The 258,446-nt window shown below is 43.3% G+C and overlaps 1 protein-coding gene and 2 pseudogenes across 1 annotated transcript; all 3 read right to left on the reverse strand.

Moving 5' to 3' along the window:
* Window positions 1-26,749: 26,749 nt before the first annotated feature.
* LOC106002788 lies at window positions 26,750-132,461 on the reverse strand (annotated as a pseudogene).
* A 26,833-nt stretch (window positions 132,462-159,294) lies between these two features.
* On the reverse strand, window positions 159,295-168,216 carry LOC106002789 (hemK methyltransferase family member 1-like). The gene is given in 10 exon segments (XM_013037579.1): window positions 159,295-159,395; window positions 160,567-160,701; window positions 161,210-161,272; window positions 161,586-161,722; window positions 163,657-163,748; window positions 163,920-163,927; window positions 164,013-164,020; window positions 164,100-164,175; window positions 164,799-165,180; window positions 167,906-168,216. Coding segments are annotated over 9 exon segments (1,194 nt in total). The 3' UTR covers window positions 159,295-159,395; window positions 160,567-160,584.
* A 15,511-nt stretch (window positions 168,217-183,727) lies between these two features.
* Window positions 183,728-184,288, reverse strand: LOC106002790 (annotated as a pseudogene).
* Between the last annotated feature and the right edge of the window lie 74,158 nt (window positions 184,289-258,446).

Below are 258,446 nucleotides of genomic sequence, written 5' to 3' on the forward strand. Positions count from 1 at the left end.
CCATGGCAATTGCAGCCCTTAACCCAGCTCAGCACTAACCCCCCACCCCCCAGGACCAGCGTAGGGGATCGAATCACCCTTCAGCCCCACTGCTGGAGGAGACTCTCCTCCCATCCCCTTCCACTCCACACACCAAGCAGGTGCATGGTGACACTCGTGTGTGTATGTGTGTTTGTGTTTGTGTTGGTGTGTGTGTGTGTGTGTGTGTGTGTGTGTGTGATGGGGATAACCACCTCTCAAGAACTCAGAACATAGCACTCTTTGGAATGACTCAGCACACAGCACCCTTTGAAGGAGGGAGTCCATAGCTCCCAGTTTAAAGGACTCGGTGCATGGCGTGCTTTGAAAAGCTCAGCACATAGCACTCTTTCCCAGAGACTCATCACACTCTGTGTTGAAGCATGCTGTGTAAAACACCCAGTGTGCAGCATCCTTCAAAAAACTCAGCACACTGAACAATTTTGAAGGACTCAGCATATACCACACTGTGGAAGCATTCAGCACACAGCACAATTTGAAGGACAGTACAGAGCACCCTGTGTAAAGGACTCGGCACACAGCACTCAAAAAAACACCTCGTCCCTCTCTTCTCAAGGGCTCAGCACATAGCAGGACCCTTTGGGATGCATTAGCACACTAAACCTTTTGAAGGACTCAGCATACAGTACGTTGTGTAATGGACTCAGCATACATCACCCTTTGAAAAACCCAGGATGGCCTACTCTCCTCAGGGACTCAGCACATAGCACCCTTTGAGATGACTCAGCAAACAGCACCTTTTTGAGGACTTAGCACAAAACCTCCATGTGGGAAGGACCCAGCAAATAGCGCCCTGTGAAGGCACATAGCTGTATGTCACAAGTTCAGCTGTCATTAGAATTAGGGTGCTTTCTTCAGTATCACCGTTCTTCAGAAACACTGCACAAATCCTACTAGTTCACATTTAGACAGCCTGTGTTTTATGGGGGAAGGTCAGCTGGGGATCTTGAATTCAAAGCCTGGGGGCCCAGTCTCTGAGCTCTTAGGTTCAATGCTAGAGCTGTACCACTTGGAGGCACAGATCCCATTATTTTTTGGGGGGGTTGTTCTTTGGCAGGTCTTATGGTGATAAGTAAGGACAAGTTGGGTTATCCATGGGCAAAGGCTCTTAGCTCAACCTGGAGCTGACCTCTCCCTTCCTTGTGTCCCTGGAAAGCCAGGCTTCCTGGAGCTCTCTTGGCCTAGGGTTGAACAAACCTGCTCTGGCATCAGCAATCAGTGTGAGCAAAAGTCAGCTTGGCCCTAGTAACTTGCCCAAATGGAACTCTAAAGGATAATGGCATGGGGCCGCATGTTCCGCGTGTGGCCACCAGAGAGCAGGAGTAGCCCACAATAGGGATAGTACTTGAGAATTGTGTTTACTCTTGCTTCCCTGGGGCCCCCATCATGCTTCAAAGCCACCCTGGAGAGGAAAGTCCTTGAAACTCTTACCTACAATTAACCATCCAAAAGCAAGTGGGGCTGTGGCTCAAGTGGCACAGCACTAAATTTGAGCAAGAAAACTCAGGGATAGAGCCTAGGCCCTGAGTTCACACACACACACACACACACACACACACACACACACACACACAACATGCATGCAAAATCAGAGATTTCAACACTGCAGTCTTTGGGTATTCTCTACTTTTTCCCCAATATGCCTGGTGGCTGCTGTCCTAGGTGTTTGGTGTATACAACATCACCTGGCATCTTCAATTTCAGGGGGAACAGAATGGATAGAAGGTCAACCTTCCTCCATCCCAGCTCCTTGATTGGGCCATGGTCTATCAAGGCCCTTTGGGGCTCCTTTACAGACTCACCAAGATGCCTTCAAAAGGCATCACATACTGGGCACTGGTGGCTCATACCTGTCATCCAAGCTACTCAGGAAACTGAGATCTGGAGGATCACGGTGCCAAGGCAGTCTGGGCAGGACAGTGTATGAGACTCTTATCGATGAACCATCAGAAAAGAAAAATGGCATTTTGGCTCAAGGTAGAGTGCCAGCCTTGAGAAAAAGAGCTCAGGGACAGCGCTCACGGCCAACAACAACAAGGAGAAGCATTGCATGTTGCCTTTGGGATTGGCATGGGCCAAATATAATTGGAATTAATTATAATTGGAATTAATCAAGTCCTCCAAGACAAAGAAGTACCTCCTTTACTCCTGTGCTCCCCCATCTCGTCTCACCCCTTGGCCTTGTCCGTGCTTTGGGTCAGCATGGGTCTGGCTGGATGGGAGGGCTCCAAGGAAGGTCCCAGAGCAATCTCCCCACCTCCTTCTGCCCTGCTCACCCTGCTGCTTCTGCTCTTTGCCATAGACCTTATTTCTGGAATCCATCCATGAGGTCATCACCACCAACATAGTGGTGAGTGATGGGTCTGGCCTAACTAGGGGCAGTCAGAGGTGGAAGTAGGTCTGGGACTAGAAGCTTCCACCTTGGGTGTAGGCTGAGATTATGGCTGACCTTTATTTCATCCTGAGCCTTGCAATGGTGGGGAGACAGTGTAGACTTCACATTGAGTCAGGTAAGATCAGAATCTGGAGGACCACTTGTGTGGGGGAGGATGTGGGACTCAGGGGGCCAGTTGTTGGTACTCTCTTGGGAGTCCCCTCTCCCTCTCTCATCCCTCAATGGTAGAAGAGAAACTTCAACTGAGGGTTTGGGAAGAGGGGTCAGGGGAATATTTTTGTTTGAACCAGACTTGTGCTTCATATTCATCCTAGCCCTTACTTCCTATTTATCTGTGGAATGGCCATATGGGTTTGTGAGGGGGGAGAATCATCCTAGCTGAGAGTGTGGCTTAGTGGTAGATTGTTCACTTAGCATGCCTGAAGCCTTGGGTTCTATTCCACACAGAAAAAGTGGAAGGGGAGGTGGGACCAGCCTTGATCAAAAAGAGCTCAGGGACAGTGGCTAGGCATGGGTTCAAGCCCCAAGGCTAGAGGAACAAATCTTTGTTTTTAGGCCAATTTTGCTTTAAAAACAATTTATTCTTTGTGATAAGCATAACATGGGTCTCTTTCCTGGCCACCAATGGGCCCTTAGATGTCCCATGAGTTTGGGCCAACTCCCTTCAGCCTCTGCCCTACCCTACCCCCAGTTTATCCTTCCTGTTGCCCAGCAGATGGAGGCCTGAGAGAAATCCACTTGGTCACCTACTTCTGGTGGCTGCCAAGGCTTTTGAGAGTCAGTATGTCACATAGAGAGTCATCATCTACATCAGTCCACAGGAGAAAGTGAGGGAGCACTCCTCCCCTGAGCCTGGGAGCTGTGGGCTGATCTAGATGTGGAGCATCTGGGGCAGTACATGGTCCATGGGGGAGTCCACTAAGGAGTCGGGAACTCTTACCTCTCCTCTGCCAGTTTCCATGCTGTCTTCAAGTTGCAATTTTTCAAAACCTTTCTGAAAAAAAAAAAAAACCTTTCTGCTCTTCCCACATTTCAGCCACCACAGGCCCTGAGGCATCTGAAGCAGTGTTGGTGGGGGGAGGGGGGCTCAGCCTGTGCTGGTATCTGGAGACCGCTGTATGTGCCTTCCCTTGTGAGGAGTGACAGCAGCTCCCTCAGCACTCTTCTCTTCTCCAGTATCTCCTAGGACAGCGAGTGCATGCACTGGGCTTTGTCCCAACACAGCTCATTCAGGACCAACATCTGCTCTTTACACACCATGAAGGACTCCTCGATAGTTTGGATGTGTGCTGACAGATGGCTACATCAATGGGGGAGCTCACCTGCTGGACTCTGGAAGTCCACCTCATCTGGCCGGTCATGGATGAAGCAGATTTTTTTTCAGATGCCCATGTGTCCCGCTTCCCATCCCCATGCATGCTGTGGTGGCAGCTCATGGGGCTGAGGTCCTGTGGCTCCAGCTCAGTCTGGCACTGAGCTGCTGGGTCGGCTAGGGGGCGACTGCAGCTGGCCCACCAGTCTTGTGGCAAGAGTTTCCCCCTGTGGATCTCATCCTCCAAGAGTACTCTCAGAGCCATGTCACTCTTGGTCTGGGGAACATCTCCATCCTCTGTGATGGTCACATCGCGATGGGGACGGGGGGCAGAGAATTGCCTCCTTATCTTTTGTTTCTGCAGGGTTCATGCCTTCACCTTGCACAGAAAAAGCCAGGAAGCTCAGCTGGGCCTGCAGGCACTCCTCCTGTGATCTGGTGGCTTCCAGGCACTTGAGAGTGTCCTGCCACTTCGGGGACACCACCTGGTCCCTCCAGTTTGTTGAGCCCTTCACTTGCTTCAGCTGCTCCAGCAGCTGGATCTGCCTCTCTAAGTGCTGCTGCAGGGCCTCCTTCTCAGAGCACAGCCGATCATTGGAGGAGATATGCCATTCACAGGAGGCTCTGAACTCCTGCACTGGCCCAGGCACTGCTCTTGCTGCTCCTGAGCTGCTTGGCTCTCTCTGTGCAGTCCAACTGTTCCCACAGATGTTTCTTCATCTGCTGCTCTGAGTCCAGGATGCTGGCGAGCTCCTCCTTCTCACTGCTCACCTTGTGAAGAGCTTCCCACAGCAGGGCAAGCTTTTCCTCCGGTTGTCCATCCCACACACATGCTCATGTGGGGTCTCAGGGATCTCCTGCTGATCCTAGGCTTTCTCCTCCAGTCTCTGCAGTTGCTCCTGCTGCTCCACATTCTGAAGATGGAGACTGGTTTTCCTGGACCTGGATGTGAAGTTGTTCTTCTAGGTTTTTCAACTCCATCTGCTTGCTGTAGGCCTGGGCTTGCAGATGCCACTTGGCCTGAGATGGTCCTGCGGTGGGCTGTGGCTTTACCGGCTTCCTTCTCAGTTCTCACAGCTCATTCCCTAGGTCTAACACATGCCTTGCCCCTCATTCCTTCTCCTCTGTCAGTTGGTTCAGCCATTGGGTCAGCCACCATGCCTCCTCCTTTCATGTGGACCTCTCAATGCTCAGGTCCTCCATGAACATGTCTCTCTCCAGATTCGCTGTGGTCACCAGCCAGCTCTGGTTGTCCAGTAGTCTCTTCAGTACCTCACTCCCCTCCAGCACTTATTGGAACTTGCATATTCTCTTCTTCACGTTGCACCTCTGTATCCACAGCACTTCCAGCTTCTCCTGCAACTCTGTGTTCATTTGCTCCAGGTCACCTTAGCTTCTGGTCTTTTCTTAGAGCTGAAGGGTGACATCATTCAGCTGTTCGAAGAACATTTTGGTCTCCTTCTTTGCAGCAGTGACCACAGAAGTCACTATCTCCAGCTCTGCCACACACCACTCTGTAGCTTGCAGGCAGCTGGTGAGAGCTTTGTGCTCCCTTTCTCTGTCATCAGTGGCCTGCTGCACTTGGGCCAGTGCACATTGTAAATCGCTTTCTGCTGAAACCAACCGCTGTATGGGTGCCTTGTGGATCTCTATCTCCATTTTTGGTGCTGCATGTATCTGGTCTATCTTCTCCCTCTCTTACTCCCATTGATCCTGTGGGTCTGTCTTTCCCTGCTTCAGTGGTTGGATCTTGGCACATAGTACCTGGTTTCTTTTTTTCTGTGGTCCAGGGTGGGCACCACATGCGGCTAGTACCTCTGTGGATCCTTGGTGGTATTGGGACCCTTGACACTCTGGATCCTGGTGGCTGTGACTGTGTCCAAAGGCAGGGGACGTCCATGGTCCCCATCACCTTTGGCCGGACTCTCCATTCAATCAGGCTCCCCAGTTTTGTTTGTCTTGGGGATCCCTCCTTTTTTCGTGTTCTTTTTTTTTCTTGAATGTTTCAGGTCTGTCGGGAGGATACTGCTGGTGTTCTTGGGGCAGTTTCTTGCCCACAGTTCTCTCATTGAGTCTTATTGTTTCAGACATCTGAGAGCCGGGATGGGAAAGTTGGGCTGGCTACATTCCCAGGCTCTAGGATATCCTCTCTTCTCCCACTCACCGACTAGGATGTCATTTCCTACGCTACCTCAAAGTCACCTGGAGTCTCTTGCTCACCACTCACCCACCTCTTCCTTCCTCAACTGCTGGTAGTGGTGTCACCCAACAGAGGGAATCCAGGTGCTACTGGGAAGCATGGAATATGAGCATGGCCACTATTCTTGCATCCCATTGGTCAAAAAGAACCATGAAAGAATGGGGATGTGCATGGAATGCTTTGATGCAGACAGAATGGATGGAGTCAAGATGACAGCAGCCCCTTTACCAGGAAACTATGTCCAATCCAGTTGGGGACAAGAGGGAGACCTGCTTTATCCAGATGGCTGCACAGATTCTTTTTTATGTCTGTTTGTTGCCAGTCCTGGAACTTGAATTCAGGATCTGGGCACAGTCCATGAGCTGTTCTTGCTCAAGATTAGCCCTCTACCACTGGAGCCAGACAACTCTACTTCTGGCTTTGTTGGCATTGAAGTTGGACAGTGGTCTCAAGGACTTTCCTGCCTAGGGTGACTTTGACCATGATCCTGCTATCACAGCCTTGTAAGTATGAAGGAGAACTGGTGAGAGCCACTGGTGCCTGGATAATCATTGTTCGGGATTATGGCTTCCCCAGTAGCCTGCCAGCCTTCAGCAATGCAAGTGAAGTATCCTTTGGAGCCGGATCACTCAGAATGAGACGGCCATGGTGCAAAAGAAGAAAATGAAAAAACACCATCCCACCTCGGTGCAAAAGAAGAAAATGAAAAAAACACCATCTCACCATTTTTTTCTGTGCATGTCCCCCCATCCCCAGCCTCCCCCTCAACCCACCCTCCCGGCACAAGGCCTGAAGTTCTAGGATGTCAGGATAGGCTGTGTTTCCAGGGGCTCTACCCCAGCCTATGGTGATGAAAGCTGAGGCATGGTTGCCATGACCCGAGTTCAAGACCGTACTTGGCAAAAAAGGAGAAAAAAAATAGTTCCCTGGCTTGCAATTCACGCCGTTTCTCCTACCTTTGAATTTGAACTTAAGGCCTGGGTAACTCTGAAGCACTGTGGATGAAGGGGAAGCTCACCATGCTTGAAGACAAGAAAGTAAGGCCTGGTCCTTAGGCCTGAATTCAAGTACCCAACCCGGAACATTCTATTTATATACATTGTAAAGGTAGAATTTGTACTTACATATAGATGGTCAGTCTATATCCTGTTTGTTGTGGTTATTTATTCTTTTTTGTTTTATTCATTTATTTTCCATTTTTTTTATTTTGAAAATACTGTACAGAGGGGTTACAACTACATGGTCAAGATAATGAGTACATTTCTTAGCAAGAATTGTAGCCTCCTCCTTTGTTTCCCTTTCCCATCCCTTCCCTTCTTCCTCCCAGCCCCCCACCACATTCCTCCCTGCTCTGCCTCCCCTGCCGCCCTATATAGCATACTACATCCTAGCTGAGACCCAGTACTTTCTCAGGACAGAAAAACAGGTGCAACAATTGGCTTCTCACATCAGGATTCATCTATTGGCAGTGCTGGGATCTGACCTCGGGGACTGCCAGGCCTAATAGGAGAATGGGTCTAGGTAAGCACACCAGTCTTTGAGCCACTAAGGAGCTAGGCCATTCCCAAGACCTGAGATTGAGCCCCGAAGTGATGGCAACCAGTGATGGAATCCAATCTACCTTGTGACTAATGATTCTTGGATCTTCCTCCATGACTCCATTTCATGACTGTGATGATTATGGTCATGTTTCATCAACTCTTCATTAAAAATAATTGATACCCCATGAGTCTTGCCTATCATTTCCTACTCGCATCAAGCAGGAACTATTCATCCAAGGATGAGATTGATTGCATTCCACGACTCTTCCTAGGTCTGGAAACGAGTGTCCCAAGATCTCCAGACATTCCCTCATCGTAACAGAGCTGACTGGGATTCATCCTCAGGGCCTTCACTGTCTGGTTAGCTTGTGGCTCCACTGAAAACCAGTAGGACTTCAGCCATGCCAGGTCACCTTCACTCTGCAGGCAGCCATGTTTGGACCCAGAATGGTCACCATGCAAAGGAAAATGAACATAAAAGAGCCAGGTGGAATTTCCTCTGCTTTTTTTCCCCCGGAAGGTTTTTTTTTTCCAGCAAACCCCAGAGTCCAAGGGTTCGAGGACTGGCTGTGGGTCCAGAGTCTACAGCCTAGGATGATCAGAGCTGAGGCAGAGTTGCCACGACTTGTGTTCAAGCCCCGGATCTGGTAAAAAAAAAAAAATGAAAAGACTATGAATGAACAACCCTAGCTCAGAATTGTGCCAGTTTACTGCGAGAGCTGGGATTTGAACTCAGGTTTGGATAACTCTGTTGCACTGTGGGGGAAGGTGAAGCGCACTGTCCTTGAAGACTAAAAGGTCAGAACTGGTACTGGGCCTGATTTGAAGCCCCAGCACTGGACAAGCCCACCTCTTTTAAACATAGGATCTCTATTTACATACAGGTGTGGTATGCACCTTGTTTTCAGTGTAGTTAATCTTTTTGTGTTTTATTCTTCTATGTATTGTGTATTTTATTGAGTATAGGATGACATATATAACTGTGCTCACATGGGTGACAACCTTTTCCCATGGGTATAGAGTTGCCTATGTTTTCTAGATCCTAGCTGTGACCCAGGACTTGCACAGGATAGGAAAACATCTGCAAGGTTTGGCATCTCAATCAGGATGAACCTTTTGGCAGTGCTGGAAGTTGAACTCAGGTCCTAGCAGAACCAATTGCCAAATGGGTCCACATGAGCACAACCTCTTGTGAGCCACTAAGGAGCTAGGCCATACCCAGGACCTCAGATGTAGTCCCGTGGTGGGGGTGGAGCACCATATTCATCCATTCATAAGCTGAAATCAATATGCTAATAAAGGCCTGTTTGTATAGAGTTAGAAATGTTGTGAGCTGTGTTGGAATCCTATCTTCCATGTGACTACTGATTCTTGGATCTTTCCCAATGCCTCAATTTCCTGAATATAATTATTATTGTCACACTTCATGCACTCTTAAGATCATTTCCTATGTGAATCATGCATGAGCTTCTCAACTCTTCCCTAGACCTGAATTCAAGTACCAGTACTGAAAAATATAACATTTATAGACATTTTAAATATTTGAGTTATATCTCTATATTCATTTTAAATCATGTTTGTTGGAGTGATTCATTATATTTTATTATTATTGATTGATTGATTTAGCATTTATATTATGGACTGTGAGTACACCTATAACATTTATTACATTTGTTCCAATCTATTCCATAGCATGTAGCTTTGCAGACATAACATGTACATCATACCTGACATCCAACACTTCCACACAAAAGTAAAACAGGTGTCACACATGGAATCTTACACCAGAAAGAAGCTTTTGGTAATGATGGGACATTGACTGAGCGACTAGGAGGTCCAATTCATGAAGGGGTGAGTGTCAGCACGGCAGCATCTAGCTCATGCAGGTGCCAACTGGATCCCAAGACCTGGGATCGAGTTCCAGGTTTGGCCAAAATAGCAAAAATGTTCTATGCAGATGATGTATAAATTTAGATATTTACATACTGCCAGAAATGTCTATTTAGTATTCAATGACACATACGACGCTCCTATGGATTCTCAGGTCTTTAGTGAGGACTCCATTTAATCAATAGTATTCTTTTAGTGCATAATAAATTATGAATTAAAATTAGTCGGTGTCCTGTGATTATTGGGTCTAATTTTCTGCTAGACTGATTGATGAACTACTCATCGAACCATGACATTGTTCATATTCCTCTGGTGCTCCTATGGACAGGCAATAGTTTCTTAAGCTCCCCAGCCCTTTGTAAGTGGCATGACTGGGATTCAAACTAAGAACCTATGTGTTCAGGTTGGCCTATGGCTTCGCTGCCAGCCTGCCAACCTTCAGCAGTGCCAGGTGACCTACAGGTTGCAGCCGTGTCATTTGGACCCGGGATGGTCACCATGCAAGGAAGAAAACCAAGAAACCGCCAACCATCCACAGATCTCCGTTTTCTTCGGTGCTGTTTTCATTTTGTTTTCCTGTCAGCCCCCGAGGCATACCAACCCATGATGGGCTGTGGGTCCAGAGGCTGCACCATCCCAGCCTAGGGTGAGGAATCTCAGGCAGTGTTGCCACAACCTCAGTTCAAGCCCTGTGATTGGCAATCAATCAATCAAAAAAATTAAAATATTAAAAATAGCCAGATGCCGGTGGCTCACACCTGTAATCCTAGCTACTCAAGAGACTGAGGATTGTGGTTTAATCCTACCCAGGCTGTAAAGCCCTTGAGACTCTTATCTCCAATAAAGCACAAGAAAACCAGAAGTGGTGCTGTGGCTCAAGTGGTAGTGTGCTCGCCTTCAGCTGAAGAGTGCAGGTACAGTGCCCAAGGCCGGAGCTCAAGCCCCACGAAAAAAAAATTGTAAAAATACTAATGAAGCTCCCCGGCTTGACATTCGTGCCTTTTTTTTTCCTGTCAGGCCTGGAACTCAGAGTCTGGGTAAATCTAATGCACTATGGAGGATGGGAAAACTCACCGTCTTTGAAGACAAGCAATTCAGTCCTGTTCCCTAGGCCTGAATTCAATGCCCAGGCCTGTTAAAGTAATATTCATCCACATTTGAAATAATGATTAATATCTACATACTTATGTTTACTGCATATTATTTGCCTGTTTACTTTTTTATTTTTTGCACTAGTCATTCATTCATTATTTACATTGACTATTATTACACTTATAACATGTATTAAATGGATTACATCTTATGAGAACTATACAGATTAGCATATGTATTATATATCTTACTTCATACCCAGGATATTCAGAGAAATTCTATAGTAGATGATCCCATGCTTAGAAAAACAGAAAGAATACACCAACCAAAGTCGAATTCATCCCTAGGCATCCCAGTGGCTCACATCTGTAATTCCAGCTACTCAAGAGGTGAGAACTGGAAGATGAAGTTTCAAAGCCAATCCAGGCAGAAAAGCCTGAGAAACGACATCTCCAATTAACTGGCAAAAAGCTAGGCTACAGGTATGGCTGAAGTGGTAGAAAATCAGCTATAAACAATCAAGCCAAGAAAGAGCAAGCTGAATTCAAGTGCAGAGAGAGGGGCATAGGGGAAGAAAGCAGAGAGAAATCCTCCAAAAACAGAGAACAAAACAACAGTACACATATCCCACCTAATTTATGGTACCAACAAACTGAAAATAAAACATCAAGCTTGTGCAGTTGTATAATTTTCATGAGCACATATGTTTTAGGTACACTTCAAAGCTATGTTTTAATAATATATATGTATATATAATATATATATATATATATTTATATATCTTTCAATAAACTAAGAAACCAGTCAATGAATAAATACTTCTGAATTAGTGCATTAACAATGGCATTATAAGTTATTTATGTTAAAAGTGTATTCCAAGTTTCATTCCTCACAATCAATCTTTAATAAATTTGTTCATGTGTTCAGCGTCAGTTGCTCACGCCTATAATCCTAGCTACTCAGGAGGCTGAGATCTGAGGATGGCAGTTCAAAGCCAGCATGGAAAGGAAAGTCCATGAGACTCTTATCTCCAATAAACCAGAAATCGCACTGTGGCTTCTCTCCAACAAACCGGAAATGGCACTGTGGCTCAAGCTGTAGAGTACTTGCCATGAGTTGAAGAGCTGAAGTTGGGCAGCCAAGCCCAGAGTTCAAGCCCCACCACCGACAAAAAAGAAAGAAAGAAAGAAAGAAGTTTGTTCATACAGATCATAAAATTCTAACCTTCTAATCTTTAGGAAACTTGTCTTCCTTTTCTTCCAGTGTCTTATGCTCCTTAGGCAAGTACTCCACTACTGAGCTACATCCCATTCCCAATGTTTTAGTTTCTCATTTTAAAATTCACTTTATTCCCATAATGCTTACAAGTACCTCCTGTCCTCACAGAAGTGAGTTTTTATTCAGAAACCCAACCTTTTGTGGTATGAGGTCTCCCCTTAAGTATTTTATTGTAGGCACTGAGGAAAACATATGATACAATTGCAGAGAGTTTATAGTTATAGAAATAACTCTAAATAGAAATAACATAAACTGTCTTTCTAGGGAGGAATGATATACTCATTTTCATTCTCACTCTTCATGGCAGATGGTCAAAATGGAAACACCAATGTGCTATGCTGAAATGTAAACGTTTAAACCCCTTTTTGAAAAACTCTCATGTTATAAAATCAAAATGTGTCAAATAAAGGCCAAGTGAACTTAAAAAAATATGAAAAATGGTAATGAAGCTCCCTGGCTTGAAATGTGTGCTATTTTTTGTCTGCAAGGCCTGGGATTTGAACTCGGGGTCTGGGTAACTCTTACACTCTGGGTGAAGGGGAAGCTCTCTATGCTTGAAGATCAGAAAGTCAGGCCTCTTCCCTAGGCCTGAATTCAGGCCCCAACTCGGGAAAACGTAGTCTTCACATGTATTTTAAAGATAGGATTTAACTTCCAGACTGGTGTTCAGTCCATATCATGTTTGCTGTGGTTATTCATTGTACTTTCTGTTTTATTCGTTTATTTTATTGACTGTGATGACACCTAACCATGTATAACATTGTTTACACCCTATCACATAGCATTTAGATTTGTAGACTTGTTCTCCATCATGCCTGACACCACACACTCTCACAGAAAAGGAAAACAGGTGTCACACTTGGCTTCTTACACCAGGAGGAAATTTTTGGCAGGCTCTGAGATCGAGCCCCAGGGTGGGCCAAAATAGCCATACATGGATAGGCAGGTGGTAGTACACCAATAAATATATATTAGTACAGAGTGCCAGAGCCGTGTATCTAGTATTCAATGACATCTGCTACATTCCTACCAAGTCTTAGGTAGTTATTGTGGCTCCATTGAAGGAGTATTATTCTTTTCATGCCTAATTAACCATTAATGAAGTTCAATCAGCATCCTAGGATTATTGCATCTAATTTGAGTCCAGAACGCTGCAAGAACTATTCAATCATGAGTTGGATACCATTCCATCATAATTTCTTTTTTTTTTAATTTTTTTGGGCGCAGTCATGGGGCTTGAACTCTGGGCCTTGGCACTGTCCCTCAGCTCTTCAGCTCAAGGCTAGTGCTCTACCACTTGAGCCACAGCGCCACTTCCGGCTTTTTTCTTTTTGCTTATGTGGTGCTGAGGAATCAAACCCAGGGCCTCAGGCATGCAAGGCAAGCACTCTACCACTGAGCCACTTTCCCAGCCCCTCCATCGGAATTTCTAAGCGCAGGCAGGAGTCTCTTGTGATCTCCTGCCATTGGTAGGTGTCAGGACCAGGATTTGAACTCAGGGACTGTGTTGCTGGGTTGGCATATGGCTTTCCTGACAGTCCATCAGCCTTGAGCAATGACAGGTCACCTGTGCATGGCATCCATGTCATTCAGACCTAGGATGGTCACCGTGCAAGGAACCATAACCAAGAAACTGCCTACCATGTACGGCTCGCAGATTGTTTTAGTGTAATTTTCATTTTGTTTTCCTGTCAGACTTCAGGTCTTAGGATTCCAGGATCGGCTTTGGTTCTGGAAGCTGCACCCCAGATTATTGTGATGGAAGCTGAGACAGAGCTGTCACAATCTGAGTTCAAGCCACGTTCATGGCCAAAAGCAAACAAACAAATTAAATTAAAACAATTAAAAATTAAAACAATTTAAAAAATTAAAAAACAATTATTTATCTCCCTGTTTTGCAATTCATGCCATTTTTTCTTCCAGGCCTGGAATTTGAACTCAAGGTCTGGGTAAATAGGCAGCACTGTCGTGCTAGGGGAATCACACCATACTTGAAGTCAAGAAAATCAGGCCTGTTCCTAGGTCTGAATTCAAGCCTCAGTCCTGCAAAACATACTCCTTATATGCATTTTATTTACATTTTAAAGACAGGATTTATACTTCCATATAGTCAGACAATATCATGTTTGGTGTGGTTATTCATTTCATTTCTTGTTTTATTCATTTATTTATCATTTACTTTATTGAGTCTTTAACCCCTATACCATTTATTACATTGTTTACTTCCTATCACCTAGCAACTAGATTTGTAGATGTGTTCACTATAATGCCTGGCACCCAGGATTCTCTCAGAAAAGGAAAACATGTGTCACACTTGGTTTCTTACTCCAAGATTAAACTTTTGGCAGTGCTGTGATACGAACTGGGGGCCTAGCAGGCCCAATTCATGAATGGGTAAGGGTGAGTAGAAGCCTCTAGCCAATGAAGCTGTGGGATGGTTCCTAGCACTGAGATGGAGCCCCAGGATTGGCCAAAACAGTGATACATGGATTGTCAGATGGTGGTATACAATTAGTACATATTGATAGAGTTCCAGACCCATCTATCTGATTGAATGACGCCTACTACATTCCTACCAACTCCTAGGTATTTATTATACTGACTTTGAAGTAATATTATTCTTTTCATGCTTAATAAACTATCAATTAAAATCAATCAGCATCCTAGGATTATTACATCCACTTTTAGACTCGACTGAGGCACGAACTACTCATTCAATCAGTATTCCTATGCATAGGAATGAGTCTCTTGTGCTGTCCTGCCATTGGTAGGTGTCAGGACTTAGATTTTTAACCCAGGGCCTATGTTGACAGGTTGGCCTTTGGCTTCCCTGATGGCCCACCAGCCTTCAGGAATAGCAGTTCAGCTCCACTTTGCAGCTATGCCATTCAGACTCAGGATGGTCACCCTGTAAAGAAAAGAATAACGTAAAACCCCCAGTCCTCTGCAGCTCACCACTTTTTGTGCTGTCCCAGCTTTTTTTTTCTTCCTGCAAGCCTTCTGGGCCTAGGATCCCAGGATTGACTGTGGCTACAGTCCAGTCTAAGGCAATCAGAGTTGAGGTATATTTGCCACCACCTGAGTTCAAGCTCCATGGTTGACAAAAAAAAGAATAAATAAAAAATTAATTAATTATTTAACTAAATTGAAAAACATCCCCCTGGTTTGGAAAATCTGCCAGTTTTCTTTCCTAGCCTGGGATTTGAACTCAGGATCTTGGTAAATCTGTAGCAATGTGAGGGAAGGTGCAGAGTTTCTACTACTTGAGTTCAAATCTTGTGCCTAGCTAAAAACAAAAAATTAAGTCACTGACCTCACCTGGGGGTTGGGGGGGTAGCTGTGGAGGTGGGAGGGAAAGGATGGCAAGGGGAAAACAAAGGAGGAGGCAACAGTGCTCAATAGTAAATGTACTCATTATTTTGCTCATGTAACTGTAATCCCTCTATACAATATTTTTACAACAAAAAATGTACAAAAAAGGAAACAATTTAGAGCTCAGATAAGCACTTTGCAGGTAAGGGAAGGATGTCTGAATAGCTATACAAAATTATACACTGCTGCTTTTAAAATATTCCGTTTGGAACTGAATAAACATAATTGCATCTATTAAAAGTAATTCTCACTGTCTTGGAACTGGGGTTAGTATTTCTGCCACTGCTGGGATTTGGTCTCACCATCCAGGTAACTCATTTGCATAGTAGATTAAGGGGAAGCTCACTGTCCTTGAGGAAAAGGAATTCAGGGTACAGTTTCCAGGTTCTGAATTAAGACTCTATAATGGAAAATAATATTTATGTACATGTGTAATATATGTTACATTTTACATGTGTATGTTTATTAAAAACTATGATTTTTATTATTGATTTTGTATTTCTGTATTTCCAATTTTTTCATTTACTTATTGTTTATTGTATTAGTATTATTATACACATAATATTTATTACATTTTGCACATCTATTATAAAATTGCACACACTAATTTAGGACGTTGACTCATTTTTCATTAATAATTTATTAAGGGTTGAAACATGATACAAAATTAAATGGAAGCATTTGTCACAGCCTTCACATGTTTAGAGTCTCTCGCAAATATGAGCTGTGTCTTGTTTATCTTTAAAACTTTCCTATAGGGATTTCTTTAGATGATTTATACTGAGAAGCCTTTCCTTGAGGATAGGCAAATTGAGGGATAAAATTGTAAGGGTGGGACTGGGAATGTGGCTTAGTGGTAGAGAGCTCGCTCAGCATGCATGATTGCCAGGGTTTGAATCCTCAGTGCCACATACTCAGAAAAAGCCAGAAGCTGTGGAGTGCTCAAGTGGTAGAGCACAAGCCTTGAGAAAAAGAAGCATGGAGACAGTACCCAGGGCTTAAGTTCAAGCCCCAGCACTGGAAAAAACAATAGGCCAGATGCCAGGGGCTCACACCTGGAACCCTATCTTCTCAGGAGGCTGAGATCTGAAGACCACAGTTCAAAGACAGCCTAGGCAAGGAAAGCCTGTTAGACTCTGATCACCAATGAACCATGAAAAGACCCCAAGTGGTGCTGTGGTTCAAGTGGTAGAGTGTTTGCCTTGAGGTGAAGGGCTCAGGGTCAGTGCCCAAACTTGAGTTTGAGACATACAATGGGAAAAAGTGAGGGTTAATCAAAGTACTTTTCCTATTTGCTAATTAGGAGAACATTCTCTGGAAAATGAACGATGATGTATACCAGAATTGGAGTTAGAGCTCAAGGTTCAAATTTAGCAGATCCATATGCCCAGCCTCTCAGACTCTAGCATTATAACCTTGAGTCCTACAGAGTTCTGAAAGGTCCATTGTTGAAAGGCTTAATATGCTCCCCAAGCCCTTTGTGATGAGCAGTTCACTTATATTGTCAATGTCATTACACTTCTGACCTAGCAGAGCACCAGTAGCTAAGGCCCATCCCCTAGCCCAGGAAACTGAGGTCTGAGGATCACAGGGTGAAGCCAGCCAGGGCAGAAATGACTATGACACACTGACTACCACTTCTGAAAGGGCAGATGTTCAAGAGCTTCTTGGGTTTCGCATGGTGATGAGAAGTTAATTGTACTTGAGTTGAACTCAAGACCTGGGCACTGTCTCTAGCACTCTACTACTGGAGCCACAGCACCAATTCTGGCTTTTTCTGTGCATGTGCTACAGAGGGATCAAACCCAAGGTTTCTTGCATGCTAGGCAAGCACTCTCTCACTAATCCACATTCCCAGCCCTCTCATCTTTTTCTTAATGGTAGTTTCTACCTAACTATGCTACCATTTTACATCTCCCAAGTTTAATTTTCTGACTACTGGTTATTTCAAAAACCCTGATCTTCTCTTCCCTTGCCTAATTTGTGACTGTTCCTGCCTTGGTCTCATAATAAAATGTAAATAAAAGCTACTGAGATCTTAAGTGTGCATCATGTAAGGACACTGTCCTGGAAATCTGGAAGAGAAAAGCAATGGGCCTGAAAAGAAGAGAATGATGCAGTATGTGCAACAAGCCAATCTGAAAAATAAATCTGTACATAAAAGGAGAAGCATTGCATACAATCTGTTTGCACTCAGGGAGGTAATATACACACATAAGTAGGTAGGACACTCATACATGAACGTAGCCTTCTCTTTTTCAATTATTTTAGTGGCCATCCCAGGGCTTAAACTCAGGGCCCTATGTGTTCCTCAGCTGTTTTGCTCAAGGCTGAGACTCTGCCACTGCCACACCTCCACTTCCAGCCATCTGGTCGTTAATTGGACATAAGCGCTTGCCAGTCTTTCCTGCCTGATATGGCTTGTATCTCTTGCTCGGCTTTCTTTCTCAAAGCTGGAGCTCTACCCTCTGGGCCACTGAAACACTTCTGGTTTCTGGTGATTTATTGAAAATAAGAGTCTCACAGACTTTCCTGCTCGAGCGGACTTTGAACAGAGATCTCCTGAGGAGATTTCAAGTGGCTTTCCTCAGGATTCATGGAGGATCTGCTCTACACAAACCCTTAGTCAAAATCTCCAGAGGTACTAGAGAAAAATGGAAATGTGATGATGCTTCCAGTGTGTTCTAGATAATTACGGTTGGAGACACAAAACACGCATAATTATTAGATAATTTCATAGGCCTTAGGTGCAATGCAGACAGTATGAGGATCGCTCCAGCTTTTGGTCCTCTCGTCCTGAGACAGTAAATTCACTGCAGCTCAATGCTAAGTGACTGAACTGGCATGTCCTGTGGACATTTGCTGCCAAAATCATGTGACACTCATTTCTCACTTTTGGCTTTAAACCTGTGACCAGAGGGGAAGATGAGGAGAGAAAAACCTTCTCAGAGAAAGCACCTATAAAGAACATTGGGTGGTTTATTTATAAATTCAAAGCATTGGAATGATGCTGTTAAGTAGTCAGACTGTCCAAATTTAAAAAATGAAGAAGAAAAGAAAGGTAGGTGCCAGTGGCTGCTGACTGTAATCCCAGCTCCTCAGGAGGCTGAGATGTAGAGAATCTGAGTTTGAATCCAGCCAGTGTAGGAAAGTCCATGACACTGTTATTTCTAAGAGATCACAGAAAACCCAGAAGTGGTGCTGTGGCTCCAGGCTAATTCATTACACTTGAGCAAAAGTAACTCAGGGACAACAACTATGCTCACAGTTCAACCCCAGGACCTGCTTCCATGTCTTTGTGTATGTGTGGATCTATTCCTATAGGTGAAGCTCCAGAGTAGCTATGATGAAAGTCACCAAGCTAGAAAATTTGTTTTCAATACAAAGATTTCATAACACAGAGACTGCTTTCATGACAGTGCATGTTCCTGGGCTCCCCTCACAGTTCCCAATACAGCCTGAGGGTTTCTCTGCCTCCCAGGCCTGCTGGAAGAAGTCTCACTCATTGTCTGGTCAGGCAGACAAAAGGCCTCAGTCCTGTACAGCTGTGTAACAAACAACTCCATCTGGGCCAATTAGTGAGGATGAGTGTGGAAGGGCTCTGAAGGTCAGGACAAAAAGGCCTCTTTGTACCCCAAGCTATCTCTCTCCCCAGTGCTCCGTTTTGACAGGAAGCCTTCATTTTTGCTATCTCCCGTGGCAGGCCAAGTTCCCAGCACTTATCTTGTCTTTGTAAGACTATATTCTGGTGTTCAGATACAGTGCTCAATATAATTCAGGAGTCCTTCTGGCAGTAAACTAGGGCACTTAACTCAAGAAATGTTTCATTGAGGGTGCTGATGGGCCTATGATACCTCTGCTAGGTTTCTGGAATCTTTGGAAATCCAAGCACATGTCTGATCTCACCATGCTTCCTGTCACCTAGGATTGCTGAAGCACATTAGGTTTTGAAACATTTGACATCTTCTAGCTGAGCCCTGGGTGGCAAATTTTTGAGCTTGAACACAGGGTCTGGGTGCTGATCATAAGCTCAGTGCAGGAGCCCAGTGCTTTGCCATTTCTTGTCACAGCTTTACTTCTGGTCTGTGTGTGGGTGTGGGTGTGTGGGGGCACATGCAGCCATACACCAGTCCTGGAGCTTGAACTCAGGACCTGAGCACTGTACCTAATTCCTCTTGCACAAGAATAGCCCTCTCACACTTGAGCCACAGAGACACTTCAGGCTTTTTTCTAGTGATGTGTACCTGAGAAATCAACTCCAGAGTTTCATAGATGCAAAGCACTCTACCCCAAGGCACATTCCCAGGCCTCTTCTTCCAGTTTGTTATTTTGTTTCTTTTTTGTTGTTGTTGGTTGTAGCAGTTGAAGTCTGGGCCTGGGTGCTGTCCCTCAAGTCTTCTGCTCTACCACTTGAGACAAAGCACCGTCTCATGGTTCATTGGATCTAAATGTCTCAAAGACTTTCCTGCCCAGGCTAGCTTTGAACCATGATCCTCAGATCTCATTCTCCTTAAGAGCTAGGATGACAAGCATGAGTGACAAGCATCCAGCTTTCAGCTTTCACTTCAGGTTTCTTAGTGGTGAATTGGAGATAATAGTCTCATAGGACCTTTTGTGTGTGGTATAATTTGGAAGCCAGATCCTCAGATCTCAGCTTCCTGAGAAGGCAGGCTGACAGAGAACCCTAGGCTGTGACACTCTACTGCAATGGGGTCCTTGGCTCCATATGGTGGAGTGCTAGCCATGTGCCAAAGAGCTAAGGGTCAGTGCCTATGCCGCTAGTTCAAAGTTCATGACTGAGAAAAAAACAAAACAAAACAATTGTCTGCAGTAAACAACCCACTCTTCAGTAATACATAATTTTGTCCCTGCCATGGGGACATATCTGCATCTCAATATTCTTGTCTGCATAATCATCTCAGTTGTGTAGCTCTTACAAGGACCATATGAAAGAATGCACCCTGTGAAAGACACAGCAGATGGCACTCTTTGAAGGACTCAGCACACAACATCCTCTGAAGACTTAGCACCCAGCACCCAATGCAGGACTCAGCACACTGCACCCTGTGAAGAACTCAGCACACAGCACCCTGTGGCAGACTCAGCACAGAGCACCCTATGAAGGACTCAGCACATAGCTCTATTCCACAAGCTGTCATTAGAATTAGATTGCTTTCATCAGTATCACCATTCTTTGAGGAACATTTGACAAATCACACAAGTTCACTTCTAATGGTTTAGTGGGGGTGTTTTTTGGTGGGGGGAGGAAGGCTACCCATAGGGCTTGAACTCAATGCATGGGGATACTGTTCTAATAACCTTTGCTCAAGGCTAAGGCTCTACTACTTAGAGCCACATCTCCAAGAGTCTCACATACTACCTACCAGGGCTTGGTTTTAAAGCTCCCAAGCAGCCAGGATGATGGGGGTAAGCCAGCAGCTGGTTCTGTGGAGCTGGGTTGCAGCTCTTTACATCTGCCTGAGTCAGGTTAGGTGGCAGCTGTCAGTGCCAACACCTAGCTTGTTCTGTGATGTGGTATTTGAAGTCTTGTCCTTCTATAATTGCAGTTAGAACATTCTACCTTTTGTTGGTGGCTGTGCTGGGGCTTCAGTAAGGGCTTAGACACTGTCCCTAAGCATTTGTGCTCAAGGCTAGCACTCAATTGATTGAAAGACAGCAGAACTTCAGGTTTTCTGCTTTTGTGGCACTGAGGAATCGAACCCAGGGCTTCGTGCTTACTAGGGGAGAACTCAATCACTGAGCCCCAGGAGTAAAGGAGGTATAAATAGATAGATTGTTGTATATAAATATTATATACACAAAAGAGAGATGTCTATATTATTAAATTATAGATAATATTATTGCAAATTATTAAGTATTAAAATATATCTCCATTTAATGATGTGTCCCAGCTAACAATTAATAAAGCATTAATTAATACTCAATATCCTGTTATTGTTTATCACATATGTTCATACATCCATGCATATAATTAAATATTTTATAGAATGAGACAGGTGTTTATATATTATTAAATTATGCATCATGTGCTACTACCAATTATTAGGTATTTATGTCTCCATGCAATTTTTATTTTGTTAATACTTAATAAAATATTAATTAATCTTAATCCATGTCCTATAATTACTGTATCTAATTTTATCCTAGAATGATTCCTTACTAATTCAATCTGTTTATCATTTATTGTAGTTACAATTCTTCCACCTATGTCATTTTTTCCCCTTGTGACATCCTATTTACATAGCATATTGATTTGCATCCGAATTATATATCCTACCTGACACTGAGCACTTTCAAAGAAAAGAAAATCATGTGTCACGCTCGGCTCCCCACTCCACGATTACATTTTTGGCAGTGCTGGGATCTAAACTCAGGGCCTAGAAGGCTCAATTCATTTATGGGTGGCTGCCAGCACAGCAGCCTTTAGCCAATTCAGCTGCCAGGTTGTTCCCAGGCCCTGAGATCGAGCCACATATATTGACTCCATATTGTGCTTAGTGTAGCTATTCAGTTTTTTGTTTTATTCATTTATTTTTCATTTATTTTATTGATTGTTCTTACACATGGACTATTTATTACTTTTATTACATAGGATAGATTTGTCTATGTATGAAACTACACACCTGACATCCAGGACTTTCACAGCAAAGGAAAACCTGTGTCACCATGGGCTTCTTACTCCATGAGTCAATTTTTTTTTTCAGGTAAGGGGTAGGTTTATTCAGTAGACCTGCTGGGACCAGGCAAGGTTGGCACTCCACATGGCTGGGAAAGGCCTGGGAATGAGAGAGAGCTGGGAAGAGAGGAAAGAGAGAGAAAAGAGCCAGAAAAGAGCAGAGAGAGGGGTAAGAACAGTAGCACTCACGTGGTATTCAGGTAAGGGGTAGACCTGCTGGGACCAGGCAAGGTTGGCACTCCACGTGGCTGGGAAAGAGAGAGAGCAAGAAAAGAACAGAGAGAGAGCTAGAAAAGAACAGAGAGAGCAAGAAAAGAGCAGCAAGAGCAAGAGCAAGAGCGAGCAGAAAAGAAGAGCAAGAGCAAGAGCGAGAGCGAGAGAGCAGAAAAGAAGAGCAAGAGCAAGAGAGAGAGTGAGAGAGAACAGAGAGAGAGCTGAATAGAACAGAGAGAGCAAGAAAAGAGCAGCAAGAGCAAGAGCAAGAGTGAGCAGAAAAGAAGAGCAAGAGCAAGAGCGAGAGAGAGAGCAGAAAAGAAGAGCAAGAGAAAGAGAGAGAGTCTCCATGAGTCAATTTTTGTGACTGCTGGTATCTGAACTCACAACCTCCAAGGCCCAATTCATGCATGGGTGAGTGTCAGTACACCAGCCTGGGTCGTATTGAGCTGACAAGCAGTTTCCAGCACCTGAGATCGAGCCCCAGGGGTTGACAAAATAAGAACAGATTGACATGAAGATGGTAGTACAGTACCCAAATAAATATAGATCTTTATAGAGTGCCAGAGATGTCTATACATTATTTATTTAAATAGGCTACATTCCTACCAATATTTGGGTATTTTAATGCCTCCATGTAATTTATATTATTGTTTTCATCCTTAATGAATTGTTAATTAAATCAACCACTGTCCCGAAACTATTGTGTCCATGTAATCAATAGTATTCTTTTAATGTGTCAAAAATATTCATTAAAATCCATCGGCCTCCTAAAATCACTCTAATTTTATAGTAGTATCCTTCAGGAACAACTTATTCAACCTTGATATTCATAACCTTCCATCAGTATTCCTATGAATAGGAACGAGATTATTAGGATCTCCGGCCATTTGTAGGGGTCAGGACCAAGCTTTGAACCCAGGGCCTATGTTGCCATGTTGGCCTATGGCTTACCTGGTAGCCCTCCAGCCTTCAGCAATGCCAGGTTTCCAACATTTTTCAGCCATGTCATTCAGACACAGGAGGTCACCTTGCAAAGAAAAAAAATGTAAAACCGACAACCATCTGCATGTTGCAGGTTTTTCTTCTTTGTTTCTGTGTTGTTTTATTTATTTATTATTCCTGTGAGCATTTGGGCCCCAAGGACCCAGGTTTGGCTGTAGGTCAAGTGGCTGCACCCAAGCCTGGAGTGATCGAAGCTGAGGCAGAGTTGCCATGCCCTGAGTTCAAGTTCTGTGCTTGACAAAATAAAAATAAATAAAAATAAAAATAAACGCATTAAAATATTTTAAAAATTATGAGGCTGCTTGGCTTGGAATTCATGCCATTTTTTTCTGCCAGGCCTGGGATTTGAACTCAGGGCCTAGGTACATCTACAGCACTGTGGGTGAAGGGAAAGCACACCAATCTGGTAGACAAATAAGTCAGGCCTGTTCCCAGGGCCTGAATTCAAGTCCTATCTCTTGCAAAAATAATATTTGTATGCATTTTAAATACAGAATTCATATTTACATACACATGTTTACTGCATATTGCAGTTAGTGTGGTTATTCATTTTATTTTGTGTTTTATTTATTTCTTATATATTTTAGTGAGTATGATTACACATATAACCTTTTTTACATCTTATTACATAGGACATAAATTTGCCAATGTACTATACATCATTCCTGAGACCCAGGACTTTCATTGATAAGGAAAACAAATGGGAAATTTGGCTTCTTCCACCAGGATTACTTAAGTTTTTGGCAGTTCTGTGATTTGAACTCAGGGCCTAGAAAGCCCACTTCATGAATGGGGAGTGGGTCAATGTTAGCACACCAGTCTGATGCAAATGAAGTTGTTGGGCAAATTTGGCCCTAGGAGTGGCCAATATATAAACACAGAGATGTGTAAAATGCAGTGTGTGTGTGTTTACATATTTATGTTAATTTATGTAGATTCTAGTGTATAACTCTATACTTATGGAGATTCTAGTGTGTAATTAGACAGTTATGTAGATTCTAGTGTATAACTCTATATAAAGAGTGATGTCTATATCTTACTTTTATATATTCTATTATTACTAATTATTTGGTCAAAAATTATTCCTCCATTAATTAATCACAGTAGAAGACTTAATAAAGTATTAATTAAATTAATGAATGACCTATATTTAATGTATACAATTTCTCATTAGAAAGACGTTAATTAGTAATTCAATTAGTACATTTCAAACATTCTATTAGTGTTCCTAGAGATAGGAACCACTTTCCTAAGATCTTCAGCCATGTGTATGTGGGAGTCCCAGGATCGAACTCAGGGCCCAGGTGTCTGGGTTAACCTCAGGCTTCACTGACAGCCCACCAGCCTCAGCCATGCTAAGTAATGTACAATTTTCAAGCCAAGTCAGTAAGATCCAGGATGGCCATTGTGCAAAAGAAACAAAGGTAAAACTGTTGTGTAAAACTTTCTGGTTTTTCCTCTTCCCTTTTGGTTTGTTTGTTTGTTTTTTGGCCAGTTCTGGGAGTTGAAATTTGGTCCTAGGATCCCTGGATCATCTGTGGGTGTAAAAGCTGCACCCCAGCCTAGGGTAATCAAGGCTGAGGCAGAGTTGTGACGAACTGAGTTCAAGCCCCGTGCCTGCCCCCCAAAAAATTAAGGTCCTGTCTTGGAATTTGGGACATTTTATCTGCCATACTTAGGATTTGAAATCAGGGCCTGAGTAACTCTATTTTGCTGTGGGTGAAGTGGAAGCTCACCCTCCTTGAATAAGAGAAAGCCAAGAGCATTTCCCAGGGCATGAATTCTAGCCCCAGGACTGGCAAAATAATATTTATATGCATTTATAATGTCCATCATATATATGTATTTACATAGGTATTACATATTGTACCTAGGAAACAATATTTACACAGACAGCAGAACAAGTCAACATTGGCTTCTTACTCCACCTATTGTCTTTTGCACTGCTGGGATTTGAACTCAGGGCTTGGAATGCCCAATTCATCAAGGGATCAATGTAAGCACAGCAGCCTCAAACAAATTCACTGCCAGGGAGTTCCCAGGACCTAAGTTTAACCTCCAGAAGTGGCCAATATATAAATAGATAGATGTGTAAATTGCTGCAAATACATATATATGCATAGAGAGTGAGAGAGAAAGAGAGAGAGATGCATATGTATATTCCAGTGTATATGTAAATGTATAAATATATTTATAGAATGTGAGATGTCTATATATCATTAAATTACATGTAATATATTACTAATAATTATTAGGTATTAAATTATGCCTTCAATTAATGATGTATCATCGGTTAAGGCACATTAAAGTCCTTCCTTGTGCAAAAGGAGCTCAGGGACAATGTCTAAGCTCACAGTGCAAGCCTCAGGACCTGCACCAAAAAAAAAAAAATAGAGCCAATAACTCCATGTGTCTGTGTATGTGTGAATGTATTTCTATTGGTGGACATCCAGAGTTGCTATGAAGAAAGGCACCCAGCTAGGAAATTTGCTTTGAATAGAATGATTTCATAGCACAGAGGGTGCTTTCAAGACAGTGCATGTTCCAGGGCTCCCCTCACTGTTCCTAGTGTAGCCTGAGAGTTTCTCCACACCCCAGGTTGCTGGAGAAAGTCTGCCTCATTTTGGAACAGGCAGACAAAAGGCCTCACTCCTGTACAGCTCTGTAACAACTCTATCCGGCTCAACTAGTGATGATGAGTGTGGGCAGGCTCTGAAGACCAGGAGAAAAAGGCCTCTTTGTACCCCAAGATATCTCTCTCCTCAGTGCTCTGTTTTGACAGGAAACCTTCATTTGTGCCACCTCCCGGGGCAGGTCAATTTCCCTGCACTTATCCTGTCTTTGTTAGACTATGCTCCAGTGTTGAAACAAACTGCTACAATGAATTCAAGATTCCTTCAGGCAGACAACAACTAGGGAGCTGAACCTAGTGCAATGATTCATTATTGGCAACGGTGCCTACCTAGGTTTTCGGAAGCTTGCTACATCTAAGCACATTTGCAAAATGACAATGTTCCCTGTTATGTAGAGTGGGTGAAGCTCATCAGGTTTGGAAACCTTTGACCTCTCCTAGTTGGGCCTTGGGTGGCTAGGTTTCCAGGTTGAACACAGGGCCTGAGTACTGACCATGAGCTCAGAACAGAAGCTCAATATGTAATAGGAAGACCCCTACTCAGGCAGGCAAACCCACCTAGTCGTCTGGAGTGACAGAGCCCACTGAAACAAAGTTGTTAACAAAGAAGCAACTTTATTGAGAAGGTTCCTACACTGACCGGCCAGGGCCAAAGCACAAGTTCATGAGCTGATACTGCCACCCTGAGCAGCCCCCATTCAGAGTTCAGGCACCATAACTGGCAAAATAAAAATAAGAAAGAAAAAAAGAAAAGAGAAATTCAGATCAGTTCCCAGGGCCTGAATTGAAGCCCCAGCACTGGAAAAAATAATATTCATGTATATGAGATCTATTTACATATATGGGTTCTACTGCATATGACATTTATTACCCTTATTTATTTAGTATTATTACACATATAACATTTCTTTTATTACATCATATTACATAGAACATATTTGCATATGGATTATACATCATATTGAGACCCAGGATTTTCACAGAGAAGGAAAAAAAGGTGTCAAATTGGTTTCTTATTCCACAAATAAATTTTTGGCCATGCTGGGATTTCAACTCACCTACAATGTCCAATCCATAAATGGGGTACAGTCTTAGCACACCAGCCTCTGCCAAACTGAGCATCCAGGAAATTCTGAACACCTCTAATCAAGCCAGAGTAGTGCCCAATAAATAGATGTGCAGATTGATATTATATATATTTATATATATACATACATATATACCTGCATATATATGTATATATATATGTATATATACACACATACAAAGAAAGAATGTGAGGATATTATTAAATTATATATGTATACATTATTACCAATTATTAGTTGCTAAATTATGACTCCATTTAATGAAGTATCATTGTTGAACTTATAAAAGCATTAATTAAAAATTAGTCAATATCCTTAATCATACCATGTTTCTAGAATGAAGATATAAATCCAAAAATTTTAATGTGGTATTCTAAAATAGAATCATGAATTAACTGCAAATTTAATTATTACTTTTATTACATTCCATTAGCATTCACATGAAGAAGAATTAGTTCATCAGGATCTCCCTCCATTTGTGGGTGGTAGTCATAGCATTCAAATTCCAGGCCTGGGTAGACTCCTTTGAATGCAAACCATTGGAATGACACCATGAAGATTTCAGATTGTCATGATTAAAAAAAAGAACAACAAGAAGAAAAGAAAGCCAAGTGTCAGTGGCTACTGCCTATAACCCTAACTCCTCCTGAGGCTGAGATGTAGAGAATGCCAATTTGAATTCATCTGGGGCAGGAAAGTCCACAACACTCTTGTTTCTAAGAGATCAGAGGGGAAAAAAACCATGAGTGGGTCTGTGGCTCAAGGGCAGAGTGCTATCCTTGAGCAAAAGGAGCTCAGGGACAGGGCCTAGGCTGATAGTACAACCCTGGACCTGCCTCACCAACCCCCACCAAAAAAGGAAGCAATAACTCCATGAATCTGTGTATGGATGGATGATGTATGGATGATGGGCATTCAGCAGGATGCCCATGTCCATCAACCCAACCTGGGCAAGTCCTTAGAGAGTCCTAAGTCTGAGCCAGCAGCTTGAACAAAGCAGGCAAAGTATCAGAGAAGGGTCTAGCCTTGGGGCACGGAGATCATTGGCCAGGTCATCAGAATGGCATCTGTCATGGGTACAGTATGGATCTGAGCACTAAATCAATATTTCAGACCAGGTCTCTGGGCCAGGAGAGGCAAGAGCTGCAAGATGGCACAGCAGGTAATGCCTACTCACGAGGGCAAATTTGTCAGGCACACCTTGGGTGGGTGTTGAGTTGGGCTCATGAAAGACTTGTAGGCACAGGAATCCACAGCTGGCTGGCTGCTGCTTGTAGCAGTGTCTATCCCCGAAGTCCCAGGGCTCAGAGCCCTGCTTTGCTCACTAGTGTTAACTGGCAGATGAAGGACTGCAATCATGCACTGAGTATAAACCAGCATCCATCATGTTTTTCCTTTGGTCCTGTACCCTATGCATGGATGGAGGTGCAGGTTCCATGGGATTTACTGCCATGGCCCAGACTCCTCAGCCCAAGAAGCAGTTGGGGAGAAATAACATACGTGTAGAGAGTTTACTGTGACTGTGCCTCTGGACTGCTCCCAGTTCTAGCTCAGCTCATCATTACTAACTTCCTCTGTGTGTGTGTGTGTGTGTGTGTGTGTGTGTGTGCGCGCGTGCGCACGTGGGCACATCTTGGTACTAGTCAGGATCCGGGCTCTTCCCTCACTTTTTTCATTCAAGGCTAGCAACTCTACCACTTGAGCCACAGCTTTTCTTCCAAGTTTTCAGGTGGTTATTGGGAAAGGAGAGTCTCACACACTTTAGAAAATTGAGCTGGTGATAAGAAATGTACTCATTATCTTTCCCATGCAATTTTAACTCCTCTGTACAGTATTTTCACACACACAAAAAAAGATCCTACTGATAATAACAGAAAGAAAGAAAGAAAGAAAGAAAGAAAAAAGAAAGAAAGAAAGAAAATTGAGCTGGGCTCCCTCTGAATGCCAATCTTTAGATCTTAGCCTCCTCAGGAGCTAGGAATATGAGAGCATGAGCTATTAACATCTGGCCACACTTTCTTTCTTGGCTAAGAGAGTGTACGTCTCTCCCAGCCTAGCACCCATCTACAGCTAACCTTCCTCCCCCTGCCCCTACTCCTCCAGGCTTCAGAGGAACCATACCCTCCCCTGAGGACATAGAAATTGGATGCTTGACAGGTTTGAGCTTTATGTTCTCCACACAGTCAAGGACTACTGGGAGCTGATGTGGAGATCAGAGATCTAGGCTAGGGCAAGTAGACAGCTGTTAGAACAGAAGAGAGTATGAAGAGACATCCTTGCAGCTGGATGGCAGTGGCTCATGCCTATAATCCTAGCTACTCAAGGCTGACACATGAGGATCAATCAATCAAGATTCAAAGCTAGCCTGGGTGGGCAGACTCTTATAATCAATGAATCACCAAATAGCTGGGAAGCAGAGCTACTGTAGTTCAAGTGGTAGAGTACGAGCCTTGTGCAAACAAGCTAAAGGATACCACCTAGGCTCTGAGTTCAAGCCCTGGTAAATACACACACATACACACACACACACACACACACACACACACATCCTAAGGAGGTGCCAGGGGCTCATACAAGCAATCCTAGCTACTCAAGGGGCTGAGTTCTTAAGATGGCAGTTTGAAGCCAGCCCAGGCAGGAAAGTTCGTGAAACTCTAATCTCCACTAAACTACTAAAAAAGATGAAATGTGAGCTGTGGTTCAAGTGGTAGCATGTTAGATTTGAGCAAAGGAAGCTCAGTGCCTAGGCCCTGAGTTCCAGCTCTAAGAGTTATTTTTTTAAAGACACCTTTGTCCCCTCTCCCACTCCCTCAGGCCGTAAATCCAGATATTGATGATCCTAGATCTCACTTCCACTCCTGCCACTTCTACAGCACCACAACCAGTGGCCTGTTTCTGGCCAGTTTTGGGTTGGAAGTGAGCGTACACAATAGGGGCATACCCAGGTCAAGGCTAATGCCTCAGAACATTGAAGTATTGGCCATACCAGTCTCTCCTCCCCCAATTCCCTGGCCCTGGAATCTAAAGTCTGTGCCTCTGTATTCTGGGCATCCAGATTTCTCTAGAAAGATTGGAGATACCCAGCTGGGGCTGGAAGATAGACTTGCCTGCGATAAAGTACGTTGACGTTTCCTAGACACTAACAGATACTTCCAAGCCACCTTGGTCTCACCTCCAATGTAGCCCAGAATCCTCCTTGCTTGGGCGGCCTTCAGTCAGCTATCAAGCTCGAGTTGGCCAGAGTCACCAGCAACCTCCTTCCCCCACTCCACAGCCAGCCTGCTGAGAGGGACATGCAGCCGGGGTCTAGCTGAGGAAAAGGGCAGGACATTCCAGGTCTGAGTTCCCCACACAAAGACAGGCAAGACTCTATTGCAGCTGGCCCAGCTGACCCAGAATCTCCTGCAGGCAGCCAAAGATTTGGACAGCTGGACTTGGGTCCCAAAGAAAAGCTTGAACTCAGGTCTCTGGCAATTTAGGACTCATTGTAGACCCTGATAGGAGGCTAAAGGCAAGGTCGATGTGGGGGAAGGGCACCATCTGAGGTCGGAAAGAGGCAGACAGGCACCCTGGAAGGAGACAGAGAAAGATGAGGGAAACACACACACACACACAAATATGGCACTGGTGCCTCACACCTGTCATCCCAGCTATTCAGGAGGCTGAGGTCAAATCCAGCCAGCACAGCAATGTCTGTGTGGCTCTTCTCTCCAATGGACCACCAAATAGCCAGAAATGGAGCTGCAGCTCAAGTGTTAGAGCTCTAGCTTTGAGCACAGAAGCATAGGAACTTCACCTAGACCCTAAGTTCAAGGCCCAGGTCTTCTACATCCAAATACACAGACACAGACACACACAGACGAAAGACACACGAACACACAGACACATACAGTGGTAGCCCAAAGCCTCAGAAGTCTCCCTGAATATTCCACCCCAGAGATGATGGCACTACCTTCATCAGACCAACTGTAGACAAAACTCAGAGCCTCTCACATGTCTGGAATGGTTCAGAACACATCATGGCATTTCTACTGTACACACTGTTAGGCAGAAAATTCAGCTACCTTTTGTTTGGTTGTAGGTTATGGGGTTTGAACTTTGGGCCTGCCAGCAGGCCCTCAGCTCTTCAGATGAAGGTGTGCACTCTACTACTGGAGCCACATCACACATCCAATTTTCTGGTGGTTCATTGGAGATAAAGTCTCACAGACTTTCCAAGATCTCAGCCTCCTGAGTAGCTAGGAAGACAGTTATGAGCCACTGGCAGCGCCTGGCTACACCCATCATTTTTTTTCTTCAGTTTTTTTCTTTCTTTCTTTTTTTATTGTGAAAATACTGTACAGAGGGGTTACAGTTACATGGGCAAGATAAGGAGTACATTTCTTATCAAGCATTGTAGCCTCCTCAGCAGCCACCTTCTTATACCAAGGAAAAACCCAACTCATCAAAACACAAAACACTTCAGACTTGGTCACCAGCATCCAAAACCATTTTTCCATGGATGGAGAGCATACAATTGACACTACCATCCCACCCCTGGTCCCATTCACCCACTCCCTGCCTGCGACAAGCCACAACCTCTGGAGTTCTTGGTAAGGCACCACCCACCCTGCTATGGCTTCACACTGGGGTAAACCTGGGGAGTTATTAGAAATGTCTGTACTGTGAGGCCAGCATCTGGTCTCACAACCACAACAACCCTACTACTTCACTATCTCTTGCAAGCAAGGAAGGGGTTTCTTTCTTTCTTGTTTGTTTGGTTTTTTTTTGTTTTTTGGTTGAGGGGCTTGAACTCAGGGCTTGGGTACTGTCCCTGATGTCGATTTTTCCTCAAGGCCAGTACTCTACCACTTGAGCCACAGTGCCACTTCTGGTTGGAGATTGGAGATGAGGCTCTGAGGGAATTTCCTGCCTGGGCTGGGAAAAGAGATCCTCTGGATCTCAGCCTCCTGAGTGGCCAGGATGACAGGGGTGGTATGACAGGGCTGAGGGACTGGTTTAAGGTGTCTAATCCTTCAAAATTTCCACCTATTCCTCCTCTCGAAGCTACCACCTAGACACCCCCCTAACCTCCCTCAGGGAAAGCAAAGGGAGGCTAGAATCTAGATGGGGCCATAGGGATTAAAGGGCCCCTCCACATCATTAACCCCCTCTAAGCTCCCATCTGCCTCCTCCTGATTGCCTAGTCTTCCAGGGCAGATCAGACCCACAAGGAGTTCTGGGGCCTGCCCTATGTCCCAGTGCCCCACCCAACCAATACCTGAGGTCTTCTGGGTCCAGCTGCTCCATGTCCTGGTGGAAGACATTGGGAGGATTGCTGATAAGTGGGCCCAGGAGTGACCAGGCATAAGGACTGTCCAGCTCCCCTCTGTCAAAGGAGACACAAAGCACAGATGGATCTACTAAGAGCTTCAGGGAATAGCCATCCACCTGTCACAAAGGTCACTGGGAGAACTGTTTTATGGTGACAGCCCTGGGGCCTGACCTCAGGGCCCCGGCACTGTCCCTGACTTGCTTTGTCTCCAGGGGAGTGCTCTTTCACCTGAGACACCGTGCCACTTCCAGATTTTTCTGTGTATGCAGTACCTAGGAATAGAAACCCTGCTCTTATGTGTGCTAAGCAAGCCCTCCACATCTATGACAAAATCCCAGCCCTAGATAGCTGTTCTTCTGTGAACCCTCAGGCCTGTCTTGGGTCAGTCTCGCACATCTATACCAAGTCTCTCACCAGCAGCCCTGGCTGGAAATGAACACGCTCTGCTATGTTGCCCATCATCTGTAGCACCTTTGCTCTCTGTGCTTCCTACAGATCCTCCTTGTTAAGCAAGACCCCCTTTTCATGTGCTGCCTCCAAGAAGACCATTACAGTCACCTTGGCAAAGCTGGAGCCTCTCTGCTGTGCAAGGTGCCAGCCTTGCCAGGCTCTGACTTCCAGCCAGTGTGGGTTGAGAATGCACGAAGGGGAAGGCTTGGATTCCAACACCAGATTTGTGAAGGCCCTGATACACCACCCAGGGGCAGGTGTTGTATCACACTCCGTAAGAGGGAGCTCTAGGCCTGGGCAATCTGTGGTCAAAAAGACAGGGCCATTTCTTTTGTGGGCTTGAACTGAGGATCTGGGAGCTGTCTCTCTGAGTTTTATTGCTCAAGGCTGGTGCTCTACCACTTGAGCCACAGGTCCACTTCTGGCTTTTTGGTGCTTCCATGGAGAGTAGAGTTTCATGGGGTTTCCCGTTTATGGTTGGCTTCAAACTGTGATCCTCAGATATCAGCCTCTGGAGTAGCCAGGATGATAGCCAGGTGACAGGCACCAAAAGGTTTTTGGTTTTTGTTTGCTCCTGTTTATCTCCTGTCAACTAGCAAGCCCAAGTTAAAATAATCAGTTACAGGGGATCAAATTCCTTTTCTAGGTCAGTTAATCCAAGGAGATAAAGTGTCTTTGGAAAAGGCTAGTCTGAGTTGGCTCAGGGGTGTTTGTGTTTTTCTGTATGTGTATGTGTGTGAGTGTTGGGGATACCTACCCTCATCTCTGTGGTGCCTCATCCTCCCAGCAGGGAGAGCATCCAGGATCCTGACCCCAAGGGTGGTGAATGAGGGAGGGTACCTAAGGTCACATCCAGGGGGATGATCTGAATTCTGTCCTGCAACCTAAGCCTGGACAGATAAAGGAGAGAAGGTGAGGGTTAGGGGAACATGAAAGGGAGCCCCTTACCTTTGGCTATATGTACCAGCAAGAAAACTGAATACATCTTTCTTGGTAGTCAGCTAAAAGGTGTACACTGTTCATTTATTTCATGATTGTGTTAGTCCAAGGGCTTGGATTCAGGCCCTGGGTTTTATCCCTGAGATTCTTTTTTTTTTGGGGGGGGGGTCTGGTCGTGGGGCCTGAACTCTGGGCCTGGGCGCTGTCCCTCAGCTCTTCAGCTCAAGGCTAGTGCTCTACCACTTGAGCGACAGTGCCACTTCTGGCTTTTTTCTTTTTGCTTATGTGGTGCTGAGGAATTGAACCCAGGGCCTCAGGCATGCAAGGCAAGTGCTCTACAACTGAGCCACCTTCCCAGCCCCATCCCTGAGATTCTTTTATTCTAGGCCGAGCCTCTACCCCTTGAGCCACAGCACCACATCTGGCATTTTTGTGCTTGGTTTTTGGGAGGGAGGTGGTTTATGATACATAAGAATCTCACGGACTTTCCTGCCTGGTTGCTCTGACTCATAACCATAAGACCTCACCCTCCCAAAGAGCCAGGATGATGGGTGGGAGCCATGAACTCCTGACCGCCACCATCCATTTATAATACCTTAGGCCCAAGGCTGGGCCACCCATACTACACCTCCTTGTTGGGAGTAGGAAGCAGACATGAGTGGGTTTGATACTTCAACAGCCTACCTATCTATGAGCATTGTTCTGGGTCAGTCTGATGGAAGTTTAGTCCTTATCCACAGTAAAGACGTGGCTCTGTCACAAGAACAAATGTCCAACGGGAGATGTCACGTCTGGGGTCTTTCCTCTGAACCCCGCTACCCTAACCAAAACAACACTCCCCAGCAAAGGGTATTACACAGTGAGTGTTCTTATTGTCTTATAGCCAGGGTCTTGTCAGATAGGTGGGGGTATAGGACAGAGGCTCTGGATTGTGCTGGGCAGGGGGACAAGGCAACACCTTCTCATCCATTTTCCTTCAATGGTGTAGCAGAGTGATGTGGGGAAGGACTCATGGGATGGATAATGAATAACTGTCACGGTCTAGCCAGGGTACAGAGGGGCTTACCTCATGAAGCTGGTTCAATTGGCTGAGCAAAACAGCTCCTGACCCACAGCCCACCTCCAGAATGAGAGGGCCACCTTGGGTTCCAGCCAAATGAGGATGCTGGGTCACCTCCTCCAGCAACCATTCAACCATTCCTGAGAGGGAGAAAGAGGGAGAGAGAGAGACAAAGAGAGAGAAAGACACACACAGAGGGCCAGAATTACACTTAAGCCAGATGTGGATGGTTCAGACCTGTAATCCTAAGTATACAGGAGGCTGAGATGTGAAGATCATGAATCATAGCTGGCCCTGGCAGCAAGATCTGTGAGACTCTTATCCTCAAAGAACCAACAGAAAACGGGAAGTGATGCTGTGGCTCATGAGGTAGAGCAATAGCCTTGATCTGAGGAGCTCAGGGACAGCATCCAGGCCCAGAATTCAAGCCACAAAAATGACAAGAAGTAGACTTCCCAGGACAAGAAGTGGACTGAATAACACCCACTGTCTTAGGAAGCATGGCAGAGAAATCAGGCCAAGCTTCCTGTCAACTGGGGGTCATGAGTAGGTCACCTGGCTTCTCCATGTCTCATTTTTCCCAGCTGGAACAATGAATAGAGGGAAGGATCCCTTCCTCATGGGGATAGGGTAATGATGAAAGACAGCAATGTTTTATTTCTTAATCCCATACCTGTTGCATGATTAATAACAGACCCCATCTGAGCCCTTTCCCGGCAACTTCCTGTCATATGCTCACAGAATTGTTGAGAACTGTATCTGACACCTGATCCCTCTGTGCCTGGCCCTGCTCCAGAAATCCCTCTGTATTAGTCCCTTATTTACTCACAACTGTCCCATGAGGAGAATGAGGTCTGATAATCGACATCCAACCCAGAGCTTCACCTGTGGTCAAGAATCAGCTGCCATGAACTAAGACTTTGGGACAATCCATCTAAAACTCTGACTGAGCTGGGCCCTAAATGTCTACCAACCCCTCCCCCCCCACACACATACATACATACAAACACACCTCCACTGTCCTTTACAGGCAAAGTTGTTTTACTTTCTTTCTTTTTGTTGATTGTGGGGCTTGAACTCTGGGCCTGGGAGCTATCCCTGAGCTCTTCAGCTCAAGTTCAACACTCTACTACTTGAGCCACAACACCACTTCCAGTTTTCTGGTACTTTACTGGAGAGAAGAGTCTGAGGGTCTTTCCTGCCCAAGCTGGCTTTGAACCATGATCCAAAGATTCAGCTCCTAAGTACTTAGGATGACAGCCATGAGTCACTGGCACCCGGGCAAAGAGGCTTATCTATGCCTGTCATCCTATCCCCTCAGGAGACTGAGATCTGAGGACTGCAGTTGGATGCCACCTTTGGCAGAAAAGTCATTGAGAACTCTTATCTCCAATTACACACCCAAAAACTTTGCAAGTGTAGTTGTGGCTCAAATGGTAAAGTGCTAGCTTTGAGCATTAAACAAGGGATGGACCCACACCCTAGTTTTAAGCTTTTTCTAGCATAAACCCACCCAAGAAAGGGAAGCAGGTGAGCACACAGGAGTTCAAAGCTCACACATAATACTCAAGACTTATAGAATAGACCCCATACTGCTCTGAGTCTCTAGATTCTATGTCCGAGGTCATGGCATCTTAGATGGGACTGACCATGCATGAAGTCAAGACGTTCAAGTACAATCTCATACTGAGAAACCCATGACCTCATCAAGGACTCAAGATCTCTCACTGTCCTGCCTTGACAGTGGGCAGTCAGGTGAGATCTAGTTATCCAACCAAAGGATATTGGATTGAATGAATTTCTCAGCCAAGGAATGAAGACTGGAGGGCTCCAAGTTCCTCTCTCTTGGGAAGGAGAAAAGGGCTGATCCATCTCAGTAATATTCCTGGGTTTGAGTATCCTCAAAGAAACAACCGTGCTCAGAGCCCAGTGCCTCTTGTGTTCCCATGTGCCCCGACCTTCAGTCCGCCCTATCTAAATCCCATATCTGCAATCTAGACTAAAGGCTGAGCCAGCAAGGAGACACACCTCTACCTCTGAGAATGGCAGTCACAGGTCCCTAGAGTCCCCTAGAGGAAATCTCAGAGCAACACTGGTCTGACTCCTGCCCTCATTCCCTGAGTGTCCTATTCCCGTGGCATGCTTACCTCTGTCTCTGGTCGAGGAATGAACACTGGGGGTGTCATCTTCAGATTGAGCCAGCAACAATCCCAGTCCCCAAGGATGTACTGCACAGGCATCCTGCAGTGGATGACAGCCAGGTTGTCAACGGTGAACCCAGAGTGCCAGGACTTTTAATAGCCATGTGGCTGGGTTGAAGATTCTATCACTGATGGTCTAGGTTGTCCGTTGAGGTCATGGCTCCAATGGCCTGACACACTGGATCTGGGATTGTCCTCGCTCTTCATCTTCCTTCTTATCCCTTGCTACCCCCACCTTTCCAGTCCCTCACCCTATACCTTCATAGCCCTTAGACAGTTTCTTCTTATCTGACCAGAAAATAAACTCGGTGAGCCAGGGGAGATTGAAACTCTGTGACACACCCTGAGCCCTAGGGTCTACCCGAGGCTGTTTCCCTCTGCAATAGGTGACCACTCAGATTCTGGATGTCATGAAGTTGCTGAGGGGACAGTGGCTTGGTCCTACATACTGGCTTTAGGCTCTGAAACTGTCCCTACAGAGATTGTGAATGGTTGGCTTGCTTGATCCAGAGACTCCAAACCAAGATCTGTATGATCCCTTCTTCCTTCCTTTCCTCCTTTTCTCCCTCCATCCTTCCCTCCTCTCTTTCTCTTTCCTCTCTTTTTTTCACTCCTAGGCCTTAAAATCAGGGCCTGGGTGCTGTCCCCGAGCCTTTCTACTCAAGGCCAACAGTCTATGGCTTAAGCCACTCATCCACTTCTGGCATTTTCTTTTTGGTAGTTAGTTGTAGATAAGAGTCTTACAGGCTTTCCTGCATGGGCCTTAAGCCTCAATCCTCCCATCTCAGCCTCCTAAGTAGTTAGAATGACAGGAGTGAAGCAATGGTATCCAGCTCAAACCAAGATTTCTTCATGTGCTGTGGAACCAGTATTGGAACCTTTCATTGTGTATGCCCCCCCTCCGCCCCCGGCTTGGCACACACTGTAAGCATTTGTTGGATAAATAAATGAGCATCTGTCTATGACAATACTACTGTAAAGTCCCATCCAATTCAAGTAAGCATCCTAGGTGGGGGCAAAACCTGATGTAGCTCTCCCACAGTTCTCCCTGCTCCCTCTTCCCACCCTCCTAGTGCCACCGCACTTAACTGTTTTGATTCCAAGGACGTGAGCCATGATGTTCTCACTGGATTCCAGGGCCTCTGGGATGCCTATCTTCTCAAAGATCTCTGTCCAGCCACTGACCAGTTCTGTGGCACTCCATTCCCCACTCAGGTGTGAACAAGGTTGCTGTGAGGTGAACACCAGGCTCAAGAGGCCTCTTCTCCACTCCCTGGGGCAGACAGGATGGTCCACTATATCTGGCCCCCAAGTTTCATGTTGCAGAGAAAGGATCCTTGAGGCATCGCGGGGTCTCTGAATCTCCCAGATTCCAGTGTAGGTGCTGGGAATTGTCTCTGCTCACAGCTGGAAGGCTGCGGATGATGAGGTCACAATCTCTGCTCCCCAAGACATCCTCAACTGTGGTGGTCACCCCAGAGAGAGCTGGAGGAGAATCAGCAGCTGCTGGAGAAAGGCAGTCAAGGCATGACGTTTGTAGCAGGAAACCATCAAGCTTGGGAACTCTGCCTGTGCCGCTTTGAACGTCATTGTTTGGTGGCCGAAATGGTCCATCTAATTTGACCCAGAATCCCAGGTGGTAGAAGAAATTTCCAGCTTCAAGAAAAAACCCTGGGAAAGCTGGCATTTAACTTGTCCCAATCAAACTTAATGGGTTCCAAAATCAGTAGTCGCCTTTTCCTTCCAGAGAGCCTAAGCAGGTTACAGAAAATGCCATTCAGAGAGCCTCTGGTAACAGCCACGTCCTGATCCCAAGCATTCTCCAGCAGGAGGAACACACTTGCCTAGCATTGCCTAGATGGAAAAAGCCCAGGAGGGACACAGATTGGAGTCTGCAGGACTCCAGGGAGGACTGCCGACCAGTGCACTGCCTTGGGAGGATATCCATGCCACCATTGGGGGCCCGGAGCCCCCTGCTCAGATGCCCACGGACACCATCATTGCCCTGGGTACGATTCTCCTCTCATCCTTGGTCGTTGTGAACCATTGCCATTTCATACCATTCATCACTTCCCAGATCCTCCTAGCTTCCCAGCCCCTGCCCTACTCCCCCTATCTCCTTCCCTAATTATGTTTGGCAGACACATTCTCAACTTTGAATTAGCTCCAACTATACACATGAGAGCAGACTGGCTGGAAGAATGCGGCTGTGGTCACAGTAGCCTCATGAGCCTTCTGGCTAAAGACAGAAGGGCAGGTATCCATGCTGGTCTGTGGTTCACACAGGCCTCCTAGGAGAGACCCACGCAGGCCCACCAGTTTCTGTGGGCTGCAGGAAAGGGGAAGAAAGTGGTGGAAAGGAACATCTAATGAAACTTTCTCTAAAGGAGCCATGAAACAGTGAAAGAGGAAACAAAAATTGTGGCTGGGCTCATACTGGGCATTAATGAAAAAAGAACAACAAATACACACATGCACACAAATAAAATGCTTTTGCTCAAGCTGGGAAGGTGGCTCAGTGGTAGAGCGCTTGCCTTGCATGCATGAAGCCCTGGGTTCGATTCCTCAGCACCACATAAGCAAAAAGAAAAAAGCCAAAAGTGGTGCTATGGCTCAAGTGGTAGAGTGCTAGCCTTGAGCTCAAGAGCTGAGGGACAGCACCTAGGCCCAGAGTTCAAACCCCACAACCAGACACCCCCAAAAAATGTTTTGCTCTTTTTAGACATGCTGATTGTACAATGAGAAAGATGATCTCTCTCTCTCTCTCTCTCTCTCTCTCTCTCTCTCTGTCTCTCATACACACCTCTCTGTCTCTCATACACACCTAAACACACAGACTCAGAGCAGTGCTGGGCAATGTACCAGCTCAAGCACGGGGGTTCCTTTGTAAGAACCAGGGGCAACCACCTAAGGGAAACAAGGCTCTAATAATGCAGAACCACCCTGCCTCCCCCTTTCTCCAGGGCCAGACCTTTCTCCTTGGGAACAAACAGCCTTGACCCTCCATTCACCAAAACCCTAGGGTAGGACTCTGGGTGAAGGAGTCCCAAGACACTTTGGTCCTCAGAGCCTGGACAGAAAACAAAGCAGGGGGTCATGGTGCCTCCAGAGAGGTGTCTGACCTAGGGTGGGGGCATTGTTGGGGACTTTGATGGGGTCCTAAAGGCTATATACATGGATGGACTCCCCGCTTCCAGCCTACATACTTCGGGGCGACTTGGCAGATTCTTGGGGAGGACAAGGAGACCAGATGGACTGGGAGCACTAGCAGAAGCTGGCAGAGCTGGGAAATGTGATCACCCAGTCAGAATTTTTGACAGCTGGGGTTGGGGGTACAGGCCGGTTGTATGTGTGTCAGATGGGGTGTGTTTTTCTCCCAAATACCCACCTTCTATCTGACCCCAGTGCCCTCACCTCTCTAGTGGGCTCTTCTGGGAAGGTCCTCAGGTGAAAGGGTGACTGAGCACAGAAGACAAGGGCTCACACAGCAAGGGGGTCCTATCTTCTGCATCCAACACCCCCTTCCCCAACAAAAAGGAAAAGACCTAAGAAGGCAGGTGTGGGGTGATGCTCCCCACCTCTGACTAAACCCACCAGATTCCCACCAGGGAGAGAAAGGATGCAGATGCAAGGCTGTGTGGCTGTCACTGATCCAGGCTAGGGGTTCTGTGGTGCCTCCTCCTCACCCATCCCTGAAGCTCCCCTTTTCCTAGGACACTGGCCTCTAGGGCTGAGGGTGGGATCCCCGGGTGGACACCCACCTCCAAACCCCACACCTGGGGTGCATTTGTGGCAGAGCCAGGACCAACTGTGGGGCATGGGGGAGGTGCAGGCAGGACTGGACTGGGAGGGGAGAGGCAAGGGCCCAGGTCCGCTAGGGTGGGGAGGAAGGGTAGAGTGGGGGATGGGGTTTACAGGGGGGTCTCGTGGAGTGAGGGAGCGCAGTTCGGCCACTCATGTGAGCTGCTGGGAGAAGCTGTAGGCTGCGACTTCCGGTGCGGGCCAGGAGTCTGAGGACCTAGGGCCGGAACCAAGTCAGGGTCACAAGCAGGCCAGGGGTGCACCAGCTCCACCAGGTGACTGCTAGAGGCTCCGCGGGTCTGAGCCAGCAGCGCCATGTTTGAAAAGCAGCGTGGGCTCGTGGTGTGGCTGCACACAGCCTCTGCTCCTCCTCAGCCACCACTGCAGCCTCAGTGGCCTCCTAACCTGTGGCCGCCGCTGCCTCAGCAGCCACTGCCTCTTCCGTGCTCCCCGCACTGTGACCTCAGACTCAGGGCCACCATGGCTGGGCGCCTCCAAGGGGCTGCATGGCAATGTACCTGCTGTGCAGGCTCCGCATGCTCTGCACTCCCAGCCAGGATGCACGCTATGATGGGAGTAGCCGCCAGCCACTGAAGCTGTTTCCACTGGTGCTTGTGCTCTTCTCCCAGCTCTCTCTTGGCCCCACACTCCTCTCCTGGGCCACCCAGCCGCTGCTTACACACCCCTGCCCCCTTGGGCTCCAGGCCATTGCTGCCACCAAAGTGCACCAAAGTGCACCCCTGGGCCCCGCCACTTCCTCCCCTGGGCCCCGCCCCCACCATTGCAGCACTGATTGGGCCTTGAGGCTTCTAGTCCATGGCAATTGCAGCATTACCTCAGCTCAGCACTACCCATCACCCCCACCACCCCCAGTACCAGCCTAGGGGATCGAATCTCCCCTCAGTCCCACCCCTGGAGGAGACTCTTCTCCATCTCCCTCCAATCCAGGCACATGGTGACACTTTTGTGTGTATGTGTGTTTGTGTGTGTGTGTGTGTGTGTGTTGGGGATAACCACCTCTCAAGGACTCAGAACATAGCACCCTTTGGGATGACTCAGTACACAGCACTCTTCCAAAATCAGCACAAAGCACCTTGTGTAAATGACTCAGCACACAGCTCCCATTGAAGGACACAGCATCTAGTATGCTGGGTAGAGTACTCATTACACAGCACACTTTGAAGGAGGGAGTCCATAGTCCCCAGTTTAAAGGACTCAGTGCATGGCATGCTTTGAAAAACTCAGCACATAGCACTCTTTCCCAGGGACTCATCACACCCTGTGTTGAAGCACTCTGTGTAAAGCACCAATTGCACAGCATCCTCCAAAAAAACTCAGCACACAGAACAATTTTGAAGGACTCAGCACATACCACACTGTGGAAGCTCTCAGCACACAGCACCATTTGAAGGACAGTACAGAGTACCCTGTGTAAAGGACTCGGCACACAGCACTCAAAAAACACCTCATACCTCTCTTCTCAAGGGCTCAGCACATAGCAGGACCCTTTGGGATGCATTAGCACACCACAACTTTTGAAGGACTCAGCATACAGTACATTGTGTAATGAACTCAGCATACGGCAACCTTTAAAAAACCCAGGATGGCCCACTCTTCTCAGGGACTCAGCACATAGCACCCTTTGGGATGACTCACCAAACAGCACCTTTTTGAGGACTCACCAGAAAACCCCCATGTGGGAAGGACCCAGCAAATAGCACCCTGTGAAGGACTCAACACATAGCAGGATATCACAAGTTCAGCTGTCATTAGAATTAGGGTGCTTTCTTCAGTATCACCATTCTTCAGTAACACTGCACAAATCCTACTAGATCACATTTAGACAGCCTGTGTTTTATGGGGGAAGGTCAGCTGGGGGTCTTGAATGAAAAGTTTGGGGGCCCTGTCTTTGAGCTCTTTGGTTCAATGCTAGAGGTCTACCACTTGGAGGCACAGCTCCAATTTTGTTTTTTGGGGTTGTTCTTTCACAGGTCTTATGGTGATAAGTAAGAACAAGTTGGGGTATCCTAGGGCAAAGGCTCTTAGCCTGGAGCTGACCTCTCCCTTCCTTGTGTACCTGGAAAGCCGGGCTTCCTGGAGCTCTCTTGGCCTAGGGTTGAACAGACCTGCTCTGGCATAGCAATCAGGGTGAGCAAAAGTCAGCTTGGCCCTAGTAACTTCCCCAAATTGAACTCTAGAGGATAATGGCATGGGACCGCATGCTTAGCAAGTGGCCACCAGGAAGCAGGAGTAGCCCACCATAAGGATAGTACTTATGAGTTGTGTTTACTCTTGCTTCCCTGGGGCCCTCATTATGATTCAAAGCCACCCTGGAGAGGAAAGTCCTTGAGACTCTTACCTACAATTAACCATCCAAAAGCAAGTGGGGCTGTGGCTCAAGTGGCACAGCACTAGCCTTCAGAAAGAAAACTCAGTGATAGAGCCTAGGCCCTGAGATCACACACACACACACACAAACACACACACACACACACACACACACACACACACACCACATGCATGCAAAATCAGAGATTTCTACACTGCAGTCTTTGGGTATTCTCTACTTTTTCCCCAATAAGCCTGGTGGATGCTGGCCTAGGTGTTTGGTGCCTACAACATCACCTGGCATCTTCAATTTTGGGGGAACAGAATGGCAAGAAGGTTAACCTTCCCCCATCCCAGCTCCTTGATTGGGTCATGGTCTATCCAGGCACTTTGGGGCTCCTTTAAAAACTCGCCAAGATACCTTCAAAAGGCATCACATACTGGGCACTGGTGGTTCATGCCTGTTATCCTAGCTACTCAGGAAGCTGAGATCTGGAGGATCACGGTGCCAAGCCAGTCTGGGCAGGACAGTGTATGGGACTCTTATCGATGAACCATCAGACAACAAAAGTGGCATTTTGGTTCAAGTGGTAGAGTGCCAGCCTTGAGAAAAAGAGCTCAGGAACAGCGCTCACAGCCAACAACAACAAGGAGAGGCATTGCATGTTGCCTTTGGGATTGGCATGGGCCAAATATAATTGGAATTAATTATAATTGGAATTAATCAAGTCCTCCAAGACAAAGCAGTACCTCCTTTAGTCCTGTGCTCCTCCATCTTGTCTCACCCCCTGTCCTTGTCTGTGCATTGGGTCAGCATGGGTCTGGCTGTATGGGAGGGCTCCAAGGAAGATCCCAGAGCAATCTCCCCACCTCCTTCTGCCCTGCTCACCCTGCTGCTTCTGCTCTTTGCCATAGACCTTCTTCCTGGAATTTATCCATGAGGTCATCACCACCAACATAGTGGTGAGTGGTGGGTGAGGCCTAACTGGGGGCAGTCAGAGGTGGAAGTAGGTCTGGGACTAGAAGCTTCCACCTTGGGTGTGGGCTGAGGCCAGGGTTGACCTTTACTTCATCCTGAGCCTTGCAGTGGTGGGGAGACAGTGTAGACTTCACATTGCATCACGTAAAATCGGAATCTGGAAGACCACTTGTGTGGGTGAGGATGTGTGATTCAGGGGGCCAGTTGTTGGTACTCTCTTGGGACTCCCCTCTCCCTCTCTCATCCCTTAATGGTAGAAGAGAAACTTCAACTCAGGGTGTGTGAAGAGGGGGCAGGAGAATATTTTTGTTTAAACCAGACTTGTGCTTCATATCCATCCTAGCCCCTACTTCCTATTTATCTGAGGAATGGTCATATGGGTTTGGGAGGGAGGAGAATCATCCTAGCTGAGAATGTGGCTCAGTGGTAGAGTGTTCGCCTAGCATGCCTGAAGCCCTGGGTTCTATTCCACACAGAAAAAGCTGGAAGGAGAGCTGGGTCCATCCTGGATCAAAAAGAGCTCAGGGACAGTGGCCAGGCCCTGAGTTCAATCACCAAGGCTGGAAGAACAAATCTTTGTTTTTATCCTTTTTTTTTGTTTTGAAAACAATTTATTCTTTGTGATAAGCATAAAATGGGCCTCTTTCCTGGCCACCAATGGGCCATTAGATATCCCTTGAGTTTGGGCCAACTCCCTTCAGCCTCTGCCCTACCCTACCCCCAGTTTATCCTTCCCATCACCCGGCAGATGGAAGCCTGAGAGAAAGCCACTTGGCCACATACTTCTGGTGGCTGCCAAGGCTTATGAGAGTCAGTATGTCACATAGAGAGTCATCATCTGCATCAGTCTACAGGAGAAAGTGAGGGAGCATTCCTTCCCTGAGCCTGGGAGCTGTGGGCGGTTCTGGATGTGGGGCATCTGGGGCAGGATGTGCTCCTTGGGGGAATCCCCTATGGGGTCGGGAACCCTGAACTCTCCTCTGGCAGTTTCCATGCTGTTTTCAAGTTGCAATTCTTCAAAACTTTTCTGGTCCTCCCTCATTTCACCCACCACAGGCCCTGAGGCTTCTGAAGCAGTGTTGGTGGTGGGGGGCTCAGCCTGTGCTGGCATCTGGAGACTGCTCTCTGTTCCTTTCCTTGGAAGGAGTGACAGCAGCTCCCGCAGCAATCTCCTCATATGCAGCATCTCCTAGAACAGCCAGTGCAGTCACTGGGCTTTCTCCCAACACAGCTCATTCAGGACCAACATCTGGTCTTTACACACCATGAGGGACTCCTCGATAGTTCAGATGTGTGCTGACAGCTGACTACATCAATGGGGGAGCTCACCTGCTGGACTCTGGAAGTCCACCTCATCTGGCAAGTCATGGACGAAGCAGATTTTCTTTTCAGATGCCCATGTGTCCCATTTCCCATCGCCATGCATGCTGTGGTGGCAGCTCATGGGGCTGAGGTCTTGTGGCTCCAGCTCAGTCTGGCACTGAGCTGCTGGGTCGGCCAGGGGGCAACTGCAGCTGGCCCGCCATACTTGTGTCAGGAGTTTCCCCCGTGGATCTCATCCTCCAAGAGTACTCTCAGAGTCATGTCACTCTTGGTCTGGGGAACATCTCCATCCTCTCTGATGATCAAATCGGGATGGGGATGGGGGGTAGAGAATCACCTCCTTACCATTTGCTTCTCCAGGGCTCATGCCTTCCCCTTCCACAGGAATAGCCAGGAAGCTCAGCTGGGCCTGCAGACACTCCTCCTGTGATCTGGTGGCTTCCAGGCACTTGAGAGTGTCCTGCCACTTCAGGGACACCCCCTGGTCCCTCCAGTTTGTTGAGCCCTTCACTTGCTTCAGCTGCTCCTGCAGCTGGGTCTGCCTCTCTAAGTGATGCTGCAGGGCCTCCTTCTCAGAGCAAAGCCACTCATTGGAGGTGATGTGCCATTCACAAGAGGCTCTGAACTCCAGCATTGGCCCAGTGACTGCTCCGTTTCTCCTGAGCTGCTTGGCTCTCTCATCCACCACTATCCATTTCTCTATCTTCTCCTCTGAGCAGTCCAACTGTTCCCACAGATGTTTCTTCATCTGCTGCTCTGAGTCCAGGATGCTGGCGAGCTCCTCCTTCTCACTGCTCACCCTGTGGAGAGCTTCCCACAGCAGGGCCAGCTTTTCCTCCGGTTGTCCATCCCACACACATGCTCATCGTGGGGTCTCAGGGATCTCCTGCTGATCATAGGCTTTCTCCTCCAGTCTCTGCAGTTGCTCCTGCTGCTCCATGTTCTGAAGACGGAGACTGGTTTTCCTGGACCTGGATGTGAAGTTGTTCCTCCAGGTTTTTCAACGCCATCTCCTTGCTGTAGGCCTGGCTTACAGATGCCAATAGGCCTGAAATGGTCCCACACGGGGCCGTGGCTTTATCAGCTTCCTTCTCAGTTCCCACAGCTCATTCCCTAGTTCCAACACATGCTTTGCCCCTCATTCCTTCTCCTCTGTCAGTTGGTTCACCCATTGGGTCAGCCGCCATGCCTGTTCCTTCCATGCAGACCTCTCAATGCTCAGGTCCTCCATGAACATGTCTCTCTCCAGATTCGCTGTGGTCACCAGCCAGCTCAGGTTGTCCAGTAGTCTCTTCAGTACCTCACTCCCCTCCAGCACTTGTTGGAACTTGCATATTCTCTTCTTCATGTTGCTCTTTTGTATCCACAGCACTTCCAGCTTCTCCTGAAACTCTGTGTTCACTTGTTCCAGGTCATCGAAGCTTCTGGTCTTTTTCTAGAGCTGAAGGGTCACATCATTCAGCTGTCCAAAGAACATTTTGGTCTCCTCCTTTGCAACAGTGACCACAGAAGCCACTATCTCCAGCTCTGCAACATGCCACTAGGTAGCTTGCAGGCAGCTGATGAGAGCTTTGTGCTCCCTTTCTCTGTCATCAGTGGCCTGCTGCACTTGGGCCAGTGCACATTGTAAATAGCTTTCTCCTGAAACCAACCACTGTATGGGTGCCTCATGGATCTCAACCTCCATTTTTGGTGCTGCATGTATCTGGGCTATCTTCTCCCTCTCTTACTTCCATTGATCCTGTGCCTCTGTCTTTCCCTGCTTCAGTAGTTGGAACTTGGCACAGAGTGCCTGGTTTCTTCTTTTCTGTAGTCAGGGTGGGCACCACATACCGGTAGCACCTCTGTGGATCCTTGGTGGTATTGGGACCCTTGACACTCTGGACACTGGTGGCTGTGACTGTGTCCAAAGTCAGGGAAGGCCCATTGTCGTCATCACCTTTGGCCAGACTCTCCATTCAATCCGACTCCCCAGTGATGTTTGTCTTGGGGATCCCTCTCTTTTTCGTGTTCTTTGTTTTCTTGAATGTTTCAGACCTGTCGGGAGGATACTGCTGGTGTTCTTGTAGCAGTTTCTTGCCCACAGTTCTCTCACTGAGTATTATTTTTTCAGACATCTGAGCGCCAGTACGGGAAAGTTGGGCTGCCCACGTTCCCAGGCTCTAGGAAATCCTCTATTCTCCCACTCACCGACTAGGATGTCATTTCCTACTCTACCTCAAGTCACCTGGAGTCTCTTGCTCACCACTCAGCCTTCCTCAATTGCTAGTAGTGGTGTCAACCATCAAAGGGAATCCAGGTGTAACTGAGAAGCATGGAATGTGGGCATGGCCACTATTCCTGTATCCCATTGATCAAAAAGAACCATGAAAGAATGAGGGTGTGCCTGGAATCCTGGGATGCAGACAGAATGGACAGAGTCAAGATGACATCAGCCCCTTTACCAGGAAACTCTGTCAAATCCAGTTGGGGACAATAGGGAGACCTGCTTTAGCCAGATGGCTGCACAGATTGTTGTGTATGTCTGTTTGTTGCCAGTCCTGGAACTTGAACTCAGGATCTGGGCACAGTCTATGAGCTGTTCTTGCTCAAGATTAGCCCTCTACCACTGGAGCCACACAGCTCTACTTCTGACTTTGTTGGCATTGAGGTTGGACAGTGGTCTCAAGGAATTCCCTGCCTAGGGTGACTTTGATATTCCTTTCACTGCCTTGTAGGTATCAAGGAGGACTGGTGAAAGCCACTGGTGCCTGGCTAATCATTGTTCGGGATTATCGCTTCCCCATTAGCCTGCAAGCCTTCAGCAATGCAAGGTGAAGTATCATTTGGAGCAGGATCACTCAGACCCAGATGGCCATGGTGCAAAATAAGAAAATGTATAAATGCCATCCCACCACTTTTTTTCTGTACATCTCCCTCCCCTCCACCTCCCGTTACAAGGCCTGAAGTTCTAGGAGCCCAGGATAAGCTGTGTTTCCAGCGGCTGCACCCCAGCCAATGGTGATGAAAGCTGAGGCATGGTTGCCATGACCTGAGTTCAAGACCGTTTTCGGCAATAAAAGCAAAAAAAAAAAAAATAGCTCCCTGGCTTGCAATTCATGCTGTTTCTCCTACCTTTGAATTTGAACTCAAGGCCTGGGTAACTCTGAAGCACTGTGGATGAAGGGGAAGCTCACCATGCTTGAAGACAAGAAAGTAAGGCCTGGTCCTTAGGCATGAATTAAAGTTCCAACCCAGGAAACATTCTGTTTATATACATTGTAAAGGTATGATTTGTACTTACGTATAGATGGTCAGTCCATATCCTGTTTGTTGTGGTTAGTTATTGTATTTTTGTTTTATTCATTTATTTTCCATTTTTTTTGAAAATACTGTACAGAGGGGTTACAATTACATGGTCAAGATAATGAGTACATTTCTTACCAACATTGTAGCCTTCTCCTTTTTTTCCCCATCCCATCCCTTCCCATTCTCTTCCCAGCCCCCACCCACAATCCTCCCTGATCAGCCCCCCCCCACCAAAGTTGTAAAGTTCGTTTTTGAAATAACGACTTGTACATCTCATTGTTGCAATGGGTCCACCTGTATCCCTATTTAAACTATTTGTTTTTCCCCTTCCCCTCCACAAATTATACCTACATCAATGCTGTCAAAGCAGGGGTTATACTGTGGGGGACATACAAAGCAACAAAGAAAAAATCTTATAAATGTGTTAGAAACAATCACAAGAAAGAAAAAAATTGAGAACATATCTTACCATTCATTTCCCTAATATCTCCTTATCTGACCTTTTCTGCTTGACTCAGACATATACTAGATATTGCAAATAAGGGAAACCATGGGACCTTTGTATCTTTGGAACTGGCTTACTTCACTTAATATAATTTTTTCCAAGTCTTTCCATTTCCTAATAAATGGGGCAATGTCATTCTTTCTGATGGAGGCATAGAATTCCATTGTGTATCTATACCACATTTTCTTGATGCATTCATCTACTGAGGGGCATCTGGGTTGGTTCATATCTTAGCTATAGTAAATAGTGCTCCAATAAACATAGCCGTGCTGGTAGCTTTAGTGTGGTCTTGTTTGTAAACATTTGGGTAAATGCCCAAAAGTGGGATTGCTGTGTCATAGGGTAGTTCTATGTGCAGTCTTTTGAGGAACCTCCATACTACTTTCCAAAGTGGTTGAACAAGTTTATACTCCCAGCAACAATGCAGTAAGTTTCCCTTCTGTCCACATCCCCTCCAGCATCTGTTGTTATTAGCGTTCTTGATTGTAGCCATTCTAACTGGGGTGAGGTGATATCTCAATGTTGTTTTGATTTGCATTTCTTATGGCTAGGGATGTTGAGCATTTCTTCATATGTCTATTGTCCATGCTTCTTTCCTCTTCAGAGAAATTTCTCTTTAAGTCTTTAGCCCACTTATTTATTGGGCAGTTGTTTCTTTCAGGATTTGTTGTAGGGAGATTTAATTTTTTGAGTTCCAAATATATTTTTGATATGAGAATATTTTTGACTGTGATGATACATTCCATTTATGATATTGATGACAACCCATCACATAGTATCTAGATTTGTAGATATGTTCTCCATCCTGTCTTACACTCAGGACTCTCAGGGAAAAGGAAAACAGGTATCACACTCAGCTTCTTACTCCATGATCCAATTGTTGGCAGTGCTGGGATCTGAACTCAGAGCCTGGCAGACCCAATTCAGATCCTGAATGGGTGTGTCAACATGGCAATCTCTAGCCTATGAAGCTGCCAGGGAATTTCCAGACCTCGAGATTGAGCCACATGGATGGACAAAATAGCCATACATAGGTAGACAGGTGGTAGAACACCAATAAATATATATTTGTACAGCGTGTCAGAAACATCTACCTAGGATACAATGACATCAACTACATTCCTACTACCTCTTAGGTATTTATTATGCGACCATTGAAGGAATAGTATTCTTTTCATACTTAATAAACCATTCATTAAGATGAATCATCCTCCTAGGATCATTCCATCTAATTTTGAACTAGACCAATACACGCAGAAACTTCTCATTCAATCATGAGTTTGCTAACATTTCATTGTTATTCCCATGCATAAGAACAAGTATCTTGGGATCTCCCCTCACTGGTAGGTGTCAGGACCAGAATTCAAACTCAGGGTCTATGTTGCCGCATGGGCCTATTTCTTCCCTGATAGCCCGTTAGCCTTCTCCAATGCAAGGTGAAGTACCCTTTGCAGCCGTGTAATTCAGACCCACATGGTCACCGTGCAAAAGAAGAAAGTATAAAAAATCCATCCTGCGACATTTTTTCTGTCATTTTTCTGTCATTAGTTCGAGCAAACCTCAGAGCCTAGGATTTCAGGATTGGCTACAGGCCCATGGGAGCCCGCCAGCCTAATGTGATCAAAGCTGAGGTAGAGTTGCCATGAACTGAGTTCAAATCCCATGATTGGCAATAATAATAATAATAACACACCCTGTCTCAGAATTCTCACCATTTTTCTGCCACCTCTGAGATTCCAACTCAGGTCTGGGTACACTTGTTGCACTGTGGGGGAAGGTGAAGCTCATCATGCTTGAAGACTACAAGGTCAGGCCTAGTCCCAGGGCCTGAAATGAAGCCCCAGCACTGGCAAAAATCATATGGTCACCTACTTTACACATAGGATTTCTCTTTACATAGAGATATGGAATGCATCATGCATTCAGTGTAGTTATTCTTTTTATTGTGTGTCTTAGTCATGGATGCATTTTGTATTTTATCACATATGATGACAGCTATAACTGTGCTGACATGGATGGCAACTGATTCCCATGAATATAGAGTTGCCTATATAGCATACTGCATCCTAGCTGAGACCCAGGGCTTTCACAGGACAGAAAAACCGGTGCAACAATTGGCTTCTCACCTCAGGATTCATCCTTTGGCAGTTCTGGGATCTGCCCTCGGGGACTAGCAGGCCCAATAGGCAAATGGGTCCAGGTAAGCAAACCAGCCTGTGAGACACTAAGGAGCTAGGCCATTCCCAGGACCTGAGATTGAGCCCCGCGGGGGGTGAGGGGAGAGAACGGGGATCACAATAGTCATCTATTCACAATCTGAAGGTAGTAAGTTCATATTTGTATAGAGTAGGATGGCGACGAGTGATGGAATCCAATCTACCTTGTTACTAATGATTCTTGGATCTTCCCCAATGCCTCCATTTCATGACTGTGATGATTATAGTCATGTTTCATCAACTCTTCATTAAAAATAATCAATACCCCATGAGTCTTGTCTATCATTTCCTACTCACATCAAGCAGGAACTACTCATTCAAGGATGAGATTGATTGCCTTCCACAACTCTTCCTAAGTCTGGAAACTCCCTCATCATAACAGGGCTGACTGGGATTCGTCCTCAGGGCCTCCATTATCTGGTTAGCCAGTGGCTCCCCCGAAAACCAGCAGGCCTTCAGCCATGCCAGGTCAACTTCACTCTGCGGGCAGCCATGTTCTGACCCAGAATGGTCACCATGCAAAGGAAAATAAACATAAAAGCGCCAGGTGGAACTCCCCCAGCTTTATTTCCCCTCGCGGCTTCTTTTTTTTTCCAGCAAGCCCCAGGGTCCTAGGGTCTGAGGACGGGCTGTGGGTCCAGAGGCTGCAGCCTAGGATGATCAGAGCTGAGGCAGAGTTGCCACGAATTGAGTACAAGCCCCAGGTCTAGTAAAAAATAAAAAATTAAAAAACTATGAATGAAGAACCCTAGCTCAGAATTTGTGCCATTTTACTGCGAGAGCTGGGATTTGAACTCAGGTTTGGGTAACTCTGTTGCACTGTGGGGGAAGGTTAAGCTGACCATCTTTGAAGACTAAAAGGTCAGGCCTAGTACTGGACCTGATTTGAAGCTCAAGCATTAGACAAGCCCACCTCTTTTAAACATAGGATCTCTATTTACATATAGGTGTGGTATGCACCTTGTTTTCAGTGTAGTTAATCTTTTTATTGTGTCTTATTCATCTATGTATTGTGTATTTTATTGAATATAGGATGACATATATAAATGTGCTCACATGGATGACAACCTATTCCCATGGGTATAGAGTTGCCTATGCTTTCTAGATCCTAGCTGTGACCCAGGACTTGCACAGGATAGGAAAACATCTGCAAGGCTTGGCATCTCACATCAGGATGAGCCTTTTCGAAGTGCTGGAACTTGAACTCAGGGCCTAGCAGAACCAACTGCCAAATGGGTCCACAGGAGCACACCAGCTTATGAGCCACTAAGGAGCTAGGCCATACCCAGGACCTGACATCTAGCCCCAGGGTGGGGGTGGAGCACCATATTCATCCATTCATAAGCTGAAATTAATATGCTAATAAAGGCCTTTATGTATAGAGTAGGAGATGTGGTGAGCTATGTTGGAATCCTATCTTCCATGTGACTACTGATTCTTGGATCTTTCCCAATGCTTCGATTTCCTGAATGTAATTATTGTCACACTTCATGCAGTCTTAACTAAGATCTTGCCTATCATTTCCTATGTGAATCATGTATGCACTCCTCAACTCTTCCCTAGGCCTGAATTCAAGCCCCAGTACTGAAAAACATAGCATTTATAGACATTTTAAATATTTGAGTTATATCTCTATATTCATTTTAAATCGTGTATGTTGGAGTGACTCATCATATTTTATTATTATTGATTGATTGATTTAGCATTTATTTTATAGACTGTGAGTACACCTGTAACATTTATTACATTTGTCCCAATCTATTCCATAGCATGTAGCTTTGCATACATAATATGTACATCATACGTGAAACCTAGCACTTGCACAGAAAAGGAAAACAGGTGTCACACATGGAATCTTACATCAGGAAGAAACTATTGGTAATGATGGGACCTTGACTGAGGGACTAGGAGGCCCAATTCATGAAGGGGTGAGTGTCAGCAAGGCAGCATCTAGCCCATGCAGGTGCCAAGTGGATCCCAAGATCTGGGATCGAGTTCCAGGTTTGGCCAAAATAGCAAAGATGTTCTATGCAGATGATGGTATACAAATAAATATAAATGTAGATGTTTACATACTGCCAGAAATGTCTATTTAGTGTTCAATGACACATACTATGCTCCTTAAGATTCTCAGGTCTTTAGTGAGGATACCATTTAAACAATAGTATTCTTTTAGTGCATAATAAACTATGAATTAAAATCAGTCTGTGTCCTGTGATTATTGGGTCTAATTTTCTTCTAGACTGATTGATGAACTGATTGTAAGTGGCGTGACTGGGATTCAAACTCAGGACCTAGGTGTCCAGGTTCTGGACACCTAGGTCCTGCCTTCAGCAGTGCCAGGTAACCTACAGGTTGCAGCCGTGTCATTTGGACTCGGGATGCTCACCAGGCAAGAAAGGAAAACCAAGAAACCGCCAACCATCCACAGATTGTTGATTTTCCGGTGCTGTTTTCATTTTGTTTTCCTGTCAGCCCCCGAGGCCTACCATCCCATGATCGGCTGTGGGTCCAGAGGCTGCACCATCCCAGCCTAGGGTGATGGAAGCTGAGGTTCAAGCCCTCTGATTGGCAATAAAACAATCAATCAATAAAATTTAAAAATATTAGAAATAGCCGGGCGCCAGTGGCTCACACTTGTAATCCTAGCTACTCAAGAGGCTGAGGATTGTGGTTCAAATCCAACCCAGGCTATAAAGCCCATGAGACTCTTATCTCCAATAAAGCACTAGAAAAACAGAAGTGGTGCTGTGGCTCAAGCGGTAGTGCACTTGCCTTGAGCTGAAGAGTGCAGGGACAGCACGCAAGGCCAGAGCTCAAGCCCCACAACCAAAAAAAAAAGTGTATTTTAAGTTTCTTTCCTCAGAATCAATCTTTAAGTTTGTTCATGCTCTGGGCATCGGTGGCTCATGCCTATAATCCTAGCCACTCAGGAGGCTGAGATCTGAGGATGGGGGTTCAAAGCCAGCCTGGGCAGGAAAGTCCGTGAGACTCTTATCTCCAATAAACTGGAAATGGCACTGTGGCTTATCTCCAATAAACCAGAAATGGCACTGTGGCTCAAGGGGAAGAGCACTTGCCATGAGTTGAAGAGGCGAAGGTAGGCAGCCAAGTCCAGAGTTCAAGCCCCACCACCAACAAAAAAGAAAGAAAGAAAGAAAGAAGTTAGTTCATACCAATCATAAAATTCTAACCTTCTGAGCTTTAGGAAACTTGCCTTCCTTTTCTTCCAGGGTCTTATGCTGTTTAGGCAAGTACTCCACTACTGAGCTACATCCCAGTCCGAATGTTTTTGTTTTTCATTTTACAATTCACTTTATTCCCAAAATGTTTACAAGTACCTACTGTCCTCACAGAAGTGAGTTTTTATTCAGAAACCCAACCTTTTGTGGTATGAGTACTCCCCTAGTGTATTTTGTGGTAGGCACTGAGGAAAACTCACATGATGCAATTGCAGAGAGTTTATAGTTATAGAAATAACTAAATAGAAATAACATCAACTGTCCCTCTAGGGAGGAATGATGTACTCATTTTCATTCTCACTCTTCCTGGCAGATGGTCAAAATGGAAACACCAATGTGCTATGCTGAAATGTAAATGTTTAAACCCCATTTTGAAAAACTCTCATGTTATAAAATCAAAATGTGGCAAATAAAGGCCAAGTGAACTTTAAAAAATATGAAAAATGCTAATGAAGCTCCCTGGCTTGGAATGTGTGCTATTTTTTGTCTGCAGGGCCTGGGATTTGAACTCCTGGTCTGAGTAACTCTTGCATCTAGGGGGAGGGGAAGGTCTCTATGCTTGAAGATCAGAAAGTCAGGCCTCTTCCCTAGGCCTGAATTCAGGCCCCAACCCGGGAAAACCTAGTCCTTACATGTATTTTAAAGATAGGATTGAACTTCCAGACAGGTGTTAGTCTATATTATGTTTGGTGTGGTTATTCATTGTACTTTTTGTTTTATTCATTTATTTATCGTTTATTTTATTGACTGTGATGACACCTAACCATGTATTACATTGTTTACACCCTATCACATAGCATTTAGATTTGTAGACTTGTTCTCCATCATGCCTGACACCCCACACTCTCACAGAAAAGGAAAACAGGTGTCACACTTGGCTTCTTACTCCAGGAGGAAATTTTTGGCAATGTCTGAGATCCAGCCCCAGGGGTGGCCAAACTAGCCATACATGGATAGGCCGGTGGTAGTACACCAAAAATACATATTAGTACAGAATGCCAGAGCCGTGTATCTAGTATTTAATGACATCTGCTACATTCCTACCAAGTCTTAGCTAGTTATTATACCTCCATTGAAGGAACATTATTCTTTTCATGCCTAATTAACCATTAAGTAAGTTCAATCAGTGTCCTAGGATTATTTCATCTAATTTGAGTCCAGACAACTGCACAAACTATTCAATCATGTGTTGGATACCATTCCATCGGAATTTCCATGTGCAGGCAGGAGTCCCTTGGGATCTCCTGCCATTGGTAGGTGTCAGGACCAGGATTTGAACTCAGGGACTGTGTTGCAGGGTTGGCCTATGGCTTTCCTGACAGTCAGCCAGCCTTGAGCAATGAAAGGTCACTTGTGCATGGCATTCATGTCATTCAGACCTAGGATGGTCACCATGCAAGGAACCAAAGCCAAGAAACCGCCTTCCATGGGCGGCTCGTGGCTTGTTTTAGTGTCATTTTCATTTTATTTTCCTGTCAGACATCGGGTCTTAGGATTCCAGGATTGGCTTTGATTCTGGAGGCTGCAACCCAGGCTAGTGTGATGGAAGCTAAGACAGAGCTGTCACGATGTGAGTTCAAGCCATGTTCATGGCCAAAAACAAACAAAAAATTAAATTAAAAAAGTAAAACAATTAAAAATTAAAACAATTTAAAAAATTAAAAAGACAATTATTTATCTCCCTGTTTTGCAATTCGTGCCATTTTTTCTGCCAGGCCTGGGATTTGAACACAAAGTCTGGGTAAATAGGCAGCACTGTCGGGCTAGGGGAATCACACCATACTTGAAGGCAAGAAAGTCAGGCCTCTTTCCTAGGCCTGAATTCAAGCCTCAGTCCTGCAAAACATACTCCTTATATGCATTTTATTTACATTTTAAAGAGGATTTATACTTCCATATAGTCAGACAATATCATGTTTGGTATGGTTATTCATTTCATTTCTTGTTTTTTTCATTTATTTACCATTTATTTTATTGACTCTGATGACACCTATACCTTTTATTCCATTGTTTACTTCCTATCACATAGCATCTAGATTTGTGGATGTGTTCACTATCATGCCTGACATCCAGGACTCTCTCAGAAAAGGAAAACATGTGTCACACTCGACTTCTTACTCCAAGATTAAATTTTTGGCAGTGCTGGGATCCGAACTTGGGGCCCAGCAGGCCCAATTCATGAATGGGTAAGAGTGAACACAGCAGTGTCTAGGCAATGAAGCTGTGAGGTGGTTCCCAGGCACTGAGATGGAGCCCCAGGTTTGGCCAAAACAGTGATACATGGATTGGCAGATGGTGGTATACAATTAATACATATTGGTAAAGAGTGCCAGAGCCATCTATCTGACTGAATGATGCCTACTACATTCCTACCAACTCTTAGGTATTTATTATACACCTTTGAAGTAATATTATTCTTTTCATGCTTAATAAACTATCAATTAAAATCAATCAGCATCCTAGGATTATTACATCCACTTTTAGACTTGACTGATGCACGAACTACTCTTTCAATCAGAATTCCTATGCATAGGAACGAGTGTCTTCTGCTGTCCTGCCATTGGTAGGTGTCAGGACTTTGATTTTTAACCCAGGGCCTATGTTGACAGGTTGGCCTATGGCTTCCCTGATGGCCCACCAGCCTTTAGGAATAGAAGTTCAGCTCCACTTTGCAGCCATGTCACTCCGACTCAGGATGGTCACCCTGCAAAGAAAAAAATAACATAAAATCCCCAGTCCTCTGCAGCTCGCCACTTTCTGTACTGTCCCACTTTTTTTTCTTCATGCAAGCCCTCTGGGCCTAGCATACCAGGATCGACTATGGGTGAGAGGCTGCAGCCCAGTCTAAGGCAATCAGAGCTATGGTATAATTACCATGACCTGAGTTCAAGCTCCATGGTTGTCAAAAAAAAAATCCCCTAGTTTGGAATTTCTGCCAGTTTTCTTTTGTAGCCTGGGATTTGAACTCAGGGTCTTGGTAAACCTGTAGCAATGTGAGGGAAGGTGCAGAGTTTCTACTACTTGAGTTCAAATCCTGTGCCAAGCCAAAAACAAAAAATTAAGTCACTGACCTCAGCTGGGGGTTGGGGGAATAGCTGTGGAGGTGGGAGGGAAAGGATGGCAAGGGGAAAACAAAGGAGGAGGAAACAATGCTCAAAAGTAAATGTACTCATTACTTTGTTCATGTAACTGTAACCCCTCTATACAACATTGTTACAACAAAAAATGTACAAAAAAGGAAACAATTTAGAGCTCGCAGAACCACTTTGCAGGTAAGGGAAGGATGTCTGAATAGATATACAAATTTATACACTGCTGTTTTTAAAATGTTCAGTATGTAACTGAATAAAAATAACTGCTTCCATTAAAAATAATTAAGTCACTGTCCTGGAACTGGGGTTAGTATTTCTGCCACTGCTGGGATTTGATCTCACCATCTGGGTAACTCTTTTGCATCGTAGGTGAAGGGGAAGCTCACTATCCTTGAGGAAAAGAAATTCAGGGTAGAGTTCCCAGGGCCTGAATTAAGTCCCTATAATGGAAAATAATATTTATGTACATGTGTAATATATGTTAAATATTTCATGTGTATGTTTAATACAAACTATGATTCTTTATTATTGATTTTGTATTTCTGTATTTCTATATTTTATTCATTTACTTATTGTTTATTGTATTAATATTATTATTCACATAATATTTATTACATTTTGCACATCTATTATTGATTTATACACAATAATTTAGGACATTGTCTCATTTTTCATTAATACTTTATTAAGTGTCGAAACATGATGCATAATTAAATGGAGGCATTTGTCACAGTCTTCACATGTTTAGAGTCTTTCCCAAATATGAGATTTGACTTGTTTATCTTTAACAACTTCCTATAGGAATTTCTTTAGATGATTTATACTGAGAAGCCTTTCCTTGAGGATAGGCAAGTTGAGGGATAATATTGTAAGGTTGGGACTGGGAATGTGGCTTAGTGGTAGACAGCTTGCTCAGCATGCATGAATGCCAGGGTTTGAATCCTCAGTGCCACATACTCAGAAAAAGCCAGAAGCTGTGGACTGCTCAAGTGGTAGAGCACTAGCCTTGAGAAAAAGAAGCATGGAGACAGTACCCAGGCCCTAAGTTCAAGCCCCAGCACTGGCAAAAACAATAGGCCAGATGCCAGTGGCTCACACCTGGAACCCTATCTTCTCAGGAGGTTGAGATCCGAAGACCACAGTCCAAAGATGGCCTGGCAAGTAAAGCCTGTTAGACTCTAATCACCAATGAACCACCAAAAGGCCCCATTTGGCACTGTTACTCAAGTGGTAGAGTTTTGCCTTGAGATGAATGGCTCAGGGACAGTGCCCAGGCTTGAGTTGGAGACACACAATGGGAAAAAAGTGAGGGTTAATCAAAGTACTTTTCCTATTTGCTAATTAGGAGAACATTCTCTGGAAAATGAATGTTGATATACACCAGAATTGGAGTCAGAGCTCAAGATTCAAGTGTAGCAGATCCATATGCCCTCTGAGATTCTAGCATTATAACCTTGTGTCCTACAGAGTTCTGAAAGGTCCATTGTTGAAAGGCTTAATATGCTCCCCAAGTCCTTTGTGATAAGTAGTTGACTTGTATTGTCAATGTTATTACAGTTCTGACCTAGCAAGCCCCAACAGCCAAGGCCCATCAACCTACCTCAGGAGGCTGAGATCTGATGATCACAGGGTGAAGCCAGCCAGGTCAGGAAAGTCTATGACACTCTGACTTCCATTTCTGAAAAGGCAGATGTTCAAGAGCTTCCTGGGTTTCCCTTGGTGATGAGAAGTTACTTGTACTTGAGTTGAACTAAAGGCCTGGGCACTGTCTCTAGCACTCTACTACTGGAGCCACAGCGCCAATTCTGGCTTTTTCTGTGCATGTGCTACAGAGGAATGGAATCAAGCGCTTCTTGCATGCTAAGCACTAATCCCCCTTCCCAGCCCTCTCATCTTTTTCTTAATGGTAGTTTCTACATAAGTATGCTACCAATTTACATTCCTCAAGTTTAATTTTCTGAATACAGGTTATTTCAAAAACCCTGATTTAAGAATAAACACTGAACACCAATTAAGGAAGTAAAGAAATTCATACAAGACCTAAAACAGAGCTTCAATAAAGAATTTGAAGCCATCAAAGCTGACCAATTAGAAGGAAAATAGATAAAAAACAAAGTAGAGAGTCTTGACAGCAGGTTAGACCATGCAGAAGATCGAATCTCAGGGATTGAAGACAGCCTAGATATTTTAGAGAAAGAACATACAACCATCCAAGACAAGTCCAAGAAATATGATAGATTTATCCAACACTTGGAAGACACCATCAGAAGGCCTAATCTAAGGATAATGGGTGTAGAGGAGTACCTAGAAACAGAAGTTAATGGTCTAGGAAATTTGTTTAACAGGATCCTAGCAGTGAACTTCCCAAACATACAAAAAGATAGGCCTATTCAGATACAAGAAGCTTTTAGAACCCCAAATAGACCAAACCAGAATAGGACATCCCACTGTCACATTATAATCCACACAGGATCAACTCAGACCAAGGAAAAGATCCTTAAAGCTGTCAAGGAGAAAAGGTTAATCACCTATAAAGGGAAACCAATTAGAATCACCTCAGATTTCTCAGCAGAGACAATCAAAGCAAGAAGAGCTTGGAATGATGTATGCCATGCCCTAAAAACAAACAACTATCAACCAAGAATATTGTATCCAGCTAAACTCTCGTTCATTACTGAAGGCCAAATAAAAAGCTTCCATAGCAAAGAAAAATTGAAACAATACATCTCCACCAAACAAGCCCTACAAAAGATTCTTAAAGATGTCCTACACATAGAAAACCAACAAGACCACAATAAAGGCCAAGAAAGTGCACCCAAACTGAGAAGCCAAGAACCATAGGAAGAACCCAGTTTTCGCAGTCCCCAAGAAGGTGGATAACATGGCAGGAACTCCCAAATACCTCTCAGTCCTATCTCTTAACATTAACGGACTTAACTCTCCAATTAAGCGACATAGACTGTCTAGTTGGATTAAAAAACAAGACCCTTCTATCTGCTGCCTGCAGGAATCACATCTTGCCCGTAAAAACAAATACATTTTCAATGTTAAAGGCTGGAACAAAATCTACCAAGCAAACGGCCCTCATAAACAGGCGGGAGTTGCAATCTTAATATCAGATAAAATAAACTTCACATTAAAATTTGTGAGAAGAGATAAAGAAGGTCGCTACATACTAATTAAGGGATCTCTCCTTCAGGAGGATATTACAATTCTAAATATCTATTCACCAAACAATGGAGCACCCAAAGTTATCCAAGAAACACTACTTTCCCTCAAATCCCATATAGATCCAAAGACATTAATTGTTGGGGATTTTAACACACCACTCTCCCCACTAGATAGATCAACTCGGCAAAAACTCAACAGAGAAACCGCAGAATCTAAACAGCTACATAGATAAACTAGACTTAACAGACATCTACCGAACATTTCACCCAGCAACATCAGAATACACGTTTTTCTCAGCAGCATATGGTACATTTTCTAAAATAGACCACCTTTTTGGCCACAAAGCAAACTTGTCCAAATTCAGAAACATTGAGGTTACACCTTGCATTCTCTCTGACCACAAGGGAATAAAATTAGAACTCAACACCAAAAGCCACCAAAGAAAGCCCGGTATCACATGGAGGCTGAACAACACACTGCTGAATCATGAGTGGGTCATGGAAGAGATTAGAAAGGAAATTGAAATGTTCATGCTATTCAACAAAAATGAACACACAAATTACCAGCTCCTCTGGGACACAGCAAAGGCAGTATTCAGAGGCAAGTTTATAGCTCTGAGCTCCTACATCAACAAATTGGAGAGATCTGAAACCAACAATTTAATGACACATCTAAACCTCCTTGAAAAAGAGCAGCAAGATAAACCCAACCCAGTAGACGGAAAGAAATAATTCAAATTAAATCAGAATTAAATGAATTAGAATCCAAAAAAATCTATAGAAAGAATCAACAAAACAAAGAGTTGGTTCTTCGAAAAACTTAACAAAATTGACAGACCCTTAGCAAATCTTATCAGAAAAAGAAGAGAACACACCCAAATAAATAAACGCAGAGATGAGAATGGAAACATCACCACGGAAACAACCAAGATTCAGAACATTATAAGGGAATATTTCTCAAAACTTTATGCTAATAAGTTTGAGAACTTGACAGAAATGGACCTTTTCCTAGCAAATATTGACATGCCAAAACTAAACCAAGATGAGTTAAACCATCTTAACATGCCCATATCAAGCATTGAAATAGAAACAGCAATAAGAGACCTCCCAGCTAAGAAAAGTCCAGGACCAGATGGTTTTACAGCGAAATTCTACAAGGCCTTCAAAGCAGAGCTCAAACCAATACTCCTCCAACTCTTCAATGAAATTGAAAGAGAAAGTTCACTACCGAACACATTCTATGAAGCCATCATAACCTCATCCCAAAACCAGGCAGGGACTCATCAAAGAAAGAGAACTATAGACCCATTTCTTTGATGAACATTGATGCAAAACTTCTCAACAAAATTTTGGCCAATCGACTTCAACAATTCATCCAAAAAATCATACACCACGATCTAACAGGATTCATTTCAGGGATGCAAAGCTGGTTCAATATACGCAAATCAATTAATATTATTCATCACATCAACAGGAGCAAGAATAAAAACCACATGGTTATCTCAATAGATGCAGAAAAAGCATTCGACAAGATCCAACACCCCTTTATGATGAAGGTTTTGGAAAAATTAGGAATCCATGGAACATTCCTCAATACAATAAAGGCTGTATATGACAAACCTACAGCCAGCATTATACTTAATGGTGAAAAACTAAAGCCATTTCCTCTTAACTCAGGAACAAGACAAGGATGTCCACTCTCTCCACTTCTCTTCAATCTAGTATTAGAATGCCTAGCTACAGCAATAAGACAAGATGCAGACATAAAGGGGATCCAAATAGGGAAAGAAGAAATAAAACTCTCCCTCTTTGCAGACGACATGATCTTGTATTTAAAGAATTCCATAGGCTCCACTCCCAAATTACTCAAGCTGATTCAAAACTTTAGCAAAGTAGCAGGTTATAAAATTAACCCCCCAAAATCAATGGCTTTTCTGTATGCCAACAATGAGAAAAGTGTGGCTGAAATTAGGAAAGCAACTCCATTTGTAATAGCCCCACAAAAAATAAAATACCTAGGAATTAACTTAACCAAAGAAGTGAAGGACCTCTACGATGAAAACTTTAAAATCTTGAAAGAGGAAATCAACACAGAACTTAGAAAATGGCAAAACCTCCCATGCTCCTGGATTGGAAAGATTAACATCGTGAAAATGGCAATACTTCCCAAGGCTATCTACAAATTCAACACAATACCTATCAAAATTCCAACCTCATTCTTCAAGGAAATAGAAGAGGCAATCCAAAAATTCATATGGAACAATAAAAGACCCCGAATAGCAAAAACGCTCCTCACTGGAAAGAACACTGCTGGAGGAATATCAATACCAAATTTCAAACTCTACTCTAAAGCCATAGTAATCAAAACAGCTTGGTATTGGCATAAGAACAGACCTCAGGACCAATGGAATAGAATTGAAAACCCAGAAATGAACCTACAGACCTATAGCCATCTAATCTTTGATACGGGAGCTAAAACAATAGAATGGAAGAAAGACAGCCTCTTCAGTAAATGGTACTGGCAAAATTGATTAACTACTTGTAGAAAACTAAAGCTAGATCCTTATATATCACCCTGCACCAGAATCAACTCCAAATGGATCAAAGACCTTGAAGTCAAAGCAGACACTCTGAAAACATTACAGGATGGAATAGGAGAAACCCTAGGTCTCCTTGGCTCAGGCCGAAATTTTCTTAATAGAGACCCAGAAACACAACAAATCAAAGAAAGGTTGGACAAATGGGATTGCATAAAGTTGCAGAGCTTCTGCATGGCAAAGGACATAGCTAGCAAGATCAATAGAAAGCCCACGGATTGGGAGAAGATCTTCACTAGCCATACAACGGACAAGGGTCTCATATCTAAAATATACTTGGAACTCAAAAAATTAAATCCCCCAACAACAAATCCTCAAAGAAACAACTGCCCAATAAATAAGTGGGCTAAAGACTTAAAGAGAAACGTCTCTGAAGAAGAAAAAAGGATGGCCAATAGACACATGAAGAAATGCTCAACATCCCTAGCCATAAAAGAAATACAAATCAAAACAACATTGAGATACCACCTCACTCCAGTTAGAAGGGCAAAAATCAAGAACTCTAACAACAACAGATGCTGGAGGGGATGTGGACAGGAGAGAACCTTACTTCATTTTTAGTGCGAATGTAAACTTGTTCAACCACTTTGGAAAGCAGTATGGAGGTTCCTCAAAAGACTTCACATAGAGCTCCCCTATGACCCAGCAGTCCCACTTTTGGGCATTTACCCAAATGTTTACAAACAAGACCACACTAAAACTACCAGCACAACTATGTTTATTGGAGCATTACTTACTATAGCTAAGATATGGAACCAAACCAGATGCCCTTCAGTAGATGAATGCATCAAGAAAATGTGGTATATATACACAATGGAATTCTATGCCTCCATCAGAAAGAATGACATTGCCCCAATTGTTAGGAAATGGAAAAACTTGGAAAAAATTATATTAAGTGAAGTAAGCCAGGCCCAAAGAAACATAGCTCCCATGGTTTCCCTTATTTGCAATATCTAGTTTATGTATGAGTCAAGCGGAAAAGGTCAGACAATGTGATGTTAGGAAAATTAACCCTTAGATATGTATTTTAATGTTTTTTTCTTTCATGCAAGTGTTTCTAACGCATTTATAAGATTATTTCTTTGTTGCTTTGTATGTCCCTCCCCCACAGTATAACCCCATACTATCACTATATTTGATGTCAGTATAACTTGTGGAGGAGATGGAGAAAAACAAGTCGTTTAAGGATTCAGGTGGACCTATTGCAACAATGAGAAGTACAAATTGTCATGTCAAAAACGAGCTTTACAATGTCGGTGGGGGGGGAAGAGGGAAGGATAGGTTGGGGGTAGGGGGGAGGCTGGGAAGGGAGGTGAGGGGAAAAAAGGAGGAGGTTGCAATGCTTGGTAAGAAATGTATGCATTATCCTGCCCATGTAATTGTAACCCCTCTGTACAGTATGTTCACAAATAAAATAAAATTTAAAAAAAAAACCTGATCTTCTCTTCTCCTGCCTGATCTTTGACTGTTCCTGCATTGGCCTCAGAATAATATGAAATAAAGGCTGATGAGATCTTAAGTGTGTATTATATGAGGACACAGGCCTGGAACTCTGGAAGACAAAAGCCATGGGCCAGAAAAGAAGAGAATGATGCAGCATGTGCAACAAGCCAAACTGAAAAATAAATCTGTACATAAAAGGAGAATCATTGCATACAATCTGATTGCACTCAGAGAGGTAATATACACACATAAGTAGGTAGGACACTGATACATAAACTTGGCCTTCTCTTTTTGAATTTTTTTGGTGGCCATCCCAGGGCTTAAACTCAGGGCCCTATGTGTTCCTCAGCTGTTTTGCTCGAGGCTGAGACTCTACCACTGCCACAGCTCCACTTCCAGCCATTTGGGTTAATTGGACATAAGCGCCTGCCAGGCTTCCCTGCCTGGTCTGTCTTGTATGTTCTGCTCAGCTTTCTTTCTCAAAGCTGGAGCTTTACTCTCTGGGCCACTGATTCACTTCTGGTTTTCTGGTGGTTTATTGGAAATAAGAGTCTCGCAGACTTTCCTGCTAGGGCTGGCATTGAACAGAGATCTACTGAGGAAACTTCAAGTGGCTTTCCTCAGGGATTCGCTGAGGATCTGCTCCACACAAACCCTTAGTCTAAATCTCGAGAGGTACTAGAGAAAAAAGGAAACATGAAGATGCTTCTAGTGTGTTCTAGATACTTTAAGGTTGGAGACACAAAACATTCATAAGTATTAGATAATTTTATAAGCCTAAGGAGCAATTCAGACAGTATGAGGATCACTCCAGCTTTTGGACCTCTCGTCCTGAGACTAAATTCACTGCAGCTCAATGCTAAGTGACTGAACTGGCATGTCCTGTGGACATTTGCTGCCAAAATCATGTGACACTCATTTCTCACATTTGGCTTCAAACCTGTGACCAGAGGAGAGGAGGAGGAGACAAAATCGTTCTCAGAGAAAGCACCTATAAAGAACATTGGGTAGTTGACTTATAAATTCAAAGCATTGGAATGATGCTGTTAAGTAGTCAGATTATCCAGATTAAAAAATGAAGAAGAAAAGAAAGGCAGGTGCCAGTGGCTGCTGACTGTAATCCCAGCTCCTCAGGAGGCTGAGATGTAGAGAATCTGAGTTTGAATCTAGCCAACGTAGGAAAGTCCATGACACTGTTATTTCTAAGAGATCACAGAAAACCCAGAAGTGATGCTGTGGCTCAAGGTTAATGCAATACCCTTGAGCACAAGTAACTCAGTGACAACGCCTATGCTCATAGTTCAACCCCAGGACCTACGTCCATGTATTGTGTATGTGTGGATGTATTCCTATAAGGGAAACTCCAGGGTAGTTATGACCAGGTTTCTGGGTCAGGAGGGGCAAGAGCTGCAAGATGGCACAGCAGGTAATGCCTACTCACGGGGGCAAATTTGTCAGGCACAGCTTGGGTGGGTGTTGTGTTGGGCTCATGAAAGACTTGTAGGCTCAGGAATCCACAGCTGGCTGGCTGCTGCATGTAGCAGTGGCTATCCAAGGAGTCTCAGGGCTCAGAGCCCTGACTTCCTCACCAATGCTCAGCGGCAGATGAAGGTCTCCAATCATGCACCGAGTATAAACGAGCATCCATCGTGTTCTTCCCTTGGTCCTGTACCCTATGCATGAATGTATGTGCATGTGCCATGGAAATTACTTCCATGGCCCAGACCCCTCAGCCCAAGAAGGAGTTGGGGAGAAATAACTTACGTACTGAGAGTTCACTATGACTGTGCCTCCAGATTGCCCCCAGTTCTAGCTCAACTCATCATTACCACCTTCCTCTGTGTGTTTGTGTGTGTGTGTGTGTTTGTGTGTTCATGAGCACATCTTGGTACTAGGGCTTGAACTCAGGACCCGGGCTCTGTCCCTCACTTTTTTCATTCAAGGCTAGCAACTCTACCACTTGAGCCACAGCTTTTCTTCCAGCTTTCAGGTGGTTATTGGAAGAGAAGTCTCAAAAACTTTAGAAAAGTGAGCTGGTGATAAGAAATGTACTCATTATCTTGCCCATGGAATTGTAACCCCTCTGTACAGTATTTTCACAATAAAAAAAAAAGATCCTACTGATACAAAAAAAAAAAACAAGAAAAGTGAGCTGGGCTGTCTCTGAATGCCAATCCTTAGATCTTAGCCTCCTCAGGAGCTAAGAATATGAGAGCATGAGCTATTAACATCTGGCCACACTTTCCTTCTTGGCTAAGACAGTGTACCTCTCTCCCAGCTTAGCACCATGTACAGCTAACCTTCCTTCTCCTCCCTCTACTCCTCCAGGCTTCAGAGGAAACGTACCCTCCCCTGAAGACATAGAAATAGGATGCTTGACAGGTTTGAGCTTTATGTTCTCCACACAGTCAAGGGCTGCTGGGAGCTGATATAGAGATCAGAGATCTAGGCCAGGGCAAGTAGACAGCTGTTAGAACAGAAGACAGTATGAAGAGACATCCTTAAAGCTGGATGGCAGTGGGTCATGTCTATAATCCTAGCTACTCAAGGCTGACACATGAGGATCAAGCAAGATTCAAAGCTAGCCTGGGCAGACTCTTATCTCCAATGAATCACCAAAAAACTGGGAAGCAGAGCTACTGTAGTTAAAGTAGTAGAGCACCAACCTTGTGCAAACAAGCTAAAGGATACCACCTAGGCCCTGTGTTCAAGCCCTAGTAAACACACACACACACACACTAACATCCTTAGCAGGTGTCAATTGACTCATACCAGCAATCCTAACTAATTAAGAGGCTGAGCTCTTAATATGGCAGCTTGAAGCCAGCCCAGACCGAAAAGATTGTGAGAATCTTATCTCCACTAAACTACTAAAAAAGATGAAATGTGAGCTGTGGTTCAAGTGGTAGCATGTTAGATTTGAAGAAAAGAAGCTCAGTGCCTAGGCCCTGAGTTCCAGCTGTAGGAGGTTTTTTTAAAGACACCCTTTGTCCCCTCCTTCCCTCAGGCCATAAATCCAAATGTTGGTCATCCTAGATCTCACTTCCACTCCTGCCACTTCCACAGCACCACAAATGGCCTGTTTCTGGCCTGCTCTGGGTGAACGTACACAAGGGTGGCATACCCAGGTCAAGGCTAATACCCCAGAACATTGAGGTATTGGCCATACCAGTCTCTCCTCCCCCAATTCCCTGGCCCTGGAATCTAAAGTCTGTGCCTCTGTATTCTGGGCATCCAGAATTCTCTAGAAGGATTGGAGAGGCCCAGATGGGGCTGGAAGGTAGACTTGCCTGCGATAAAGTACATGGACATTTCCTAGACACCAATAGATATTTCCAAGCCACCTTGGCCTCACTTCCAATGCAGCCCGGAATCCTCCTTGCTTGGGCAGCCTTCAGTCCGCTATCAAGCTGGAGTTGGCCAGAGCCACCGGCAACCCTCTTCCCCCACTCACTGCCAGCTTGCAGAGAGGGACATGCAGAGGTCTAGCTGAGGAAAAGGGCTTGACATCCCATGTCTGAGTTCCCCACCCAGAGACAGGCAAGACTCTATTGCAGCTGGCCCAGCTGACTCAGAATCCCCTGCAGAAGGCCAAAAATTTGGACAGCTGGACTTGGGCCGCAAAGAAAAGCTTGAACTCAGGTCTCTGGCAATTTAGCACTCATTGTAGACCCTGATAGGAGGCTAAAGACAAAGTCGATGTGGAGGAGGGGCACCATCCAAGGTCAGAAAGAGGCAGAAAGGCACCCTGAAAGTGACAGAGAAAGATGAGGGACACACACGCACTCACACACACACAAATGTGGCACTACTGTCTCACACCTGTCATCCTAGCTACTCAGGAGGCTGAGGTCAAAGCCAGCCAGCACAGAAATGTCTGTGAGGCTCTTATCTCAAATGAACCACCAAATAGCCAGAAATGGAGATGCAGCTCAAGTGTTAGAGCACTAGCTTTGAGCACAGAAGCATAGGAACTTCACCTAGACCTTGAGTTCAAGGCCCAGGTCTTCTACATCCAAACACACAGACACAGACACACACAGACAAAAGACACATGAACAGACAGACACACACACTGGTAGCCCAAAGCCTCAGCAGTCCCTGACCACCCTGAATATTCCACCCCAGAGATGATGGCACTACCATCATCAGACCAACTGTAGACAAAACTCAGAGCCTCTCACATGTCTGGAATAGTTCACAACACATCATGGCATTTCTACTGTAGACATAGTTATGCAGAAAATTCAGCTACCTTTTGTTTGGTTGTAGTTTATGGGGTTTGAACTTTGGGCCTGCCAGAAGGCCCTCAGCTCTTCAGATGAAAGTGTGCGCTCTACTACTGAAGCCACAGCACCACATCCTATTTTCTGGTGGTTCATAGAGGAAAAAGTCTCACAGACGTTCCTTCCCAAGCTGGCTTTGAACCGTTATCCTCAGATCTCAGCCTCCTGAGTAACTAGGATGACAGTTGTGAGCCACTGGCAATGCCCAGCTACACCCAACTTCTTTTTTTCTTCAGCTCTTTTCTTTCTTTCTTTTTTATTGTGAAAATACTATACAGAGGGGTTACAATTACATGGGCAAGATAAGGAGTACATTTCTTATCAAATATTGTAGCCTCCTGTGCAGTCAACTTCTTATACCAAGGGAAAACCCAACTCATCAAGACACAAACCAAATGTAACCCTATACTTCAGACTTGGTCACCAGCATCCAAAACCTTCTTCCATGGATGGAGAGCATATAATTGACACTACCATCCCACCCCAGCTCCGATTCACCCACTCCCTGCCTGCGACAAGCCACGACCTCTGGAGTTCTTGGTAAGGCACCACCCACCCTGCTATGGCTTCACACTGGGGTAAACCTGGGGAGGTATTAGAAATGTTTGTACAATGAGGCCAGCATCTGGTCTCCCAACCTCAACCACCCCAATACTTCACTATCTCTTGCAAGCAAGGAAGGGGTATCTTTCTTTCTTGTTTGGTTTTTTGTTTTTGTTTTTGGTTGAGAGCCTTGAATTCAGGGCTTGGGTACTGTCCCTGATGTCTAATTTTCCTCAAGGCCAGTGTTCTGCCACTTGAGCCACAGTGCCACTTCTAGTTGGAGATTGGAGATGAGGCTCTGGAGGGACTTTTCTGCCAGGGCTGGGAAATGAGATCCACTGCATCTCAGACTCCCGAGTGGCCAGGATGACAGATGAGGGATAACAGGTATGAGCCAGCGGCTCATGGCTTAAGGTGTCTAGTCCTTCAGAATTTCCACCTAGTCCTCCTCTAGAAGATACCACCTAGACACCCCTCTACCTCCCTCAGAGACAGCAAAGGGAGGCTAGAATCTGGGTGTGGCCATGGGGATTAAAGGGCCACTCCACATCACTAATCCCCTCTAAGCTCCCATCTGCCTCCTCTGGATTGCCTGGTCTTTCAGGGCAGATCAGACCCACTAGGAGTTCTGGGGCCTGCCCTATGTCCCCATACCCCACCAAACTGATACCTGAGGACTTCCGGGGCCAACTGCTCTATGTCCTGGTGGAAGACCTTGGGAGGCTTGCTGAAAACTGGGTACAGGGGTGCACAGGGCAGGAGTGTCCAGCTCCCATCTGTCAAAGAAGACACAAAGCATGGATGAATACACTAAGAGCTTCAGGGCATAGCCATCCACCTGTCACCAAGGTCCCTGAGAGAACTGCTTTATGGTGACAGCCCTGGGGCCTGACCTCAGGGCCCCGGTATTGTCCCTGACTTTCTTTGTCTCCAGAGGAGTGCTCTTTCACCTGAGCCACAGTGCCACTTCCAGCTTTTTCTGTGTATGCAGGACTTGGGAATTGAACCCATGCTTTCCTGTGTGCTAGGCGAGCCCTCTACCTCTAGGACGCAATGCCAGCCCTGGATAGCTGTTCTCCTGTGACCCCTCAAGCCCTGTCTTGGGACAGTCTCGCATATCTATACCAAGTCTCTCACCAGCAGCCCTGGCTGGAAATGAACATGCTCTGCTATGTTGTCTCCAAGAAGCCCTTTCTGATCACCTTGGCATAGCTGGAGACTCTCCACTGTGCAGGCTGTCAGACTTGTCAGGCTCTGCTTTCCAGCCAGTGTGGGTTGAGAATGCACAAAGGGGAAGGCCTGGATTCCACCACCGGATTTCTGAAAGCCCTTACACTCCACCCAGGGGCAGGTGTTGTATCACACTCCGTGAGAGGGGGCTGGAGGCCTGAGCAATATGTGGGCAACAAGACAGGACCATTTCTTTGTGTGAGCTTGAACTGAGGATCTGGCAACTGTCTCTCTGAGTTTTATTGCTCAAGACTGGTGCTCTACCACTTGAGAGACAGCTCCACTTCTGGCTTTTTGGTGTTTCCATGGAGAGTAGATGTTCATGGGCTTTCCAGCTTATGGCTGGCTTCAAAATGTGATGCTCAGATCTCAGCCTCCCAAGTAGCCAGGATGACAGGCATGAGCCTGAACCCCAGGTGATGGGCACCAAAGTTTTTTTTGGTTTTTGTTGGCTCACGTTAATCTCCTATCAACTAACAAGCCCAAGTTAAAATAATCAGTTACAGGGGATCAAATTCCTCTCCTAGGTCAGTTAATCCAAGGAGATAAAGTGTCTTTGGAAAAGGCTAGTCTGAGTTGCCTTAGGGATGTTTGTGTGTTTGTGTGTGTGAGTGTTGGGGTCCCTACCCTCATCTCTGTGGTGCCTCCTCCTCCCGGCAGGGAGTGCATCCAGGATCTTGACCCCAAGGGAGGTGGATAGGAGAGGGTACCTAAGATAACATCCAAGGGGATGATCTGAATTCTGTCCTGCATCCTAAGCCTGGACAGATAAAGGAGAGAAGGAGAAGGTTGGGGGAACATCAAAGGTATCCCCTTACATTTGGCTGAATGTACCAGCGAGAAAACTGAATACATCTTTCTTGGTAGTCAGCTAAAGGGTGTACACTATTCGTTTATTTTATGATTGTGTTAGTCCTAGGGCTTGGATTCAGGGCCTGGGTGTTATCCCTTAGCTTCTTTTGTTCAAGGCTGAGGCTCTACCAGTTGAGCCACAGCACATCTGGCTTTTTTGTGTCAGGGTTGGGGGAGGGAGGTGGTTTATGGGAGATAAGAATCTCCTGGACTTTCCTTCCCCGGCTTCTCTGAGTCACATCCATCAAACCTCAGCCTCCCAAAGAGCCAGGATGATGGATAAGAGCCATGAGCTCCTGACCACCACCATCCATTTATAATCCCTTAGGCCCAGGGCCGTGCAACCCATACTACACTTCCTTGTTGGGAGTAGGAAGCAGACATGAGTGGGTTTGATACTTCAACAACCTACCTATCTTTGAGCATTGTTCTGGGTAAGTCTGATGGAGGCTTCCTCCTTATCCACAGCAATGACTTGGCTCTGTCACAAGAACAAATGTCCAACGGGAGGTGTCAGGTCTTGGTTCTTTCCTCTGAAACCCGCCACTCTAACCGAAATGACACTCCCCTGCCAAGGGTATTACACATGGAGTGTTTTTATTGTCTTATAGCCAGGGTCTTGTCAGATATGTGAGGGTATAGGTCAGAGGTCCGGGATTGTGCTGGGCAGGGGGACAAGGTGACACCTTCAGAGTGATGTGGTGAAGGACTAAAGGGATGGACAATGAATAACCATCACGGTCTAGCTGGGGCACAGAGGGGCTTACCTCAAGGGACTGGTTCAACAGGCTGAGCAAAACAGCTCCTGACCCACAGCGCACCTCCAGAATGAGAGGGTCACCTTGGGTTCCAGCCACATGGGGATGCTGGGCCACCTCCTCCAGCACTCATTCAACCAATTCCTGAGAGTGAGAAAGAGGGAGGGAGAGAGAGAGGGATATACAGACAGACAGACAGAGAGGGAGAGAGAGAGAGACAGAGGTCCAGAATTACACTTAAGCCAGGTGCCAGTGGATCAGACCTATAATCCTACCTACATGTGAGGCTGAGATGTGAAGATCGTGACTCCTAGCTGGCCCTGGCAGGAAGATCTGTGAGACTCTTATCCTCAAAGAACCAACAGAAAACCGGAAATGATGCTGTGGCTCAGGGGGTAGAGTACTAGCCTTGTTCTGAGGAGCTCAGGGATAGCATCTAAGCCCAGAATTCAATCCCACAAATGCCAAGAAGTGGACTTCCCACCACAAGAAGTGGACTGAATAACACCCACTGTCCTAGGAAGCATGGCAGAGAAATCAGGCCAACATTCCTGTCAGCTGGAGGTCATGAGTAGGTCACCTGGCTTCTCCATGACTCATTTTCCCCAACTGGAAAAATGAATAGAGTGAAGGATCCCTTCCTCATGGGGACAGGGTAATGATGAAAGAGAGCCATGTTTTGTTTCATAATCCCACAGCTGTTGCATGATTAATAACAGACCCCATCTGAGCCCTTTCCCGGCAACTTCCTGTCATATGCTCACAGAATTGTTGAGAACTGTATCTGACACCTGCTCCCTCTGTGCCTGGCCCTGCTCCAGAGATCCCTCTGTATTAGTCCCTTATTTACTCATAACTGTCCCATGAGAAGACTGAGGTCCGATGGTTGACATCCAACCCAGAGTTTCACCTGTGGTCAAGAATCGGCTGCCGTGAACTACGAGTTTGGGACAATCCATCTAAAATGATGACTGAGCAGCTTGCTAAATGTCTACCACCACCACCACCCCCACACACACACATACACACAAACACACCTCCACCGTCTTTTGCAGGCAAAGATGTTTTACTTTCTCTCTTTTTGTTGGTTGTAGGGCTTGAACTCTGGGCCTGGGTGCTATCGCTGAGCTCTTCAGCTCAAGTCCAGCACTGTAATTCTTGAGCCACAGCACCACTTCCGGTTTTCTGGTGCTTTATTGGAGAGAAGAGTCTGAGGATCTTTCCTGCCCAAGCTGACTTTTACCTGTGATCCTAAGATTCAGCTCCTGAGTACTTAGGATGACAGCCATGAGCCACTGGCACCCGGCCAAAGATGCTTTTCTATGCATGTCATCCTAATTGTGAATGGTTGGCTCCCTTGATCCAGGGACTCCAAACCAAGGCTCGCATGCTCCCTTCTTCCTTCCTTTCCTCCTTTTCTCCCTCCATCCTTCCCTCCTCTCTTTCTCTTTCCTTTCTTTGTGTCACTCCTGGGCATGAACTCAGAGCCTGGGTGCTGTCCCTGAGCCTTTTTACTCAAGGCCAACAGTCTACAGCTTGAGCTACTCATCCACATCTGGCATTTTCTTTTTGGTAGTCAGTTGGACATAAGAGTCTTACAGGCTTTTCTGCCTGGGCCTTAAGGCTCAATCCTCCTATCTCAGCCTCCTAAGTAGCTAGGTTGACAGGTGTGAGGCACCAGCATCCAGCTCAAACCAAGGTTTCTTCATGTGCTGTGGAACCAGCACTGGAACTTTTCATCGTGCATGACCCTCCCCCCTTCCCCACAGGCTTGGCACACACTATAAGGGTTTGTTGGATAAATAAATGAGCATCTGTCTATGAAAATACTACAGAAAAGTCCCATCTAATTCAGGTAAGCATCCTGGGTGGGGGCAAAGCCTGATGTAGCTCTCCCACAGTTCTCCCTCCTCCCTCTTCCCACCCTCCTAGTGCCACAGCACTTAACTGTTTTCGTTCCAAGGACATGAGCCATGATGTCCTCACTGTATTCTGGGGTCTCTGGGATGCCTATCTTCTCAAAGATCTCTGTCCAGCCACTGAGAAGCTGAATGGCACTCAATTCTCCACTCAACTGTGAACAAGATTGTCGTGAGGCAAAACCTTGCTCAAGGGGCCTCCTCTGCACTCCCTAGGGCCAGACAGGATGGTCCACCATATCCGGCCCCCAATTTTCATGTTGCAGAAAAGGATCCCTGAGGCATCCTGGGTCTCTGAATCTCCCAGAGTCCAGTACAGGTCCTGGGAATTGTCTCTGCTCACAGTGATCAGGCTGCAGATGGCAAGGTCACAATCTCTGCTCCCCACAACATTCTCTACTGTAGTGATCACCCTAGAGAGAGCCAGAGGAGAATTGGCAGCTGTTGGAGAAAGGCAGTCAAGGCACGACGTTCATAGCAAGAGACCATTTGGATCAGGAACTCTGCTTGTGTTGCTTGAATGTCATTGTTTGGTGGCTGAAATGGTCCATCTCATTTGACCCAGTATCCCAAGCATTAGTAGAAATTGCCAGCTTCAAGGAAAAACCCTGGAAAAGCTGGCATTTCAACTTGTCCCAATCAAACTTAAAGGGTTCCAAAGTCAGTGGTCCCCTTTTTCTTCCAGACAGCCTACAGTAGGTTACAGAAAATGGCATTCAGAGAGCCCTAGCTAACTGCCATGTCCTGATCCCAAGTAGGCTCCAGCAGGGGGAACACACTTGCCTACCATTGCCCAGCTGGAAACAGCCCAGGAGGGACACAGATTGGAGTCTGCAGGACTCCAGGGAGGACTACCCACCAGTGCACTGCCCCTAGAGGGAATCCATGTCACCATTGGGGGCCCATAGCCCCCTGCCTAGATGCCCACGTACACCATCAATACCCTGGGTAAGATTCCCCTCTCATCCTCAGTCATGGTGAACCATCTGCTATGTCACACCGTTCGTCACTTCCCAGACCCTCCTAGATTCACAGACCCTGTCCTACTACCTCCCATCTCATTCTCTATTTATGTTTGGCAGATTCAATCCCAACCTTGAATTAGCTCCAACTATACACACCAGAGCAGACTGGCTGGCTGGAAGAGTGTGGCTGTGGTCACAGTAGCCTCATGAGCCTTCTGGCTAAAGACAGAAGGGCAGGTGTCCACTCTGGTCTGTGGTTCACACAGGCCTCCTAGGGGAGACACATGCAGACCCACCAGCTACTGTGGGCTGCAGGAAAGGGGAAGAAAGTGGTGGGAAGGAACATCTACTGAAACCTTCTCTAAAGGAGCCATGAAACCGTGAAAGAGAAAACAAAAATTATGGCTGGGCTCATACTGGGCATTAATTGAAAAAGAATAACAAATATACACATACACACAAATAAAATGCTTTTGCTCTTTTTAGACATGGTGACTGTACAATGAGAAAGATAATCTCCCTCTCTCTCTCTCTCTTGCACACACACATACACACACACACACACACACACAGATTCAGAGCAGTGTCTCTCCTGAGTTTGTTGGTTTCTCATCTGGGCAATGTACTAGCTGGAACACAGGGGTTCCCTTGTCAGAACCAGGGATCTCACCCAAGGGGAACAATGCTCTAATAATGCAGAACCACCCTGACTCTCCCTTTCTCCGGGGTCAGACCCTTCCCATTGGGAACAACCAGCCTTGATTCCACATTCACCAAAACCCTAGGCCAGGATGCTGAGTGAAAGAGTCCTGAGACACGTGGCTTTTCAGAGCCTGGACAGAAAACAAAGCAGATGCCTCCAGAAAGGTGTCTGACCTGGGATGGGGGTGTTGTTGGGGACTTTGATGGGGTCCTAAGGGCTATATACATGGTTGCACTCCCTACCTCCTTCCTACATACTTCTGGGCAACTTGGCAAATTCTTGGGGAGTACAAGGAGACCAGATGGACTGGGAGCACTAGCAGAAGCTGGCAGAACTGGGAAATGTGATCACCCAGTCAGAACTGTTGACAGCTGGGGTTGGGGGTACAGACCGGTTGTATGTGTGTCAGAGGGGGTGTGTTTTTCTCCCAAATACCCACCTTCTATCTGACCCCAGTGTCCTCACTTCTCTAGTGGGCTCTTCTGGGAATGTTTCAGGTGAAATGGTGACTAAGCACAGAAGACAAGGGCTCACACAACAACGGGGTCTATCTTCTGCATCCAACACCCCCTTCCCCAGCAAAAGGGAAAAGAACCAAGAAGGCAGGTGTGGAGGTGCAGGTCCCACCTCTGATTAAAGCTACCAGGTTCCCACCAGGGAGAGGAAAGGTGCAGATGCAAGGCTGTGTGGCTCCCACTGCTCCAGGCCAGGGGCTCTGTGGTGCCCCCTCCTCCCCATCCCTGCAGCTCCCCTTTTCCTGGAACACTGGCCACTAGGGATGAGGGTGGGATCCCCTGGTGGACACCCACCTCCACCCTCCACCCTGAGGTGCAATTGTGGCAGAGCCAGGACAGACTGTGGGGCACGGGGGAGGCGCAGGCAGGAAGGGAGGGGGAGGCAAGAGGCAAGGGTCCGGGTCCGCGAGGGTGGGGAGGAAGGATAGAGTGGGGGACGGGGTTTATATGGGGGGTTGTGGGGTGCGGGAGTCCACGTCGGCCACTCATATGTGCTGCTGGGAGAAGCTGTAGGCTGAAACTCCGGGTGTGTGCCGGGAGTCTGAGGACCGAATGCTGAAAACAAGTCAGGGCCACAAGGAGGCCAGGGGTGCAACAGCTCTGCCAGGTGACTGCTAGAGGCTCCCCGGGTCCGAGCCAGCAGCGCCATGTTTGAAAGGCAGCAAGGGCGCATGTTAGAGCTGCGCACAGCCTCTGCTCCCCCTCAGCCACCACCACAGCCTCAGCGGCCTCCTAACCTGTGGCTGCCGATGCCAACTCAGCAGCCACTGCCTCTTCCGTGCTCCCTGCACCGGGACTTCAGACTCAGGGACACCATGGCAGTGCACCTCTGAGGGGCTGCATGTGGCTATGTGCCTGCCATGCAGGCTCCGCCCGCTCTGCGCTCCCGGCCAGGACCCACACTATGATCAGAGCAGCCGCCAGCCACTGAAGCCCGTTTCCATGGCTGCTAGTGCTAGTGCTGGCTCTTCTCCCAGCTCTCTGTCGGCCCCACACTCCTCTCCTGGGCCACCCCGCCCCTGCTGCACACACACCCCTGCCCCCTCGGGACCCTTGTGGTTGCTGCCAACAATGTGCGCTCCTGGGCCCCGCCCCCTCCTCCCCTGGGCCCCGCCCCCCACCCCTGGCCACAATTGCAGCCCTGACTGGGCCCTGAGGCTTCTAGACCATGGCAATTGCAGCCTTATCTCAGCTCAGCACTACACCCCACCCCCAGTACCAGCACAGGGGATCGAATTTCCCCTCAGCCCCACCCCTGCAGGAGACTCTCCTCCATCCACCTAGACTCCATACACCAAGCAGGTGCATGGTGACACTGGTGTGTGTATGTGTGTTTGTGTTTATGTGTGTGTGTGAGTGTAGGGGATAACCACCTCTCAAGGACTCAAACATAGCACCCTTTGGGATGACTTAGCACACAGCAGACTTCCAAAATCAGCACAAAGCACCCTGTGTAAATGACTCAGCACACAGCTCCCTTGAAGTACTCAGCATATAGAATGCTGGGTAGAGTACTTAGCACACAGCACCCTTTGAAGGAGGGAGTCTATAGCCCGTAGTGTAAAGGACTCAGTGCATGGCACACTTTGAAACACTCAGCACATAGCACTCTTTCCCAGGGACTGATCACATGCTGTGTTGAAGAACGCTGTGTAAAACACCTCATGCACAGCTTCCTTTGATAAACTCAGCACACAAAACAATTTTGAAGGACTCAGCACATACCACACTGTGGAAGCTCTCAGCACACAGCACCATTTGAAGGACAGTACAGAGCACCCTATATAAAGGACTTGGCACACAGCACACAAAATACACCTCATCCCTCTCTTCTCAATGGCTCACACATAGCAGGACCCTCTAGGATGCATTAGCACACCACACCTTTTGAAGGACTCAGCATACAATACATTGTGTAATGGACTCAGTACAAAGCCCCCTTTAAAAAACCCAGGATGGCCCACTCTTCTCAGGGACTCAGCACATAGCACCCTTGGGGATGACTCAGCAAACAGCACCTTTTGGAGGACTCAGCCCATAACTCCCATGAGGGAAGGACCCAGTAAATAGTGCCCTTTGAAGGACTCAGCACATAGCTGTATGTCACAAGTTCAGCTGTCATTAGAATTAGGGTGCTTTCTTCAGTATCACCATTCTTCAAAAACACTTCACAAATCCTACTAGTTCACATTTAGACAAGCTGTGTTTTATGGGTCTTGAACTCAAAGCTTGGGGGCCCTGTCCCTGAGCTCTTTGGTTCAATGCTAGAGCTCTACCACTTGGAGGCACAGATCCAATTTTGTTTTTTTGGGTTGTTCTTTAACAGGTCTTATGGTGATAAGTAAGGCTAAGTTGGGGTATCTGTGGGCAAAGGTTCTTAGCTCAGCCTGGAGCTGACCTCTCCCTTCCCTGTGTCCCTGGAAAGCTGGGCCTCCTGGAGCTCTCTTGGCCTAGGGTGGAACAGGCCTGCTCTGGCATCAGCAATCAGGGTGAGCAAAAGTCAGCTTTTCCCTAGTAACTTGCCTAAATTGAACTCTAGAGGATAATGGCATGGGACCGCATGTTCCACGTGTGGGCACCAGGGGGCAGGAGTGGCCCACCATAGGGATAGTACTTGCCAGTTGTGTTTACTCTAGCTTCCCTGGGGCCCCCATCATGATTCAAAGCCATCCTTGAGATGCTTACCTAAAATTAACCATTGAAAAGCAAGTGGGGCTGTGTCTCAAGTGGCACAGCACAAGCTTTGAGCAAGAAAACTCAGGGAGAGAGCCTAGGCCCTGAGTTCACACACACACACACACACACACACACACACACACACACACACACATACACACACACACCACATGCATGCAAAATCAGAGATTTCTACACTGCAGTCTTTGGGTATTCTCTACTTTTTCCCCCACTAAGCATGGTGGCTACTGGCCTAGGTGTTTGGTGCATACAACATCACCTGGCATCTTCAATTTTGGAGGAACAGAAGTTCAGCCTTCCCCCATGCCAGCTCCTTGATTGGGTCATGCTCTATCCAGGCCCTTTGGGGCTCCTTTACAGACTCGCCAAGATGCCTGCAAAAGGCATCCCATACTGGGCACTGGTGGCTCATGCCTGTCATCCTAGCTACTCAGGAAGCTGAGATCTGGAGGATCACGGTGCCAAGCCAGTCTGGGCAGGACAGTGTATGGGACTCTTATCGATGAACCATCAGACAACAAAAGTGGCATTGTGGCTCAAGTGGTAGAGTGCCAACCTTGAGAAAAAGAGCTCAGGGACAGCGCTCATGGCCAACAACAACACGGAGAGGCATTGCATGTTGTCTTTGGGATTGGCATGGGCCAAATATAATTGGAATTATTTATAATTGGAATTAATCAAGTCCTCCAAGACAAAGAAGTACCTCCTTTAGTCCTGTGCTCCTCCATCTCGTCTCACCCCCTGCCCTTGTCCATGCTTTGGGTCAGCATGGGTCTGGCTGGATGGGAGGGCTCCAAGGAAGATCCCAGAGCAATCACCCCACTTCCTTCTGCTCTGCTCACCTTGCTGCTTCTGCTCTTTCCCATAGACCTACTTCCTGGAATCCATCCATGAGGTAATCACCACCAACATAGTGGTGAGTGGTGGGTCTGGCCTAACTAGGGTCAGTCAGAGGTGGAAGTAGGTCTGGGACTAAGAGCTTCCACCTTGGGTGTGGGCTGAGGCCAGGGCTGACCTTTCTTTCATCCCGAGCCTTGCAGTGGCAGGGAGAAAGTGTAGACTCTACATTGAGTCAGGTAAGATCAGAATCTGGAGGACGACTTGTGTGGGGGAGGATGTAGGACTCAGGGGGCCACTGTTGTTGGTACTCTCTTGGGACTCCCCCCTCCCTCTCTCATCCCTCAATGGTAGAAGAGAAACTTCAACAAAGGGTGTGGGAAGAGGGGGCAGGGGAATTTTTGTTGTGAACCAGACTTGTGCTTCATATTCATCCTAGCCCCTACTTCCTACTTATCTGAGGAATGGTCATTTGGGTTTGGGAGGGGGGAGAATCATCCTAGCTGAGAATGTGGCTCAGTGGTAGAGTGTTCGCCTAGCATGCCTGAAGCCCTGGGTTCTATTCCACACAGAAAAAGCTGGAAGGAGAGGTGGGTCCATCCTGGATCAAAAAGAGCTCAGGGACAGTGGCCAGGCCCTGAGTTCAAGCCCCAGAGCTGGAAGAACAAATCTTTGTTTTAAGGCTGGTTTTTTTTTTGCTTCGAAAACAATTTATTGTTTGTGATAAGCAAAACATAGGCCTCTTTCCTGGCCACCAATGGGCCATTAGATATCCCTTGAGTTTGGGCCAACTCCCTGCAGCCTCTGCTCTACCCTACCCCCAGTTTAACCTTCCAGTTGCCCGGCAGATGGAGGCCTGAGAGAAAGCCACTTGGTCACCTACTTCTGGTGGCTGCCAAGGCTTTTTAGAGTCAGTATGTCATACAGAGAGTCATCATCCACATCAATCTACAGGAGAAAGTGAGAGAGCACTCCTCCCCTGAGCCTGGGAGCTGTGGGCGGATCTGGATGTGGGGCATCTGGGGCAGGACATACTCCTTGAGGGAGTCCACTGTGGGGTCGGGAACCCTGAACTCTCCTCTAGCAGTCTCCATGCTGTCATCAATTTGCATCTGAAGCAGTGTTGGGGTGGGGAGGCTCAGCCTGTGCTGGCATACGGAGACTGCTGTCTGTGCCTTCCCTTGCCAGGACTGACAGCAGCTCCCACAGCATCTCCTCTTCTTGATCTTCTCCTGGTACAGCCAGTGCATGCACTGGGCTTTCTCCCAACACAGCTCATTCAGGACCAACATCTGCTCTTTACACACCATGAGGGACTCCTTGGTAGTTTGGATGTGTGCCGACAGGTGGCTGCATCAATGGTGGAGCTCACCTGCTGGACTCTGGAAGTCCACCTCATCAGGCAGGTCATGGACGAAGCAGATTTTCTTCTCAGATGCCCGTGTCCCATTTTCCATCCCCATGCATGCTGTGGTGGCAGCTCATGGGGTTGAGGGCCTGTGACTCCAGCTCAGTCTGGCAATGAGCTGCTGGGTTGGCCCAGGGGCGTCTGAAGCTGGCCCGCCATCCTTGTGTCAGGAGTTTCCCCTCGTGGATCTCATCCTCGAAGAGCACTCTCAGAGCCATGTCACTCTTGGTCTGGGGGACATCTCCATCCTCTGTGATGGTCACATGGGGGGGGGCAGATTCTCCTCCTTACCTTTTGTTTCTCAAGGGCTCATGCCTTCACCTTGCACAGGGAAAGCCAGGAAGCTCAGCAGGGCCTGCAGGCACTCCTCCTGTGATCTGGTGGCTTCCAGGCACTTGAGAGTATCCTGCCACTTCAGGGACACCACCTGGTCCCTTCAGTTTGTTGAGCCCTTCACTTGCTTCAGCTGCTCCAGCAGCTGGGTCTGCCTCTCTAAGTGCTGTTGTAGGAACTCCTTCTCAGAGCACAGTCGCTCATTGGAGACAATGTGCCATTCACAGGAGGCTCTGAACTCCTGCACTGGCCCAGTGACTGTTCCTGCTGCTCCTGAGCTGCTTGGCTCTCTCTCTCAGCCACCACTATCCATTTCTCTATCTTCTTCTCTGAGCAGTCCTACTGTTCCCACAGGTGTTTCTTCATCTGCTGCTCTGAGTCCAGGATGCTGGTGAGCTCCTCCTTCTCACTGCTCACCCTGTGGAGAGCGTCCCAGAGCAGGGCCAGCTTTTCCTCCGGTTGTCCATCCCACACACATGCTCATCGTGGGGTCTCAGGGATCTCTTGCTGATCCTAGGCTTTCTCCTCCAGTCTCTGCAGTTGCTCCTGCTGCTCCACGTTCTGAAGACAGAGACTCTGGTTTTCCTGGGCCTGGATGTGAAGTTGTTCCTCCAGGTTCTTCAATTCCATCTGCTTGCTGTAGGCTGTGCTTGCAGCTGCTGCTTGGCCTGAGATGGTCCATGGGGTGGCCCGTGGCTTTACCGGCTTCCTTCTCAGTTCCCACAGCTCATTCCCTAGGTCCAACACATGCCTTGCCCCTCATTCCTTCTCCTCTGTCAGTTGGTTCACCCATTGCATCAGCTGCCATGCCTCCTCCTTCCATGCGGACCCCTTAATGCTCAGGTTCTCCATCAAGGTGTCTCTCTCCAGATTCGATGTGGTCACCAGCCAGCTCAGGTTGTCCAGTAGTCTCTTCAGTACCTCACGCCCCTCCAATGCTTGTTGGAACTTGCATATTCTCTTCTTCATGTTGCTCCTCTGTATCCACAGCACTTCCAGCTTCTCCTGCAACTCTGTGTTCACTTGTTCCAGGTCATCAAAGCTTCAGGCATTTTCCTCCAGCTGAAGGGTCACATCATTCAGCTGTTCGAAATACATTTTGGTCTCCTTCTTTGCAGCAGTGATCACAGAAGCTGCTATCTCCAGCTCTGCCACACGCCACTCTGTAGCTTGCAGGCAGCTGGTGAGAGCTTTGTGCTCCCTTTCTCTGTCATCAGTGGCCTGCTGCACTTGGGCCAGTGCACATTGTAAATCACTTTCTGCTGAAACCAACCGCTGTATGGGTGCCTTGTGGACCTCTACCTCCATTTTTAGTGCTGCATGTATCTGGGCTATCTTCTCCCTCTCTTACTTCCATTGATCCTGTGGGTCTGTTTTTCCCTGCTTCAGTGTTTGGATCTTGGCACAGAGTGCCTGGTTTCTTTTCTGTGGTCGAGGGTGGGCACCACATGCCAGTAGCACCTCTGTGGATCCTTGGTGGTATTGGGACCCTTGACACTCTGGACACTGGTGGCTGTGACTGTGTCCAAAAGCAAGGGAGGCCCATGGTCTGCATCAACTTTGGCCAGACTCTCCATTCAATCGGCTCCCCAGTGGTGTTTGTCTTGGGGATCCCTCCCTTTTTCATGTTCTTTGTTTTCCTGAATGTTTCAGGTCTGTCAGGAGGATACTGCTGGTGTTCTTGTGGCAGTTTCTTGCCCACAGTTCTCTCATTCAATCTTATTGTTTCATACATCTGAGCGCCGCGAAGGGAAAGTTGTGCAGGCCATGTTCCCAGGGTTAGGAAATCCTCTCACTGACTAGGACATCATTTCCTACTCTACCTCAAAGTCACCTGGAGTCTCTTGCTCACCACTCAGCCACCTCTACCTTCCTCAACTGCTCTTAGTGGTATCAACCAACAGAGGGAATCCTGGTGATACAAGGAAGCATGGAATGTGGGCGTGGCCACTATTCTTGTATCCCATTGGTCAAAAAGAACCATGAAAGAATGGGGGTGTGCCCGGAATCCTGTGATACAGACAGAATGGACAGAGTCAAGATGACAGCAGCCCCTTTACCAGGAAACTCTGTCCAATCCAGTTGGGGACAAGAGGGAGACCTGCTTTAGCCAGATGGCTGCACAGATTGTTGTGTATGTCTGTTTGTTGCCAGTCCTGGAACTTGAACTCAGGATCTGGGCACAGTCCATGAGCTGTTCTTGCTCAAGATTAGCCCTCTACCACTGGAGCCAGACAACTCTACTTCTGGCTTTGTTGGCATTGAGGTTGGACAGGGGTCTCAAGGACTTTACTTCCTAGGGTGACTTTGACCATGATCCTCCTATCACAGCCTTGTAACTATCAAGGAGACTGGTGAGAGCCACTGGTGCCTGGCTAATCATTGTTCGGGATTATGGCTTCCCCAGTAGCCGGCAAGCCTACAGCAATGCAAGGTGAAGTATCCTTTGGAACTGGATCACTCAGACCCAGATGGCCAAGGTGCACGGAAGAAAATGTAAAAACGCCATCCCGCCACATTTTTTCTGTACATTACCCCCTCTGCCCCTGCACAAGGCCTGAAGTTCTAGGATCCCAGGATAGGCTGTGTTTCCAGTGGCTGCACCCCAGCCAATGGTGATGAAAGCTGAGGCACGGTTGCCATGACCTGAGTTCAAGACCGCACTTGGCAAAAAAAAAAAAGCAAAAACAAACAAACCAAAAATACCTCCCTGTCTTGCAATTCATGCTGTTTCTCCTACCTTTGAATTTGAACTTAAGGCCTGGGTAACTTTGAAGCACTGTGGACGAAGGGGAAACTCACCATGCTTGAAGACAAGAAAGTAAGGCCTGGTCATTAGGCCTGAATTCAAGTCCCAGCCCTGGAAAAATTCTATTTATATACATTGTAAAGGTAGGATTTGTACTTACGTATAGAGATGTTCAGTCCATGACTTGTTTGTTGTGGTAATTTATTGTATTATTGTTTTATTCATTTATTTTCCTTTTTTTATTGTGAAAATACTGTACAGACGGGTTACAATTACATGGGCAAGAAAATGAGTACCTTTCTTATTAAGCATTGTAGCCTCCTCCTTTGTTTCCCCTACCCATCACCTCTCATTCCCCCCGCCCCCCCCCCAATCCTCCCTGCTTCCCACTCAGCCCCCTCCCCCGCACCAAAGTTGTAAAATTCATTTTCGACATAGTGACTTGTACATCTCATGGTTGCAATGGGTCCACCTGTATCCCTATTTAAACTATTTGTTTTTCCCCTTCCCCTCCACAAATTATACCGACATCAAATACAGTGAAAGCAAGGGTTATACTGTGGGGGAGGGACATACAAAGCAACAAAGAAATAATCTTATAAATGTGTTAGAAACAATCACATGAAAGAAAAAAAAACATTTGAGTACATATCTTAGGGTTCATTTCCCTAATATCACCTTATCTAACCTTTTCTGCTTGACTCAAATATATATTAGATATTGCAAATAAGGGAAACCATGGGAGCTATGTTTCTTTGGGCCTGGCTTACTTCTTAATATAAGTTTTTCCAAGTCTTTCCTAAATAAATGGGGCAATGTTATTTTTTCTGATGGAGGCATAGAATTGCATTGTGTATATATACCACATTTTCTTGATCCATTCATCTACTGAGGGGCTTCTGGGTTGGTTCCATAACTTAGCTATAGTAAATAGTGCTGCAATGAACATAGTCATGCTGGGAGCTTTAGTATGGTTATGTTTGTGATCATTTTGGTAAATGCCCAAAAGTGGGATTGCTGGGAAATAAGGGAGCTCTATGTGGAGTCTTTTGAGGAACCTCCATACTACTTTCCAAAGTGGTTGAACAAGATTACACTCCCACCAACAATGAAGTCCACATACCCTCCAGCATCGGTGTTATTATAGTTCTTGATTATAGCCATTCTAACTGGGGTGAGAGTATCTCATTGTGGTTTTGATTTGCATTTCTTTTATGGCTAGGGAGGTTGAGCATTTCTTCATGTGTCTATTGGCCATCCTTCTTTTCTCTTCAGAGAAGTTTCTCTTTAAGTCTTTTGCTCACTTATTTATTGGGCAATTGTTTCTTTGAGGATTTGTTGTTGGGGGATTTAATTTTTTGGGTTCCAAGTATATTTTAGATATGAGATTTTTATTGACTGTGATGACACACATTCCATTTATGATATTGATGACAACCCATCACATAGTATCTAGATTTGTAGATGTGTTCTCCATCATGTCTAACACCCAGGACTCTCAGAGAAAAGGAAAATAGATATCACACTCAGCTTCTTACTCCATGATCCAATTGTTGGCAGTGCTGGTATCTGACCTCTGGTCCTGGCAGACCCAATTCAGACCCTGAATGGGTGTATCAACACGGCAACCTCTAGCCAATGAATCTGCCAGGAAATATCCAGACCCTGAGATTGAGCCGCAGGGCTGGACAAAATAGGCATACATGGATAGACAGGTGGTAGAACACCAATAAATATACATTTGTACAGAGTGCCAGAGAAATCTACCTAAGATTCAATGACATCAATTACGTTCCTACTAACTCTTAGTTCTTTATTATGCCACCATTGAAGGAATGGTATTCTTTTCATGCTTAATAAACTATTCATTAAGATGAATCATTATCCTAGGATCATTCCATCTAATTTTGGACTAGACCAATACATGCAGAAACTTCTCATTCAATCATGAGTTTGCTAACATTTCATTGTTATTCCCATGCATAGGAACAAGTATCTTGTGATCTCCCCCCATTGGTAGGTGTAAGGACCAGGATTCAAGCTCAGGGCCTATGTTGACGCATGGGCCTATGGCTTCCCTGATAGCCCGTTAGCCTTCACCAATGCAAGGTGAAGTACCCTTTGCAGCAGTGTAATTCAGACCCAGGATGGTCACTGTGCAAAAGAAGAAAATATAAAAAATCCTTCCTGCGACAATTTTTCTGTCATTTTTTTCCTGTAATTTTTCTGCATTTTATCCTGCAAAGCTTCTGTCATTTTTTCCTGGAGAGCCAAGGATCCCAGGATTGGCTACGGGCCCATGGGAGCCTGCTATACTTAGGTGATCAAAGCTGAGCCAGAGTTGTCATGAACTGAGTTCAAATCCCACGCTTGGCAATAATAATAATAATAATAACAAACCCTGGCTCAGAATTCTCACCATTTTTCTGCCACCTCTGAGATACCAACTCAGGTCTGGGTAACTTTGTTGCACTGTGGGGGATGATGAAGCTCAGCATCCTTGAAGACTACAAGGTCAGGCCTAGACCCAGGGCCTGAAGCCCCAGCACTGGCAAAAATCATATGCTCACCTATTTTATACATAGGATCTCTCTTTACATAGAGATGTGGAATGCATCATGCATTCAGTGTAGTTATTCTTTTTATTGTGTGTCTTAGTCATGGATGCATTTTGTATTTTATTGCATATGATGACAGCTATAACTGTGCTGACATGGATGGCAATTGATTCCCATGAATATAGAGTTGCTTACATAGCATACTGCATCCTAGCTGAGACCCAGGACTTTCACAGGACAGAAAAACAGGTGCAATGATTGGCTTCTCACATCAGGATTCATCTTATGGCAGTGCTGGGATCTGACACGGGGACTGGCAGGCCCAATAGGGGAATGGGTCCAGGTAAGCACACCAGCATGTGAGCCACTAAGGAGCTAGGCTGTTCCCAGGACCTGAGATTGAGTCCCGCAGGGGGGGGGGGAGAGGGTGGGGCACAATAGTCATCCATTCAAAATCTGAAGGTAGTATGTAAATAAGTACATATTTGTATAGAGTAGGATGGCAACCAGTGATGGAATCCAATCTACCTTGTGACTAATGATTCTTGGATCTTCCTCAATGCCTCCATTTCATGACTGTGATGATTATGGTCATGTTTTATCAACTCTTCATTAAAAATAATCGATACCGCATGAGTCTTGCTTATCATTTCCTACTCACATCAAGCAGGAACTACTCATTCAAAGATGAGATCCATCGAATTCCATGACTCTTCCTAGGTCTGGAAACGAGTATCTCAGGATCTCCCGCTATTCCCTCAATGTATGGGGGCAGACTGGGAATCAACCTCGGGTTCTCCATTGCTGGGTCAGCCTCTGGCTCTTCTGATAGCCAACAAGCCATCAGCCATACCAGGTCACCTTCACTCTGCATGGTCAGCATGCAAAGGAAAATAAATGTAAAAGTGTCAGGAGGAACTTCCCACCCCTTTTATTATCCCTCTCAGCTTTTTTTATTCCAGCAAGCCCTGGGATACTAGGGTGCTAGGATGGGCTGTGAGTCCAGAGGCTGCAGCCTAGGATGATCAGAGGTGAGGCAGAGTTGCCATGACTTGAGTTCAGCCCCGGGTCTGGCAAATAAATAAATAATTATGAATGAAGCACCCTAGCTAAGAACTCACACTGTTATACCGCTAGAGCTGGGATTTGAACTCAGGTCTGAGTAACCCCATTGCACTGTGGGAGAAGGGGAAGCTCACCATCCTTGAAGACTAGAATGTCAGGCCTGGTCCAGGGCTTGACTTGAAGCCCAAGCACTGGACAAAATAACAAGCCCACCTCTTTTGTACATAGGATCTCTATTTACATACAGGTATGGTATGCATCTTGCATTCAATGTAGTTATCTTTTTTTATTTTGAGTGTTATTCATGGATGTATTGTGTATTTTATTGAGTATAGTGACAGGTATATCTGTGCTTACATGGATGACAATTATTCCCATGGCTATGGCGTTGCCTATATAGCATTCTCCATCCTCGCTGAGGCCCAGGACTTTCACAGGACACAAAACAGGTGGATTGAAGGGCTTCTCACATCACGATGAATCTTTTGGAAGTGCTGGGATTTGAACTCAGGGCCTAGCAGGCCCAATTGGTGAATTGGGTCAATTTGAGCACACCAGCCTGTGAGCCACTACGGAGCTAGGATGTACCCAGGTCCTGAGACTAAGCCCAGAAAAGGGGATAAATATAGTCATCAATTCATAATTTAAAAACAAGATCTATATTATCATACATGGATGGGTGACATCTTGCATTCAGTGTCCTCTTTCTCTTTATTTTGTGTCTTATTCATGGATGCAATGTGTATTTTATTGATTATGATGACAGATATAACTGGGCTGACATGGATGGCAACCCATTCCCTTGGGTATAGGGTTGCCTATGTAGGAATCTCTGTCCTCCCTGAAACCCAGGTCTTTCTCAGAATAGGAAAACAGATGGATCGATGGGCTTCTCACATCAGGATAATCTTTTGACACTGCTGGGATTCAAACTCAGGGCCTAGCAGGCCCAATTGGTGAAGGGGTAAAGTTTAGCACACCAGCCTGTGAGCCACTAAGGAGGCAAGCCAGTCCCAGGACCTGAGATACAGCCCTGGGAGGAGGGGATTGGGAGGGGTGGGGAATAGTCATGCATTTATAAGTGCAAGTTAGTATGCAAATAAGTACATATTTTTATAGTGTAGGAGAGATGGCAACCTGTGATGAAATCTACCTTGTGACTACCAATTCTTGGATCTTCCCCGATGCCTCCATTTCATGACTGTGATGATTATGGTCACACTTCATCAGTTCTTCATTAAAAATAATCAATACCCCATGAGCCTTGCCTATCATTTCCTACTCACATCAAGCAGGAACTACTCATTCAAGGATGAGATTGATTGCATTCCACGACTCTTCCTAGGATTTCCGGCCAATCCCTCATCGTAACAGGGCTGACTGGGATTCGTCCTCGGGTCCTCCATTATCTGGTTAGCCTGTGGCTCCCCCCAAAACCAGCAGGCATTCAGCCATGCCAGGTCAACTTTACTCTGCAGGCAGCCATGTTCTGACCCAGAATGGTCACCATGCAAAGGCAAATAAATATAAAAACCTCAGGTGGAACTTCCCGCAGCTTTATTTCCCCTCGCGGCTTTTTTTTTCCAGCAAGCCCCAGGGTCCTAGGGTCCGAGCATGGGCTGTGGGTCCAGAAGCTGCAGCCTAGGATGATCAGAGCTGAGGCAGAGTTGCCACAACTTGAAGTCAAGCCCCGGGTCTAGTAAAAAAATAATAAAAAAATAAAAAAAACTATGAACAAAGAACCTTAGCTCAGAATGTGTTCCATTTTACTACGAGAGCTGGGATTTGAACTCAGGTTTGGGTAACTCTGTTGCACTGTGGGGGAAGGTTAAGCTCACTGTTTTTGAAGACTAAAAGGTCAGGCCTGGTAGTGGACCTGATTTGAAGCCCCAGCACTAGACAAGCCCACCTCTTTTAAACATAGGATCTCTATTTACATACAGGTGTGGTATGCACCTTGTTTTCAGTGTAGTTAATCTTTTTATTTTGTGTCTTATTCATCTATGTATTGTGTATTTTATTGAGTATAGGATGACATATATAACTGTGCTCACATGGATGACAACCTATTCCAATGGGTATAGAGTTGCCTATGCTTTCTAGATCCTAGCTGTGACCCAAGACTTGCATAGGATAGGAAAACATCTGCAAAGTTTGGCATCTAACATCAGGATGAACCTTTTGGCAGTGCTGGAAGTTGAATTCAAGGCCTAGCAGAACCAATTGCCAAAAAGGTCCACATGAGCACACCAGCTTGTGAGCCACTAAGGAGCTAGACCATACCCAGGACCTGAGATCTAGCCCCGGGGTGGGGGTGGAGCACCATATTCATCCATTCATAACTGAAATTAGTATGCTAATAAAGGCCTGTTTATATAGAGTAGGAGATGTGACGAGCTGTGTTGGAATCCTATCTTCCATGTGACTACTGATTCTTGGATCTTTCCCAATGCTTCGATTTCCTGAATGTAATTATTGTCATGCTTCATACAGTCTTAATTAAGATCTTGCCTATCATTTCCTATGAGAATCATGCATGAACTTCTCAACTCTTCCCTAGGCCTGAATTCAAGCACCAGTACTGAAAAACATAACATTTATAGACATTTTAAATATTTGAGTAATATCTCTATATTCATTTTATGTCGTGTTTGTTGGAGTGATTCATTATATTTTATTATTATTGATTGATTGATTTAGCATTTATATTATGGACTGTGAGTACACCTATAACATTTATTACATTTGTTCCAATCTATTCCATAGCATGTAGCTTTGCATACATAACATGAACATCATACCTGACACCCAGCACTTGCACAGAAAAGGAAAACAGGTGTCACACATGGAATGTTACACCAGGAAGAAACATTTGGCAATGATGGGACCTTGACTGAGGGACTAGGAGGCCCAATTCATGAAGGGGTGAGTGTCAGCACGGCAGCATCTAGCCCATGCAGGTGCCAAGTGGATCCCAAGATCTGGGATCGAGTTCCAGGTTTGGCCAAAATAGCAAAAATGTTCTATGCAGATGATGGTATACAAATAAATATAAATTTAGATATTTACATACTGCCAGAAATGTCTATTTAGTGTTCAATGACACATACTACGCTCCTACAGATTCTCGGGTCTTTAGTGAAGACTCCATTTAAACAATAGTATTCTTTTAGTGCATAATAAACTCTGAATTAAAATCACTCCGTGTCCTGTGATTATTGGGTTTAATTTTTTGCCAGCCTGATTTATGAACTATTCATCCAACCATGACATTGTTCACATTCCTCTGGTGCTCCTATGGATAGGCAATAGTTTCTTAGGCTCTCCAGCCCTTTGTAAGTGGCGTGACCGGGATTTAAACACAGGACCTAGGTGTCCAGGTTGGCCTATTTCTTCACTGCCAGCCTGCCAGCATTCAGCAATGACAGGTAACCTACAGGTTGCAGCCGTGTCATTTGGACCCGGGATGGTCAACATGCAAGGAAGGAAAACCAAGAAACCGCTGACCATCCACAGATTGCGGTTTTTTTAGGTGCTGTTTTCATTTTGTTTTCCTGTCAGCCCCCGAGGCATACCATCCCATGATCCGCTGTGGGTCCAGAGGCTGCACCATCCCAGCCTAGGGTGATGGAATCTCAGGCAGTGTTGCCACAACCTCAGTTCAAGCCCCTATTAAAAATAGCATATTATTTTACTGTGTATTTATTTTATTTTTGCATTATTCATTCATTCATTATTTATATTGACTATTATTACACTTATAACATGTATTAAATCGATTACATCTTATGAGAACTACACAGATTAGCACATATATTATATATCTTAATTCAGACCCAGGACATTCACAGAAATTCTATAGTAGATGATCCCATGCTTAGAAAAACAGAAAGAATACACCAACCAAAGTCGAATCCATTCCTAGGCACCCCAGTGGCTCACATCTGTAATCCCAGCTACTCCAGAGGTGAGAACTGGAAGATGAAGTTTCAAAGCCAATCCAGGCAGAAAAGCCTGACTGATGACGTCTCCAATTAACTGTCAAAAAGCCAGGCTACAGGTATGGCTGAAGTGGTAGAAAATCAGCTATGAGCAATCAAGCTAAGAAAGAGCAAGCTGAATTCAAGTGCAGAGAGAGGGGTGTGGAGGAAAAAAGCAGAGAGAAATCTTCCAAAAACAGAGGACAAAACAACAGTACACAAATCCCACCTAATTTATGATACCAACAAACTGAAAATAAAAAATCAAGCTTGTGCAGTTGTATAACTTTACATGGGCACATATGTTTTTAGGTACACGTCAAAGCTATGTTTTAATAATATATATGTGTATATATTAAAAATGTATATATATATATATCTTTAAATAAACTAAGAAACTAGCCAATGAATAAATACTTCTGAATTAGTGCCTTAACCATGGCATTATAAATTATTTCTATTAAAAGTGTATTCCAAGTTTCTTTCCTCAGAATCAATCTTTAAGAAGTTTGTTCATGCACCAGGCGACAGGGGCTCATGCCTATAATCCTAGTTACTTAGGATACTGAGATCTGAGGATGGCGGTTCCAAGCCAGGCTGGGAAAGTCCGTGAGACCCTTATCTCCAACAAACCGAAAAAGGCACTGTGGCTCAAGTGGTAGAGCACTTGCCGTGACTTGAAGAGCTGAAGGTGGGCAGCCAAGCCCAGAGTTCATGCCCCACCACTGACAAAAAAAAAAAGAAGAAGAAAGAAGTTTATTCATACATATCATAACATTCTAACCTTCTAAGGTTTAGGAAACTTGCCTTCCTTTTCTTCCAGGGTCTTATGCTCTTTAGGCAAGTACTCCACTACTGAGCTACATCCCAGTCCCAATGTTTTTGTTTTTCATTTTACAATTCACTTTATTCCCAAAATGCTTACCAATACCTACTGTCCTCACAGCAGTGAGTTTTCATTTAGAAACCCAACATTTTGTGATATGAGAACTCTCCTAGTGTATTTTGTGGTAGGCAATGAGGAAGACTCACATGATACAATTGCAGAGAGTTTATAGTTATAGAAATAACTCTAAATAGAAATAACATCAACTGTCCCTCTAGGGAGGAATGATGTACTCGTTTTCATTCTCACTCTTCATTGCAGATGGTTAAAATGGAAACACCAATGTGCTATGCTGAAATGTAAACGTTTAAACCCTTTTTGAAAAACTCTCATGTTATAAAATCAAAATGTATCAAATAAAGGCCAATTGAACTTTAAAAAATATGAAAAATGCTAATGAAGCTCCCTGGCTTGGAATGTGTGCTATATTTTGTCTGCAAGGCCTGGGATTTGAACTTGGGGTCTGGGTAACTCTTGCACTCTGGCTGAAGGGGACGGTCTCTATGCTTGAAGATCAGAAGGTCAGGCCTCTTCCCTAGGCCTGAATTCAGGCCCCAACCCGGGAAAACCTAGTCCTTACATGTATTTTAAAGATAGGATTGAACTTCCAGACAGTTGTTCAGTCTATATTATGTTTGGTGTGGTTATTCATTGTACTTTTTGTTTTATTCATTTATTTACCATTTATTTTATTGACTGTGATGACACCTAACCATGTATAACATTGTTTACACCCTATCACATAGCATTTAGATTTGTAGACTTGTTCTCCATCATGCCTGACACCCCACACTCTCACAGAAAAGGAAAACAGGTGTCACACTTGGCTTCTTACTCCAGGATGACATTTTTGGCAGGCTCTGAAATCGAAACCCAGGGGTGGCCAAAATAGCCATACATGGATAGGCAGGTGGTAGTACACCAATAAATACATATTAGTACAGAGTGCCAGAGCCATGTATCTAGTATTCAATGACATCTGCTATGTTCCTACCAAGTCTTAGGTAGTTATTATGCCTCTATTGAAGGAATATTATTCTTTTCATGCCTGATTAACCATTAATTTATTTCAATCAGCGTCCTAGGATTATTGCGTCTAATTTGAGTCTAGACCGCTGCAAGAACTATTCAATCATGAGTTGGATACCATTCCATCAGAATTTCTAAGCTCAGGCAGGAGTCTCTTGGAATCTCCTGCCATTAGTAGGTGTCAGGACCAGGATTTGAACTCAGGAACTGTGTTGCGGGGTTGGACTATGGCTTTCCTGACAGTCCGCCAGCCTTGAGCAGTGACAGGTCACCTGTGCGTGGCATCCATGTCATTCAGACCTAGGATGGTCACCATGCAAGGAACCAAAGCCAAGAAACTGCCTTCCATGGGTGGCTCGCAGCTTGTTTTAGTGTCATTTTCATTTTGTTTTCCTGTCAGACCTCGGGTCTTAGGATTCCAGGATCGGTTTGGTTCTGGAAGCTGCACCCCAGGCTAATGTGATAGAAGCTGAGACAGAGCTGTCACAATCTGAGTTCAAGCCTTGTGCATGGCCAAAAACAAACAAAAAATTAAATTAAAACAATTTAAAAAATTAAAAAAACAATTATTTATCTCCCTGTTTTGCAATTCATGCCATTTTTTCTGCCAGGCATGGAATTTGAACTCAAGGTCTGGGTAAATAGGCAGCACTGTCGGGCTAGGGGAATCACCCCATACTTGAAGTCAAGAAAGTCAGCCCTGTTCCTAGGACTGAATTCAAGCCTCAGTCCTGCAAAACATACTTCTTATCCTACAGCCAGCTGATATTCGACAAAGGAGCCAAAGACATACAATGGAAGAAACACAGCCTCTTCCACTGCTGGTGCTGGGAAAACTGGGCAGCCACATGCAGAAAACTAAAAGTGGATCCCAGCCTATCACCATGCACCAACATCAACTCAAAATGGATTAAAGACCTTAACATTAAACCTGAATCTCTGAAACTACTGCAGGACAGAGTAGGAGAGACACTTGAACTAATAGGCACAGGAAGGAACTTCCTGAACAGAGTCCCAGGGTCACAACAAGTTGGAGAGAGACTCGACAAATGGGACTACCTTAAAATAAAAAGCTTCTGCACAGCTAAATCTATCGCAACTAAGCTAGAAAGACAACCAACTAATTGGGAAAAAATATTTACCAGCAATATAGCAGACAAGGGGTTAACATCCTGTATATACAGGGAACTCAAGAAACTAATCCCTCCCAAACCTAACAAACCAATTACTAAATGGGCAAGGGAACTAAAGAGGGACTTCTCAAATGAAGAAATAAAAAGGCAAAGAAACACATGAGGAAATGTTCATCATCCCTGGTGGTGAAGGAAATGCAAATAAAGACAACCCTAAGATACCACCTTACCCCAGTCAGAATGTCCCACATCCACAAATCAGCCAACGACAAATGCTGGCGGGGATGTGGAGAAAGAGGAACCCTATTACACTGCTGGTGGGAATGTACACTTATACAACCACTTTGGAAAGCAATCTGGAGGGTCCTTAGAAAGCTAAAGATTGACCTCCCTTATGACCCAGTCATACCACTTCTAGGCATCTACTTTGAACAACAGGAACCAATATACAAGGACACATGCACCTCCATGTTTATTTCAGCACTGTTCACAATAGCTAGGATATGGAAACAACCCAGATGTCCCACCACAGATGAATGGATCCAAAATTGTGGTAACTATACATAATGGAATATGATGCAGCCATTAGAAATGACAAAATAATGGCATTTGCAGGGAAATGGATGGAGCTAGAAGGAATCATGTTGAGCGTGGTAAGCCAAGAACGAAGAGACAAACGGTACATGGTCTCCCTGATAAGTGGATGCTAAATCCAAAATGTTAGGTGATACGACAAAACTAACAGGACTTAAGAAACAAAGAACTCCCACTCATCTGGTTGAACCACTACTAAATATCCCCATGCTGCTGATCACATATATGGTATATAACATGTGAACACTGTTATATGTTACAGACTGTGATAGACAATTTGCTCCAGGAAAGTGAGAATGAACTTGTGACTTTAAATGAGCATCATTATTCCACAATACTGTGAAATTCCAGAAATTATGTAATTACTTAATCACAATCAAAAAAAAAAGAACCCCGGAGAAGGGAGGGTGGGAGGGGATGGTAGGGGGAAAACATTGGAGGGGGTAACAATGTTCAAGAGGTAGTGTACTCATTACCTCACTCATGTAACTGTAACCCTCTGTATAGTATCTTTACAATGAAAAAAAATACTACTTACATACATTTTATTTACATTTTAAAGACAGGATTTATACTTCCATATAGTCAGACAATATCATGTTTGGTATGGTTATTCATTTCATTTCTTGTTTTATTCATTTATTTACCATTTATTTTATTGACTCTGATGACACCTATACCATTTATTACATTTTTTTACTTCCTATCACATAGCATCTAGATTTGTAGATGTGTTCACTATCATGCCTGACACCCAGGACTCTCCCAGAAAAGGAAAGCATGTGTCACACTGGGCTTCTTACTCCAAGATTAAACTTTTGGCAGTGCTGGGATCCAAACTTGGGGCCTAGCAGGCCCAATTCATGAATGGATAAGGGTGAGCATGGCAGCCTCTAGCTAATGAAGCTGTGAGGTGGTTCCCAGGCACTGAGATGGAGCCCCAGGTTTGGCCAAAACAGTGATACATGGATTGGCAGATGGTGGTATACAATTAGTACATATTGGTAGAGTGCCAGAGCCATCTATCTGACTGAATGATGCCTACTACATTCCTACCAACTCTTAGGTATTTATTATATGCCTTTGAAGTAATATTATTCTTTTCATGCTTAATAAACTATCAATTAAAATCAATCAATTACATCCACGAACTACTCTTTCAATCAGTATTCCTATGCAGAGGAACAAGTCTCTTGTGCCATTGGTAGGTGTCAGGACTTAGATTTTTAACCCATGGCCTATGTTAGCAGGTTTTGCCTATGGTTTCCCTGATGGCCCACCAGCCTTCAGGAATAGCAGTTCAGCTCCAATTTGCAGCCGTGTCATTCAGACTCAGGATGGTCACCCTGCAAAGAAAAAAATAACGTAAAACCCCCAGTCCTCTGCAGCTTGCCACTTTTTGTGCTGTCTCACTTTTTTTTTCTTCCTGCAAGCCCTCTGGGCCTAGGATCCCAAGATTGACTATGGGTGAGAGGCTGCAGCCCAGTCAAAGGCAATCAAAGCTGACTTAGAGTTGCACAGCCTGAGTTCAAGCTCCATGGTTGGCAAAAAAATAAAATAAATACATAAAAAATTAATTAATTATTTAACTAAATTGAAAAATTCCCCCTGGTTTGGAATTTCTGCCAGTTTACTTTCCTAGCCTGGGATTTGAACTCAGGATCTTGGTAAATTTGTAGCAATGTGAGGGAAGGTGCAGAATTTCTACTACTTGAGTTCAAATCCTGTGCCAAGACAAAAACAAAAAATTGAGTCACTGAGCTCAGCTGGGGGTGGGGGGATAGCTGTGGAGGTGGGAGGAAGGGATGGCAAGGGGAAAACAAAGGAGGAGGCAACAATGCTCAATAGTAAATGTACTCATTACTTTGCTCATGTAACTGTAACCCCACTATACCACATTTTTACAACAAAAAATGTACAAAAAAGGAAACTATTTAGAGTTCAGAAAAGTACTTTGCAGGTAAGGGAAGGATGTCTGAATAGATACACAAAATTATACACTGCTGTTTTTAAAATGTTCAGTATGGAACTGAATAAAAATAACTGTTTCCATTAAAAATAATTAAGTCACTGTCTTGCAACTGGGGCTAGTATTTCTGCCACTGCTGGGATTTGATGTCACCATCCGGGTAAGTCTTTTGCATCATAGGTGAAGGGGAAGCTCATTGTCCTTGAGGAAAAGAAATTCAGGGTAGAGTTTCCAGGGCCTGAATTAAGTCCTTATAATGGAAAATAATATTTATGTACATGTGTAATATATGTTACGGATTACATGTGTATGTTTATTACAAACTATGATTTTATTATTGTATTAGTATTATTATACACATAACATTTATTACATTTTGCACATCTATTATAAAATTATACACATCAATTTAGGACATTGACTCATTTTTCATTAATACTTTAAGTGTTGAAACGTGATACATAATTAAATGGAGGCATTTGTCACAGCCTTCACATGTTTAGAGTCACTCCCAAATATGAGCTGTGTCTTGTTTATCTTTAACAACTTCCTATAGGGATTTCTTTAGATGATTTATACTCAGAAGCCTTTCCTTGAGGATAGGCAAGTTGAGGGATAATATTGTAAGGGTGGGACTGGGAATGTGGCTTAGTGGTAGACAGCTTGCCAGGGTTTGAATCCTCAGTGCCACATACTCAGAGCCACATACTCAGAAAAAGCCAGAAGCTGTGGACTGCTCAAGTGGTAGAGCACTAGCCTTGAGAAAAAGAATAAGTTCAAGTCCCTGCACTGGCAAAAACAATAGGCCAGATTCCAATGGCTCACACCTGGGACCCTTCTTCTCAGGAGGCTGAGATCTGAAGTCCACAGTTCAAAGACAGCCTAGGCAAGGAAAGCCTGTTAGACTCTTATCACCAATGGACCACCAAAAGACCCCATGTGGTGCTGTGGCTCAAGTGGTAGAGTGTTCACCTTGAGATGAATGGCTCAGGGACAGTGCCCAGGCTTGAGTTCGAGACAGACAATGGGAAAAACGTGAAGGTTAATCACAGTACTTTTCCTATATGCTAATTAGGAGAACATTCTCTGGAAACATGAAAGCTGATATACACCAGAATTAGAGTTAGAGCTCAAGGTTCAAGTTTAGCAGATCCATATGCCCAGCCTCTCAGACTCTAGCATTATAACCTTGTGTCCTACAGGGTTGTGAAATGTCCATTGTTGAAAGGCTTAATATGTTCCCCAAGCCCTTTGTGATAAGCAGTTGACTGGTATTGTCAATGTCATTACACTTCTGACCTAGCAGAGCACCAGTAGCTAAGGCCCATCCTCCAGCTCAGGAGGCTGAGGTCTGAGGATCACAGGGTGAAGCCAGCCAGGGCAGGAATGTCTATGACACTCTGACTTCCACTTCTGAAAGGGCAGATGTTCAAGAGCTTCCTGGGTTTCCCTTGGTGATGAGAAGTTACTTGTACTTGAGTTGAACTAAAGGCCTGGGCACTGTCTCTAGCACTCTACGACTTGAGGCACAGCACCAATTCTGGCTTTTTCTGTTGATGTGCTACAGAGTGAATACACTCAGGGCTTCTTGCATGCCAGGCAAGCACTCTCTCACTAATCCACATTCCCAGCCCTCTCATCTTTTTCTTAATGGTAGTTTCTACCTAATTATGCTACATTTTACATCCCTCAAGTTTAATTTTCTGAATACACGTTATTTCAAAAACCCTGATCTTCTTTTCTCCTGCCGGATTTGTGACTGCTCCTGCCTTGGCCTCATAATAAAATGTAAATAAAGGCTGCTGAGATCTTAAGTGTGCACCATATAAGGACACAGGCCTGGAACTCTGGAAGAGAAAAACCATGGACCTGAAAAAAAGAGAATGATGCAGTATGTGCAACAAGCCAATCTGAAAAATAAATCTGTACATAAAAGGAGAAGCATTGCATACAATCTGTTTGCACTCAGGGAGGTAATATACACACATAAGTAGGTAGGACACTCATACATAAACTTGGCCTTCTCTTTTTGAATTATTTTGGTGGCCATCCCAGGGCTTAAACTCAGGGCCCTATGTGTTCCTCAGCTGTTTTGCTCAAGGCTGAGACTCTACCACTGCCATAGCTCCACTTCCAGCCATCTGGGTTAATTGGACATAAGCACCTGCCAGGCTTTCCTGCCTGGTCTGGCTTGTATCTCCGGTTCGGCTTTCTTTCTCAAATCTGGAGCTCTACCCTCTGGGCCTCTGATTCACTTCTGGTTTTCTGGTGGTTTTTTGGAAATAAGAGTCTGGCAGACTTTTCTGCTGGGGCTGGCTTTGAACAGGGATCTCCTGAGGAGACTTCAACTGGCTTTCCTCAGGGATTCACCGAGGGTCTGCTCCACACAAAACCTTAGTCTAAATCTCCAGAGGTACTAGAGCAAAATGGAAACATGAAGATGCTTCTAGTGTGTTCTAGATACTTAAGTTGGAGACACAAAACACTCATAAGTATTAGATAATTTTATAGGCCTAAGGAGCAATGCAGACAGTATGAGGATCACTCCAGCTTTTGGACCTCTCGTCCTGAGACTAAATTCACTGCAGCTCAATGCTAAGTGACTGAACTGGCATGTCCTGTGGACATTTGCTGCCAAAATCATGTGACACTCATTTCTCACTTTTGGCTTCAAACCTGTGACCAGAGGAGAAGATGAGGAGAGAAAATCCTTCTCTCAGAAAGTACCTATAAAGAACATAGTACAGTTTACTTATAAATTCAAAGCACTGGAATGATGCTGTAGTCAGATTGTCCATATTAAAAAATGAAGAAGAAAAGAAAGGCAGGTGCCAGTGGCTGCTGACTGTAATCCCAGCTCCTCAGGAGGCTGAGATGTAGAGAATCTGAGTTTGAATCCAGCCAGCATAGGATTGTCCATGACACTGTTATTCTAAGAGATCACAGAAAACCCAGAAGTGGGGCTGTAGCTCAAGTTTAACGCAACACTCTTGAGCAAAAGTAACTCAGGGAAAATGCCTATGCTCACAGTTCAACCCCAGGACCTGCTTCCATGCCTTTGTGTATCTGTGGATGTATTCCCATAGGAATAGCTATGATGAAAGGCTCCAAGCTAGAAAATTTGTTTTCAATACAATGATTTCATAACACAGAGACTGCTTTCATGACAGTGCATGTTCCTGGGCTCCCCTCACAGTTCCCAGTACAGGCTGTGGGTTTCTCTGCCTCCCAGGCCTGCTGGAAGAAGGCTCTCTCACTGTATGGACAGCAGACAAAAGACATCAGTCCTCTACAGCTGTGTAACAAACAACTCCATCAGGGCCAATTAGTGAGGATTAGTGTGGATGGGCTCTGAAGGTCAGGACAAAAAGGCCTCTTTGTACTCCAAGGTATCTCTCTCCCAGTGCTCCCTTTTGACAGGAAGCCTTCATTTGTGTCACCTCCTGTGGCAGGCCAGGTTCCCAGCACTTATCCTGCCTTTGTGAGACTATATTCAGGTGATCAGATACAGTGCTCAATATAATTCAGGAGTCCTTCTGGCAGACAACTAGGGCACTTAACCTCAAGAAATGTTTCATTGAGGGTGATGATGGGCCTATGATGCCTCTGCTAGGTTTCTGGAAGCTTTGGAAATCCAAGCACGTGTCTGATCTCACCATGCTTCCTGTCATCTAAGACTGCTCAAGCACATTAGGTTTTGAAACCTTTGACCTCTCCTAGTTGAGCCCTGGGTGGCAAGGTTTTGGGGTTGAACACAGGGCCTGGGTGCTGACCATGAGCTCAGTGCAGGAGCCCAGTTCTTTACCGTTTTGTGTCACGGCTTTACTTCTGGTTTGTGTGTGGGTGTGTGTGCATGTGCGTGCACACATACACAAGTCCTGGAGCTTGAACTTAGGACCTGAGCACTGTACCTAATTTCTCTTGTACAAGAATAGTCCTCTCCCACTGGAGCCACAGAGCCACTTCAGCCTTTTTTCTAGTGATGTGCTCCAGAGAAATCAAATCCATAGTTTCATAGATGCAAAGCACTCTACCCCTAAGGCACATTCCCAGACCTCTACTTCAAGTTTGTTATTTTGTTTCTTTTCTGTTGTAGGAGTTGAAGTCTGGGCCTGGGTGCTGTGCTTCAAGTCTTGTGCTCTACCACTTGAGCCAAAGCACCATTTCAGGTTTTCTCATGGTTCATTGGAGCTAAATGTCTCGAGGACTTTCCTGCCCAGGCTAGCTTTGAACCATGATCCTCAGATCTCATCCTCCTGAGGAGCTAGGATGACAAGCATGAGTGACAAGCATCCAGCTTCCACTTCAGGTTCCTTAGTGGTGAATTGGAGATAATAATCTCATGGTACCTTTTGTGTCTGGCATATTTTGCAAGCCAGATCCTCAGATCTCAGCTTCCTGAGAAGGCAGGCTGACAGACATCAGCTATAGAACCCTAGGCTACTGCAAGGGGGTCCTTGGCTCCACGTGGTGGAGTGCTAGCCATGTGCCCAAGAGGTAAGGGTCAGTGCCTCTGCTGCGAGTTCAAGATTCATGACAGAAAAACAAGACAAAACAATTGTCTGCAGTAGCCAACTCACCCACTCTTCAGTAATGCATAATTTTTTCCCTGCAATGGGGACATATCTGTGTCTCAATATTCTTTTCTGCATAATCATCTCAGTTGTGTAGCTCTTACAAGGACCATATGAAAGAATGCACTCTGTGAAGGACACAGCAGATGGCACTCTTTGAAGGACTCAGCACACAACATCCTCTGAAGACTCAGCACCCAGCACCAATGCAAGACTCAGCACACTGCACCCTGTGAAGGACTCAGAACACAGCACCCTGTGCCAGACTCAGCACAGAGCACCCTATGAAGGACTCAGCACATAGCTCTATTCCACAAGCTGTCATTAGAATTAGGTTGCTTTCATCAGTATCACCATTCTTTGAGGAACATTTCACAAATCATTCAAGTTCACATCTAATGATTTAGTGGGGTGTTTTTTTTGGGGGGAGCAGGCTACCCATAGGTCTTGAACTCAATGCATGGGGATACTGTTCTAATAACATTTGCTCAAGGCTAAGGCTCTACTACTTAGAGCCACATCTCCAAGAGTCTCACATACTTCCTACCAGGGCTTGGTTTTAAAGCTCCCAAGCAGCCAGGATGATGGGGGTAAGCCAGCAGCATCTAGTTCTGTGGAGCTGTGTTAAGCTGTTTACATGTGCCTGAGTCAGGTTAGGTGGCAACTGTCAGTGCCAGACTCCTAGCTTGTTCTGTGATGTGGTATTTTAAATCCTGTCCATCTATAATTGCAGTTAGAACATTCTACCTTTTTTTGGTGGCAGTTCTAGGGCTTGAGTAAGGGCTTAGAAATTGTCCCTAAGCATTTGTGCTCAAGGCTAGCACTCAATTGATTGAAAGACAGCAGAACTTCCAGGTTTTCTGCTTATGTGGCACTGAGGAATCGAACGCAGGGCTCATGCTTACTAGGGGAGCACTCAATCACTGAGCCCCAGGAGTAAAGGAGGTATAAATAGATAGATTGTTGTATATAACTATTATATACACAAAAGAGAGATGTCTATATTATTAAATTATAGATAATATTATTACCAATTATTAGGTATTTAATTATATCTCCATTTAATGATGTGTCGCAGCTAACAATTAATAAAGTATTAATTAATACTCAATATCCTGTTACTGTTTATCATATATGTACATACATCCATACATATAATTAAATATTTTATAGAATGAGACAGATGTCTACATATTACTAAATTATGCATCATGTGCTACTACCAAATATTAGGTATTTATGTCTCCATGCAATTTTTATTCTGTTAATACTTAATAAAAAATTAATTAAACTTAATCCACATCTTGTAATTACCGTATCTAATTTTATCCTAGAATGATTCATTACTAATTCAATCTGTTTATCATTTATTGTAGTGACAATTCTTCCACTTATGACTTTTTTTTACCTTTGTAACATTCTACTTACATAGCATATTGATTTGCATCAAAATTATACATCCTACCTGACACTGAGCACTTTCAAAGAAAATAAAATCATGTGTCACGCTCTGCTTCCCACTCCATGATTACATTTTCGGCAGTGCTGGTATCTAAACTCAGGGCCTAGAAGTCTCAATTCATTTATGTGTGGCTGCCAGCAGAGCAGCCTCTAGCCAAATCAGCTGCCAGGTTGTTCCCAGGTCCTGAGATCGAGCCCCATATATTGACTGCATATTGTGCTTAGTGTACCTATTCATTTTTTGTTACCATTTATTTTATTGACTGTTCTTACACATGGACTATTTATTACATTTATTATATAAGATAGATTTGCCTATGTATGAAACTTCACACCTGACATCCAGGACTTTCACAGCAAAGGAAAATCTGTGTCATCATGGGCTTCTTACTCCATGAGTCAATTTTTGTGAGTGCTGGCATCTGAACTCACAACCTACAAGGCCTAATTCATGAATGGGTGAGTGTCAGTATGCCAGCCTAGGGCATATTGAGCTGACAAGTAGTTCCCAGCACCTGAGATCGAGCCCCAGGTGCTGACAAAATAAGAACAGATTGACATGCAGATGGTAGTACACAAATATATATCTTTATAGAGTGCCAGAGATGTCTATAGATTATTCAGTTAAATAGGCTACATTCCTACCAATATTTGGGTATTTATAATGCCTCAATGTAATTTATATTATTATTTTCATCCTTAATGAATTATGAATTAAATCAACCACCGTCCCGAAACTACTGTGTCCATGTAATTAATGGTATTCTTTTAATGTGTCAAAAATATTCATTAAAATCCATCAGCCTCCTAAAATCACTCTAATTTTATAGTAGTATCATTCAGGACCAACTAATTAAACCTTGACATTCATAACCTTCCATCGGTATTCCTATGAATAGGAACAAGACTATTAGGATCTCCCACCATTTGTAGGGGTCAGGACCAGGCTTTGAACCCAGGGTCTATGTTGCCATGTTGGCCTATGGCTTCCCTGGTAGCCCTCCAGCCTTCAGCAATGCCAGGTTTCCAACACTTTTCAGCCATGTCATTCAGACACAGGAAGGTCACCTTGCAACGAAAACAAATGTAAAAACGGGAGCCATCTGCAAGTTGCAGGTTTTTCTTCTTTGTTTCTGTGTTGTTTTATTTATTTATTATTCCTGTCAGCATTTGGGCACCAGGAACCCAGTTTTGGCTGTGGGTCCAGTGGCTGCACCCCAGCCTGGAGTGATCGAAGCAGAGGCAGAGTTGCCATGCCCTGAGTTCAAGCTCTGTGCTTGACAAAATAAAAATAAATAAATAAACACATTAAAAATATTTAAAAATTATGAGACTGCTTGGCTTGCAATTCATGCCACTTTTTCTGCCAGTCCTGGGATTTGAACTCAGGGCCTAGGTACATGTACAGCACTGTGGGAGAAGGGAAGCTCACCATGCTGGTAGACAAGAAAGTTAGGCCTGTTCCCAGAGCCTGAATTCAAGTCCTAGCTCTTACAAAGATAATATTCATATGCATTTTAAATACAGGATTCATATTTACATACACATGTTTGCTGCATATGGCAGTTAGTGTTGTTATTCATTTTATTTTGTGTTTTATTTATTTCTTATGTATTTTAGTGAGTATGACTACACACATAACCTTTTTTACATCTTATTACATAGGACATAGGTTTGCCAATGTACTATACATCATTCCTGAGACCCAGGACTTTCACCGATAAGGAAAACAAATGGGACATTTGGCTTCTTTCACCAGGATTACTTAAGTTTTTGGCAGTTCTGTGATTTGAACTCAGGGCCTAGAAAGCCCACTTCATGAGTGGGGAGTGGGTCAATGTTAGCACACCAGTCTGATGCAAATGAAGTTGTTGGGCAAATTTGGCCCTAGGAGTGGACAATATATAAACACATAGATTTGTAAAATGCAGTGTGTGTGTATTTACATATGTATATGCATCTATAAACGTATCTAGAGAGAGACAGACATTTATGTAGATTCTACTGTATAACTCTATATAAAGATTGATGTTTACATCTTACTTTTATTTATTCTATTACTACTAATTATTTGGTCTAAAATTATTCCTCCATTAATTAATCACAATAGAAGACTTAATAAAGTATTAATTAATCAATGACCTATATTTAATGCATACAACCTTACATTAGAAAGACTAGTTAATTAGTAATTCAACTAGTACATTTCAAGCATTCTATTAGTGTTCCTAGAGATAGGAATCAGTTTCCTAGGACCTTCAGCCATGTGTATGTGGCAGTCCCAGGATCGACCTCAGGGCCCAGGTGTCAGGGTTAACCTCCAGCTTCACTGACAGCCCACCAGCCTCAGCCATGCAAAGTCATGTACAATTTTCAAGCCAAGTCAGTGAGACCCAGGATGGTCACTGTGCAAAAGAAACAAAGGTAAAACTGTTGTGTAAAACTTTCTGGTTTTTCTTCTTCCATTTTGGTTTGTTTGTTTGTTTGTTGGCCAGTGCTGGGAGTTGAAATTGGGTCCTAGGATCCCTGGATCATCTGTGGGTGTAAAAGCTGCACCCCAGCCTAGGGTAATCAAGGCTGAGGCAGACTTGTGACGACCTGAGTTCAAGCCCCATGCCTGCCCTCCCCCAAATTTAAGGTCTTGGTTTGATGGGACATTTTATCTGCCATACCTGGGATTTGAAATCAAGGCCTGGGAAACTCTAGTTTTCTGTGGATATAGTGGAAGCTCACCCTCCTTGAATAAAAGAAATCAAGAGCATTTCCCAGGGCATGAATTCTAGCACCAGGACTGGCAAATAATATTTATATACATTTATAATGTACATCATATATATTTATTTGCATAGGTATTACATATTGTACCTAGGAAACAATATTTTCACAGATGGCAGAACAAGTCAACATTGGCTTCTTACTCCACCTATTGTCTTTTGCACTGCTGGGATTTGAACTCAGGGCTTGGAATGCCCAATTCATCAAGGGATCAATGTAAGCAACAACAGCCTCAAACAAATTCACTGCCAGGGAGTTCCCAGGACCTAAGTTTAACTTCCAGGAGTGGCCAGTATATAATAGATGCATAAATTGCTGCAAATTCATATATAGGCATAGAGAGTGAAAGAGAGAGATAAGTATATGTATATTCCAGTGTGTATTTAAACATATAAATATATTCATAGAATGTGAGATGTCTATATATCATTAAATTACATGTAATATATTACTAATAATTATTAGGTATTAAATTATGCCTTCATTTAATGATGTATCATGGTTTAAGGAACAATAAAGTGCTTCTTTGTGCAAAAGGAGCTCAGAGACAATGTCTAAGCTCACAGTTCAAACCTCAGGACCTGCACCAAAAAAAAAAAAGAAAATAGAGCCAGTAACTCTATGTGTCTGTGTATGTGTGATTGTATTTCTATCGTTGAACATCCAGAGTTGCTATGAAGAAAGGCACCCAGCTAGGAAATTTGCTTTGAATAGAATGATTTCATAGCACAGAGGGTGCTTTCAAGACAGTGCAGGTTCCAGGGATCCCCTCCCTGTTCCCAGTGTAGCCTGAGGGTTTCTCCACACCCCAGGCTGCTGGAGGAAATCTGCCTCATTGTTCAAATAAGCAGACAAAAGGCCTCACTCCTGTACAGTTCTGTAACAAACAACTCTATCCGGACCAACCAGTGATGATGAGTGTGGGCAGGCTCTGAAGACCAGGAGAAAAAGGCCTCTTTGTACCCCAGGATATCTCTCTCCCCAGTGCTCTGTTTTGACAGGAAGCCTTCATTTGTGCCACCTCCCGGGGCAGGCCAAGTTCCCTGCACTTATCCTGTCTTTGTTAGACTATGTTCCAGTGTTGAAACAAACTGCTACAATTAATTCAAGATTCCTTCTGGCAGACAACAACTAGGGAGCTGAACCTAATGCAATGATTCATTATTGGCAACGGTGCCTCCCTACGTTTTCGGAAGCTTGCTACATCTAAGCACATTTGCAAAATCACAATGTTCCCTGTTATGTAGGGTTGGTGAAGCTCATCAGGTTTGGAAACCTTTGACCTCTCCTAGTTGGGCTTTGGGTGGCTAGGTTTCCAGGTTGAACACAGGGCCTGAGTACTGACCATGAGCTCAGAACTGAAGCTCAATGTGTAGTAGGAAGACCCCTACTCAGGCAGGCAAACCCACCTAGTTGTCTGGAGTGACAGAGCCCACCGCAACAAAGTTGGTAACAAAGAAGCAACTTTATTGAGAAGGTTCCTACACTGACCGGCCAGGGCCACAGCAGAGGCTCAGGAGCTGATACTGCCACCCCGAGCAGCCCCCATTCTTTGGTTTTTAAAGGCAAAATCGATAAGGTCGAGCCTGGTCATGCACAGATGACCAATGGGATCATACCACACAAAAGGATTCAAGGTCATATCAGACCACACACAGGTGGCCAATAGCCAGAGTTTACTGTAAGCATGTGTGAAAGGCAGGGTTTACCACGACAAGCAAGTGGTGTCTGGTAGTTGGAGCCAGATTACAACCTATCTGTTTTATAGGTCAGTCTTTAACTCAACAATCAAGGTGAGTTAGGTTGTTAAGGGGAGGAGGACCTAGAGGCATTCTTTCCATTCCAGGAACAGGGCTGGTTGGAGCCAAGTTCTAGTTAACCTTGTTTAAAGTTGTTTTTCTAAAATCCCTAAAACAAAGGCAAAGCCTTGAAAGAAGCTGTACCAGATCAAGTCTCCTCTCAGGGCCTACTTCCCAGTGCTTTACCCTTTGATATCACAGTTTCACTTCTGGTATCTGTGTGTTTGGGGGAGAGGGTAATTTGTGGGCATATACCAGTCCTGGAGCTTGAACTCAGGACCTCAGCACTGTACCCGAGTATCTCCTGTACAAGGATAGCACTCTACCACTTGAGCCACAGAGCCACGTCAGGCTTTTTCTCTAGTGATGTGCCACTGAGGATTCAAAGCCAGGGTTTCATACATGCAAAGCACTCTACCCCTAAGACCCATTCTCAGCACTGTACTTCAGGTTTCTTTCTTTCTTTTCTTGTAAGTTGGAAGAGTTGAAGTCTGGGCTGGGTGCTGTCACTCAGCTCTTCAGCTCAAGTGGAGAGCTGTACCACTTGAGCTACAGAGCCCATTCAGGTTTTCTGGTGGTTCATTGGAAATAACCATCTCAAGGAATCTCCTGCTCAGGCTGGCTTTGGACCATGATCCTGAGCTCTCAGCCTGCTGAATAAGTAGCTAGGATAACAGCTTCCACTTCAAGTTTCTAAGTGGTGAATAGGAGATGATAATGTCATGGGACCTTTTCTGTGTGGGGTAGTTTTGAACCCAGATCCTCAGCTTCCTGAGCAGGCAGGATGATAGACCTCAGCTAAAGACACCTGAGCCGTGACACTTTGCTGCGAGGGGGTCCTTGGCTCCGCGTGGTAGAGTGCTAGCCATGAGCATAAGAGGAAAATCAGAGTCTAGGCTCTGAGTTCAAGGTTCATGATGGAGAAAACTAAACCAAAACAATTGTTTGCAGAAGATAACTCAATAAAGTTCAGTACATACATAAATTTGGAACTGCCTTGGGAAATATCTGTGCCTCAAGTTTCTCATCTGCACAATCATCTTATTTGTGGAGCTCTAACAAGGATCAGATGAAAGAATACACCCTGTGATGGACTCAGCACATAGCACCCTGTGAAGGACTCAGCACACAGCACCCCGTGAAGGACCTAGCACCCCATGAATGACTGAGCACCCAGCACCCCAGGAAGGACTCTTCATATAGCTGTATCCCACAAGCTGTCATTAGAATTAGGATGCTTTCATCAGTATCACCATTCCTTCAGAAACATGTCATGAACCACATAAGTTCACATCTAATGGTTTAGACGGATGGTTAGTCAGGGGGTAGGGGAGAGGGAGGGTCATCAGACTCAGGGGTTGTACTCATAGGTTGTGGGTACTGTCCTAAGATCTTTTCCTCAAGGCTAGAGCTCTACCACTTTCAGCCACAGCTCAGAGTCTCACAGACTTCCTGCCAGGGCTGAGTTTTCAACCGCCCCCCAGTGTCAGATCTCATCCCCTGAGCAGGTAGGGGTGAGCCAGCAGCATCTAGTTCAATGGAGTTGGTTTGCAGCTGTTAACATCTGGCTGTCAGGATAGATGGCAGCCGTCATCTTCAGATTCCCGACTTGCTCTGTCATGAAGTATTTAAAGTCCTGGCCTTGTATAGTTACAGTTAGAACATTCTAACTTTTCTTTGGTGCTTGAGTGACAGCACCACTTCTGGCTTTTCTGTGCATGTGATAGTGTGGAAAAGAACTCAGGGCTTCATACATACTAGGCAAGCACTCTACCACTGAGCCCCAGGAGTGACAAGTGTAGAAATAGATATATAGATAGCTTATATACACACACATATATATATGTATAAAATAAGAAAGATATCTGTATTATTAAATTACATATACTATATTACTACCAATTATCCATAATTAAATTATTCCTTCATTTCTCACTGTTGAAAATATAATAAAGTATTAATTGAAAATTAGTCAATGTACTATGATTATTGTTTTTAATTTTAAAATATAATCATATACAAACTACTAATGTAATTGTTACTTTTACAACATTCCATTCATATGGATGTATGTCAGAATGCGTTTCTTAGGATCTCCCGCCATTCATAGGTGGCGGTCCCGGGATTTGAACCCTGGGCCTAGGTTGCTGGTTTTGGCTATGGCTTGCCTGATAGCCCACCAAACTTCAGCAGTGTAAGGTCACATACTCTTTGCGGGCCCTTTCATTTAGATCCAGGATGGTCACAATGCAAAGGAAAAAAACAAAGTAAAACCGCCTTCTGGAACTTCCCAGTTTTAGCCTTATTCTTTTCCTCCCCTCTTTCTCTTTTTTTCTTTTTTGTTGGTTGTGGGGCCAGAAATGTGGGCCTGGACACTGTTCCTCAACTATTCGGCTCAAGACTAGTGTTCTACCACTTAAGCCATAGCATCACTTCCAGCTTTTTTCTGCTTATGTGGTGCTGAGGAATCGAGCCCAGGGCCTTATGCATGTAAGGCAAGCACTCTACTACTGAGCCACCTTCCCTATCCTTCTCCTTTTTTTTAATCAGTCCCGAGATTTAAACTCGGATCTCAGAATGGGCTGTGGGTCCATTGGCTGCACCCCAGCCTAGGGTGATGGAAGCTTAGGCAGAATTGCCACAAGCTGAGTTCAAGCCCCGGGCCTGGACAAAATAAATTAAGGCCGTGACTTGGAATTTGCTCCATTTTTCTGGCAGGCCTGGGATTTGAACTCAGGGTCTGGGTAACTCTGAGACACTGTGGGGGAGGGGAAGCTCACTGTTGTTGAAGACAACAATTTCAGACCAGTTTCCAGGCCTGAATTTAAGCGGCAGCACTGGAAAAATTAATATTCATATATTTGATATTTTTATATACATGGGCTTACTCCATATGACATTTATTACCCTTATTTATTCATTATTTATTTTATTTAGTATTATTACATAAATAACATTTATTTCATTTATTACATCTTATCACATGGATATATTTGCATATAGATTATACTTCATACTGAGACCCAGGATTTTTACAGAGAAGGAAAAAAATGTGTCAAAGTAGGCAGGATGACAGATATCAGCCACAGATGCCTAGACTGTAACACATTTGGTAGGGTGCTAGCCATGAGCCCAACAAGGAAGGGACAGTGGCTGGGCCCTGAGTTCAAGATTCATGACTGAGAAAAATAAACCAAAACAATTGTCTGCAGGAGAAAACTCACTAGATTTCAGTACATACATCATTTTGGCCCTGACATGGGGACATATCTGAGCCTCAAGGTTCTCATCTGCACAATAATCTGTGGAGCTCTTACCAGGACCAGATGCAAGAATGCACTCAGTACACCATTCCTCATATAAGACTCATGACATAGCTCTATCCCACACGCTGTCATTAGAATTAGGGTGCCTTCATCAGTGTTACCAAACTACACAAAGTTCTAATGATTTAGAGGGGTGGGTTTTTTTTGGGGGGAGGTGGGGAGTCAGCCACGGGGATTCCACTGAAAGTTTGGGGGTACTATCCTAAGATCTTTTGCTCAAGGCTAGAGCTCTACCACTTTGAGCCACAGCTCAGAGTTTTGCAGACTTCCTGTCAGGGCAGGATTTTAAAACCACCAGTGTCTCTGATCTCAACCCCCCAGTATCTTGGATGACAGGGCTGAGCAAGCCACAAGCATCTGGTTCCGTGTAGCTGGGTTGCAGCAGTTTACCTCTGGCTAAGTCAGGTTAGATGGCAGCAATCAGCACCAGACTCCTACGATGATGTATTTGCAGTCCTATCCTTATATCTTTGCAGTCAGAACACTCTATCGTTTTGTTTTGGTGCCAGTTCTGCATCTTGAGTAAGTGTCTAGACATGGTCCCTAAACTTTTATGCTCAAAGCTAGTCCTCGACTGCATGAGCAACAGCATGACTTCTGGATTTTTCTGTGCAAGTGGTAGTGAAGAATGGAACCCAGGGCTTTGTCCATACTCGGTGAGCACTCTAACACTGAGCCCCAGGAGTGACAAGTGTATAAACAGATAAATGTGTAGATTGGTAGATAGAGATAGATAGATAGACGTATATGTAAAAAACAAAAGAGATGTCTCTATATTTTGAAACTGCATATATGATATTACTACCAATTATTGGCAATTAAATTATTCTTTCCTTTTTTAAGTATCATGATTGTATATATAATAAAGTATTAATTGAAAATTAGTCAATGTAGAATAAATGTTGTGTATAATTTTAGAATATAATCATACACTAACTACTAATATAAATGTTACTTTTATAACATTCCATTTGTACGGATGTATATCAGAATGCGTTTCTTCGGACCTCCCATCATTCATTAGTGGCAGTTCCAAGATTCGACCTCCAGGCCTAAGTTGCTTGTTTCAGCTATGGCTTCCCTAATAGCCCGCCTAACATTAGCAATGCAATGTCATGTACACATTCTGGGGCTTGTCATTTAGACCCAGGATGGTCAGAATACAAAGGGAAAAAAAAGTAAAAGCACCTTCTTGAACTTCTCAATTTTATCCTTCTCCTTTTTATGTTTTACTTTTGCCAGCCCCAAAATTTGAAGTAGGGTCGTAGGATCCAATGATCAGCTGTGGCAGAGATGCGAAGACCTGAGTTCAAGCCCTGTGATAGGCCAAAAAAAAGTAATAATAACAATAAAACCCTGGCTAGGAAATTGCACCATTTTTCTAGCAGGCCTGGGATTTGAACTCAGAGTCTGGGTAATTCTGTGACACTGTGTGTGAAGGGGAAAGCTCACCCTCCTTAAATACAAGAAATTCATGGGGCTGGGAAGGTGGCTCAGTGGTACAGTGCTTGCCTTGCATGCATGAGGCCCTTGGTTCAATAACTCAGCACCACATAAGCAGAAAAAGCTGGAAGTGGCGCTGTAGCTCAAGTGGTAGAGCAATCTCCTTGAGCTGAAGAGCTGAGGTTCAGTGCCCACGCCTAGAGTTCAGGAACCATGACTGGCAAAATAAAAATAAGAAAGAAAAAAGAAAAAAGAAATTCAGACCAGTTTCCAGGGCCTGAATTGAAACCCCAGCACTGGAAAAAATAATATTCATATATATGAGATCTATTTACATAAATGGGTTCTACTGCATATAACATTTATTACTCTATTTATTTAGTATTATTACGCATATAACATTTCCTTTATTACATCATATCACATAGGACATATTTGCATATGGATTATACATTGTATTAAGAGCCAGGACTTTCACAGAGAAGGAAAAAGAATGTGTCAAATTGGCTTCTTACTCCACAAATGAATGCTGGGATTTCAACTGAGCCTAAAATGCCTATCCATAAATGGGGTGCAGTGTTAGCACACCAGCCTCTGGCAAACTGAGCATCCAGGAAATTCTGAAGACCTGTGATCAAGCCACAGTACTGCCCAATAGATAGATGTGTAGATTGATATTATATATATACATATATGCCTCTCTCTATATGTATTTATATACACACACACACATAGAAAGAGGGAATGTAAGGATATTGTTAAATTATATATATGTTATTACCAATTATTAGTTACTAAATTATGACTCCATTTAATGAAGTATCATGTTTGAATACTTATAAAAGCATTAATTAAAAATTAGTCAATATCCTTAATCATACTATGGTGCTAGAATGGAAGATATGAATCCAATAATTTTTGTGTGGCATTCTAAAATAGAATCATGAATTAACTGCAAATTTAATTATTACTTTTATAACATTCCATTAGCATTCACATGAACAGGAATGAGTTCATCAGGATCTCCCTCCATTTGTGGGTGGTAGTCGTAGCTTTCGAATTCCAGGCCAGGGTAGATTACTTTGAATGCAAACCATTGGAATGACACTGTGAAGATTTCAGATAGTCACTATTAAAAAAAAGAACAAAAAGAAGAAAAGAAAGCCAGGTATCAGTGGCTCCTGCCTATAATCCTAACTCCTCCTGAGGCAGAAGTGTAGAGAATGACAATTTTAGTTCATCATGGGCAGAAAAGTCCACAACACTCTTCTTTCTAAGAGATCAGAGGGGAAAAAAAAACCATGAGTGGGGCTGAGGCTCAAGGGCAGAGTGCTATCCTTGAGCAAAAGGAGCTCAGGGACAGGCCTAGGCTCATAGTACAACCCTGGACCTGCCTCACCGCCCCCAAAAAAAGGAGGCAATAACTCCATGTCTCTGTTTATGGATAGATGATGTATGGATGATGGGCATTCAGCAGGTTGTCCATGTCCATCCCCCCAACCCGGGCATGTCCTCGGAGAGTCTTAAGTCTGAGCCAGCAGCTTCAACAAAGCATGCTTCTCTAACATTTAATAACTGAAGCCCTGCGGGCTTTGCCTGGGCTGTGCAACACGTACCTTATGTTCTGGCTGAGATATCCCATCAGGACACCTAGCAGCCAGCCACTGCCTCCAGGGAGACCACAGTTCCTAGGCTGTAGGAGTTGTCAAAGGTTCTGGCTCCATATTCTCTATCCCTCTGTAGGATATTTGAGCATACTCTTCTGGGGCCTGATGGCTCTACCTCATTCACCATTCCTCATTGCCGAGTCACAGGCTGGTCCCAAATCTTGGCAAAGATGAAATAGCCAATGATTTCTGCACCAAAAGGGGTAAGCCAATAAAATCCCACTCTCATAGTTCCTGTCAGAAGTGAGCCTTGGGCTGCGAATGTGGCTTAGTGGTAGAGTGATTACCTTGCATGCATGAAGCCCTCAGTATCACAGAAATAGAAAAAGCCAAAAGTGGCACTGTGGATTAAGTGATAAGAGTGCTAGCCTTGACCAAAAGAAACTCAGGAACATGCCCAGACTCTGAGTTCAAGCCCCAAGACTGGCAAAAAAGTGAGCCTGGTGAGACATATTCTTCTGGTACTCATAGGAGGGCCAAGGTTAGAGGTAAGAGGTAGGGTAGAGGACAGTTGCTGGTGGCTCAGCCCTGTAATCTTAGCTACTCAGGAGGCTGAGATCTGAGGATCACAATTGCAAGCAGGAAAGTCTATATGAGACACTTTTCTCCAATCAAACACCCAAAGAGTCAGAAGTAGAGCTGTGGTTCAAGGAAAAGACCACAAACCTCAAGGAAAAGACCACAAAACCTCAGGGATAGCATCGAGGCCATCAGGGATAGCATCGAGGCCATGAATTCAAACCTCAGGACTGGCACAAACACACACACACACACACACACACACACACACACACACACCAAGCTAGAGCATTTGCCAGTCAGCCTGCACTAGTTCCATATCTAGCAACTCACTATTTTAAAAAAAAGAGGGAGAAGGGAAGGAAAGACTTGCTCCTGGAGGTGATATAACCAGTGCCAAAATTCCACAGGAGTTCTAAGATGTGGAACAAGATAGAGAGCCTCAGGCAGAAGGTACAACATGCACAAAGTTTCCTGAGGTGTAGTGTAGAATAGGTGGTGTGGCTGGAATGAAGGTTCTGTGGCTTCAGACATGTCCAGCAGCACATTCAAGGCTGGGTCAAGGTTTGTACTTGAGGCACAGGGAGGGCAGATGGAGGAGATCCCTGAATGGGGCCCAAGGGGAAGATTAGCTTGGCTTTGCACCATGGACCCCAGCCATTTCCTGTGGCTGGAAGCCTATTTTCACAGCTCCTGATCTTCAGACCTCCTTTGCATGGAGGAGTCAGTGCAAATGCAGGGAAGAACACTTGCTTAAGAAAAACTTCTAGCCCAATGCCAGTGGTGGTTCAACCCCTGCAAATCCTTGCTACTGAAAAGACTGAGATCAGAAGTCCTGGGTCAAAGCCAGCTCAGGGGAGGAAAGTTAGTGAGACTCTTCTTGCCAATGAACTACCAAAATCCAGAAAAGGAGCTGTGGCTCAAGTGGTAGAGTGTCAGCCTTGAGGCAAAAATTAAAGAGACTAGAGTTCAGAATCTAAGTTCAAGCCCCAGAACTGGCACATAAAAAATAAAGAAAAGCTTTCAGGAGTTCTTAATCCACTGTGGTGAAAGTCCAAAACAGTTGGGTGCTGTTGGCTCATACCTATCCTCCTAGCTCCTCAGGAGGCTGAGATCTGAGGATTATGGTTCAAAGTCAGCCCAGGCAGGAAAGTCCAGGAGACTCTGATCTCCAATGAACCACAGGAAAACTGGAAGTGTTATTGTGGCTCAAGTGGTAAGCTGAAGAGTTGAAGGAACAGTGCCCAGGCCCAGAGTTCAAGCCCTATGACCAACACCTGGCCTGCTTGAACCTCACTCTGTGGCTCTAGGCAGAGTAATTTCCAGTGGTCCCCTAAGGGTCTCCCAAGATCTAGGTGTCCTACAATTCTTGAAAGCAGCCTCTTTGGGAGCCTTTACCTACAGAGCGGGCCAAAGTAGCAGAGAAGGGTCTATCCTTGGGGCACAGAGGTCATTGGCCAGGTCATCAGAATGGCATCTGTCATGGGTGCAGTGTGGATCTGAGCAGTGAATCAATATTTCAGACCAGGTTTCTGGTCCAGGAGAGGCAAGAGCTGCAAGATGGCATGGGAGCAAATTTGTCAGGCACACCTTGGGTAGGTGTTGAGTTGGGCTCATGAAAGACTTGTAGGCTCAGAAATCCACAGATGGCTGGCTGCTTCTTGTAGCAGTGGCTATCCCAGGAGTCCTAGGGCTCAGAGCCCTGTTTCTTCACCAATATTCAGCGGCAGATGAAGGGCTGCAATCATGCACTGAGTATAAACGAGCATCCATCATGTTCTTCCCTTGATCCTGTACCCTAGGCATGGATGGAGGTGCAGGTTCCATGCACCAGGCCCCTCAGCCCAAGAAAGAGTTGGGGAGAATTAACTGACGTGTCAAGAGTTTACTATGACTGTGCCTCTGAACTGCCCCCAGTTATAGCTCAGCTCATCATTACCACCTTACTGTGTGTGTGTGTGTGTGTGTGTGTGTGTACATGGGCACATCTGTGTGTGTGTGCATGGGCACATCTTGGTACTAGGGGTTGAACTCAGGATCTGGGCTCTGTCCTTCACTTTTCATTCAAGGCTAGCAACTCTACCACTTGAGCCACAGCTTTGGAAAGGAGAGTCTCACACACTTTAGAAAAGTGAGCTGATGATAAGAAATGTACTCATTATCTTGCCCATGTAATTGTAACTCCTCTGTACAGTATTTTCACACACACACACAAAAATAGATCCTACTGATACTAAAAAAAATGAAAGAAAGAAAGAAAGAAAAGTGAGCTGGGCTGCCTCTGAATGCCAATCCTTAGATCTCAGCCTCCTGAGGAGCTAGGAATATGAGAGCATGAGCTATTAATATTTGCCACACTTTCCTTCTTGGCTAAGACAATGTACCTCTCTCCCAGCCTAGCACCCATCTACAGCTAACCTTCCTCCCCTTCCCACTATTCCTCCAGGCTTCAGAGGAAACGTACCCTCACCTGAGCACATAGAAATAGGATGCTTGGGCTGGGAAGGTGGCTCAGTGGTAGAGTGCTTGCCTTGCATGCCTGAGGCCCTGGGTTCGATTCCTCAGCACCACATAAGCAAAAAGAAAAAGCCGGAAGTGGCGCTGTGGCTCAAGTGGTAGAGCACTAGCCTTGAGCTGAAGAGCTGAGGGACAGTGCCCAGGCCCAGAGTTCAGGCCTCATGACCAGACCCAAAAAAAAAAAAAAGAAATAGGATGCTTGACAGGTTTGAGCTTTATGTTCTCCACACAGTCAAGGGCTGATGGGAGCTGATGTGGAGATCAGAGATCTAGGCCAGGGAAAGTACACAGCTGTTAGAACAGAAGACAGTATAAAGAGACATCCTTGCAGCTGGATGCCAGTGGCTCAAACCTATAATCCTAGCTACTCAAGGCTGACACATGAGGATCAATCAAGATTCAAACTAGCCTGGGTGGGCAGACTCTTAGCTCCAATGAATCACCAAAAATCTGGGAAGCAGAGCTACTGGAGTACAAGTGGTAGAGCACCAACCTTGTGCGAACAAGCTAAAGGATACCACCTAGGCTCTGAGTTCAAGCCCTGGTAAACACACACACACACACACACACACACACAAATACACACACACACAAACATCCTTAGCATGTGCCAGTGGCTCATACCAGCAATCCTAGCTACTCAAGAGGCTGAGCTCTTAAGATGGCAGCTTGAAGCCAGCCCAGGCAGGAAAGTTCGTGAGACTCTTATCTCCACTAAACTACTAAAAAAGATGAAAGGTGAGCTGTGGTTCAAGTGGTAGCATGTTAGATTTGAGCAAAGAAAGCTCGGTGCCTTGGTCCTGAGTTCCAGCTCTAAGATTTTTTTTTAAGACATCTTTTGACCCTCCCCTCCCTGAGGTCATAAATCCAGATTTTGATAATACTAGATTTCCCTTCCACTCCTGCCACTTCCACAGCACCACTACAAGTGGCCTGTTTCTGGCCAGGTCTGGGTTAAGAAGTGACGTGCACAATGGGGGCATACTCAGGTCAAGGCTAATGCCCAAGAACATTGAGGTATTGGCCATACCAGTCTCTCCTCCCCCAATTCCCTGGCCCTGGAATCTAAAGTCTGTGCCTCTGTATTCTGGGCATCCAGACTTCTCTAGAAAGATTGGAGAGACCCAGCTGGGGCTGGAAGATAGACTTGCCTGTGATAAAGTACCTTGACATTTCCTAGACACTAACAGACACTTCCAAGCCACCTTGGCCTCACCTCCAATGTAGACTGGAATCCTCCTAGCTTGGGCGGCCTTCAGTCCACTATCAAGCTGGAGTTGGCCAGAGCCACCGGCAACCCCCTTCCCCCACTCCACTGCCAGCCTGCTGTGAGGGACATGCAGCCAGAGGTCTAGCTGAGGAAAAGGGCAGGACATCCCATGTCTGAGTTCCCACCCAGAGACAGGCAAGACTCTATTGCAGCTGGCCCGGCTGACCCAGAATCCCCTGCAGGCGGCCAAAGATTTGGACAGCTGGACTTGGGCCCCAAAGAAAAGCTTGAACTCAGGTCTCTGGCAATTTAGGACTCATTGTAGACCCAGATCGGAGGCTAAAGGCAAGGTTGGTGTGGAGGAGGGGCACCATCTGAGGTCAGAAAGAGGCAGACAGGCCCCCAGGAAAGGGACAGAGAAAGATGAGGAAAACACATACACACACACACACACACACACACACACACACAAATGTGGCACTACTGTCTCACACCTGTCATCCTAGATACTCAGGAGGCTGAGGTCAAAGCCAGCCAGCACAGAAATGTCTGTGAGGCTCCTATCTCCAATGAACCACAAAATATCCAGAAATGGATCTGTACCTCAAGTGTTAGAACATTAGCTTTGAGCACAGAGGCATAGGAACTTCACCTAGACCCTGAGTTCAAGGCCCAGGTCTTCTACATCCAAACACACAGACACAGACACACACAGACAAAAGACACACCAACACAGACACACACACTGGTAGCCCAAGGCCTCAAAAGTCCCTGTGCACCCTGAATATTCCACCCCAGAGATGATGGCACCACCATCATCAGACCAACTGTAGACAAAACTCAGAGCCTCTCACATGTCTGGAATGGTTCACAACACATCATGGCATTTCTACTGTACACAGTTATGCAGAAAATTCAGCTACCTTTTGTTTGGTTGTAGGTTATTGGTTTGAACTTTGAGCCTGACAGCAGGGCCTCAGCTCTTCAGATGAAGGTGTGCACAATACTACTGGAGCCACAGCACCCCATCCAATTTTCTGGTGGTTCATTGGAGATAAAGTCTCACAGACGTTCCTGCCCAAGCTGGCTTTGAACAGTGATCCTCAGATCTCAGCCTCCTGAGTGGCTAGGATGACAGTTATGAACCACTGGCAGCGCCAGGCTACACCCAACTTTTTTTTTATCTTCAGCTCTTTTCTTTCTTTCTTTTTTTATTGTGAAAATACTGTACAGAGGGGTTACAATTACATGGGCAAGATAAGGAGTACATATCTTATCAAGCATTGTAGCCTCCTCCTTTGTTTCCCCTTCCCATCCCTTCCAGCTTCCCCCTACCCCCCAATCAACCTTCCCCCCCACCAAAGTTGTAAAGTTCGTTTTCGATATGACAACTTGTACTTCTCATTGATGCAAGGGTCAGCCTGTATCCTTATTTAAACGACTTGTTTTTCCCCATCCCCTCCACAAATTATACCATAATTAAATACAGTGAAAGCAGGGGTTGTACTGTGTTGGAGGGACATACAAAGAACAAAGAAATAATCTTATAAATGCATTAGAAACAAATGCATGAAAGAAAAAAACATTTAAATATAAACCTTAAGGTTCATTTTCCTAACATCACCTTACCTAACCTTTTCTGCTTGACTCATATATATACTAAATATTGCAAATAAGGAAAACCATGGGACCTAAGTTTCTGTTGGCTTGGCTTACTTCACTTAATATAATTTTTTCCAAGTCTTTCCATTTCCTAACAAATGGGGCAATGTCATTCTTTCTGATGGAGGCATAGAATTCCATGGTGTATATATACCACATTCTCTTGATCCATTCATCTACTGAGGGGCATCTGGGTTGGTTCCATATCTTGGATATGGTGAATAATGCTGCAATAAACATAGTTGTGCTTGTAGCTTTAGTGTGGTCTTGTTTGTAAACATTTGGGTAAATGCCCAAAAGTGGGATTGCTGGGTCATAGGGAAGCTCTATGTGGAGTCTTTTGAAGAACCTCCATACTACTTTCCAAAGTGGTTGAACAAGTTTTCACTCCCACCAACAATGAAGTAAGGTTCCCTTCTGTCCACATCCCCTCCAGCATCTGTTGTTATTAGAGTTCTTGATTTTTGCCATTCTAACTGGGGTGAGGTACTATCTTAATGTTGTTTTGATTTGCAACCCTACTACTTCACCATCTCTTGCAAGGAAGGAAGGGGTATCTTTCATTCTTGTTTGGTTTTTTGTTTTTTGTTTTGGTTGAGGGGCTTGAACTCAGGGCTTGGGTAATGTTCCTATTGTCTAATTTTCCTCAAGGCCAGTTTTCTACCATTTGAGCCACAGTGCCCCTTCCAGTTAGAGATTGGAGATGAGGCTCTGGAGGGACTTTCCTGCCTAGCTGGGAAATGAGATCCTCTGGATCTCAGCCTCCCAAATGGCCAGGATGACACGTGTGAGATGACAGGTTTGAGCCACCGGCTCATGGCTTAAGGTGTCTGAAGGACTAGACATCTTAAGCGAAAAATGGCAAAAACTCCCATGCTCTTGGATTTGAAAGATTAACATTATGAAAATGGCAATACTTCCCAAGGCTATCTACAAATTCAATGTGATACCTATCAAAATTCAAACCTCATTCTTCAAGGAAATAGAAGAGGCAATCCAAAAATTCATATGGAACAATAAAAGACCCCGAATAGCAAATATGCTCCTCAATGGAAAGAACACTGCTGGAGGAATATCAATACCAAATTTCAAACTCTACTATAAAGCCATAGTAATCAAAAAAGTTTGGTACTGGCACAAGAACAGACCTCGGGATCAATGGAATAGAATTGAAAACCCAGAAATGAACCTAAAGACCTATAGCCATCTAATCTTTGATAAGGGAGCTAAAAAATAGAATGGAAGAAAGACAGCCTCTTCAGTAAATGGTGCTGGCAAAATTGGTTAACTACTTGTAGAAAACTAAAGTTAGATCCTTATATACCATCCTGCACCAGAATCACTCCAAATGGATCAAAGACCTCGGAGTCAAAGCAGACACTCTGAAAACATTACAGGATGGAATAGGAGAAACCCGAGGACTACTTGGTGCAGGCCAAAATGTTCTTAATAGAGACCCAGAAATACAACAAATTGTCGCGACCGCCTCGACCCGCAAGGATGACGCAACAACAGGTTCTTCTCTCAGACGGTTTATTCAGGACCTTGTTTACAGCTTCTTTTCTCCTACTTCTCTCCTGCCCGCTTCTTCCTTCTTCTTCCTGCTTCTCTTGTTTCTCCTTGCTTCTCCTTGCTTCTCCTCCCCATCGGCCCCCCGCGCTCCGGTTATAAGCCTCCTGGATGGCCAATCCTGAAGCGCCACGTGGCATATACCGATAGGACTGCAAACACGGAAGCAAACTAGGAGCCAAGTCACAGCCATATAAGGAGTTGTTTTTTACAGAGAGCACTCGTCACCTGGAAGACGGAAGGCGGAAGCCCGCGCCATCTTAGGTCGCAGCCGCACCACGCGGCCTTGCCATTTTAGCTACAATGTTGCTTTTGCAGCCGTCTTTGGTCGCGGCTCCCGCAGCTCTCTACAACAAATCAAAGAAAGGTTGGAGAAATGGGATTGCATGAAGTTGCAGAGCTTCTGCATGGCAAAGGACATAGCTAGCAAGATCAATAGAAAGCTTACAGATTGGGAGAAGATCTTCACTAGCCATACAATGGACAAGGGTCTCATGTCTAAAATGTACTTGGAACTCAAAAAATTAGATCCACCAACAACAAATCCTCAAAGAAACAACTGCCCAATAAATAAGTGGGCTAAAGACTTAAAGAGAAACTTCTCTAAAGAAGAAAGAAGTATGGCCAATAGACACATGAAGAAATGCTCAAACTCCCTAGCCATAAAAGGAGTACATTTCTTATCAAGCATTGTAGCCTCCTTTGCAGCCACCTTCTTATACCAAGGGAAAACCCAACTCATCAAGACACAAACCAAATGTAACCCTACACTTCAGACTTTGTCACCAGCATCCAAAACCATTCTTCCAGGGATATAGAGCATATAATTGACACTACCATCCCACCCCAGCTCCCATTCACCCACTCCCTGCCTGCAATAGCCATAACCTCTGGAGTTCTTGGTAAGGCACCACCTACCCTGCTTTGGCTTCACACTGGGGCAAACCTGGGGACTTATTAGAAATGTCTGTACTGTGAGGCCAGCATCTGGTCTCACAACCACAGAAGCCCTACTACTTCACCATCTCTTGCAAGCAAGGAAGGGGTGTCTTTCCATCTTGTTTGGTTTTTTTTTTTTTTTTTTGGTTGAGGGGCTTGAACTCAGGGCTTGGGTACTGTTCTTGATGTCTAATTTTCCTCAATGCCATTGCTCTACCACTTGAGCCACAGTGCCACTTCCGGTTGGAGATTGGAGATAAGGCTCTGGAGGGACTTTCCTGCCTGACTGGGAAATGAGAACCTCTGGATCTCAGCCTCCCGAGTGGCCAGGATGACAGGTGTGGGATGACAGGTGTGAGCCACCGGCTCATGGCTTAATGTGTCTAGTCCTTCAGAATTTCCACCTACTCCTCTAGACACTACCACCTAGACACCCCTCTACCTCCTTCAGGGAAAGTAAAGGGAGGCTAGAATCTGGGTGTGGCCATGGGGATTAAAGGGCCCCCTCCACATCACTAACCCCCTCTAAGCTCCCATCTGCCTCCTCCGGTTTGCCTAGTCTTTCCGGGCAGATCAGACCCACTAGGAGTTCTGGGCTTGCCCTATGTCCCCATACCCCACCCAACTGATACCTGAAGACTTCTGGGGCCAGCTGCTCCATGTCCCGGTGGAAGACCTTGGGAGGGTTGCTGATAACCGGTTCCAAGGGTGCCCAGGGCAGAGGGATTGTCCAGCTCCCCTCTGTCAAAGGAGACATAAAGCACGGATGGATTTACTAAGAGCTTCAGGGCATAGCCATCTACCTGTCACCAAGGTCCCTGGGAGAACTGTTTCATGGTGACAGCCCTGGGGCCTGACCTCATGGCCCAGCACTGTCCCTGACTTTCTGTGTCTACAGGGGAGTGCTCTTTCACCTGAGCCACTGTGCCACTTCCATCTTTTTCTGTGTATGCAGGACCTAGGAATCGAACCCATGCTTTCCTGTGTGCTAGGCGAGCCTTCTACCTCTAGGATGCAATCCCAGCCCTGGATCGCTGTTCTTCTGTGACCCCTCGGGCCTGTCTTGGGACAGTCTCGCACATCTATACCAAGTCTCTCACCAGCAGCCCTGGCTGGAAATAAACACGCTCTGCTATGTTGCCCATCATCTGCAGCACCTTTGCTCTCTGTGCTTCCTTCAGATCCTCCTTGTTAAGCAATACCCCCTTTTCAAGTGCTGTCTCCAAGAAGCCTTTTCTAATCACCTTGGAAAAGCTGGAATCTCTCCGCTGTTCGGGCTGCCAGCCTTGTCAGGCTCTGCCCTCCAGCCAGTGTGGGTTGAGAATGCACGAAGTGGAACGCCTGGATTCCACCACCGGATTTGTCAAGGCCCTGATACTCCACCCAGGGGCAGGTGATGTATCACACTCCATGAGAGGGGCCTCGAGGCCTGGGCAATCTGTGGGCAACCAGACAGGGCCATTTCTTTGTGTGGGCTTGAACTGAGGATCTGGGAGCTGTCTCTCTGAGTTTTATTGCACAAGACTGGTGCTCTACCACTTGAGCCACAGCTCCAATTCTGGCTTTTTGGTGGTTCCATGGAGAGAAGAGTCTCTCTGGCTTTCCAGCTTATGGCTGGCTTTGATCTTTGATCCTCAGATCTCTGCCTCCCAAGTCGCCAGGATGTCAGGCTTGACCCTGAGCCAGAGGTGACAGGCACCAAAGGCTTTTTGGTTTCTGTTTGCTTCTGTTTATCTCCTGTGAACTAGCAAGCCCAAGTTAAATTAATCAGTTACAGGGGATCAAATTCCTCTACTAGGTCAGTTAATACAAGGAGATAAAGTGTCTTTGGAAAAGGCTAGACTGAGTTGGCTTAGTGGTGTATATGTTTGTGTGTGTGTGTGTGTGTGTGTGTGTGTGTGTGTGTGTGTGTGTGTGTGAGTCTGTGATGCCTCCTCCTCCCAGCAGGGAGAGCATCCAGGATCCTGACCCCAAGGGAGGTGGATGAGGGAGGGTACCTAAGGTCACATCCAAGGGGATGATCTGAATTCTGTCCTGCAACAGATAAAGCCTGGACAGATAAAGGAGAGAAGGAGAGGATTAGGGGAACATGAAAGGGAGCCCATTACCTTTGGCTACATGTACCAGTGAGAAAACTGAATACATCTTTCTTGGTAGTCAGATGAAAGATGTACACTATTCATTTATTTTATGATTGTGTTAGTCCTAGGGCTTGGATTCAGGGCTTGGGTGTTATCCCTGAGCTTCTTTTGTTAAGGCTGAGGCTCTACCAGATGAGCCACAGCACCACATCTGGCTTTTTTGTGTTTGGGTTTGGGGAGGGAGGTGGTTTATGGGAGATAAGAATCTCCTGGACTTTCCTGCCCGGGCTGCTCTGAGTCACAACCATCAGAACTCAGCCTCCCAAAGAGCCAGGATGATGGGTGGGAGCCATGAGCTCCTGACCACCACCATCTATTTATAATCCCTTAGGCCCAGGGCCAGGCCACCCACCCTAAACCTCCTTGTTGGGAGTAGGAAGCAGACATGAGTGGGTTTGATACTTCAACAGCCTACTTATCTTTGAGCATTGTTCTGGGTCAGTCTGATGGAGGCTTATTCCTTATCCACAGCAAAGATGTGGCTCTGTCACAAGAACAAATGTCCTCCCCGGGAGGTGTCAGGTCTGGGGTCTTTCCTCTGAACCCTGCCCCCTTAACCAAAATGATACTCCCCAGCAAAGGTTAGTACACACAGAGTGTTTTTATTGTCTTATAGCCAGGGTCTTGTCAGATAGGTGGGGGTATAGGTCAGAGGCCCTGGATTGTGCTGGGCAGGGGAACAAGGTGATACCTCATGCACTTTCCTTCAACGATGTAGCAGAGGGATGTGGAGAAGGACTCATGGGATGGACAATGAATAACTGTCATGGTCTAGCCAGGGCACAGAGGGGCTTACCTCATGAAGCTGCTTCAACAGGCTGAGCAAAACAGCTCCTGACCCACAGCCCACCTCCAGAATGAGAGGGCTACCATGGGTTCCAGCCACATGGGGATGCTGGGTCACCTCCTCCAGGACTCATTCAACCAATTCCTGAGAGAGAGAAAGAGAGAGGGAGAGAGAGAGAGAGGGAGAGAGAGACAGAGAGGAAGAGAGAGAGAGACAGAGGTCCAGAATTACACTTCAGCCTGGTGCCGGTGGCTCAGAACCATAATCCTACCTACACAGGAGGATGAGATATGAAGATCTTGGTTCATTGCTGGCTCGGGAGGAATGTCTGTGAGACTCTTATCCTCAAAGAACTAACAGAAAAATGGAAGTGATGCTGTGGCACAGGAGGTAGAGTACTAGTCTTGATCTGAGGAGCTCAGAGATAGCATCCAGGCTGAGAATTCAATCCCCACAAATGACAACAAGTGGACTTCCCACCACAAGAAGTGGACTGAATAACACCCACTGTCCTAGGAAGCATGGCAAAGAAATCAGGCCAAGATTCCTGTAAGCTGGAGGTCATGAGCAGGTCACCTGGCTTCTCCATGACTCATTTTTCCCAGCTGGAAAAATGAATAGAGTGAAGGATCCCTTCCTCATGGGGACAGGGTAATGATGAAAGACAGCCATGTTTTGTTTCATAATTCCACACCTGTTGCATGATTAATAACAGACCCCATCTGAGCCCTTTCCCGGCAACTTCCTGTCATATGCTCACAGAATTGTTGAGAACTGTATCTGACACCTGCTCCCTCTGTTCCTGGCCCTGCTCCAGAGATCCCTCTGTATTAGTCCCTTATTTACTCACAACTGTCCCATGAGGAGACTGAGGTCCAATGGTTGACATCCAACCCAGAGCTTCACCTGTGGTCAAGAATTGGCTGCGGTGAACTAAGAGTCTGGGACAATCCATCTAAAATTATGACTGAGCAGGGCAATAAATATCTATCCCCCACACCCACACACACACAGAAACACACCTCCACCGTCCTTTGCAGGCAAAGATGTTTTACTTTCTTTCTTTTTGTTGGTTGTGGGGCTTGAACTCTGGGCTTTGGTGCTATCCCTGAGCTCTTCAGCTCAAGTCCAGCACAGTACTTCTTGAGCCACAGCACCACTTCCGGTTTTCTGGTGGTTTATTGGAGAGAAGAGTCTGAGGGTCTTTCCTGCCCAAGCAGGCTTTCACCCGTGATCCTACAATTCAGCTCCTGATTACTTAGGATGACAGCCATGAGCCACTGGCACCCGGCCAAAGATGCTTTTCTATGCCTGTCATCCTATCCCCTCAGGAGACTGAGATCTGAGGACTGCAGTCGGATGCCACCCTTGGCAGCAAAGTCATTCAGAACTCTTATCTCCAATTAAACACCCAAAAACCTTGCAAGTGTAGCTGTGGCTCAAATGGTAGAGTGCTAGCTTTGAGCATGAAACAAGGGATGGGACCCAGACCCTAGTTTTAAGCTTTTTCTAGCATAGACACACCCAAGTAAAGGAAACAGGTGAGCACACGGGAGCTCAAAGCTCACACATAATACTCATGATTCACAGAATAGACCCCATCCTGCTCTGATTCTCTAGTCCTAGATCATGACAGGCTGAGATGGGTCTGACCATGAACCAAATCAGGACATTCAAGTACAATCTCATACTGAGGATCCCATGACCTCATCAAGGACTCAAGATCTCTCACTGTCCTGCCTTGACACTGAGCAGTCAGGTGAGATCTAGTTATCTAAACAAAGGATATAGGAATGAATTAATTTCTCAGCCAAGGGATGCAGACTGGAGGGCTCCAAGTCCCTCTCTCTCAGGGAGGAGGAGAGGGTTGATCCATCTCCTGAATGTTCCTGGGTTGTGAGTATCTTCAAAGAAACAACCCTGCTCCCAGCCTAGTGCCTCCTGTTTTCCCACTAGCCTCGACTTTCAGTCGGCCCCTCCCACATCTGCTATCTAGACTAAAGGCTGAGCCAGCAAAGAGACCCACCTCTACCTCTGAGGATGGTAGTCATGGGGCCCTAGATTCCCCTAGAGGAAGTCTGGGGGCAGTACGGGTCTGACTCTAGCCCTCATTCCCTTGGGTGTCCTGTTCCAGTGGCACACTTACCTCTGTCTCCAGTCGAGGAATGAACACTGGGGCTGTCACCTTCAGATTGAGCCAGAAAAAGTCCCAGTCCCCAAGGATGTACTGCACAGGCATCCTGCAGTGGATGACAGACAGGTTGTCAACAGTGAACCCAGAGTGCCAGGACTTTTAATAGCCATGTGGCTGGGTTGAAGGCTCTATCACTGATCGTCTAGGTTTTCAGTTGAGGTCATGGCTCCAATGGCCTGATACACTGGATCTGGGATTGTCCTCCCTCTTCATCTTCCTCCTTATCCCTTCCCACCTCTGTCTTGCCACTCCCTCACCCTACACCTCCCTAGCCCTTGGACAGTTTCTTCTTATCTGACCAGAAAATAAACTCGGTGAGCCAGGAGAGATTGAAACTCTGTGACCCACTCTGAGCCCTAGGGTCTACCCGAGGCTGTTTCCCTCTGCAGTCAGCAAACACTCAGATTTTGATGTCATGAGTTGCTGATGTCATGAATAGGTCAGTGCCTTGGTCCTACACACTAGAATTATGCTCTGAAACTGTCCCCTCAGAGATTGTGAATGGTTGGCTCCATTGATCCAGAGACTCAAAAAAAGGCTTGCATGCTCCCTTCTTCCTTCCTTTCCTCCTTTTCTCCCTCCATCCTTCCTTCCTCTTTTCCTCTTTCCTTTCTTTGTGTCACTCCTGGGCATGAACTCAGAGCCTGGGTGCTGTTCCTGAGCCTTTTATTTTTGTTGGCCGTGGGGCTTGAACTCTGGGCCTGGGCGCTGTCCCTCAGCTCTTCAGCTCAAGGCAAGCACTCTACCATTTGAGCTACAGTGCCACTTCCGGTTTTCTGGTGGTTTATTGGAGATAGGAGTCTCACGGTCTCTCCTGCCCGGGCTGGCTTTGAACCGTGATTCTCAGATCTCAGCCTCCTGAGTAGCTAGGATTACAGGTGTGAGCCACCAGCGCCCGGCTCCCTGAGCCTTTTTACTCAAGGCCAACAATCTACAGCTTGAACTACTCATCCACATCTGGCATTTTCTTTTTGGTAGTCAGTTGGACATAAGAGTCTTACAGGCTTTTCTGCCTGTGCCTTAAGCCTCAATCCTCCTATCTCAGCCTCCTAAGTAGCTAGGATGACAAGTGTGAGGCACCAGCATCCAGCTCAAACCAAGATTTTGTCCTGTGCTGTGGAACCAGCACTGGAACCTTTCATCATGTATGACCCCCACCCCCACCCCCCAGGATCTGCCACACACTGTAAGGTTTTGTTAGATAAAGAGATGAGCATCTGTCTATGACAATACTACAGAAAAGTCCCATCCAACTCAGGTAAGCATCCTGGGTGGGGGTAAAACCTGATGTAGCTCTCCACAGTTCTCCCTCCTCCCTCTTCCCACCCTCCTGGTACCACTGCACTTAACTGTTTTGGTTCCAAGGGTGTGAGCCATGATGTACTCACTGTATTCTGGGGTCTCTGGGATGCCTATCTTCTCAAGGATCTCTGTCCAGCCACTGAGCAGCTGAATGGCACTCAATTCCCCACTCAGCTGTGAACAAGGTTGTCGTGAGGTGAAAGCCTCTGCACTCCCTAGGGCCAGACAGGATGGTCCACCATATCCAGCCCCCAAGTTTCATGTTGCAGAAAAGGATCCCTGAGGCATCCTGGGTCTCTGAATCTCCCAGAGTCCAGTACAGGTCCTGGGAATTGTCTCTGCTCACAGCAATCAGGCTGCAGATGGCAAGGTCACAACCTCTGTTCCCCACAACATCCTCAACTGTAGTGATCACCCTAGAGAGAGCCGGAGGAGAATCGGCATCTGCCGGAGAAAAGCAGTCAAGGCAAGACGTTCATAGCAGGAGACCATTTGGATCAGGAACTCTGCTTGTGCTGCTTGAATGTCATTGTTTGGTGGCTGAAATGGTCCATCTCATTTGACCCAGAAATCCAAGCATTAGTAGAAATTGCCAGCTTCAAGGAAAAAACCCTGGAAAAGCTGGAATTTCAATTTGTCCTAATCAAACTTAAAGGGTTCCAAAGTCAGTGGTCCCCTTTTCCTTCCAGACAGCCTACAGCAGGTTACAGAAAATGGCATTCAGAGAGCCCTAGCTAACTGCCATGTCCTGATCCCAAGTAGGCTCCAGCAGGGGGAACACACTTGCCTACCATTACCCAGCTGGAAACAGCCCAGGAGGGACACAGATTGGAGTCTGTAGGACTCCAGGGAGGACTACCCACCAGTGCACTGCCCCCAGAGGGAATCCACACCACAATTGGGGGCCCGGAGCCCCATGCCCAGATGCCCACTTACACAGTCAATACCCTGAGTAAGATTCCCCTCTCATCCTCAGTCGTGGTGAACCATCTGCTATGTCACACAGTTTGTCACTTCCCAGACCCTCCTAGACCCTCCTAGATTCACAGCCCCTGCCCTACTACCTCCCATCTCATTCCCTATTTATGTTTGGCAGACTCATTCCCAACCTTGAATTAGCTCCAACTATACACACCAGAGCAGACTGGCTGGCTGGAGGAGTGCGGCTGTGGTCACAATAGCCTCATGAGCCTTCTGGCTGAAGACAGAAGAGCAGGTGTCCACTCTGGTCTGCGGTTCACACAGGCCTCCTAGGGGAGACCCAACCAGGTCCTGCAGCTACTGTGGGCTGCAGGAAAGGGGAAAAAAGAGGTGGAAAGGAGCATCTACTGAAACCTTCTCTAAAGGATCCATGAAACGGTGAAAGAGAAAACAAAATTATGGCTGGGCTCATACTGGGCATTAATTGAAAAAGAATAACAAATACACACATGCACACAAATAAAATGCTTTTGCTCTTTTTAGACACGGTGACTGTACAATGAGAAAGATGATCTCTCTCTCTCTCTCTCTCTCTCTCTCACACACACACACACACACACACACATACACACACACACACACACACACAGATTCAGAGCAGTGTCTCTCCTGAGTTTGTTGGTTTCTCATCTGGGCAATGTACTAGCTAGAGCACAGGGGTTCTCTAGTCAGAACCAGGGGATCTAACCCAAGGTGAACAATGCTCTAATAATGCAGAACCACCCTGACTCTCCCTTTCTCCAGGGCCAGACCCTTCCCATTGGGAACAACCAGCCTTGACTCCCCATTCACCAAAACCCTAGGCCAGGACGCTGGGTGAAGGAGTCCCAAGACATGTGGCTCCTCAGAGCCTGGACAGAAAACAAAGCAGGGGGTCATGGTGCCTCCAGAGAGGTGTCTGACCTAGGGTGGGGGCATTGTTGGAGATTTTGATGAGGTCCTAAAGGCTATATACATGGATGGACTCCCTACTTCCAGCCTACATACTTCTGGACGACTTGGCAGATTCTTGGGGAGGACAAGGGGACCAGATGGACTGGGAGCACTAGCAGAAGCTGGCAGAGCTGGGAAATGTGATCACCCAGTCAGAACAGTTGACAGCTGGGGTTGGGGGTACAGGCCGGTTGTATGTGTGTCAGAGGGTGTGTGTTTTTCTCCCAAATATCCACTTTCTATGTGACCCCAGTGCCCTCACCTCTCTAGTGGGCTCTTCTGGGAATGTCCTCAGGTGAAAGGGTGACTGAGCACAGAAGACAAGGGCTCACACAACAACGGTGTCTAATTTATGCATCCAACACCCCTTTCCCCAGCAAAAGGGAAAGGAACCGAGAAGGCAGGTGTGGAGGTGCAGCTCCCCACCTCTGACTAAAGCCACCAGGTTCCCACCAGGGAGAGGAATGGTGCAGATGCACAGCTGTGTGGCTCCCACTGCTTCAGGCCAGGGGCTCTGTGGTGCTCCCACCTCCCCATCCCTGCAGCTCCCCTTTTCCTGGAACACTGGCCACTAGGGATGAGGGTGGGATCCCCGGGTGGACCTTCCACCCCTGGGGTGCATTTGTGGCAGAGCCAATACAGATTGTGGGGCATGGGGGAGGCACAGGCAGGAAGGGAGGGGGAGGCAAGAGGCAAGGGTCCGGGTCCGCGAGGGTGGGGAGGAAGGGTAGAGTGGGGGACAGAGTTTACAGGGGGGTTGTGGGGTGCAGGAACGAAGGTTGGCCACCCATGTGTGCTGCTGGGAGAAGCTGTAGGCTGCTACTCCGGGTGTGCGCCAGGAGTCTGAGGACTGAGGGCCTGTACCAAGTCATGGCCACAAGCAGGCCAGGGGTGCAACAGCTCTGCCAGGTAACTGCTAGAGGCTCCGCGGGTCCGAGCCAGCACCGCCATGTTTGAAACGCAGCACGGGCGCATGGTGGAGCTGCGCACAGCCTCTGCTCCTCCTCAGCCACCACCGCAGCCTCAGTGGTCTCCTCACCTGTGGCCACCGCTGCCTCAGCAGCCACTGCCTCTTCCGTGCTCCTTGTACCGGGACCTCAGACTCAGGGACACCATGGCTGGGCACCTCCGAGGGGCTGCATGTGGCGATGTGCCTGCTGTGTAGGCTCCGCATGCTCTGCGCTCCAGGTCAGGACCCACACTTTGATCGGATCAGCCGCCAGCCACTGAAGCTGTTTGCAGGGGTGCTAGTACTCATGCTCGCTCTTCTCCCAGCTCTCTCTCGGCCCCACAATCCTTTCTTGGGCTACCCGCCACTGCTACACACACACCCCTGCCCCCTTGGGCTCCTGGCCATTGCTGCCACCAAAGTATGCCCCTAGGTCCTGCCCCCTCCTCCCTAGGGCTCCACCCCACACCCCTGGCCACAATTGCAGCCCTGACTGGGCCCTGAGGCTTCTAGACCATGGCAATTGCAGCCTTACCTCAGCTCAGCACTATCCCCCACCTCCAGTACCGGCCCAGAGGATTGAATCTCCCCTTAGCCCCACCAATGGAGGAGACTCTCCTCCATCACCCTCCACTCTACACACCAAGCAGGTGCATGGTGACACTGGTATGTGTATGTTTGTGTTTGTGTGTCTGTGTGTGTGTGTGAGTGTTGAGGATTACCACCTCTCAAGGACTCAGAACATAGCACCCTTTGGGATGAATCAGCACACAGCACACTTCCAAAATCAGCACAAAGCTCCCTGTGTAAATGACTCAGCACACAGCTCCCTTTGAAGGACTCAGCATGTAGCATGGTGGGTAGAGTACTCAGAACACAGCACCCTTTGAAGGAGGGAGTCTATAGCCCACAGTGTAAAGGACTCAGTGCATGGCATGCTTTGAAACACTCAGCACATAGCACTCTTTCCCAGGGACTCATCACACTCTGTGTTGAAGCACGCTGTGTAAAACACCCAGTGCATAGCTTCCTTCGATAAACTCAGCACACAGAACAATTTTGATGGACTCAGCACATACCACACTGTGGAAGCACTCAGCACACAGCACCATTTGAAGGACAGTACAGAGCACCCTATGGAAAGGACTTGGCACACAGCATTCAAAAAACACCTCACCCCTCTCTTCTCAAGGGCTCACACATAGCAGGACCCTTTAGGATGCATTAGCACACCATACCTTTTGAAGGACTCAGCATACAATAAGTTGTGTAATGGACTCAGCACAAAGCCCCCTTTAAAAAACCCAGGATGGCCCACTCTTCTCAGGGACTCAGCACATAGCACCCTTTGGGATGACTCAGCAAACAGCACCTTTTTGAGGACTCAGCACATAACTCCCATGAGGGAAGGACCCAGTAAATAGCACCCTGTGAAGGACTCAGCACATAGCTGTGTGTCACAAGTTCAGCTGTCATTAGAATTAGGGTGCTTTCTTCAGTATCACCATTCTTCAGAAACACTTCACAAATCCTACTAGTTCACATTTAGAAAACCTGTGTTTTATGGGGGAAGTCAGCTGGGGGTCTTGAACTCAAAGCTTGGGGGCCCTGTCCCTGAGCTCTTTGGTTCAATGCTAGAACTCTACCACATGGAGGCACAGCTCCAATTTTGTTTTTTTGGGTTGTTCTTTAACAGGTCTTATGGTGATAAGTAAGGCCAAGTTGGGGTATCTGTGGGCAAAGGCTCTTAACTCAGCCTGGAGCTGACCTCTCCCTTCCCTGTGTCCCTGGAAAGCTGGGCCTCCTGGAGCTCTCTTGGCGTAGGGTGGAACAGACCTGCTCTGGCATCAGCAATCAGGGTGAGCAAAAGTCAGCTTTTCCCTAGTAACTTGCCTAAATTGAACTCTAGAGGATAATGGCATGGGACCGCATGTTCCACATGTGGCCACCAGAGGGCAGGAGTGGCCCACCATAGGGATTGTACTTGTGAGTTGTGTTTACTCTTGTTTCCCTGGGGTCCCATTCATGATTCAAAGCCACCCTGGACAGGAAAGTCCTTGAGACTCTTTGTACCTACAATTAACCATCGAAAAGCAAGTGAGGCTGTGACTCAAGTGTCACAGCACTAGTTTTGAGCAAGAAAACTCAGGGATAGAGGCTAGTTCCTGAGTTCACATACACACACACACACACACACAAACACAAACACACACACCACATGCATGCAAAATCAGAGATTTCTACACTGCAGTCTTTGGGTATTCTCTACTTTTTCCTTCACTAAGCCTGGTGGCTGATGGCCCAGGTGTTTGGTGCATACAACATCACCTGGCATCTTCAATTTTGGAGGAATAGAATGGCTAGTAGGTCAACCTTCCCCCATCCCAGCTCCTTGATGGGGTCATGGTCTATCCAGGCCCTTTGGAGCTTCTTTACAGACTCACCAAGATTCCTTCAAGAGGTGGCTCATGCCTGTCATCCTAACTACTCAGGAAGCTGAGATCTGGAGGATCACGGTGCCAAGCCAGTCTGGGCAGGACAGTGTATGAGAGTCTTATCGATGAACCATCAGAAAACAAAAGTGGCATTGTGGCTCAAGTGGTAGAGTGCCAACCTTGAGAAAAAGAGCTCAGGGACAGCGCTCACGGCCAACAACAACACGGAGAGGCATTTCATGTTGTCTTTGGGATTGGCATGGGCCAAATATAATTGGAATTAATTATAATTGGAACTAATCAAGTTCTCCAAGACAAAGCAGTACCTCCTTTAGTCCTGTGCTCCTCCATCTTGTCTCACCCCCTGGCCTTGTCCATGCTTTGGGTCAGCATGGATCTGGCTGGACGGGAGGGCTCCAAGGAAGATCCCAGAGCAATCACCCCACATCCTTCTGCCCTGCTCACCATGCTGCTTGTGCTCTTTGCCATAGACCTTCTTCCTGGGATCCATTCATGAGGACATCACCACCAACATAGTGGTGAATGGTGGGTCTGGCCTAACTAGGGGCAGTCAGAGGTAGAAGTAGGTCTGCGACTAGGAGCTTCCACTTTGGGTGTGGGCTGAGGTTTGGGCTGACCCTTATTTCATCCTGAGCCTTGCAGTGGTGGGGAGACAGTGTAGACTTCACATTGAGTCAGGTAAGATCACAATCTGGAGGACCACTTGTGTGGGGAAGGATGTGGGACTCAGGGGGCCACCGTTGTTGGTACTCTCTTGGGACTCCCCTCTCCCTCTCTCATCCCTTAATGGTAGAAGAGAAACTTCAACTCAGGATCTGGGAAGAGGGGGCGGGGGAATATTTTGGGAGGAACCAGACTTGTGCTTCATATTCATCCTAGCCCCTACTTCCTATTTATCTGAGGAATGGCCATACGGGTTGGGAGGGGGAAAAAATCATCCTACCTGAGAATGTGCCTCAGTGGTAGAGTGTTCGCCTAGCATGCCTGAAACCCTGGGTTCTATTCCACAGAAAAAGCTGGAAGGGGAGGTGGGGACAGCCTTGATCAAAAAGAGCTAAAGGACAGTGGCCAGGCCCTGAGTTCAAGCCCCAGGGCTGGAAGAACAAATCTGTGTTTTAGGCTTTTTGTTGTTGTTGTTGTTTGCTTGAAAACAATTTATTCTTTGTGATAAGCAAAACGTAGGCCTCTTTCCTGGCCACCAATGGGCCATTAGATATCCCTTGAGTTTGGGCCAACTCCCTTCAGCCTCTGCCCTACCCTACCCCCAGTTTAAGCTTCACATTGCCCGGCAGATGGAGGCCTGAGAGAAAGCCACTTGGTCACCTACTTCTGGAGGCTGCCAACGCTTTTGAGAGTCAGTATGTCACATAGAGAGTCATCATCCGCATCAATCTACAGGAGAAAGTGAGAGAGCACTCCTCCCCTGAGCCTGGGAGCTGTGGGCGGATCTGGATGTGGGGCATCTGGGGCAGGACATACTCCTTGAAGGAGTCCACTACGGGGTCAGGAACCCTGACCTCTCCTCTGGCAGTCTCCATGCTGTCTTCAAGTTGCTTCTGAAGCAGTGTTGGGGAGGAGGGTGGGAGGCTCAGCCTGTGCTGGCATCTGGAGACTGCTGTCTTTGCCTTCCCTGGCGAGGAGTGACAGCAGCTCCGCAATACGCTCCTCTTCTCGATCTTCTCATGAGACAGCCAGTGCATGCACTGGGCTTTCTCCCAACACAGCTCATTCAGGACCAACATCTGCTCTATACACACCATGAGGGACTCCTTGGTAGTTTGGATGTGTGCTGACAGCTGGCTGCATCAATAGTGGAGCTCACCTGCTGGACTCTGGAAGTCCACCTCATCAGGCAGGTCATGGACGAAGCAGATTTTCTTCTCAGATGCTCATGACCAATTTCCCAATCCCATGCATGCTGTGGTGGCAGCTCATGGGGTTGAGGGCCTGTGGCTCCAGCTCAGTCTGGCACTGAGCTGCTGGGTTGGCCAGGGGGTGCCTGCAGCTGGCCTACCATTCTTGTGTCAGGAGTGTCCCCCTGTGGATCTCACCGTCCAAGAGCACTCTCAGAGCCATGTCAGTCTTGGTCTGGGGGACATCTCCATCCTCTGTGATCATCACATGCGGGGGGGAATTCACCTCCTTACATTTTGCTTCTCCAGGGCTCATGCCTTCCCCTTCCCAGGGTAAGCCAGGAAGCTCAGCTGGGCCTGCAGGCACTCCTCCTGTGATCTGGTGGCTTCCAGGCACTTGAGAGTGTCCTGCCACTTCGGGGACATCACCTGGTCCCTCCAGTTTGTTGAGCCCTTCACTTGCTTCAGCTGCTCCAGCAGCTGGGTCTGCCTCTCTAAGTGCTGCTGCAGGGCCTCCTTCTCAGAGCACAGCCGCTCATTGGGGGAGATGTGCCATTCACAGGAGGCTCTGAACTCCTGCACTGGCCCAGGGACTGCTCCTGCTGCTCCTGAGCTGCTTGGCTCTCTCTCTCAGCCACCACTATCCATTTCTCTATCTTCTTCTCTGAGCAGTCCTACTGTTCCCACACATGTTTCTTCATCTGCTGCTCTGAGTCCAGGATGCTGGCGAGCTCCTACTTCTCACTGCTCACCCTGTGGAGAGCATCCCACAGCAGGGCCAGCTTTTCCTCCGGTTGTCCATCCTACACACATGATCATCGTGGGGTCTCAGGATCTCCTGCTGATCCTAGGCTTTCTCCTCCAGTCTCTGCAGTTGCTCGTGGTGCTCCACGTTCTGAAGACGGAGACTGGTTTTCCTGGACCTGGATGTGAAGTTGTTCCTCCAGGTTTTTGAACTCCATCTTCAGTACCTCATGCCCTCCAGTGCTTGTTGGAACTTGCATATTCTCTTCTTCATGTTGCTCCCCTGTATCTACAGCACTTCCACCTTCTCCTGCAACTCTGTGTTCACTTGCTCCAGGTCATCAAAGTTTCTGGTCTTTTCCTCGAGCTGAAGTGTCACATCATTCAGCTGTTTGAAAAACATTTTGGTCTCCTTTGCAGCAGTAACTGCAGAAGCCGCTATCTTCAGCCCTGCCACACGCCACTCTGTAGCATGCAGGCAGCTGGTGAGAGCTTTGTGCTCCCTTTCTCTGTCATCAGTGGCCTGCTGCACTTGGGCCAGTGCTCATTATAAATCGCTTTGTGCTGAAGCCAACCACTGTATGGGTCCCTTGTGGATCTCTACCTCCATTTTTGGTGCTGCATACTATCTTCTCCCTCTCTTACTCCCATTGACCCTGCATGTCTGTCTTTCCCTGCTTCAGTGGTTGGATCTTGGCAATGAGTGCTTGGTTTCTTCTTTTCTGTGGTCCATGGTGGGCACCACATGCGGGTAGCACCTCTGTGGATCCTTGGTGGTATTGGGACCTTAACAATCTGGACCCTGGTGGCTGTGACTGTGTCCAAAAGCAAGATAGGCCCATGGTTGGCATCACTTTTGGCCGGACTCTCCATTCAATCCGCCTCCCCAGAGATGTTTGTCTTGGGGATCCGTCCCTTTTTCGTGTTCTTTGTTTTCTTGAAAGTTTCAGATCTCTCGGGAGGATACTACTGGTGGTCTTGCAGCAGTTTCTTGCCCAGAGTTCTCTCATTGATTCTTATTGTTTCAGACATCTGAGCAATGTGACAGAAAAGTTGGGCTGGCCACATTCCCACGCTCTAGGAAATCCTCTATTCTCCCACTCACCGACTAGGACATCATTTCCTACTCTACCTCAAAGTCACCTGGAGTCTCTTGCTCACCACTCAGCCACCTCTACCTTCCTCAACTGCTGGTAGTGGTGTCAACCAACAGAGGGAATCCAGGTGTAACTGGGAAGCATGGAATGTGGGTGTGGCCACTATTCTTGTATCCCATTGATCAAAAAAAACCATGAAAGAATGGGGTGTGCCTGGATTCCTGAGATGCAGACGGAATGGACAGAGTCAAGATGACAGCAGCCCCTTTACCAGGAAACTCTGTCCAATCCAGTTGGGGACAAGAGGGAGACCTGCTTTAGCCAGATGGCTGCACAGATTGTTGTGTATGTCTGCTTGTTGCCAGTCCTGGAACTTGAACTCAGGATCTGGGCACAGTCCATGAGCTGTTCTTGCTCAAGATTAGCCCTCTACCACTGGAGCCACACAGCTCTACTTTTGCTTTGTTGGCATTGAGGTTGGACAGGGGTCTCAAGGACTTTACTTCCTAGGGTGACTTTGACCATGATCCTCCTATCACAGCCTTGTAACTATCAAGGAGGACTGGTGAGAGCCACTGGTGCCTGGCTAATCATTGTTCGGGATTATGGCTTCCCCAGTAGCCTGCAAGCCTTCAGCAATGCAAGGTGAAGTATTCTTTGGAGCCGGATATCTCAGACTCAGATGGCCATAGTGCAAAGGAAGAAAATGTAAAAATGCCATCCTGTCACTTTTTTTCTGTGCATTCCCCCACCCCCTTGCACAAGGCCTGAAGTTCTAGGATCCCAGGATAGGCTGTGTTTTCAGCGGCTGCACCCCAGCTTATAGTGATGAAAGCTGAGGCAAGGTTGCCCTGACCTAAGTTCGAGACCGTGCTTGGCAAAAAAAGCAAAAAAAAAATAACTCCCTAGCTTGCAGTTAATGCAGTTATTTCTACCTTTGAATTTGAACTTAAGACCTGGGTAATTCTGAAGCACGGTGGATGAAGGGGAAGCTCACCATGCTTGAAGACAAGAAAGTAAGGCCTGGTCCCTAGGCCTGAATTTAAGTCCCAGCTCTGGAAACATTCTATTTATATACATTGTAAAGGTATGATTTGTACTTCTGTATAAATGTTCAGTCCATGTCCTGTTTGTTGTGGTTATTTATAGTATTTTTGTTTTATTCATTTATTTTCCATTTTTTTATTGTGACAATATTGTACAAAGGGGTTACAATTACATGGGCAAGATAATGAGTACATTTCTTATCAAGTATTGTAGCCTCCTCCTTTCTTTCCCCTTCCCATCCTCCCCTTCGCCCCTACCCAATCCTCCCCACTCCCCCCAGCCACACCGCACCAAAGTTGTAAAGTTCGTTTTTGAAATAATGACTTGTACATCTCATTGATGCAATGGGTCCACCTCTATCACTATTTAAATGAATTGTTTTTCCCCTTCCCCTCCACAAATTATACCAACATCAAATACAGTGAAAGCAGGGGTTATACTGTGGGGGAGGGTCATTCAAATCCACAAACAAATAATCTTATAAAAGTGTTAGAAACAATCACAAGAAAGAAAGAAAAATCATTTGAGCACATATCTTAGGGTTCATTTCCCTAACATCACCTTATCTGACCTTTTCTGCTTGACTCAGACATATACTAGATATTGCAAATAAGGGAAACCATGGGACCTATGTTTCTTTGGACCTGGCTTACTTCACTTAATATAATTTTTTCCAAGTTTTTCCATTTCCTAACAAATGGGGCAATGTCATTCTTTCTGATAGAGGCATAGAATTTCATTGTGTATATATACCACATTTTCTTGATCCATTCATCTACTGAGGAGCATCTGGGTTGGTTCCATATCTTAGCTATAGTAAATACTGCTACAATAAACATAGTCGTGCTGGGAGCTTTAGTGTGGTCTTGTTTGTAAACATTTGGGTAAATGCCCAAAAATGGGATTGCTGAGTCATAGGGGGGCTTTATGTGGAGTCTTTTGAGGAACCTCCATACTACTTTCCAAAGTGGTTGAACAAGTTTACACTCCTACCAACAATGCAGTAAGGTTTCCTTCTGTCCACATCCCCTCCAGCATCTGTTGTTATTAGAGTTCTTGATTATAGCCATTCTAACTGGGGTGAGGTGGTATCTCAATGTTGTTTTGATTTGCATTTCTTCTATGGCTAGGGAGGTTGAGCATTGCTTCATTTGTCTATTGGCCATCCTTCTTTACTCTTCAGAGAAGTTTCTCTTTAAGTCTTTTTCCCACTTATTTATTGGGCAATTGTTTCTTTGAGGATATGTTGTTGGGGGATTTAATTTTTTGAGTTCCAAGTATATTTTAGATATGAGATTTTTTTATTGACTGTGATGACACACATTCCACTTACGATATTGATGACAACCCATCACATAGAATCTAGATTTTCGATGTGTTCTTCATCATGTGTGACACGCAGGACTCTCAGAGAAAAGGAAAACAGGTATCACACTCAGTTTCTTGCTCCATGATCCAATTGTTGGCAGTGCTGGGATCTGAACTCAGGGCCTGGCAGACCAAATTCAGACCTTGAATGGGTGTGTCAACAGGGCAACCTCTAGCCAATGAAGCTTCCAGGGCATTTCCAGACCCTGAGATTGAGCCGCAGGGCTGGACAAAATAGGCATACATGGATAGACAGGTGGGAGAACACCAATAAATATATATTTGTACAGAGTGCCAGAGACATCTATCTAGGATTCAATGACATCAACTACATTCCTACTAACTCTTAGGTCTTTATTATGCCACCATTGAAGGAATAGTATTCTTTTCATGCTTAATAAACCATTCATTAAGATGAATCATCGTCCTAGGATCATTGCATCTAATTTTGGACTAGACCAATACACGCAGAAACTTCTCATTTAATCATGAATTTGCTAACATTTCATTGTTATTCCCATGCATAGGAACAAGTATCTTGGGACCTCCTCCCATTGGTAGGTGTCAGGACCAGGATTCAAGCTCAGGGCCTATTTTGCCATATGGGCCTATGGCTTCCCTGATAGCCCGTTAGCCTTCACCAATGCAAGGTGAAGTACCCTTTACAGCCGTGTAAAACAGACCCAGGGTGGTCACCATGCAAAAGAAAATATAAAAAAATCCATCCTGCGACATTTTTTTCTGTTATTTTTCTGTCATTTTTCCTGTCATTTTTCTGATATTATTTCCTGCAAAGTTTCAGAGCCTAAGATCCCAGGATCGGCTACGGGCCCATGGGAGCTCGCCAGTCTGCGGTGATCGAAGCTGAGGCAGAGTTGTCAGGAACTGAGTTCAAATCCAATGCTTGGCAATATTAATAATAATACTAATAATAACACACCCTGGCTCAGAATTCTCACCATTTTTCTGCCACTTCTGAGATTCCAACTCAGGTCTGGGTAACTTTGTTGAACTGTGGGCGAAGGTGAAGCTCACCATCCTTGAAACTACAAGGTCAGGCCTAGACCCAGGGCTTGAACTGAAGCCCCAGCACTGGCAAAAATCATATGGTCACCTACTTTACACATAGGATCTCTCTTTACATAGAGATGTGGAATGCATCATGCATTCAGTGTAGTTATTCTTTTTATTGTGTGTCTTAGTCATGGATGCATTTTGTATTTTATTACATATGATGACAGCTATAACTGTGTTGACATGGATGGCAACTGATTCCCATGAATATAGAGTTGCCTATATAGCATACTGCATCCTAGCTGACACCCAGGACTTTCACAGGACAGAGAAACAGAACGATTGGCTTCTCACATCAGAATTCATCTTTTGGCAGTGCTGGGATCTGACACGGGGACTGGCAGGCCCAATAGGCGAATGGGTCCAGGTAAGCACACCAGCCTGTGAGCCACTAAGGAGCTAGGTCATTCCCAGGACCTGAGATTGAGCCCCGCGGGGGAGGGGGATAGGGGGGAGCACAATAGTCATCCATTCAAAATCTGAAGGTAGTATGTAAATAAATACATATTTGTATAGAGTAGGAGAGATGGCGACCAGTGATGGAATCCAATCTACCTTGTGACTAAGGATTCTTGGATCTTTCCCAATGCCTCCATTTCATGACTGTGATGATTATGGCCATGTTTCATCAACTCTTCATTAAAAAATAATCGATACCCCATGAGTCTTGCCTATCATTTCCTACTCACATCAAGCAGGATCTACTCATTCAAAGATGAGATTCATCGAATTCCATGACTCTGCCTAGGTCTGGAAAGGAGTATCTCAGGATCTCCTGCCATTCCCTCAATGTATGGGAGCTGACCTGGAATCGAACTCGGGGCCTACATTTTTGGGTCGGCCTCTGGCTCTTCTGATAGCCAACAGGCCATCAGCCACACCAGGTCACCTTCACTCTGCAGGCCACCGTGTTTGGACCCAGCATGCTCAGCAAGCAAAGGAAAATAAATGTAAAAGTGCCACATGGAACTTCCCACTGCTTTTATTCCAACTCGTGGCTTTTTTTTTCCCAGCAAACCCCAAGATCCTAGGGTCCCAGGTCTGTGGGTCCAGAAGCTGCAGCCTAGGATGATCAGAGGTGAGGCAGAGTTGCCATGACTTGAGTTCAAGTCCCGGGTCTGGCAAAAAAAAATTAAAAAATTATGAATGAAGCACTCTAGCTAAGAACTGACACTGTTATACTGCTAGAGCTGGGATTTGAACTCAGGTCTGGGGAACCCCATTGCACTGTGGGAGAAGGGGAAGCTCACCATCCTTGAAGACTAGAATGTCAGGCCTGGTCCAGGGCTTGATTTGAAACCCAAGCACTGGACAAAATAACAAGCCCACCTCATTTACACATAGGATCTCTATTTACATACAGGTGTGGTATGCATCTTGCATTCAATGTAGTTATCTTTTTTTATTTTGAGTGTTATTCATGGATGTATTGTGTATTTTATTGAGTATGGTGACAGGTATATCTGTGCTGACATGGATGACAATTATTCCCATGGCTATAGAGTTGCCTATATAGCATTCTCCATCCTCGCTGAGGACTTTCACAGGACAGGAAAACAGGTGGATCGATGGGCTTCTCACATCAGGGTGAAGCTTTTGGCAGTGCTGGGATTTGAACTCAGGGCCTAGCAGGCCCAATTGGTGAATGGGTAAAGGTGAGCGCACCAGCCTGTGAGCCACTAAGGAGGTAAGCCAGTCCCAGGACCTGAGATACAACCCTAGTAGGAGGGGATTGGATGGGTGGGGAATAGTCATGCATTTATAAGTGCAAGTTAGTATGCAAATAAGTACATATTTTTATAGTGTAGGAGAGATGGCAACCTGTGATGAAATCTACCTTGTGACTACCAATTCTTGGATCTTCCCCGACGCCTCCATTTCATGACTGTGATGATTATGGTCACGCTTCATCAATTCTTCATTAAAAATAATCAATATCCCATGAGTCTTGCCTATCATTTCCTACTCACATCAAGCAGGAACTACTCATTCAAGGATGAGATTGATTGTATTCCACGACTCTTCCTAGGTCCAGAAACGAATGTCCCAGGATTTCCGGCCATTCCCTCATCTTAACAGGGCTGACTGGGATTCGTCCTTGGGGCCTCCATTGTCTGTGGCTCCCCCGAAAACCAGCAGGCCTTCAGCCATGCCAGGTCAACTTCACTCTGCAGACATCCATGTTCTGACCCAGAATGGTCACCATGCAAAGGCAAATAAACATAAAAGAGCCAGGTGGAACTTCCCACAGCTTTATTTCCCCTCGCGGCTTCTTTTTTTTTCCAGCAAGCCCCAGGGTCCTAGGGTCCGAGGACGGGCTGTGGGTCCTGAGGCTGCAGCCTAGGATGATCAGAGCTGAGGCAGAGTTGCCACGACTTGAAGTCAAGCCCCGGGTCTAGTAAAAAAAAAATAAAAAATATGAACAAAGAACCCTAGCTCAGAATTTGTGCCATTTTACTGTGAGAGCTGGGATTTGAACTCAGGTTTGGGAAACTCTGTTGCACTGTGGGGAATGTTAAGCTCACCGTCTGTGAAGACTAAAAGGTCAGGCCTGGTAATGGACCTGATTTGAAGCCCCAGCACTGGACATGCCCACCTCTTTTAAACATAGGATCTCTATTTACATACAGGTGTGATATGCACCTTGTTTTCAGTGTAGTTAATCTTTTTATTTTGTGTCTTATTCATCTATGTATTGTGTATTTTATTGAGTATAGGATGACATATATAACTGTGCTCACATGGATGACAAGCTATTCCCATGGGTATAGAGTTGCCTATGCTTTCTAGATCCTAGCTGTGACCCAGGACTTGCACAGGATAGGAAAACATCTGCAAGGTTTGGCATCTCACATCAGGATGAACCTTTTGGCAGTGCTGGAAGTTGAACTCAGGGCCTAGCAGTACCAACTGCCAAATGGGTCCACATGAGCACACCAGCTTGTGAGCCACTAAGGAGCTAGGCCATACCCAGCACCTGAGATCTAGCCCCGTGGTGGGGGTGGAGCACCATATTCATCCATTCATAAGCTGAAATTAGTATGCTAATAAAGGCCCGTTTGTATAGAGTAGGAGATGTGGGGAGCTGTGTTGGAATCCTATCTTCCATGTGACTACCGATTCTTGGATCTTTACCAATGCTTCGATTTCCTGAATGTAATTATTGTTACACTTCATGCAGTCTTAATTAAGATCTTGCCTATCATTTCCTATATGAATCATGCATGAACTTTTCAACTCTTCCCTAGACCTCAATTCAAGCACCAGTACTGAAAAACATAACATTTATAGACATTTTAAATATTTGAGTTATATCTCTATATTCATTTTAAATCGTGTTTGTTGGAGTGATTCATTATATTTTATTATTGATTGATTGATTTAGCATTTATATTATGGACTGTGAGTACACCTATAACATTTATTACATTTGTTCCAATCTATTCCATAACATATAGCTTTGCATACATAACATGTACATCATACCTGATATCCAGCACTTGCACAGAAAAGGAAAACAGGTGCCACACATGGAATCTTACACCAGGAAGAAACATTTGGCAATGATGGGACCTTGACTGAGGGACTAGGAGGCCCAATTCATGAAGGGGTGAGTGTCAGCACGGCAGCATCTAGCCCATGCAGGTGCCAAGTGGAGCTCAAGACCTGGGATCGAGTTCCAGGTTTGGCCAAAATAGCAAAAATGTTCTATGCAGATGATGGTATACAAATAAATATAAATTTAGATATTTACATACTGCCAGAAATGTCTATTTAGTGTTCAATGACACATACTATGCTCCTACAGATTCTCAGGTCTTTAGTGAGGACTCCATTTAATCAATAGTATTCTTTTAGTGCATAATAAACTCTGAATTAAAATCAGTCCGTGTCCTGTGATTATTGGGTTTAATTTTTTGCCAGCCTGATTTATGAACTATTCATCCAACCATGACATTGTTCACATTCCTCTGGTGCTCCTATGGATAGGCAATAGTTACTTAGGCTTCCCAGCCCTTTGTAAGTGGCATGACCGGGATTCAAACTCAGGACCTAGGTGTCCAGGTTGGCCTATGGCTTCACTGCCAGCCTGCCAGCCTTCAGCAGTGCCAGGTAACCTACAGGTTGCAGCCATGTCATTTGGACCCGGGATGGTCACCATGCAAGGAAGGAAAACCAAGAAACTGCCAACCATGCACAGATTGCCATTTTTTTAGGTGCTGTTTTCATTTTGTTTTCCTGTCAGCCCCCGAGGCGTACCATCCTATGATCGGCTGTGGGTCCAGAGGCTGCACCATCCCAGCCTAGGGTGATGGAATCTCAGGCAGTGTTGCCACAACCTCAGTTCAAGCCCCGTGATTGGCAATCAATCAATCAATAAAATTTTAAAATATTAGAAATAGCCGGGCGCCGGTGTCTCACACCTGTAATCCTAGCTACTCAAGAGGCTGAGGATTATGGTTCAAATCCAACCCAGGCTGTAAAGCCCATGAGACTCTTATCTCCAATAAAGCACTAGAAAACCAGAAGTGGTGCTGTGGCTCAAGTGGTAGTGCACTCGCTTTGAGCTGAAGAGCGCAGGGACAGCGCCCAAGGCCAGAGCTCAAGCCCCACGAAGAAAAATTGTAAAAATACTAATGAAGCTCCCCAGCTTGGCATTCATACCTTTTATTTTTCCTGTAAGGCCTGGGATTTGAATTCAGAGTCTGGGTAAATCTAATGCACTGTAGGGAATGGGGAAACTCACCATCTTTGAAGACAAGCAATTTAGTCCTGTTCCCTAGGCCTGAATTCAATCCCCAGCCCTGTTAAAGTAATATTCATCCACATTAGAAATAATGATTAATATCTACATACTTATGTTTACCGCATATTATTTTACTGTGTAATTATTTTATTTTTTGCACTATTCATTCATTCATTATTTATATTGACTATTATTACACTTATAACATGCATTAAATTGATTACATCTTATGTGAACTACACAGATTAGCATATGTATTATATATCTTACTTCATACCCAGGATATTCACAGAAATTCTATAGTAGATGATCCCATGCTTAGAAAAACAGAAAGAATACACCAACCAAAGTCGAATTCATCCCTAGGCACCCCAGTGGCTCACATCTGTAATCCAAGCTACTCAAGAGGTGAGAACTGGAAAATGAAGTTTCAAAGCCAATCCAGGCAGAAAACCCTGAGAGACCACATCTCCAATTAACTGGCAAAAAGCCAGTCTACAGGTATGGCTGAAGTTGTAGAAAATCTGCTATGAACAATCAAGCCAAGAGAGAGCAAGCTGACTTCAAGTGCAGAGAGAGGTGGATACGGGAAGAAAGCAGAGAGAAATCCTCCAAAAACAGAGAACAAAACAACAGTACCCACATCCCACCTAATTTATGGCACCAACAAACTGAATATAAAAAATCAAGCTTGTGCAGTTGTATAACTTTACATTAGCACATATGCTTTTATGTACACTTCAAAGCTATTTTTTAATAATATATATGTAGATATATTTAAAATGCATATATATGTATCTTTTAATAAACTAAAAAACTAGCCAATGAATAAATACTTCTGAACTAGTGCCTTAACCATGGCTTTATAAATTATTTATATTAAAAGTGTATTCCAAGTTTCTTTCCTCAGAATCAATCTTTAAGTAGTTTGTTCATGCACCAGGCAATAGTGACTCATGCCTATAATCCTAGCTACTTAGGAGGCTGAGAACTGAGGATGGCAGTTCAAAGCCAGCCTGTGCAGGAAAGTCTGTGAGACACTTATCTCCAATAAACCAGAAATGCCACTGTGGCTTATCTCCAATAAACCGGAAATGGCACTGTGGCTCAAGGGGAAGAGCACTTGCCATGAGTTGAAGAGCTGAAGGTGGGCAGCCAAGCCCAGAGTTCATACCCCACCACCGACAAAAAAAAAAAAAGAAGAAAGAAGTTTGTTCATACAGATCATAAAATTCTAACCTTCTGAGCTTTAGGAAACTTGCCTTCCTTTTCTTCCAGGGTCTTATGCTCTTAAGGCAAGCACTCCACTACTGTGCTACATCCCAGTCCCAATGTTTTTGTTTTTCATTTTACAATTCACTTTATTCCCAAAATGCTTAGAAGTACCTACTGTCCTCACAGAGTGAGTTTTTATTCAGAAACCCAACCTTTTGTGGTATGAGAACTCCATTTAATGATGTGTCCCAGCTAACAATTAATAAAGCATTAATTAATACTCAATATACTGTTATAGTTTATCATATGCACATACATATAATTAAATATTTTATAGAATGAGACAGATGTCTACATATTACTAAATTATGCATCATGTGCTACTACCAAATATTAGGTATTTATGTCTCCATGCAATTTTTATTCTGTTAATACTTAATAAAAAATTAATTAAACTTAATCCACATCTTGTAATTACTGTATCTAATTATATCCTAGAATGATTCATTACTAATTCAATCTGTTTATCATTTATTGTAGTGACAATTCTTCCACCTATGACTTTTTTTTACCTTTGTGACATTCTACTTACATAGCATATTGATTTGCATCAAAATTATACATCCTACCTGACACTGAGCACTTTCAAAGAAAATAAAATCATGTGTCACGCTCTGCTTCCCACTCCATGATTACATTTTTGGCAGTGCTGGTATCTAAACTCAGGGCCTAGAAGTCTCAATTCATTTATGTGTGGCTGCCAGCACAGCAGCCTCTAGCCAATTCAGCTGCCAGGTTGTTCCCAGGCCCTGAGATTGAGCCCCATATATTGACTCCATATTGTGTTTAGTGTATCTATTCATTTTTTTGTTTTATTCGTTTATTTACCATTTATTTCATTGACTATTCTTACACATGGACTATTTATTACATAGGATAGATTTGCCTATGTATGAAACTTCACACCTGACATCCAGGACTTTCACAGCAAAGGAAAACCTGTGTCACCAAGGGTTTCTTACTCTATGAATCAATTTTTGTGAGTGCTGGCATCTGAACTCACAACCTACAAGGCCCAATTCATGAATGGGTGAGTGTCAGTATGCCAGCCTGGGACATATTGAGCTGACAAGCAGTTTCCAGCACCTGAGATCAAGCCCCAGGGGTTGACAAAATAAGAACAGATTGACATGCAGATGGTAGTACACAAATAAATACAGATCTTTATAGAGTGCCAGAGATGTCTATAGATTATTCAGTTAAATAGGCTACATTCCTACCAATATTTGGGTATTTTTAATGCCTCCATGTAATTTATATTATTGTTTTCATCCTTAATGAATTGTTAATTAAATCAACCACTGTCCAGAAACTATTGCGTCCATGTAATTAATAGTATTCTTTTAATGTGTCAAAAATATTCATGAAAATCCATTGGCCTCCTAAAATCACTCTAATTTTATAGTAGCATCATTCAGGAACAACTAATTAAACCTTGACATTCATAACCTTCCTTCGGTATTCCTATGAATAGGAACAAGACTATTAGGATCTCATGCCATTTGTAGGGGTCAGGACCAAGCTTTGAACCCAGGGCCTATGTTGCCGTGTTGGCTTATGGCTTCCCTGGTAGCCCTCCAGCCTTCAGCAATGCCAGGTTTCCAACACTTTTCAGCCATGTCATTCAGACCCAGGAAGGTCGTCTTGCAATGAAAACAAATGTAAAACCGGCAGCCATCTGCAAGTTTCAGGTTTTTCTTCTTTGTTTCTGTGTTGTTTTATGTATTTATTATTCTTGTCAGCATTTGTGCCCGGGAACTCAGGTTTGGCTGTGGGTCCAGTGGCTGCACCCCAGCCTGGAGTGATCGAGGCTGAGGCACAGTTGCCATGCCCTGAGTTCAAGCTCTGTGCTTGACAAAATAAAAATAAATAAATAAATAAACACATTAAAATATTTTAAAAATTATGAGGCTGCTTGGCTTGGAATTTATGCCATTTTTTTCTGCCCATCCTGGGATTTGAACTCAAGGCCTAGGTACATGTACAGCACTGTTGGAGAAGGGGAAGTTCACCATGCTGTAGACAAGAAAGTCAGGCCTGTTCCCAGGGCCTGAATTCAAGTCTTAGCTCTTGCAAAACTAATATTTGTATGCATTTTAAATACAGGATTCATATTTACATACACATGTTTACTGCATATTGCAGTTAGTGTGGTTATTCATTTTATTTGGTGTTTTATTTATTTCTTATGTATTTTAGTGAGTATGATTACACACATAACTTTTTTACATCTTATTACATAGGACATAGATTTGCCAATGTACTATACCTCATTCCTGAGACCCAGGACTTTCACTGATAAGGAAGACAAATGGGACATTTGGCTTCTTCCACCAGGATTACTTAAGTTTTTGGCAGTTGAGTAAGTGCATCTTGAGTAAGTGTCTAGACACAGTCCTTAAACTTTTATGCTCAAAGCTAGTACTCGACTGCTTGAGCAACAGCATGACTTCTGGATTTTTCTGTGCAACTGGTAGTGAAGAATGGAATCCAGCGCTTTGTACATATTTGGTGAGCACTCTGTCACTGAGCCCCAGGAGTGACAAGTGTATAAACAGATAAATGTATAGATTGGTAGATAGAGATAGATAGATAGATAGATGTATATGTATAAAACAAAAGAGATATCTGTATATTATGCATATATGATATTAAGACCAATTATTGGCAATTAAATTATTCCTTCCTTTTTTAAGTATCATGATTGAATACATAATAAAGTATTAATTGAAAATTAGTCAATGTAGAATAATTGTTTTGTATAATTTTAGAATATAATCATACACTAACTACTAATTTAAATGTTACTTTTATAACATTCCATTTGTATGGATGTATATCAGAATGCGTTTCTTAGAACCACCCACCATTCATTAGTGGCAGTTCTAAGATTCGACCTCCAGGCCTAAGTTGCTTGTTTCAGCTATGGCTTCTCTAATAGCCCGCCAAACGTTAGCAATGCAATGTCATGTACACATTCTGGGGCTTGTCATTTAGACGCAGGATGGTCACAATACAAAGGAAAAAAAAGTAAAACCACCTTCTTGAACTTCTCAGTTTTATCCTTCTCCTTTTTATTTTTTATTTTTTTGTCAGCTGGGAAATTTGAAGTAGGGTCATAGGATCTAACGATCAGGTGTGGCAGAGATGCAAAGACCTGAGTTCAAGCCCTGTGATAGGCCAAAAAATATGTAATAATAACAATAAGACCCTGGCTAGGAAATTGCACCATTTTTCTAGCAGGCCTGGGATTTGAACTCAGGGTCTGGGTAACTCTGTGACACTGTGTGTGAAGGGGAAAGCTCACAGTCCTTAAATAAAGACAAGAAATTCATGGGACTAGGAAGGTGGCTCAGTGGTAGAGTGCTTGCATTGCATGCATGAGGCCCGGGGTTCAATTCTGCAGTACCACATAAACAGAAAAAGCTGGAAGTGGCACTGTAGCTCAAGTGGTATAGCGCTCACCTTGAGCTGAAGAGCTCAGGGACAATGCCCAGGCCCAGAGTTCATGCACCATGACTGGCTAAAAAAAAAAAAAGAAAGAAAAGAACAAAAGAAAAAAGAAATTGAGACCAGTTGCCAGGGCCTGAATTGAATCCCCAGCACTGGAAAAAATATTCTTCATATATATGAGATCTATGTACATATATGGGTTCTACTGCATATGACATTTATTACCCTTATTTATTTAGTATTATTACACATATAATATTTCTTTTATTACATCATATTTCAAAGGACATATTTGCATATGGATTATACATCGTATTGAGACCCAGGACTTTCACAGAGAAGGAAAAAATGTGTCAAATTGGCTTCTTATTCCACAAATAAATTTTTGGCCATGCTGGGATTTCAACTCACCTACAATGCCCTATTCATAAATGGGAAACAGTCTTAGCACACCAGCCTCTGCCAAACTGAGAATCCAGGAAATTCTGAGCACCTGTAATCAAGCCACAGTAGTGCCCAATAAATAGATGTGTAGATTGATATATATATACATATATATATATACATTCATATATACCTGCATATATATGTATATATATACACACACATACAAAGAAAGAATGTGAGGATATTATTAAATTATATATATACATTATTACCAATTATTAGTTACTAAATTATGATTCCATTTAATGAAGTATCATGTTTGAATACTTATAAAAGCATTAATTAAAAATTAGTCAATATCCTTAATCATACCATGGTGCTAGAATGAAGATATAAATCCAATAATTTTTGTGTGGCATTCTAAAATAGAATCATGAATTAACTGCAAATTTAATTATTACTTTTATTACATTCCATCAGCATTCACATGAACAGGAATGAGTTCATCAGGATCTCCCTCCATTTGTGGGTGGTAGTCATAGAATTCCAATTCCAGGCCTGGGTAGATTACTTTGAATGCAAACCATTGGAATGACACCATGAAGATTTCAGATTGTCACGATTAAAAAAAAGAACAAGAAGAAGAAAAGAAAGCCAGGTGTCAGTGGTTCCTGCCTATAACCCTAACTCCTCCTGAGGCTGAGATGTAGAGAATGCCAATTTGAATGCATCTGGGGCAGGAAAGTCCACAACACTCTTCTTTCTAAGAGATCACAGGGAAAAAAAAACCATGAATGGGGCTGTGGCTCAAGGACAGTGTGCTATCCTTGAGCAAAAGGAGCTCAGGGACAGAGCTTAGGCTCATAGTAAAACCCTGGACCTGCCTCACCCCCCCCCCAAAAAAGGAGGCAATAACTCCATGTCTCTGTGTATGGATGGATGATGTATGGATGATGGGCATTCAGCAGGTTGCCCATGTCCATCCCCCCAACCTGGGCAAGTCCTCAGAGAGTCCTAAGTCTGAGCCAGCAGCTTGAACAAAGCATCCTTCTCTGCCATTTAATAACTGAAGCCCCACCGCCTTTGCATGGGCTGTGCAAAAAGTGCCTTATGTTCTGGCTGAGATGTCCCATTGGGACACCTAGCAGCCAGCCACTGCCTCCAGGAAGACCACAGTTCCTAGGCTGTAGGAGTTGTCAAAGGTTCTGGCTCCATATTCTCTATCCCTCTGTAGAATATGTGAGCCTACTCCTCTGGGCTCTGGTGCTATCCCTCATTCACCATTCCTCATTGCTGAGTCATAGACTGGTCACAAATCTTGTTAAAGATATGAAATAGCCAGCGATTTCTGCACCAAAATGGGTACGCCAATAAATCCCACCCCCATAGTTCCTGTCAGAAGTGAGCCTTGGGCTGCGAATGTGGCTTAGTGGTAGAGTGTTTACCTAGCATGCACGGAGCCCTGGGTTTGATTCCCCAGGATCACAGAAATGGAAAAAGCCAAAAGTGGCACTGTGGCTTAAGTGATAAGAGTGCTAGCCTTGACCAAAAGAAACTCAGGGACATGCCCAGACTCTGAGTTCAAGCTCCAAGACTGGTAAAAAAAAAAGTGAGCCTGGTGAGACATATTCTTCTGGTACTCATAGGAGGGCCAAGGTTAGAGGTAAGAGGTAGGGTAGAGGACAGTTGCTGGTGGCTCACCCCTGTAATCTTAGCTACTCAAGAGGCTGAGATCTGAGGATCACAATTGCAAGCAGGAAAATCTATATGAGACACTTTTCTGCAATTAAACACCCAAAAGTCAGAAGTAGAGCTGTGGTTCAAGTAATAGAGTGCTAGCCTTGAGCACAAAACCACAGGGATAGCATCCAGGCCATGAATTCAAACCCCAGGACTAGCAAACACACACACACACACACACACACACACACACACACACACACACACACACACCCAAGCTAGAGCATTTGCCAGTCAGCCTGCACTAGTTCCATATCTAGCAAGAGGGAGAAGGGAAGGAAAGACTTCCTCCCGGAGGTGATATAACCAGTGCCAAAATTCCACAGGAATTCTAAGATGTGGAACAAGATAGAGAGCCTCAGGCAGAAGGTACAACATGCACAAAGTTTCCTGAGGTGTGGTGTAGAATAGGTGGTGTGGGTGGAATGAAGGTTCTGTGGCTTCACACAAGTCCTGCAGGACATTCAAGGCTGGGTCAAGGTTTGTACTTGAGCCACAGGGAGGACAGAGGGTGGAGGGAGAATGGGGCCCAGGGGGAAGATTAGCTTGGCTTTTCACCATGGGCCCCAGCCATTTCCTGTGGCTGGAAGCCTATTTTCACAGCTCCTGACCTTCAGGCCTCCTTTACATGGAGGATTCAGTGCAAATGCAGGGAAGAACACTTGCTTAAGAAAAGCTTCTCTAGCCCAATGCCACTAGTGGCTCAACCCCTGTAAATCCTAGCTACTCAAAAGACTGAGTTCAGAAGTTCTGGGTCAAAGCCAGCTCAGGGGAGGAAAGTTAGTGAGACTCTTCTTGCCGATGGACTACAAAAATCCAGAAATGGTGCTGTGACTCAAGTGGTAGAGTGCCAGCCTTGATGCAAAAATTAAAGAGACCAGAGCCCAGACCCTAAGTTCAAGCCCCAGTACTGGCACATAAAAAATAAAGAAAAGCTTTCAGGAGTTCCTAGTCAACTGTGGTGAAAGTCCAAATCAATTGGGTGCTGCTGGCTCATGCTTATCCTCCTAGCTCCTCAGGAGGCTGAGATCTGAGGATCATGGTTCAAAGCCAGCCTGGGCAGGAAAGTCCGGGAGACTCTAATCTCCAATGAACCACAGGAAAACTGGAAGTGGTACTGTGGCTCAAGTGGTAAGCTGAAGAGCTGAAGGGACAGTGCCCAGGCCCAGAGTTCAAGGCCCGCGTGACCTGCTTGAACCTCACTCTGTGGCTCTAGGCAGAGTAATTTCCAGTGCATCGCTAAGGCTCTCCCAATATCTAGGTGTCCTACAAGTCTTGAAAGCAGCCTCTTTGGGAGCCTTTGCCTACAGAGTGGGCCAAAGTAGCAGAGAAGGGTCTACCCTTGGGGAACGGAAATCATTGGCCAGGTCATCAAAATGGCATCTGTCATGGATGCAGTGTGGATCTGAGCAATAAGTCAATATTTCAGACCAGGTTTCTGGGTCAGGAGGGGCAAGAGCTGCAAGATGACACAGCATGTAATGCCTACTCACGGGGGCAAATTTGTCAGGCACACCTTGGGTGGGTGTTGAGTTGGGCTCATGAAAGACTTGTAGGTCCAGGAATCCACAGCTGACTGGCTGCTGCTTGTAGTAGTGGCTATCCCAGAAGTCGCAGGGCTCAGAGCCCTGCTTTGCTCACCAGTGTTAAGTGGCAGATGAAGGTCTGCAATCATGCACTGACTATAAACCAGCATCTATCTTGTTCTTCCCTTGGTCCTGTACCCTATGCATAGATGGAGGTGCAGGTTCCATGGGACTTACTGCCATGGCCAGGACCCCTCAGCCCAAGAAGCAGTTGGGGAGAAATAACTTATGTGTCAAGAGTTTACTATGACTGTGCCTCTGGACTGCCCCCAGTTCTAGCTCAGCTCATCATTACCACCTTCCTCTGTGTGTGTGTGTGTGTGTGTGTGTCCATGGGCACATCTTGGTACTAGGGCTTGAACTCAGGACTCGAGCTCAGGACTCGAGCTCTGTCCCTCCCTTTTTTCATTCAAGGCTAGCAACTCTACCACTTGAGCCACAGCTTTTCTTCCAGCTTTCAGGTGGTTATTGGGAAAGGAGAGTCTCACACACTTTAGAAAAGTGAGCTGATGATAAGAAATGTACTCATTATCTTGCCCATGTAATTGTAACCCCTCTGTACAGAATTTTCACACAGAATAAAAAATCCTACTGATACTAAAAAAAAAGAAAAAGAAAAGAAAAGTGATCTAGGCTGCCTCTGAATGCAAATCCTTAGATCTCAGCCTTCTGAGGAGCTAGGAATATGAGAGCATGAGCTATTAACATCTGGCCACCCTTTCCTTCTTGGCTAAGACAGTGTACCTCTCTCCCAGCCTAGCACCCATCTACAGCTAACCTTCCTCCCCCTCTCCCTACTCCTCCAGGCTTCAGAGGACATAGCCTCCCCTGAGGACATAGAAATAGGATGCTTGACAGGTTTGAGCTTTATGTTCTCCACACAGTCAAGGGCTGCTGGGAGCTGATGTGGAGTTCACAGATCTAGGCCAGGGCAAGTACACAGCCGTTAGAACAGAAGACAGTATGAAGAGACATCCTTGAAGCTGGATGCCAGTGGCTCATGCCTATAATCCTAGCTACTCAAGGCTGACACATGAGGATCAATCAAGATTCAAACTAGCCTGGGTGGGCAGACTCTTATCTCCAATGAATCACCAAAATGCTGGGAAGCAGAGCTACTGTAGTTCAAGTGGTAGAGCACGAGCCTTGTGCAAACAAGTTAACACCTAGGCTCTGAGTACAAGCCCTGGTAAACACACACACACACACACACACACACACACACACACACTAACATCCTTAGCAGGTGCCAGTGGCTCATACCAGCAATCCTAGCTACTCAAGAGGCTGAGCTCTTAAGATGGCAGCTTGAAGCCAGCCCAGGCAGGAAAGTTCGTGAGACTCTTATCTCCACTAAACTACTAAAAAAGATGAAAGGTGAGCTGTGGTTCAAGTGGTAGAGTGTTAGATTTGAGCAAAGGAAGCTCAGTGCCTAGTCCCTGAGTTCCAGCTCTAAGAGTTGTTTTTAAAGATACCTTTTGCCCCCCCATCCCTCCTCAGTCCATAAATCCAGATGTTGATGATCCTAGATCTCACTTCCACTCCTGCCACTTCCACAGCACCACCACAAGTGGCCTGTTTCTGGCCAGCTCTGGGTTAAGAAGTGAACGTACACAAGAAGAGGATACCCAGGTCAAGGCTAATGCCCCAGAACATTGAAGTATTGGCCATACCATTCTCCTCCCGCAATTCCATGGCTCTGGAATCTAAAGTCTGTGCCTCTGTATTCTGGGCATCCAGAATTCTCTAGAAGGATTTGAGAGGCCCAGCTGGGGCTGGAAAGTAGACTTGCCTGAGATAAAGTATGTTGACATTTCCTAGACACCAACAGACACTTCCAAGCTGCCTTGGCGTCACCTCCAAAGTAGCCTGGAATCCTCCTTGCTTGGGCGGCCTTCAGTCTGCTATCAAGCTGGATTTGGCGAGAGTCATCGGCAACCCCCTTCCCCCACTCACTGCCAGCCTGCTGAGAGGGACATGCAGCCAGAGGTCTAGCTGAGGAAAAGGGCAGGACATCCCATGTCTGAGTACCCCACCCAGAGACAGGCAAGACTTTATTGCAGCTGGCCCGGCTGACCCAGAATCCCCTGCAGGCGGCCAAAGATTTGGACAGCTGGACTTGGGCCCCAAAGAAAAGCTTGAACTCGGGTCTCTGGTAATTTAGGACTCATTATAGACCAAGATAGGAGGCTAAAGGCAGGGTCGGTGTGGAGGAGGGGCACCATCCGAGGTCAGAAAGAGGCAGACAGGCCCCAGGAAGGGGACAGAGAGATGAGAAAAACACACACACACACATATGGCACTGGTGTCTCACACCTGTCATCCTCGCTACTCAGGAGACTGAGGTCAAAGCCAGCCAGCACAGAAATGTCTGTGAGGCTCTTATCTCAAATGAACCACCAAATAGCCAGTAATGGAGCTGCAGCTCAAGTGTTAGAGATCTAGCTTTGAGCACAGAAGCATAGGAACTTCACCTAGACCCTGAGTTCAAGGCCCAGGTCTTCTACATCCAAACACACAGACACAGATACACACAGACAACAGACACACAAACACACAGACACATACAGTGGTAGCCCAAAGCCTCAGCAGTCCCTGAGCACCCTGAATATTCCACCCCAGATATGAGGGCACTACCATCATCAGAGCCAATGTAGACAAAACTCAGAGCCTCTCACATGTGTGCAATGGTTCACAACACATCATGGCATTTCTACTGTACACACTGTTATGCAGAAAATTCAACTACCTTTTGTTTGGTTGTAGGTTATGGGGTTTGAACTTTGGGCCAGCCAGCAGGCCCTCAGCTCTTCAGATGAAAGTGTGCGCTCCACTACTGGAGCTACAGTACCACATCCAATTTTCTGGTGGTTCATTGGAGATAAAGTCTCACAGACTTTCCTGCCCAAGCTGGCTTTGAACCATGATCCTCAGATCTCAGCCTCCTGAGGACCTAGGATGACAGTTATGAGCCACTGGCAGCGCCGGCTTCACCCATCTTTTTTTTCTTCAGCTCTTTTCTTTCTTTCTTTTTTATTGTGAAAATACTGTACAGAAGGGTTACAATTACATGGACAAGATAAGGAGTACATTTCTTATCAAGCATTGTAGCCTTCTCTGCAGCCACTTCTTATACCAAGGGAAAACCCAACTCATCAAAACACAAAACACATATAACCCTGCACTTCAGACTTGGTCACCAGCATCCAAAACCATTTTTCCATGGATGGAGAGCATATAATTGACACTACCATCCCACCCCTGGTCCCATTCACCCACTCCCTGCCTACCACAGGCCACAACCTCTGGAGTTCTTGGTAAGACACCACCCACCCTGCTATGGCTTCACACTGGGGCAAACCTGGGGACTTATTAGAAATGTCTGTACAGTAAGGCCAGCATCTGGTCTCACAACCACAGCAACCCTACTGCTTCACTATCTCTTGCAAGCAAGGAAGGGGTGTCTTTCTTTCTTGTTAAGATATTTGTTTTGGTTTTGGTTTTGTTTTTTTCGTTGAGGGACTTGAACTCAGGGCTTGGGTACTGTCCCTGATGTCTAATTTTCCTCAAGGCCAGTGGTCTACCACTTGAGCCACAGTGCCACTTCCGGTTGGAGATTGGAGATGAGGCTCTGAAGGGAATTTCCTGCCTAGGCTGGGAAATGAGATCCTCTGGATCTCAGCTTCCTGAGTGGCCAGGATGACAGGTGTGGGATGACAGGCATAAGCCAGCGGCTCATGGCTTAAGGTGTTTAGTCTTTCAGAATTTCCACCTAGTCCTTCTCTAGACACTACCACCTAGACACCCCTCTACCTCCCTCAGGGACAGCAAAGGGATGCTAGAATTTGGGTGGAGCCATGGGGATTAAAGGGACCCCTCCACATCACTAACCCCCTCTAATCTCCCATCTGCCTCCTCCAGATTTCCTGGTCTTCCTGGGCAGATCAGACCCACAAGGAGTTCTGGGGCCTGCCCTATGTCCCCCTGTCCTAACCGACACCTGAGGACTTCAGGGGCCAGCTTCTCCATGCCCTGGTGGAAGACATTGGGAGGGTTGCTGATAAGCGGGCCCAGGGGTGCCCAGGGCAGAAGGACTGCCCAGCTCCCCTCTGTCAGAGGAGACACAAAGCATAGATGGATCTACTAAGAGCTTCAGGGCATAGCCATCCACCTGTCACAAAGGTCACTGGGAGCAATGGGAGAACTGTTTTATGGTGACAGCCCTGGGGCCTGACCTCATGGCCCGGCACTGTCCCTGACTTGTTTTGTCTCCAGTGGAGTGCTCTTTCACCTGAGCCACCATGCCACTTCCAGATTTTTCTGTGTATGCAGGACCTAGGAATCGAACCCATGCTTTCCTATGTGCTAGGCGAGCCCTCCACCTCTAAGACAAAACCCCAGCCCTAGATAGCTGTTCTTCTGTGACCCTTCAGGCCTGTCTTGGGACAGTCTCACACATGTATACCAAGTCTCTCACCAGCAGCCCTGGCTGGAAATGAACACGCTCTGCTATGTTGCCCATCATCTGCAGCACCTTTGCTCTCTGTGCTTCCTTCAGATCCTCCTTGTTAAGCAATACCCCTTTTCAAGTGCTGTGTCCAAGAAGCCTTTTCTGATCACCTTGGCAAAGGTGGAGCCTCTCCGCTGTGAAGGCTGCCAGACTTTTCAGGCTCTGCCCTCCAGCCAGTGTGGGTTGAGAATGCACGAAGGGGAAGGCCTGGATTCTACCACCGGATTTGTCAAGGCCCTGATACACCACCCAGGGGCAGGTGTTGTATCACACTCCGTGAGAGGTGGCTCGTGGCCTGGGCAATCTGTGGGCAAAAAGACAGAGCCATTTCTTTGTGTGGGCTTGAACTGGGGATCTGGGAGCTGTCTTTCTGAGTTTTATTGTTCAAGGCTGGTGCTCTACCACTTGAGCCACAGCTCTACTTCTGGCTTTTTGGTGGTTCCATGGAGAGTAGAGTCTCATGGGCTTTCCAGCTTATGGCTGGCTTCAAACTATGATCCTCAGATCTCAGCCTCCTGAGTAGCCAGGATGACAGGCATGAGACAGAACCCCAGGTGATGGGCACCAAAGGCTTTTGGATTTTTTTGCTCCCATTTATCTCCTGTCAACTAGCAAGCCCAAGTTAAAATAGTCATTACAGGGTATCAAATTCCTCTCCTAGGTCAGTTAATCCAAGGAGATAAAGTGTCTTTGGAAAAGGCTAGTCTGAGTTGGATTAGGGGTGTTTGTGTGTGTGTGTGTGTATGTGTGTGAGTGTTGGGGATACCTACCCTCATCTCTGTGGTGCCTTATCCTCCCAGCAGGGAGAGCATCCAGGATCCTGACCCCAAGGGAGGTGGATGGGGGAGGGTACCTAAGGTCACATCCAGGGGGATGATCTGAATTCTGTCCTGCAACCTAAGTCTGGACAGATAAAGGAGAGAAGGAGAGGGTTAGGGAAACATGAAAGGGAGCTCTTACCTTTGGCTACATGTACCAGCGAGAAACTGAATACATCTTTCTTGGAAGTCAGATAAAAGTTGTACACTGTTCATTTATTTCATGATTGTGTTAGTCCTACGGCTTGGATTCAGGGCCTGGGTGTTATCCCTTAGCTTCTTTTGTTCAAGGCTGAGGCTCTACCACTTGAGCCTCAGCACCATGTCTGGCTTTTTGTGTGTGGTTTTGGGGAGGGAGGTGGTTTATGGGAGATAATATTCTCACGGACTTTCCTGCCTGGGTTACTCTGAGTCACAACCATCAGACCTCAGCCTCCCAAAGAGCCAGGATGATGGGTGGGAGCCATGAGCTCCTGACCACCACCATCTATTTATAATCCCTTAGGCCCAGGGCCAGGCCACCCCCAATATACCTCCTTGCTGGGAGTAGGAAGTAGACATGAGTGGGTTTGATACTTCAACAGCCTACCGATCTTTGAGCATTGTTCTGGGTCAGTCTGATGGAGGCTTATTCCTTATCCACAGCAATGACTTGGCTCTGTCATGAGAACAAATGTCCATCGGGAAGAATCAGGTCTGGGGTCTTTCCTCTGAACCCCGCTACCCTAACCAAAACGACACTCCCCAGCAAAGGGTAGTACACACAGAGTGTTTTTATTGTCTTATAGCCAGGGTCTTGTCAGATAGGTGGTGGTATAGGTCAGAGGCCCTGGATTGTGCTGGGCAGGGCGACAAGGTGACACCTTCTCATCCATTTTCCTTCAAGGGTGTAGAAGAGGGATGTAGGGAAGGACTAATGGGATGGACAATGAATAACCGTCAAGGTCTAGCCAGGGCACAGAGGGGCTTACCTCATGAAGCTGCTTCAACAGGCTGAGCAAAACAGCTCCTGACCCACAGCCCACCTCCAGAATGAGAGGGCCACCTTGGGTTCCAGACACATGGGGATGCTGGGCCACCTCCTCCAACACTCATTCTACCAATTCCTGAGAGACACACACACAGAGAGAGACAGAGACAGAGGGCCAGAATTACACTTAAGCCAGATGCCGATGGCTCAGACCTATAATCCTACCTACACAGGAGGCTGAGATGTGAAGATCTTGGTTCATAGATGGCTCAGGAGGAATGTCTGTGAGACTCTTATCCTCAAAGAACCAACAGAAAACCGGAAATGATGCTGTGGCTCATGTGGTAGAGTGCTAGCCTTGATCTGATGAGCTCAGGGACAGCATCCAGATCCAGAGTTCAAGCCCCACAAATGACAAGAAGTGGACTTTTCACCACAAGAAGTGGACTGAATAACACCCACTGTCATAGGAAACATGGCAGAGAAATCAGACCAAGATTCCTGTCAGCTGGGGATCATGAGTAGGTCACCTGGCTGGAAAAATGAATAGAGTGAAGGATCCCTTCCTCATGAGCATAGGGTAATGATGAAAGACAGCCACGTTTTGTTTCATGATCCCACACCTGTTGCATGGTTAGTAACAGACCCCATCTGAGCCCTTTCCCGGCAACTTCCTGTCATATGCTCACAGAATTGTTGAGAACTGTATCTGACACCTGCTCCCTCTGTTCCTGGCCCTGCTCCAGAGATCCCTCTGTATTAGTCCTTTATTTACTCACAACTGTCCCATGAGGAGACTGAGGTCCGATGGTCGACATCCAACCCAGACTTCACCTGTGGTCAAGAATCGGCTGCCGTGAACTAAGAGTTTGGGTCAATCCATCTAATACAATGACTGAGCTGGGCGATAAATGTCTACCAGCCCCCACACCTCCCACACACCTACACACAAACACATCTCCACCATCCTTTGCAGGCAAAGATGTTTTACTTTCTTTCTTTTTGTTTGTTGTGGGGCTTGAACTCTGGGCCTGGGTTCTATCCCTGAGCTCTTCAGCCCAAGTCCAGCACAGTATTCTTGAGCCACAGCACCACTTCCGGTTTTCTGGTGGTTTATTGGAGAGAAGAGTCTGAGGGTCTTTCCTGCCCAAGCTGGCTTTCACCCGTGATCCTAAGATTCAGCTCCTGATTACTTAGGATGACATCCATGAGCCACTGGCACCCGGCCAAAAATGCTTTTCTATGCCTGTCATCCTATCCCCTCAGGAGACTGAGATCTGAGGACTGCAGTTGAATGCTACCCTCTTATCTCCAATTAAAACCCTAAAACCTTGCAAGTGGAGCTGTGGCTCAAACGGTAGAGTGCTAGCTTTGAGCATAAAACAAGGGATGGGACCAAGGCCCTAGTTTTAAACTTTTTCTAGCATAAATCCACCCAAGAATGGGAAGCAGGTGAGCACACGGGAGCTCAAAGCTCACACATAATACTCAAGATTCACAGAATAGACTACATCCTGCTCTGAGGATCTAGATTCTATGTCCTAGGTCATGGCAGGCTGAGATGGGACTGACCATGCACCAACTCAGGACATACAAGTACAATCTCATACTGAGGATCCCGTGACCTCATCAAGGAGTCAAGATCTCTCACTGTCCTGCCTTGACACTGGGCAGTCAGGTGAGATCCAGTTATACAACCAAAGGATATTGGAATGAATTAATTTCTCAGCCAAGGGATGCAGACTGGAGGGCTCTAGGTCCCTTTATCTCAGGAGGAGAAAAGGGCTGATCCATCTCAGGAATGATCCTGGGTTGTGAGTATCCTCAAAGAAACAACCCAGCTCAGAGCCCAGTGCCTCTGGTGTTCCCACCAGCCTCGACCTTCAGTCCGCCCTCTCTAAATCCCACATCTGCCATCTAGACTAAAGGCTGAGCCAGCAAGGAGACCCACTTCTACCTCTGAGAATGGCAGTCATGGGGCCCTAGAGTCCCCTAGAGGAAGTCTCAGAGCAACATGTGTCTGACTCTTGCCCTCATTCCCTGGCTGTCCTGTGCCAGTGGCCTGGTTTCCTCTGTCTCTGGTTGAGGAATGAACACTGGGGTTGTCATCTTCAGATTGAGCCAGCAAAAGTCCCAGTCCCCAAGGATGTACTGCACAGGCATCCTGCAGTGGTCGACAGCGAGGTTGTCAACAGTGAACCCAGAGTGTCAGGACTTTTAATAGGCATGTGGCTGGGTTGAAGGCTCTATCACTGATGGTCTAGGTTGTCAGGTGAGGTTGTGGCTTCAATGGCCTGACACACCTGATCTGGGATCATCCTCCCTCTTCATCTACCTTGTTAACTCTTGCCAACCCCCTCTGGACACTCCCTCTCCCTATCTTCCCTAGCCTTTGGACACTTTCTTCTTATCTCACCAGAAAATAAACTCGGTGAGCTAGGGGAGATTGTAACTGGGTGACACACCCTGAGCCCTAGGGTCTACCCCAGGCTGTTTCCCTCTGCAGTAAGCAAACCACTCAGATCCTGGATGTCGTGAAGTTGCCGAGGGGACAGTGGCTTGGTCCTACATACTGGCTTTAGGCTCTGAAACTGTCCCCACAGAGATTGTGAATGGTTGGCTCCCTTGATCCAGGAACTCCAAACCAAGGCCTGCATGATACCTTCTTCCTTCCTTTCCTTCTTTTCTCCCTCCATCCTTCCCTCCTCTCTTTCTCTGTCCTCTCTTTGTGTCACTCCTGGGCCTTAAAATCAGAGACTGGGTGCTATCCCTGAGCCTTTTTACTCAAGGCCAACAGTCTATGGCTTGAGCCACTCATCCACTTCTGGCATTTTCTTTTTGGTAGTTAGTTGGAGTCTCATAGGCTTTCCTGCATGGGCCTTAATCCTCAATCCTCCCATCTCAGCCTCCTAAGTAGCTAGGATGACAGGAGTGAAGCAATGGTATCCAACTCAAACCAAGATTTCTTCATGTGCTGTGGAACCAGAACTGGAACCTTTCATCGTGTATGACCCGCCCCCCACCCCCCCTCCCCGGGCTTGGCACACACTGTAATGGTTTGTTGGATAAATAAATGAGCATCTGTCTATGACAATACTACAGAAAAGTCCCATCTAATTCAGGTAAGCATCCTGGGTGGGGGCAAAGCCTGATGTAGCTCTCCAACAGTTCTCCCTCCTCCTCTTCCCACTCTCCTGGTGCTACCACACTTAACTGTTTTGGTTCCAAGGACTTGAGCCATGATGTACTCACTGGACTCCAGGGCCTCTGGGATGTCTATCTTCTCAAAGATCTCTGTCCAGCCACTGAACCAGTTCTGTGGCACTCCATTCCCCAGGTGTGAACAAGGTTGCTGTGAGGTGAATGCCAGGCTCAAGGGGCCTCCTCTCCACTCACTGGGGCAGACAGAATGGTCCACTATCTCTGGCCCCCAAGTTTCATGTTGCAAAGAAAGGATCTTTGAGGCATCCCAGGTCTCTGAATCTCCCAGATTCCAGTTCAGGTGCTGGGAATTGTCTCTGCTCACAGCTGACAGGCTGCCGATGGTGAGGTCACAATCTCTGCTCCCCAAGACATCCTCAACTGTGGTGGTCAGCCTAGAGAGAGCCGGAGGAGAATCAGCAGCTGCCAGAGAAAGGCAGTCAAGGCACGACGTTCATAGCAGGAAACCATCTGGCTTGGGAACTCTGCCTATGCCGCTTTGAAAGTCATTGTTTGAGCCAGGCGCTGGTGGCTCACGCCTGTAATCCTAGCTACTCAGGAGGCTGAGATCTGAGGATCACGGTTCAAAGCCAGCCTGGGCAGGAGAGACTGTGAGACTCCTATCTCCAATAAACCACCAAAAAATCGGAAGTGGCGCTGTAGCTCAAGTGGTAGAGCACTCGCCTTGAGCTGAAGAGCTGAGGGACAGCGCCCAGGCCCAGAGTTCAAGCCCCATGACCGACAAAAAAAAAGTCATCGTTTGGTGGCTGAAATGGTCCATCTAATTTGACCCAGAGTCCCAGGCGTTAGTAGAAATGCCAGCGTCAAGAAAAAACCCTGGAAAAGCTGGCATTTCATTTGTCCCAATTAAACTTAATGGGTTCCAAAATCAGTAGTTCCCTTTTCCTTCCAGACAGCCTACAACAGGTTACAGAAAATGGCATTCAGAGAGCCCTAGCTAACTGCCATGTCCTGATCCCAAGCAGGCTCCAGCAGGGGGAACACACTTGCCTACCATTGCCCAGCTGGAAACAGCCCAGGAGGGACACAGATTGGAGTCTGTAGGACTCCAGGGAGGACTACCCACCAGTGCACTGCCCTGGGAGGAAATCCATGGCAACATTGCGGGCCCGGAGGCCCCTGCTAAGATGCCCACGGACACCATCAATGCCCTCTGTAAGATTCTCCTCTCATCCTCAGTCGTGATGAACCATCTTCCATGTCACACCGTTCATCAATTCCCAGACCCTCCTAGCTTCATAGCCCCTGCCCTACACTCCCTATCTCGTTCTCTAATTATGTTTAGCAGACACATTCCCAACTTTGAATTAGCTCCAACTATACACACCAGAGCAGACTGTCTGGCTGGAAGAATGCAGCTGTGTTCACAGTAGCCTCATGAGCCTTCTGGCTAAAGGCAGAAGGGCAGGTGTCCACTCTGGTCTGTGGTTCACACAGGCCTCCTAGGAGAGACCCACACAGGCCCAGCAGTTACTGTGGGCTGCAGGAAAGGGGAAGAAAGTGGTGGGAAGGAACATCTAATGAAACCTTCTCCTAAGGAGCTTTGACACTGTGAAAGAGAAAACAAAAATTGTGGCTGGGCTCATACTGGGCATTAATGAAAAAAACAACAACAAATACACACATGCACACAAATAAAATGCTTTTGCTGGGGCTAGGAAGTTGGCTCAGTGGTAGAGTGCTTTCCTTTCATGCACGAGGCCCTGGGTTCCATTCCTCAGCACCATGTATGCAAAAAGAAAAAAGTCGGAAGTGGCTCTGTGGCTCAAGTGGTAGAGTGCTAGCCTTGAGCTGAAGAGCTGAGGGACAGCACACAGGCCCAGAGTTCAGACCCCACAACCGGATCCCCCCCCAAAAAAAATGCTTGTTCTCTTTTTAGACATGCTGACTGTACAATGAGAAAGATGGTCTCTCTCTCTCTTTTTCTCTCTCATACACACCTAAACACACAGATTCAGAGCAGTGTCTCTCCTGAGTTTGTTGGTTTCTCATCTAGGCAATGTACCAGCTCAAGCACAGGGGTTCCCTTGTCAGAACCAGGGGCAACCACCCAAGGGGAACAATGCTCTAATAATGCAGAACCACCTTGACTCTCCCTATCTCCAGGGCCAGACCCTTCCCCTTGGGAACAACCAGCCTTGACTCCCCATTCACCAAAACCCTAGGCCAGGACGCTGGGTGAAGAGGTCCCAAGACATGTGGCTCCTCAGAGCCTGGACAGAAAACAAAGCAGGGGGTCATGGTGCCTCCAGAGAGGTGTCTGACCTAGGGTGGGGGCATTGTTGGAGACTTTGATGAGGTCCTAAAGGCTATATACATTGATGGACTCCTTACTTCCAGCCTACATACTTCTGGGTGACTTGGCAGATTCTTGGGGAAGACAAGGAGACCAGATGGACTGGGAGCACTAGCAGAAGCTGGCAGAACTGGGAAATGTGATCACCCAGTCAGAACTGTTGACAGCTGGGGTTGGGGGTACAGGCCGGTTGTATGTGTGTCAGAGGGAGTGTGTTTTTCTCCCAAATAGCCACCTTCTATGTGACCCCAGTGCCCTCACCTCTCTAGTGGGCTCTTCTGGGAATGTCCTCAGGTGAAAGTGTGACTGAGCACAGAAGACAAGGGCTCACACAGCAAGGGGGGGCCTATCTTCTGTATCCAATACCCCCCTCCCCAGCAAAAAGGCAAAGACCTAAGAAGGCAGGCGTTGGGTGCTGCTCCCCACCTCTGACTAAAGGCACCAGGTTCCCACCAGGGAGAGGAAGGGTGCAGATGCAAGGCTGTGTGGCTGTCATTGCTCCAGGCTAGGGGCTCTGTGATGCCCCCTCCTCACCCATCCCTGAAGCTCCCCTTTTCCTGGGACACTAACCGCTAGGGATGAGGGTGGGATCCTTGGGTGGACACCCACCTCCATCCCCCACCCCTGGGGTGCATTTTTGGCAGAGCCAGGGCAGACTGTGGCACATGGGGGAGGTGCAGTAGTGATGGGAAAGGGGAAGCAAGAGGCGGGGTTCTGGCTAGGCGGGGGTGGGGGGTTGGGTAGAGTGGGGAGGTCGCAGGGAGTGGGGTCATGGGGTGCTGGCCTGCAGGGCTGCCACTCACCTGTGTTGCTGGAAGAAGCTGTAGGCTGTGATCGGGTGCGCACCCAGCATCTGAGGACCCGGGACCGGGACCAGTTCAGGGCCACAAGCAGGCCAGGGGCGCACCATCTCCGCCAGGTGACTGCAAGAGGCTCTGCGGTTCAGAGCAGGCAGTGCCATGTTTGAAAAGCAGCGCTGCTGAGAGGGGGTAGGGGCTTCTGCGGGCACATAGCGGGCTGCAAGCAGCCTCTGCTCCTTCTTCTTAGCCACCGCCACCTCAGCGGCCTCCTCCCCTGTGTCAGCAGCCGCTGCTGCCTCTACCTCATCAGACATAGCTGCCTCCCCGCCGCAAAAGATTGCATAGTCATGCCAGACCACATGCAGGTGGCCAGTGAGGTTACACTTTGTCACATACTGGCTGTTTTGGTTTTAAACTTTTGTTTTAAATGACTCATGAATTCAATGGTAAAGCAGAGCTTAAGATAAACATACACAAAGGAGTTTAGTGGAGTTTAACATAAGCATGTGAAAAAGGTGGAGTTTATAGTAAACATTGGATGTTGCCAGCATGCCAGCATAAGCCGGATTACTGGCTACCTGTTTAGTTGGTCAGTCTGTAACAGAACAATGAAGGTGGGTTAAGTTGTTAAGGAGAGGGGGACCTAGAGGCATTCTTTTCATTCCAAGAACTGGGCAGGTTGGAGCCAAGGTTTTTTTTGTTTTTTGTTTTTTCTAAAATCCCTAAAACAAAAACAAAACCTGTAAAGAAGCTGTCCCAGCTGAGTCTCCTCTCAGGGCCTACTTCACTTGTGTTCCTGCTCACTCTTCTCTCTGCTCTCTCTCAGCCCCACACTCCTCTCCTGGGCCTTGTTGCCCTGATGCATACATACCCCTGCTCCCTTGGGCCCCTGGCCATTGCTGCCAACAAAGTGTGCCCCTGGGCCCCGCCCCCTCCTCCCCTGGGCCCCGCGCCTCACCGCTGGCCACAATTGCAGCCCTGACTAGGTCCTAAGGCTTCCAGACCATGGCAATTGCAGCCTTAGCTCAGCTCGGCACTCTCCCCCAGCCCCCAGTACCTGCCCTGGGGATGGAATCTCCCTCAGCCCCACCACTGGAGAAGACTCTCCTCAATTCCACTTCATTCCACACACCAAGCAGGTGCATGGTGACACTCGTGTGTATGTGTGTGTGTGTTTGTGTCTGTGTGATTGTTGGGGATAACTACCTCTCACGAACTCAGAATATTGCACCCTTTTGGGATGACTCAGCACACAGCCCACTTCCAAAAATAGCACAAAGCACTCTGTGTAAAGGACTTAGCACACAGCTCCCTTTGAAGAACTCAGCATGTAGTATGTTGGGTAGAGTACTCAGCACACAACACCCTTTGAAGGAGGGAGTCCATAACCCGCAGTGTAAAGGACTCAGTGCATGGCATGCTTTGAAAAACTCAGCACATAGCACTTTTTCCCAGGGATTCATCACATAGAACCTTATAAGACTCCACACAGCACCCTTTGAAGGCTGAGTATGAAGCACCCTGTGTAAAACACCCAGTACACAGCACCCTTTGAAAAACTCAACACATAGAACAATTTGGAAGGACTCAGCACATACCACACTGTGGAAGCACTCAGCACACAGCACCATTTGAAGGACAGTACAGAGCACCCTGGGTAAAGGACTCAGCACACAGCACTCAAAAAACTCACCTCATCCCTCTCTTTGCAAGGGCTCAGCACATAGCAGGACCCTTTGGGACGCAGTAGCTCACCACACCTTTTGAAGGACTCAGCATACAGTACATTGTGTAATGGACTCAGCACACAGCCCCCTTTGAAAAACCCAGGACGGTCCACGTTTGTCAGGGACTCAGCACATACTATCCTTTGCGATGACTCAGCAAACAGCACCTTTTTGAGGACTCAACACAAAACCCCCATATGGGAAGGACCCAGCAAATAGCTCCCTGTGAAGGACTCAGCACATAGCTGTATGTCACAAGTTCAGCTGTAATTAGAATTAAGGTGCTTTCTTCAGCATCACCATTCTTCAGAAACACTTCATAAACCCTACTAGTTGACCTTTAGACAACCTGTGTTTTATGGGGAAAGTTGACTGGGGGTCTTGAACTCAAAGCTTGGGGGCCCTGTCCCAGAGCTCTTTGGTTCAATGCTAGAGCTCTACCACTTGGAGGCACAGCTCCAATTTTGTTTTTTTGGGTTGTTCTTTGACAGGTCTTATGGTGATAAGTAAGGTCAAGTTGGGGTATCTGTGGGCAAAGGCTCTTAACTCAGCCTGGAGCTGACCTCTCCCTTCCTTGTGCCCCTGGAAAGCCGGACCTCCTGGAGCTCTCTTGGCCTAGGGTGGAACAGACCTGCTCTGGCATCAGCAATCAGGGTGAGCAAAAGTCAGCTTGGCTCTGGTCACTCCCCCAAATTGAACTCTAGAGGATGATGGCACAGGGCTGCATGTTCCGTTTGTGGCCACCAGGGGGCAGGAGTGGCCCACCATAGGGATAGTACTTGCCAGTTGTGTTTACTCTTGCTTCCCTAGGGCCCCCATCATGCTTCAAAGCCACCCTGGAAAGTCCTTTAGACTCTTACCTACAATTAACCATTCAAAAGCAAGTGGGGCTGTGGCTCAAGTGGCACAGCACTAGCTTTGAGCAAGAAAGCTCAGGGATAGAGCCTAGGCCCTGAGTACACACACACACACACACACACACACACACACACACACACACCACATGCATGCAAAATCAGAGATTTCTACATTGCAATCTTTGGGTATTCTCTGCTTTTCCCCCACTAAGCCTGTTGGCTGCTGGCCTAGGTGTTTGATGCATACAATAGCACCTGGCATCTTCAATTTTGGGGGAACAGAATGGCTCGAAGGTCAACCTTCCCCCATCCCAGCTCCTTGATTGGGTCATGGTCTATCCAGGCCCTTTGGGCTCCTTTACAGATTTGCCAAAATGCCTTCAAAAAGCATCACATACTGGGCACTGGTGGCTCATGCCTGTCATCCTAGCTACTCAGGAAGCTGAGATCTGGAGGATCACGGTGCCAGGCCAGTCTGGGCAGGACAGTGTATGAGACTCTTAGCCTCCATGAAACGTCAGAAAACAAAAGTGGCATTATGGCTCAAGTGGTAGAGCACCAGCCTTGAGAAAAAGAGGTCAGAGACAGCGCTCACGGCCAACAACAACACGGAGAGGCATTGCATGTTGTCTTTGGGATTGGCATGGGCCAAATATAATTGGAATTAATTATAATTGGAATTAATCAAGTCCTCTAAGACAAAGCAGTACCTCCTTTAGTCCTGTGCTCCTCCATCTCGTCTCACCCCCTGGACTTGTCCATGCTTTGGGTCAGCATGGATCTGGCTGGACGGGAGGGCTCCAAGGAAGATCCCAGAGCAATCACCCCCACTTCCTTCTGCCCTGCTCACCCTGCTGCTTTTGCTATTTGACATAGACCTTCTTCCTGGGATCCATCCATGAGGTCATCACCACCAACATAGTGGTGAGTCGTGAGTCTGGCTTAACTAGGGGCAGTCAGAAGTGGAAGTAGGTCTGGGACTAGGAGCTTCCACCTTGGGTGTGGGCTGAGGCCATGGCTGACCTTTATTTCTTCCTGAGCCTTGCAGTGGTGGGGAGAAAGTGTAGACTTCACATTGAGTCAGGTAAAATCAGAATCTGGAGGACTACTTGTGTGTGGGAGGATGTGGGTTTCAGGGGGCCACTGTTGTTGGTACTCTCTTGGGACTTCCCTCTCCCTCTCTCATCTCTCAATGGTAGAAGAGAAACGTCAACTAAGGGTGTGGGAAGAGGGGGTGGGGGAATATTTTGGGGGGAACCAGATTGTGCTTCATATTCATCCTAGCCCCTACTTCCTATTTATCTGAGGAATGGTCATATGGCTTTGGGAGGGGGGAGAATCATCCTAGCTGAGAATGTGGCTCAATGATAGAGTGGTCACCTAGAATGCCTGAAGCCCTTGGTTCTATTCCACACAGAAAAAGCTGGAAAGGGAGGTGGGGCTCAACTAGTGGAGTGCCAGTCTTGATCAAAAAGAGTTCAGGGACAGTAGCCAGGCCCTGAGTTCAAGCCCCAGGACTGGAAGAACAAATCTTTGTTGGAGGCTTGCTTTTTGCTTTGAAAACAATTTATTCTTTGTGATAAGCATAACATGGGCCTCTTTCCTGGCTACCAATGGGCCATTAGATATCCCTTGAGTTTGGGCCAACTCCCTGAAGCCTCTGTCCTCCCTGATCCCCAGTTTAACCTTCTCATCACCCAGCAGATGGAGGCCTGAGAGAAAGTCACCTGGCCACCTACTTCTGGTGGCTGCCAAGGCTTATGAGAGTCAGTATGTCACATAGAGAGTCATCATCGGCATCAGTTTACAGGAGAAAGTGGGGGAGCACTCCTCCCCTGAGCCTGGGAGCTGTGGGTGGATCTGGATGTGCGGCATCTGGTGCCGGACGTGCTCCTTGGAGGAGTCCACTATGGGGTCGGGAACACTGACCTCTCCTCTGGAAGTTTCCATGCTGTCTTCAAGTTGCAATTCTTCAAAACCTTTCTGCTCCTCCCTCATTTCACCCACCACAGGCCCTGAGGTGTGTGAAGCAGAGTTGGGGGGGGGGGGCTCAGCCTGGGCTGGCATCTGAAGACTGCTGTATGTGCCTTCCCCTGTGAGGAGCAACAGCAGCTCCTGCAGCATTTTCCTCCTTTCCATCTTCTCCTGGGACAGCCAGTGTATGCACTTGGCTTTCTCCCAACACAGCTCATTCAAGACCAACATCTGCTCTTTACACACAATGAAGGACTCCTCGATGGTTTGGATGTGTGCCAACAGCTGGCTGCATCAATGGTGGAGTTCACCTGTTGGACTCTGGAAGTCCACCTCATCAGGCAGGTCATGGACGAAGCAGATTTTCTTCTCAGATGCCCATGTGTCCTGTTTCCCATCCCCACGCATGCTGTGGTGGCAGCTCATGGGGCAGAGGGCCTGTGGCTCCAGCTCAGTCTGTCACTGAGCTGCCGGGTGGCCTGGGTGCCTGCAGCGGGCCCATGCTCCTGTGGCAGGATTTTCCCCCTGTGGATCTCAGACTCCGAGTGTGCTAACAGAGTCTAGTCCATCTCCCAGGCAGCATGGAATGTGTTCTTGTATCCTTTTGGTCAGAAAGAACCATGAAATAATGGTGTGGCCAGAATCCTGTGATGCAGGCAGAATGGGCAGAGTCAAGATGACAGTGGCTCCCCCAGCCCTTTCCCAGGAAACTCTGTCCAATTCAGTTGGGGACAAGAGGGTGATATGCTTTAGCTGGATGGCTGCACAGATTGTTGTTTATGTCTGTTTGTTGCCAGTCCCAGACCTTGAACTCAGGATCTGGGCACAGTCCATGAGCTGCTTTTGCTCAAGGCTAGCCCTCTACCACTGGAGTCATACGGCTCTACTTCTGGCTTTGTTGGCACTGAAGTTGGACAGGGGTTTCAAAGACTTTCCTGCTTAGGGTGACTTTGACCATGATCCTCCTATCATAGCCTTGTAAGTATCAAGGAAGACTGCAGAGAGCCACTGGCGCCTGTCTAATCATTGGTCTTGCTGATGTTCTTGGACAGACCGGTGAGTTCCCTATCATCGGGTTGAAGTGGTGGGAGCTGGAGCCCACAGTTTGAATAGTTTGAATCCTGGTTCTGCCACCTCCAAATGGCAAGTGGGAGATCCTAAGAAACTCATTCCTATCCATATGAATACCAATGGAATGTGATGTATGCTATGATTGAATGGGCAGTTCTTGAATGATTCTAGGATAAAATTATACACAATTATTTTATAGGGCACTGATCGATTTTAATTAATACTTTATGAAGATTTAAACAATCACAATCATTAAATTGGGGCATAATGAAATACCTAAGAATTGGGCATCACATAGTATAGAGATATCATTTTTTCTGCCCGGACTTTCTTTACTTAATTGCTATATAGCATTTTCTGAATGTACTTTGGAATATAAAACTAGGATATATTATAGATGACCTGGAAATGAATTATTCAAACAATTTTTATCAAAAATGCTTATAGCAAAATAAAGAGGCAAATCCAAATTATGTATATTTGAAGACAATGCTTGGTTAATCCTCCTCTCACATTCCCCCCCTTCTTGAGAATAACACAGATTGTAAGGAAATGCTTAGAATGTTTTGGAGAAATAGGTTGACTTTAAACCAGTGAGTTACTCTACGCTGCATTTTGTTTATTTTATATCTAGAAAAGCTAGACTCTCACCTTATCATTTTCCTTAGGCTTTATACTCAGGTTTAATCTTCGATGGGTGAGAAATAAAGATATAAACATTTTTAACAGTGGTTAAATATAGGCTGAGGAATCTAGGTACAATTATACTCATACAGATAAGCCTCATCAGTCATGAGACCATGATATCAAAATGTTAACCAATGCTTACTGGTGTCATGCCTATGAGATTTTGTGTATTATAAATAGTGTATTATAAATAGCAGTTGTTTTGTAAACAACATCATTTCATGGGTTAGGAACTGAAGTGAGACATTATACTCAGAACTAAATTGAAGGAGGAATCCAAAATTAGTTACAAAGATATACATCATTAACACAGTGTTCTAAAAATGCAAGCTAAAGGAAATAATTTATGAAAATATCAGCATTTACAATAAATACAGAATCAGTATGACTGATACTTCTTTTATCCCAGTTGCAATACGGCTTGCATGATGACTTTTCTGGTTATATGTTTAGTTAGGTCTTGATATTTAGCTGAAGTTCTGTTCTTTCATATATTCATTTATCAGATCAAAGAGGAAATTAATTCCATGCCAGAGTCAACATCCATAATAATGATATAGTTGTATCCTGCTACTTTGCCAAAATTTCAAATCAGCTTGAGTATCTTGAGTCTTTTTTGGATCTAACTAAATGGGTATGTAATTTTGTCAGTACTAAAAAGATTTTGATCATCACTTATTAAAATAGTATTTTCTAGAAACTACTTCTATCTTTTCATAAAATTTTTAGTGTCAGTTATATCATGGGTTGATGTTTTCCTTTAGATAACCTACATTCAGTCTTCTAAAATTTGGAGTAGTTTAAAATTATGTATACTCAGGTACCCTGCTCAGATTCTATTATTTGTATATGTTGTTCTTGTTAAATCAGTAGGATTTAGGTCTCAATATGGATACTATTGGACTTATTCATGGCATTTCTGAATTTTTTAAGTATGTCATGATTTTTGTTATTTTATTCTTTTAATATGTGCAGCTCCCACTCCACATACAGTCAGATTTGTTTTAAACAACTTGATCCATTCATGTGATTTGCTATATTACCTTCATCTAGATGAATTTAATTACAAATTAACACAACCATATTTCTTTTTTATTTTAATTTTTAATAATTTTTATTGTGAAAATACTGTACAGAGGGGTTACAATTACCTGGGCAAGATAGTGAGTACATTTCTTATCAAGCATTGTAGCCTCCTCCTTTGTTTACTCTTCCCATCCCTTCCCATTCTCCCACCCCCCCCACCCAATCCTCCCCCCCAACAAGTTGCAAAGTTCGTTTTCAACATGACAACTTGTACTTCTCATAACACAACCATGTTTCTGAGACACAGTTATCTTTATCGATCTACTCAAGGGTAACATGTATTTGAGGGTTTTGTGCTTAAAAACAACCAGACACAACAAGTTTTTGTTCCTGGAGGAGTTCTACTTTGTTGGTTGTTTTTCCAGCTGTGGTGACTTCAACATATGTGTGCATTTTATTTCAGTTGTTTTGTGTCTATATTTTGTTTCATATAACAGAAAGTACATAAATAATCAGTGATTTAGAACTTTTCCAAATAGATTTCTAAGAGAGATACTTGAAGTTTTGTGACATCTGGCACCAGGTAGGTCTTCTTAATGGAGGGGGTAGCAGAATAACAGACACATTCTTTGACATGATTTGAATTCTTCCTCCTCTTGCCTCACTATTTCCAATAGTATTACTTCAAAGCCTTTAGTGGAAATAAAATAATTTTGTCTGTATGAACTCATACATTTGCTTTAATTAGGACACACAACACATTTACATTTGATTTTAACTCTAAAATCTTTTTTCCTTCTTTTAAAATCACAGATGTGAATTTATAATGCTAAAATACCATTTAATAATTTATATGAAATGGTCCAAATTATTTTCGCTTCACACTATATGTAATACAGAGTATAATAATAGTGAGGAATGTAGTATGTAATAATTTACTTTGGGGAAAGCTAATTACATTGGATTTTGTGAAATACTGAGTAATAGTAAAAATTATGTTTGATTCTATTAAAAAGTTCACAGGTACATCTAAAAATAACTCATAATTATAAACTAATGCTAAAAAGAAAGATTGTTTATTGGAAAAAGCCAGAAGTTTCAATAAGCTTGCTTTTTAAAAATTGACTTGGATCTGGGCTTTGGTGGCTCATACTTGCAATCCGAGCTATTCAGGAGTCTCAGAATGAGGGTAGTGGTTCAAAGCCAGCCTGGGCAGAAAAGTCTGTGAGACTCTTATCTCCAATAACCCACTTGAAAAGTAGAAACAACACTGTGGCTCAAGTGGTACAGAGGTATCAATGAGCTGAAGAGCTGAGAGACAGCGCCCAGTCCCAAAGTTCAAGCCACATGACCAACAAAAAACCAAAAAATTGACATGGATTTTTACTTTAAATTTCATGATTTTTTTATTGTGAAAATACGTACAGAGGGGTTACCATTACATGAGCAAGGTATTGATTACATTTCTTATCAAGCATTGTTGTCCCTTTCTTTGTTTCCCCTTACCATCCCTTCCCAACTCCCCACCCCCAAACCAACCCATGCATCAAAGTTGTAAAGTTCGTTTTCCGACATAACGTGTTGTACATCTGATTGTTGCAATGGGTCCACCTGTATCCCTATTTAAAGAATTTGCTTTTCCCTTCTCCTCCACAAATTATACCAACATCAAATACAGTGAAAACAGGGGTTATACCATGGGGGAGGGACATACAAAACAACAAAGAAATCATCTTAGAAATATGCTAGAAACAATAGCAAGAGAAAAAACACCATTTGAGTTCTTATCTTTGGGTTCATTTCACCTAATATCAACTTATCTGACCGTTTCTGCTTGTCTCACAAATATACTAGTTATTGCAAATAAGGGAAACCATGGGACCTATATTTCTTTGGGCCTGGCTTACTTCACTTAATATAATTTTTTCCAAGTCTTTCCATTTCCTAACACATGGGGCAATGTCATTCTTTCTGATAGAGGCATAGAATTCCATTGTGTATATATACCACATTTTCTTGATCCATTCATCTACTAAGGGGCATCTGGGTTGGTTCCATATCTTAGCTATGGTAAATAATGCTGCAATAAACATAGTTGTGCTGGTAGCTTTAGTATGGTTATGTTTGTGATCATTTTGGTAAATGCCCAAAAGTGGGATTGCTGGGAAATAAGGGAGCTCTATGTGGAGTCTTTTGAGGAACGTCCATACTACTTTCCAAAGTGGTTGAACAAGTTTACATTCCCACCAACAATGAAGTAAGGTTCCTTTCTGTCCACATCCCCTCCAGCTTCTGTTGTTATTAGAGTTCTTGATTATAGCCGTTCTAACTGGTGTGAGGTGGTATCTCAATGCTGTCTAGATTTGCATTTCTTTTATGGTTAGGGAAGTTGAGCATTTCTTCATGTGTCTATTAGCCATGCTTCTTTCCTCTTCAGAGAAGTTTCTCTTTAAGTCTTTAGCCCACTTATTTATTGGGCAGTTGTTTGAGGATTTGTTGTTGGATTTACTTTTGTGAGTTCCAGGTATATTTTAGATATGAAACCCTTGTTTGTTCTATGGCTAGTGAAGATCTTCTCCCAATCCATGGGTTTTCTATTGATCTTGCTAGCTTTATCCTTTGCCATGCAGAATCTCTACAATTATATGTAATTCCATTTGTCCAACCTTTCTTTGATTTGTTGTGTTTCTGGGTATCTATTAAGAAAATTTTGGCCTGTGCCAAGGAGACCTAGGGTGTCTGCTGTAACTCCAGGTCTTTGATCCATTTGGAGTTGATTCTGGTGCAGGGTGATATATAAGAATATAGCTTTAGTTTTCTACAAGTGCTTAACCAATTTTGTTTGACAGCCACTTACTGAAGAAGCTGTCTTCTTCCATTCTATTTTTTTTAGCTCCCTTATCAAAGATTACATGGCTATATATCTGTGAGTTAATTTCTAGGATTTCAGTTCTATTGCATTGGTCCTGAGATCTGTTCTGGTGCCAGTATGAAGCTGTTTTGATTATTATGGCTTTGTAGTAGTTTGAAATTTCTTATTGATATTTCTCCAGCATTGTTCTTTCTGAGGATCATTTTTTTATTCGGGGTCTTTTATTGTTCCATATGAATTTTTGGATTGCCTCTTCTATTTTTTTTGAAGAATGAGGTTGGAATATTCATAGGTATCACATTGAATTTGTACATAGGTTTTTGAAGTATTGCCATTTTCATGATGTTGATCCTTCCAATCCAGGAGCATGGGAGGATTTTCCCACTTTCTACGTTCTGTTTTGATTTCCTTTTTCAGGTTAAGTTTTCATCATAGATTTTTCACTTCTTTGGTTAATCTAATTCCTATGTATTTCATTTTTTGTGGGGCTATTATGAATGGAGTTGCTTTCCTTATGTCAGCCACGCTTTTCTCATTGTTGGCATACAGTAAAGCCATTGATTTTGAGTGTTAATTTTATACCCTGCTACTTTGCCAAAATTTTGAATCAGCATGAGTAATTTGGGAGTGGATTCTGTGGATTCTTTAAATATAAGATCATGTCATCTGAAAAGAGCGAAAGTTGTATTTCATCTTTCCCTATTTGGATCCTTTAATGTTTGCATCTTGACTTATTGCTGTAATGAGGCATTCTAATACTAAATTGAAGAGAAGTAGAGAGATTGGACATCCTTGTCTAGTTCCTAAGAGGAAATGGCTTTAGTTTTTTTACCATTAAGTATAATGCTGGCTGAAGGTTTGTCATATACAGCCTTTATTGTATTGAGGAATGTTCCCTGGATTCCTTATTTTTCCAGAGCCTTCATCATAAAGGGGTTTTGGAACTTGTCAGACGCTTTTTTCTACATCTATTGAGATAACCATGTGGTTCTTATCTTTGCTCCTGTTGATGTAATGAATTATATTAATTGATTTGTGTATATTGAACCAGCTTTCCTCCCTGAAATGAATACTGTTTGATCGTGGTGTATGATTTTTTGGATGAATTCTTGAAGTCGATTGGCCAAAATTTTGTTGAGAAGTTTTTCATCAATGTTCATCAAAGAAGTGGGCCTCTAGCTCTCTTTCTTTGATGAGTCTCTGCCTGGTTTTGGGATGAGGGTTATGATGTCTTCATAGAATGAGTCCCATTATGCGCTTTCTCTTTCAATTTCATTGAAGAGTTGGAGGAGTATTGGTGTGAGCTCTGCTCTGAAGGCCTTGTAGAATTCTGCTGTAAATCCATTGGTCCTTAGATGGGAGTGCTCTTATTGCTGCTCCTATCTCAATGCTTGATATGGGCCTGTTAATTTGATTTAACTCATCTTGGTTTAGTTTTGGCATGTCAATATTTGCTAGGAAAAGGTCCATTTCTACCAGGTTCTCAAACTTATTAGCATAAAGGTTTGAGAAGTATTCCCTTATAATGTTCTGGATTTTGGTTGTTTCTGTGGTGATGTTTCCATTCACATTTCTGAGTTTGTTTATTTCCGTGTGTGCTCTTCTTTTTCTAATAAGATTTGCTAAGGGTCTGTCAATTTTTGTTAATTTTCTCGAAGAACCAACTCTTTGTTTTGTTGATTCTATGATTTTTTTGGATTCTAATTCGTTTAATTCTGATTTAATTTTAATTATTTCTTTCAATCCACTGGATTGAAAGAGATAATTGGCTGCTCTTTTCAATGAGGGTCAGATGTCTCTTTTAATTGTTGGTTTCAGATCTCTCTAATTTGTTGATGTATGAACTCAGAGTTATAAAATTGCCTCTGACTACTGCATTTCCTGTGTCCCAGAGGAGCTGGTAATTTATGTGTTCATTTTTGTGGAATATCATGAACATTTGCATTTCCTTTCTAATCTCTTCCATGACCCATTGGTGATTATTTTATTCCCTTGGAGCCTGTTTCTTGGCCTTTATTGTGGTTTTGTTGGTTTTCTATGTGTAGGACATCTTCAAGTATCTTTTGTAAGTCTTGTTTGGTGGTTCTAAAAGCTTCTTGTATCTGAATAGGCCTATCTTTTTGCATGTTTGGGAAGTTCTCTGCTACAATTCTGTGAAATAAATTTCCTAAACCATTAACTTCTGTCTCTAGGTGCTCCTCTATACCCATTATCCTCAGATTAGGCCTTTTGATGGTGCTTTCCAAATGTTGAATATATCTATCATATCTCTTGGATTTGTCTTGGATAATTATACATTCTCTCTCTATAATATCTAGGCTGTCTTCAATGCCCAAGATTCGATCTTCTGCATGGTCTAACCAACTGTCAAGACTTTCTACTTTGTTTTTATTTCTTTTCCTTCTAATTGTTTGGCTTTGATGGCTTCAAATTCTTTGTTGGAGCTTTGTTTTAGGTCTTGTATAAACTTTACTTCCTTAATTTGTTGGTCAGTGTTTCTTCTCAAATCACTTAGTTGATTCATTATGGTTTCCTTGGACTCCCATTACTTTTCTTGGGCTCCATTGAGCATTCCCTTTGTAGTCTCCCTGAATTCATTCAGCTGTCTGTTCATGGATTCCATGAATGCCTTTATTGATCTTGCTCTATTCTCATTCCTCTCTTGCAATTCCTGTATTACTCTTTGAACAGCTTCCTCACAATCATGCAATTCCTGTCTTTCTCTTTGACTGGTCTCAGCTTTCTCATGCAATTTCTGTATTTCTCTGACTGTTCTCAACCTGCTCATACAATTCCTGTATTAATCTTTGAGTAGCTTCCTCATGCTCACAAGATTCCTGTATTAATCTTTGGTTTGCCCCCTCTCGCTCTCAATCACACTCACACTGAGTCCTTTACAAGTTTTCAATCCATTCATTCACCATGTTTACCAGTAGTGCTTGTAGAGCTTTTTGGGAACTCTCTTCTGGATTATTCATTAAGTATTCTGTCAACTGATTATCATGAGTGGGAATTCATATACCTGGACTTGCCATTTTTCTTGTGTTTTCCAGCTTGTTCTGCCCATTTGGTATGAAAGTAAAACCAATTTTTTGCTAGACCACTATTTTAAGGCAAGCATCAACCGGAGTCCTGTAGTTGCACAGTCAAAATGGCTGCAGATACAATCTAGTTCATCAGATACAATCTATTCATCCTCAAACAACCATGGACTAATGGGTTAATAAAAGCAAAAAGGATTTGACACACCAGAAATTATTAGGTTTAGGGAGAATGTGGAGATAAATAGGATTAGAGGGATGTGGAGAGGTAAAAGGAGAGTGAATTTAACTAAATCCTAATCTCTGAGAGTGAAATGGATTGGACAGAATGATAGAAGAGAGATTTTTTAAAAATAAAGAAAAATGGATAAACAAAAATTTAAATCTAAGAAGTGAAAGAAAAAATTATGTAAGTTTAAAGAAATGATATTGAGAGAAGAAAAGGATAGGATGAGATGAGAGGAGGGATAGAAAGGAAACATGAAAAACTAAAAAATAAAAGAAAATTAAAATTAGTTAATTGAAAATTATATTGGTATAAAGAGAAAATACTGCTATTAAAGAAATTAAGCCTAAAATATTTTGAATCGAGTAATAAATTTCAGGATTAAGTATGTACACAATGGGGGATAAGATCTAATAATTGACCACAGGTATATATCTGGGGATAAGCTGAACAGCAATTAAGTCAAACAAAAAAGAGAGAGAGAAAAAAATGAAAACAATAAAAAGGACCAAAATGTCAAAAGAGATTAAACACACACACACACACACACAAACACACACACACATCATAAATAAAAATTATTAACATCACTTTTTTAAAACATAAAAATTGAAAAAAAAGGTTAAAAAATTGGGGTTTTTTTTCGGGGGGTGGGGGAGAATGGGAAGACCCTGTATCTCCCCTGTGACCATAACCAGTCTCTTGGTGGAGTCTCTGGTGTGCTTGTGGTGTTTGGTTTTCCTTTTGCTTGACTGGTTTCTTAAGTCAATTTTTTTCGTGCTGGCAGAAAAACGCTCTGCTTTACCCAGGATTTTGTGATCCTCTTCTAAGGCTATTCCGTGGAAGGGAGATCTGCTTTGAGTATCACAAAAGAGGGAGATGACTGTTTCCTCCAGTGTGGAAATGCTGTGATGAGGTAGGGTTAAGGCCTTTCGCAAATAGTAGCTTTTCCCTGTGGGGCAATTCCTGAAACACTCATGGAACCCATTCTCAGGGTTTTGGTTTTTTTTTACTGAGTTTCAATTGTTTGTCTAGGCTGCTGTAGGGAGGGGCAGCCTCTGTCTCTGTTTACCCTGTGAAGGAAATCACTCCTCTGAGGACACTGGTTCTACTGGCTGGGTGGGGTGACATTCCCCTGGGAGGAGCTGAGCCTGGCAGGTCATGTCTACTTCCTGTGACCTACTAAATGACTCTTTTGTTTTTCTTCCAAGGCCTGAGTTGGAGCTATCTGCTCAGCCCTGTGGAGGTCAGTATCTTAGATGGAGATTTCTGTAGTGGGGGATGGGTGGCCTTCCCTCCTCTGCTCCCTGAGAAGGAGTGAGGATGTCAGGATTCTACTCATGCCAGAGTGTTGGTTCCTGTGTCGTCTCTGGTCTGTGATCTGCAGGATGAAGATATCTGCTCCTTGTTAGTTCTTGCTGGTGTTGAGTAGAATCTGCTCACTGGCCACATCTGGGGCCTTTGTCGTGGATTCTCTCTGTAGGGATGGGGGCTACAGCCACTGGCGCTGTCCCTAATGCCACCTCAGCTGTGGCTACTGGCAAGTGCTCAGATCTGTCATCTTGCCTGGATTTTCCCTCTTTGGCCAAACTCTCTGTACTGTGATGGCACACTTGGTGTGACTCTCTAGCCTAGGACTGTTCACTGGAACATTAAAACTGCTTTCTATGTAAGAGCTTGTTTACCCTCCAGCTTCTCCTCCTCCATCTTCCCCCAAATCCTCATGATTTTTTTTGACCAGAAAAAAATAGCTTTATTTGGACTGAGAATTGGAAAATGAGAGTAAGACCTGAGCTAGCATGTTGAGCTAAGGAGTAGAGATTACATTTCCAGAAAGCTCATCAACCAAATGGACTCTTGCTTTGAATCAAGGCAGCCTTGCAGTTAATGAAATCATTAAGAGGCCTGCTGGGAACATATCTAGCTCTAAATGATCCTAGTATGCTACCTTTAGTTTAAAAAAGTACCGTTTTTTTAATTATAATGAAATTTCCACCAACCACAAGTATTACAAATGGAAATGGAAGGAAAAAAATCACATTTTACAGAATTTAAACTTGTCTTCAGCATTTAGCTCAGAGGTTTCACCACCTTCAAAAAACTCCTCCTCTGTTAAAGTCTTCAGCTCTTGAATTGGAGGCATGGCTCAATTGGTAGAGTGCCAGCCAATGAGTAAAAGCATTAGGTATTGAGCTGGAGTCCCAGTCTTGAACCAAAAAGAAAAAGAAAAAAGAAAAAAAACAAAAGATCGATCAACCAGGAAGGAGATGGTCTTTACTAGCCCACAGAAATACTTTATCCATTTCCCTAGCCTGTCAGGGCTGAACAGCAGGGTAAGGCTCAGATGAGGGTGGGTTGGGTATCAGAGGGCTAATTTCCCCCTAGTACAACACTGCAGCAGAAGCTTGATGAGAGCAAAACTGGTGAGACTTGAGGGGAGGGTCCAGGCCCTGAATTCAGTCAGAGTCACTGCTGGAAGAGGAGGAGGAAGAGGAGGAATGCTTGCGATGCTTGTGGTGTTTGGGCATCATTTTATGTGTTTTCTTCATTTTCTTCAGTGTTTTCTTGTCCATTGTGGCTTGTGGGCCTATGCCAGGAGCCAGGGGATTCACAGGACACATGCCAGGTGCAGGTGGTGGGCATGGGGAGGGTAAGGACCTGAGGGTTGGTATCCTGCATACTGTGGCTGTGGCACAGGGTAAGAGGGCCCACATGGAGGGAAAGCTGGGTTCCCCTGGGGAGGTCCTGGAGGAAAGGGACACCCGGGAACAGGACCAGGAAGAATGGCCGGATTTACAGGTTGTGGGAACAAAGGAGGTGGACACCCAGGATTGGAACCTCCAGGGCATCCCATGTATGGGATACTTGCATTTTGCACCAGCTGCCCTGCATTGGGATGCCACATGTTCAGGTGTTTTCCTAAGCCTTTCTTCCGGCACCTGGATTAGACAGGTCTTCCTGAGCCTTTTCCCCCCTCATGATTTTTTATGAGTGGTTTTTTAGTGAAAAATGTTTTTGGTGTTTATATTTTGGTTTGGCATAAAATGAGCCTACTATTGTCTTAATTTAATAAAAAAAACTGATTCTATGACAACATAAATTTTGTGAGTAATGGTTAAGACTAGGTTGCCTTTCTGAAAAAAAAAATCACCACCCAAAAAAGAGGAACAAAAGGAAAACAAATATGACAGGAAACATAAATCTTAATGGACTAATAGTCTGTCGGTTTGCTTTAACTTTTAATCAAAAATTAAAGTAATACTTGATAATGTTTTATTAATATATTTAAATTTCTTCATTCTTGTCATTTAAGATTCACTTTATAAAGAAATTCAACAGGTGACAGTGTTTTTTCATGACTTTTCCAAAGAAATGATCATTTCATCATTATAGTGTACAATACACCCAGAAAGCTTTTAAGGAAAAAAATTTTCCCATTCTTTGGTTTGCTTCAGTCCGTATTTAAAGCTGAATCCCACATCTTACCCACCCTATTGTCTGTCTTCTCATTTGAAACATTTCAATAAGTTTTCTTTCCCTGGTTTGTCATTCAGCAAATCTTTATAAAACAACATGCTTTCATTCACTGTGCTTTCCAAAATATATCTCACAAATGCCAAAACGAAGCACATTCTGAAACATCTGTGGATTTTTCCACCTAGAGTCCAAAGTAATCACTTTCCATACTCCTTAGAACCAGCTGCTCACTGGCATTAATTGTTCTATCACTTCCATGCTTTAAAACAACAGCATTTGACAATGGCGTACATTTTAATTGGTTTACCACATTTGGTTTGTTTTCAGCAAGGACTGTCTTCAAGGAAGATGGTAATAGATGAGGTTTGCAATTATGTATTTGGAAAGGGCTCTAAGTTGTGCATATAGAATATCCATTTCAGTGACTAAATATTTAAATTAAATCCTGTAATGTATACTCCTTCAATTTTCTGGCTAAAGTGTTCTACAATCTAGATATTTTTTAAGGAAATATTGTACATGTTTCCTTGGTGACAACATAATGGGAAGACTTAAATTTTTCTTTTTTCCTTTTTATATTGTGAAAATACTGTACAGAGGGGTTACAATTACATGGGCAAGATCATGAGTACATTTCTTATCAAGCATTGTAGCCTCCTCCGTTGTCCCCCCCATCCCTTCACCCAATCCTCCTCCCCGCTCCCACCAAAGTTGTAAAGTTCATTTTTCCATATAATGACTTGTACATCTCCTTGTTGGAATGGATCCACCTGTACCCCTATTTAAACATTTCTTTTTTCCCTTCCCCTTCACAAATTATATCAACCTCAAATACAGTGAAAGCAGGGGTTATACCATGGGGGAGGGACCTACAAAGCAACAAAGAAGTAATCTTATAAATGTGTTAGAAACAATCACCTGAAAGAAAAAAAAATGAATACATATATTAGGGTTCATTTCCCTAACATCAACTTATCTGACCTTTTCTGCATGACTCAGACATATACTAGTTATTGCAATTAAGGGAAACCATGGGACCTAAATTTCTTTGGGCCTGGCTAACTTCGCTCAATATAATTTTTTTCCATGGAAGACTTAGAATTTTCATATATCATTGCCGTCTTAAATGAAGTGAATGTACCTGGGTTTGCATACAGAACTTTTGGGACAACATTAATGTTTGAATCCTGAATGGGATTTGATTGGGAATTGTGGCAGGCTTTCATGCTATGAGAAGAGAAAGGCCTTACTAATACTTTAATCTGCTACATTGCTATATTAGTTTATTCAAACCCACACATACACACAGATATACACATGTGTAGTATGAAGACCCAGTCAGTCTGCAAGAAAATATTTTAATAGGAATTCCATAAAATATATAGTCTGCTGAGATCTGATTGGAATTTATAGCAATATCTAGTTGCTTCCACCCCTGGACAATTCATTATCATTGGTGAGGATGTTGCCATTTGAATTTAGAATGCCCCAGAAACACCTATGTGTTAAAAAAAAATGACTTTCCATTTCCTCCCAGACTGTGGAGAATACCTGAATAGTTCTTCTGGAGATAATGTTCGTCAGAGTGAAACCTCTGAGAACATGCACACTCATCCACTTTCTGCTTTTCTCTTTTAATCATTCTAGGTCAAAAACATTTCTTTTTGACATACTCCTCACCTTGACATTGTCTTGTCACAGGCTACCAAAGCAATAAAACTGACTGAACATACACTGAAACCTTCAAACTTATAAATCTGAGTAAGCCTTTCTGCTTAATAAATGGACAATATCACTTATTATGATAGGTTATAAAGCTAACACAGAAATCTAGACCTTCTAACAATGTAGAGTATATAAAAATGCTTCATTATAAAATATCTAACTCCAAGTTATATTTTGTGTTTTTGTTTCTGTAGATCCTAAGGCTTAAATTCACTGCCTGACTGGTCTTTTGTGTTCAAGGCCAGTGCTCTACATATAATTTGAACTGGAACTCCATTTCTCCTGGTGGTTAATTGGAAATAAGAATCTAATTAACTTTCCTATTCTGGCTGGCCTATTCATGTTGCATACTTTATGTAATTCCAATTCTCTGCATTATATAGATGCTCCAACTACAATATAAAAAAAACTTAAAACATACTAAGGATATTTGTAAAGTATAAAATGAGGGAAGAATTTTCATCCTTTAGAAATCTATGCAAAATCGATGCTAAACTATTGATATTTTACTGGACCTTTCCTGCAACCAGTTTGACATAGTTTAATACTTGTCACACCAACTTTCTCTGGATTCTACTGGATATATACTTTTTCATGTATGTTTGTATATGTATACATATATGTATCTATCTATATATGTTTCAATGTGCATCATCAGACTTCAAACTGCTTTGTTTTGCTGTTCCTCAATGAACCTTGTCGGCTCATTCTGTGACAATATCTGTGCTCATTTTCATCATTGCTTTATTTACCAAATCATCAGCCTTCTAAAATCAGCTTCATTTCTTGAGTAAGGTTACCAATCAGTCCAACCAATATCCACTCAGAGGGTTTTAATAAAGCAAGTTTTAAGGAAGAATATAACATGAACTACAGAAATTCCACAGAAACCTGACATCTTTCACATTTCTGTCTTCCATTTCTTCTCATAGTTCAGAAAGTATTGACTAACACTATAAATATACTGCAATTATAAGTTAAGGATCAGTGTTTTTTTTTCCAACCTGAAGCCTTCTTTTCCCTGATTCTTGACATAAACTTTTTGGAAGATTTTTTGGATTGTGATGGGATGTATATCAAGAAAGTCAATGTTTTCAACTCAGAGTACTAAACAAAAGAGGGAGAAAATTAAGGTTAGCTATATATGTTAAGCACAAATATAGGTAATATCAAGATATCTTGAAATTGTATACTTTTACTGACTCAAATCTGTAATATTATCTACTTAGAAAACAGAGATTAGAGAATTGCAGTTCCAGGCAAGCCCAGACAAAAAAAGAAGTTTCAGAAACTCTACCATTTGCTGGGTGCAATGTGTTTTGCTTGTGTTAGGAGGACCACAGTCCAAGCAGGCCCAGGCATAGTGATACTACCTCAAAATAAGCAATCAAATTACAATCTGCTGGTATAGTAGTAGTAGAGATGCCAAAGTTGTAAAGTTCCTTTCGTTGTTGCAATGGATCTACCTGTATTCCTATTTAAACATTTTTCCCTTCCCCTCCACAAATTATGCCAACATCAAAAATATGTGCTTGTGTAAGAAATGCATGATTCTAAAATTTCATGACAATTCTTTTGAACTTACTTTTTTATGGAATTGACTAAGAAAATCAATAACACCTTCTATATAAAAAAATGTTCTGTGCTTAACCCGACAGCCCATACATTAATATCGGAATGATACAGAGAAGATTAGCATGGCCCCTGCACATGGATGACTCGCAAATTCGTGAAGCAATCCATATTGTTACAAAATCAAATGCTGGAGGGGATGGTGCCACAAGGGAACCCTACTGCATTCTTGGTGGGAGTGTAACCTTCTTCAACCACTTTGGAAAGCAGTATGGAGTTTCCTCAAACGACTCCACATAAAGCTCCCCTATGACCCAGCAATCCCACTTTTGTTCATTTACCCAAAGGATCACAAACAAGACCATACTAAAACTACCAGCACAACTATGTTTATTGCAGCATTATTTACCATAGCTAAGGTATGGAACCAACCCAGATGCCCCTCAGTGGATGAATGGATCAAGAAAACGTGGTAAATATATAAAATTGCATTCCATGCCTCCATCAGAAAGAATGACATTGCCCAATTTGTTAGGAAATGGAAAGATTTGGAAAAAAAATTATTAAGTGAAGTAAGCCAACTCCAAAGAAACATAGGTCCCATGGTTTCTCTTATTTTCAATAATTAATATATGTCCGGGATTATCAGAAAATGTCATAAGCTATGTGCATTTGTCTAGATAAGATGATGTTAAGCTAAACGAACACCAAGATAGGTACACAAGTGATTCTATCTTGCTATTATTTCTAACATACTTATACTGTACGATGTGATTTTTTTTCTTTGTATGTTCCTCAACCATGCTATACCCCTTTTTTCACTGTATTTGAAGTTGGTGTGCCTACATCTTGTATATACATTTCTCTAATTTGGGGAGAGGAAGAAAGAAAACAACAAAATTCTTAAATAGGGATATGGGTTGACGCATTGTAACAATGAGATGCACAAAACAATATGTTGAAAAAATGAATTTTACAATTTAGGCAGGGGGAAGGGGAGAGGGGGAGTGGAGTGTACTTGTGGAGGTGGGAGAGAAAGGATGGTGGGGGAAAAATAAAGGAGGAGGTAACAATGCTTGTTAGGAAATGTACTCATTACCTTGCTCATGTAACCCCTCTGTGCAGTATTTTTAAAATAAAAAATGTATAAAAATGTTCTGAGATTGAAGAGTTTATTTCCCTTATTTTATCCATATAATATCATTAACAAATAAATTAATGCAAACCACTGACACGAGCGTATTTTGAATAAATGTGTATGTGTGCACGCGTGCACACAAGTGTGTTGGAGTGCGCAGAATTTGAACTCAGGGCTTTAACGTCTTCCTAGGCCTTTCCTCTCTAGATTGGTGAGCTACTATATAAGCTACATCTCCACTCCTGGCTTTTTGCCAGTTCATTAAATTTTTTGAAAAATAATCTCAAAAATATTTTTGCCCTGATTGGCTTCCAACTGTTATCCATAGATCTCAGCCTCCTGAGTAGATATCTCAAGTAAACAAGATTACAGGTGTGACCAACCAGCACAAGGTTTTCAGAATAATTTTAAAAGTAGAAGAAAATTTACTTCATGGGGGCCTGTTTTTATCATCTCCTACTTTTAAAGCACTTTGCTTTAAAAGTAAAGGTGAATTTATTAAATTAAATGTGAATTTATTTCTCTTTTGGATTCTTTTTGTTTTTTTTTTTGTCTTTTCTTTTTTGGTACTGGGGATCGCACTTGCTAGGCAAGCGCTTTGCCATTGAGCTACATCCCAGCCCTTCTCCCTTCTCTTTTGGATTCTTAAAAGACAGAAAGTTTAAAGTTTTGGTACTTTTTTAAAAGAAAAATGGAACTGTAGGACAGAAGAAATTTGGCTGTCTTTGAAACTCAATGTATCAGCTCAATTCTGTGCATGATAACACAATGTCATGAACACAGTCTGTGTTGAAGACGAATTGTGACAGAAAACAATCATCATGGGCAATATTTGCTATGCTATTATTTCTTGAGCAATATGAATATTGAATTTAGAGTGTAAGAGAATGGTGAGATTTTACCTACCTTTTCTGTATTGCTGAAAGATTTTTGGAAACTTTTCTCATTTCCTTCTTCACTGTGTGTCTTTGGGCCATGCCTTTAGTGCCTTTAATTACAATTTTTCCCAATACTTAAATGGTAATAACATTAGCATTATAGCAAATGTCATCTTAAGAATTAAGAGAAATAAAACTTGTGAAAAACTTAACATAAACTTCTATGAATGAGCTTTGAGTTTAGCAACAGTTTTTTTTAATACTGTTTTTTAAATACTAAATAAAATGTATTACAGAAACCATTACGTGTAGTGAGCAACCAGAAGTAATGTTATCTATTGACCATGCTCTGCTTCCAAAGAAGCCAGGTGGATAACTTCTCATGCTGTAAATCAAACTGGTTATCTTATGTCTTGATAGTGTAAAAATATCAGGGACATTATAAAGAAGGAATGTTGTAGACAGATGTGAAGTCCATATGAAAATGTACAAAACTGATAAAACATAAGAGTATCTCAGCAGTATATTTTGTTTTATATAATTTAAGGTACATCACAAAGATAGGGAAAACCTAGAAGAATGAATTCTCTTTTTGAAATCCTATCATAGACCCTTAGCAGGATGAATTCTTTCCTCATTCTTGTAGAGGCATCATCAGATGAGAATAACTCTTTTTTTCTTGTTTCCTTCCATTTATTCTTCAGTTTGAAATCTGAACTACATGAGACTGAAAGAAACCAAAATTAAACACGCAGGATTTGGAAAGAGCAATCAACATAAAATAAATAAAGTACATAATGCTTTGTAAAAGGTCTAACCAAATTGAGTTGTATAGTCTCAAGCATAAACAGAAAATGATTTAAGCAATATCATTTTATTGAAAAGTGAAAAATGTTAGGAGTTGCTTAATTTTTCCTTTGTACTATTTTGAATTAAGTATTGATTTTGTATAGAGACATTAAAGACGAGACTCAAAAGAAACTTGATTTAAAATGGACAAAAGTTCTGAATAGACATGCTTTCCAAAGAGCCCTGAAAATCACCAGTGTGTTTACAAAGTTGTGTTTAATACCACTTCTATGCTGGCTTAATGCTTTCTGAACAAAAGCCATTAAAGAAATGCAACTCAAAATAATTATGATATTACTTCATAACTATTATAACTCATCAAAAAAAATCAAAGGAGTTTTTGGTGGTAAAGGCTTGTAATTCCAAGCATTTAGGGGGTTGGAGTAAGAGGATTTGATTCTAAGGCCAGTCTGGGGTACTGCACATAGTAAAAACCTGCCCTTTAAAAAACTCAGAAGGCAATAATGTTATGAGAGTGTGGAGGAAAGGAAATTTTGTACTTTCTTGGTCAAAATATAGGATAATATTCTCATTGTAGAAAGTAGTATGCAGTTTCTTTCTCTTTTTTTTGGCGGGGGGGTCCTGTCGTGGGGCCTGAACTCTGGGCCTGGGCGCTGTCCCTCAGCTCCTCAGCTCAAGGCTAGCACTCCACCACTTGAGCCACAGCGCCACTTCCGGCTTTTATCTTTTTGCTTATGTGGTGCTGAGGAATCGAACCCAGGGCCTCATGCATGCAAGGCAAGCACTCTACCACTGAGCCACCTTCCCAGCCCCAAGTATGCAGTTTTCTTTTTTTTATTATTTAATTTTTTGGTCGGTCGTGGGGCTTGAACTCTGGGCCTGGGTGCTGTCCCTCAGCTCTTCAGCTCAAGGTGAGTGCTCTACCACTTGAGCTACAGCACCACTTCCAAGTATGCAGTTTTCTAAAGAAATGCAAAGATGAAATATCATCTGACCCACTAATCATGTGATTATTTCTCTGGGTAACTCGAGTTTTGTGTTTTACAGATACACTTCAGGATTTCTTTTTCATGAATCAAACATGGGAAAGAACTAAATGCAACCTCCCTTAATTCAAAAAAGAATAGAAGCTATATTTATTTGTATTACTGTGCATGAAGAAATCCTGGAGATTTCTGATTAATTCAGATGGCACCATGCAAAAATATAGGACAAGAGGAAAGTAAAACTGTTTTGAAAGTATGTTATCATTGATGAAAAGTTTTAGTGGTCATTTTTCCTTTTTTTTTTTTGCCAGTTGTTCAGTGCAGCAGCAAGGCTGTACCCTGGAGCCCTTTCAATATCACCACGTGAACCTCCATTTCTGTAGTCCCTGTAGGTGTGGGGCCTCCTCAGGTCACCCGTTGAGAAGTTGGGCCCCCTCCCTTGTGGTGGATGTGCAGTGAAGGGATATGTGTGTGCATGCTCCCCAGCATTGCCAGATGAGCCTTGCCCACCCTGCCCACTTCCCTTCCCATTCTCACTTGCTCCATTTCACCCAGGATCTGGCAGTCATGGGGCTGGAGTTGAGTCCACTGCTGCCCTCTCCTCTGCCAGGTGTGCTGGTACTGGTCTGCGGTGGTCCTGGGTGCAAGTGCCATCCCAGTGAGACTCTGTTGTGGGGTCACTGCCTGCCCCTATGGGTGTGGGGTGGAGGACACCATGTTTGTACACTGCACAGTCCACAGGAGAAGGAAGGCTTGGTGGACAGTTCACCTCCTTGGGGCCAGGCAGCCCAGCCTTGGTTCAGACTTTAGGGCAGTCTGGGGACAAGAGTCATATGCTGGCCCCTCTGCCAGTGGGCTTGTGACAGCTGTGGCAGCTGAGCACCCTGGAGCCCTTTCAGCATCCCCACGGACCTCCATTTTCTGGTCCCTGTGGTCTCGGGTGTGGGGCCATTCCTGCATATGCCCATCAGTGCCAGATGAGCCTGCACTTGCAGTGCACCAGCTGCAGCACCGGGAGCCCAAAGCCCCTTTGGCTTTGCTGTGTAGCCTCCTCCATTGTCCTTCTGGTCCACATGGACCCAGCTCTGGGTGCCATTCCGGGGATGCTCCCTTTGGCAGCAATGGGCTCATCCCCTACCCTCATTGGGATCCAAAGCAGGAATGGGTCAGGCCTTGGCAATGCAGGCCACACAGATGGAAGGCAGGACTTGGGGTCTGCCCTGCCTTACCTCTTGGCTTTGGCACCTGAGGCTGGGTTGCTTGGTCTGGTCACTGATAGAGCCTTGTTGGATGCAGCCCACCACAACAAGTACTACACCTGCTGCCGCAGCAGTGCGGTGTCCCAGACACCCTCAGGGTCACCACAGGGACCTCTGATGGGTCTACATGGGCTTGGGTGTGGGTGTCATCCCAGGACTCCCATTAGGAAGTGCCACTCTCCTTTGTAGTACTGGAAGTAAGAGATGCCACATATAATTTCTGCTTTCTAACGTTTTCCTTCGCTAAGATAAACAGAATAGGGAGATATAAATAATTTTTTAAAAAGAAAACATATGGGGGGAGGGGGGAGGCTGGGAAGGGATGTGAAGGGTAAACAAAAGGAAGAGGCTGCAATGCTTGGTAAGAAATGTACGCATTATCCTGCCCATGTAATTGTAACCCCTCTGTACAGTATGTTCACAAATAAAAAAAAAAGAAGAACAAAAAGAAGAAAAGGAGGAAGAGGAAGAGGAAAAAAAGAAGAAGAGGAAGGGGAGGAGGAGGAGGAAGAAGAAGAACTTGCAAAGATATAAACATCTAAGCATTTAAAAAACTCAAAAGATAATAAAGTAATTAAACTCTGAAAAAAAAGAAAACATATAACCTATATCACTTCCACCTGTTAAACCACTGTAATATTTTTTATCCAGTAGGAATTCTTTCTGTACTTACTTATTTTACTTTTGAATGTAACGAATGTAATATTTTTGTGTGTATTTTACTATCTTAGTATAATTTCATTTGCACTACTTACATACAATTTTTTTCAAATTCTTTGATTTTAGAATGTGTTTTTTGGAGAAGAGTTTTGTTGTACTTTCATTTCAGTTTGCAATTATGGCCTTATAAACACATACAATAAAATACATTCTTGCTAGTATCAAGTTCAATGATTTTGTAGACTAGAGACTCAGGATATAGCATTATATATCATAGAGTAATATGTATCAATTTGTTTATAACTGCTCCATAAAATAATTAGTAATTCAGGCAGCAGCCACTTCATTTGGCCCCTCTGATGAAGTAGGATCCTAGTGGCAGCCTACCCAACTCGGGTGCTTCTGGGCACCTCACCTGAGACTGTGGGAGAATATCAGGGTGTACCTACTGTTGGACTAGGGAAGCTGCTGCGTGAATGACACAGTGCCACTGACCCACATCTAGCACCCACAAGCCCCATGGGCCTGGGCCCTAAGGATCAGCCCCTGAGAGCATGTACACATGGGGGGGCACCCACCTTGGAAGGATTGCAGACAAAACAGAAGCCACTCTGGGGATCAGTTTGTACAGTATCCTCCATGGAGCAGGGGACGATTGTGCTCAGCTGTGGGGAGAAGACAAGAAATACAGGCCCAGGTGGGGTGATGGCAACTTTTGTACTCAGGCTGGCAGGGAAACTTTCCTCCAGACATTCTCTTGCAGGCTCAGCATGCCCCTCCATGCTCCTTGTCCATGGAGTATCAGCCAGGGACACTCATGTCCGGTACTCCTGGCTGCTCTTTTGGGGTTTGTTAATTTACACAGAGAGCCCCAGCCTCAGACAGCAGAGTTATATTCTGGGTTTTGTAAAACTTTCTGCATCTGAGCATTTCCCAGTGTTTGGTTTTTGTATTGTTTCTTATAAATGCTTTGTGAAATTTGTGTTTTACGTGTTGAGGTGCAGGAGGAAGAGCCAGATTATGAACATAGTTTCCTACAAGCCTTTCATCTAAAAAGGAAAATAGATTCTTTCTAAAAATGCCTATCAGGAAATGAATTTGAGAGAGGGAAAAAGTCAGTTTTCTCATGAGATCAAAGTGTGCTAGTTTTATATGCATGTTTTATGCGTTCAAAATACAACTAAGTAATTCACTATCTGGGAACAATTGTCCAGACCTAAGAGTTTTTGTCTTGGGAGCTATAGGCAAGGTTTTGTGAGGTTTATCCAAAGGGAGGGAAGAAAGTTAAAATCCATAGATTACTTTGTAGAATGAAAGTGGTAATACAAAATGAGAATCACAAAAATTTTCTCTGCTATTCAGGGTCTTTTATTCTTACATATGAATTTTTGGATTGCTTCTTCTATTTCATTGAAAGTGAGATTGGGAAATCGATAGGTATCACATTGAATTTGGATAGAGCCTTTGGCAGTATTGCCATTTTCATTATGTTAATCTTCCCAATCTAGAAACGTGAGAAGTTTCCCACTTCCTTAGTTCTGCTTTAATTTTATTTTTCAGGTTTTCCATCATAGAGGTCCTTCACCTCTTAAGTTAACTCCTACGTATTTTTTGCGGATATTAAGAAGGTATTGCTTTCCTATTTTCAGCCTCACTCTTATCATTATTGGAATACAGGAAAGCCATTGATTTCCGAGGGTTAATTTTATATTCTGCTATTTTGCCAGAGTTTCTGATCAGCTCAAGTAACTTGGGAGTGGAGTCCATGGGGTTCTTTAAATACAAGATCATGTCATCTGCAAAGAGGGATAGTTTTACTTCATCTTTCTGTATTTGGATCCCCTTTAAGTTTGCATCTTGTCTTTTTGCCCCAGCTAGCATTCTAATACTAAGTTGAAGAGGAGTGGAGAGAGCAGACATCCTTATCTCATTCCTGAATTTATAAGAAATGATTTTAACTTCTTGCCATTAACTATAATGCTGGCTTTAGGTTTGTCAATCTTTAGCAGAAAGAACATTGCTGAAGCAATATCAGTTCCAAATTTCAAACTACTAAAAAGCCATAGTAATAAGATCAGCTTGATAATGGCACAAGAACAAACCTGAGGACCAATGGAAAAGGACTGAAGACTCAGAAATGAATCCACTCACCTATAGCCACTTAATCTTTGACAAGGGAGCTAAAAAATGGAGTGGAAAAAAGATAGCATTTTCTGTAAATGGTGTTGGCAAAATTGGTTAAACACCTGTTAAACTAAAACTAGATCCGTATATATTGCCCTGCACCAGAATCAACTCCAAATGGATAAAAGACCTTAAAATTAAAGCAGACACCGTGAAAACATTACATGAAGGAATAGGAGAAACTCTAGGGCTCTTTAGCACACGCCAAAATTTTTTAATAGAGAACAAGAAACAAAACAAATCAAAGAACGGTTGGGGAAATGGGATTGCATGAAACAACAGAGCTTCTGCAAGGCAAAGATCAAAGCTAACAAGAACTGTAGACAGCCCACGTACTGGGAGACGATCTTCATGAGTCATAAAATGAACAAGGTCTTATATCTAAAATATACTTAGAACTCAAAAAATTAAATTCCCCAACAACAAATCCTCAAAGAAACAGCAAAGACTTAAAGAGAGATTTCTCTGAAGAGGAAATAAAAATGCCCATTAGACACATGAAGAAATGCTCAACTTTTCTAGCCATAAAAGAAATGCAAATCAAGACAACATTGTGATAGCACATCATTCCAGTTAGAATGTCTATAATCAAGAAATGTAATAATTACAGATGCTGGCGGGAACCCTACTGCATTGTTAGTGGGAGTGTAAACTTGTTCAACGACTTTGGAGAGCAGTATGGAAGTTCTTCAAAAGACTCCACATAGAGCTCCCTATGACCCAGCATTCCCACTTTTGGGCATTTACCCAAATAATCACAAGCAAGGTCAGACCAAAGCTACCAGCACAACCATGTTTGTTGCAGCATTACTCACTATAGCTATGATATGGAACCAACCCTGATTCCCCTCAGTAGATGAACGGATCTAGAAAATGTGATACACACACGCACACACACACACACACAAACACAAACACAAACACACACACAATGGAATTCTATGCCTCCATTACAAAGGATGACATTGCCCCAATTGTTAGGAAATGGAAAGACTTGTTTAAAATTATATTAAGTGAAGTAAGCCAGGCCCAGAGAAACATAGGTCCCATGCTTTCCCTTATTTTGCAAGGACTAGTACATGTCTAGGACAAGCAGAGAAGACCAAAAGTTATGTCATTATGACCATATAAGATGATGTTCAGTGAAATATACCCCAAGTCAGTCTTGGTTTTGTTTTTAATATACTTATAATGCACTATGTGATTCTTTTGTAGGTTCATCCACCCACGATATAATCCCTGTTTTCACTGTATTTGATTCCAATGTTCTTCATCTTGTATATTCACTTTTGAAATTTGGGGAGTGGAAAGGATATAGCAAAATGCTTAAATGGGGCTGCAGGTTGACCCATTGTGATGAAGAGATGTACAGGACACTATGTAGAAAATGAATTTACACTGTCAGGCAGGGATTGAAGAGGGAGGAGTTGGAGAGGTGGGGAAGGAAGCGATGGTAGGGGAAAAACCGAGGAGGTAACAATGCTCGATAGGAAATGTACTCATTACCCTACTCATGTAACTGAACCCCCTCTGTACAGTATTTTTACAATAAAATATATTAAAAAATCTCTGCCTGTTGTAGATTTCCAGTGCTGCCCTCGGCATTGAATTTTTTGCCTTTTCTGGCTGTGGTTAGGTCCACCTGCCCCGTGGATCAGTAGTCTTCAAGGTATCTTAGTCCTGAAATGGGACTTGGATTATCCAGTGGTGGTTGGAACCGGGCCTAGGACAGTCCAAAGACCACTTCCAGGGCATGGCTTCTTCATTCCCCATGCAACTAGGATTGCAAGCAGTATTTCTCTGAATTTGAAGCCAGAAAATAATCACTGAACCAAAAGGCAAGGCCGCCAAACACCTATCCTCCTCCCCCCATTCCCTGCTTTGTCCCTGCTTGGGAAAGTACAAAATAATTTTGCAGGTTTTGGCAAAGACACAAATTGCCCACCACCTCCCCTGGTAAACTAGGTTTCAAGTCACTAAGTCATGTAAATGGATAATGCCGCACTCATTATTCTGGACAACCTCTTCAGGTTGTTTGATGCTTTAATTTTTGTTGTTGTTGTTGTTGGTAGGGGGGCCTGATCTTTGGGTTTGGGCACTGTCCCTGAGCTCTTCAGTTCAAGGCTATATCACTTGAGCCACAGCACCACTTCCAATTTTTCTCCTTATGTGGTGCAGAGGAATTGAAACCAGGACCTAATTCATGCAAGACAAGCACTCTACCACCGAGTCTCCTTCCCATCCCTAATGCTTTAATTTTTTTAAATTTCTTTTTGTCAGTCATGGGGCTTGAACTCAGGGACTGGGTTTGAACATATCCCTGAGTTCTGCAGCTCAAGGGAAGCCCTCTTCCACTTGAGCCACAGTGCCACTTTCTGTTTGGAGATAAGTGTCTCACAGACTTTCCTGCCAGGGTTTGCTTTGAACCATGAATTTTTAAATTATATTTCTTCCAGGTGTTTAATGGAACATTACAGTTTTTCTGGAATTTAAAGTTTTCTGTAAACATTTGTCTTCAAGTAATCCAACAGCATTAAATATTACATTTACAAGCTATCCTGTAGCACACCCATTTTGAAATTATTATGTTAAGATGAACTTCTTATTCTTTGTAGAAAAAAACATTAAACTCTAAATGAGAGCATGCTAATTTCAGCTGCCTTGAGTTTCCTTCCTCTTTTTTTTTTCTCCAGTATCTTTTCTTGTTTTGGAACAAGTGTCATGGACTGCCCAACCATTCAAAAGGAAGTTTATTCCATTAATTTAGTAGAAAAGAATCCAATCTTCCTGCATCTCTGGGCAACTTTAGGTATAATGTTAATCTGATAATTCACATCATTTAATTTTCAAAGTCATTTTGATAATTTTTTTGTTAAACCATTCATTAAACTGCTACCAAAAATCAAGTATAAAAAATAATGTTCTACTTTCTAAGAAGGTTTAAAAAGCTAGTAATTCAACAAAACACATTCTATTCTTCCAAGATTCCATGGTGAAAAATTTTTCTTTCATCATAGCCTTACCACTGACACCTTCCCATCAAACTTGCAGCTTTCTTCAGTTTTTTGTTCCAGCTTTCATTTTGGTACTAGCATCAGTAATCTCCTTGTAGTATTTGACAATGAAATTCCATTTGTTGTTAGAGAGCTCAATTCATATTGCCAAAGGCAGCCTCATGAGCATAACATTGAACATAAAATATTGAATATCATTAATGTGATCATATGCAACTATTTCATAAATTAATATAAGTACCACACAAAGGTGCATCTTCATATAATTTTTAAAATGCAAAGTAGTTACATATCTATGTCAAAAAATAATTCAGATCACTAGTAGAAGGGACTAAGCTAAACCTATTGCATCATCCCCAATATCTTTGTAAAATTTTTTCTCATTAACTTTCACTTTAGGGCTTTCTTTTCCTAGCAACAAGTTGTCAGTTGATATCCTTGAATATTAGCCACCTCTGAGTAACCTCATTTCTTTCCACCGCCAGTAAGTCCCTTGTGTTAAATACCTGAGGAATAACGTCCCAATGTGCCTGCAAGAGGAGTACGCAAGTCGACTATCTGTGCCCACTCTTCCCTTGTTTTGTTTGGGAATGTGGTATCAGAGACAAGGGTGTCAGGGGTCAGGTGGGTGGAACCATGGTGCTATGAATTATGGGTAGCAGAAAAGAGTAGCAGAGACTAGGATACCAGGGAAAGGGTAATTGTGACTGTAATAACTGAGTTGAAGTGGCAGGAAATTGGGTAGCAGCAACAGCTTTGCAAGGGTTGGGGTAGCTAAGACAGGCATCCAGAACAGTTTAGCAGGGACAAGAAAGCATAGACAAAGGGCAAGAGTAAAAGTTGTGAGGGATTGTGGGGCACAATCAGCGTAAAAATGTCGAGTGTGCAAACTGGGTAGCTAGTAGTATGGTAGAAGCAATTGGCATGGTGGACTGATGTGGTGCAGAGCTCTGGGTTTGCCTCTCCAGTTTTAGCTCTTAGATCTTTAAGGAAACTACCTCTAGCAGCTCAGCTCATTATCAGCTTTTTTTTTTTTGTCGGTCATGGGCTTGAACTCTGGGTCTGGGTGCTGTCCCTCACCTCTTCAGCTCAATGCGAGTGCTTTACCACTAGAGCTACAGTGCCACTTCCGGTTTTCTGGTGGTTTATTGAAGATAAGAGTTTCACAGACTTTCCTGCCCAGGATGGCTTTGAACCTCGATCCTCATATCTCAGCCTCCTGAGTAGCTAGGATTACAGGTGTGAGGCACCGGCACCCAGTGAGAAGTGAATGTTTCTACTGTATCATTGCTACATATTTTTGGATAGATACCTAATCCTATTTTCACTGGGTTTTGTGGCATTGTGTTTTTGCTTTAATGAGGGACCTCCATATTGATTTTCAGAGCAATTACAATAAGTTGAAGATATCCTATAATATGTGGATATTAGATCAAAATTTAAATATATCAATGAACACATACAAGACTATTATATATAGTTTATAATTTGAAGAAATTTTAAGAAGGCAACTGTTGGGGGAAAAGAAAATTTTAGAAGCTTAAAAACAAACATACAGACATGGAAAAATACAAAAACAGGTGCAATAATTAGTGCTAATAGTAACAAAACATTTTCCTCAAGTTTTAAAAATGAAACTATTAAAATAATACTTAACATAAAACAAATATGCCTTGGAAGAAAATGTACCATAGACATAGTTTTCCCCATAATTTGTTTTATTTTTATAACAAATGGATTAAAAGAAAATGTAATTACATGTCTGAAGATGATAACACTTTCAAGTGTCACTGATAGAATCCAGCAATGGAAAGTAACAGAAAAGTAGAGAGTAAGAACAACCTGGCTATGGATGAAGATACTCAGAACTTTGTGAATGTGCTCCATTTTCATCAAAAGAGAGCTAGGACAGTACCTTTTGGCAGAACACTTATAATGTAGTCAGAGCAGTGGAGTTACTAATTTAGGTAGTAATTTATTACTTTTATTTCCAAATTTTATGATGTGGTTCCCAAATGATGTGAGTGATTCTAGATTTTCTGAGCCCTTTTTTCACCCTAAGTTTCTAATTCCTCCCCCTGCCAATGATTCTTCTGCTACTCTCATTTCTCCTTGTTTCTGAACTCAACTCCCATGACCTTTTTGTTCATGAGAAAGATCTGGAGAAATATGAGGATGGCCTGGAGTCTGAGCTAACATTCACTCCAGCTTGAAGGATCTGGTGAAGGACCTACACCTGGGCCTCAGAATCAGATATTAATTGAACTCTGTGGAAATGGAGAAACGCACCTCGCCACCTCCCCGCCCCCCCCCCCCCCCGGCAGAATCTGTAATTCCTTGGCTTTCTCTGAAGAGATTTGGTACTAGGGCACAATTCTCCCACCACCCACCACAGCCTTGTCAGGAGGAACAGGTTCAAAACTAAAAGTGGCCTCAATTCCCACAGGGCCAGTCAGAAGCCAAGAGATCACACTTTCCGTCTCATTAGGGATCTTCTGGTAGGAATAGAGTCTGGGAAAAGTCTAAAATGGAGATTAAGTGAGACTGGACCTATGGAGGACACAAAAGAATGACCCTCTCTTTGACTACAAGTGAGTTTTGTACTGAGACATGACAACTTCTTCATATATGAAAATTCACTAGGTGTTATCTCACCACCACTTTGCAGGAGGTCAGTTTCCCCAAAGGAGAAGTTGTTAAATGTTGTGACTGCCAGTTTGCTCTCTAGGCTCTTGTCTCTCCCACCCCTTCCCATGCCAGGAATGCATTGCTTCTTTCAGGCACTCAACTACTTGTCCTGACTCCTAGGTAGGAATACTGTAGGCTATTATTTGGCTAACCTCTTGCATTTGAGGTAGAATAAGCCTAGGCTCTGCTTATGCCAAGTGGTAGGTGCAAGAAGCTGAGTATAAGCTCATATTTGTACAGAAAAACAATCATATTGGAAAAAATTAAATGAAATTAATATTTTAGTGATTTAGGATTTATAACCACTAAATTTAGGTAATTATTAGTAACACACCTAGAACCATGGATTAGAAAGAGAACAGTCAAGTAGGTTCAAAATAAGATGGAAAAGACACACCATAGTCATAACAGAAGATGAGAGTGTGGAGGAACTATTGGCATAGTTCCATTTACTATCTAGGAGTGACCATAGATAGGAAGCTTTTAGAATAATATCTAAAAGAGAGGTACTTGCTGGGCCTTGGTGGCTCACATCTGTAATCCAAGCTACCCAGGAGGGTGGTATCTGAGTATTATGATTCAAAGCAAGCCCAGGAAGAAAAATCCAAAAGTAGTGCTATGGCTCAAGTGGTAGAACACTAGCTTGGAGCTCAGGGGCACTGCCTAGTCCCTGAGTTCAAGCTTCAGCATCAGCAAAACAACAACAACAAAACAATAATGATAAAAGAAATAAAAGAAGGACTTAAAGATATGCGATGGAATGATGATCCTGTAACTGTTTAGGGAACATAAAAGGAGACAAAATTTGGAGCAAAACGATACCTATTCATTACTAATCAAGGATGCAAAGCAAATGCCAAATTCCTCTTCTCGAAAACTACCAAACTTGGGCTGGGAAGGTGCTCAGTGGTTAGAGTACTTGTCTTACATGCATGAGGCCCTGGGTTCTATTCCTCAGCCAGAAGTGGTGCTATGGCTTGAGTGGAAGAGCACTAGCCTGGAGGTGAAGAGGTGAGGGACAGCACCCAGGCCCAGGGTTCAGGCCCCATGACCGCCCCCCACCCCAAATAAACCCAAAAATATCAAAACTTATCTTTTCTCATAATTGAGGAGAGGCTTCTTTTACAGGAATTCTCCTTATCCAGCTGAAGGTCATCAGAACTTCAGTAGACTTTTCCTATTGAGATGTAATGCACCTAAATCTACTGAACTTAATCATGGCTAGGAAAGTATGGACATTGATATGTTTATTGTATTTTCCTTATAAATATATACTACTCTCAGGTATTATATATAGCATATATTATAATATGCAATATATTATACATTATATATAATATATTATAATATAACATATATATTAACAGTCTTCCTAATTTTAGTGTTGGGAACAAGCAACATATTGAAAGACAAATGCTTGAATCACTGCGTAATTTCTCTACAACTGGACAATTCCAGGTTTCATTCTTATTACCCAAAGAGCAACATAAGTAAGTGATGCCCATGGAGGTGGTTCTCTGGATTTTGGAAACTGTGATCTGCATATACATATATGATATTGTTTTACTAGTGAATGTGTAAAACTATAGCAACAGATAAACAAGTGATCATCTATATGCACACACACTCAATCACTTACAAGTATAAGTATGTTCACCTACACAGAGAATACATGTGTTGCCCTTGAATTGTCCTGGAAGTTCTTTATCTGGCTACTGTAGTTTCACATCTTTTGTTTTCTAAGTAGCCAGATGTTATGTGTTCAACAACAATAATTGTTACAGGCAAAAGTATCCACCTTGAAACACAGAGGAACTTAGATTTCAGAAATGCTACGAATAAGTGGGAGGTACAACAGTACTTTTCAAAATAGAATAGATTACATATGTATTCAGCTCAAGGCTAGTGAGCTACCACTTGAGCCATAGCACCACTTCTGGCTTTTTTTTCTGCATATGCAGTGCTGAAGAATCAAACCCAGGGCCTCATGCATGCAAAGCAAGTGCTCTACCACTGGGCCACCTTCCCAGCCCTGCATTACATTTTATGTGCTTAATACTTTCCTGAAATTATTCCTTTTGGATTAAATATCCCAACAAAATTATTTTTATGATTTCTTAGATGATTTATATAGATTTCTTATGCGATTCTTATATTCTTAGAGATCCATAAACAAAACAGCTCAGAACAGGAACAGAGTAGGTAAGAAGTCATAAAAAATACTATTATAGTGGTCTTAATGGCTAAGTGTAAAGAATATGTAACAAAACTGTTGGAAGATTCATTTGCTCTTTTTGCTATTCTCTCCCCTTCTCTGTAGAAAGGTTCTCACTATGAAGTGCCAAGTGGTCTGGACCTTTCAAGCCTTGTCTCAGTGACAGAAGTGATGGGATTAGGGACTTGTGCTCCCATGGCTGGCTTTTAGGAAGTTCACAATAAAGTAATACCTATACACATAAAGAAACTTTTGTGAGTGATGTGTATTCACTTCTTCAATTGCCAAAATTAAATTCATATGTCAAAACATCAAATTACTTACATTATAATATATGCAGTTCAACTGGCATCACTAACACCTCCATAAATCAAATGCAAGCTAAAAGCTCTACTTCAAAAACCAACATCTAAGGCAGTGTTGGAAATACAAGAAGATACACAACAAATCTAAAGGAGTGAGATCTTTAACACTGGCAATGAGCAGTGATAGCTGAATTTTTAACCAGGCTTGAAAAGTTAGGGTGTCAACTAACTATGTGATTAGAGTTGCAGAGTTGACCTTGGTATCAAGATTGAAGGTAAAATTCAAAGGCAGCTAAGATTGCTGCAGTATTGTGGCTTGATACAGTGTGACCTTTTGTGATAATAGTAAAGCACAGAGTAGAAGTTAAGTCAGTGAAATGTATAGGAAGGATTCTCCACTGAGAATAATTGTAGGGGGTGATCATCACTCTTGCGTTGAAAATGTATAGCCCATCATTCTACTTTAAGCTCTAGCAATTTTCTGACCTGAAGATAATTAAAACATACCATTGTGCAGTGAGTGCACAGGTATGGAATGGCCTGACCCTGATATTTCATTCTGTATTGTTGAGTTTCATGAAGAAATGTTCATAATTAGGCAATTCACAATCATCTAAGTCTGAATCAGACAACTGAGATAAGACATTACGGTCATCACTCCAGTGACGTGGTCTGTGACCTATGAAATAAATAACATTATTTCACAATGTATATGTGTTTATGAAAAATTATGCAATACCAAATACCAAATATAGAAAAGGGACAATTGTTCATCTCTTATATTATCAGAAGTTAAGATACTCCTGAATTGTACTGGTTTGCTAGAAGATCACAGTATGACTGCTGATGTTTGGTATCTTTCCAGGTGCTACTATATGTTTGTCAATCTTCTTTGAGGAAGTGTTTTTCCATAGTTTGTTTTGAGGTGTTCAGAATATCAGTACTGTCGCTATCTGCAACCATGGGACAGCAAAGATGATGGGATAGCTGGCCAAAGAACTGAGAAATCACAGGAAGTGATAGGAAAGAAGACACCAGAGGACCCAAAGCCTCATTGCCAGCTTCTGGATCCCTAAATCCTGCTTGACATGCTTTATATTCATTCTACTATGGGTGGGGGGTGGGGCAGTGGCTACAGGTATGTCTACAAACTAAGGCATCAATCTTGCTGGTGATTAAAACTATTGACATGAGATATTGTTTGTATACCTAGTGATAATTGAATCCCTTATTGTTAGGGAGCAGAAGGGAGCAATAGTCATTACAACCATAACACAGACATCTATCTTGTCTCCAAAGTCTTAATCTTTCATTGTCCAACAGCACTAAATTAAATACTCTTGACGTAATAACTCATATCCCTGTCTTCCCTTGACTGTTTGACTTTTCCAGAGCACAGCTCTCAGCCTTTTGACTACTGTTTGAGATGGCTTCCCAATCTATCCCTTTCCAGGTCTAACAGCTTGAGTCTAGAATCCCTCACAAGTACTGTGACAGATGTATTATTTTGAAAAGGATATTTTTTCTAGGATAGGTTAAACTTTTATATTTTATTTTATTTCAAAAATACTATACAGAGTGGTTACAGTTACATGAGTAATGTACATTCCTTGTTGAATAGTGTTGCCCACTCCATTGTTGTTCTCATATCCCTTCCTACCCTCCACACCTCTCCCTCACCCCAAAGTTGTAATGTTCATTTCCGATATAGTGTCGTGTGAATATCATTGTTGCAATGGGTCACTCTTTGTACTTCTTTCATCACTATATTTCTTCCCTTTCCTTCTCCAAATCAGAAAAATGCATATACAAGATGGAAGGTACCAGAATCAAGACAGAGATTTCCAGGGATAAACCAATGAAAAAAGGCAAATGAAATAAAATAAGATCTAGACACACTACTTTACCTACATCAAGGTTGATATCTGGAAAAAAAAAGACTTGTTGTTTCTATGACTTAGAGTTCATTTCAATTAGCATCATTTTGTAAGGTCAAATATACATAGCTCTGGAACCAGCAATCCCATTCCTGGGCAATTGTGGAAATGATCTCAAGCTGAACCACACTAAATCTACAACTATGTTTTTTGCAGCATTATTACTATAGCTAAGATATGGAACCAATCAAGATGCCCCTCAATAGATGACAGGATCAAGAAAATGTGGTATGTATACACAATGGAATTTTATGCTTCCATCAGAAAGAATGACACAACCCCTTTCTTAAGAAAATGGAAAGACTTGGAAAACAATTATGTTATGTGAAGGAAGCCAGACTCAAAGAAACATAGGTTCCATGTTTTCCCTCATTTTTATTAGTTAATATATGCTTAGGATAGTCCTGGCAGACAGGTTCACTTTTAAAATCTTAATATTTCCTTTTTTCTCTCCCTCTTCCTCTTTCATTCCACTTGTTCTAAGTCCTGTGAGGATCTTATTGATTTTCTCCCCTGTTACATTCATCATTGCATCTTGGGAACTACTGGTATGCACTACTGTACTTCTGTCCATTCTCCTTGTGCTTCGGCTTGTACCCCTCTCACAGCGGTGGGCCAGGGATTGGGGACATTTTCCTCGGACTTTAACTCAGACATCTATCTTTACTTTCTAGCAATACATTCTTTGAATTCTTTCTGTGAATTCTAATGCCTTGAAAAGGATTACTGCATTTTCATGGCTTTGTTATTTGGCATTAGGGAACAACATAGGTCAGTAACTGTAAATTAGGTAAAAGAAGATTGCAATCATGCCTCCTTAGATGTTGTTCATTGGATAATGTTTACTTCAAGGTCTGCCTGCCTGCTTCCTTTTCACTGTTTATTTATCAATGTAGCCTTTTCTTCTGGAAAGTATGTATTGGCCTAGTGAAGATCAATTCCTACTCTAATTAGTCATTAATTTTATTCCAACATCATTTCACAGCTCCTTCTGAGTTTCTTCAGGGTCTGTATAGCAGTATTTCACATTCTTAGAAGTTTTAAAATCGATGCATCCAATGATAAAGACACATTGCTTAAGTTACCATTTTGATGACTGAAAAGAAACCATGCTGTAACCTCACTATATGGCAATATTCTGGTTTTAAATTCTTTTAGATTAGAATTGATGGTGGAGAACGAACATTCTGCCTATTTTATATTTTCCTAATTATTTTTAGTATCCTTTCCAATATTGTATAAAGTTAAAACATTACTACTTACTTTTAGGATTTCTAAAATGGTCAGAACATAAATTCTATTCATTCACAATTTTAACACAATAGTGTCCATTATGACCAAGTGAGAAATTTTAAACTTTTTATTTGTGGTCCTTAATGGTGGTGACACGGAATCAAGTCCAGTGCTTCATGTGTCTTAGTCTCCTGTGTGCCTCTGAGCCTGATGTGACCTGTGGTTTTATTTTCACTCAACTGGAATAAAGAAAAATTTCACTAGGAAGGAATTATTACTTGGTTACTTTCTCCAGTATCTCTCGCATACATAAAAGTTATATAATTCTACACTGACAGAAAATGGTGTTCTTATATTGTATTTATTTATTTATTTATTGGTAGCTTGTGGGGCTTGAACTCTGGGCCTGGACGCTGTCCCTCAGCTCTTCAGTTCAAGGCGAGCACTCTACTGCTTGAGCCACAGCGTCACTTCATTACATTGTATTTATTAGTAGTAACTTTTTATGTTTTGTAGGCTACTCTTCACTAAGTCTTGCCCCTTTCTTATCCCCCCTGCCCATAAAACTTGACTGGATCCACTGGAAACACTTCCAGTCAGCCTCTTCCTTAAAAAGCCCAACATTATATAACCTACCCCCTTGTAGCCCTGCTATAAACTTTCAAAGGCCTGACTGAAACCAGACTCCTTCCTGAAAGCCTTCCTCTGCTATAGGGAAATCCCTCTTCCACTCCACCCCTTCCTGGAATCCCTGTTCTGCACCACCAGAAACCAGGCCACATCCATATCTCCTTCAATGTCCTGCCTTACTGCACCAAGAACTCCACCTGCCTCGGGCTCCTCCCTCGAATCTCCACCTCATCCCCCAATACCCCACCCCTTACTACTCTAGTCCCACATAGTCCCATTGCTCCCATATCCTAGTACTTGGAAGCTCCTCCCTTTCCTTTCAACCCCACCCCCAATCATCCTTCTCCCTCAAGCCCCTCCTGGTTTCATCAGAAACTCCTCCCATAACTAGCCTACTTCTAAATGGCCTAGCCTCTCAAACAAGCCCTGAACTTACCTCTTCCCACAAAGCCCATCATGCTACACCAAAAAGCCTCCACCTGCCCCTGCCTTTGAAGCCCCACCTTGCTTGGCCAGAAGATTCTAACACAGCCCATCTCCTGCCTGGAAAGCCAGTCCCGCTCCACCATAAGCCTCTCCACCTCCCACATCTTCTCTCTCAATGCTCTGCCTTGCTCCCCAGATAAACCCGCCCCCCTATTGGCTCCTTCCTCAGATCCACACACTACACCACCTGATACCATGCCCATAATTATCCTACACCATTGTAGCCCTTCCACTCCTTCTCAAAGCCCCTCCTCCAATTACCCCCATGGCTCCAAGCTCTGACCTGCTCCAGAAAAACCCCACTAGAAAACCCCAACCACACTGTCCCATCTCTCGACACCCACATTGCTCCACTGGAAACCACTGCACCAGTTGGCCTCCCTCTGCAAGCCTCACCAGGCTGAACTGTAAATTCTTGTCCCTCCATAGTCCTCTTTTGAAGGTTTCTTTGCCCTACTGGAAACCCTGTCCAAAGTCCATGTCCTGCCTTGCAACACTGAAATCCCCACCCAACCTGATTTTTCTTTTTGAAGTGGTGACTGGCTACACCAGAAAACCCATCCGAACTAGGCTAGTGCACTGGATCCTATCACCACAAAGCTCTGGTCCTGAAAAACTCCTCCATACAATGTGACTACATCCTGCTTTGCAAGAAACTCCACCTCCACCCTAACACACTTCCCTAAGGCCTGCCATTCTCCACCAGAAACCCTGCCCCCTACTAGCCCATGTCTTCCTAGTACCACCCAGCCCTCTCAAAGCCAGACCTTGAAAAGCCTTTCCCTCATAACTCCACATTCCTGCACCAGAATCCCCACTTTCTGTCAGCCTCTTGCCTCCATTCCCTTCCCTGACTTATGGGAAACCTCACCCTACATATCCCACAAGGGCTCACAGTGGTCTACCAGCACACCTCCTCTAAGTAATCTCCTCATTTGTAGCCTTGTTCTTCCTTCTCAAAGCTCTGCCCCAAACAGCCTCCTCCCCAGTGACCCCAACTTCTTCCACTGAGAACCTGTCCACCTGCCAGCCTCCATGCTCAATCCCGCCTACTCCACAAGACCCGCCCCTAACAAGTCTAGTCATTCCTGTCCCCTCCCTGCTGTCTTAAAGCCCAACACAGACTGGGCTTCACCCTCAAAGCCCCGCCCTGCTCCACCACAGAGACTGTGCCAATACCAACTCCACCCTTGAAGAAGACAGGGCTCCACCAGAACCCCCAAACCATATCCATAAAGGTCCCATCTAGTAACTTTTATTACAAATGTGATTTTATAGTGGCCATAGAATTCATACTAATCAATATGATAAGAAAGCAGTATTGCAAAAAGGCAACAAAAATTAAATAGCTATTAGATACCTTAGTCTAGTTTGGGGTTCTGTTACCAGGCAGATACACATTGTGTGAAAATGTCTGAAGGGGATTCCTCTTATTGGAAAGCATTCTTTGAAGTATCAGAGATCATGAGTGATCATTTTATTTCTGGAAAATTAGTGCACATTTGTGCCATTAACTTCAAAAAATATTAGTTATTTTAAATCCTTTGGTTTTGTTGAGGAAAGAGTATTAGTGTGTAAAAAGATGACTTTCAACTCATCTCTCTAATGAATAATTTTGGAGTTGCTTACCTTACTATATACCAGAGTTTTAGTAACAGAAATTCTCTATCAGAATCCACTTTGAATTTCCTCCTCCTACTAAAGTGCCCTTTGGAAAACATTGAAGTGAGATTATACAGGTAAAATGCCAGAAATAAAAACATATTAGAGATCATAAAAAATTATGATGAAGACCCCACCCAATGTGCTTTTAATTTTCTAACAAAAGGAATTTAAGCCTATTTAACTGCAGACTTTCTGAAGACTAGAAGAGAAAAATATAAGAAATGCCCTATTATACCATGGTTCTGAAAACAAAACAAAACAAGGAAAGACAACATAATGAGACAGAAAGGAATGAGGAACTGTACATGTGATATAGAGTGGTAAAAATACACTGAATCAGGTAAAACTAATTTTGGTCATGATGTCTGGTTTTTCAATATATTTCACTGTAAATATTGCTCTTTATTAAGCTGTTACTTAATAGATGGTCAATTTCATCATTGCAAGATCATCAGGATGAAAAACTCCACACACCTTAAGACACACCTGCAACAGCACTAGACATACACTTCTATTGGTCCAACAGTGTAAGACAGACCTGTGTTTTACCAAAGCTTTGTATGTGGTATGCTATGTTTTATTCAGGCTGAATAGCCAAAGTAAGTCCAATTTGAGATTAACCCCACCATCTTGTGCTAGTCTGCCCTCAGAGTAACACCAAGAGAGAGAGAAAAACACACAGGTTGCCACCAACCCTGCCCACCCTTAAGAAAGCAGAGCAGTTGCCCAAGTGTTCCAAGAACCGAAAATCCCAATAGTTCAGAGAATGGGCAGTGCGGTTAGAGTGGACTCAAACCAACCATGTAACTGCTTGTGTGGAAATTCCCTAGACTTGTTGTTCAATACTATAAAAGCTGTGCTGATTTTGTGCTCAAGGACTCTTTGTGTCACTGGTTACCCAGTGCGCAGAGGACCAAGCTTGAGCTTGCAAATAAATGACTCTTTTTCTGTTCGCATTGGTTGTGGTCTCTGGTGGTCTTTCAGGGGTCCCAAGTCCATAAAACATTTCTGGGGGCTCATCTGGAATCTGCCTCATAAGACCCTCCAGATGCCCCTAAAAACCCAGCTGTCAAGTCTAGGCATTGCTGTTCTGTATATTTGGTTGCCTGCAGGTTCTGTATCTGTAATTCTGGTTTCTCACGAGGTCTGTATTCTGGTTGGCCAGGAGTCTTGGTGGATGTGCTATAATACTGTCAATGGGGTCTATGAGGCAATGTCCCCAGACCCCTCTGGATAGATTGCTGTTTAGTACAGACATTTTTTGGGAAATTTTCCATCTCTAGTCTGGCACTTTCATGCAGACTTTTTTGGGAAGTTTTCCATCTGTATTGGGAAGTTCTTCATTTTTTGGGAAACTCTCCTGTAGTCTGGCATTTTCTTGTTGGCAATTTACAATGCTGAAGCATGCTTTCGTAAGTTATGTCTGTGTGTTGAGTGTTCTGTCTGTCATTTGGGGTTTATCTTACCCTTAAGCCTTGACCCAAGGGGTGCTGAGTATGGGGGAGAATCTGCCCCTCGGAGGGGATGGCCTCTAGGGACTATTTCCCTTGCCCCAAAATGACTGGTACTTCTCTTCCAGCTTGTAAGGCCCCTGGGTCAACAGTGTTGGTGAGATGTCACCCCATTCACAGAACTGATTGTTCTCTGTTCTATATTTCCTGAGATATTGAAGTTCTGGGTGAGAGTGGCAGGTTCATTCAGCAGACTCTGGATTCAGCTTGCTGAGTGAGAATGGCACAGAGTTCTGGTAGGGATAAACTCAGCCTTGGTTGTTGTGTTGTCTAGTTCTGATTTAGAATTGGTACTAGTTTTTTTTTTCGGGGGGGGGATCTGGTTGTGGGGCCAGAATTCTGGGCCTGGGTGCTGTCCTTCAACTCTTCAGCTGAAGGCTAATGCTCACCACTTGAGCCACAGCTCCACTTCCAGCTTTTTCCTTTTTGCTTATGTGGTGCTGGGGAATCGAACCCAGGGCCTCATGCATGCAAGGCAAGTGCTCTACCACTGAGCCACCTTCCCAGACCCTTGGTATTACTTTTAAATATGGGGTTTTGGTTTTGTGTTTTTGAAATTTATTTGAACGTCTCTGGGAAATAAAAGTTCCAGCCTCCAGCTGGGCTCAGTCACAAAGAAGGCTGTGTGTCTGTTTTTGTCTTTTCAGCTAGTCCGACAATGTAAAGTGCTCTGGTCTAAAATTGGATAAAAATCAGGTCAGTTTGGTTTCAGGTGACCCCCCGCCAGCTTTCCTCCAGCAAAAGGGATTCAAAAGACCTGTTGGTGAAATGCTTTGCTAAACAAGCAAGCCCTGGTAAAATGAAGCTCAACAAAGTTACTTAGTTTAAAAGAAATATTGCCTTAAATTTTTTGTTTGAAAACTTTAGAAAATGTACATACAACTGATTTTTATTTTTTGTGCACTTAAAGATCTGTGTTTTGTATGTGTTTGTGAACATGTTCATGATAGAAATTGTCAACATGCTGTAACAATTGGGTGAGTTTAATTTTAAAATTCAAAAGGTTATGAGGTTGGGACATTACCAGAAAATTTTTAAGGAATTTTCACATTGTTTTAAATGGCTTTTTAAGGATTGTTTAACTTGAAAATTTGAAAACCTGTTATTTTAGAATGCATAAGGCTGTTTACACTGTAATCACTATATCTGGCTTAACAAAAAGGAGACACTTAGAAGCCAACAGAATACCTATCTTTAGGAGTGAAGGGTGAACAGGCAAAAGTGCAGTTCAGCTGGTCATGCATGGTGGACCAGGCCCTGGGAGGAGTCCACGCATGGTGAAAGAAGGCAAGCTGGCCAAACACAGTTCAACGAACCCTAAAGAGTCAGAATGGGTGCGTGACCATTCCACAGGAAGAACCAAGTGGCCCATTTTTTTCATTTTTTTCTTTTTATTTTTTTTATTGTGAAAATACTGTACAGAGGGATTACAATTACATGGGCAAGATAATGAGTACATTTCTTATCAAGCATTGTAGCCTCCTCCTTTGTTTCCCCTTCCCATTCATTCCCATCCTCCCTCTACCCACCCACCAAATAATCTCCCCCCACCCCGCACCAAAGTTGTAAAGTTCGTTTTCAACATAATGACTTGTACATCTCATTGTTGCAATGGTCAAGTGACCCATCTTTATTCTGTCCCTTTTACCTGCAGATAGACACTGGAAACATGATGGTAAAAATTAGGGACGTGATGGTCTGATTAGCACTGCTAAAACTACCTCTTGGATGTATTAAAATTAAAATTAAGGAGGCCTTAACATGGGGGTTAAAAAAGTTTATTTGTATGTGATTTGCTCTCAATGACATTCCGCCATTGGATATGTCTTTTTCTTTTAAGGCATAAAGGTGTTAAGTCTAGCTTTTTGGTATAATGATGGTGATTGTAATTTTTATATTAAGAAGAAATTGTTATTTGAGTTTAAAAGTTTTAATGTGTATCTGTTTTAAAACAAGCAGCCAAGAGGAAATGTGTGACACCTAGCCTCGAGAGTTCAAGGGATTTTTCAAAATGCAACTAAAAACTAAGGTATAGAACATTAAAACAGAGATTAATAGGAGACCTACAAATTAGGAATGGATTTCTGTATATAAAGTTTAAAAGTAAAATTGCTCTAAACATTTGCCTCAAAGTGCAAAAAGGAAAAATTAGGATTACCAAAATAATTGCTTAATTCTTATTTCAGTTTGCTCTCATAGGTTTTTTTTGTAACAGTTCCCAGCCCCCCCCCCCCAGAAAGAGTGAGGATTCTTGTAAGTTTGTCAGATGTAACTTTGGCTCTTAATTAGATTCAGGTAAAAACATGCTTAAAAATTACTTCCATGTTGACCACCTTGTTGCTTTAAATAAAAGTAAAGTGGCCTTTTATGAGACTCATTGATCTGCAAACAGGTTCGAAGCTAGTTTGGGCAGAAAAAGGTCCATGTGAGACTATCATCTCTACTCAGCTAGCAGAAGGCTGAAAGAGCAAGCAGAGTTGCTTTAGGATTCAAAGTGGCAGAGTTCTAGCCTTGAGCTGGAGAGCTGAGGGACAGCCCTCAGGCCCAAAGTTCAAGTCAGCAACGAACTAAGAGAAATGCCAATGAGGCGTTTTTCTCAGTGTAGAGAAGACACTCCTGGGATGAAAGCAATGGAGGAGCATCCAGAGACTGTAAGCCACTGCTTGGTTGGCATAAATAATGTCAGATCCAAGTCATTTGTGCGTGGCCCTTCAAAAATTGGTCAGAGCCAGGAGGTCATGGGAAGATAGTTTGTAAGCATGCCTAATATCTTTGACTATCTACCTTGTAAAGGACAGGAAGTTAGTCATCTGTGATAGTACTAAAAAGCTAAGGTTGTAAAATGTGGAGGATAGTTTAGATCCCAACCCCTGTATGTGCCAAAAGCTCTAATTGGCAGTAACTTTTGAGCTGACACCAGCTACATGAAATTCATCTGCTCAGGAAAAATGTTTGTAAACCTGCGAGTATGTTTCTATTGATATCTGTCCGAAGGCCTGCATAGGTAACTCAGGCATTGTTAGGATTACCAGAGATCACATTCCTAAGCCATCCAGAAAGATCCTTTTGCAAACCAGAAGGCTAAATAAGCTACACTGCTCTAGCCAGAAAAAAGGTCTGTGCATCTGTCAAAACTTATAATGTTGTTCTTAATGATATCTAACCCTGGTATCCTCTTTGTAAAAAAGGCTAAGGTTATAGGTTCATGGCTAGGTAGGATCAACACCCCTAAGTCAGCTTGAAGAAGTGACAGAAGATGAATCTTTGTCCATCATCCCCTTTTAAGAACAAGACACCAGAGTCACTTTTTTTAAAATGTGGCAAAATAGACAGAAGGAAAAGGCATGGGAAATAATAATACAGGCCTGAGCCTTCTAACTCTGCCTAGAAAATCCTACCCTTATTAAAAGAACTATTTGTTTAAAAAGTTGTCATCTTGGTAAATTGTCCTGAACTATTGTCTAAATAGTCTTAAAAACCAGTGGCTCCAGGCTGGGCTCTGTGAGTTTTTCACAAAATAGCCCCAGGGAAAAGCTACTGTTTGTTGAAAGGCCTCAACTCTACCCAGAACCTAGCCTCATCACTGCATCCCCCTCTTTTGTGATTCGCAAAGCAGATCACCCTCCCATTAAACTAACCTGGGAGGGGGATCTCAAAATCTTGGGTAAAGCAGAGCATTTTTCTGCCTGTTCAAACAAACTGACTTAAGAAACCAATCAAGCCACAGGACCTCAAGCTGACCAGAGACTCCAACAAGAGGCTGGTTACAGACACAAGGGAGATTCAGGATTCTTCGCACCCCTCCCAAAAAAAAAATCAAAGAACTTTTTTTTTGGTACCTTATATATATAAATTTTTTTCTAAAACTTTTATTAATCTTTAATTTTTGCCTTTTTTGAAAAAAATTGTTTTCCAGTAACTTTTTTTTCTCTTATAATTTTTATTTTAGGAATATGTGAATGTGCATTTTCCTTTCTTTTCTTGTCTTCTTTCTCTTTTTCTTTCTTTTTAAATTATCTTTTTGTTTTTTGTTTAGCTCTACTGAACTTCTGATCTTTTTTTCTCCCTTTCTTATCCTTTTCACCTTTTCGTCTCTTTTATTCTTCTTTATGAGACTTAACTCTTGTCCTGCACATCCTCAGATAAACCCGTAGTTAAATAGTACATTGTGTACACAGTTAATCCACAAATTTATTACTCAATTCAAAACCTCTGAGACTTAAATTCCTTAAGAGCAGTACTACCTCTTTATACCTATATAATATTTTAAGCATTTTTTAAGTTTTTCACATCTCCTCTATGTCCCTTCCCTTCTCTCAATATATTCACATTACTCTCTAAATAGATTGTCTTTTATTCTCCATAATAATATTAATTTATACGTTTCTATTTTATCCTGGTCTCTTTTCATTTCCCTTTCCCTTTCTTCTCTTTCTCTCTCTCTCTACTTGCATCCTACCCAACCTATTTCCTACATTGAGATTAGGACATAGTTAACTCTCCCTGTGCCTCCCCACACCAATCTATTCCTATTTTTTACCCACATTTCTCCCTAACCCTAATAATTTCTGGTTTTCCAAATTCTTCTCTGTGGTTCGAAGCCCATTAACATATAGTTGTTTGATGTTGAATAGATGTATCTGTTGAACTAGATTGTATCTGTAGACTATTGACTGTACAAATGCAAACTTTGGTTGATGGTTGCCTTAAGATAGTGTTCTAGCACAAAACTGGTGCTATTTTCATCTCAAATGGGCAGAGTAAGCCGGAAAAACACAAGAAAAATAGCAAATCCGGGTATCTCAATTCCCAATCTTGATAATCAGGGGTCAGAACAGATAATGAATAGTGCAGAGGAGAGTTCCCAAATAGCTCTACAAACACTGTTGGCAAACATGATAAATGAGAAGTTTGACAACTTACAAAGGACTCTGTATGAGCGTGAAAGGGAGAGAGAGGAGGCATCCCAAAAGATTATACAGGAATATCATAAGCGTGAGGAAGCTACTCAAAAACGGATACAGGATTTGCGTGAGCAACTTGAGAATACTCAAAGAGAAAGGGAGGAATGGCGTGAGCAGGCTGAGAACACTCAAAGAGAACTGCAGGAATCCCACGAACAGAAAGAAGCTAATCAAAGAGTAATACAGGAATTGAGAGACCAGGTAGAGAATACACAAAGATCACTAAAGGCATTCATGGAATCCATGAACAAAGAGCTGAAGGAAGTCGGGGAGACCACAAAGTGAATGCTGAATGGAACCCAACAGAAGGAATGGGAGTCCAAAGAAACCATAGCCAATCAACAAAGTGATTTGAGAACAAACACTGATCACCAAATTAAGGAAGTAAAGAAATTCATACAAGACCTAAAACAGAGCTTCAACAAAGAATTTGAAGCCATCGAAGCTGACCAATTAGAAGGAAAAGAGATAAAAAACAAAGTAGAGAGTCTTGACAGCAGGTTAGACCATGCAGAAGATCGAATCTCAGGGATTGAAGACAGCCTAGATATTATAGAGAAAGAACATACAACCATCCAAGACAAGTCCAAGAAATATGATAGATCTATCCAACACCTGGAAGACACCATCAGAAGTGTAGAGGAGCACCTAGAAACAGAAGTTAATGGTCTAGGAAATTTGTTTAACAGGATCCTTGCAGAAAACTTCCCAAACATACAAAAAGATAGGCCTATTCAGATACAAGAAGCTTTTAGAACCCCAAATAGACCAGACAAGAATAGGACATCCCACCGTCACATTATAATCCACACAGGATCAACTCAGACCAAGGAAAAGATCCTTAAAGCTGTCAAGGAGAAAAGGTTAATCACCTATAAAGGGAAACCAATTAGAATCACCTCAGATTTCTCAGCAGAGACAACCAAAGCAAGAAGAGCCTGGAATGATGTATGCCATGCCCTAAAAACAAACAACTATCAACCAAGAATACTGAACCCAGCAAAACTCTCCTTCATAACTGAAGGGCAAATAAAAACCTTCCATAGCAAAGAAAAATTGAAACAATACATCTCCACCAAACCAGCCCTACAAAAGATTCTAAAAGATGTCCTACACATAGAAAACCAACAAGACCGCAATAAAGGCCAAGAAACTGCACCCAAACTGAGAATCCAAGAACCATAGGAAGAACCCAGTTTCTACAGCCCCCAAGAAGGTGGATAACATGGCAGGAAATCCCAAATACCTCTCAGTCCTATCTCTTAACGTTAACGGACTAAACTCTCCAATTAAGTGACATAGACTGTCTAGTTGGATTAAAAAACAAGACCCTTCTATCTGCTGCCTGCAGGAGTCACATCTTGCCAGTAAAAACAAACACATTTTCAATGTTAAAGGCTGGAACAAAATCTACCAAGCAAACGGCCCCCATAAACAGGCGGGAGTTGCAATCCTAATATCAGATAAAATAGACTTCAAATTAAAATTTGTGAGAAGAGATAAAGAAGGTTGCTACATACTAATTAAAGGATCTCTCCTTCAGGAGGATATTACAATTCTAAATATCTATTCGCCAAACAATGGAGCACCCAAATTTATCAAAGAAACACAACTTTCCCTCAAAACCCATAAAGATCCAAAGACATTAATTGTTGGGGATTTTAACACACCACTCTCCCCACTAGATACATCAACTCGGCAAAAACACAACAGAGAAACCGCAGAATCTAAACAGCTACATAGATAAACTAGACTTAACAGACATCTACCAAACATTTCACCCAGCAGCATCAGAATACACGTTTTTCTCAGCAGCACATCGAATATTTTCCAAAATAGACCACATTTTAGGCCACAAAGCAAACTTGTCTAAATTCAGATACATTGAAGTTATACCTTACATCCTCTCTGACCACAAGGGAATAAAATTAGAACTCAACACCAAAAGCCACCAAAGAAAGTCCAGCCTCACATGGAGGCTGAACAACACACTGCTGAATCATGAGTGGGTCATAGAAGAGATTAGAAAGGAAATTCAAATGTTCATGCTATTCAACAAAAATGAACACACAAATTACCAGCTCCTCTGGGACACAGCAAAGGCAAGTTTATAGCTCTGAGCTCCTACATCAACAAATTGGAGAGATCTGAAACTAACAATTTAATGACACATCTAAACCACCTTGAAAAAGAGCAGCAAAATAAACCCCAATCCACTAGATGGAAAGAAATAATCAAAATTAAATCAGAATTAAATGAATTAGAATCCAAAAAAACTATAGAAAGAATCAACAAAACAAAGAGTTGGTTCTTCAAAAAGTTAACAAAATTGACAGACTCTTAGCAAATCTTATCAGAAAAAGAAGAGAACACACCCAAATTAATAAACTCAGAGATGAGAATGGAAACATCACCACGGAAACAACCAAGATTCAGAACATTATAAGGGAATACTTCTCAAAACTTTATGCTAATAAGTTTGAGAACTTGACAGAAATGGACCTTTTCCTACAGATATTGACATGCCCAAACCAAACCAAGATGAGTTAAACTATCTTAACAGGCCCATATCAAGCATTGAAATAGAAACAGCAACCATAGACCTCCCAGCTAAAAAAAGTCCAGGACCAGATGGATTTACAGCTCACACCAATACTCCTCCAACTCTTCAATGAAATTGAAAGAGAAAGCTCACTACCGGACACATTCTATGAAGCCATCATAACCCTCATCCCAAAACCAGGCAGGGACTCATCAAAGAAAGAGAACTATAGACCCATTTCTTTGATGAATATTGATGCAAAACTTCTCAACAAAATTTTGGCCAATCGACTCCAACAATTCATCCAAAAAATCATACACGACAATCAAACAGGATTCATTTCAGGGATGCAAAGCTGGTTCAATATACGCGAATCAATTAATATTATTCATCACATCAACAGGAGCAAGAATAAGAACCACATGGTTATCTCAATAGATGCAGAAAAAGCATTCGACAAGATCCAACACCCCTTCAAGATGAAGGTTTTGGAAAAATTAGGAATCCATGGAACATTCCTCAATACAATAAAGGCTGTAGATGACAAACCTACAGCCAGCATTATACTCAATGGTGAAAAACTAAAGCCATTTCCTCTTAACTCAGGAACAACACAAGGATGCCCACTCTCTCCACTTCTCTTCAATCTAGTATTAGAATGCCTAGCTACAGCAATGAGACAAGATGTAGACATAAAGGGGATCAAATAGGGAAAGAAGAAATAAAACTCTCCCTCTTCGCAGCTGACATGATCTTGTATTTAAAGAATCCTATAGACTCCACTCCCAAATTGCTCAAGCTGATTCAAAACTTTGGCAAAGTAGCAGGTTATAAAATTAACCCCCCAAAATCAATGGCTTTTCTTTATGCCAACAATGAGTAAAGTGTGGCTGAAATTAGGAAAGCAACTCCATTTGTAATACCCCACAAAAAATAAAATACCTAGGAATTATCTTAACCAAAGAAGTGAAGGACCTCTATGATGAAAACTTTAAAATCTTGAAAAAGGAAATCAACACAGAACTTAAAAAATGTCAAAACCTCACATGCTCCTGGATTGGAAAGATTAACATCGTGAAAATGGCAATACTTCCCAAGGCTATCTACAAATTCAACGCAATACCTATCAAAATTCCAACCTCATTCTTCAAGGAAATAGAAGAGGCAATCCAAAAATTCATATGGAACAATAAAAGACCCCGAATAGCAAAAACACTCCTCAATGGAAAGAACACTGCTGGAAGAATATCAATACCAAATTTCAAACTCTACTATAAAGCCATAGTAATCAAAACAGCTTGGTATTGGCATAAGAACAGACTTCAGGACCAACGGAATAGAATTGAAAACCCAGAAATGAGCCTTCAGACCTATAGCCATCTAATCTTCGATAAGGGAGCTAAAACAATAGAATGGAACAAAGACAGCCTCTTCAGTAAATGGTGCTGGCAAAATTGGTTAACTACTTGTAGAAAACTAAAGCTAGATCCTTATATATCACCCTGCACCAGAATCAACTCCAGATGGATCAAAGACCTCAGAATAAAAGCTGACACTCTGAAAACATTACAGGGTGGAATAGGAGAAACCCTAGGTCTCCTTGGCTCAGGCTAAAATTTTCTGAATAGAGACCGGGAAACACAACAAATCAAAGAAAGGTTGGGCAAATGGGATTGCATAAAGTTGCAGAGCTTCTGCAGGGCAAATGACATAGCTAGCAAGATCAATAGAAAGCCCACGGATTGGGAGAAGATCTTTACTAGCCATACAAGGAACAAGGGTCTCATATCTAAAATATACTTGGAACTCAAAAAATTAAACCCCCCAACAACAAATCCTCAAAGAAACAACTGCTCAATAAATAAGTGGGCAAAAGACTTAAAGAGAAACTTCTCTGAAGAAGAAAGAAGGATGGCCAATAGACACATGAAGAAATGTTCAACATCCCTAGCCATAAAAGAAATGCAAATCAAAACCACATTGAGATACCACCTCACACCAGTTAGAATGTCTTTAATCAAGAACTCTAACAACAACAGATGCTGGAGGGGATGTGGACAGAAAGGAAGCTTACTTCATTGTTGGTGGGAATGTAAACTTCTTCAACCACTTTGGAAAGCAGTATGGAGGTTCCTCAAAAGACTTCACATAAAACTCCCCTATGACCCAGCAATCCCACTTTTGGGCATTTACCCAAGTGTTTACAAACAAGACCACACTAAAGCTTCCAGCACGGCTATGTTTATTGCAGCACTATTTACTATAGCTAAGATATGGAACCAACCCAGATGCCCCTCAGTAGATGAATGGATCAAGAAAATGTGGTATATATACACAATGGAATTCTATGCCTCCATCAGAAAGAATGACATTGCCCCATTTGTTAGGAAATGGAAAAACTTGGAAAAAATTATATTAAGTGAAGTAAGTCAGGCCCAAAGAAACATAGGTCCCATGGTTTCCCTTATTTGCAATATCTAGTATGTGTATGAGTCAAGCGGAAAAGATCAGATAATGGGGTGTCAGGAAAATGAACCCTTAGATATGTATTTTAATGTTTTTTCTTTCATGCATGTGTTTCTAACACATTTATAAGATTATCTCTTTGTTGCTTTGTATGTCCCTCCCCCACAGTATAACCCCTGCTTTCACTATATTTGATGTCACTATAACTTGTGGAGGAGATGGGAAAAACCAGTTGTTTAAGGATACAGGTTGAGCTGTTGCAACAATGAGAAGTATAAGTTGTCATGTCCAAAAAGAGCTTTACAACGTTGGTGCGGGGGTGGGGGGAGGGTGGGGAAGGAGAAGGATTGGGATTGCGGGGGTAGGGGGGAGGCTGGGAAGGGATGTGAAGGGTCAACAAAGGAGGGGGCTGCAATGCTTGGTAAGAAATGTACGCATTATCCTGCCCATGTAATTGTAGCCCCTCTGTACAGTATGTTCACAAATAAAATAAAATAAAATTTTTAAAAAACCAGTGGGGTCACAGCCTGCCAAGCCTATGCAATGTATCCTTAACCAGTCTGTGTAGGAAATTGCAACCCAGTATGTGGTGCCATCCTTTTCTGAGCTTTCTCCCAGTTTCTGTTTTTTTGTTGTTGTTGTTGTTGTTTTTATTGTTTTTGTTTTTGTGCCTGACTTTCAGCTTGAACTCAGTATTGGGTGCTGTCCTTGAGTTTTGTAATCAAGGCTTCTCTACTTCTGGAGCCCCAGCTCCCTTTATGTATTTTTGGTTGTTAATTGGAGAGAAGGGTCTTACAGATTTTCTCACTCTAGCTGGATTAGAACTGTGATCATCAGCCTCCTGAGTAGCTCGGATTATAGGCCTGAGTCCCCAGTGTCCAGTTACTGAAGTGTTGGTTGCATGTTTCTCTGGTTATGTTACAATTTTCCTTGACTCTTGGCACTTATACTATATATTGCGTGGCTCAAATCAGAATTGGTGGAACATCCTTGTATTTTGAGAAAGGCAGGAATAGGAAATAGGCCATGGGGACATATGAGCCAATCAAATCATTTGGAACATAGCATAAAGACAAGTAAGTTTATTGCCAGATGACTGTGTCCTGTCTTTACTGTTAATTCTGCATGGCTGTGAATGATGTTAGACATATCCAAATGGCCACTGGCAGAAAGAAGGTTTCTCATCCTGTTCTAAAAAAAAAACATAAAAAAACAACCAAAAAATACTACCTGTGAGTACAACAATTTCCTCTAATTAGAGATCAGTCTGACCTAGTTTATGAAAAACAGAATGTCCTTTGTTCAAGTGCTCCTACTTTTTCTAATGACAAATATAATGAAATCTGTAGTAGTCTGTAGAATTGTATACCACAGCTTTCATTTTAATTCACAAGAAATTCAGACATTAGGTGCTGGCAAAATTGGTTCACTACTTGTAGAAAACTAAAGCTGGATACTTATATATCACCCTGCACCAGAATCAACTCCAAATGGATCAAAGACCTCGGAGTCAAAGCAGACACTCTGAAACATTACAGGATGGAATAGGAGAAACTCTAGGTCTCCTTGGCACAGGCCGAAATTTTCTTAATAGAGACCCAGAAACACAACAAATCAAAGAAAGGTTGGGCAAATGGGATTGCATGAAATTGCAGAGCTTCTGCATGGCAAAGGATATAGCTAGCAAGATCAATAGAAAGCCCACGGATTGGGAGAAGATCTTCACTAGCCATAAAATGGACAAGGATCCCATATCTAAAGTATACCTGGAACTCAAAAAATTAAATCTCCCAACAACAAATCCTCAAAGAAACAACTGCCCAATAAATAAGTAGGCTAAAGACTGAAAGAGAAACTTCTCTGAAGAGGAAAGAAGCATGGCCAATAGACACATGAAGAAATGCTCAACCTCCCTAGCCATAAAAAAATGCAAATCAAAATAACATTGAGATACCACCTCACTCCAGTTAGAATGTATTTAATCAAGAACTCTAATAACAACAGATCCTGGAGGGGATGTGGACAGAAGGGAATCTTACTGCATTGTTGGTGGGAGTGTAAACTTGTTCAACCACTTTGGAAAGCAGTATGGAGGTTCCTCAAAAGACTCCACATAGAGCTCCCATATGACCCAGCTATCCCACTTTTGGGCATTCACACAAATGTTCACAAACAAGAGCACACTAAAGCTACCAGCACAAATATGTTTATTACACATTATTTACTATAGCTAAGATATGGAACCAACCCAGATGCCCCTCAGTAGATAAATGGATCAACAAAATATGGTATATATATATACAATGGAATTCTATGCTTCCCTCAGAAGGAATGACATTGCCCCATTTGTTAGGAAATGGAAAGCCTTGGAAAAAATTATATTAAGTGAAGTAAGCCAGGCCCAAAGAAATATAGGTCCCATGGTCTCCTGTATATGCAATAAGTAGCATATGTCTGAGTCAAGCAGAAAAGGTCAGATAATTTGATGTTAGGGAAATGAACCCTAAGGTATGTATTCAAGTGGTTTTTTTTTCTTTCATGTGATTGTTTCTAACACATTTACAAGATTATTTCTTTGTTGCTTTGTATGTCCCTGCCCCACGGCATAACCCCTGATTTCACTGTATTTGATGTCAGTATAATTTGTGGAGGGAAGGGAAAAAACAAATCGTTTAAATAGGGATACAGGTGGACCCATTGCAACAATGAGATGTACAAGTCGTTATATCGAAAATGAACTTTACAACTTTGGTGGAGGGAGGTTTGTATGGGGGGGACAGAGGGAGGATTGGAAGAGATGGGAAGGGGAAACAAAGGAGGAGGCTACAATGACTGATAAGAAATGTACACATTATCTTGCCCATGTAATTGTAACCCCTCTGTACAGTATTTTCACAATAAAAAAGAAATTCAGACATTAAAATTCTTCTTGTTTTTTGTCAGTTGTGGGGCTTGAACTTGGGGCCTAGGCACTGTCCCTTAGATTCTGAGTTCAAGTTTAGTGAGGAATACTTTATAAATGACTAGCTTATAAAAAGGACAGGAACATAGTTTTTATCTTTAAATCTTACATTCGCTCAACTATAGCATTTTAAAATAATAATCATTGAATTATGAGAAGACAATGCAGCACCTCTTCCTTTCTCCCCCTTCCCTCTGTCATAAAACATGAGAAAAGTATCAAGAATAGTCTTTTATCTTACAAGAATGAACACCCATAAATATGTCTGACTATATGTGTAAGGTTTGTTTTTCAATACTTGTACGATTTCCCCACCTCTAAGTACTTGCCTTTTTTCCACATGACAGCACACAGGGGATTCAAGAGCAAATAGAAGATTAGGAAACAAAAATCTAATAAAATGTCCTAGGAAGTAGATGTCAAATATAGATGCAAGAAGCACATGGCAGGCTGAGAGGGCCCTGAGAGGCAAAACAGGATGAGAGGAACAGTGACAAATAAGGCATGGATCTGACCTAGGAAGTGTTCCTTGAGGCTGAGATCATGCTGGTTCGTAGGCCTAGCTGAGGATGTTGGGATTTGATAATGTCCACATGTGTATAGAGTGATGTGGGAGGGGAGATATCAGCCTCCAGTTTGTCTTTGGAATGGTCTTATGTGAGCAAGCAGCTTAGATCATTGGGCTCTGAGAGATGACACTACCTCCCTCACAATGGAATAGAATATGGAACTCTGAGAGATAGGCAACTGTAACCAACACTCAGCTCGAGCCAGCTCACGTAGCCTGTAGCTCAGGAACAAGAAAGATGTTCTTGTGTTGTTTTCAAAGTTCAAGAGACTCAGGTCTCAGGCATGAGTGGTGTGAGTGCCTCACCCGATGCTGCAGACATTGGATCAGTGCCAAACCACGAATCCAATGTCTCAGGCCTTTTTATAAGAAGAAACCAAGGGAATCACAAGGCAACTCAGGCCAGGTAAAACTATGACAAGAAAACTATTTAATCTCATCCTAGCCCATAGTACAACCTTCTTCTTGTGTGCTTTTATATGTGTATACTGAGAAAATATTTACTGTGTACTTTCAATCCACTCTGTTACTCATTTTGAAATGTACTCCAGTTTCCATGTTTCAAAGATCCATTCTTTTTACTACCTCAGTGTGACAATGAGTCAGCCCAAACCCTGAATGTGCCTTATAATATATAGAGCATGGACTCAGGCTTGTTGGAAATGCTGATAATGGACCTGTTCCCTGCCTATCAGAAAGGTGATCTCTTCTATGTTGGAAACTTCCTCCACCACTATAGAGAGTCAGGGACAATGGAGCAGTTGCTGGATATTCTGTTTAAAAAATGAGTGTTCCTCTTTCAAACCCAGGGCTGATGATACCAGCCCCCCCCCGCAGATTATTGGAACACCTGATACTTCTCTGAGACTGTTTCACTGAGGTCCTATCACAGGAACTTGGCTTGAGACAAAGAAGTGCACTCCCAGCTAATTCCTTAGGACTGGGCTGCCAGAACATTCATTTGCCTCAGAAGCTAGTGGAGCCTTAGCAGTTTACTTGCTGAGAGACTAGGATTAAAGGAATGAGTCAGTGCCACCCAACGTCCATCCTCACCTAGGAAATCACTATCTTGGACGCCTTTGAGGGAATATAGACAGAAGCAAGGATTAAACTTGAACTGGAATTTGGGGCCTGAGTTTTTTCCCATTCATTGCACTCTACCATTTGAGCCCCAGGTCCAGGTCTGGCCTTAGGCTGGTTAATTGAAGATAGCTGTCTTTAGAATTTTACAAACTACACTGGATTCAAACTGTGATCCTCAGATCTCACCCTCCTGATTAGTAGTATTACAGGCATGAGCCATTGTGCACTTATTTGGACAGATGCATATAAACATCCTCACAGAATTTCCTTGAAATTGTATAGACCCAGCTAGACTTTTTGTCTATCATGTTTACATTGCCATTTGGGACTTAGCCAGTCGCATGTGTGTTCTGTTAGTTCAGAAAAGGAGAAACAGAGTTAGCCTCCTCCTCTCCTCCCATTAGTATAGATCCTTCTACCGTAGCTGGGAGGAAGAGGAACAAGATGAAGAAGTAAGTGGATGTTGGCACAAAGAGAAGTTCTGTCCTTGAAAACTGGGTATCTTTGAGGTTTCTGAATCAAAGTCAACTTTCTTCTTTGCACACAAGTTGTGATTTTCACTAAGGGGTTGAGGCTTGGCACTTCAGTAGATAGCAGATTACACAGTTGTGGATGTGGTTGTGGTTTTGGACTCTCATGGATGACAAGGAGGACTGTGTATAACATGTCAGATTCAGTGGGGAAACAACTTTCTCCTCCTATCACATGGGGAATTTTAGAGGATTGTATTTGAGAAATTCCTAGAAGTGGGTTGTGAGGAACATCTGCTTGCAGGAGTCTCTTCCCACTTCCCAACATGCACATCCTGCCAGAAAAATGCTTTAATACAAGGCTCAGGATGGGGAGGGTGGGCTCTCATTTTCTTTGTCACCAATATGCCCACAGCATATTCCATCTTCCCTATGAGGATGGTCTTCTACCCTGATGATTTCTATGACCACAAGAACCATGACACCCTGAAAGAATTTACACAGTATGTTAAGCTCAGCATGCCCTATTCTTGCTCTTCTGCGTATATATTCTTCTGGAGCTTACAAATTCAGATGGAGGAACACATGACCCATGAGACCAAGAAAAAGAGGAAGAAGTCCTTGTTTAGATGACTTAGAGCTGGTGAGTAGGGATGGAACCTGGGTCTCTAGGGATGTGCATGATTGGCCAATAGCCCTTAGTACACCCCAGCTTGGCAAAATATCCTTTTATGGATATTCTTTGCCAGGTAATATCTGTTCTCCTTTTGAAAGAACTTAGAAGCACCCACTCATTAGAAACTCACTAACATCTCTTCAGTGTTCAGTCCATACTCAAGTTCTGCAGTTCCCCCATTAGATCCTCATGAAAGATTATTCACACCTTAACTTCTATAGTTCTAAGACTCCCATACCTATTTCCATGCTCAGGTTTACATCACCGTAGAGCAGTTCCCGCAGAACTCCAGATAAAGAACCCATCAATGATGTCATCTATGTTGACTGATAGAGATCAGAAGCCATCACTGATCTCTAAAAAGCATGTGAACATAGAGGGTTTTTTTTTGAATTTGTAGAAAGGCTCAAGCAGGTTTTGAGTCCTCTGGACACCCTACTGGTTCTGAACCCCACATGTGATGCAGGTGCACCTGCATATATTACCAAGGAAGAACATGATCCAGAATGACTTCCATTGATATTCACAGTCCACCTAGATCGGCTCCAAACCAGTCAAAAAGACACATCTTGGTGTGCAGGATAAAATGTGTGCTAATGGAAAATTACCCCAGTCTATGTTCAGGAAAACCATTAAGTGAGGTCCAAAATCTAGATTCAGTTGAGGGAAGGGAATCTTTCCTCACAGAATACCCAGACCAATCTGTCCTCCTGCAGGGGATCCAATTTTCAATTGAGAAATTAGAATCTGTCCCTCCCTGGACTCAGGAAGAAAATCCTGTCTTTAATGAGGAAGTAAACCCCTTTGAGAACTCTGGGGCAGAATTTCTGCCTGAAGGCAACTTAGAGGCCAATCTAGATTTAGAAATTCCCTTCCCCCTTCCTCGGAAAATATTTTTCTTTTTGTTCTGATTGTTGTAAAATGTTCATTCTATTTATTTTTCTAACTTTCTTAAAATGTCAATGTTTTTGATATCTTAGATTCATGAATCCTAAATATGTTTCTTTTTAAGCCTACAATCTGAAGCATTGTGCATATGTGTTCTGTTGAGGGGAAAACACAGAGTGACAGGGGGCTTTACTGCATATAAAGGGAACTGTTAAATGCACAGGGAGCAACAAAGAAGCCAGGCCATGCCTGCATGGGGCGATAAGGTGGCTACAAAAGGTCTAGGACAGCAGATCAGATGTCCTAAAAATCTATTCTGTCAAGTGGGACAAATGCCACAATACGTATAGTGGTATGTGGGACGCTCTTCCAACAGTGAGTTCAAATCTGTATACATCTTCACTGTGCTTTGGGTAAACATGGAAGAAAAATTTGACTCCAGTAATATAAAAAAATCTACTTAGAGCTGAAAATATTTGACATAATATATAGAAAATATATATACTGGAAAATAAAAGCCATCATCAATAAAAGAAAGAAAGCTTACATAGATGAAGCAACACAAAATCAGGAAGAAAAATAACACAAGTCAGTTATATGTAAACATATGTGATATTCTTTATGTTATATATAGTATATTGTATAATATATAAGATTGAATATGATTTTTCAAACTACAAAGGCATTTAAATTTTTAGTCTTGACTATTTATTTTGCAAAACATTAGTGTAAAATATTATTGGGGAAAGTAGTGATATAATTTGATTATAATTATATGAATATATATTTGTGTGTTTCTAGATCTAACACTGATTATAAATAGATGAACAAACATACATATATTTGTATATATCTGTCTAGGAAGTGAATATAATGAAACTGACTACAACATGTATAATAAAGCAGCTATAAGTTGAGTCCATGAGACTCAATCCTGTAATCCTAGTGATGTGGGAAGCTGGGTTCTGAGTTTTAGTCTCTCTTACCCCCATTGCCTTAGATTTTCAGAGGAGATCACAGTGGATCACACTCCTTGACCCCAGAGGAAAGTCAGTAGAAATCAGGACAAGCCTCTTATCTTATGAAAGTCTACTCAGTTCCTGTACCAAGATGGCCATCTCTAGAACATCAGATGGAAAGTTGGCATTCCCTCCAAAAGGGTCTAAAAAGAGCCTTCTGAACTATAGTCTCTGACTATCCTGAATTAAAACTTATTTCCCTTCCCAAGCTGCAAACACATAGAAATATAGCAAGGGCTCAAGAGAGATGGACAAAGACTTACAAATACATAAAATTATATACTCTGTTTCAGTAATTCAATGACAAATCATCAAAACATGTCTTGAAATTTCCTTTTTTTAAAGGAAATGGAAACATACTCTGAATGTATCAGGAACTGGGTGACAGTTTGGTTGCTGAATTGGTGAATGCACATCTGGGCAAAGGAGAAACATATATTGGGGAAATTGTGTGTGGGTGGGTGTCCTCACACATGGGTGGGTGTCCTCACACATATACCCAAAACAATTGCCATTACTTGCCATAGCAACAAATAGGTGTCAGGCACTGGTTTTGCCCTGAAGTGGATTCAACAACACCAAAAAGCAGAAAGAATCAGAGGGAATGACTACTAGCCACCACACTTCAGCTTGAAGAGCTGTCCTAAAGAGAATCTAGGATAAATTGAGCTGGAGAAGGTTGATCTCCATGTAAGGCTCCTGAGCACTACAGACTGGGCACTATTACAGATGTTGGAGAAACAGAAGCGAATGTGGCTCTTTCCTCACTAATTTCACGTTGAAAAGAAAACCAGAAGTCATAATGATAATTTCTATAAATCAGAGACATGACATTGGTGATTTTGTAGCAACAACTTCACAGTGGGGATGGGAGGAGACATTCCTGAACAAGAGATAGTTGATATGAGAGCCATCATCTAGGCAATTATTTAGGAGCAGATACTCCAGGCAGTAAGAACAGCAAGTACATCCCCCATTGATGGGAATGAACCTGACTTGCTTCAGAAAAGGAAAACAGCACTGAAGTAAGAATGGAAAGGTACAATGAAGAAAAAAGAGGTCAGAAATGAAAATAGGAAAAAATTAGATAGATATTGGATGCTGCAGGTTACAAGATGAAAATGTCTGATTTTAGTATAAATCTGACATGATCCACTGGAACCAAAGTGCTAAAATAGTAGTCAGACACATCTGATTCACCAAAAGAATACTTCTAAAATGTGATTCCAGCTGGGCTCCGGTGGCTTACAACCTGATTCCTACTTACTCAGGAGGCTGATATCTGAGGATCAGTTTTAAGGAAGCCAAAAGAGGAAATTGGGTAAGGCTGATCTCCAATTAATCACCAAAAATATGGATATGAAGCTGTGGTTCAACTGGTGGAGTACTAGCCTTGAGGAAAAAACAAAGGGACAGCACCTAGGCCTTAGGTCCAAATCCCAGGACATCACAAAGAAGCCAACAAATAAAATTTGGCACTCAGTCATTCATCACTTAGTATTCTAGTTCAATATATTTGGTATGAGCCTTGGAATTATATCCTTACTAAATGCTCTCCCCGACATTTTGCTTCATTGGCAGCTTTCAAAGCCCTGGCATCACCAGTGTCTCCTCCCAGTTAGCATAGCAGTCTACCACTGGAAATTTGAAGATATATTTTATTAATCATAAGAATTCTGATCATCTTTCCACATACATCAAATGAGTAGTAGCCACATTCCACTATTCTGATTGTTTTTAATACTCCTTTGAGTTAAGCATTATGGCTTAAAAATTCTAGAGTGGTTATCAAATTAATTCAATAGTCACCATTCTTCCACCCAATCTTGTAACATATTTTTATAAAAGGAGAGACTATATGAAAGTGTGTACATGATAACTTCTAAGTGTAATATTCTCAAGAAGTAGGGTTTTACAGAAACATCCAGATTGCTTTGCCAAAGCAAAGGATAAGAGATTAATTAAGGTACCTCAGAAGAAAAATGCTATTGGCTTTAGAACAAATTCATTTGCCTAGAACTGAGGAAATGAGTTTCAGAAATGCCAGAGGCAAAGGGTATTATTCAAATCACCTTAACATGAGGTACAAGCAGCCTGTCTAGATCAACCTTCCAGGAAAAAAACAATGAATGAAAAGGAATTAATGCTTCTAAAACAAGCCAGATGTTGGTGGTTCATGCTTGTTATCCTAGCTACTTAAAATTCTAAGATGAAAGGATCTCAAATCAAAGCCTGGCCAGGAAGAAAACCTTCCTCTCTGCAACCAGCAGACAGGAAGCATTAGCTCTGTATGAAGCCCAGCTAGATGGCCTCAGACAACAGACATCCAGACACACAAGACCACCCCATCTGAAATATTATCAAATACATTCACATAATATCTCCTGTTTGGGAGATAATGTTTAAAATATGTATCAAAAACAGTTCAAAAAGGCAGTTAATAAAGGCCAAGTGAAAGTGGAAATGTGTACTCACTCACTGAAATGTAAGTTACTGCCAGAATGATGTTAATAGGGCTAGAGGCCCATTTGGTAACTTATCCACTCAACCATCTTTCCTCACATCTTGTCAGTCAGCCTGAACAGAGATTTTTGAATGCAAGGAATGTGTGTGAGCATGTAGCTTGTAACATTAATAATGAAAAGGTAAGCATTGGAAGCTCAGTCATGTAAAACCAGCTACTCAGAACCTTGAGATACGAGGAACTCAGTTCAAAGCCAACTGAACAAAAACGATTCTTACCTCCAATTAAACAGTAAATGCAGAAAGCTGAGCTGTGCTTCAAATGTTAGAGTTCTAGCATCACATACAAAAGCTAAGTGACAGTACCTAGGTCCTGAATTCAAGTCCCAGTACTGGCTCTCATACACAAAATAATCATTACAACACCACAGTATATGCAAATGTTAGCAAAGGATGTAGATGAATGAGATGATGACATCATTTACCTCACCTTTAGTCTCAAACATTCTAGACAGTGTAGTTCAGTCTGTGAAAAGCCCCAGGTGAAATCTTTCCTCAAAATCAGCAGATACATCCTCATTTCCCTCTGCACATTTATATTATGTACACACACACACACACACACACACACACACACACACAAGGGCTATATTTTTCTAACTAAGTTTGAAATATATAACCTTACACACATGCTTCAGTATTATGTGCCCTTGTTTAGGTATCATAGGGAGCACAATATATCCAGTATCTGGCTCATTCTTGTAATCTTAGCTGCTCATGAGGGTGGGATCTGAGGATCACAGTTTGATGCCAACCTAAGCTAATAAATCCTCAAAATTCTTATCTTTAATTAAGCAGAAAAGGCCAGAAGTGGATGTGTGGTTTTGAGTGGCACAATGACAGCATTGAGTTAAACAATCTAAACTAGAGTTCCAGACCCTCATTTCAAGCCTGAGTCCAAGCCCACTAGCACTCCAAAAGCCACCCCCCAAATACCAAACCAAAAATATGACAGAATATTTTGTAAATTTTGAAGCAAAATCCAATGAAGCAACATAGTTGCTAGTTTGTTGAAGATCTGGTGGGGAAACCCCAAATTCAACATGTGTTAAAATAACATAAAGAACAAGCAACCAAATAAAATTTTCCACAAAAGAAACTTCCTTAGTATTCACTGGGACCCCTGACAAAGAGATTTTTTTCTATGCTTTTTGAAAATCAGTGTTTTTTTCAGTAAGGTAATTAGTATAAAACTTTGCTGTAAATTATAGGAGTCATTGAATGCTCCAAGTGAAGTGAATGTACAACAAAAAGCACACAATATTACAAGTTTCTATGCCTCTGTTGGGACACTAGAAACCTGTAATAGTGTGGCCTCTTGGAAAGAGACGGGGAATGCTCACCATCACTGGTCATAAAAGAAATGCAAATCAAAACCAAAACCATATTTAGATTCCACTCAACCCAGTTAGAATGGCCATTATCAAGAGAACAAATAACAGATGCTGGGGTGGATGTGGCTAAATAAGAACACTACTACACTGATGGTAAGAATGTAAGCTGGTTCAACCACTCTAGAAAGCACTATGGAGGTTCCTCAAAAGACTAAACATAGAACTTCCCTAAGATCCAACAACCCCACTCCTCCGCATTTATCCAAATGATCTCAAACTAGGGTATAATAAGCTACCAGCAAAACTATGTTCATTACAGCATTGTTACACATAGCTAAGATATAGAGACAACCCATTTGCCCCTCAACAGATGAATGGATCAAGTAAATGTGGTATATTTACTCAATGGAATTTTATGATTCTATCAGAAAGAATGACATCGTCCTTTTTGTAAAAAGATGAACAGACGGAAAAAATCATACTATGTTAATCAAGCCAAGCCCAAAGAAACAAGAGCTCTATGATTTCCCTCATTTGCAATGATTAGCATTAGCCTGTTACTCCTGAAAGTGGATCATAATAGCTCAGGAGTTATGAATATATATGACCAGAGAAAATGATGCTAACTGAAATGAACACCAAGACATAGAAACAACAGGTCTTCTTTAGTTTAGTTGTCAAGCTTGATGTTGCCAATGTACTGCAGCTAGTTCTTTCTTCTTACTTTATGTCATTTTTCTTTTCCTATTGGTTTTATCCATGGCAATTCCAGTCTTTGATTCTGGTACCCTGCATCCTGTATATGCCTTTATCTGATTGGGGGAAGGGAAGGGAAATAACAAAATGCTGAAAGAAGTACAAATGGTGATCCATTGCAACAATTGCAACTGAAACAAAAACAAAGACAAAAGAAATGTAGTCATTGCCATGCATATGTAACTATTCCCTCTAGATCTCAAGAAGAAGAAGGAGGAGGAGGAGGAGGAGGAGGAGGAGGAGGAGAAGGAGGAGGAGGAGGAGGAGATTAATAAAACGAAACCAGTGAGAGAAAAGTTGAGAGAGCAAGGGAAGGGGTGACATTTTAAAAAAGAAATATATCCAGACCTGACTTAGATGACTATAACCTCTGTGTAACTCACCTTTGTAATAATACTACAAAAAATAAAACAGAAATAGAGTGCTGGAGGCATAACTCAAATGGAAGATCTGACTAAAATGTATGTGATACCAAGTTCAAACCCCATTATCAATTTCCCCTTCAAAAATGGCTCTTCTCATCACTTGTGCTTCCCTAGCTTATGAAAGGGGGTGCAAACAGTTAAAGAGAGATAAAGGTAATTTGTCAGGCACAGAACTGTACTTGCAATGAGCAGTACTTGCTAGAACACATGTTGACTAGAACAGATGATGACTCCGTGTTTTCTGAAATAAACAGACCTAGTTGAGCTTGAATACAGGCTCCACTGTATACTACATGGGGACTCAAACTTAACCTAAGTCTCTGGAGCTCAAATTCTTCATAGGTAAAGTGAGCATAACAATATTTATCTCACTGGATTATGAGATCTGGATGTCATCAAACATGGAGCGGGTTTTATCTTAGGTGTGTGTGCAACACTCAAGCACTGTTGGAAGGAGTATAAACTGGCATGATGCTTACTATATTACTTAACAGTAATACAACAACTACTACAGACTCACGCCTGTAATCTTTCTTACAAAAGAGGCTGAGAAAGAGGATCAGCGTTCTAAGCCTGAACAGGAAACTGGATCAGACTCATCTCCAATGACTTCTAAAAAAGCTTGAGGTGGAGTTTAGTCCAAGTGGTAGAGTGCTAGACTTGAGCATAAACCTCTGGAACAGTGGCCAGGACCTGATTTCAAGCCCTAGGTCCAGCACAACCACACACACACACACACACACGCTACATTTTGTATGTTCCTATCACCCCACTTAACAATGCTTTCCCTCTTCCAAGTTTTGTTTTAAAAGGGACTTACTGTGTAGCTCAGGCTTCTCTTAAGCTTACAATCCTCCTGGGTGCTGGGATTACAGGCATGTCTACCATAATTGGCTTCACTCAGTAACTCTATTTATAACATTTTCTGCAAGAAATTCATTCATGCTCATGAAGTTATGTGGCTTAAGCTGTTCACATTAATATTCTACTGTACAAAATGTAAATAATATAGTTGGACATGGTACTATGGCTACCACATGGTAATGCCAATCATTACTCAGGAACCTGACACAGGAGAATTAGGAGTTGAAGAAAGTCTGGTCTACACTGCAGAACCTTGTCTCCAAAGGAAAGAAATTCTATAAGTATTAATCTGCCATGAAACATACAATATGTTAAATTTATATAATGGAACAAATAGATCATTGTTAATGGAAATAAAATCTTGGCAGAAATTTTAAATACATACATATGCATATATATTTAAATTTGGAGAAATAAAATTTCAAGTGGTATTATCTGCATCTTTCAGTCTGTCACTATCTATTTACTGACACATTGATTTCTGTATAGTCTTCACAAAACACTGTTCTCTCACATAAGTACCAAAACAATGAAAAAGTACAAAAAATGCATTACCATAAATACAAATGTAGATTAATCCCTACCATAATAATTTGGAAAACATGCATTAAGTTAATGGCATTGAATACTGCTCAAGAAGGGGAGTCTAGGAGAATGTACATTGTGTGTGTGTGTGTGTGTGTGTGTGTGTGTGTGTGCGTGTGTGTGTATGTGTGTGTGTGTTCCATGAATAAGTAAGTGAGTCCGAAGTAGACCAATTATACTCGGTTAGTCTTTTTGCTCAAAGCTGGCACTCTACCACTTGAGCCACATCTCCACTTCTGGATTTTGGTTTCTGAATTGGAGAAATATCTCAGATTTTTCTGCAATGGGCTGCTTTAAACCAAGATACTCAGTTTTTGACCTCTAAAGTAGCTAGGTTTTAAAACATGAACCACTAGTGGACAGCAACTACGTTAACATTTTCGCATGTTTGAATAAATTTTAAAGTAAGACATATATGTTACATTTGAGAATGGTGGGTAATAGTAATGTTTAACAGAATTTAAAGCATACAAAGCTGAGAATGGCAAGTAGCTGAGAATAGGAATATATCAAACTTACCTATGACAGTTTTCAGTCTGTGCACAGAAATGATTGCATTGTTGGAGGCCAAGGCCATAAGATAGCTGAGCTCCAGCTGGCTGCTATGCTCATGAGGCCAGTTAGTGCTATTCACAACAACGTGATGTTACTGGATGGCAGGGATCAGCTTCAAGTTTGGAACCTGGAATGTTTCTATTAATCTAGAAGGGGAAATATGCCAGGACCCAATGACTGGGAATGTGGTTAGTGGTAGAGTGCTGGCCTTGTATGCATGAAGCACTTGATTTGATTCCTCAGTATGACATATCAGAAAAACTGGAAGTGGTGCTGTGGCTCAAATGGTAATGTACTAACCTTGAACAAAATAAACTCAGGGAGACTGCCCAGGCCCTGATTTCAAGCCCCAGCACTGGAAATTTTTTTTAAGTGCAAAATGCTATTTGTTGAAATAAATATGTTGACTAATTCTTTTTACTCACTAGAAAATTGTGCTGTTGAGAATTCATAATGAACTTTGTTAGGAAAAAGCAAATTAATGAAATATTATCTGGCATTGGACAGGACATAGTGAGATCTAAAAATGATTGCTGCCAATGGTTACTTGATACAACTAACATTACAGATACACTTGCCAGATTGTAATTGTTTAAGGATAGAATCGTGGGTTTTTTTCTTTTCAAATAATTTTATTGCCAGGCCCCAGTGGCTCACACTTGTAATCCTAGCTGAGAACTGAGGGTCTCTATTCATAGCCAGCCTGGGCAAGAAATCTGTGAGACCCTTATCTCCAACTAAAGGTTCATCAGAAAATGTGAAGTGACACTGTTGTTCAAGTAGTAGAGTGCTAGCCTTGAGCATAAATGCTGAGGGACAACACCCAGACCCAGAATTCAAGCCCCACAAGCGACAAAAATAATAATAGTAATAATATTAATTTTGTTACAATTAAGGTATTATAAAGGCTGCCATTACAAATTTTGTTTATTTGCTCAAAGAAACACATTTCCATATTCATTGCCAACAGCCAGGATTTGGCCAACTGCTTTCCAGCTGATCTCTGTGTGTAGAGGCAATGCGTAATACAAAGCAATACAAACCAGTTCTGACTTTAAATAATTTTTCTCTGCACATCTTAAAAATCAATACTGACAACATGAAATACAAAATCTCTAAGTTTAAAACATTCTTCTAGACAAGTTAATGAAATCCTGAGAACAAGTATTTTAAGAATAATTTCAGAGAACTTAAACTCACAACTTGGGTTCTGTACCTGAACTTTATTACTTGAGGCTAGTGCTGCCACTTTGAGCCACAATGCCACTTCCAGTTTTCTCATGGTTAATTGAACAGAAAAGTCTCACCAACTTTCCTCTCCAACCTGGCTTTGAACTAGGATCTAGAGAGCTCAGCCCTCGGAGTAGCTAGGATTATAGGCATGAATCCCTGGCACCTGGCTAGAATAATTGCTCACCTGAGACAGAAGCAAGTTAGTATTAAATGCCAATCATGTTTAACTTTGTAAAATAAAGTTAACTGAAATGCCTTACAGTAGAAATAAGAAATAAAATGTGTCTGTGGATTACAAAGTTCTTACCAAAAGCTGCATATATTCCTTGTTTTTTTATCGTCCAAAATTGTGTGCTTTCCAGAATCATACTTTATCTTTCCTTGCTGATTTCTTTATTTTATTTCATATAGGGCCACAAGTTCTTCAACTATAATTTATTTATGTGAAGAGCTTGCACATATGTATCTTCAGTCCAAACTCCTTGTAAGCATCTCTCATCCATATATTCAACTGCCATAAAAACTTGTGAAACACTAATCATCTCTTTCCATTACTGGATATTAATGTGTAAGTAAATTTTAGGAAAATAAAGAATAACATCAATAAATATAACATGATTTTGATAGTAATACTAAACATAAATTCAATGTTGATTATTTTCTGAGCAATTGAATAAAAACCTCAAGGAAAAGAAATCAACTTTTTTGAGTGCTGACATTGTGGTTTAAACTCAGGACCTTACCTTCTCACTTAAGCTTTTTCCCTAAAGGGTGGGGCTCTATAATTGAACCATAGCTCCCCTTCCAACTTTCTCTGGGGGATTATATAGAGATAAGAATCTCATGGAATCATTTGTGTCCCTCTCTTGCGGTTCATTTCATTTAACATCATCTTATATGGTACTAGTTACTGCAAGAAAGGGAAACTACGGGACCTATGGTTATGTATATATATATATATATATATATATATATATATATATGTATATACTATATATATATATGTATATATATATATACACATATACATATACATATATAAATATATACAATGTGATATATATATACACATACACACGACGTTTTCTCTTTTTTATTGGGAAAACAATGTAATGAGTATATTTCTTATCAAGAATTGTTGCCTCTTCCTTTGTTTCCCCTTCCCATCCCTTCCCATCCACCCCCCGCACCTCCGCACCCCAAGCTAAAGTTGTAAAGTTCCTTGTTCGACATAACATCTTGTACATCTCATTGTTGCAATGGGTCCACCTGCATCCCTATTTAAACAATTTGTTTTTTGCCCTTCCACAAATTATACCAACATCAAATACAGTGAAAACAGGGGTTGTACCGTGGGGGAGGGACATGCAAAGCAACAAAAAAATCATCTTATAAATATGTTAGAAATAATCACAAGAAAGAAAAATCATTTGAATCCTTAACTTGGGGTTCATTTTGCCTAACATCTACGTCTCTGATCGTTTCTACCTGTCTCAGACATATACTACTTATTGCAAATATGGGAAACCATGAGACCTATGTTTATTTGGGCCTGGCTTACTTCACTTAATATAATTTTTCCAAGTCTTTCCATTTCCTAACAAATGGAGCCATGGCATTCTTTCTGTTGAGGTATAGGATTCCATTGTGTATATAAACCACATTTTCTTGATCCATTCATCTACTGAGGGGCCTCTGGGTTGGTTCCATATCTTACCTATGGTAAATAATGCTGCAATAAACATCGTTGTGCTGGTAGCTTAGTATGGTCTTGTTTGTGATGATTTGGTAAATGCCTAAAAGTGGGATTGCTGGGTTATAGGAGAGCTCTAAGTGGAGTCTTGGAAAAAATTATATTAAGTGAAGTAAGCCAGACCCAAAGAAACATAGATCCTATGGTTTCCCTTATTTGCAATAACTAGTATATGTCTTGGACAAGTATAAAAGTTCAAAAGCTATGTATATATGATCAAATAAGATGATGTGAAGCGAAATAAATCTCAAGATAGGGGTTTATCATCTATATTGTGATTTTTTTGTTTCTTTGTGTGTTCCTCCCACAGAGTATAACCCCTGTTTTCACTGTATTTGATGTCGGTGCCCTGCATCTCTAGCTTGGAGAGGGGAAGGGAAAAAACAAAATGGTTAAACAGGGATACAAGCCGACCCATTGTAACAATGAGATGCACAAGACACTATGTTGAGAAAGGAAGTTTACAATTTAGGCAGGGAGGTGGGGATGGGGGGAGAGGGTGAGTGTAGTTGTGAAGGTGGGAGGGAAGCTAGGGTAGGGGAAAATCAAAGGAGGAGGTAACAATGCTTGATAGAAAATGCACTCATTACCTTGCTCATGTAACTATAACCCCTCTATACAGTATTTTTACAATAAAAACCTCTCAGAAAAAGGGAAGGTGTCATGAACACCAAGTATAGTAGCCCACATCTGTAATCCTAGCTGATTGGGAAGCAGAAATGTCTGAGGCCAGGCCAGAGAAATAACTGCCAAGACAGCCATCTCAACAAATGATCTGGCCATCGTGGTTCACATCTGTAATCCTACCTAATTATGTGGGAGGCATAGGTAGCAAAGTCTTAGTCAATCTAAGATCAGACCTGGGCAAAAAGTTCAAGACCTCAAGCAAATAAAAGGGACTAGAGCTATGGTAACAGTAGTTGAGCTGCTTGGTGCTATACAACCAAAGTCCTGTCTAGCAAGCAGAGAACCCCTGAATAAAACCCTAGTAAAACTCTTCTCTTCCACCAAAAAGTCTAAGTAATTTTGTTTTATTGGAACATCTAATTTCAGGGCGCTAACAGATCAGAGATGATGACATTTTCTTTAAAATTAGGTATTCAAAAGAGACAAATTATTTAGGCTTTGAAATAATTGAAAAGGAAGGAAAATGCATATGATTTTTGTTAGCTCCATAATTCTTGAAATCATAAAATGCATATATCCATGTATGTATATATATACATGTATGTATATATACATACAAGTGGTTCATCTCTTTTGTGTGTAGCAAATGGTACAAATGAATCTATACAATCACTATTCAAAGGCATGAATAGATGGAGAGAATGAGCAAAGAACTCATATTCAGGAATCTATACCTAGCCAATAACCCTGACAATATTTTACATCAGTTTGCATGTGTCAGTTACTGCAGTACAGGGACAGTACAGCAACAATGGGATACCAGGCAGAAGAAATGAGAAATGAGATACAAATTGTACAATATTCTTTCTGATGGGTAAGTAGAATTTCCAATGTGTGTGTGTGTGTTTATTACATTTTCTTGATACATTTCTCTCTTGAGGGGTAAGTGGGGTGATTCAGTAAGCATGGTTGTGCTGAAACTTTTACTACATCCTAGTTTGTAAACGTTCAGGTAAATGCCTAGGAGTAGAGTTACTGGATAATATGGAAGTGGGTAGTCAAAAGAGTGGTAAAGGGGGAAAAGGAGAGCAATGAAAAGGAGAAAAGGGGTGACGTGCAGAGAAGAATCCAGTAAATATCCTACAAAATTAAGAAGAGTTAAGGAAAAGGTTCATAGAGGAAGGATGGATGAGAATGTTGAAAGGGTTGGCATAGATCAAGGTATATTGTATGCATAAACTGCTTTGTTTAATGATAACTCCTTTGTTACTTAAAATAATAATAAAAAATCATGTCCCTAAAATGTTATACCATTAGAAGCAAAGCATAAGAATCTGCTCAGATCATCTCTAGGGTCTATAAATCTTTTTTCGTTAGGATGAGTTTTAGAACAACACTAATGAAGCATATCATCTGAAGAAAAATTAATGGTTTCCAGCTATTTAAAATAATCAATTTTGGAGATATGGCTCAAGTGGCAGAGTGCTACCTAGTGAGCAAAGCTGTCAGATATTGAATTCAAGTCTTTTTTTAACTTGTGAAAACACTGTACAGAGGGGTTACAATTACATGGGCAAGATAATGAGTACATTTCTTATCAAGCATTGTAGCTCCCTTTGTTTCCCCTTCCCATCCCTTCCCATGCTCCCCCTCCCCCCCACCCAATTCTCCCCACTCCCGCGCCCCCCGCCCCGCACCAAAGTGGTAAAGTTCGTTTTCGACATAACGACTTGTACATCTCATTGTTGCAATGGGTCCACCTGTATCCCTATTTAAATGATTTGTTTGTCCCCTTCCCCCCTACAAATTATATGGACATAAAATACAGTGAAAGCAGGGATTATAACACGGGGGAGGGACATACAAAGCAACAAAAAAAATCATCTTATAAATGTGTTAGAAACAATCCTATGAAAGAAAAAAAGCATTTGAATACATATCTTAGGGTTCATTTCCCTAACCTTGCCTTATCTGACCTTTTCTGCTTGACTCAGACATATACTAGATATTACAAATACGGGAAACCATGGGACGTATGTTTCTTTGGGCCTGGCTTACTTCACTTAATATAATTTTTTCCCAAGTCTTTCCATTTCCTAACAAATGGGGCAATGTCATTCTTTCTGATGAAGGCATAGAATTCCATTATGCATATAGATCACATGTTTTTGATCCATTCATCTACTGAGGGGCATCTGGGTTGGTTCCATATCTTAGCTATAGTAAATAGTGCTGCAATAAACATACTCGTGCTGGAAGCTTTAGTGTGGTCTTGTTTGTAAACATTTGGGTAAATGCCCAAAAGTGGGATTGCTGAGTCATAGGAGAGCTCTATGTGGAGTCTTTTGAGGAACCTCCATATTACTTTCCAAAGTGGTTGAACAAGTTTACACTCCCACCAACAATGCAGTAAGGTTCCCTTCTGTCCACATCTCCTCCAGCATCTGTTGTTATTAGAGTTCTTGATTTTGGCCATTCTAACTGGGGTGAGGTGTTATCTCAATGTTGTTTTGATTTGCATTTCTTTATGGCTAGGGAGGTTGAACATTTCTTCATGTGTCTATTGGCCATGCTTCTTTCCTCTTCAGAGAAATTTCTCTTTAAGTCTTTAGCCCACTTATTTATTGGGCAATTGTTCTTTGAGGATTTGTTATTGGGGGGTTTAATTTTTTGAGTTCCAAGTATATTTTAGATGTGAGACCCTTGTCCATTGTATGACTAGTGAAGATCTTCTCTCAATCCGTGGGATTTCTACTGATCTTGCTAGCTATGTCCTTTGCCATGCAGAAGCTCTGCTACTTCATGCAATCCCATTTGTCCAACCTTTCTTTGATTTGTTGTGTTTCTGGGTATCTATTAAGACAATTTCGGCCTGAGCCAAGGAGACCTCGGGTTTCTCCTATTCCATCCTGTAATGTTTTCAGAGTGTCAGCTTTTATTTTGAGGTCTTTGATCCATTTGGAGTTGATTCTGGTGCAGGGTGATATATAAGGATCTAGCTTTAGTTTTCTACAAGTAGTTAACCAATTTTGCCAGCACCATTTACTGAAGAGGCTGTCTTTCTTCCATTCTATTTTTTAGCTCCCTTATCAAAGATTAAATGGCTAGAGGTCTGTAGGTTCATTTCTGGGTTTTCAATTCTATTCCATTCTTCCTGAGGTCTGTTCTTGTGCCAGTACCAAGCTGTTTTGATTACTATGGCTTTATAGTAGAGTTTGAATTTTTTTATTGATATTCCTCCAGCAGTGTTCTTTCTGTTGAGAATCATTTTTGCCATTTGGGGTCTTTTATTGTTCCATAAGAATTTTTGGATTGCCTCATCTATTTCCTTGAAGAATGAGTGAATTCAAGTCTTAATCTCAAACATAAGTAAAAACAGTCAATAAAAGTCAATCACTTTCCTGGGCACTGGTAGCTCATGCCTTTAATCTTAACTTTAATCAGAAGGCAGGGATCTGGGGATCTCACTTCAATGTCAGCTTAGATACAAAAGTCTGTGAGATTCTCATCTCCAATTTACTACCAAAGAAAGCTGGAAGCCTACAGCAAAAAGCTGAGGAACAGAACCCAAGCCTTGAGTTCAAGCCTTAGCACAGTGCAATACATACACAACGGAAGTAAGTCACTCAAGTTCTCAATCTTTAATTTCCCTAATCCTAACTCTAATCCTGGTCACAACCCGAAGAGTAACTTTGATGATAATAATAACCCAATCCTAAAATTAATGGAAAATACTCAAGTTTAGATACATCCTTACAGATACCCACTGTCTTTGAAATGATTTTGCAGTTTGCTCCAAATCCTACAGATTTCCTGACTTGGATTCTGAAATCTATCTCGTTCTCTATTATGAATCATTAACCTCAAATCAACATATCATGAAAAATACTATAGTTTCCACTGATTTTAACTTTTACAGAACTCCTGTATCTCCAAAAAGAAGTTGCAGGTTTACTTAAAATCTACTCTAATTCCTAACCCTTACTATATATCTAAACCTTACTAGAAACCTAACTCTAAATTTAACCCCATTGAACCCTGCATAGGAAACTTAGAGAAACTCTGTAGTTTTTGGTAAGTTTCAAACTTATTTTACTTGAAAGTGTTAGCAGAAAATTCACTTTTACCTTAAAGCTTAACCTTCCCTAACCCTAAGCCTAACCTGAATTAGAAAAGTAACCCTAACCCTGGAACTAATGGGCTTTGGATTCTAAAAGCCACACAAATACATTAGTTTTTATTCATCCTTGATTCAACTCATCTTTCTTAAAATAGTTTGTAGTTTTACTCATTATCTTGCCATTATTGTAACCCTAGCCTTAACTGAAATATTGAGGTTAACCCTCACACTAATTATAACCTAATCTTAATATTGTTAGCAGTTTCCTATTTCACATTCATCCTAATTCTAACTCGACTTGTTATTCGAAGATTTACTTTTGGTTGGACCCTTAATTTTCCATTTCCCTAATGCTTACACTAACCCCAACTGGAACTGAAACCTATCACTCTGATAGTCCAATTCTAATGTTTAAGAAAACGACCCTAATTTTAAATCATTCTAATGAACACTCCAGTTTGCACTCTGGAAATTAGTTTCAGTTTGCCCTCATTCCCACAAATTTTCTGACTCGATTTCTGAAGTTATCTTGTTCCCTAACATGAACAATTATATTACTTGTCCTCAAATTCTCTTTATCAGGAAAAATACTGTAGTTTCCATTCATCCTAACTTTTCCAGAAACCCTGAACCCTAAAACAGTTTCAGATTTACTTACTATCTAGTCCATTACTTAATGCTAACTCTCAGCCTAAACCTGTCTGGAAAACTCTCATTAATCATTATGAGAATGATCACGGAGAAATAAATATAATGATAATGCTCTAGTTACTATTCAATCTCACATTTTTGCTTCTACTTGTAAGTGAAAACTCAATTTTATACTAAAACCTTTCTTATTCAAAAAGTAATAATAATCAGAACAAAATACTAATACTTAATCCTAATTATATGACAATACTAACACTAACACAACTACACTAGTTTTCACTCATCCTAATTTGATTCAAATAAGCCTTCCAAAACTAGGTTTCATTTATTTTTCGAATATCTTAGTCATTTTCTAATCCTAACTTAATCTTAACTGGAACATTGACAATAACCATAAGCCTAACTGTAAGTAGATTCTAATATTAATAGCAATACTCTAGTTCACATTCATTCTAATTCTTACCAGGCTTATTCTAAATTTACCTTCAATTTGAGCCTCATTTGTTTCTCCTTCACTCTAACCTAACCATGGCTGGCATTCTAACCATAATCTTGACACTAGCATTATCCCAATTCTAAAATTTATGAAAAATGCTCGTTTGTGCAATCTTAACTGAAATTCCACTTGTAATTCTTGAAATAAATTGCAAGTTTTCTGTAAACTCTACAGATTTTCTCACTCTTAATTTTGAATGTATCTTGTTCCATAAGAGGAATCATTATACCCATAATCTCAAATCCTGATATTATGAAATACATTGTTCTTCCATTATCCCGGCATTTCCTGAATTCCTAGAACCTAAAATAAGTTCAACTTTACTTATCATTTAACACATTCTTTTTTTTCTTTTTGTCGGTCGTGGGGCTTGAACTCTGGGCATGGGCATGATCCCTGAGTTCTTTAGCTCAAGGTGTGCACTTTACAACTTGAGCCACAGCACCACTTTTGGGTTTTCTGGTGGTTAATTGGAGATAAAAGTCTCACAGACTTTCCTGCCTGGGTTAGCTTTGAACTGGGATCCTCAGAAATCAGCTTCCTGAGTAGGTGGGATAATAGGCACAAGCCACTAATTTAACCCATTTCTTTACTCTATCCTCGACCCCGATTAACCAGAAACCTAATCATAATCACAGTCTGATTTAACACCAAATGGTTAATGTAAGGAAAATTGTCTAGATTCTATTCAATCACACATTTTTTTTGCTTCTACTTCTTAGTGGAAAACTAAAATTTACCCTAAAGCTTATCCTGCCCTAACCCTAACTAGAACAAAAAAAATATCTCACACTTTAAACCAAATCATATCTGAATATTTAAAGTAACATACACACTGGTTTTCATTCACTCTAACTTTGATGCCATTCATTCTTCTTAAAATATGTGGCAGTTTTACACAATATCTTCCATCTTTTTCTCATCCTAAACCCAGCTCTAACTGGAACACCTTGCCTAATCCTAAACCTACATATAACTGAATCATCATGTTAATAGCAAGCCTCTTTTTTCACATTTATCCTAAATCTTGATCAGTGTGTAGGTCTAAATTTTACTTGCATTTTGAACCTAAATTTTTGTGTTTTTCTATTTCCTGGCAGGTTTTATTTTTCATTATTTCTTAACAATTTTATTTTGTTGTAAAGATGCTTTAAAGAGTAAATAAGTAGGGGCTGGGAAGTTGGCTCAGCCCTTGAAGCTAAATTTTCTATTTCTCTAATTCTAATTCTAAGTCTGTCTGGTATCCTAACCCTAACCATAATAATAATGATAACTCAATTCAGAAGTTAACAAAAAATATTTAAGTTTTTATTCATCCTATTAATCTACTGTACATCTTGAATTAAGTTTCAGTTTAGCTTAAATCTTCCAAATTAGTTTATATGCACATATGCAAAGATGTAATTTTATGTGAAAAACAGAAGATCTTTGGAGAAAGAAGTAATGAAACAGAAATAGAGGGAGTATAATCAAATGCCTTAAATATATTATGGAATTGCCATTTCTGACAATTAATAACCATTAAGAAAATAATTAAAAATTAATAAATAACACACTGCCTTCTAGTGTTCTTTAAGAGAGCTATGATATGTCTTGTGAAAGAAATACTTGTGTTAGATAAATTTTGTTCATGCATAATTTATATTGTTATTGGCTAATTATTTAACTTAATGAATAAAAATATACCAAATAAGATTCCATGATAAAAAATATAAAACAATATTTTCGCAATTGTTTGAGAAAAAGTTATAGTCATGAATTTTAGGAAACTGAATTTCTATTTCCCAGAAAGCAATGAATTAGGTTTACTAATCTAGTATTTGTAGTAAGTTTAGAGAACATAATTGGCATGAAAAACAACTAACAGTACATCTTCTTTCTTGAATGAGTGATATTTTAAACATTATCTTTTATTCAAATGAATGCTTAGGTTTACATTTCAAAATAACTGTACTTTTATGTCCTTTCAGAACAAGTACTTACCCAGCAATTAAATTTACTAGCATATTCAGGTATTTACAAGCTAAATTTCCTATGCTTGAAATGTAGCTCTACATGTTCAGAATGACATGAATTTTTATTCATAAATGTCTAACCTCGGATTTTTGCTTCATAAATATAAATTGTCTCATGACGTTGTAGTGAAGGCTCCGGGAACCAGAGTGGTCAAAACGATTTCTTGAATTCTAAATTTTAAATCTAATCATTTTTAGCCTTTGATTATATCATTTATTGTCTCTTCAGAGCAATTAAGCTAAAATAAATACTACTTTTTAAACATTTCACTCACGTTGTAAATAATATTAACATAGGTAAAAAAGACACTAATTATTTCAGACTCAAATTTGGTGATCTTAGTGTATAGAATGTAGAGAGTAGAAGGACTTTATACTTAATAAATATTTTTGGTTAAATTAAATCATATATCTGGATTTCTAATTTGAAAGTTAATCACATGAAAACAGGAAAACAATAAAAATAGATCATTTTTCTTCTTAAAATTATGAAACAAAAATAGCTCTAAGAAATATATTTTTCAGGAGCTAGGAAGGTGGCTCTAAGAAATATATTTTTCAGGGGCTAGGAAGGTGGCTCAGTGGTAGAGCGCTTGCCTCGCATGCATGTGACCCTGGGTTTGATTCCTCAGCACCACATAAGCAGAAAGAAAAAGCTGGAAGTGGCACTGTGGATCAAGTGATAGAGCAATAGCCTTGAGCTGAAGGTTGAGGGACAGCACCCAGGCCCAGAGTTCAGGCCCCACAACCGGACCTACACCCCAAAATATTTTTTTTCAATAAAATGTTTCAATCCTTAGTAAAGTGCATTATACTTTAATATAAAGTTTTTCTCAAAATAGAAATTCTGCATCTAGTGTATGTATTTATGCACAAAATGCTGTGACTTCTAGTCGTTATGTGATTTTATTTATATTTTTTAGATGTGACATGATCCCTACATACATTTTTACAAACATCTGTAATTATACAAATCAAGCCTATACACACTAAATTATGTAAGATAATATTCAAACAAAATTATCTTTTTTCCTGTCTCCAACAGGGAAGGATAATGTGCTGAAGTGTATTAAATGAAAGTACTCTAATGAAGAGTCTTTATGGAATGGAAATTTGCAAGTTGAGGATGGGATAATGAGTACTTTCTACTTGGCTGAACAGGAATTCTTGCTTCTACTTTCTTACCTTTTAATCACACAAGGAAAGCCACAAAATTTGAAGTTCATATGAAGGAATTGCATTCCTAAATGATGTGACAACTCTGCTCAAAAGTTTGATCTTATCACTAGTTCTTTGTGCTTACTGGCTGATCTAGTTCTGTATCATGTTTCATATTATTAAGCATATTAGTAATTCAGCCATGAGTACATTGCAAGAGACTCCTGAAAATCACAGCTATTGCTGTGTAATAATCAGAAGAGAGGGAAAAGATTATATTAATCTCCAATTCCTCCCTTTGGCCTTTAGTATACCAACTAATTATCAAAAAATCATGTAAGATGTTAGTTTATTTTTCCCTTTTTAATTAGAGAATAGGCAAGTGCTTTTAGCAGTTAAAAGTGGTGACAGTGGTATCAGAGCTCTGATATCAGCACCTTCTCGTATCTCAAGGTTCTGAGTAGCTGGTTTTACATGACTGAGCTTCCAATGCTTACCTTTTCATTATTAATGTTACAAGCTACATGCTCACACACATTCCTTGCATTCAAAAATCTCTGTTCAGGCTGACTGACAAGATGTGAGGAAAGATGGTTGAGTGGATAAGTTACCAAATGGGCCTCTAGCCCTATTAACATCATTCTGGCAGTAACTTACATTTCAGTGAGTGAGTACACATTTCCACTTTCACTTAGCCTTTATTAACTGCCTTTTTGAACTGTTTTTGATACATATTTTAAACATTATCTCCCAAACAGGAGATATTATGTGAATGTATTTGATAATATTTCAGATGGGGTGGTCTTGTGTGTCTGGATGTCTGTTGTCTGAGGCCATCTAGCTGGGCTTCATACAGAGCTAATGCTTCCTGTCTGCTGGTTGCAGAGAGGAAGGTTTTCTTCCTGGCCAGGCTTTGATTTGAGATCCTTTCATCTTAGAATTTTAAGTAGCTAGGATAACAAGCATGAACCACCAACATCTGGCTTGTTTTAGAAGCATTAATTCCTTTTCATTCATTGTTTTTTTCCTGGAAGGTTGATCTAGACAGGCTGCTTGTACCTCATGTTAAGGTGATTTGAATAATACCCTTTGACTCTGGCATTTCTGAAACTCATTTCCTCAGTTCTAGGCAAATGAATTTGTTCTAAAGCCAATAGCATTTTTCTTCTGAGGTACCTTAATTAATCTCTTATCCTTTGCTTTGGCAAAGCAATCTGGATGTTTCTGTAAAACCCTACTTCTTGAGAATATTACACTTAGAAGTTATCATGTACACACTTTCATATAGTCTCTCCTTTTATAAAAATATGTTACAAGATTGGGTGGAAGAATGGTGACTATTGAATTAATTTGATAACCACTCTAGAATTTTTAAGCCATAATGCTTAACTCAAAGGAGTATTAAAAACAATCAGTGGAATGTGGCTACTACTCATTTGATGTATGTGGAAAGATGATCAGAATTCTTATGATTAATAAAATATATCTTCAAATTTCCAGTGGTAGACTGCTATGCTAACTGGGAGGAGACACTGGTGATGCCAGGGCTTTGAAAGCTGCTAATGAAGCAAAATGTCGGGAAGAGCATTTAGTAAGGATATAATTCCAAGGCTCATACCAAATATATTGAACTAGAATACTAAGTGATGAATGACTGAGTGCCGAATTTTATTTGTTGGCTTCTTTGTGATGTCCTGGGATTTGGACCTAAGGCCTAGGTGCTGTCCCTTTGTTTTTTCCTCAAGGCTAGTACTCTACCAGTTGAACCACAGCTTCATATCCATATTTTTGGTGATTAATTGGAGATCAGCCTTACCCAGTTTCCTCTTTTGGCTTCCTTAAAACTGATCCTCAGATATCAGCCTCCTGAGTAAGTAGGATTCAGGTTGTAAGCCACCGGAGCCCAGCTGGAATCACATTTTAGAAGTATTCTTTTGGTGAATCAGATGTGTCTGACTACTATTTTAGCACTTTGGTTCCAGTGGATCATGTCAGATTTATACTAAAATCAGACATTTTCATCTTGTAACCTGCAGCATCCAATATCTATCTAATTTTTTCCTATTTTCATTTTTGACCTCTTTTTTCTTCATTGTACCTTTCCATTCTTACTTCAGTGCTGTTTTCCTTTTCTGAAGCAAGTCAGGTTCATTCTTACTGCCTGGAGTATCTGCTCCTAAATAATTGCCTAGATGATGGCTCTCATATCAACTATCTCTTGTTCAGGAACGTCTCCTCCCATCCCCACTGTGAAGTTGTTGCTACAAAATCACCAATGTCATGTCTCTGATTTATAGAAATTATCATTATGACTTCTGGTTTTCTTTTCAACGTGAAATTAGTGAGGAAAGAGCCACATTCACTTCTGTTTCTCCAACATCTGTAATAGTGCCCAGTCTGTAGTGCTCAGGAGCCTTACATGGAGATCAACCTTCTCCAGCTCAATTTATCCTAGATTCTCTTTAGGACAGCTCTTCAAGCTGAAGTGTGGTGGCTAGTAGTCATTCCCTCTGATTCTTTCTGCTTTTTGGTGTTGTTGAATCCACTTCAGGGCAAAACCAGTGCCTGACACCTATTTGTTGCTATGGCAAAGGTGGTTGTGACATCATAGAAGTAATGGCAATTGTTTTGGGTATATGTGTGAGGACACCCACCCACACACAATTTCCCCAATATATGTTTCTCCTTTGCCCAGATGTGCATTCACCAATTCAGCAACCAAACTGTCACCCAGTTCCTGATACATTCAGAGTATGTTTCCATTTCCTTTAAAAAAAGGAAATTTCAAGACATGTTTTGATGATTTGTCATTGAATTACTGAAACAGAGTATATAATTTTATGTATTTGTAAGTCTTTGTCCATCTCTCTTGAGCCCTTGCTATATTTCTATGTGTTTGCAGCTTGGGAAGGGAAATAAGGTTTAATTCAGTATAGTCAGAGACTATAGTTCAGAAGGCTCTTTTTAGACCCTTTTGGAGGGAATGCCAACTTTCCATCTGATGTTCTAGAGATGGCCATCTTGGTACAGGAACTGAGTAGACTTTCATAAGATAAGAGGCTTGTCCTGATTTCTACTGACTTTCCTCTGGGGTCAAGGAGTGTGATCCACTGTGATCTCCTCTGAAAATCTAAGGCAATGGGGGTAAGAGAGACTAAAACTCAGAACCCAGCTTCCCACATCACTAGGATTACAGGATTGAGTCTCATGGACTCAACTTATAGCTGCTTTATTATACATGTTGTAGTCAGTTTCATTATATTCACTTCCTAGACAGATATATACAAATATATGTATGTTTGTTCATCTATTTATAATCAGTGTTAGATCTAGAAACACACAAATATATATTCATATAATTATAATAAAATTATATCACTACTTTCCCCAATAATATTTTACACTAATGTTTTGCGAAATAAATAGTCAAGACTAAAAATTTAAATGCCTTTGTAGTTTGAAAAATCATATTCAATCTTACATATTATACAATATACTATATATAACATAAAGAATATCACATATGTTTACATATAACTGACTTGTGTTATTTTTCTTCCTGATTTTGTGTTGCTTCATCTATGTAAGCTTTCTTTCTTTTATTGATGATGGCTTTTATTTTCCAGTATATATATTTTCTATATATTATGTCAAATATTTTCAGCTCTAAGTAGATTTTTTTATATTACTGGAGTCAAATTTTTCTTCCATGTTTACCCAAAGCACAGTGAAGATGTATACAGATTTGAACTCACTGTTGGAAGAGCGTCCCACATACCACTATACGTATTGTGGCATTTGTCCCACTTGACAGAATAGATTTTTAGGACATCTGATCTGCTGTCCTAGACCTTTTGTAGCCACCTTATCGCCCCATGCAGGCATGGCCTGGCTTCTTTGCTGCTCCCTGTGCATTTAACAGTTCCCTTTATATGCAGTAAAGCCCCCTGTCACTCTGTGTTTTCCCCTCAACAGAACACATATGCACAATGCTTCAGATTGTAGGCTTAAAAAGAAACATGTTTAGGATTCATGAATTTAAGATATCAAAAACATTGACATTTTAAGAAAGTTAGAAAAATAAATAGAATGAACATTTTACAACAATCAGAACAAAAAGAAAAATATTTTCCGAGGAAGGGGGAAGGGAATTTCTAAATCTAGATTGGCCTCTAAGTTGCCTTCAGGCAGAAATTCTGCCCCAGAGTTCTCAAAGGGGTTTACTTCCTCATTAAAGACAGGATTTTCTTCCTGAGTCCAGGGAGGGACAGATTCTAATTTCTCAATTGAAAATTGGATCCCCTGCAGGAGGACAGATTGGTCTGGGTATTCTGTGAGGAAAGATTCCCTTCCCTCAACTGAATCTAGATTTTGGACCTCACTTAATGGTTTTCCTGAACATAGACTGGGGTAATTTTCCATTAGCACACATTTTATCCTGCACACCAAGATGTGTCTTTTTGACTGGTTTGGAGCCGATCTAGGTGGACTGTGAATATCAATGGAAGTCATTCTGGATCATGTTCTTCCTTGGTAATATATGCAGGTGCACCTGCATCACATGTGGGGTTCAGAACCAGTAGGTGTCCAGAGGACTCAAAACCTGCTTGAGCCTTTCTACAAATTCAAAAAAAAAAACCCTCTATGTTCACATGCTTTTTAGAGATCAGGGATGGCTTCCGATCTCTATCAGTCAACATAGATGACATCATTGATGGGTTCTTTATCTGGAGTTCTGCAGGAACTGCTCTACGGTGATGTAAACCTGAGCATGGAAATAGGTATGGGAGTCTTAGAACTATAGAAGTTAAGGTGTGAATAATCTTTCATGAGGATCTAATGGGGGAACTGCAGAACTTGAGTATGGACTGAACACTGAAGAGATGTTAGTGAGTTTCTAATGAGTGGGTGCTTCTAAGTTCTTTCAAAAGGAGAACAGATATTACCTGGCAAAGAATATCCATAAAAGGATATTTTGCCAAGCTGGGGTGTACTAAGGGCTATTGGCCAATCATGCACATCCCTAGAGACCCAGGTTCCATCCCTACTCACCAGCTCTAAGGCATCTAAACAAGGACTTCTTCCTCTTTTTCTTGGTCTCATGGGTCATGTGTTCCTCCATCTGAATTTGTAAGCTCCAGAAGAATATATACGCAGAAGAGCAAGTGTGAAGAGGGCATGCTGAGCTTAACATACTGTGTAAATTCTTTCAGGGTGTCATGGTTCTTGTGGTCATAGAAATCATCAGGGTAGAAGACCATCCTCATAGGGAAGATGGAATATGCTGTGGGCATATTGGTGACAAGGAAAATGAGAGCCCACCCTCCCCATCCTGAGCCTTGTATTAAAGCATTTTTCTGGCAGGATGTGCATGTTGGGAAGTGGGAAGAGACTCCTGCAAGCAGATGTTCCTCACAACCCACTTCTAGGAATTTCTCAAATACAATCCTCTAAAATTCCCCATGTGATAGGAGGAGAAAGTTGTTTCCCCACTGAATCTGACATGTTATACACAGTCCTCCTTGTCATCCATGAGAGTCCAAAACCACAACCACATCCACAACTGTGTAATCTGCTATCTACTGAAGTGCCAAGCCTCAACCCCTTAGTGAAAATCACAACTTGTGTGCAAAGAAGAAAGTTGACTTTGATTCAGAAACCTCAAAGATACCCAGTTTTCAAGGACAGAACTTCTCTTTGTGCCAACATCCACTTACTTCTTCATCTTGTTCATCTTCCTCCCAGCTACGGTAGAAGGATCTATACTAATGGGAGGAGAGGAGGAGGCTAACTCTATGTTTCTCCTTTTCTGAACTAACAGAACACACATGCGACTGGCTGAGTCCCAAATGGCAATGTAAACATGATAGACAAAAAGTCGAGCTGTGTCTATACAATTTCAAGGAAATTCTGTGAGGATGTTTATATGCATCTGTCCAAATAAGTGCACAATGGCTCATGCCTGTAATACTACTAATCAGGAGGGTGAGATCTGAGGATCACAGTTTGAATCCAGTGTAGTTTGTAAAATTCTAAAGACAGCTATCTTCAATTAACCAGCCTAAGGCCAGACCTGGACCTGGGGCTCAAATGGTAGAGTGCAATGAATGGGAAAAAACTCAGGCCCCAAATTCCAGTTCAAGTTGAATCCTTGCTTCTGTCTATATTCCCTCAAAGGCATCCAAGATAGTGATTTCCTAGGTGAAGATGGACGTTGGGTGGCACTGACTCATTCCTTTAATCCTAGTCTCTCAGCAAGTAAACTGCTAAGGCTCCACTAGCTTCTGAGGCAAATGAATGTTCTGGCAGCCCAGTCCTAAGGAATTAGCTGGGAGTGCACTTCTTTGTCTCAAGCCAAGTTCCTGTGATAGGACCTCAGTGAAACAGTCTCAGAGAAGTATCAGGTGTTCCAATAATCTGCGGGGGGGGGGGTGGTATCATCAGCCCTGGGTTTGAAAGAGGAACACTCATTTTTTAAACAGAATATCCAGCAACTGCTCCATTGTCCCTGACTCTCTATAGTGGTGGAGGAAGTTTCCAACATAGAAGAGATCACCTTTCTGATAGGCAGGGAACAGGTCCATTATCAGCATTTCCAACAAGCCTGAGTCCATGCTCTATATATTATAAGGCACATTCAGGGTTTGGGCTGACTCATTGTCACACTGAGGTAGTAAAAAGAATGGATCTTTGAAACATGGAAACTGGAGTACATTTCAAAATGAGTAACAGAGTGGATTGAAAGTACACAGTAAATATTTTCTCAGTATACACATATAAAAGCACACAAGAAGAAGGTTGTACTATGGGCTAGGATGAGATTAAATAGTTTTCTTGTCATAGTTATACCTGGCCTGAGTTGCCTTGTGATTCCCTTGGTTTCTTCTTATAAAAAGGCCTGAGACATTGGATTCGTGGTTTGGCACTGATCCAATGTCTGCAGCATCGGGTGAGGCACTCACACCACTCATGCCTGAGACCTGAGTCTCTTGAACTTTGAAAACAACACAAGAACATCTTTCTTGTTCCTGAGCTACAGGCTACGTGAGCTGGCTCGAGCTGAGTGTTGGTTACAGTTGCCTGTCTCTCAGAGTTCCATATTCTATTCCATTGTGAGGGAGGTAGTGTCATCTCTCAGAGCCCAATGATCTAAGCTGCTTGCTCACATAAGACCATTCCAAAGACAAACTGGAGCCTGAAATCTCCCCTCCCACATCACTCTATACACATGTGGACATTATCAAATCCCAACATCCTCAGCTAGGCCTACGAACCAGCATGATCTCAGCCTCAAGGAACCCTTCCTAGGTCAGATCCATGCCTTATTTGTCACTGTTCCTCTCATCCTGTTTTGCCTCTCAGGGCCCTCTCAGCCTGCCATGTGCTTCTTGCATCTATATTTGACATCTACTTCCTAGGACATTTTATTAGATTTTTGTTTCCTAATCTTCTATTTGCTCTTGAATCCCCTGTGTGCTGTCATGTGGAAAAAAGGCAAGTACTTAGAGGTGGGGAAATCGTACAAGTATTGAAAAACAAACCTTACACATATAGTCAGACATATTTATGGGTGTTCATTCTTGTAAGATAAAAGACTATTCTTGATACTTTTCTCATGTTTTATGACAGAGGGAAGGGGGAGAAAGGAAGAGGTGCTGCATTGTCTTCTCATAATTCAATGATTATTATTTTAAAATGCTATAGTTGAGCGAATGTGAGATTTAAAGATAAAAACTATGTTCCTGTCCTTTTTATAAGCTAGTCATTTATAAAGTATTCCTCACTAAACTTGAACTCAGAATCTAAGGGACAGTGCCTAGGCCCCAAGTTCAAGCCCCACAACTGACAAAAAACAAGAAGAATTTTAATGTCTGAATTTCTTTTTTATTGTGAAAATACTGTACAGAGGGGTTACAATTACATGGGCAAGATAATGTGTACATTTCTTATCAGTCATTGTAGCCTCCTCCTTTGTTTCCCCTTCCCATCTCTTCCAATCCTCCCTCTGTCCCCCCCATACAAACCTCCCTCCACCAAAGTTGTAAAGTTCATTTTCGATATAACGACTTGTACATCTCATTGTTGCAATGGGTCCACCTGTATCCCTATTTAAACGATTTGTTTTTTTCCTTCCCTCCACAAATTATACTGACATCAAATACAGTGAAATCAGGGGTTATGCCGTTGGGCAGGGACATACAAAGCAACAAAGAAATAATCTTGTAAATGTGTTAGAAACAATCACATGAAAGAAAAAAAAAACACTTGAATACATAACTTAGGGTTCATTTCCCTAACATCAAATTATCTGACATTTTCTGCTTGACTCAGACATATGCTACTTATTGCATATACAGGAGACCATGGGACCTATATTTCTTTGGGCCTGGCTTACTTCACTTAATATAATTTTTTCCAAGGCTTTCCATTTCCTAACAAATGGGGCAATGTCATTCCTTCTGAGGGAAGCATAGAATTCCATTGTATATATATATATATATATATATATATATATATATACATACCATATTTTGTTGATCCATTTATCTACTGAGGAGCATCTGAGTTGGTTCCATATCTTAGCTCTGGTAAATAATGTGTAATAAACATATTTGTGCTGGTAGCTTTAGTGTGCTCTTGTTTGTGAACATTTGTGTGAATGCCCAAAAGTGGGATAGCTGGGTCATATGGGAGCTCTATGTGGAGTCTTTTGAGGAACCTTCATACTGCTTTCCAAAGTGGTTGAACAAGTTTACACTCCCACCAACAATGCAGTAAGATTCCCTTCTGTCCACATCCCCTCCAGGATCTGTTGTTATTAGAGTTCTTGATTAAAGACATTCTAACTGTGGTGAGGTGGTATCTCAATGTTATTTTGATTTGCATTTTTTTATGGCTAGGGAGGTTGAGCATTTCTTCATGTGTCTATTGGCCATGCTTCTTTCCTCTTCAGAGAAGTTTCTCTTTCAGTCTTTAGCCTACTTATTTATTGGGCAGTTGTTTCTTTGAGGATTTGTTGTTGGGAGATTTAATTTTTTGAGTTCCAGGTATACTTTAGATATGGGATCCTTGTCCATTTTATGGCTAGTGAAGATCTTTTCCCAATCCGTGGGCTTTCTATTGATCTTGCTAGCTATATCCTTTGCCATGCAGAAGCTCTGCAATTTCATGCAATCCCATTTGCCCAAACTTTCTTTGATTTGTTGTATTTCTGGGTCTCTATTAAGAAAATTTTGGCCTGTGCCAAGGAGACCTAGAGTTTCTCCTATTCCATCCTGTAATGTTTCAGAGTGTCTGCTTTGACTCCGAGGTCTTTGATCCATTTGGAGTTGATTCTGGTGCAGGGTGATATATAAGTATCCAGCTTTAGTTTTCTACAAGTAGTGAACCAATTTTGCCAGCACCTAATGTCTGAATTTCTTGTGAATTAAAATGAAAGCTGTGGTATACAATTCTACAGACTACTACAGATTTCATTATATTTGTCATTAGAAAAAGTAGGAGCACTTGAACAAAGGACATTCTGTTTTTCATAAACTAGGTCAGACTGATCTCTAATTAGAGGAAATTGTTGCACTCACAGGTAGTATTTTTTGGTTGTTTTTTTATGTTTTTTTTTTTTTTTAGAACAGGATGAGAAACCTTCTTTCTGCCAGTGGCCATTTGGATATGTCTAACATCATTCACAGCCATGCAGAATTAACAGTAAAGACAGGACACAGTAATCTGGCAATAAACTTACTTGTCTTTATGCTATGTTCCAAATGATTTGATTGGCTCATATGTCCCCATGGCCTATTTCCTATTCCTGCCTTTCTCAAAATACAAGCATGTTCCACCAATTCTGATTTGAGCCATGCAATATATAGTATAAGTGCCAAGAGTCAAGGAAAATTGTAACATAACCAGGGAAACATGCAACCAACACTTCAGTAACTGGACACTGGGGACTCAGGC

The sequence above is a fragment of the Dipodomys ordii genome, unplaced genomic scaffold (assembly GCF_000151885.1).
Source record: "Dipodomys ordii isolate 6190 unplaced genomic scaffold, Dord_2.0 Scaffold1000001380, whole genome shotgun sequence".
NCBI lineage: Eukaryota > Metazoa > Chordata > Mammalia > Rodentia > Heteromyidae > Dipodomys > Dipodomys ordii.